Source organism: Astatotilapia calliptera, chromosome 16 (assembly GCF_900246225.1).
Source record: "Astatotilapia calliptera chromosome 16, fAstCal1.2, whole genome shotgun sequence".
Classification (NCBI taxonomy): domain Eukaryota; kingdom Metazoa; phylum Chordata; class Actinopteri; order Cichliformes; family Cichlidae; genus Astatotilapia; species Astatotilapia calliptera.
The window spans coordinates 15,773,088-16,061,445 of record NC_039317.1 but is presented as its reverse complement, the minus strand read 5'-3'; the positions used below and the strand labels follow the sequence as shown (position 1 = coordinate 16,061,445).

At 40.7% G+C, this 288,358-nt stretch overlaps 4 protein-coding genes across 10 annotated transcripts; 3 read left to right on the top strand and 1 right to left on the bottom strand.

Annotated features, from left to right (window-relative positions):
• Positions 1-23,270: 23,270 nt before the first annotated feature.
• nalf1b (NALCN channel auxiliary factor 1b) lies at positions 23,271-128,222 on the bottom strand. The gene is made up of 3 exons (XM_026143826.1): positions 126,814-128,222; positions 31,923-32,094; positions 23,271-28,728 (listed from the first exon to the last, which is right to left on the bottom strand). Exons 1-3 carry the CDS (start codon positions 127,519-127,521, stop codon positions 28,427-28,429), a joined length of 1,182 nt encoding a protein of 393 aa, XP_025999611.1. The 5' UTR covers positions 127,522-128,222; the 3' UTR covers positions 23,271-28,426.
• A 29,032-nt stretch (positions 128,223-157,254) lies between these two features.
• abhd13 (abhydrolase domain containing 13) lies at positions 157,255-162,885 on the top strand. The gene is made up of 2 exons (XM_026145225.1): positions 157,255-157,663; positions 159,018-162,885. The coding sequence occupies exon 2, from the start codon at positions 159,052-159,054 to the stop codon at positions 160,105-160,107; it is 1,056 nt and encodes a 351-aa protein (XP_026001010.1). The 5' UTR covers positions 157,255-157,663; positions 159,018-159,051; the 3' UTR covers positions 160,108-162,885.
• Positions 162,886-162,920: 35 nt separating this feature from the next.
• On the top strand, positions 162,921-166,307 carry tnfsf13b (TNF superfamily member 13b). Its single transcript, XM_026145227.1, has 6 exons — positions 162,921-163,814; positions 163,951-164,056; positions 164,599-164,655; positions 164,926-165,050; positions 165,328-165,478; positions 165,686-166,307. The coding sequence occupies exons 1-6, from the start codon at positions 163,581-163,583 to the stop codon at positions 165,796-165,798; spliced, it is 786 nt and encodes a 261-aa protein (XP_026001012.1). The 5' UTR covers positions 162,921-163,580; the 3' UTR covers positions 165,799-166,307.
• A 4,781-nt stretch (positions 166,308-171,088) lies between these two features.
• Positions 171,089-280,379, top strand: myo16 (myosin XVI). 7 transcript variants are annotated; one of them, XR_003269904.1, is made up of 36 exons: positions 189,883-190,433; positions 196,775-197,044; positions 205,748-205,818; positions 207,732-207,875; positions 213,780-213,888; positions 215,912-216,036; positions 216,128-216,253; positions 219,705-219,780; positions 222,055-222,205; positions 222,320-222,470; positions 222,954-223,064; positions 225,629-225,694; positions 226,735-226,862; positions 229,230-229,335; positions 230,444-230,561; positions 231,023-231,170; positions 231,418-231,535; positions 234,666-234,783; positions 235,472-235,543; positions 236,781-236,922; positions 237,521-237,593; positions 242,916-243,068; positions 243,489-243,689; positions 245,144-245,219; positions 247,656-247,852; positions 248,818-248,898; positions 249,848-250,053; positions 261,473-261,575; positions 262,289-262,385; positions 262,481-262,754; positions 264,269-264,651; positions 264,751-265,980; positions 268,025-268,177; positions 269,129-269,214; positions 273,985-274,094; positions 276,980-277,042. XR_003269904.1 is itself a non-coding variant. In XM_026143917.1 (35 exons), exons 2-35 carry the CDS (start codon positions 196,810-196,812, stop codon positions 277,124-277,126), a joined length of 5,775 nt encoding a protein of 1,924 aa, XP_025999702.1. In that variant the 5' UTR covers positions 171,089-171,210; positions 196,775-196,809; the 3' UTR covers positions 277,127-280,379. The 7 variants fall into 7 exon arrangements, 6 of the variants coding, with proteins under 6 accessions (XP_025999702.1, XP_025999704.1, XP_025999701.1 ...); XM_026143917.1 differs by lacking the exons at positions 189,883-190,433; positions 273,985-274,094 and adding an exon at positions 171,089-171,210 and having other exon boundaries at positions 276,980-280,379; XM_026143919.1 differs by lacking the exons at positions 189,883-190,433; positions 273,985-274,094 and adding an exon at positions 177,546-177,572 and having other exon boundaries at positions 276,980-280,379.
• The last annotated feature ends 7,979 nt before the right edge of the window (positions 280,380-288,358 follow it).

Here is a 288,358-nt window from a genome sequence, read left to right as displayed (position 1 = left end):
GTCTTGAGTACTTGGAGCCATGTGTTCGGGCACATTTGTACATTTGGGTGATGTTTTGTCTTTATTCACTTTTTTTCTTACTTTTTTATTCCTCTACAATATTAGATTATCTTGTTGTCCCTTGTGATATAATGTGCCTATGGTATACATATACAGTCAGGTGCTTTTAGATACAAACATATATGTGCACACATACACAACAACATATTGAAGAAAAACCTTTTTTCTACATCTGTATAACACTGGTTTAGCTCAGTTCTACCCATCAATATCTCACAATATTACCAAAAAATCATATCAAAAATATCACTCTAAGGTCATTGTGCCTGCAGACTGCTTGAGAATGAGGACATTTATCAGTATTGAATTGTTTCATCACAGCATCACATATTGTATAAATTATGTCTGACCTGTTGTAACACAACACAGTGCCAAAATAAGACGTCAAAACAAAGCGATAACACAGCTTTGTGTTTCATGCATAAATGATCTCCCAGTAGTGCCGTCTGTTACTACTGTAAGTAAAACACGGACAGATCCATAATGCGGACGCTGTGTTTAGCGGCTTTCTGTGTAGTTGAGAACTGAATTCAAAGACGTGCAGCCAAATAAGGTATGATCAAATGGATACGGTTTTTAATGCTTTGGACACAGAATAATCTAATCATGCAAACAACTGGACTGCCTGTTTGTTCTCTCCACACTGGTCCAAATGTCATAATGATACATTAGTGCTTATTTGCTCAAATCAAAAATTCTAATCAACTATATAGAAACTCCCTCCCTCTTCCCAGAGGACTCATAATGCTACAGGATGATGTTTAGAGTGTTTCGTAGTGCTACAGAACATTGCTTCGTTTGATTTAAGTCCAGATTACATGATATTTAAAAAAAGATTTTAAGAAGTGAGAGTGTAAAGACTCAAAATATGCATTAGGTACTACAAATGATATTTTCTTTTAATATTGGTGATTTCAGTGGATAAAACCTTGCAATGTTTCAACAAAAACACTTGCATGCACAGCTCCATGTGAAGAAAATCACCAAAATGTGGTTAAAGACCTCCACTGACCACCAATGACATCATTAGGTGACTTTATGCTTACATAATCATAGACAGACAGACGAGAAAATACAGTCCTCCCCATTCATTTAAATACCACTCATGTAGCACAGTAATGGTTCTGGCTAACAAGCTGGAAAGGCTTTTAATTTTATTTATTTATTTATTCATCCACACCAGAGTGGAGCTTCTGTCATTCCCACTTGTACCTTCAGGTCTATCACTTCTGAGTACGTATAAATATTAGTCTTGAGCAATTGGGGGGGGGGGGGGGGGGTGAAGAAAAAAAAGACAGAGGACTGATGAAGAGAACCAGGTATTTGATTCCTATTGGGGTTGTCCCTTTGAAGAGATCAAACTGAAGAAACCTCTTGGATGAAAGGTGGAATGTCTTCACGAACCAAAAAGAAGACTGACCGACTGCACCTACCCATCTGCTCAAATACTAGATGAATTTCAACTAAACTGTGTACAGATACTCGTGTTTTACAATTACAATGAATCCTAATGATTTGGGCATTTTTATTAGCAGTCATGTAAGTGCAGAACAAAACTGCCCGCTGAACCAATTCAGAAAGTTATAAAACATGATCTTTCAAAAAGGAAATACATTTATAAGCAGAGGATGAAAATGTGGCAGGTTTGCTTATCTTGCTGTGATGTGACATTTTAGCAGAAAAAATCAGTTGGGATCCTTTGAAAAGTGTTTTGACCACTTGTTGGGACTAACTGTTCTGGGCAGAGTATTTGCTTTGTTGGCTGACAGTACAAAAATCCATTTCGGGCCACTCATTAGTTATTAAGTCTACTACCAGACTTACTTTTCAAACAGTTAATCATCAAATTTATTTTGCAAATAATAAGAAGAAATAAAAATAATAATAAGACTTTATCTACAAATTTTGCATGTCTCAGTTTGTTAACCACTCAAAAACTAGATTTGTATCTATGAAAAAATACAACAAAAGCTTCTTATGAAGGAGCAGATGAAGTAATGTTTCTCACACACTGCTCATGCTGACCCCATTGAATGTGTTTTTGTCTATCCAAATTGAAAAGGTTAGTGTATACACTGCAGTTTATATGTTGTTACTGTTTGAGGTACAAACAGAAAAACTACCATGTGGTTTGACAAACTGACAGAAATCTAAAAATCATAGACTGATGGATACAGGCAGGCAATAAATATATAGAAATGTGACTTGCATCACTTGCAGTGCAGCCTGCAGTTTACAGATGTACAACCCCCCCACCAAAAAAAAACACAAAAACAAGACCCTGACACCTCACCCCAGAGAAAAACATAAAAGAAAGAGAAACACATAGCATTTGCGGGAGTCTTTCTTTCAGTAGACTTTCTTTCAATGTAACATTTCATTAGTTTATTTCAGTAACATAGCAACAAACTCTGTGATAAAAAGTGGAAATGACATCCTTTGTTTATGTCACTGTGGTGGGATGCAAGCATCCTGCCAGACATGGAAAATGATTTGGCAGCTTGGACAAATAATAGCGAATGTGTATTATGTCTGCCAGTCATATCAAAGGGATTGTACACTGCACAATATTACTTTTTAACCAACCAATAACCCTAACCAACAATTGCACACACACTATGCTTTAGACAGACAGACAGACAGACAGACAGACAGACAGATAGATAGATAGATAGATAGATAGATAGATAGATAGATAGATAGATAGATAGATAGATAGATAAAATAACAATAAAATAATCTATATTAATATAAAAAATTTTTGAAGTTCGTTTGTTTTGTTTATATCTATATTGTTTTGGCTATCCTCCACAGACATGCAATGACACCATGATTCTATCTGTTCTCGCACACTTGGATTCCACTTGATGATCAGCTGTAATAGATTGTGTCTAGAAAGAGAAGTTTTGCTTTGATCCTTATATTTATTGAAAGGCAAATGGTAGATGCAGGTAGAAAAGGACTCCTTCACACAGGATCTCTCTAAATGTTTTTCTGGATATTTTTTGGAGATGAGATGACTAGCATCATATGAAGCCAACAGAAACATGGACAACTGAACAGACCTCTACTTAGACCCTAGTGTGCTTATGGATGTGGAAATTACATCCATAATTTTAGGCAAAAAAAGTGTTTTTGAGACTTTTATCTGACCACTTTGAGTGCATTAAGATTAGATGACCCTACTGAACAGACAGTATAAACAGAAAGACTGTTGTGCAGTGTTTCTGTGGATGTTTTACTGAAAATTGTCTACAATCTTTGTTGCCTTAGTTCTAGCAGGTTTGTTTCTCCATATTATCTCCATCTGATTTACTTGATATGCTGCTGGTGAATTAAAGAAAACTCAGTTGTCCCTTAAAAAAAATAAGGAAAAAAAAATGTAATGGATATTACAATCTTAAAATTGCATGTAAATTACATCACTGTCTCTGGAATCTTCAGGATTTAAGAGAGAGGACCCCTGTTAGAAGGAAGAAAGATTCATGCTGTTGGCTAGGGACTCCCATCTCTGCAACATTAAAGGGAGGATGGAAAAATTGACAGAGCACTGAGAGCCACGGAGATAGAGACAAGAGTGAGGTTTAATGTAGAGTACAGCAATTCCATCGACATGATGGAACTCAGTGTAGATAGTATTACCACATAGCTAAAAGCGAGCCGCAGGAGAGAAGGGGCTTATTTTCCTAACCTCTACTTTAAAATCCATTAAGGAGCCTTTGCATGTTGCATCTAGACTATAGATGTGTTCCAGCTACTTTAATTTGTGAAATGAAAGAATTTGACAACTTCTTTTCCAAAATGAACAGTGCTGGGACAAATACAAAGTGACTCAACAGCATAGTACAAAACCAGTGACACAATGACTTTTTCACTTCCTTAAATTAAGCTTTTAGTTGTCAATCTCCTAAATCACTTTTTTGGAAACTCCCCAAAAAAGAAGAAGAAGAAGAAAAAAAGAAAAAAGCTTACCAAGATAAGATGATTACCAGAACTTATTGGATCTGAATGAAACGGAGACCCGGGAGATTAGATAATAGAACCAAATTCAACTGTATTTACTTCTCCATGTTAGCAAAAGAAAGTTGTTTAGTGGTGCTATAGTTAAACAATTCTCACACACCCACACACCAAAAAACAAACAAAAAACAATTAACTGGCTTAGAAAGTTTGGGCACATTCATTTGCTTGTACTCCCTTGTCATATTATAGAATTTGACACCTCAGCCACACTGGACTTGTAGGTTTTGAGTTTAATATTGTTATATATTTGCTGCAATGGCCTAGACGTGTTCCAAATTTCAGTAGCAAGCCTTCAGTCTGAATATAATGCCAGATACTCCAACAATTTGTCTCTCAATACACTCATTCTAGCAGAGCTATTAAGAAGGTAATAGCACCACACAGAAGTACTATTTTTTACTGATGCGGGAGAGAAATTGCCACTGCTGGGAACATATAGTACTGAACATACAAATCACTAGCAGAAGATTGGTTGCTTGCTGTGACTCGGGGCCACATTGTAGATCTTATTACAGTTGCTTACAACTAGACCAAAGCACATATTTATGGAATCATTTATATGCCATATTTTCTGGTCAAATGGAAAATGAAACAGTGTTAGTCTCACTGTGAAACATATTCCATGAGTCATTATTGCCTATTTTTAGCCTTTCAGTTGTCTAATTAAAGAAGGGGTTGGTTGGACGAAGGTTCAGGAATAGCAAGGCTTTAAGCAAATATGCCAATAAGACAGACATGTGACCTTTAGGTTGTTTCATCGTGTTAACAGGATATCTTCAGAGAATGAAGAGTAAAGTGCCTTAGAGTCACAGCTGCCACTATTTCAGACGTGATGTTGTGATAATTGGGACAATAATCTTAGGTCACTTCGATGTCAATAAGTCAATGGATGGGGATGCCGGATGTCACATCATCACAAGGTTACCAGGATATTCAGTGTTGCAAGTTCTTCTCAGAATTTACTTTGCTTGTTTTTATGCCTCAGCATGTAGGCTGAATGCATTTCTTAATGTCATTATCATTTATTTATAGTAGCATTATACACCGAGAAATATTTTTTGGCAACATTTCCACACGCTTTCTGTTTCTGACCTTTTTTAGTAAGAGTACATTTATGCTTGATATGCAAATACATGGCTTGTATGGTGGGCAATCTGCCACAGTTTTCCTCCTCCATGCTTCATAGCTGGGATAAGATTTTGGTGTGATACCTTGTCTTATCTCTCCAAAGAACGCTGTTCCATATAAGTATATATCCAGATGCAACAAAGCCTGTTGTAACCTGGTATTGCATGCCTTTATTTATAAGGAGGCTGCACAGTCTCATCTCCTTAATTGGAATAGCTGAGCCCATTCTCCATTAGAGGCCTCTTGGACACTCATGAAGTAAAACTCTAAAGTTTAATAATGAAAAATGACAAGTGAAAAATGGATTCTTCATCTAGATTATTAAATTATATGAAGGGAATACCAGACAGCTCAAGAGACATTTAATTAATTACTGTCCAGAAACACATGCACGCGTGCCAACATACACATATCAAAAATAATTACACAGTGAAATTATACATTTAAGGATGGAATTAAACTCATCAGAACATTTAAGGGTAATTACTGATATCAGTTTTGATTCATTCCCCAGTAATAATCACTAATGTGGTTTTAAAGGCAGGAAGAAAAGCAAAGAAAGGGTTAAGAATAGTCCAGTGCTGTGCCAGATATCTTCTCTGTCTGCCTGTGGAACATAGAATAAATTGCACTGACAGAGCTGAATTCCAAGACACCAATCAAAGAGTGATATTTTTCTTCTTTACAAAACGGAAATCATAGTTAACATTGGGATGGAGCAAAACATCCTCAGGTTTATTTTTCAAACTGGCACACTCAGAGAACATTTGATAAAACATTTAGACTTGCTTGTATCCGAACTCTGTCTCAACAGAAAATCTTTTGTAGTTTCAAGTCCAGTAGTGTATCTCAGTCCAAAACCACCTTTATTTCCCATGAACAGGCCATAGACTAATAAGTGAATTCAGTCACTAGTAAAGCAAATACGTGCCACTAAAGTTATAGGCTTAAAGACTCCTTTGGCAATTTTCTTATTTTATTAAACACTAATGCCCTTTCTGTATTAGGCATGAAAGAGCTCATGAACCTTCAATTAACTTCTTCATCTCTTCTGTTCCTATTTCTCTTGTGCTTAGAGGTATGGCTGACTGGAGGCTGTTTTCGCAGTTACACTACAGGTTTACAACCCAGGTAATCAAATATATCACTACTGATTCCTGGCTTCCTCTCAGTGTCTCTCATTAGGGGTAGAATCAATGCTGAGTAAAAGCAGCAAGGATGATGTCAGCATGAATCAAAGGAGGTTTGTCATCTTTGTGCTTTCCTTTGTACCATTCAGTTTTATCGTTTTCCATTTCTAACCTGTTTGACCACATTTCCGGCTTTTGTTTGATTTCCACTTGTTTTTCTTAACCTACTTCATGCTTTTTAAACAGTCCCTCGAATGAAAGGGTAAAAAAACAAAAAAAAACAACAACTCTAACTTATTGAACTATTTTAAATAAAACGGTTCAAAAGTCTGTAATATCTCACATTCAATCTTAAGCCTGATGTAGATAAATCTGGCTCTCTTCAAGAAATAATAAGTGGGAAGTAAAGCTTTTACTACTGATCAGAAGATTGCTTAAAAATGATTTTTTAAAGACTGAAATGGAAGAAGAATTTTGTCTGTCTGTGGAGGAAATAGTTGTTGGATGTAAAGATTAGATTACAATCCTTTCTATTGTCATTGCACAGAGTACAACACAATTTGTAGCAATCCCAGAGGTGCCTTCACATATAATAGACATAATTAATTTACAACAATACAATATAATACAATAAATACAATTCAATAGAGCAGCTTAGTTATTGCACTTGGGTATATTGGACATTAGAGCCTGTGCTTTGTAATGCAAGGCTGACTATTGTTGTGGTGCTTTCTCATTTGAGGTAAGTGTTTGGCAGAGTTCAGCTCTCGTGTGCTTCTGGGATAGAGGCTGTTAAATCTGGTTCTTTGTGATGGACTTGAATCATCTGCCAGATGGCAGTAAATTAAACAGGTAATGTCCAAGGTGGGAGGGGTCTTTCATGATGTCGGCTGCTCAGCAAGAGCTAGAAAGAGTGTGCAGCCGATGATTCTCTGTGTAGAGTTTATGATCCTCTGAGGGGCTTTCCTGTCTGCCAGCTAAGCTGCTGGCATACCACGTAGAGATGTAGTATGACAGCACTAGACACTAGAGCATGGGTAAAAACAAAAATAACACCAGCAGCTTCTTCTGCATGTTATATTTTTTCGGAGAACCCTCACGAAGAGAAGTCTCTGCTGTGGCACTGCAATTTTTGTAGACAGGGAGAGCTTTTCCGTAACATGTACACCCTGAAACGTGAAGTTTCCATTGGTGTGTATTGAGTTTCTTGTGTTTTTGGAACTCTATTATGCATTTGTTTTTGTTTGTTTGTTTTGGTGGAGTTCAGGGAAAAATGATTTCAAGTGTACCATGCTGTAAGTCATAGACTTAACTCCTATAGGCTGTCTCATCTTCTCCTGAAACAAGTCCAATCACAGTTCCATCGTACGCGTACTTAATGACTTAACGAGAGTCTTGGTAGTATGGAAGGGACAGAGTTGTGGGTGTAGAGAGCACATTAAAGAGGCCTTTGTGCACTGCTAGGGTGAAAGAAAGATTGGGGCCTAATCTAACAATCAACGTGCAGGTAGTCACAAAGTCCAGTAACAAACAGGTTGTGAAGTCCTAAGACGCTATATTTGGTGTCCAGTCTGTCTGGATGGTATTAAAAACAAAACTGAAATCTTCAAAGAGCATCCTTACATGCTGCTCAAGATTGAATAGTTTGGACTGCAAGGCAGTGGAGATCTTCCATAGACCTAAAGACACTGGTGTGGATTCTTGGTGTTGGAAACATTGCTCCCAGATTTTGGTCTATATTGACATCACGCTGTTGCTCCAGAAACATATCTCCTGTTCCAACATATCCCAAAGCTGTTAGATTGAAATTCGTTGACTGCTATTTGAGCGCACTGAACTTATTGTCTACAACAAAGCATTTTCACTGGGAGAACTTTCATTCACTGGATATTTTTTACATTTTTGTGCCATTCTCTGTAAACCCTAGAGATGGCTGTGAGGGAAATTCCCGGTAGAACAGCGGTTTCTGAAACATTCGGACCAGCCTGCCTGTCATCAACAACCATGCCCTTTCGTTCCCAGTCTGATGCTAGTTTGAAATTCAGCACATTATTTTGATAAATATGCGCAAGGTTTATTGTTTGTTTTGTTTTGTTTTTTGTAGGCACACCATTTATTGCTGTGATCGTTAGACAGATGCTTGCACTAGTTGGACAATGGTGCGGTAACGAAAATGTTTGCAAATGTAAAAGTTTGCAATACTGTCTAAACATTGCTAATGCACATAGCAGGTTATTCATCACCTGCTCTAGTGGGAGAAATAACACATATGGTGCCAGGAGATGACCTTGAAATATGGTACAAACAGGAGTGCTGGCATATATATACCTAGGGGTGAGATAGGCAACCGGAAAAGTCAGGAAATAAAAATGCTTCTAAGTTAATTTAGAAACTATTGATATTAAAACCAACGAGGCTTTAATAAATTGAAGCACTTGCAGAACTTTTGAATAATTTAAAATCTAAAATATCCACAAAATCTACTTCGTATGACTTTGAGAAGAATATAAATGTGCATAAATGTTGGTGCCACCCCAGGTAATCCAGACACCTGCCATGGAGATTTAGCACATTATGGTCTATGCCTTCTGTTTGCTTCCCAACACATAACAACAGCTTGGCCTTGGGGGCTCTCATCAGCCTTTTTGATGGAAAATACAGATTGTAATACTGCAGACTTTGATAAGGACGGGATAAGAGATTGAGTTTTCAATTCTGGATGGAAAGGTGCGTGTTACCAACAAAGCTCAGCCTAGGCAGGTAGGCATCCACCCACAGCAGCTTAACTGTCTGGAATCCCCTGTTGACACACTGGTCTGGCAAGGCTTAACTGGTGACTCAATATAGCAAGTAAAAAACAGGAACATGTCCAGCAGGCTTTACCCACCATGCCCTCCACATTACGCTCACACACATCATACAGTGCATATACAAGTGTGAGTGCTAACGCCCACATACACTGAAGTGGAAAGTCACCAAACTAAAAGAAAAATCAGTCTGAAACAGAAAAACAGGAAACAGGGGTTTTACAAAAAAAGGAATAATAGAGAAGGAGACAATGATAAAGAGAAGAGTAGGAGAGAGAGAGAGACAACATGTTATTAATATTGAAAAAGATTTGTATAGCATACCCTTTAAATTGATGGTTCACCAAAATGTAATATATATGGCAGTGTAGTTCTATAAACACGAACAATAAGCACATATCCCACTTTGGCTCTCGCTGATCCTTCCAGCAGTTAAGAAAACTGAGTCTGCCCGAGTCAATGCATAAATGGATCTTTCCTATGTTAAAACACTGAAGGGGATGTCGTGAGGCTTCAATTCGTAAGCAAGCTCTCACGGTACTTTACCATGAAATGCAGATACATACATACTGTATTCTGGGCATGATCATGGCTCTACTATCTTGGACTGCTTGAGCAAGACTAGACACGTGTCCATGGAGGTGATGCTGAAAATCATGTTTGCTACTGGATTGGAGCTAAAGATAGTTTAAGAAGGTTGCTGTGGAGACAGATACTGCTGGTTCCTCACATTGAGGTCAGCAGAATGCTTGTTACCCTCCTATATTACTTCTTGATTGTGGATCGATAATCTGACTTAAAAAACCTGTTATTGTTCTCTGCCTTTCATATTTGAAAGGACAGACAGACTTGAGATTTTGAATATGAAGTGAGCATAGTCTCGCTTTTACCCCTCTGAGGTCTAAGCTATAATCAGTTATGACCCTAACTATAACCCCAACTCTATGCTATCTTAATTTGTTATTTTAGTTCTTTAAAAAAGTTTTCTCAAATCTTGGCATTCATGGAAAAAAAATCTAACCGACAGGCATTAAAATCTATGTTGATTCTGTCCAATAAAGTACTTTTTCTCCAAAATCTAGGGTGGAGTGGATGACGATTTATGCTTCAAAAGATTAAGTAGCTCGCAAAGGTCTTGTTTCACTGCTACATTGACAAAATTCCGATCTGCACCTGCTATTTATTTTTTTTTACAATTCATTTTAATAATGTCCTATGTCACAACCTCACAGGAATTGATATGCAGTCCCCAGTTTGAACATAAGCATCAGTCATACTGTTCCTTTTTTTTTGTCATTCAATCTTAAGTATGTCTGAGAGTTACAAAAAATTGCTCTCAGAATTGTCTAACGTTAGCTGATTTGTGGGTTTATGTGCCAGGGTTTATAAATAAATCTCTTCTCCTATTTTGAGACTCCTCTGCCTGTAACAAAGATTCCTTGAGCAAGAAACCTGCATAGTTTCTCCTCTTTGATTGTCTGAAAGGCATGCTATTTCTGCTCTCAATCTTTACTGTATGGAGGTAAAATTTCAGATCCTTCTATTTGCGAGTGATTGTCACAACATTGGACCATCACATCAAATCCCCCCGCAGTTATCAACGACATCAATCAGGAGCCTGGTGAGACTGATGAGGGCAATCTCGTACTATAGCAATGGTAGACTCGTGATGGTCTCTTCACCTAATGGTTCCTATTTTAAGTGATGGTGTTGCTCCATAAGGATCCTAAACGCAGTGTAAGAGCTACAGAAAGACTCCAACACAAGATACTGCCATACTTTTTAGGATACATTATTAAAACAATATGCCTTTTCCCTTGCACAGACATTTAATACAAAATCAGATGAAATGCTGCCTTAGTTGCACAGTTTAAACACGTGTCATCCTGTATAAATGACTTTCTCACTCATTATTCCTCCCTTGAAGATCTGTTCCTGTTGCTGACCCTTAATTATCACCGAACACCTCTAGTGGGATCACTTTTATTTGGATCACATTGTTACTAAGGAAACACAGGCTTTTTGGGCTGTTCCTTAAATAAATACCATCATCACTTTAGCCAGAAAGCAAATTATACTCTTCTACTTTTGAATAATTTGGTAAATATAAATGTAGCGTTGTAGTAATGATCTGAACATTAAGCTATGTTCAAAGGAATGTTTGTCTGCGAACAGCAAAAAGAGAAGCAGCATGACTCAAAGGAAACATACTATAGTATGTTTCCTTTGAGTCGTGCTGCTTCTCTTTTGTGTTCTACACTGATAGAACACAAAAGTAGCAACTATAGTTGCTACTTTCATTTACTAAACATCCTATGAGTATTTCATAAAATCAGATTTCAGTTTTCCTATGAGAAGATCACAGAGATGTTTATCCAATCCCCACAGAACTGATAATTCATTCAGGGAAAACAGGATGCAACCTTCGGTGCTGTGCTTTGAACTGTATTTCAAGAATCTGTCTTCATACACATAGATTCTTGTCTTGCTGACTCCACTGGGACTTAACATTTACAATATTTTATACCACACCTGTGGACAGAGCTGCTTTCTTGTACAGAAAGTAAAATGAAAAAACAAGTCTTGCCTTGTTTGCCTGAGTTATACATGGACACACTGTGGGGAATATTTTAGAGCCATGGCTAATCATCCAAGACGGGACCAAACGCTGATACACTGATAGAACACAATTTGGAAATTAGAACAAATATGTTGGTAAACTAATCTCGATAAGACCATTTGTGGTCAAATCAAATAATATTACTGTGATTTTCAATGTGGTGGCACTTAGATGATTCCTATAACATGAAAACAGATCAGAAAAAATATCAGCCATCGCTGCCTGCCAAGGTGATGTACGGGCAACAAAAAACACAATCAAGCTGATTGAACCAAACTTTATTTGTGCTCTAGAATTCAAAGATCTTCTGCTTTCTCCATATTAGATTTTGTTTGCATTAAGAAAACACTAATGTTTCAAACCATTCCACTTGGCTTTCAGGACACAAGTCAAGCAATATAACTCAGTTTGCACACCCAGACTTTATAGCACTTAACCTACATTGTTAGATCCTGAACCTTTCAAATTTATGATAAGAAAAAAATGAGACAGCATATTTCATTTAGTCTCTAAATGTCACTTTTATTTGTTATACAAAAAAAATTCCTCTCGCATCCATTTGTTCCTAAACATTGTGCTTTGTTTATGTCATAGGAGGGATGAAAGATGGTTGGAAGCAGATTTCAGGATCATTCATTCAAGTCATTTGGTAACCTAACCTTGAGCAGACTTTTGTGAAGTCTAATATGAGTAATTGTTTTTGGATACCTTTATTATAATGTTTCAGATACAGGTCGTATTTAAAATTTGGATGCTGACATGAACGCTACTTTAAGATCATCAGCTGCTATTTATGGCAGCACAATTAAAAATATGTATCGCTATGATAGCGCTATAACAATGGACTGGCATCTTCAGCATCTTTCTTAATCCAGGACTAATATCTAAAAGCAGGTGGAACAGTGGGCTTAAATCAAGCCCAAACAGTAACACAGTAAGATGCATGACTTCAAACTTCACTTATACAACAGTTTCCAGGCAAAAACATCCGCCATTTTATTCAGGGCTTTCACTTTAGTGATGTATATGATATACTTCTTTTTTGGCATCTTATAACTTGGTGTCTAACATGATTTATATACCAAATTTATATCATCATCATCTAAAGAAAAACAAAGCAAACATGCATTTATTTTTTTCAGCACTGCAGAAATAATGTCACGAAGTCTGAATCTGAGCACGCTCGCTCTTTAAAATATATTGCTATGACAGCAACGGCTAGAGTTTAACTAGTACAATATTTAATGTGGCTGTAAATCCAGGTAGCCATCTCCAGTCAGCACACTAGGCTGTGGTTCCTTATGGGATCAAATCATTTTGGTCATTTAGCATCCATCATATTCCATGTAGTCTAACTCTTGTCCATATAGTTACAAGAATAATCAACATTTCTTTCATGTTCTTTTCAGGATTCTTCATGACGAATGTTTTGGTGGTTTATCTGTTTGTTTAAATTAATGGGTCGATTACATGCTCAACTGATGGTTTGCTTCTCCTCCCCCTCCTCATTATTGTTATTGATGATAATATTATTATTATTATTAAAATTGTATTAATTCAAATTCTTATTAACATTATAAACATTATAACCTTAGAACTAATAATAATTATTATTATTACTTTTTTTTAACCTGAAGCATATAGAAGTAATGCAGGCTGGAGACACATGGCAATATCGTGTTATAAACAGTGTTCAGGTCATTAGTCAAAAAAGTAATTACAGTACATTACTTAATTAATCACTGCAGAAAGTAATTTGTATAAAAGTTACAAACGTGCACATGAGGAAATGGAAGCTACAATGCCATACAATCCTGACTGCTCATCACTGCTTTTTGTTACCTGTGGAAGATCAGGCTCTGGCTGCTGTGTTGGGGGTTGGCATGCAATCATTCTGGGCTCTTGGCTGGGTTTATGTGAGCGTGCAGTCTGTGCAGATGTTTACAAAGAGACAGTGGTGGTATTTTTAATGCAGTTGTTCCTGCTCTTGGCATAATTGCACTTCACCATCATTTTCATAATTTTCTTATTCTAGAAAAATAGATATTTTAACAGTAAAAAATAACAAATAAGAATATAAATATAAAAATAAATGCAAAGTCCAGATGATTGTAGTGCAAGTGCAGAGAATGAAAAAGACACATTTGATTTTTTTTTTTTTGTCTGTCTGGCATGCAAATAACTGATGAACCTTTGTAACAATGTAACAACATAATTGCAGCTCTAATGTGATTACTGAGTTTAATACAGTAATGTGTTCCATTACTGAAAAACCTAACGTGATAACAGTAATGACTTATTTTGGAATGCATTACAGCCAACAATGGTAACAAACAATAAAAAAGACATCAGACTGTAGACCTGCCATATTGCTTAAACATGTAATATGTTATTGGATAACAGCTTTTCTAAGTGTTGTGCGGCTCTTTGGAAATATGTGGAGATTTAAGTGTGCATTTCGGGGAACATTTTGCCGTCCACATTGTGCTATGTTCTCCATCTTCCTGTCTATTTTCTGTACACTGTTCAAGATTAAGGTTAAGGGGAAGGTTCATACCCTACCAATGAGTCAATCAAGATCAGTCATGCCACCACTACAATTAGATCAACACCCTGTTTAGCAGCTGTGTAAAGTCTACAGGTCTGTAAAATACAAACGTGTCAGTGTTAGGGTTGTGATAGATGAAAGATAATCACAAACGTTCATGGATGAGGAAGCATAGGATCCATGACTGACTATTTCATTTCCTATTACGAAGGTCTTGGTCTGGTATTATTTAGAGTATGTGATTCCTTGTTAAAACCAGTCCCTCTGAGGGCACAGGTGCAGATTAATTTGGAGGTAGCCATATCTCCGGTGTGTTGCTGGGCAGACAGAGTGTAGTCTATGGTGTATGAAAGCTGTGGCTTGTATAATGAAAATCAGGCATGTGATTACGCCCTCCGCTGTTAGGAAATAACACACGTAACACATTTTACGAAATCATATTTTCATTCCTTTTTTTTCAGTCATTATCTGAGTTTGAGGCTCTAAAGGGAAAACATGTCACTATCTACGTTGCTTTACGCAAGAGATTTTGTCACAGAAGCTCTAAATAAGGTGTGAGTCACAATGTTGCTATTGTAGAAGGAAACTAGTTGAGAACAGCTGTTGTGTGTCTCAGAGCAGAGGCTTCTTTATTAGATGCAGTGCAAGATGTGTAGATCTTCAGCATTTTGACAATTTTTAATTTTTTAAAAGAAAGACAGAAAGAAACCAAAGAAAACTGTTAGCTTCTGCTCTTAAAGCTTTTCTCTGGATGTTTAATTAACAGTGAAAAAGGTGCTCTTTGTTATTAAATGAATCGAGCCCAAACAGTAACACAGTAAGATGCCTGACTTCAAACTTCACTCATACAACAGTTTCCAGGCACAAACATCCACCATCTTATTCAGGGCTCTCACTATAGTGATCTATATGATATACTTCTATTTTGACATCTTATATCTTGGTGTCTTACATGATTTATAAATCAAATTTATTCTTCATCTAAAGAAAAGCAAAGCAAACATGCATTTAATTTTTTCTGCACTGCAGAAATAATGAGACGGAAATCTGAATCTGAGCGCGCTCTCTTTTTAGTTTAGACACTATACGTCCATCATCACTCAGTGGCTGATGTCTGCACAGATGGCTTTAGAAGCAGATGCTATCAGTCAGGGTTCAGCTCCATTTGGGTCTAATCACTGATGCTCTATGTGGCCTGTGTACTTGTGTACATGTGTAATTGTATCCACACACACGTGCGTGAGTGAGACAGTGCATGATAGTTTTCTATTAAGACAACTAAGAACTACACTGGCAATGTGAGTCATGTGCATTGCATATACATATTTGTGTGTATATGTGTGTGTGTTGTTTTGAGGATTAGCTGGTTCTAAAAGTAGCCATCCCAAAGCCGATAGCTAAACAGATGAAAGTACTTTTTACCCCATTACCCATTAACTTGTAAATCTTCTGTCCATCCCATCTGTGTGGCCTGTGACCTTTTAAGTGAGTGGGATGTAGTGTGCCCAGTCACTCATCTTGCTGCTTAGCCGTGGCACTAATCACAAAATTAACTGCAGCTAGACTTCACTGTCAAAGTATCTCATTCACTAAAGCACCTTGGTGGCCAGATGGGTACAGCTTGTTCCACATAACCCCAGTGTCCACTCTTAGAGTCTGAATTGGGAAGTGTGTCTCATAGCGTGCGTCATCTTTGGCTAGAACTTTTGTATCCAGGCTTTGAAAACTTTTAGCTCTCAACAGAGGCACAGTCTTATTGGGGGAGAAGAATTTGAGGACTTTCAAACAAACTTTTGTAAGGACATCAACATCACTGAGTAAAGCAGAAAGGATTCACAGTGGTAATTGTGTGATGCACTGAAGTTCTCAACTTCCGGATGTATCTGTGTTTAGCTGAAATGCATACAGTATTACTAGTCCAGTGTTGCACTTTGTTTGTTGGCTCCTTTCTTTTGCATCTCCTTCATATCACAGTAGCTTTGACATATAAAGATATCCTTTCAGTATGACGTTGGTATGGTCCACAGTCTCTTATCTGATTTTGATGAACAAGAAGTGGCAAAAATGAGAAAGAATCATAAATGGAAAGGAAGTGTTTGTTTGACCCATCTTCAAGGTGCATCTCTAAGAACCTCTTATTGCACATTAGAGCTTTAGACAAGCTCTTTGAAGTGCTACCATGGTGACGATGATGGGGATGAGAAATGGTTTCCAGACTGTGCTGTGTGTGTGTGTGTGTGTGTGTGTGTGTGTGTGTGTGTGTGTGTGTGTGTGTGTGTGTGTGTGTGTGTGTGTGTGTGTGTGTGTGTGTGTGTGTGTGTGTGTGCAGGTGTGTATGACATGTTCAGATACCTTAAACCCACACTGTTATTAAACAGTCACCAGGGGACAACTACTGCTACAAAAAGACATTTAATTTTATCCAAGTCTGTACAATCTGACCCTTCTGCCCACTTGATCTTTGGCTTCACTAAAGACTTTTTGGGTGAGTTTATGGTCGTAATTGTTAGTTTCACACATCACTGAACACAAGTTGTCTTTATTTTGTAAATTATGATCCCATTACAGTAGCAGAGTTAACTTTTAGGTGGGGCTACCATATAAACATCCTCACAGTCTGTTTCAAACCTCTAAGAAGGTGGCATATGGACTATGTCTATATTTTTTATACAGTTTTACTTAATGCTAGTTTTAGCCTCTTCATTTGACTTCATACAGCTGTGTTACCTTCTTACCTGCTTTATTTTGTGTGACTTTGCCAAAAATATAAAACTATGTGATGACATAACTGTGTTTTATTCAATTTACATCTTATTTTGCCAGAAGCCAACAAGGCTGAAAAATGAACACAAACACGCCGTTCTTCAAATTTTAGACAGGCTGTGAAATAGGTTAATTCCCTTGAACTGCCTTACCCTTATATCAGAAATAAACATGTCCACAGTCCAGACAAGAAAAACTGAAAAGACTGAGTTTTAACATATGTCACTGCTCAGTTATATAAAAACTGGAAAATTTGTCTTTTTTTAAAAATAAAAAAAAAAACGTTTTAATGAAATCAAAGCAAAAAAAAAAAAAGCACAAGTCCACTGATTTTGAAAGCTCTGGACTGTGCATTTGACTTTAATTCCAATTGTATAAATATGTTTCCCCCCCCCCCTCTTCTTAGTTGTCCTGAGACTACACCAAATCGCTGCTTGTAATTTCTGCACAGCCGTTCCACTGGGGATTAAAGATGTTGGGTTAGGATTGCATAATACTGTGGGATGTTGCTGTGGCTTCACACAGACATGTCTATATCTTCTTCAGTATATTACCTCTTGAAAGTCAGGGGCCATAGAAAACTGTAAAACAGAGCCCATGATGGCTATGCTTCAAAATGTCCATACTGTAACTGTCCTTTCACATTATTGAGGAGCCTTGTGAGAATCAGCGGACTGGTTTCTCAAGATTGCAATAAGTCAGGGTGCCAGCAGCTCACTGGGTTGAATAGTTAACCTCTATACCATAAGGCTAATGCAGGGCTGGGTTCCACCCCAGGCTATTTGCTGAATGTCTTTCCCGTGCTCTCCTGTCTGTGCTCATGTGGCCTGTTTTAACAGCAGAAAAGATGCTGGCAATCCATTAGACTAACTCTATAATGCTAATACTCTTAGCTGTTAGTTTTGTGGTGAACAGAATAAACTTTTTGGGATTTCCTTACCTGGATGATTGAGCACACATCAAGACTTCCTGAGTAATGCCTCAGTCACACAGGCCAAGGGGAAAAAATATACACCCTGCATGCACAGTTAGCAAGCGGTTGCAGGCTAATTTTCTCAGTGTAACTACCACTGTGCTAGTTTTAGCAGATATTTGCAGACATGTCAGTGTATTCCATGCTAACTACTGGTGACTGTAGACCATAGCAATTGCAAGGAGGTGTTTCACTGCAACACGCAATAGGTTGTTGCAACCAATATCAAGCATGGAACTTGCAGGCATTCCCCAACTGGTCACAGAATACACATTTTCACTGGTGACCAGTTGTTGTCCAGGGGTCCCTGACCAGGGGAACTAAAAGCCAAACAGGCCTTGAGGTTGGAAGCACCTCAAGAGAAACAGAGGAGATTTTTTTGACTGACACTTAACAAAATGTTACTCACAGATAAGCAGTATTTATAACACAGGGCTGGTCTGCTTAAGTGACACTTAATAGTTAGTTTAACTATTTACTCAACCCTCAAAACAGTGAATTGTTGCAGATCAGTGGAGAAACATAAAGAGCTTCACTTTTCCATATGTCAGCACGGATATGAATGAGCTGCTACAATTTCCTCTCAGGCAGATCATCTCTCTTAAATCCTCGTATTCCTAATGTTGCTTCCCTTCCCATCCCCTCTTTTTTAATACCTGAATTCAGACAGTACACAAACTGTGTTCTAAAAATAAGTAAAAAAAAACAAAAAAAAACACAGCAGGATGTGCCAAGACTTGGCTTAAAACTGTTACGAGCGACGATTACATAAGCGCTTTATAAGCTTTAATATTGTGAAACACGCACACGCAAGGTCTGCATTTATCAGAGGGCTCTCACACCTACATAAAGGATACATACAGTGATGTTAAATCAAAACTAGAGCTGGTCGGCTCTGGTTAATTCTCATTTGTGCACAAAAGTGATTATGACCCATACTGTACGTAGTTATGTTTCGTGACAGTGCCCTCCTGTGGCTATGGTACCTTTGGCAGGAATAGAGGACGTGAAATCTTACTAATCACTAATTAGAGGTGAAAAATATTTGCTGCTACTTCTTTGGAGTGCTAATTCCTGAAACACGGCTACGTAGAGTTTTCAGAGGGTTGATAGACTGGATGAGCCATTCTGATTGGTTATACGTTTTTGGAGAACTTTACATTTCCTCTAACAGCAGCATTGTGCTGACCTCTGTTGGTGAATATATCACAACACACAGGTATCACAATTCTTTCAAGGTCTCACACACTAAAACTAGAAATGTTCTCTGAGGATTTAAAAATCAGATATCCATTAAACTTTACATTTATCACTAAATCCAGCAACCAACCTCTATTTTAAAACCACGTGGCCTCTTAATACCACACAGACACACAGAGGCTGTGGTTTGAATGACAGGTGGAATATTGGATGCAGACTATTGGCGGGTTAGTTGAGGATTAGTCCGCTGAGCACTTCATCCCCCCCCAACAAGCTGAAATAGAAATGAGGGCTTTAATCCAAAATGGAAGGGCCTGTGGCACAGAGCGGAAGGTAAACAAGAATATGCCCTTTGTTATTGTTCTTTAGCTTTATAATCCTCCATTACAATAGCACCGAGTTCTGAGACTGTCTGTAGGCAATATATCTCAATGGCTCTCAGTGACCCTCAATAATTCAGTTCACATAATGTGACATAGTTCATGGACCACAAGAAATATTAATCCAAACACCTTTGAGTTCCCTTACAGAGTATAGCACATTATCATTCAAATTCAGGGGAGCTGTAGTATCTGATGCTCAGTAAGCAGCTGAATAAATGCATGTGCTGCGACATTAATTATTAATGGTGAGTGTGTATGCAATTGATCTTACTGGCCTCACTGGTTCTTGGTCAGCAGTTTCATAATGTGTAATAGGAAAATGGATCCACTCCTCTGCCATAACTCTCACCTTCGATGCACAGAATTTAAATGATGTGCTGTATTTCTAATCAGATAAATACACAAACCCACCTCTCTGCTGAAGTGATAATATGTACAGTTCATCTCTGATGTGGCTAAATCTCCATAAAGCATTCATTCATGATCCCTGTGGTTATCCTTCTATTTTTTTCTATTTTTTTCTATTTTTTTAATATATGACAGCATAAGCTACATTTAATGTACTTTCACTGCCATCTCAAGGTTGTAAATGGAACTGCATGTTTAAGCAATACTGTGGCACAGGAATGTGTAGCTATTGATAAAAATAACCAAACTTTATGGTTGACTAATAAAACAAAATTGTGCAAAAAACTTAACTTATTTTCATTATTTTAGATTTTATATGAGTTTTACTTTGGCCTTATGTGCTAAACAATTATGGTAGAGAATCATAACATTTTCCTGGCATAATCAATTTTTTTTCTAATGATTTTTTTTTCTGTTTTTGTACAATACTGGATTTGATTTTATTTCATTTATGATATAATTGTGTTTTTTTTCTTTTATGAGACTCAAAAGAAAAAGCTTAATACATTTCTTAGACCACTTGTCATAAAATGAAAACAGAAATATTTTACAAATCTGTCAAAAGTTCTTTAAAACAAAACATTTGATTGTTGTTTATTAGTAAAATAGCACACTTTATGTCCCAGTATATGTTTTGCTATATTTTTGTAATTTTTATGCTTTTATGTGAAACTGTAAATGTGAAAATTCATGGGTAACAAAAATAGTTATATTTTAGCCTTTAAAATATAACTTTAATGAAAGATCTTATGCATTTTGGTGAATTAACCATTACAGAAACATAAAAGCAATTTTGAAAATTACTGATGCTATTCACTGAGGGCAGCTGTAGCATTAACTTACAATGGGTGATCTAATTAATCTGTTAAGCAGTGTACATATCCTTTGCTGCACACATCAGCAGAGTGCTGCCAAGGTAGCTGCTGTCAGCACTGTTACTTTCCTGCAAAGTTCTGTTATTGCAGCCTGTGTCGTCAGCTTAAAGGTTGTAGAAACTGCCTGTTCAGAAATAATTTTAGATGTTAACCAGGGGCGGAGCGTGGGGGTGGCTTACTGGGCTTAAGCCCCGGTTGTTTTGTCAGAAGCCCGGGGTCTTTTGGAGTGTAATTTTTTCATAGTTAGATGCCTGGCTGACAACTGTATAAAACAAAAAGTACACACAATATTCGAAGCACATAGTGCATACTATGGGAATTTACGACTGTGCGTGAATCCCCCCTGATATTGGTATGATCCGAGCTCAGGCACTAAGCAACTGAGCGAGGGGGCGGGGCAGCTGCTGCCTGTGAGTGCGCTGTTGGAGAAACGGAGCCAGCCGTACTAAGGAGAGCTAAAGTTTGACCAGGTACCAAAGCAAATCATTCGTAGCGTACAAATAATGTAAATATGACGGTGCATCACGAAAGATTGATATCAAACTGATCACTTGACCAATATTACGTTACTTGCTCTTCAAGTGAATCAACAAATGGCGAAATGAAAAGCCAAACAAATGCTATTTTTTTTAGAGAGTCTTAGCTTATGTGTGTTTATTTCATATTTTCAGTTCGTACCCTCCCCGACTAAATCGGTTTCAGTTATGTAGCCTACTGAAATATAAGAATGGACATTAGAGGCTTCTTTCAAAGAAAAAACTCAGGTAAATGTTATTTTATATATTATGCTTTGTATGTTGTTCAGTATATTTCTATGCAAAACAAGAGGAATTTCAGTACACAGCAGGATATTCACATTTGTAACCAGATATTTACATACACTTTAGGGAGAAAACATAAAACATTTTTACTGTACAACATCAATTTAGAGTAAACTTTTGTTTTAGATAAATATTGAAATATCTTTTGAATTAGTTAAATGTCAGAATAAAGAGAGAGGGATCTGTCTATTTTTATCACTTTCATCAAATTTAGGAGTACATGTACACTAAGTTTATTGTTAATTAATAAGAAAACTCCAGACGATTCCATTCTGAGCTGAAGAAGCTTCTGATAGGTTAGTAGAGTCCATGTGAGTAAATTGGTAGCACAGCTGTGGATGCATATAAGGCAAAACACAGAGCCTGTTTCTGTGACATGGGAACATCAAGAGATGTCAACCAAAAGACCAGGAAAAGAACTATGGAGCTCCATAAGTGTGGCTCAGTTTGAATACAATTTGGTGCCATTTGCAATTAAGAAATACAGATAGTTTCTCTCTTTACTCTTAAAGTTAACAAATATGTTTTTTATATTTATTAATCTAAAAAAAAAATTTAGTCTGATTTGATGTTACAATTAAAAAAGTGTTTGTGTTTTGATCTGAAGAGTATGTAAATATCTGGTTTCAACTGTATATTTGATGATTGTCAGCACAAAGAGGGAGAGAGAGGGAGAGAGAGGAGCAGAGAGGGAGATGGAGAATGAGGACAGAACAGAGGTGGAACAAGAGCAGGTGAGACACACATGTTAGTCAAATGGTTGTTTACCAAAAGTATCATGGTATCATAGGTACTTATGTATCTCGTACCTAGTGTTTCTTTTTAGGTTTGCTATTTTTCAAATACTACATTTATTAAGTTTTGCAGGCTTGTTTGCACAACAAGGCTAAATAATTATATAAACTTTTCTCAATCTAAATATTGTACTTTGGTAGAATTAAAAAAAACAAGTGTAGTGCAGGTCTATGATGATTTTTAGTGCTACTATCATCTAGTTCTGATTCTGTCTTGGTTAAATCCCAAGTAGTCCTGATATTGAACTGTTGTAGTCCTGTTTTAATTCAGGATCAGTTCTGGGTCTGGTTGAATTGGGGTTTAGTCCTCGTGTCTTGATACAGCCCCGACTTTGTTCTGCCTTGCTGCTTAATTAAAAAACTAGTTTAAGGTGTCCTGCACATGTGATATATATTTTTCCCTATATGAAGTCATTCTTTTTTGAACAAAACTCAAAACAGAGCCAATTAATCTTTCAGTCATTTCTACCCCCCCCCAAAGAAAAAATAAAAAAAATCCCACATTCATACTACCCTTTAGGGCTAAGCCCCGGGTGTTTCAAATGTCTGCCTCCGCCTCTGATGTTAACTCGTGTTTTTTGCTTCTCCTACTGTCCTTGCTTTTTCAAACATGTCTTTATGTCTTTATTAAAACCCTGAATATCATTTTTGTATGGTTAGTGCGTTGTGTTCACCACTACTTTTGTACGTTGATTGGAAGCAAGTCACATCATGCAAAAGCACCACAGAGGAACAGATTATATGTCTGTATTTATTTTCATCAGAACACAATTTTAATCATTGTAGCAGTAGTTTTCATACTTTTCGAAAAGATCATGACTTGTGAGACTGTTTTATAAATCATTTCATCAAAGTTGTTTGTAGAAAAATTAAAGAAGTTACTTGAACTAAAGCATCTATAATATTACAATATACTGGTAGTATAATAGTAATAATAATAATCATAATCGCAATGATATTTCTATATGCCTTTGAACCTTTTTCATCTCTATAATCATAAATCATTCACTTATGCACACACAAAGCCACAACCTTTCACAATAAGGTTGCAAAGCTGAGGACAAGTCTATTGGTTAAACCTCACCACACTCTCTTTTAACATCAATGATCTGAGACGCTTAAATAAAAAAAAGGATCAGAAGTAGAAGAAGGAGAAGAAGAAGAAGAAAGTAACAGCATGACATCAACTCAAAGTACACAAGGAGAGACATACATTGTTCAGCATACTAGGGAACATATTTACAACCAAAAAAAGGAATGGGCTTCTGCATAGATCCACAGGATAGAGAACAGAACTATTGTGAAAACAGAGAGAGGCTGAGAAAGAGTGAAAGAGGGCAATATTTGTGTACATATTATTTCGTGGTGGGTGCACAGGGTGGTAATGGCAAGAGGCATAAATACTCTATATGTGCAGGGGTAAAACACAAAATTCGATTTTGTACGTTAGTGTGTAATGGAACGTGACAGACCATAACCAATGATCGCTACAGACCATTGTCTGGGATCTAGTCTGAATCTATAAGACCCTACACAATTTCTTCTCATTATAATGCAGTAAAAAATTTGACGAACCAATACATACAAAAAAATTAAATTATCACAGAGTAACTGTTGCGTGCAAGCCTGCATTACCAACAAAAGTCAAATCAGAGATTTACATCAGTCAAATCTAATTCTTTTTTTGTTTGTTTTTGGAAGTAATCTTGCACACAGAAATGTCCATACCTGGTGCAAACATGTGTGAAGGCGTGTGATAGATGACACATATGCACAGCATTCGCACCCATGCAACCACAGTCAGGATGCTCTGCTGCGTGTAAAGCAACCATGTTCTCTGCGTGACTTCTGAAAGCAGGTTTATTGAATAGGCGTGTCCGCCGGTTGGCTTTTGGTGGCTGCTGGATCGCAGCATGACTGCTGGCCATTAACGGCAGGATGAAATCACAATCTGCTGAACATATTACACTTCAAGGTGGACTCATCTTTTACATGTGCTTGTGACAAGGCTTGCATGACACTTGCGGGGCAATCTATGTATTGCTAGCATTTCTTGCAGACCCTGTATTCCTTCTTATGTCCATTATGTGTCATTATGAAAAGCACTATGTCATGCTGTATTTTAAATTTTATTTATTTATGCTTGGGCACCATTAACCGCTGTCTGCACATCCTGTACTGCATTTCATGTTATGGAAATTTGGGGGAAATATTTCCTTAAGACGAGAACGGAAAAATGCAAATAATACAGAGTCTGTTTTGGGGCAATGACACAGTTATTACACAATCTAATGTGCAATCACTGTACTGATTTCACACTAAAATGCATGCTTCAGGACTGCAGCTAATATCATATAGGTAATGTTGCAAGACCCTGTGTGGTGAAAGACAGCTGTGGTTTGCCACACCTGTCCCACTGCCACGAGGTCATTTAAACACAAATGAGCTCTCCAAAGAGACTCAGAGACATTAACCTACATCTATGTATAAGAACAAAAGAAGAGCACACAGCAGCACACATGGAGCTCTGCCTTCCTGGTTTCCGTGTATCTGTCAGACCTTTTGTGGTAGGTCTTTAGCAGAAGTGTCAGTGGAAACGAATAAATCTATTGCCATCTAGTGGTGGCCAATGGTATAGCAGCATTGTTCTGAAACCGGAAGCAGTCATTTATGATGGGCATGGGTGTGCCGTGCCGCATGACCATGAAACAGTTATGTATGCATTTCAAGCAAGCAGCAATGGTAATGAGACTGAGGCAGGGTCTAAACAGTAAGTGCCAAAATAAGCCAATATACTTATTATATAGAAATTGTGTGAATAATGATGAATTTTAAATCCTCATATAAGGTTAATAATAAAAGTGTTGACATCAGATATCAGACTGGACATCTCATATAAGCAATAAACATATTCGAGAGTGGGGGGAAAAAATTCATTCAGCAAAAGCTGTTTATCTGCTCATCTTTACCATGTACCTGATCTCACAGCCTTGTTCATCAAAGAGACAAAAAATAAAACCAGAAACAAAAGAAGAAGTCAGCCCTTAAGGTCAAACCATTCCTCTCTTTTCACACACAGGTCAACATTTATAAATCAAAGTGTTAGCGGACCTAGATGATCACAGATAATGTGATTGGTGCAAACACAAACAATGGCATGCTCCTCTCTCTGTGTTTGTTTCTGTTTCTGCTTTCCAGTAGCAGCCGGCGGAATACCTTTGTACTGAAACCGCATGAGTTCAAAATAATAACAATAACAGTAATAATAAATGAGCCAGGTTTTTACCTTTTGTCTACTAACAATTTGGATGCAACCTTTTTGAATGTGCTTGATGTCTGTTTTGATGGCGTTTGATCTGTATATCTTAATAAGCCCTTTACTTAATGAGACAGGAGTTTGACATGTCAGGAGAAAAAGTACAAGACAGTGGGCATGCCACAGGAGCCGATTTGGGATAAGATGTGGTGCATTCAGGGAGTGGGGCTGAAGACAATCAACAAAAGAGGCTTTCATAACCTTGCAGCGCCTCCACATGCAGTTCATGTAATACACATTTGGATTCAACAGATATGTCAGAACTGCGCTGTGGTTATCAGATGGGGAATGTCAGTCTGTGTGTCGTATGGGACCAGCTCAGCACAAGGGGCCGGGGAGCAGGAATACAGTGTAAGAAACCGGAGTAGCTGCAGGTAGTGAGCTACCGTGCCTAATGAGATGTTGACATTTTATCCTTTTTATAATTGCATGGGAGTTATAGTTTACAAATTACGAAAGGTCATTAAAGGTAACATCCAGTCACTGTGTTTCCTTTGAATAAAAAGCCTGAGGTTAGGTTTTGGTTCAGGGGAAAACAGCAAATTGAGTTTTTGTTTTCAAGTAGTATTCATAGCTAGAGTGATTTATTAGTCATATTTCTGTTACATTTTTATTATGAACCCACGTCAAGGTGAAGAAGCCGATCCAAGGCTTAAGGGGAAAGGAGCGGCCTTCAGACTAAATGCTGTTTGTATGCTGCAGACACTATTTGACTGGATGGTACCTTAAAAAAGAGCAAGTCTTTTTATGTCTGGTTTAACAGTGCTAAATATACTGATCTAATGTTTTTTTTTATCCCAGCATCAGTCAGCTTTGCTCAGCCATGTTGCTGACAAGAGGAGTATGTTTAGAATAAGAAATAATATCCTTGATTAAGACAAGCATAGGCTTAATTTCATTTGGTGAGATAAAATTGCCCGATCTCTGAATCTTACACTTTTGTGTACACTAACAAAGGTGATCATTTTTCCAGGTATAATAATTCATCAGGTTTACATCCACTATAAAAAGCTGACAAAAATGAACTTTTCGCCACCCTGCTTTACTTGAATCACTGTTGTCATTTTCACACATTAACTCCAGACAGTGCAGGTTAAGAACTATTTAATGAGAACATCTGCATTCTGCATGCAGCCCCGTAACCGGATGTCCAGAGAAGTTCATTGCTGCAGTGGAAGTGTGAAAACAGCTCACGTTTACTTAATATTTTTCCTGCATTAAAAACATGATGATTTTAAATCCAGTGATCCAAAATCCTGGAAGTAACCCCTAAAAAACTTTTAACCTTTTAAAATTCTAATCATTTGTAAATTTTGTCATTGACATGGCTCAGCCCTGTCACAATAGGAACCTAAAGCTTTCATCTGGCTCACCACAAATTGGATTTCATTTTTGTAGTTTTGACAGTCGGTTCTATTCGTCAAGATGACACTTAGTAGTAATGATGCTACAACATTCGCTGAGGTAACAAAGACAATGGAGAGCAGATAAGCACATTTTCTAATCCATTTCTTTGGCACCTGAAGTCTTCATGACAGTTACCTAAATGCAAAGAACTGTGCATATGCATATGGCCTAAATTTTACATTTTATATTTGATCAAACCTATTAGACTGAATAGTCAAAAATAAGGAATTATGGTCAAAGCTAGTAAAAAGACCCATGTTGTATTAAAAAGAGCTCATCTGAGATTTAAAGCATTGGAAAAACAGAACGGGCTGTCCTGTCCTGGTTTCTAATGCCAGGTTTTGCTATTTTGGATTTAAAAGCAACATTAATGGGTCAATGTTATCTCACAAAACAAATTAAGGGGAAACTGTAAACCTGCGTTAAACACTGTATTTATTATGGACATCAGAACCACATTCAAAAAAGTCAGTGGTGTTTAATGAGATTGTGGCCATCAAAACACCATGGCAGAGCTAAGTGACATCTGAGGGGGCCTCCATAAAAATCATCTGCTGTACCAGCCTGTTAGGTAGACTTTTGTGTCCGCAACACACACTCCTTCTCTTACACACACATGCTCACACGCACACAAGTAAATCTAGAAAACGCACACACAGACAAACTTGCAAGATATTCCTCTTTTTCTTTACACGTTGTCTGTCTTATTTCAAGGCAGACACATTTCCTTCCTCTATGAGAGACTCAGAAACAAAGACAAAGGATGAACATTAAAAAGTGAATATGATTGTGTTATTCCATAGTTAGCCAGTGCAACACAAACCAATAATTGGAACACAGTGTAAAAAAGCGTAGTGAGAGAAACTCAGCCACGAGGAAGCTGACCTTCCCTCTCAACAAAGGCTGTGGCATTGTCCCCTTTCCCTACAGAAGGGACTGTTTGAACCCCGCGGTATGTCTGTTTGTTTAGTTATTCATTTGTCTTGATTGATTCCTGTGTCTTTTAATATCAAAGCGTCCCACATTTTCCATTTGCCAGAAAGCGTTGCAGGATGTCCACAGGCGTACAGCTCCAGCCGCTTGCACAGCTGTGACTGTATTTTTCCACATCGGTTGCCATGGTGAGGGAATCCCCCACCCCAACAACCTCACCTTCTCCTGGCAGCTCTATCACTCCTCGTTGGCAGGGCTCTCCTCCAGAGGCGTGATGGTGGGGAGGCCCAGTCCTGTTGCATTGTGGGATGCTGTGAGGCTGGCAACAGTGTGTAGGAGGACAAGGACCAGCAGGCAGAGTTTGAGCCGGCTGTTACACAGTCTGCAGGCTGCTGAGGAGCTGAGGGAGGTACGGTGCTGGCATGGTGGGTGAGTTCTTTTCAGGGTCCCCCGGGAACGGTTGTCTGCTTTCAAGTACCACCGTACGTCACAGCACTCTGCATCTGGGTCCACACCTGATGGATAGTCTTCCAGCAGCCCTGGAGGTTGTTTTTGGGGTTGGAGGGATGTAAAGAAAAAAAGAGTGAGAAATGCACTTTTCTGTGTAGCATTTTTAATAAATTCATACTTGTTTTTGCTTCTTTCTTTTTTTTAAAGCAAAAGAAAGAAAAAAATGTTTGCTGCTTCCTGTCTGCAACCTACCTGCAAGAAGAGGAACAATATAGTTACTGCCTGTCTCTGACAAAGCCCCCATTTTTGGATTACAGTTGACACACATATGCATATACAATGCAAAGACACAGCAGATAAAACTGAAAGAGCTCCAGAAGCTATAACCCTCTCCTATAATCAGTCATAATGTACAGAGCACATATTTAATTTGCTGCCTCTGGTAAGAAAAAAAGTCCATAAACTCTTCTGGATCCATAAATACTCATTAGTGCAAAAATGTAGTTATTAAACCAGCATCCAAAAATATTTACTGAATGTGTGTTAGTAACTTCTAATTTATTAAGCCACAGCAAAAATAAATAGATGAATAAATAAATAAATACAGTTACCAACTGTTTGAGGAGCATACTATTTAAAAAAATTTCTCCAAATAAATTGTTTTAGAAGGGGACGAGAAAAAATGGAGCGAGAGAAAACTTTACATGTTACTTTACTGTTTAATGTTACTGACAGTGTTGGGGAGTAACGGAATACATGTACCGCCGTTACGTATTTAAAATACAAAATATGAGTAACTGTATTCCGTTACAGTTACCGTTTAAAAAGGTGGTATTCAGAATACAGTTACTTTGTTGGATTACACTGCGGTACTTTCCTGTTTAATATTGTCGCGGGTCAGGACTGTTTGGGTTTTGTTTGACAGCTACGTGCTGTTGTTCCAGGCGGCAGCGTTACGGTTGCCATGGTTACAGGGCGACGCTCTCTCTCTTTTGACTGTGTGTTTCCTGAGAGCCTTTTCGTTGTTGTTGTTGTTGTTGTGCTAAGCTAACAGGCTGAATGCTACAAGCATAGCTCTAAAGAATGTAGCATCATGGGCAGTGTAGTCCGTGTTGCAGGGAGAATGGACTGCCATACACGTTATGGGTCTGTGAGCGCGAGGAGGGAGAAAAAGGGGAGTGGAAAGGTACGAGTTGTCATTGAGGAAAAACGGGAGCTGGAAGCATGTAAATATAATAATAACCACTGCAGCCAAGAAGAGTGCCTGACGAGCCCAGTTGTAAGTAAGCTATTAAGACTCGACTGTACACCGTGTTCGTGTTTTCCTCCGAAAACAATAAGTTCCGTTGGAGCAGTCTTTCAACGCCTCTCTCTGTCTCTCGCAAGAAAAGTTGACCCACACAACAAAGTAAAGCTATTTTTCGGCTACGAGCCGACAGGGACCCCGCCGTATTAGTCAGAGGTCCCTTTACTACAGTTCGGAGTCGCGGACCTTCAGTAATAGTAATAAATCACACAGCAATAGTACATTCACGTTGTTGTAAAAAGCATGATAATATATTAAGTAATCCAAAGTATTCAGAATACGTTACTGTCATTGAGTAACGTAACGGAATACGTTACAGAATACATTTTGGGGCATGTATTCTGTATTCTGTAATGGAATACATTTTAAAAGTAACCTTCCCAACACTGGTTACTGATGTTGGGCTTTTTATAAGACACATTGACATTGAAAAGAAAAGAATACTGGTTTGAATTTACTGTGGAAAAAACGGCCATATTGATTGTTCTTTATAATCATATATGTCTCAGTAAAAACTGCCACAAACTGGCAACTGATTCATCACATCTTATTTGTCTCTGTTGTAAAGTAACCTCATGCTCAACATGACCACCAGAGGGCAGCATCAACATATGATGCCAGTGGGGACTCAACCCACATAGAGTTGTTCAAAGAAAAGTGCATCATGCTTTAATCCTCTGAACTTTTGGCATCTTGGGGCATCTGTCGCTCGTCACAGAGAAGAATCAGAGACTACTGGTTGATTATCTTCAGTATTTGTTCCTGTCAATACCTCAACATTATGCTGCTGTCATGGGAACCAGAGGTGATTTGACTAAAAATTAGGTTCTGCTTGGTTAATTTTTGATTTGGTTTTCTAGTTAAACTGAAGCAACTCGAGGGCTTCTGGTTACGTTTCAGTCATCAAGGCTGCAAGATCCCTGTTAGCTCTTAGATAGCTTGACCTTAAATATATATGTAGATCTTCAGTTTGTATTTGCATTAGCATAATATACACAAGTTAGTGAAATAAAAGGTTCTGATTTAAAATTCTTACAAAATGCACTTTTGTTGAACAGCAGTATGTGGGGAAAAAGTGCTATTTTGACATGGTTAGCTATTATATTATGATTTAGAGCAGTGCATTAATAAAAAGTGCATTCGGTATTGACACACACCAGTGATAAACGTGTTCCCCCCACTAGAATCTTCTCAGGAACTCAGTCTTTCTAACAGAATAAACAGGCTCTCAGTTTCTGGTGAGACAGTTCCTGTGCCTACTCAGGAGGTAGCAGTTTCTGAAGGATAAGAGACTGTCGGTGATTGGTCAGCTAAGCACTCTCATTCATCTGCTGTTTTTTTTAAACCCTGCTGCTGCAAACACCGATCAGGACCATTAAACAGAATCTGGCATTTTTTCCAGTGGACGACATTTTGAAACATTGCTTTAAAATCCCAAAGACATGGAAATGCAAATCACTTTTATCCCTTCGGATGGCTCCGGTACATTCACGTCTCACAAATGAAAGCACCTTAAACTTTCACTGAGAAGCATTTAAAGCGCCTTGTATTGTGCAGGACAGACGGAGCACATGGACCTATTGTCTCAGTGCTGTAACGTGCAGCTGCCTCGTGGAGCTATGAGTAATTGGCAGCAATTTGTTGTTATGGTGTATCTCCCTGTCAGTCTGATGATTAGTCAGAACATCCTGTAAGTGTAAATTCATACGTGTTTTCTGCCTGTTCTTCTGCGGTTGTGTGCCTGAAGGATTACTGAGTGAAACGCTAAGCACATGTGCTTACTTATTGTAATCAAGCTGAGAGCGTGGCCTGCGGTAAATGAAGTAGGTGGGAGGTTAAAGGAAATTGATGTGTGGCTTTGAATCCCAGAATAGCAATATCTTAGCCCGAAATTTCACTGAGCACCTTAAAGCTTAAGCACACAGGATAAAATTACAAACACAACAATATATCAAATGCACAATGATTATTTTGTACCTGTGCATATAAAACTGGGGCTGCCTCCGTGAATGAGATCATCATTGTCGGGCAGGACAAAGGGGCACCGCTGTTGCACCTCCAGGCAGTACTGACCACAGGGGATTCGATTGCTGCAGTGCATCTGGGTGGTCTGGAAGTACTGAGAACACAGCCAAGGCTTATAAACCATCTAGGTGGAAGACAGAGAGGTGAGAGGATATTGATGAGTTAGTAAGGCTTTTGCTGGATGACACACACACACACACACACACATGCTCACACGCTTGCATTGATGTGAATCATCATGACCTCCACATCTACTGATCCACACAGGAATGAGCAGATATCCTGGCGATCCTGATATCCACTGTTTGTGCTGAATTTAGTTGTTGCTGGGCAGTCATCACTTTGTCAGTCAATACTGAGATTTGTCCAGTTATGTTGAAATTGAGTATTGCTCTGCACTGAAACTGCACCTTTAACTGCTCTTATGCGAGTGGTCTTTAAGTAGAGCAACACAGGACAGCAGACAAATGAATACCTTTTAAAATATTTGCGCTCCATTAAAAACAAAAAAGATAACATGCATGCTTAAATTCAAATATTGTGCCAACAAATTACTGTAGGACCATCACCAGCAAGCTTTAACACAAAATAGCATGGCTATTATCACTACTTGTACAATATTTGGGTTGGGAACACCATGTGTCTGTTTATAGCACTGACTATATAAAAGCCTTTTTTTACAGTTCTCAGAAATTCAAGTGTGCTAAATGTGAACCGCACTGAAAAAGAATGTAATAATATAACATTTTTTTAAAGATAAATTTGCTTTGTTACACCTAACGCTGGATGAAAATGGTGGGTCTGCTTTGCATTTACCTGTTGCTATGGCGAACTGTAATGATGGAGCTCCTTTGATAATAACGTTTTTCATTCGCCATGCACGCACTTAACCCAGAGAGAGTAGAATCAGGGTTGATTTAACTGACTCTGATCAGTCGTTCTGCAGCTAAAAACTGGTATTATTTGTAAGCACGGTCGATAGAAATCAGTTCGCAAACACTCCTGTTTTCGAGCCACAGTGTAAAGTAGTCATCTTCTCGGGTTAGCTCAAATACATGGAATCTGGTCAAAGCCTTATACTACATAATAGGGCTGGGCCATATTATACCGTTCACGGTAATACCGGTATAATGTTAGGCAACGATAGGAAAATGAAATATTGCGATAGAATATGAGTAAAACGCGCATGCGCAGTGCCTTTGTTTTCATACGCACATGGCCGATTGTTGAGTGAAACAGATGAACCAGAATTGGTTTGTAAAAATGGTGCAACTTCAGTGATGTGGAACTGGTTTGGTGTTTGTCCGTCAGATACACGACAAAACACATTTTTTTGCAGAACATGCAAGAGGCCGTCGTTATTGTCGTATTTGTCGGACTAAGATGCTCTTAAATCTGGGAGTAATCTGGGTCCTAAACCCCCCCTTCAGGTCAAACGAACACTGCAGCATCACTGAGAGTTAAAAACTGTCTAAATTCTTTCATCTTTAATAAAACGATCAGCTCGCTAGTTTTGCTAGTTACCTAAGCATGATATTGCATGTTCTGACTGAGAGATTTCTGAAAAAAATCAAACGTACAGCTCTGCTATCACTTACAGCATAAATGAAGACAGGAAACTAAACAGCAGTGACGTTTGTAGGGTTACTGAAGTTGGGCTAGCTGGTATATAATGATGTGCTACCTGATCGCTAGCGACACAGCTATGTTAGCATAACATAAACAGTGAAGCTGGTGGACGAACACTAACACTTTTCCACTTATAAAAGTTAACGTGAAGGTTCCTCATGGTTAGAGACAAATGCAATCGCATGGCAGGATGCTGTAAACAGACCAAACTTCAGTCAGGAGAACAACTGAGATAATCCATCCACAATACAAGGTTAGTCATTAATATACTGCAACAACATGGGAATAGAGCAGCTGCCAGAGAATTCAACATTAATGAATCAATGGTACAGAAGTGGAGGAAGCAAGAAGAATGAGTTTAATAAAGTTTGATTTATCTGACTGCTTTGTTTCGCTTAATGTGCCTTATAATCCCGTGCACCTTATGGTCCGAAAAATACGTACTGCACACTGCAGTTTAATGTTGCAAAGCACCTCTTTTTAACTTCAGTGGATATTATACATGGTTATGCTCAGGATATGTCAGCCCATTTCTACTGGAAATGCCTTTTGGTTAAACTTTCAGCAAGGAATTTGCATTTGCACTGTTACATTTTTATAAAGCTTTAATGTACATAAAAACCAGCTTCTTGTTTAAGTGAAAATAAATGGAAGGTTGTCTTTTTGCGCTAGTAATGTTGTGGAGTTGTATTTTGTCTTGCATCAATTATATCGTCAGTTATATCGTTATCGCAAATTTTCAAATATATATCGTGATAAATATTTTTGGCCATATCGCCCTGCTCTACTACATAATGCTTTTGCATTGGCATTGGTAAAAATGTTCTCGCCCATTTTCTCTGCTCAACAAGTGCACAAGTGGGGAAGAACGATTTACCTAGCACATTATTTTATCTTTTTTTCATTTTATAAGTCGGTCGCCTCATTGTGTGGTACTATCACCTGCAGCAATTAGATGGTATTTCCTCCAGCACCACTCCAGGGACTATGAGGCAAGCTAGCACCTGCTGTGCACTAATCATCACACCTAAAAGCAGTGCACCAAAGCACAGATCATATCACTTGTCCATGCAGACAGAATATTTGCATGTTGCTAGTATGTATGTGTGTGTGTGTGCCAGCATGTATAGGTGTAGGTATACATGTGTGTTTATGATATATCCAGATTAACAGTAAAGAGTGTGTTGTGAATAACAAGAAAATATACCTAATATGACTAATATCTGCTTTACAAAAGTGATATTAGCTAATATACTGTTAATTAGATATACAGATGAACATTAGTCAATTAAAATGTCCTTTTCAGTTCAATCAGGAACAATACTGCTGGCCGTTTTGTTCCACTACATTGTATTTTTTTTTTTACAGAAAGACCTGGTTTCCCAGCTGAATAACAGTATTGTAGATCAAGCATGCCCAGCCCCAGTGGGAATGGCACTCCCTGACAGCAGCATCCTCCCTCAGCAGGACAGTGCACCATGACACACTCAGAATGATTCGAAGAAAGATTCACAAAGAGCCAGAGCCTGATGTGCACAGGACCAAAAGGATCTGCTGCTAACATCCTGTGTCCAGACAGCAAAGGACATCCTCAGAGTGTCCAGTGTTTGTGCCCTGACAGGCCATGCTGTTGGCTTCAATAAAGGGGCTGCCTGAGGTAACTGCTAAACCTGAATAATATTTTACAAATTTGGTGTGAATATTAATATAAATTCAAGATAAATAAATAAAAAACAACAAAAGGCAAAACATGCGCCAACATTGCCCTTGTTTAAATAAAGCTAGCAAATATTTCATACTTGGGGTGGGGGGATTAGCGTCAGTCTGAATGTCGCATTTGTTGTGAGAAGAGATTATTTTGTTTGCTGCTCAAATATTCTTTTAAGTTAAAACATACAATCTGCAATATAATGATGTTGAATCAGAAATAACATGATTAAAAAAGCCCGGATGGTTCCACCATTTGCAATGCATATTTCAGACTGAGATGTAAGTATTGGTGAATATGTTCACATTCATAGACACTATGCAGTAAACTTCTCTCTGCACTAATACTTATATTTACAGCATGAGGCTTTTCATTGATACCACACACACACACACTCACTGTCCTTCTCTGTCACCTGGTAGAGCAACAAAAATATGGGCACGTGACCTTGAGTCCTATCTTGCACACATTAAGCTAATATTTCTAATATAATAACACATTTTATGCAAATGTATGTGCATTTAAATGAATGTGCATATTCTTTTGTACAGTTTAGATTTGCTTACACACTAAAGTCATGAAGGTCTATCTTCAGAGAAAAGAAGACCAAAGAGTCCAGTGACAGATGGTACAGCCCCCGGAGAGACCTGATGTCAACATCATCAAGCCAGTCGTGGATGGCATTAGAAGACACAAACAGTTGAGACAGCCTAAATTGAAAGAACAACCTTAGAAGAACCTTTAGTTCATCCTGTAGCTGCCAGTTTGGAGAAATAAAGATAAACTGGATGCCAGGTTGCCTCTCATTCAGCGATGTATCACATTACATTAACAATGTAAGAGGCAATGAATGATAAGCAGTGTCTCTTTTGGTATTCATGATACATTTTCCCTACTCAGTAGAATCTGAAAAAACAATGTTAAAGTCAAGGTCTGTCTGGTCATTTGCACTGCATCCCAAACATGAAGCGAAATCAAAAACTAAAGAATGTATAGCACCAGCGAAGGAGCGACACCATCTGAAGTGCCTTCAGAAGAAAAGTATAGTAAGTATAGTATAAAGTATAGTATAGCTTATTTGTAAGACAAAGGACAGCAGTATAGGTTAGATCTAGGTGATACCAACACATACATGGAGACCTCTAAACACATCAGTCAGCAGAACAGCTGCCAGAAACGCAGGAGATGTGACAAATGTGGTGTAAGGACTACAGCAGGCTTTGGCCCTTTGCCACACAGTTATGTCCGTTTGCACTTAGTCCCAGTTAGAGCAGCCTACTGCTGTTGCTGCATGTGAGAGCTCTACTCCCTCAACTATGAGTCTGCAGTGGAGCTGTGACTGGTAATTTATCATGTCAAATCGCAGAGTGGAAGGAAGACATAGCAAGTGAAAGCGATAAGGAGAGCAGTGTCTTAATACAGACGGTGGTAGGATGGACTCTTTCTGTCCTTTATATAACTTCTGTGTTCTCTCAGTCCCCTTGGGGAGCGAATAAAATACAGCCTTCTCTTCAATCACAGGCTGTTAGTTAGAGGTCAGCCAGCTGGCTCTCAAATTTTTTTTCCATCACTTTGCACATGCAAATCTCTTATTCAAGAAGTTTTAATGGTTTTCACTGCGTCATCTCCCTTTGAGCAAGTGCCACATACAGTCTCACAACACACACGTCATGGTATACATTTACAAAAAACATAGCTGGACTATTGCATTTCATTAATATCAGGTTGTTCTAAAGGTTCTCTGAAAAGCCTTCAGTTGATCCTCAATGCTGCAGAAAGAGGACTGACAGGGACTAAAATGAGAGGACATATTTCCCATATGAACTTCTCCTTATTGGTTTCCTGTTAAATCTAAAATCTAATTTAAAGTTCTTCTCCTCGCATACAAGGGCTCGAATAATCAAGATAATCTGATCTTAAAGACCTCATAGCATCGTATCACCCCAATACAGCACTTCGCTCTGAGACTGCAGGCTTACTTGTGGTTCCAAGGATATTTTAAACGAATAAAGTCAAAATCAAGTAGATGAAGAAATAGAAGAAGAAGCAAGGGAAAAGAAATACACTCAGTGTCCACAATTTTTAATAACAATGGTAAGTAATCAAGCTCTACTTTTTCAAAACAAACTAAATCCAGCTAGTTAATTATAATGCTGATGGCCTAATGGCAACAGCACTCCACCTCCTAGAGGCAGAAAGTATCATAGAATGAAACAAAATAAGACAAAATATGACTCTAAATATTTCTTTGTAATTAAAAAAAAAAAACATTAAACGGACTGGAGTTACAAACGATAGTATGAGAACTGAGGCGTCACAGCAAAAGTTAGCTGTGTTTCTTTCCTTACTATTGCAACAACACATCATCAGCAGGGTAAAACTAACCTGTCTCACTAAACCCAGCTCATGTTCCCTATTAGTGGGTGAACAATCCAGCGCTTGGTGAATTCTGCTTCTAGTCAAAGCAGGCTGAAGATTGGCTTCTAGAATTTGAAAAAGAAACTATAGTAGATTCAGTGATTTTGCCCTTCATCTCTGCAAATACGACTCAACTATTTTTAAAGAGAAAGATCCATGCCGATCCCTCCCCTCCACTGTTTTACTTGCCTGTTGGTGATCTGCAGAGTTGAGAGTCAGCTGTCTGCTGAATTGAATTATTTCATTACGATTAGTCTAATAAGGTTGTAATTGATGGAAGGCCTTATAGCCTGCCCCGTGGTATTAGTTTTAAGTGGCCCCGGATGGCCCTGCCTTGTCAGTGCCTTGTCTTTAATGTTTTATCTGGACTTGTGGTTGCAGCTGAACTGCTGACAGGGAGACTCAGGGAGTTTGTAGCAACAAACCAAATTGCTGCAACACATTCCTCTTTAAACAGCAGTGCAATGCAGCAGATACGCACACAAACATATTTGGGGTCTCATGAGCAGCTTTGTCACTCAACTACCAGCTTTTCACTGGTTCATTCCATTTAGGCTCTCTCATTTTATCCTCTCTTCTGCTTCATTTACTTTAAATGATCCTCATCTTCAATAATAGAACAGTTGGGGACAGTATAATAGCTTATAATTGGATTATTTTCATGTTCGATCAAACTGGGAGCACAGGAGTACAGTAAATAGCACAAAGCCATGATGAAGATCAAGTGAAGGCTCATTGTTATAGAAACAATCTTTTTCTCTTTCTTTTGCACTGGCTTTAATTGATTGTCATCCAGATTTTGTCTCCAGTTTTCGGTACAAAGAGTGCAGAAAGAAAACACAAATGCACCATATTCCCTTTGGATATGTTAGAAAAACTAGAGCTCAAGTTTAAATGGAATAAAACGATATACCGCATACAGACCACACAAAAAAATCCCATATCCTGTAAATTCAAGCACATTTTCTACTTTAGTATGCTTTCCACATTGTTGTATGAAATGAGCAGTCCATTCAAGAAGTGATACTGGGGCAGTCAGAGCCATAGAGGGTCAAATAGAGGATATTCTTTAGTAGGAGCTAGCGTGTAAGCTATTCCCTTAGTTCCTGCAGCAGCAGCAGAAGCAGCAGCAATGCCTCATGGGACTCCCATGATAACATGGAGCTGAAGGGTAAAACAGCAAAGGTTATGCCAAATATAATCTGTTAAACAACATGTAACACAGTGTAAAGCAAACCAATGGTCTCTGCAAAGAAAGAAAGCGCATCTATGATCAGTCTAATATGACTGCATTCCTATTATGCTACAGTATGTGCATTTCCTTGTATGTGCACTGATTTAATTCATGCATGCATACTGACTAGCCTGCGGCGTCTCTACCTGGCAAGCATAGAAACTATGTCAGTTGCAGCTATGTAGAGAAAATATAACGTAACTAATGATCTGAACGACAAGACATTAAATAAACAGACACGGTTAGCAAAGGCGTTAGAGGAGCCAACAAGAATGTGACACAAAAGCACAAACAAGGCAGGCAGCAGACTGAAGCCCCATCACAATCAGTTGATTAAAACCAAGTAGAAAGCACTCACACAACTCAAAGAGAGTAGCCTATTCAATTACATTCATGCTACATTTGAATAGCTGTGCGGACACTTAAGGGCTGGTTTCTTAACGACCTGCTTGTTGTTTTCGGCGGGCCCACTATGGTACAAGCACATTTTCACATCCACACACAAAATTCACCATCTCATATCTTTTAAATATGGGCTGCTCGTTTAGAAGACTGCAGTGCTAACGTAATTACCACACAGCAAGGGTGCACAGTATTACATTAAGGGAGGTTTGGTTTTTAAAAGGAAGAATAAAGACACTCAAACAAAGAGAAAGAGAGGGCAGCTGAGGTAAAAAAAAATAAATAAAAAAAAGGAAAAGGAAACTACAGACGGTACAAAGTTCACCAGGCTGTTATGCTAAGGAAATTTGATAAGCCATATTTCAATGCAAGCGTAATGCTCAGTGAAAAGGGAAAACTACAACACACATTATGAGCGCTGAATCATAAAACAGCAGCACTACAGGGTTGTATGAAAAATGAATGAATGAAAGGTACGGTCATGGCAGTGTCTGAATTAATAATGACAGAATTTATTCCATGCAGGAGGTGTCACTGACTTCAAGAGTGTGTCAGGTGCTGCTCTGCACCTTCCGAGCGTCCCAGTTGATCCCGTTCAGGTAGTTTATCGGGGTGTCGCCGCGTCTGGACAACTTGATAAATTTATCACCAAGCTTCCAGCACACAGATCGTAAATAAGAACAGTGCTAGAAATTGTGATAATTTTTTGAGCAAAGAGTCTTTCGTTGGAAGTGTGTTAAGGTGATAACTGCATTAGGTTTGCTAGTCTCCCTCTCTGTCTGCTGTAGCTGTGCTTGCTGTGACCCAATGGGAAGTGGAAAGAAAAGCAATCAGAGTAATTTATGTCTCAGCCTATTTAACTAGGTTCACTATCAAGCTATTTTTTCTTTCTTCTTTTAATCTGGAACCTTCCGCTCACAGGTTTGAGTTAACGTTTTAGGGTTTTTTTTGCATTGTTTGCACGTACACATTTCTGACTACTCTGCATCCAAACGTCATTAAGACTGAATTTATTGCTACTCTTTCTCTATTATTTTCTTTGTGTGCTACATTTTGTACTATTCCTTTGCTTTTATTTACCAAATGCTGATCTTGATCTCTGACCCACCTACAATCAACACAACAAACAAAACAGTTACATAGATTTAATTCATTACATACAGGTACCTAAAACAGAACCAGAATTGCCTCTTTCTCTGTTTATGCTGCCAACTCTATTGGGTTGCAAAGAAAGGACAGCAGTGAATGCAGTATAATGTAAGTAGTGAAGATTTTGAAGGAAGTTAATTGGGTGAGCAAAGTTGATGTAAAAAGATATAGAAGACATTAGTTGTGGCATGCAAGGACTACCAGGAAAATGCTTTCACAGAGTGTTATGATTGCAGACTGAGGTTGGGCTTTCCTTTTTAATATAAAATGTCACCAATTCATCTTTTTACCCTATTAAAGTTGAAAGTATGAAAATTGTCGATAGCAATTACATGAATTCTTGAGTTCTTGAGAGGCCTATTGAACCAAATCAGTTTGTCACTGAGTCCAAATGATCATTTGGACCAAATAAGTAGACATTTCTAGAGATTTTCTCATGACATGAGAAAGAAAATGACAATTTTGCTAATGTCTGCCTGAGCACAAAGTTGCTTTGACTTAGAAGTCAAGATTAGTAAGCTGAGAATAAGCAGCATGGTGCTGTAGTGGTTAGAGCTGGTGCCTCATAGCAAAAGGGTCCTGGATTTAAATCTGCCGGTTGGCTGGGGTCTTCCTGTGTGGAGTCTGAATGTTCTCCTTGTGCCTACATAGGTTATCTGCCAGTGCTTTGGCTTGATCCCATGCTCCAAACACATTAATGTACGTGTGAATATGAGTACATATTATATCAGCACCCTGCACTGGAAAAAGGTGAATAAATGGATGGATGGTGGTAGTGTGCTAGCAGGGTACTCATTCAACCCAGTCATCAATAGATGGAAGGCAGTTCACCCATCAGAAATCACCTGTCAGTCACAGAGCTAACACAAAGACTCAAGTTTACCTGTGCCATTTTAAAATCATCAGTTAACAAATTAATGTATCATGTATGTCTTTGGACTGTGAGAAGAAACCAGAGCACCCTTAGAGAATTGAATCAGGCACAGGGAAAACACCTATTGGACAAAAATAGGAATGTCAGTGGATCACCACTCGTGAGACATATATAGGCGGTGTTCCTGTGTACTGTACACAGTTTCACTGGAATTCATCCAGTAACTGCTCAGGTGTTTCAGACAGGACAAAAGCTTTCATAAATTGTACCTACTATGAGCAGACAGCAGCAGTCTTAGAAACAGATGGTAAGAGCAAAAATCTATGAAAATAAAATAAGTTGAGACAGTGGTGGAGGGGAGTAGGCTATGAGAAATTGTGGATGTGACGAGATAAAGATGGATGGAAATTTGAGAAGACATTTTCCACAGGGAGGACATCCATATGCAAAAAGCATTTGCCCAAAAACTCATTTTGTTGATTAATCAAGGTTATCTGGATGTAATTCATCGGCACTGTCATGCTGACACTTACACTGATAATTAACTTGACAAAGATAATTATCAGCAAGATGGGCCTACTGCGAGTGAAAGTGATGAATCAACACCCACTGCAGTTATGCAGCCTGCTGTTGGCTCTAGCAGACCATGCTTACATGCTTGTGTATGTACCTGTAACTCAGTTATGAAGTCTCTCTGTCCCTGTGGTGTCCCATTACTGTATCAGCACCCATGCAGAGTTCTTAAATAATCCCAGTAAACAATATCAGAACAGCAAGGTGTCACAGCAAAAACTTTTTTTTCTGTTGCAACACCGCAGTCTCTCCTGCTGATATCCATGCAACCTCTTACCATATCCTATTCAACTCTACCCCTCTTGCTTCCCTCTGCAGTGTGTACTGCAGCAGCCGGATGAAAAATGGCCTGGAAGGGGTGGCTGGTGCGAGGCTGCCAACAGAGACATAGCCGATATATGCACACTCACCTTCAGACAAACGCTGTATAACCAGCTTTGTCGTGCTATTTCTCTGCCTTGCTCTTATCAGACACACACAGTCAGGTAGAAGGGTTGAAAAAGTATGAATGAGAGAACAGTTTTAGAGAACGACATTGAGAAATGGCGGTGTCATATAATAAACTACAGTTGTCAGCAGCTTGCTATGAGAGCGCTGCCCACCTACAGGTGCTACTGACCCTACCAGACCATGTCAGGCTTTTGGAGAGGGTTGGCTAAAAATGAAGCCAAGGCTAAGCTTCTACTCTTACAGCTAAAGCTCTGTTAATTTAAATGAACAGAAATCAGACAGACACACACAGTGTATATGCAAGTATCCTACTTGACACATATAACAGCACACTTGTGTTTTCCGTGTTTTCCTGTGCATACCTGAACACAAAGCCACAGCTTTAGCAACTAAATGAGAGGTATTGCAAGTCGCATTTGCATAAAAATGAATCTATTTCATCCATGTTCATCTGTCACAGACTTAAGAGATAAAGTCATAAAGATAGGAGAGAGTAATCTTCAGAAGTGGTACTGAATCTTATCTGTGCATTTGGTTGGGGGAGGGGGAATCAAGGCTTTCTTCAAAGCAACCAAGGAGAAAAAAATACAGCTTTTAATTAAATGCAACTATAAAGGTAGGGGTTGACTGAAGAAGAATAAGGTAAAGGAAAATGTTGAGACATCCACACAAGTTATCAGAAGGCAAGGCAAGGCAAATTTATTTGTATAGCACAATTCAACAACAAGGTGATTCAAAGTGCTTTACAGAGACATTAGAAACAAAAACAAATAAAAAGCATGATTTAAAATTGATTAAAACAAGCAAACAAACTAACTAACTAAACACACACATTTCACACCTGTTCGCGCGATCTGAACCCTTATCGTAAGGGGAGCTACCAGTCCTTCTGTGGACGAGCTACTTTCTATTTTAAATTCCCTGAATTTAAAATACTCTCTAGACCCAGTCTAGACCCAGCTGGGGAGCTACCCAGAGCTCTAAACCCACTTAACAAACAAACAAACAAACAAACAAACAAACAAACAAACAAACAAACAAACAAACAAACAAACAAACAAACAAACAAACAAACAAAACAGTATATAAAATCAAAACAGATAAAATCAGAACAGTAGATAAAATCAGTAGTTAATGCAAGTTTTGAAATTTAAGCTTAACAAACAAACAAAACAGTATATAAAATCAAAACAGATAAAATCAGAAATAGATAAGATCAGTAGTTAGTGTAAGTTTTGAAATTTACGCTTAAAAGTGTGGATTTGGTGCTTTATTCAAATGCAGCTGAGAACAGGTGAGTCTTCAACCTGGATTTAAATAAACTGAGTGTTTCAGCTGATCTGAGGCTTTCTGGGAGTTTGTTCCAGATATAAGGAGCATAAAAGCTGAATGCAGCTTCTCCGTGTCTGGTTCTGACTCTGGGAACTGATAAAAGACCGGATCCAGATGACCTGAGGGATCTGGAAGGTTCATACTGGGTCAGGAGGTCACTGATGTATTTTGGTCCTAAACCATTCAGAGCTTTATAGGCCAGCATCAGAACTTTAAAGTCTATCCTCTGACGGACAGGCAGCCAGTGTAAAGACCTCAGAGCTGGACTGATGTGGTCCACTTTTTTGGTCTTAGTGAGGACTCGAGCAGCAGAGTTCTGAATGAGCTGTAGTTGTCTGACTGATTTTTTAGGTAGACCTGTAAAGATGCTGTTACAGTAATCAAGCCTACTAAAAATGAATGCATGGACTAGTTTTTCCAGGTCCTGTTGAGACATCAGATCTTTTATCCTTGAAATATTCTTGAGGTGATAGTAAGCTGATTTTGTTATTGTCTTAATGTGTTTTTCTAAGTTTAGGTCTGCATCCAACACTACACCCAAATTTCTCGCCTGGTTTGTGGTTTTTAGATGTATAGATTGAAGTTCTCTGGTGACCTGTAATCGTTTTTCTTTAGCTCCAAAGACTATTACCTCAGTTTTGTTTTTGTTTAGCTGGAGAAAATTGTGGCACAACCAGTCATTGATTTCCTCAATGCATTTACCAAGAGCCTGTACAGGGCCTCGGTCTCCTGGTGACATTGTGATATATATTTGTGTGTCATCTGCATAGCTGTGGTAGTTTATTTTGTTGTTCTTTATAATCTCTGCCAGTGGGAGCATGTAAATGTTAAACAGAGGGGGTCCCAAGATGGAACCTTGGGGAACTCCACATGTGATACTTGTCTGCTCAGATGTGAAGTTACCTATTGATACAAAGTATTTCCTGTTTTCTAAGTATATTTTGAACCAGTTTAGTACAGTTCCTGAAAGACCTGCCCAGTTCTCCAGTCGTTTGAGTAATATGTTGTGGTCAACTGTATCAAATGCTGCACTGAGATCCATCAAAACTAGGACTGACATTTTTCCACTGTCTGTGTTCAGACATATGTCATTGAACACTTTGGTCAGAGCGGTTTCAGTGCTGTGATTCTGTCTAAAACCTGACTGGAAGGCATCGTAGCAGTTATTCTGTTTTAAGAAGTAATTGAGCTGTTGAGAAACTGCTTTTTCAATGATCTTACTTAAAAATGGGAGATTTGAGATCGGCCTGTAGTTTTTCATTTGTGTCTTGTCAAGATTGTCCTTTTTCAGTATAGGTTTGATTACAGCAGTTTTTAGTGGTTCTGGAAACACACCTGACATTAAGGAAAAGTTGACGATCTGTAACAGGTCTGACTCCAAAGTCTTTGAGACCTTTTTGAAAAAACTTGTTGGCAGGACATCTAAACAGCAAGAGGAGGAGTTCAGTTGACCTAAGATGTCCTCCAGGTCTTTGCTGTTAATAGGGTCAAACTGTTTGATGGTGTTTAAACAGTTTTTCGGTGGACACAGTACATATCCTGGATCTGCTGTTGATGTACCAACTGCTTGTCTAATCTTTTTGATTTTGTCTGTGAAGAATTTGGCAAAGTCATTGCAGGCCATGGTTGAATGAAGTTCAGCTGCCACTGGCACAGGAGGGTTTGTTAGCCTGTCAACTGTAGAAAATAAGACCCGAGCATTATGGCTGTTTTTAGTGATGATGTCAGAGAAGTAGGACCTTCTTGCACTCCTCAGTTGTAAATTATAATTGTGAAGTTTCTCTTTATAGATGTCATAATGAACCTGGAGGTTTGTTTTTCTCCATCTGCGCTCAGCTTTCCTACACTCTCTTTTTTCATTTTTCACTAGTGTGGAGTTTCTCCATGGAGACTCTTTCCTTCCAGAGATAACCTTCACCTTAATGGGGGCAATAGTATCCATTACATTTAACATTTTGCATTAAAGCTATTGACGAGCTCATTGACTGAACCTTTGGACAGGTCAGGTGTTAATGGGAAGACCTGGTTAAAGATCTCACTACTGTCTTCAGTTATACACCGTTTTGTGATCACTGCTGTTGATATATTTGTGTGGGCTGAGATTTTACTTTCAAAGAAAACACAGTAATGATCAGATAAGCCCACATCAGACACAGTAATGTTTGAAATGCTCAGGCTCTTGGAGATCAGTAGGTCGAGAGTGTGTCCTCTATTATGTGTGGCCTCTGTTACATGCTGAGTCAGCCCAAAGTTGCCCAGAGTGTTACTCAGGTCTTTAGTCCCTTTGTCCTGAGGGTTGTCCACATGGATGTTAAAATCCCCAACAATAATTACACAGTCGAAATCAACACAGATCACAGACAGCAGTTCACTGAGGTCATTAAAAAAGTCTGTGCAGTATTTGGGAGGCCTGTAAACATTAAGAAACACAACTTTGGATGGGGCCTTCAGCTGTAAAGCCACATATTCAAAAGACTGAAAACTTCCAGGAGATAGCTGCTTACATTGAAATGATTCATTAAATAAGACAGCAACCCCTCCTCCTCTCCTGCTCACTCACCCTGGCCTCACTGATAAAACTGTAGTTAGGAGGGGTCGTCTCGATGAGAACAGCTCCACTGTTACTTTGGTCCAACCAAGTTTCAGTTAAAAACATAAAATCAAGGCTGTGCTCAGTGATTAAATCATTAATTAAAAATGTTTTCCCAGCTAAAGATCTAACGTTTAATAAAGCCAACTTAAGTGTTTTAGAGGCATTACTTGTCCCCTCGTGTTTGGGAGCAGTCTGTGGCACACAAGGTATGTTTACTATATTTAAAGATCTTTTAGAGTGCAGCTCTCTGTGTTTTGACCAGGCCACATGTCTCCTTCTGTCACCTAAAAGTACAGAGATTTTAAAACCTTCTAGTAAACAGGGTCCCAGCTTCTCCTGGGAAAAGTCACCACTGCCATAATCCTCGCAGCCCGGACCCTCCACACATCACACATCAGACTGCGGAGACAAAGCATGAAGGTAGTAAGGAGGAACTAAGGGGCGCGAGGCTTTGCTCTGTTGAGGGTGGGGCTTGGTGGCGAACCTTTGGCTGCTTTGGTGGGGGGTTTATGGGGGACAAAGAGGGAATCGGCCGGGGGGTAGATCTGAGCCCAGCATTGACCCGCTCCATCATCTCTTCAGTGAATTTCAGGTGTGGGGAGGAGGGAGAAAGGGAGGGGGAGGAGGGTGATGGGGGTGATGGCCTGTCAGGGGTTTGGGGGACTGGGGAAGATCCTGGTCCTGGTCGTTGGTGTTGTTGAGAGAGTTGGAGGCAAATAGGGACCCCTCTTCTTGCCTCTTCTTGCCTCAGATGTCTCTCCTTTCTGAGGCTCTTCCCGGGTGGGGGCAGATGGAGCTCCTCCTCAAGGTTTCTGCTGGGCTTTGTCTGTTCTTGGAGTACTGTTTGTTCCTCTTTATGAGATAACTCCTCGTTTATCTCAGCCTTGGCTCCAAGCACAGATGGATGACGTATGGAATAAAACAAGTTGGAGGTGAACAGTTTCACCCCTGACTTGTTAAAATTAAATCCATTTGCTTTGAACAGATGCCTGCGTTCCCAAAAAATATTAAAGTTGTTGATAAAATGCACTGAGTGGTCAGCACATGCTGATATAAGCCATTTATTCAGTGTAAACAGCCTGCTGAATCTCTCGTCTCCTCCTCTGACCGGCGGTACAGGCCCACTGATGAATACAGCTGCATTCAGAGAGTTTACAGTGTTTAATAATCCAATAAAGTCCCGTTTCAGAACCTCCGATTGTTGTTTGGACACATCGTTTGACCCTGTATGCAGGACAATGTTTGTCACAGTTGGATATTCATCTGCAATTTGAAGAATTCTCTCCTTCAGGATGTTGACCATATCGTTAGGAAAGCAGAGGACTTTAGTGTTCTTACCGCACATGCTTTGTACATCCTTTACAGCAGAGTCACCCACAATCAGCGTTTCAGGCCTAGCCTTTAGCTTTCCCCGTGGATTTTCAGGCCTTACTTCGCTACTTTTAGATGGATGGTTATCCGATATAGATCCAGGGTCCTTTGATAGTGGAGCAAATCTGTTCTTCAGTTTCACATTCAGTTGTTTTGAAGGTTTGTTGTTAACCTTCCTATTCACGGTTGTCCAGTCCTGTTTCCTCTCGTATACAGGGGTAGAAGAGCTTCTCTGTCTCGTAGGAAGTGAAGGCCAGTCGGTTTCAGAGATTTCAGCTCGCTGTGCCCTGCCTGTGGTACGTCCTCCCCCTTCCAGGAGACATGATTTATGTCTTGGTTTTGCACCAAGACAGTCCAAGGGGGGATTATCGCTTGAGGATTTGTAATAGTGCACAAAGTCTACTTTCTTGGTCATGTTATCTGTGCTCCTTAGCTGTGTGCTAGCTTGCTCATCGCCATTGTTTTGAGTCAAAGGCAAGGTTGTTTCATTTCCACACAGTCCATTTACCTCCACGTTTACTTCTAAGCGATGAATTTTTGTCTCCAGTGCTGCAATCTTCTGCAGGAGGCTGTGGTAGTCATCTGTGGAGAGGGAAGGCATCTTGTTGCTAGTTAGCCTAGCGGTTAGCACCTTTCTAGGCTATCGAGGCTGCTCGGTGCCCAGACGCTGTAATCAGGCTTCAGCTGTGTCTAGGCCACAGACACACGGAGCGCTGAGGATAAGGTAACTATAAAAATGTTGCTGTTTCTGTTAAGAACACTTTAGTCCTAATGATCTATAACTGTCCAGAAGCTATCGCAGGTAAGCTCATATGGAAAAAAGGGAAAAAATCAGCATAAAAATCGGTAAAAATCAATAAAAGAAGCAAAGCATTTAGAGAGCAAAGAGATGAAGCGTCCACACTCACAAAGGGGGAGGAGTAATGCAAGGATATCAGAAACGCTGGCTATTACTCTGCAGAAATGTAAATGAAGAGGCCACATGACACAACAACTCTAAGCAGAGAGTTGGAGGGGATAAAACCCCCACCATATCTAAAAATGAAGATATCCTGCTCCTTCTGTTAAATATGCCCTTTATAGCAGGCAGTTCCCATCAGACCTACAGAGCTTTAGAGAAAGAAAGATGCCGCCTGCTCAGCACATCTGTGAATGCAGAAAAAAAGCTCGTGCCCATTTCTAGTGCTACTGAGCCACTGAGAGCCAGTAAAAACAACTCTTAGTGGTTCAAACCCAATTTTGGAAATGACCAAATTATATGTTTTATCTCACTTTTTAAAATCACAAATTAGCCGCTCGCATTATGGTTGCAGGCTTTTTAGACCAAGGTGTAATAATGGTCCTGAAGCCTGAAGAGGAAAGATCCACCTGCGGCGCATCATTCACACTAGAGCAGGACGGTATGACCAAAAATGTGAAAATTTGTGATAACGATATAACTGACGATATAATTGACACTAGACAAAACACTTTACAACTCCACAACTTTATTAGTGCAAAAAAAAAAACCCAAACCATATCTTCACTTAAACAAGCAGCTGTTTTTTATGTGCATTAACGTTATAAAAATTTAACAGTGCAAATGTAAATTCCTTGCTGGCAGTTTAACCAAAAGGCATTTCCAGTGGAAATTGGCCGACATATCCTCAACATAACCATGTATAATATCCACAAAACTTAGAAAGAGGTTATACACACACAATACGGTGATATTACTGTATGTTGAAGCACAGTACGTATCACTCCGCGAGGCTCCTGCCTACGATAGCAGTAATGCTCCGACAATCCATCAAGCGGTGCAGCTTCATAGCTTAGCAAAGTTGTACTAAAACATTTGACAGATTTTCGAGGGCCATGTACATAAAATTGTTTCGAAGTCAGTAAACACAACCAGAATTCATACATAAGGCACACGGGATTATAAGGGACACTGTCGATTTTCAGAAAAATCAAAGGATTAATTTTAAGTGTGCCGTATTTTCCAAAGAAAACAGTAATAACGATGGTCTGCTAGCATGCTCTACCAAAAACAGTGTTTTGTTGTGTATCGGACAGACGAAAGCTAAACCAGTTCCACCACTGAAGTTGCAGCATTTTTACAAACCAATTCTGGTTCATCCGTTTCATTCAACGATCCGCTTTCGCCCTTCTCATTCTCCGTCGCCATCATGCGCATATGAAAACAAAGGCACTGCGCATGTGGGTTTTACCCATATTCTATTGCGATATTTCATTTTCTTATCGTTGCCCAACATTATACCAGTATTACCGTGAACGGTATGATATGGCCCAGCCCTAATTCACACAAGGACCAATCAAGTTCTTCCCTTGTCACCTTACTGCTTAATGACTGAAGTTAAAGGAACTGAATTTGTTTTAAATCTTTAGTGATGATGATTTCAGAGAGGACATTACGAAGAGCACAGCAGCAGTTAAGAGATGCTTTTCACCTCATTGCTAGATAACTTATAGCATAGACAATGGATACACAGTAAAAAATAACATTTTACAGTAATTACGTTGGAGTACTGCCTCACAGTGCGGCTGTTTTTCTTTTGGCTGCACAGGTAATGATGTGGTGATTAAGTATGCTGTAGTAGTAATAATATTTTACATCTGTCCATTAAGAGTCCATCACTATCCCGTGCACCTCTGGACCATTTTGGGTTGGACTGCATTTTTATTTAGATTTTCCAGTCGCAGTCCCATTATGCCCTCTTTCTCTGGCGCGTCCTTGATTGAATCAGCTCCTGTGTGTCAACATGACATTCCTTCCACTTGATTTTCATTTTCACTTTCAAATTAAAGGGAACCAAATCTGTTGAGTGGTCCACATGGGACGCGATTACATTTGTGTGACTAAAAAATAAAAAATACAAAAATCCTGCACTTGTAATGCATTCTGAGCCAGCATAAAAAGGCATAGTGGCACCCACCACAGTTCACATATTTTCCACAGAATTTTCTCCCTTACCTCAGGATGTTACTGTAGAGCAGTATTCATGGAAGTTAAGAATGCCGCCTTCAGGCATGGAAACTGTGGTGTCTTTAACTGAAAACAGCTGAGATCTGCTCAGTCATAGAGGCAGACCCAACTCTTATCACAGTCAGTTTGAAAAACAAGTTGACTTTTGGCCACTGCACAAGCTTGAGATGTGTAAAGCAACATAAAAAATGAAGTTATACAGATAAAGGCTTGACAGGTTTGCTTTTTACTTTGCAAACTCAATAATCAGCAATGACATTTTATAGTTATTTGCACAGCAAAGTACTTGTGTAATGTAGTTTGTTCACATTCTCATAGGGAGGTACTAAGTGAAAAGTGGCACAGATAGGGAGTAGTTAGCACTGGGACCTCAGCTTGGATCTCCAGGTCAGCTGCAACCTTTTTATATGGGGTTTGCAGGTTCTCCATGTTAGGAGTTGGATTCTGGTTATGTGGTGTTTTTGTCTGTATGTGTTTTTTGGTGCCTCCCCTTTTGTATAGGTAGGCAGGGCAGTGAGTCACTGAACCTGGCACACCTGTTACTCATCAGATGTTTTCCTCAGAAGTGTTCTTTAGGAGCTACCTGACAGAAGACTAGTGTCGGAGTATTGACGTTTTTTTGGAGCGTCTGAAATTCTGCCCCTGCCTGCTGGAGCCCTTGGATTATTTTGGTGACTGTAAGGAGTTTTGTTTCCTCCTTAGGAATTTGCCTCGACTGTTTTGTTTTCCGTCTGGAGGTTTTGGCATTCAACAGTACCAAATCGAGTGCACTACCTGTGTGTGTTTTCGTCACCTGCACGTCCTGGCTCCGCGTCCCCATTCATATACTGTATATATTTTGTCCTTATAAATACCTCCCCCTCACTGTAAATAAACTGTCTTCACCGCAACTCTGCCTCCGTGCGTTCTGCTTCCTGGGTCCATCTGCATTTGCCATAACACTCCATGTGCCACTGTGGGTTTTCTGTGGGTCGTCCGGGTTCTGTCCAGAGACATCCATGCTATGTTAACTGGTTTATCCTGAATTGGCAATAGTTCTGGAATTAAGGCAGATAAGGTGCTTAAGTATAAATATACATGAGTAGGTGAAAGCAGTTCATAGTGCAAACATCTTTAATTAGTCAGAATGATTAGATTGATGAAGACAATTTTGAAGTGAAGGGCTTATATGCATACACAAGCACACACATGTACAGCGTCTCTTGGTACACAGCAGATAATCAGAACCATTCACTGTTTAATTAGCAGCTGACCAGCTAACACAGTCGAGAAGCTGTTATTATTGGACGTCTTGTCTGGGCTGGTCCAGTCATAACCTGCTGTGAAACCAAGACTTGCTGTTAAAGTACATCACACAGACATAAACACACCATGTGCTGAGGCCAGCCACACTGACAGCAGGTTTGCCCCTTAAGTTTGCTAACCCTTGTGTTGTCCTCGGGATTCCCATACACTTGTTTGCCATACACCTAGGGGTCATTTTTGACCCGAGGACAACACAAATTCAAGGCTGCTGACACAAAACAAAGAGTTTAGGTAATTGTCCAGGATAAAATCCAACGCTTTTAGCATCTTTTCAGTTCTGTTAGTATAAAGCTTTGCTGCTTTGTATAGGACCTCAGTCTGCAAATGCCACTTTTGGCATTAGATATGATCAAGCTTTAATCAAGCAAAAATAAAAAAACAATCTTAAACCCCCACTATAAGATAAAAACGATATATATATGTTTCTTGTTGATTTGTTACATAATTTTAAGATGTACTTGAATATTTACATGCAAACACAGAGTAGAGGAAGTAAACATTTACAAATTCAGGTACATCTTTTTACACTCAGAGGTGAAAAGAATGATAGATTAAACAAGGTTTTTATTAAAAAAGCCAGCAAATTAAAGGGTGAATTAAATAAAATGCTATCATATTGAACGTTGAATGAAATTAAAATGCAATTAAACTAAATACTGATTTGATAGAACCACTTATCCAAATTATGTAATTTCACAGTGTTAAAATGAACTCATTAGCAAATCATTGCATGATTAGATTTGATAAGCCTGACATTTATTTATTTACAAAAAGTCTAAAAAGACAAAAAAAAAGTTGATTTAGTGAAATTTTACTGATTTTTAAAACTCACTGCTGCATTTCATTTTATACATCTTATTTAAATATCAGCTCAGTTCTGTGGGCATCTTACCGCTTTTCACTGTTCACATGCAGTGAGAAGAAAATCAGGCAATGGAAAATGTGATGTAAGTGTTATCATGCACACACAGGTTCACATCTAAAATATGGCAGTGATGGAAAGTCCAAGGAAAACTAGCATCTTTAGCAGCATGACAAACCGTATGGACAAACCAGTGAGGCGGACTAATTCTTTAAACGTTTGTGCTTTTGGCAGGGCTCAAAGCTAAAGTGAAATATGATGTAAGTGCTGGTGACTTTCACTAGCCTCGCAGGATTAATTTAATCATAACATCTGATACTAATCCAAATATCTGATTATATACTTGATAGTACAAACACATTCGGACCAAACCTTGGCTACGTTGACCTCTTATAGCTCAGATACATGTGGCCTGATTGTAACTATGCATCTGCATCTGCTTCATATAAAAAGGACACGTGGGTGGATGAGTTATGGCAAATGTAAATGTAGGAAAAACATTACAGGAGTTAGGCCCATAGGTTTAAAAATGGACCCATTTTTATTAAACACTCCAGATGTGGTTGGGGTGAAGACTTACTTCCATCTTTAATTCAAGGGATTTAACTAAAATTATTGCATCAACCTTTAAGAAGTTACAGCCATTTATACATAGCACCCCATTTTCAGTGGGACAAAAGTAATTGGACAATAGGCTGACAAGTAGTTCCTTGGTGAGATCGCAGGTGAAGTGAGACCTGTTGTCTCATTATTTCATGAAAATCAAACAGATATAAAATCTGGAGTTGATTCCATGAGTTTGCTTGTCATTTTGTTTTTTTCCCCACTATCAATATGAGTTGCAGAGATGTTATTGCAAATGAAAGATGCAGGAGGCAACTCAAACAAACCTACCAAAGAGATATCAAAAAGTTTAGGGTTGACCAAATCAACAGTCTGGAATGCCCTGGCCAACTCAGCAACACCAAAATGCCTTTCAGTGTCAATCGTCATTCAACTGGATATTTTATTCTCAGTGCAAAACAGCATGCTCTTGCAAACCACAATGAATTAGCAGTGACATATCAATACATGGATTTGTCACTCTCCAAATAGTTATGGATCTAACTGCATATGGTAATTAGCATATAAAGCCCATGTCATTGTAACAAGAGGCCTTTTTTTTTTTTTTTTATACTGCCATTTCAAAATCTAGGCAAAACCCTGATACTCAACCTCTGGACACTAACAAAGTTAATTACTTGTGTATCCACATTCATTGATAGTTACATGCATGAACACAGTATTGAAACAGCCAACTGTAATTTATAAAATGAAACCTAAACAAAGTGGAGGCAGGGAAATTGGGTCACTGTGTGTACTTGTGTTTTTAATTCAGTGCATACCCGACTCTGTTGGCTTGTAGTTTCAGAGTAACATACATGTGCACAACTAATCCCCTGTTAACAAACCCTACTGTATTTGTGCAGGTTTATGAATGAACACACAGTTACACAAGCATGCATGTGTGGAGCAGATTTTTGCACCTTTTTTTGCCGTCTTGGGATTTGCGTCTAGTGGTGGAGGGTCTTAACGGAGCAAAGGTTCAACAGTGGATGTTTGTACTTTAGTTATTCATGAACTTGATCTGCAACACCCTTGTTCCTTTTGCAAACCATTCTCATCTGTAGTGTGCCATCTGCTAAAACATCACTGACTTTTTTTTCTCTTTCACACATTATCCTCATCCGCAGCCTCCACACATGTATTGGCTCGCACATACAGTAGGCAGCTCTCTGTCTTTAACATTCGTACCCATCTTCCTCTCCATCACTGCTCTCCATCGTTTTATGTTCTTTCAGATGGCATTGTTTTATCACACATATGGACAGGAAATTGGGCCAGGATTTGGACAGCATTTGAAAAGCGGGCCAAAATTAGAAAAGGAAAGGCAGAATCCGATGGGGTCGCATCGTCTGGGCCAAGCCTTAGACGTAGCTGCTTTGCTTCTCCCAATTAGACTAAAAAGTACGGGGAGAAAGTCAGTCTGATATATTCAACCAGGCCACATTCCACCCCTGTGCTTCTATCTGTCAGCGAAAGAAAGGAAGTGGGAGAGCAAGAGAGAAATGGGGAGATGCAAACATTAGAAGAGGAGGAAGGAGAGAGTGAAGATAAATTGGTCAGCCCTCCCCCCACCTCCCTCCTTCTCTCTGACTCTCTCTCAGGACTACTGTGTGCGAGACTGCAGATAGATTCTGATGTTCTCATTTATGTCTTAATGATTGGGTTAGTATGCAGCTTGTGCTCTGCAATGCTGTGCTTAGACAGAAAGCAGGATCACAGAGGCACACAAGTATGCATGGGTACTCATGCACACATACACGCCAGATGATAGGATTAACACTGAAATTTAATGTATGCATTGGCAAATGTGCACATGTATGTTTCGGTGAAAGAGCGGCGATGACGGTGCATACCTAAGAACACCTCAGCATACATTATCATAATAAATTTTAAGCGATGCATCAGTTAAAATCTCCCAAGATGATTCTGAACTGTAGCATAACTGAGGGAATGTAGAGGGGTGTTACACCGTGTGTGTAGCAGGGATTCAGGGCATGAATTAAAAACAGACAGAGACTGTATTCTTGTAATGACATGTCATATCATCAAGGGTGGTTAATGCTTGAAATTCCAAAATGAGTATCCTTTTAGCAAACAGCCGTATCATTTGAATATTTCATTGAGGCCAATTACTAGCTTGTTTACTTATTAATCTGATTGCTGCTGCCAGAATGAGCTCCAGCCCTGTATCAAGGAGAGAATGAGAGTTTGTGCAAAGCAGAGGAGAGCAGAACAGAGCAGCCCCCACATTGCTTTTAGGTCTACTGCAGGGGAAAGCACTGAGTTTACACTGAATTCTAATGATAGCTTAGAGAATATCATCATGAAAGAGTTAAGCATTCAAGGTCCTGGAAGCGCCCAAATGCGTGTTTCTGTGAGCAGCTGAAATAAGACACAAATAATAACACACTTTATTTATTCCAGGTTTGCCACAAAATTACAAAAAAATTAAACAGATATTTTTGCTTAAACCCACGAATGTTGATTGTCCAGTTGTAGTTTAATCTTCATAAACTGTTTAGCAGCTTTTTTGAGCTCCAACTATGTCAGAGAGGTGAGTGTGGATTTTTTTTTCATCAGTCTAACTTTTCCTTTTTTTTAAAGATCAGTTTTATGCTGTTTTTATCCTGATTTGATACGGATGCTCACTACTGCATTAACCCTTTAAGACCTACCATAGAACCAAGTCTGCCAGAGCTTATATTATATTTTTACATGCTGTAGTGCCATTTTTGGGAGCATTTCAAGTTGCTATACATCAATACAACTGTTATAGCCCACATTTTAATAATATGTATGCATTAAGTCCATAGTAACTACATTAATTGCAAAAAAGTGCAATAAACTACAAAAAAATTGAAAATCGTTTTTGTTTTTTTACATATATTTCTACTTGGAGAAAGAGGCTTATCCCTCAAAACTTTAAATACAAAAAAGTTGCAAAAATAGTTTACAATAACAGGAAATTTATTTTGAGTGTCTTCATAGTTTTATTTTTGAGATACAGCAATTTTTATATAGTGCAGGAAAAACGAAAAACAATCCTGTGATGCAACTTTGCAAAGAAAACAGCATGTGCATCAAAATAAACTATTTCCAGCAGTGCAATTCGAGTTCTAAGCATCCCAGAAACTATTCAGAAAAGTATAGAGTCAAACATGACTTATAAAAACACCAGTATAGGCTTTTAAGGCCTACAAGTAAAAAACTACGTTTTCTGCGGAAATGACGTCACTTCCGGTTTCGGGCAGGAAATGGCAGACATGCGATCGTTGGCGCTGATGTCTTTTTCCATGTGGGAAGTGTTATGAACAGCTGATCGGATTGGCAAAGCGTGTTTCTGGAATATTATGTTTTTGTTCCTGCAAGCGCTTTTTATGCAGTTTTTGCAAAGCTATGTGTGGAAGGAAACCGTGACCGAGGACAAGCTGATGGCATAAGATGTAAGTACAACTCCTCCGGTTTCATATGCAAAACAAATTATTGCGCTAGCTTATGCGGTTCCGGTTCTACAGGGATCTAAAAATAGTTATGCAAAAGGGAGCGTGCCCGCTCTGACCGGCTTTAAATGGTTAAAAACACAAATGAGAGAACATCTTTCAAACAATGAAGTTTGAATCCTCCAGCAGAGCTACCAGATTTGTAGGATCACTGCCAAAGCACACTGAATATGTTCTGGTGGCTCAAGGCAGTTGTAAATGTGGAACATATGCTCAGTGACAGGTCCATTAATCTATACTATATATCCCATAACAACAGGCTGTCTGTGAACATAGTCGGGTCCCGTTCTCTTCTGGCTTATTACAACTCAAGGGCCCACTCAAATATCTTGCCAGTCATCTTATAGCGGCCTCTTCTTTGGTATTGCATCTACTAAACCAAACATGTATCTCACACTTACATTTGGTGCTTACGGGAGCAAAACAGAGACAATCGAGTGGCAGAAGAAGACATACTAAGCTGTTTTCTTTTCGAGCCATCCTTATTCACAACCAATATTTGTCTGAATTTGAATATGGCTCTAATTCCATTGGGCTGTGATGACAAAATGGACCATCTAATAGCTTCATTGGCTAGACGAGAGCTCGCCTCGGGGCCCAGTTCACCACTGCTTACGAAAGTTGATATATGAGAGGATGAGAGGAGAGCAGAAGGGAGGAGATCACCTCAGGGGCAGCAGCAGTTTCCTATTATGGCAACACTGCAGTACCTGCAATATCCACGAACACTATCAAGAGTGTGCAACGCAGGTGCATAAGAATAACAGATTGTCCATCAATAGGTTGGGTGGAGCATGTTTGTAGTGCTGTATGCTTATGTGCACCTGCACAGGCTCTTTGTAATCCAGAGATTTTCCTCTTGAGTCCATTGTGAGAAAGAGTGAACACAGGAACTTCTCGTGAACTTGGCTCCACTCCCAAACATATTATCCATCTAACAAATGCTAATACTACACTTCAGCCTCATCAAGTATATGTGTCCTCTCTTCAGTGCTAATCACTGTCACCCACTCATAGTGGTGTTGCTTAATGAAGAACATTTTCACCAACTGTCTGTTATGACGAAAGTACAACACAGCAATAATAGATAACCCATATCACACTTCAATAATTGATAGACTATATCTCATTGCAGTTCAGGGCCCGCTCAGCGCTCAGGGCCCTCTCACATAAATCTTCTACGAAAATGGGTTAGTGCCAGGCTGTAGTAGGATTATAGTTCCAGTCATTTGACCAAACTCAGTTCAGACTTCACTTTGCCTTGGAGGATGAGTCTTGTGATATTCTATTATTGTTCCTGAAATACGGTGAAAAGACCAAAATCTTTCCTTACTTTTCTGTGGCATTTATCTCTTCTGGAGATGACCACGGGTGTCCTCACTCCCAAGTTGTAAAACAGGAGGAACATGGTAATTAAAGGGATACTCCTTTTTTGTTTTATTTTTAAGTAGGGTAATCCAATAGAGTCATAGGAGTACCTCAAAAAAAGAAAATGTCAAAAAGTAAAGTAAAAGTGAATGTCTGCCATCCCACCTGTCTCCTAACACCATTTTTCTTCTCCTCCTCAGGCAAAATGATATCTGGGAGCAGTATGAAAGGACAATGTCACCAATTTTCATCACAGGGTGTCAAAAACTGTGTTTCTGACAAATACCACTGCTCAAAATTATGCACAAGGTGTCACATGGCATCTGCGACAGGAAGCGATGGCCACAGAAATATTGGCCACCCGGAATTAATGAGTCTCTTTTAGCGAGCTAAAAGTCCACATTGTTAGTTCGGGCTGAGTTTGTCACTATAGCGACTGTCTCAATGGGCAACTTTGTATTTAGCACTTTGTTTTCATTGACTGCGTTTTTACTTTTGGCTTGAACTCACTGGTTACATTTAGACACCAAAAAGTGGCAGGCAGAGTTTAGGTAAATACTGAGCTTTGGTTCACAACACTGACCCTGCACATGAAGAGGTGAAAAATAATGCATACCCATATTCGTGCAACACACTGCACAGAGAAGCGTTAAAAAACGGCTATATCTTGTGGTAATGACAAAAATCTAAAAAGTCATTCTGGAAGTGAGAATGTGTTAATAAATAGTAAATAGCTTATAGTTTGTCACAATTTTGAGTTGTGGGTTTGAGGCAAACAAGTTAACATCCTCTGCCACAGTTGCTGCCTTTAAGAATTACACGAAATCTGATCAGTTACTTAGACTGTAAGGGTTTGATTAGTTATTAAGACCTTTAATAATCCTTGTAGGAACTGTGGTAGGCACGATGCTATGCTACCTGTAAGGCTAATGTTCTGACTCCAGACAATGGATTAAAAATTAGCTGGGCCTGATACTGTCAAAGGTGCTGTGGCGGCAGACCTTATTTTTTAACAGACACAAATGCAGACATGCAAGTAAGGGACAGGGTTTAAACAAAAGGCTGGAGAAAATAACTAAGACAAGACAAGGAAAACGCCAAGGCAAAACATAACTAGAGATACAATGGGAAAAACTAAATGCTGAACTCAAGGAACATAGAACATCGAAAGATTTTCAGAACGTTGAGACCAGGAAACATGGAAGCTAGGGAACTTGACATGAATACAACAGACGACTCGACAACGAATGATAGAAAACTCACACACTAAATACACAGAGAGGAGACGAGGGGAGTGGCAACACCCGGGGAGGAAATGAACGCAACGGCACAGGGGAAGCAAAACTTAACGCACAGAACATGGTAGGGCTGCTCAATTAATCGAATTTTAATCACGATTACGATCTGGGCTTTCAACGATCATTAAAAATGACTGAGCCGATTATTAGCCCCTCCCTCGTGCTTTACTCTCGCGCTGCTCCGTGTGGCAAATCGAGCGCACCTCTCTGCATTTCGAACACCCGTCACAACAATTAAGAGAACCCAAGGGAAGCTCAGAAAGCTAAGCAGAAGTTATTTGGAGAGGAGAGTGACTGCCGTTGGTTGAAAAGAGAGGTAAAAAAAAACCTTCAGTGGTGTGGAAACATTATGGGTTCGCAGAGTCAGACATCAAGTAGACATAGTGTGTAAACGTTGCTACGGTGTAGTAGCTGCACCACAGAGCAACACTGCAAAGTTCACTAAACATAGATGTTTACATTTTTCATTTATTTTTTATATTGCAAACATTTGCACTGTTATCAGTATTTGCACACTATTTTATATTATTTTTTTAAAGTCATTATTCAATACATTGTTATTGTTAACCCTTTAAATCCCTGTAGAACCGGAACCGTGTAAGCTAGCGCAATAATTTGTTTTGCATAAGAAACCGGAGGAGTTGTACTTACATCTTATGTAAATGGCCTGTATTTATATAGCACTTTACTAGTCCCTAAGGACCCCAAAGCGCTTTACATATCCAGTCATCCACCCATTCACACACTGGTGATGGCAAGCCAGTGACAAGCTTATGTCATCAGCTTGTCCTCGGTCACTTAATGCATACATATTATTAAAATATGGGCTATAACAGTTGTATTGATGTATAGCAACTTGAAATGCTCCCAAAAATGGCACTACAGCATGTAAAAAAAATAATATAAGCTCTGGCGGACTTGGTTCTATGGTAGGTCTTAAAGGGTTAAATAAATATTGTCAAATAATCGAGATCTCAATTTCAGTGAAAATAATCGTGATTATCATTTTTGCCATAATCGAGCAGCCCTAGAACATGGACACGAGACTATCAAAATAAAACAGGAAACACTGTGAGACATGGACTGGTACATGAACTTGACACAGGAGGAAAGGCAGACATGAGAGAGCATGCATGAACACGGAAGACAGACTCAGAAAATGACACAGAGATAAGTAAACAAAGGCTAAGAGTAATATTAACTAAACATGAAAGCCAAGGACTAAACTAAATGACATTTTTCAAAGAAATCAGGAAAACCTCACATACTCACAATGCTGGGCCGAATGGCGCAGAAGCAAGCCAAATACGCTGTAATGTACATTCAGGAAATTGCAATTAGATGTCTGAGAGTGTGTGCACTGATGACTTTTCTGGGTTTGTTACTCTGACCGTGTGTCATCTCCTTCTTGTTTCCCTGTGTTTCCTTTTCTCGCTCACTCCCATAAGCTGCAACTTCATTCAGTTCTACAAACAAAAGTAGGCATAAGTATGACAAATTCTGTGGGGCTGAGGAGCATTTGAGTATAGAGATATGGCTTGCTTAGTCACGACGTGTTTTATGAAACTCAAAATATGGGGGAAGGTTCTTCATTGTCACAATCCCCAGTGCTATTTTATTTCATCATGTAAATGAGTCTGTGAGAGTTACCACTGGGAGTTTATGAAAGAGTGAGATATGTTTATAAATACCATACAGACACCTATTCTGTGCCCCACACTGGGTTTAGAAGTTGTACGCAATGATAGAGTTGCCATGACATTATGAATGAACAATAGCCAGCAGTGTTTAAAAATGCCGCACATATTGCTATTACCACTAAAACAATGCTGACCTTATTGAGGTCATTCTCTTGCAGATGTAATGATCCCACCACATCTTGCCCTTAAGATATTACTAGCGATAGCCAATAATAGGTAATACACTGGGGCTCTTAATGTTGCTATGCGCACAATCCACTTCCCTCTGTTCTTAGTATCTCTGCACATGTTTAGATGCTCGCGTTTCCAAAATTTGCATTTAAATTGAAAACAGACTAAGTAATTCCTTATTTCCCTGAGTAATCACAGTCCCAGTGACCCGCCCACTCCACAGTGTCCTCCCACACACACATCTACAAGAACAGAACAATCTTTTCCTGAATACCACTGTTCACTTGACACCTCCTCTTCCTCCCCCACATGCAATTCACAAAAGGGTGCACATACGTGTGCACATGCAAGAACACAAACAGACTGGACACACTGGTTCAAAAAAGCAAAAAAGCATTAAATATGGTGCACTTTAGATAGGAGGTCACCTGTCACCTGAGAACTTGTAACGATATATTTCACATGTAGTCACTTTAAGGAAAGGAGAAGGAGAAAATACAAATGAATGGACAAATAACTTAGTCATTAAAGAGAAGTAAAGCTATTATTTGTGGTGAAGTGTGAAGGATGAGTTCAGCAGTCTCACAGCCTGAGGAAATAAACTGCTCTGAAGTCTGGTGGTGCAGCAGCAGATACTTCTGTATCACATGCCAGATGGTAGCAGGGTGAACATGCTGTGGCTGTGGTGAAGTATTTTTCTTTAGTATCCTTTGGAAAGACCAATATCCCTGATGCTGGGTATAAATGGGTGGTGGTGATGTTGACGTCAATTTCAGTCACCAACTGCATAGCTTTTGAGTTTATATGAGGCACATACGATACCCAGGATGTTTTCTTTAGTCCTTTTTGTTCTTAGTGTCTTGGAGCAACTGTTACCACCATAATTTCCTCTGGTAATGATAAAGTATTCAGATTCTATAAAATTATCTTGAGTTTCCTTAAAAAGTACAATAATTTCTGAGTTGCCTTGAAGTTGAAATGTGTGCTTGCCACAAAGGTTTTCTGTGATATTTATTCCAGACACCCTAATCTTGTTTACCTTCTAAACTCTAAAATCAGCTCCTCATTTGTTTATGCTGGGCTGTTCCCTGAGCACCACACCGGTGATTTCCTCCTGACATTAACACTCACCATTATTTGTAATCCTGCAGATAATGGTGATGTAGTCACAAAGTTCACAACAGAGGTCTAACCATGTCTGGGAACAGAATCATGGGTGTACCACGTGTAACGGGGGGGATTAGCACACAGGAGCAGTGGAGAGGAGGAGGTGTGACTGCCAACCTGAACTGTCTGAGCTTTGCTTGGTTGATAGTCTAATATGAAGCTGCAGAGTGTTGTACTCCCATCCAAAGTTCACCATCAAGTTTCATGGATTTGTACTGAACGCTGAGCTCGAAGCTCTCACATGGATAAAACACACATTATTATATGGATCTGTGACTGAAGGGTCAGTTTTGAGTGGAGTGGGCTTGTGACATGATTCTTTTAATGCTCACTGGGACACCAAAAATTTGAAGAACATGTTTGAAAGCATGCATATTGGCTGCCTCAGGTGTCGCATGGCCTTAAATCTTCCACAGTTTACAGGGAGTTACATAACATATAAATAAACCATCTCCATGCCTGCTGGTCTTTACCAGTGCTAGCTTAGTGGTATGGCAGGTTGTGTCATCTGTATGTGATTCACTATCACTGTCCGACCTGCAGGCCTACTGATCAGCATACTGGAGAATAAACACCAACAGGCTGTGCTGCCCTATTGTTTAATGGCACAACCACGCTGCATCTTATCCTCTGACTTACCATCATATTATACAACATATGTGTGAGAGATGCCTGAGATATCTGAGATCCCTTCAGACTCAATGTATTTCCACCAGTCTGACAAAACACATACTGAACAGATGTATATGATTTAAGTAGGATGCGAAAGCCGACAGTAACTTAAAACAAAACAAAAAAACAACAATGAATTATTTTTCATCCATAATTGAGCTTCTTTTTTTACAGCACCCAGTGCTGACTGTATAATGATAGAGAAAACAAACATGTCTCTTGAGGATCCCCTCTACTTCACTACATTAGTCAGGTGGATATTATGACATTTTTTTTCTGCCAGCTTACAAACGTCTTAATGTCTCCATCATCTAAATAAGGTCCCCTGACTCCCTCCTCAGCTAAATGTCATCAGCATGCGATTGCAAGTAACCGCAAACCGCCCATAAGTGGCTTCTGCCTCTAAACTTTGAAGGAAAAGGTTTCCAGCCTTAATATTCTTAGTAAAGATGAGCGCCCCAGCCTGTATCACTTATTAATATAGCAGCTAAGAGGTCAAGTCTCTGAGGTATTGGTCAATGCTGAATCGCTTAATGTGCTTTAGTATGCCTGTGGTTGTTCATGCCCTTAGCCTGTAGATGTTCATGTCTGTATATGAATATCTGTGGGCTGTATGTTTATGCTTACTGGTTCAAATATAAATGTATATAAAATAGAAATATGTTACAGAAATAGAAAGATTTAAGTTGATGTCTGATACAAACAATGACCATTTTAATACAATGCTAAAGTGTAACTTCAAACAAACAAGTTTACCGTGCACTGAACTGTCTAGTACAGTATTTTCATGCCACATTTAAAAAGAACAAAATTATTATACCTGACTTTGTTTTGCAATATGGATTCAAAGGGGGGGAAATGCATCAAAGAAATGATGTACACTGAAGGTGTAAGCAAGGCCGTGGGATGTCATTTTCTCATTACGGACCAACTTTACCCATGCTGTCAAGCGTGCATATATGCTGGAAGTAATACCAGGCTGCCTACATGAAAAAATATTTCACTCAACACTCTTATCTCTCTGCCAGATTTAATTACTCATTTATTAAAGGTGCTGGAACTCTGTTCGTGATTGTTAGAGCCCACTTAAACCACTGTCTATATGTATGCGCACGCAGACACACACATACAGGGCCGCTACTGATTCATCAGTACCAGTGAACATTTAGAAAGTAAAGATGAGACAACCTTCAGCCCTGTTATGAGCATTGATTTTGTATTGATTTTGTAGAGTGTGTACACAAAAGGGCACTTTGCAAATTCCCTGTTGACAAAACTCATGTATGTACAACACCATAAATGTACATAAAGGGATATCTAATCTAAATCAGCAAATGTGGTTGAAGCTATTTTTGGCTGCTTCCTCACTGCCACAGCAGTCATTTGCCAAGTTAACTACTACACCTTTGGAGGCACAATTAAAATCACAGAATGTCGGTATCCTGTCAAGCTGCATTAATTTGCTACCAAAAACGTTATTTTGGGTTTAATCTCCACACTTAAATCTTGTTTAAAGCACTGCAATAATGAGGGTTGTTATAGGAAGTCTGTTACTTCCTTAACCCCATCACATCACTGATAGCATGTCCTAACTTTCTCTTTGGTGCTGTCAGTTATTATTAGGGATGGGTATTGATAAGATTTTCACGATTCCGATTCCATTTTCGATTCTGTTTAACGATTCGATTCTTTATCAATTCTCTTATCGATTCTTTTTAAAAAGGAGAACACAAAGGTCGATTAGCTTAGAACTTTGTTTAATATCTTCTCTTTGAACAAGATAGAAATTTAGGAGTAACATGGCCTTACAAACCCAGCAGTGAGATCTTAAGAGATCCACAGCCTACGGCTCTTCAATGGGGTGTCACAGGGTCCCCGGGGGAAAAAATTGTAAATGTAAAATAACAAAATAAAATAAATATTCTTCTGTAGCAATAACAAAGTATAACATAAATTATTCTGTAGCAATTACACAAGAATACCCAGTAATGTCCCTGCCCTGAAAATCGGGGACATCTGCTGTGGCAAATGGGTGCAAGCCTTTTACCATAAACTTAGTCACTGCTCGGTGACATTCTTCTATCCTGGCCTGAAAAGAGATGCTACCGGTAGACTGCAGTGACAACTGCCAGCATCTGAGCCAGCCAGACTCTGTCTCTCTCATCATGGTCACCTAAATAAAACGCACAGTAATGGCAGGTTTTGTAATAAGGCAGATCGCGCTAACATAATGTGCACTGTTAGTTGATTATTTACCTGCCGCATTAACGGGAGAGGACGTGCAAACGTTACCGCTGCTGCTGGGTTGAGATTCACGAGTCCGGAGCGGAATTAAAAACACGACATTCATTTATGGTCATCGTGTGTTTTGTGAGCAAATGTTTTTGCATATTCGTAGTGTTTCCTCTCTTAAATGAAATATCTACTTTTCAAGTATTGCAAGTTGCCCTGTTGTCATCCGTTCTCGTAAAGTATAACCAAACTTTTTAGCATTTGAACGGCCGTGTTTCCTGCCAGGTAAATGACGCTCCGCAACGCGGTGACGTCATTCGGGGCGACTGGAATCGATAAGGGAATCGTTTGCAAAAATGGCAGACAATTCCAAGGAATTGAAACAGTGGGAACCGGTTCTCAACAAGAACCGGTTTTCAATACCCATCCCTAGTTATTATGGCGCATAAATACTGGTTGTGCTTCCACAAATACACTGTAAACAATAAAGTTGTTTTTATTCTTTCTTCTCAGGAAAAATATGTGTATTGTGTGTTTTAGAATTTTTTTTATACATGGATCGGATTTTGTTAACCTCTTTGTAAAACAGATTATACAGTTTGCTTTGGAGCAGTCTACTCCTTTGTGTTTCTTAATAAAGTGCTTCAACCCAAGGTCCTGTTTTTTTAACTCATGGCTATTATTTTTGTCGTTTCGCTTCATTCACGCTGGGAAGGAAAATAGCGTGATCATAAACAACAAGGCAACAATGTTTTCATAAAGGATGCTAACTGAAGCTGATTTTTTATACTTCCAGATTTCTAATCTAGCAAAAAAAAAAAAAAAAAAAAAAGAATTTTTAAGGCGTGTTAAGTTACACCTATTCAAAAGAAAAGGCTATATGTCTCTTAACCACTACTACACTAAAGATAACAACTTTTGAGAAGTAGAGAGCAGTGTGATGTGGATGAGAAAAGACTAAAGAACCAGCACGGTGGAGGTAAATAAACCCACGGGTGTGTTTAGCTGACAAAGAGACCAGCTGCTGCGAAGACGTCTTTTCGCCAAAAAAACCCACCTCAGGTGAAATTTGACCAGTCATTTTCTCAGTGTAAGCTGCAGCTGGAGCTGTTTTAGAAATGTTGCCAGCAGGTTATCGCTCCCTTGGCACAAATAAACAAACCAACATCACAGGCCAGCATGATACGAGTAAGCTACATTGCTTCCAGCTCCTGGAGGTGTGCAAATGTGTGTTTGTGTATTAGCAAACTAGGTCTGTTTGGATGCTTTGAATCCCAGTTTCTTGATCCATCTTATAAAATTATTCGCCAATTTAGTGTGATATTTATTTTATATATTTACGAGTTTACTTCTAGGAAAAAAAATAGTTAAAAAACAGTTTGAAATTATCACTGTGTTATGAAAGAAAATTTATTTTTTATGTTTACTTGAATTTGAATTTTCAAACAGCACAGCAGTTGCTCATCTGCTGCCTGTTTGTCTCGGAGCTGAGATGAAAACAAGCAAACAAATACAGATCATGGTTCCTGGAACAATATTTGTACAAGTGTGTTTTTTCTGTTATTTTGTGACTTTCTGTGTCCCAGTTCTCTCGTGTCATTGTTGGTCAAAGCTACTATGACTGCACTACAGTCTCACTTTGGGTTTACCTTGGTTGGTAAAACATTTGCTTACCACAGCAGCTCCTCAGCTGATGTCCAGAATCCAAAATATCTCAAATAAAAGGTCAAATTTAGCTTGAACCTGGTAAAGTTTCTTCAAATACCTGCTTCTTCTTCGCAAAATAATACAAAAAGGTGTTTCTCTTCATTTGTGCTTAATGGAAGACCGCATTGCCACACTTTGTAGCACAGTAATCCTGCGTATGTTGGTCATGTAAAGCATCAGATTCCTCTAAATAAAAAGATTCTTCATGACTGTAAGATGTTTGTTGTTTTATGGCATTTTCACAAGGTGAATAAATAAAGAAACAAAATCCCGGGACAGATTGTCTTTGCAGACATGTATCTCAAGAGTAAGAGGTTTTTCCTTTTTTCCAGAACATTACTGACAACCGTGAAGACACAAAGAAGGTGTTTGTTTGTTTTTTACTGCTTAACAAAATTACTTACACAGAACAGCGTTTATGACAGCCACACTATGGCAGGTTTTGTCTAAGCCACATTTTGCTTAGCTATCCTAAAAATTGATATGTAAGCAAAAGAGAAACGTTTGGTATTTGGCAGGTTTACCCAAGCTAACAATGTGGCTCTAGGAATGGTGACTAAAATATCTAATTTGACACATTTCCATAAAAGTCACTTAAAACTTAAAAGTTGTCCTTGCAATAGCACAATCATCAGATCAAAGTTCTAATGCATATAATCATTTGAAAAAAGAAAGTTTTCACATGACTGTTTGGTCATGTGAAATACTAGATACAACCCATAATTGAATATCTGGTAGAACCAACTTTAGTGGCACTAACTTGAGTGATAATTTTCTATATAACATTGTTGGCCCACTTTTCTTTACAACTTTGAGTTTTGCAGGCATTCATTCATGCACAGCTCTGTTAAGCATGCCATTTTTGGTTGAGTGCTGGACTTTGACTGAATCTTTGCAACACCTTGATTATTTTCCTCTCCATTGTATATTTGCTGCTGTGCTTGGGATCATTAGCCTGTTACATGGCCCAATTTTGGCAAAACTTTAGCTGTCAGACAGATGGCCTCGCACTGACGCGAGAATACTTTGGTATACAAACGAGGTCCTGTGGCTATAAAACAAGCCCAAATCATCACCCTTCCACTACTGTGCCTGACAGCTGGTATGAGGTGTGTGTGCTGATATCCTGTGTTTAGTTTTCTTCACACATGGCACTGTGTATTATGGTCAAATATTTCCACTTTCGTCTCATCTGTCCTAAGGATGTCGTTCCAGACGTCTTGTGGTTTGCTCTGATGAAGCTTTCCAAACCTAATCCATCCTGCCATATTTTTTGGAGAATAAAAGGCTTTCTCTTTGCACCCCTAACAAACAAGCCATACTTTTTCAGTATTTGTCTAATTTTACTGTCATGAACTTTTAACATTTATCTTTCTAACATGCTAGGCCTTGAGGTTTTTTATTTTTTTGAGCATTGCACAGTTTGACCTTGGGGTGAATTGTTGCACCTGAATGCTTCTTGTCCTCTCAATTCCTATGGAAACAGTAAGGATGCACTCAGTTTTTCACACATATTTCTTGTCTTGTCAAACTTTCTTTTTTCACATGACTACACATGACATTTGCAACAGTGCCGGCAAATTTTGGGGTTAACGACTAGTTATTACCCTGCCACATGCTAAGACAGTGACACTTGTAAATTAAAAAAGTGATACCAAACATTGGCATTACTGTTGTCGAAAGAGAGATTGGCATCATGATCAGCTGACATACTGACAAATCAGTTATAATAATATTCACAAAAATAAGGGTATTGAAACAATGAATCTTTCAAATATTGTCTCTGCTCAGTAATCACTTTGTGTGCTTCCCTGTGTGCTTGGGCTTGTTTTATGCATTGCCTTGCTGTGTACCAAAGCGGAGTATGAGTGGGGATAATAAGTCTGATGCCCTGAAGAGTGAGAGAGAGACAGAGAGACATACAGAGGCTGAGAGAGACGAAGAGAGAGAGGGATTGAGGGTTAGCTCTCACAGAATGCACAATGGAGCAAGCAATAAGACAGGAATGTCAATATACCCTGTAAGCACTGCCTGGAATACCTAAACGTGCTGCCACTGTAGAGACACAGTAGGACAGTCTCTGCCTTGAGGTAGTGTGTTTGTGTTGGAGGGTGTGTTGCAGTAGTGTGTTTTCTCTCTGTATATGTCAAGAGCTACTAGAAGCAATTCCTGGACTCTCAGAAGTCACCTGTACGTGCACAAAGATGGAGGAACATCCAGGACTCTCAGAGAAGCTCGCAAGGTCAACTACCAATTTTGTCGTCATCAAGTTGTAACAGATTCAAACTGCAGGACAAACTGTATTAAAGAAGTGCTGAGCAAAAAGAGTTTATGCTGATAAACACACACACACACACACACACACACACACACACACACACACAAATCGAAACACGCATGTGCAGTGCTTGTGTAATAACTGAGTGAGGGAGACAGATGGTGACTCATACCCCACTTTAGATTGCCAGCACTACATTTCCCATGAGGCCACTCGTAACGCCTGCTGTCAGAGGCAATGTTCTTCCTGTTTTTCTGTGATTGGAGTGCAGCCTCATGGGGAAAGGTCAGATGTCAGAGCTAAAGAGGGTGACCAGAAGCAATACGTCACAGAAGAAGATTACAAATAGCATCAGCTTCCTGTGTTCTCTGGGGTCCAGATGATGTTTCAGACTTAATAATCTGCTGTATTTTTACTGTCGGCATTTCTAAGAATGATTTTCATTAACTTCTTAAGAAAAATTGCTGCACTTGATGTGTTTAACTGTGAATTTGATCTGCTTTAGATACACTATTTGTTAAGAAATCAGACATTTATAACTACTTATAGGATAAGGATAGGATAAGCCTTAGATCTTAATTAGAATATTTGTCCAGAAAAGCAAAGGTCATGGGTCATGGGTAAATCATTTTAAGATGCCCTTCAACAAAGCTGTCAAAGGATAGCTCAGGATCACGTCCTTATTCATGATGAATTTGTCCCTGTTGAGTTCTTGAAGTCTTAGTTATCTGTTTTGAGTTTGATCCTTTGCATTATTACCAAAGTCTTTGGTTCCTATGTTTTCTGTATTTTAGCAATGACCTTTTTGTTTGTTTTTTTCATCCATATTATTATTACTTTCCCCACTGTTCCTGTCTGTGTTCCCCTGTCCCTGACTTCTTGCTGGTTTTTCCCATTTTACTTTGAAGGTTAATTTTCTGCTGTCTCCTGTGTCAGTTTGGCTTCCTGTCTGTTCTCCCTTGATTCCCTGATTTTTTTTCACCTGTAAATTGCTTTCACCTGCATCTTGTTCCTCATCTGTTTATCTTCCCCAATAAGTTCTCAGTATATTTATAGTCCTGCCTCCCTTTGTGACTTTGTCAGACTGTCTGCTCTTCTGCCTCTGGTTTCCCTCGCAGCCCTGGTTTCCATCTTTTGTTAGTTTTGGCAGTTGTGGATTATTGTTATGTTGTTGCTTTTGTAATAAAGCTTGCCTTAATTTGGATCTACTTGTGAACTGAAATCGTAACAATATTTTAATGTTGGTCACCAGATAATGATGTTTACCACTGCAAAATGAACTGCTGGGTATATTTCATTCTGTACTTCCTGTCACATTGACAGTTAAAGACATGGAGCAAAGTCTGCAAGCTGGTTTCAGGCAGACGTGAGGTGGGCACATGCCTCTCTCTCCTTATGTCATATACCAAACACACCCTTCCAATTTGGCACTCTAATTATGCTGCAGAATCTCCCATCTTTCCTTGTCAGTGCTGCCTTTGCCCTGCATTTCTGCTTTATGTTTTAACTCCTACACCACCTCAGTGTCACGCACCAATTTTTATATGCAACATATTTGGGGAGCGATTAGACTGGAACTATTTTGCTGCTTTAAAAAAAACTCCAATTTGGATTTGGTGACTGAAATCAATCGTGCAAAACAAAGAAAAACAGCAACAGTGACAAACTTCTGACTTTTATTCTTAAACTGTTTCCAATTATTAAGCCTGGAAAAGAACATCTCAATACTCTGTTACCCAATTAAACCAGGAAAACAGATTGCAACAAACAGATTGTAACAAACAGATTGTAACATATTACCTAAAAACAAGTGGGTTATCATGCTGCCTAAAAACATTAAATAACGTCTAAATCAAAGACAGCGTATTAGCATTATTTCTCTGATGTCAGTCTTCTTTGGAAATGTAACATCTTTCAGCTGCTCTTATGATTAACTGCAGCATTTCTTTGAAAACAATAAAATCAGCTACAAATGTGAAGTTTCTGTCTTTTTTGTGCTGTAATGTTGTCTTCAAGTGTCTTTTCATATCATTTGCCTATTGTCTTTCATGCCACAGCACACTGTACTGTGCTGTAGAACAGTTTCCTCAAAGTGTTATGTTATTACTCTGCACTTCTGCCTGTTATGAAAGAGAATCCAGCAAACAACATCATCCAGTGGCTTTTTTGTTGTTGTTGTTGCCAGCGTTACAATCGTAAAAGTGAGGCATCCATTTCAAACCATTTATATTCTCATGTTTTAGCCAATGGAATCATACTGACATGTTGGCCATGGAGAGGCTGAAGGCAGCCTGAAAGGCCTTTCTAACCACTTTGTAAAGCTCAAAGCGAAAGCCTTGAGGGTATAGCTTAGAGCTTAGACAGACAGATCTTCACCTTCAGAACTAAGAGCTGACAGCTGCTGGTCAGATACTGTGAGCACTGAAGACAGACATCATGTCTACCTCTATTAAAGAAAGCGAGCCAGCTCGAGACAGGAGAAAAAGCGTCTACAATAACCAACAGAGCCAGAGCTGTGCAGCTAGAGCTCATCCAAATTCGTGTGTGTTTAAAATTCACTGTCGATTTAGTCTCAAATTTCATATTTGGCCCATTTCCAGTCGATTGAGCTGAAATGTCCGAGGGGAGAGCAAACAGGAAGCAGTCATACATCACCCGGCATGAATAGAGTGGTTCCTATGGCAACCGCAGACCCATTTCCACCAACAGTGCTTGTTAAGTCTGAGTGTAACCACATTCTCCATGGTTACGTGCTAAATTTCTAAATATAGATGTGGATATAGCTAAAGAGATATTTTTGGTTTCATTATGATGCTCTGTGAACTTTCATCCATTGAGCTCAAGACTTCCAGCTTTCACACGGTTGACACTTTTCACACGCTTTCACGCAGCACATCTATTTTCTCTTGCAGTGAGAAGCAAATTCAAAATTAACAATAACGAAAAGGCAGCACGTTGCTCAGCCCAGTGTGAGACGAAAGAAATCAAATATGTAGAATACGTTATATATCTTTTAAGACTTTTAAAAGTGTAGAGCTATAAAAACTCCCTCCCAGTTGTTTTCTTGCACTGCGCAAACTCAGCATTTGCTCTGTGTATGGCACACCGCTTTATTATTTTTTCTTTCATACTTGGGATACCGACTTATACCGACTTCCCACACATTGTGAGCACAGAATGCAGTGATTTCATCTGCCAAGAAAAATACAAACCATTTCAATCACCAAAAAGTGAATACGTGCGCAAATACTCTGTGGCAGTCATACAACCGGAGCTTCCTGCAATCTGAATAAAGTTTGGAAAAGATCACTGAAAGAGAGGTTTCGCTTGGCTCAGTTCTAAAAACAAACAACTATATAATGACAGATTTTCTAACAGATTCACAGAATGTATTCTTTCTTTGTGCAGTCAACCATGTGCCACAGTGAGACCACGGTCTGCAAGCTTTCTTTACTGAAACGGGGAGACGTTGTCAGGCGATTACTGGGTAAGCACTGCTCACTGCCATTGCAATATATATATATATATATATATATATATATATATATATGTACACGATAGATAGATAGATAGATAGATAGATAGATAGATAGATAGATAGATAGATAGATAGATAGATAGATAGATAGATAGATAGATAGATAGATGGATGCACTTACTACCAAACGCCTCCACTACATGCAGAATATGGGGAACATACATTATACTATATTGCTATGTTGCTATTGTATGACACATTATATTACAACGCACTACTTTCATATGACATCCCATTCAATACTTTGCGTTCAGCGCTCAACTGAACTCTGAAATGTAAACATATATATATATATGATTGTGTGATTTGTATGAACTATTTGTATATAACATATAGATTTTGGCAGTCACAGTGCTATAGGCAATGTTAATACAAGCTTTCATCAAGATTGCTTCTCTCGTTTTCTTTTGTTATTATAGTATGAGGAGCGTGCTATCTAATGTCCCTTTTTACACTATTCTACTGATCAAATGACTGTTAGACTTCAAGGAGGGTACAGAAACAGAATTAGAGAAGAAGACCACTTGCCTGGATAAACGTGAAATTTCTATTTTGTTCAGGCTACATCCTCTAAGAGCTGTAGCTGTTGGGTTTATCCCCTTGTGCATACGGCATGTTCTGTTATCAGAGGTCCCCCTTGGGAGAGCTACATCGCACATTTCACTGTGCGCATAGACACATCTCTCTCCAGCTGTGAAGGAATGTGCCAATCCAAAGTTGTTGGAGGGAGGTTAAAAAAAAAGAAATCTACACAAACTGTAGTCGTCCATGATTTTGAAAGTTTTTAAACACTTTGCTCTGGTTTTCACAGACATAGTAAAATCTGACTATATTAAACATTATGAAGGAGGTAGTACATTGTATGGTCAATACAATGGTAATAGGCAGGAGCCTCCTGCTGTGGTCTCACAAACACAGCCTCTCCATCAGAGCGGGGTACATCCCAGGAGCACAGAACCTTGCAGTGGAATTGATGTCTCACGGGGGTCCAACTCAGTGGAAGCTGAGTCCCATGCTCTTGCAGATGTTGACGGACAAATTTAAAAGGGCAGCGGCGGATCTGTTCACCTCACTAGAGATAAGGAATGTTTTCCATGAGCACATGACACAAATCTCCACAGGGATTGGAGCAGAGTGAAATCTAGGATGATGTGAGCAATCAGTTTATCAGACACTATTGTTATTTTGAAACACAAGAATACACAGAGAAGTAAACGCATACAAACACACAAGCACACCCTGCTGTACAACTGAACTTGTACAGCTCAAATAGTCTAAAGTGGGTTGGATGAAGGCTCAGTGTGTATTTCTGTTGTGAGTGAGTAAAATGCATTTTTGTCCTCATAGGTTAACTGAACTAAAACTAAAATGTTATTTTGATTAAAGAGCGTATACATTCTGGTAGAATAACCATTACAGAAACATAAAAATTTTTTTTTGGTAATTATCAATGCTGTTAATTTAGAGCAGCTTACATTGGGTGGAGGTCTGTGCATGATAAAACTTTATCTTTTAAGGCACCCAAAGCGCTTTACAATGCCACTATTCATTCACTCTCGCATTCACACACACTGGTGGAGGCAAGCTACGGTTGTAGCCACAGCTGCCCTGGGGCAGACGTGGCTGCCACACTAATGAAAAGTACCGTATTTTCACGACCATAAGGCGCACTTAAAAGTCTTAGATTTTCTTCAAAAAGTGCGGCGCGCCCTATAGCGCGGTGCGCCCTATGTGTTGTAAGGAGGACGTAGTAGAGAACACCATGAGAACGTTAAAGGGTGAAGTGTGGGCGTTGATCGTATATACCGGGACAATCGCACATACCTGTATAAAAGAACAGGTATGTGCATTATGCAGGACATCGTTGTTTTAACAACCCTGAAAATGGCAAAGAGACACGCTTACGAAGCACAGTTTAAACTGAAGGCCATCAGCTACGCGGAGGAACATGGAAATCGAGCAGCGGCGAGAGAATTTAAGATTAACGAATCGATGGTTCGCAAATGGAGGAAGCTGGAAAACAAGCTCCGGCAGGTCAAGAAAACGCAGCTGAGTTTCCGCGGACATAAGGCGAGGTGGCCCGAGTTGGAGGAAAGACTCGAGCGGTGGATCATCGAGCAAAGAGCGAGCGGGAGAAGCGTTTCGACGGTCACCATTCGGCTAAAAGCAGTTTCACTAGCTGAAGAGATGAACATTGAACATTTCCAAGGAGGTTCGTCTTGGTGCTTTCGTTTTATGAAACGGTGCCATTTTTCCATCCGGACCAGCACTACGGTAGCGCAGCAACTTCCAGCGGATTATAAGGAAAAGCTGGCCATCTTCCACTCCTACTGCAGCAAACACATCGGCAACAAAAACATCCAGCCCAGCCACATCACAAACATGGACGAGGTCCCGCTCACTTTTGACATCCCGGTGAGTCACACTGTGGAGAAGAAGGGGACCAGCACGGTAGCGATATGCACAACGGGGTATGAAAAGTCTTCTTTTACTGTTGTGCTTGGCTGCCATGCTAATGGACAGAAACTGCCGCCTATGGTGATTTTTAAGCGAAAGACTTTGCCTAAAGAGAAGTTTCCCGCAGAAATCATCATTAAGGCAAATGAAAAGGGCTGGATGGATGAGGAAATGATGAAAGACTGGCTGAGGGAGGTGTATGTAAGGAGACCAGGTGGTTTTTTCCACGCATCACCATCGCTGTTGATCTGTGACTCTATGCGTGCCCATCTCACAGCCGATGTGAAAAAACTTGTGAAGCAAATGAACTGTGAGCTTGCTGTCATTCCGGGAGGCCTGACAAAGGAACTCCAACCGCCTGTTCAAAGTAAGGCTGCGAGCGGCCTGGGAGCGATGGATGACCGGTGGAGACCACAGTTTCACTAAGAGTGGAAGGCAGCGCCGGGCGAGTTACGCCACAATTTGCCAATGGATTGTAGATGCTTGGGCTAACATGTCTGCTGGCACTGTTGTTCGAGCTTTCGCAAAAGCCGGCATCGTTTCCGAGGAGCCGCACGGCACGGAAAGTGACTCTGACGGTGAAGACAGTGAACCTGGCATGTTTGATGGAGATTTAGCGCAGCTGTTCAATTCAGACACAGAGGATGAGGACTTCGATGGGTTTGATTGATACAGTAAGGGCACACATAACTGAGACTGCGCCTTTTAGCACAGTGCGCCTTATGGTCGTGAAAATACGGTAATGGGGATTTGTTTGTTAGGGACAAGCTTACTTTTACATGTAGCATGACCGATGACTACCGTATTTTCACGACCATAAGGCGCACTTAAAAGTCTTAGATTTTCTTCAAAAAGTGCGGCGCGCCCTATAGCGCGGTGCGCCCTATGTGTTGTAAGGAGGACGTAGTAGAGAACACCATGAGAACGTTAAAGGGTGAAGTGTGGGCGTTGATCGTATATACCGGGACAATCGCACATACCTGTATAAAAGAACAGGTATGTGCATTATGCAGGACATCGTTGTTTTAACAACCCTGAAAATGGCAAAGAGACACGCTTACGAAGCACAGTTTAAACTGAAGGCCATCAGCTACGCGGAGGAACATGGAAATCGAGCAGCGGCGAGAGAATTTAAGATTAACGAATCGATGGTTCGCAAATGGAGGAAGCTGGAAAACAAGCTCCGGCAGGTCAAGAAAACGCAGCTGAGTTTCCGCGGACATAAGGCGAGGTGGCTCGAGTTGGAGGAAAGACTCGAGCGGTGGATCATCGAGCAAAGCGCGAGCGGGAGAAGCGTTTCGACGGTCACCATTCGGCTAAAAGCAGTTTCACTTTCACTTTTTAGTAAACGGTGCCATTTTTCCATCCGGACCAGGACTACGGTAGCGCAGCAACTTCCAGCGGATTATAAGGAAAAGCTGGCCATCTTCCGCTCCTACTGCAGCAAACACATCGGCGACAAAAACATCCAGCCCAGCCACATCACAAACATGGACGAGGTCCCGCTCACTTTTGACATCCCGGTGAGTCACACTGTGGAGAAGAAGGGGACCAGCACGGTAGCGATACGCACAACGGGGTATGAAAAGTCTTCTTTTACTGTTGTGCTTGGCTGCCATGCTAATGGACAGAAACTGCCGCCTATGGTGATTTTTTTAAGCGAAAGACTTTGCCTAAAGAGAAGTTTCCAGCAGTAATCATCATTAAGGCAAATGAAAAGGGCTGGATGGATGAGGAAATGATGAAAGACTGGCTGAGGGAGGTGTATGTAAGGAGACCAGGTGGTTTTTTCCACGCATCACCATCGCTGTTGATCTGTGACTATGCGTGCCCATCTCACAGCCGATGTGAAAAAACTTGTGAAGCAAATGAACTGTGAGCTTGCTGTCATTCCGGGAGGCCTGACAAAGGAACTCCAACCGCTGGACATCGGTGTGAACCGCCCGTTCAAAGTAAGGCTGCGAGCGGCCTGGGAGCGATGGATGACCGGTGGAGACCACAGTTTCACTAAGAGTGGAAGGCAGCGCCGGGCGAGTTACGCCACAATTTGCCAATGGATTGTAGATGCTTGGGCTAACATGTCTGCTGGCACTGTTGTTCGAGCTTTCGCAAAAGCCGGCATCATTTCCGAGGAGCCGCACGGCACGGAAAGTGACTCTGACGGTGAAGACAGTGAACCTGGCATGTTTGATGGAGATTTAGCGCAGCTGTTCAATTCGGACACAGAGGATGAGGACTTCGATGGGTTTGATTGATGATAAAAATGTGAGTACCAAACTTTGTTTTGCTCCTGCTTTATTTTTAAATAGGCACACTTGTATGCTTGTGTGTTGTTGATGATGACGATTACCGGCAATAGAAATGTGAGTAAGGTACCGAATTCAGGTTTGCTCCCGCTTTATTTTTAAATACGCATACGGTACTTGTATGCGCCCTATGGTCCAGTGCGCCTTATGTGTGTGTTAAATACAGTAAGGGCACACATAACTGAGACTGCGCCTTTTAGCACAGTGCGCCTTATGGTCGTGAAAATACGGTAATACTGAGAGAGGACACATGGTAGTGGAAAATAAGGAAAAACAAATAAAAGAAAAAAGTTACTGGAATCAAACTTAAACTGAGCACCTAGAAATTCAGCGATTTCACCACAGAAACATTTTTGCATGTTATGTGAAAAGCTTTTCTAAAACACTGACAAGCCTGTGGTTACAGTATTTAACGTTTCATCTTATACTTGAGGACACAACTCCTCAGAAGTACTCTGAAAATACTCATTAACACTGCAATTAGAAAAGGGATCATTTGTAGTGAATGAACCCCTCAGCTGGATCCTCGTGGCGTTTTGGTTTTACTCTCTCTGCTCTCTCCTCTCAGCTACAGTAACCAAACAGCAGAGTCAACGACTGCATGGCAAACATGAAGCAGTATGTTACTGTACCTAGTGTTAATTAAGAGTTAGCAAAAACCTGAAACAGCTATGTCATTGCTGTGCTCATTGCATATACGGTCAGGTACATAAGTGTTTGGTGATGCAGTTTCTGTTATTTCAACCAGAGTTGATTTTAAATATGCTAGATGGGATTCTAGAGCAGACTTATAGCTTTAATTTAGGAGATAAGAAAAATGATTGTGTTACTGTTTAAAGCCATTTTTGCACATAAAGATCCTGATTTCCAGAGGCTCAACACCAGATGAGTCTCTGAAAATAGCATCATGTCCAGGTGAGGCCTGTTCCCTTGTTATTCCATTAGAAAGTAAACAGATAAAAGATCTGTACTCAGGCAAAAGTTGTTTGATTATCTAAATACCTATGGACCTGACCGTACCTAAAGTCGTTAAGCCTTTATCACCATCCTCATCTCCTCGTCCTCGCTGACACACACACAGCTGCGGTGAGTTCTGCTGGGAAGTTTTCACCTGTTGCTGTTTCTGCGAGTCTTTTGCTCCCCAGGTTTTTGCCTGTTTTGTCAGTCATTTACTCCCTCCACTGCTAAAAGCCGCACACAGTTGCAGACCGAGGGAGGAAAAGGCTCGGCGAGAGTACGAGCAGGACTGTCAAATTAAGGCGAGCTATTTCCTGCAGTGTTTATGTAAAACAAGAGCTGAATCGAACTTTAAATTAAATCAAAAGAAAATGTAGCATTTCAATTAGAGGGATGGAATAATTCCGCGTGTCTGTTGGAAGTGAGCAATTAAAAACAAGAAAAGTCGCACTGACGCCCAATGAAAGCTCATCATCTCCAACCAAAAGCAGATTTTGTTTTCACCCTAACTGCCTCGTTCATTTGCTTTAGAAATTCAATTTGTTGAATAGAAAAAAGAGAAAAAAAAACCCACATGCGGATAAACTACACACGGACAAACACAAATTCACCCAAGTGCACACAGGTGCTCTAACCGGTAAATGATTGAATTTACAGCAGCCTAAGCCTGGTGAGCGGAGCTGAGAGAGCATCCATGGCGTGTGTTTAGCGGTCCCCCAGGACTATTAAATCAGCCTAGAGTGGATCAGGAAGTCATTGCCATAGAGACGGGGTCTGATTTATCGAGGTCCCGCTAAATGCTGTAAACAAATCATGATCAATCATGACACACAGATACACATCTGGGTCTTTTTGCTCTTTCTCCACTTGGCCATTTAAATCCGGGGGTTGACGGTGAAGCTGGGTTCTGTTCTGTTCAAAGCTCTTGAGCAGCAGTCAGTACCCTGTCACGCTTCAGCAGCTGAGGGGAGTGACGTCTACTTACTTCCAGAAGCAGGCCAAGACCTTCTCTTACAGAGCAGGCTGAACAACATTGTATATTTCATGGTATCACTGGTGCTAAGAGGGGCTAGGACATGTCAGTAATTTCAGCAGTTTAAAGAAGAAGGTCCACCAGTTTGATCTTTTGATCGTATTAATGATCCAGAAAACAGCTTATATTACTCAATGCATATTATAAAAAATCTATCATAATCTACTCGGGTTTCTTAAGATTGAATAAAAGAAGCCCAGCATGGAGGTCTGTGTCAATATACAGGTCATATTCCAATTTTAGATGTCTTGCTTCCATTAAGACTGTGTGCTTAGCATTGGGGTTGTTCTATAATTAAATTCTTAGTAGTGTTTTCTCTGAGGTTATGCAACATTTCTTTTTCCACTACTGTAAGCAGCATAACAGATTAATTTGCTGATGTTAAAAGCCATCTCAAAGTGACCAAAAACAGTACCACAAGTCATTTTACTGTTATTATCTCTTTGTTTTGTTTTAGTTACCAACAGCATGTTTTTTCTGGAATGGCCATCCCTTATACTTTATGCACTTGAACAACGAAGCATTATCTGCAGCTCTATCAAACTGATGCCAGCTTTAGTATATCACTGTAGCCAGTTCACATTAAGCTTGTAAAGCTGAAACCATGAAAGAATTGCTAGAAATGTCACATTTTTTAAACTACATTGCTACATTCAGCATTTTTGTGCAATTTATTACTCACAGTAGCGCTGCGTGTGTCTGACTGTACTGTACATCAGGTTTTCCAGGGAAAGACAATAACACTGATGATGTAGACGTCTCAAAAACGAATGTATCTAATATGATATGCTGTCAATAGAGATACATGGATCATAGAAAATGCAGTCTATTTCCATTTTTGCTTTGGACTATGTCAGAAGAATGTGGACAGTTGTGCTGTCTCAAAGGCAGCAAACAACATGAGATCTGTTTCAGATCACTCTAACTGCTTGAAATACAAGTGCTGCCTGGTTAGAGCATGCAGCAGTACAGAGGACATCCATTTGCTTGCTCTGAATTCACCAAATCTATTTACAACTGGGTTAAAAGGGGCATTACATGATCTGCCTAATATGGAACTGGGAAGGTTAAAGACTATTCAACGTGACAATTGTGTTCTTACATTGCTTACAACTATGCAGCGAATATTTGAAAATGGCTTATTTGTCACTGAGATTGGCGTTATCTGTGATCGTTCATTAAAATCTATTTACAAAGCAAAGCAGCTGTCAAGTACATGTATTTTAACAGCGCCTCACTTTTAAATATTGGAATAAGCAACAGGTCTCACTCCTCCATCTATACTTGACTACTTTTTTTAACAACATGAACTTGTTGAGCTGCCCTGTTTCAGACTGTCCTATTAAACCTCCCTTTCCCCTTTTCCAGTAGAGCAGTATGTTTTAGAATTGTTGCTAACGGGAGGACCATCATCCTTCATCTGTAAGCCCACACTTGAGCACACGTGAATCAACCCTGCAGTGTTTACAGAGAGGGAGAGAGATTGAGGGACAGAGGGAGGGAGGTGGGAGGACTCTGGAGTACTGAATCTATAGGGCAGGAGGAGATGTTAAGTTGGAGGTGAGAAATAACTGGTGCAATGCAGGTGAGTGTAGACGCGGTTTAACGGGAGGTAGTGTGGGGGGGGGGGGGGGAGGTGTGTGCGAGAGGAGCAAAAGTCGGGCCTCTGCAGTGGTTTGCTGTGGGAGAACATCAATCCAGAGCCCACTTAGCTGCCATCTCTGCCTTCGGACTCCAATGGGAGCTCATATCGAGAGAAGAGGAAGGACATGATCTGGCCCTGCAGCCCTGTATACCACAAACGGTACTATGCAGCGGCATAATTCATTCTCATTATTGACCCCATGTGTGCATTGCAGTAAATACAATTATCTTGTGTTCACTTGCTTAATCACCCTTCAGGTTTATGCAAGCACTATCAAATCTACTATGCTGTGACAAGGGTAAAAAAAATGACTATGCCCAGTATTTCTCTCAAAATGTTGGCACAGGATTTTTTTATCAACTTATCCTCCTGACAAATCACTTTCTTCTTTATTTTGTTTAATTGCGTTTAACCGTTTCTGCTGTAATGACACTCTGAGTCCTGCCCTCCCCCGGAGATCAAGCTTTAGCGTTCATAATCGCATTACAGCCGGCACAGCCTCTCTACACTAAAGCAACAATGCTGAAATGTGTCAAAAAGGAGAAGTCCATTCTAGCCGTCTAGCGCAGATCGTGTAAAACTGGATTTATTTGAGCGCAACTCACATTACCCCCGTACGCCCCAAAACGGCCCAATATGCATTTATCTCTTGCTTGTGTATATTCTCGTCCCATTCCCTCTGTGATGTTTAGTTTGCCGCCCATTAGTGTTGACAGACAGTGGATGCTCCATGCTGTGGAGATGCAGAGAGCGTAGGAGTTGATGGCCAGGATTATGCCAAACAGCGCAGTAGATGCCTGATTTCTCACATTTAACCATTATTGGGAATGAATCTCAAAGAATTCTGTGTGCAGCAAAATGTGTTTCCTTTACATATTATCGTTTTAATTTGTGATTTAAAACACTAACAGAGATAACAGTAACAAACAGATTTATCTATATTTATCTGCAAAATGAAATTATTGGAAAGCCACCGATATAAGACGTTTAATATGCATTTACTATTTTTGTCTGATAATATTGCTTTTTTTTGGATGCAACCTTGTTCAGTCTCGTTTAGCTTTTTGGTCTTTTTTTTAATTTTTTTACAGTTGGTAACTTTCAGAACGATACAAAGCAAAACATCTGTGCTTTCTTAGTTTCGCCTCATACACCTACAGTATAGAGCTTCTCTCTATTTCTCCTTAGCTCCCACACTGCAGATTAACTTAGCCACCCTCTCTGTTTTGCCTCCTTTGTGTTTTTGCCCTCTCCCCTTGCTTTTAATTTATTTTTGACCGTCTTAAACAACACTCAAATTTGATCATGTTGTTTTTCTGACCTAACAGATACATCTTTATTCTCACACACACATTATTTTGGGTGTTTTCTTATATGAGTTACCATTTTATTTTATTATCTTTAGAACTTTTGAATAATGTTGTGTCCTCCTCTTTTCTCATGTTTTTACAAGCCAGTTTGTCACACATTACTTAGCTTAGCTTTAAGATGTATAATGCTACTCTGCTTCCTGTATCAGCAGTACTGAAAGAAATCAGCTTGTCCAATTTGTTGCAAAAACAAGGTCAATTTTCCTTCTCCTAACTAAATTATCAGTAATCAATAGTGATTATGGGGTGGAGCTGCATCGGCCTATAGCTGCCTTGCGTCTGCCAGGAGTCAATAATCACTAGAGTGGAGAGTTTGAGAGGGCCACAGCCTTTTCTCAGCCAAATAATCCTACTGCCAGGTCATCACTGTGTAGTCCAACAGCAGAAATCATCCCATTTACACCAGTGCACACAAGTATGAACGCACACGCATACACGGTAAGATTGTGTTATGCAAATATCTTATGTTAGCCATATACTGGGGCACGTTTACATTTAAATGTATATATGTAAGTATCACATATTAATTATATTCTGTTGCAGCAGTGCAGGCCAAAGTTCTTTCAAGTCAGATGTGCGATGTCTTGTGACTTTAAGACCAAGAGGAAATAATGTCATTCTTCAGCGCATCACTCTATGCTTTCTAGAGAAATGTGTATTCACAGACTCCTAGATTTTAATCGCATACTGTGGATCACATGACACACCTGAGAGCAAAGGTATGATCTATAAATAAAGTATAAACGTGATCTTCCACTTAAGGTTATTTTCTGATACTCTTGAGGGTCCCTTTATGCCATAAAGACAATTAGAAGTCCTGAGTCATCGCTGGCTAGAACCAGGAGTGTAGGAGTGAAAGCTGCTAAAAACAGTAGCAACAACACCCTGATGTGAGAGTGAAAGCTACTGTAGAATGTTAATTTTTTTTTATGTGAAACACATTGTGCTCAGCGAAACACTGCAGGTAGAAAACGAGAACTTGCCTGCCTATATCTGGGTGGAAATGTATTTCAAGTGCAAACCGGGCTAAAGTTTATGCAGTTGCAGCCATTTAAAACGCTGAAAGTATGATGCATATGAAAGTGTTGCCTGGGATACTGTAACAGTATGGTGACTGGGTTGCATAATGCACTAAAACGTCTCACAGAAACCATGCAATGAATTTTCTTTGAGCGCAGCCACTGTATGCACTTGAGGCTCACATCAGAACAACACAGAAGCTTAGAGAATAACTCAGTCTACCACACAGCCACAGCAAATGTTTAAAGTCATCGCTGGATTTAGTTAAACAATGAAATATTAAAATCTGATTTCCTTTTTTTAACAGCGATGATTTAAAAATTGACTTGCACATTAGCTAAGTGGGGAAACACAGCTTTGTAATGACACTATTTCATGCAGATGAAAAACGGGAATGAAAAACTGGTAATAGTGTTCAATCACGAAAGAGAAGTTAAACATCACTATAAGAAAAACAGACACTTATTTCCTGAACAAAACAGAAGTCAGATAAGTATCAAACAAGCAGGGTCTATTCTTTAGTACTATAACTATATTTTAGCCCACCTAAGCCCATGTCTTGAAGTGCTGACAACCTTCAGCTTTTAACCTCAAGTTGGTTTATTCTACCTATATGCACACAAAGTGTGTTTAAGCAAAAGTGTGTCAGTGTTTGTGGTTCTCATTGTCTTTTTTTTCCTTTCTGTTTTCTTTAATGCCCGGATGTGTAGGAAGAAGCTGGAGTACCATAAACTCAGTCCAGGGTCCTTAGTCACCAGAAACATTAAAGCTATGCTGCTAATATGGATTTTATGGAAGAGGATTACGGCCACTGAAAAAAAAAGAAAAGTGGGCAGGTCTTTTTTTTTTCTTCTTTTCCAGAATTCTGAGAAAAATGACTTTTCTCAGAATTCTGACTTTTTCATCAGAAGTCTTCTGAGATTAACGTCAGAATTCTGACTGTTATGACATGCACAGGTTCTTTCTCTTCAGCACCGTCTGCTGGTCATAGTGAGAATACTCACAAGCTTATATTTTGGTGGGGGGGGTTGCGTTCCTGTGGGTAGAGGAAACAGGAAGCTGGTCACTTGTTAGCCTGCAGAATATGCTGTTTGTTGCCTTAGATGCTCTTTAAAACATTTCTGCCTTGGAGAGTTATTGCTTTTTACAGGAAGAAAAGGATGTCAATCATTGAACTATTGCCAAAGTAAAAAGACTTAAACTTACTTCCACCTCCAATGTTTATTGAAGCCGTTAGCTGTCTGTCAAGTTTAATCTCAGAATTCTGGAAAAGAAGGAAAAAAAAGACGTGCCCACTTTTTTCCCCCCAGTGGCCCTAATCCTCTTCTGCAGGATTTACATGTACATTTGGTAGTAATGTCTGTTTAAACGCTTTCCCGTGATTATGTTGGCTTGAAATGATATATCTCACTCTGCTGGTACTGCAGTTTGCTGCAACTTCTACATACGAGTCCATTTCAGGTTTTGCATGTTTTGCCTAAAACATGGGTTGCCCAGTCTAGACTTACATGGTGAAGAAGATAAAGACATCCACAAAAAGATTTAAAAAAAAAACTTTAAATGGAAGATGGCAACTGCTACAATAATTCGGCACTAAATTGACGATAACAGAGTCTTTAATTTTTTAAATGGTTATTTTTTATTGCATTTTAAAATCCATCCATCCATTCGCTTCCGCTTATCCTTTCCAGGGTTGCGGGGGGCGCTGGAGCCTATCCGAGCTGTCATAGGGCGAGAGGCGGGGTACACCCTGGACAGGTCGCCAGTCTGTCGCAGGGCGCTTTTTAAAATTTGTTTTCTAATGTGGTTTTGCATTGCCTCGTTTACCTCTTCTTTCTAATATATCTTTATATATTTATGATGATTAATCATGGTTTTTATCGTACCACGCTTTGTAACAATGTCTGTTAAAACCACTTTATAAATACACTTTACTTACTTTCTAACTACTTATTACACAGTTTGTAAAAGACAATGTACTATTGTGCTTTTCAGTCTTCAGACTTCATTAGGACATTTTAGCAAAATTAGCCAATTTTAGCAATTTAGCAAAGCACCTAAAAGATCAGCATACACGTCTATTAAAAAAATGCAAGTTAAATAAGTTTCAGTTTATATTACCAACATTCATCCTTCTGTAATTCCATAGACTGCAATGTTAGAACTTAGCTAATGTTAAATGCTTAAGCTATTGTAATGTAACTAACACTGTTACTCGCATAAACATTGGTAGACAACCAAACGTGGCCTATCAGTAAAAAGAGGTTAACAGTTTCTGTTTGCACTGTTGTTGCTTTTATTTACAGAAATTATGTTTTGAAACATTTTTTAAAAAATAACTTTATGTTTAAGTACATATACATGTTTTTATATAACAGTGTAATTCTATTAAATCTTTGTATTGTAAGATCCCTGATGCTGCCCTCTATTCTTGCACTGAGAAGAGAAGAGTATGAGATTCAGTTTCCCATCTAGGTTGACAGGCTCAATAAATTCTAAAAACTCATCAGTCTCTCTCACATCCGCTAACATGGAACATGGAAGACGTTCGTCAATAACTTTCAAGATGTTTTTACAGAGTGGACTTGCAAGTGAAGACAAAGTTTTGTGTGTACAGTGTCCACACAGCCAGGACTTCCTATTTAAAGCAAAGTATTTTGAAACTGCACATGTACCCTCTGTTGTGATATCTATGAGTCATTGAGAGATTGAGATCTCTGTATCTTTTTTTGGATGCAGAGTGACATTCTCACATCATAAAACACCTGTTAGAAAGACAAATTCTCACCTCTGTTTAAGATCTATTCCTGAAATAGCAATGAGACTTAATTAAGAACAAGTAAATGTTAAACATTTAAAAAAAGCTTTTTTTTTTATTGTCTTTTTTAGCATCTACGTCTCCTCCACATGTTTCTCTCTGCCTGTCTGTCTGTCTCAAACAATTTCACCGTCTTCTCTCTTTCAGTGCTCTTCCCCAGAGGCCTGAGGTAACTTGTGGCATTTCTATGGTTTCTCTCAGAGGAAGCCAACGCCTCCCACTGCTTTCCTCTGTGCTGCCCTTCTGTCCTTGATTACCCGTACCACATGTCCTCACTTTCTCCCTGCTTGGTTCTCTAGGCTGTGTGTTTGCTTTACCAGGCAATGTATTTCTTTTCTTTTTTTCTTCATTTCAGATGCTTTGTAGCAAGGAATGGATCACTTCCAGTGGCACACTGCACTTCTAGCATAATGTACAATTGTGCTTCAACCACATTCTCAAAACAGGTAATCATTCTCTCATGTGACTTGGAGTATCACCAGAGGTTTCAATAGGACCTTGTCTGTGACAAACTACACAATACTATAAAACAGTATCCTGAAGTTACTACAATTTGAAGGAAGTGCTTTTTTCTATAGTTATATCCTAAGTTAAAATTGAATTTTATGCAAATATATTCAGGTTTTAATGGGTAATGTATTGCTGTAAGCTACTGTCCAGTGTTCCTGAGTGACTCTTTCACTCAGGGTGCTCTGGCAAGGTCAAGAATTAAAAATAAATAAATAAATCATACATCCTCAACAAATCCATCCATTTCCTAAACTGCTTATTCAGAATTTGACAGGTAACCACTCTATGACAGGCCTAGTACAGAGGTCTAGATAACCATCAATTATTCTCAAACAGGGATGCCAGGTGGCAACTGTTGCCTTATCTTTTGCCCAGTGTCAACTGGGCTGCTGTCTAGCACTTACACAACCCTAAGATGGATAATCAGTTAAGAAGATGGATAGATGGATAGATAGATAGCATACCTCATTGTATGCATGCAAACTCTGCAAATTCTGGTATAATTCCAATAAATATTCTGATTCTACTAGTACAGGGCATTTGGCAGTAACACAGAAAGTAGCATAATTTTGGTGTTAAGCAGACAGCGGTAATGTGAGTCGCCAGTGTGAAATCAGTGCATCTCTAATTAAAAAGTGACATAATCTCCTCCTTAAGATGCAGTCAATATTGGTGCTGAGCATTTACTGTGGTTTTGAATCTCCTGCACAGCAAATTCCCAATTTTCTTAAATGGAAATTTGTGTTGATTAGGACTGGGACAACACTTTTTCTAAAAGACCTGAAATGATAGCATGGCTTTTTGCATGCTTTCTGACAGTCCATAAAAATACATGCACCACATTTCACACGCTTTCCAACTTAAGCCATTTGTAGAACAAAGATACTAATAGCGCACCATGAGTTACAAGCAATACTTTAGGCCTTTGTCCTCATTTTGTTTGTCTGACTGCAAAAGATTTGCTCTAGTCTCAGTACTGTATTTGTTGTGAAGCCGAGGCTATCGGAAATAGGCTGGTACAGTAAGTGATGACTATGCCAGCCACAATGACACCCAGGAGCCTAGAGCTACAGCACACGCTCAGAACATAGCACAGTCTCTAATTAACTAATGAAATATTAACCACCTCTTCATTTTCCTTCTATTCTGTCTGCCTCCTTCCACACATTTCTCTGTGTTTCTTATTACCCATCCTCTTTACCCCCATTTTTCATAACTGTCTCATGTCTGTTCATGCCGTATAGATGAAGTCATACCACTGCAAAACGAGGAAAAGATCAAAGATAACGGTGTATCCCTTGCTCTCATTTTCCATGATATTGACTTAACATCCCAATGTCATTATTTAGAAGGAACAAATCATGACATTTAAAAATGCGAGGCAGAAGCAAGAAGAAAACAGATGGAAAATGAAAAACGAATTGACATAGACTGTTGTTCATTGACAATACTATCTGACTATCCCATGTTAAGCTCATGGATGTGATCCAAACATGTATTCCTCACAGTTAAACCCCATGAGGCACTTTTTAACAAAGATGGAAAACAAATACACACCAAGAAAAACGTAAAGGCGCCACAATACAGAGACTTTTCCCAGTGCACTAAGAATCCCACACATACACAACACACACTACACGACAGCTTCTAGGTCTGTGTGCTGCTGTGATATTGGCAACTCGGCTCGGTGCCTATCAATAAAGCTCTGGAACAGGCCAGAGGGCCAAGATCCCATGCTGGTCTCCCAGGTGCCCGATCTATATTAAGGTGGGTTTCCAGACCAGCTAAGCCAGCAGGGGGTGCACAGCAAGTGGAGATAAGGCAGCCTGAACAGTAGTTGGCTACCTCCTGCCATGACTCTCTCAAAGGAAAGCACTTATTAACCACACAGACACAAAAGAGCAAGTGGGTTAACAGATACAGTCTAAAAATGTCACTTCTTGTGACAGTGGTTTGGCAAGCATGCAGATCCTTTGAGCTGTGTAAGTGGCAAGGTGGAGATCAAACTTGTTCAAGCACATCATAGCCTCCTAACACCCTGTCACCAGTTCTTTCATTGTCTATTTCAGTGTACTTGCCACTGTTCCATTTCAGAAAGATGCTCCGACCCATCTGGTCATAAAAATTTGGACCTCATCAGATTCACTTAGGTCTTTACACCTGCCCATTTCTCCCACGTCTAACATGCTTACAACAAGACTGTTTACCTGCCATCCAATATATCCTTGATGTTGCCATCCACCATTATTGAATTATTTGTTATTTTGAGTTCTTGCCCATGTACTCATGTTTTTTTTTCCTTGAGATGTGCTCATGCCTATATTTAAGTAATGCTATTTGAACCTTTATTATCCTGCATCACCTTGCATTTAAAGGTCAAGTTTTGTGTCTCCCTCTCTCTCCCCATTGCACCTTTTTCTGGAAAAATCACTATCAGCGGCAGAGTACTGTCCAGGGACTTTTCACTTTTATCAGGATCATCAGGATTTGATTAAATGCAGATTAATTCCTGCTGGTAAACAAGCAGCATCAGAGGAGCTCGAGGTCGTATGTATGTTATATATTCTATTTCCTAAAATTCTGCTTTCCTTCATCGTTTCTTTATATTTGTCCTTATCATGCATGCTCCTAATCACTTGACTGTATACTAGTGGCATTCCTTCAGGACAAGCAAGGCAAGAAGTGCTTGCCGCTGCAGCTGGCTCTGCCTTCAGAGTCTGATATCACACATCTGCACTTTGGGTGGAAACACAGCTAGCATTGGCAAGTACATTAGCTTCAGTGATTTATCATCATAACCACCATACTAACCACCGTGGCTAATGCGTGACATAGAGAAGATGGAGAGTGAAAAAGTTTTTAACTCATTTAATAAATTAGAAGGAAAGGTCTGATGATAAAGGATGACGATAGATGAGGGGGGACACAATTCTTACTGTGTCCGGTCTAATGAAACAGGCAAGTTGACCAGGTGCAGGCTCAGCCAGCACGTTCGTGACTGAAAACGCTGGCTGAGCCTCAATGTAATAAATTCAACCAGCCAATTTGATGTCACTGCAACTACATTTTTCAATAATATTTTTAATACCCCCTGTAGATACTGACAGTTAACCGTGACGCATACATTTCAAGCCTTTTAATTCAACTGATGTATTGGTTATTGTAATTTACTTTTAAAAAATCCAAATATAGACCTGTAATTCTGAAAACATTAACAGCATTAACAGTTATTTTATTCAGAGATATGTGGTCCTCAAAGGACACTCACTATAATTTACAGAATATGTTGCTAGACATGAAAAAGAATATCATATTAAAGTATTTAAATAGCTCATTTTAAATACTTTATTTTATAAATAAAGTATTTAAAATGAGCTCAATCTTAAACATATGCAGCACTAGTATTAATTTGTTCAACAGTGATGGGAGAGTAATTATTTTCACTTTTGATATTTTATTCCATTTTTTGGTAATACATGTACAGTAATGAGGTGTTTTCACAGCGAGGGTTTTTGTGCTTCCACGGGATACTGCTCTGTACTTCCAGAAAGGCCAAAGCAATGCAATTCCTGTTATATGTAGGACAACCACTTCATATCAGGTAGCAAAGCTTGTGCTTGCTTTTCATTAAATACTGAGAGCACTATATCTTAGTTGGATTTGGTTTATGAATGAGAAACAGTTTGATTAAATAAAAATACAAATATTGACATTACCATATTGTCAAACAACATGACATTTACTGATAGCTGTCTTTGTGGAACAAAAACTGGAAAGGCAATAACAATCCCAGATTTACCCGTTGTACTTGTGAACCATAAAGCAGACTCTAAATGTTCTCACTAATTTAGTATTAAGGAAAAACCAAAAAAATAAATAAATAAATAAAAATCCCTCATTTAATGTTTGCTTAAAAGCAGAATTTAACCATTATTGTGATTTGCCTAAAACACAAAATGTGTCCCGTGTCTATAATTCCTTTGGGAGATGCAGAATTGGTTTTGTTCAATTTTTAAGTGCTAATAAGTACATTAACTCACACAGTACATGCATGCAATTTACTATAATTCTATATAAAAGAAGTCTGTAAATACTCAGGAAAGCAGGCACTTAATTGCACACCCAAACATCTGGTGTCTTCAAGGTAAAATTAATTAGCAGTGGTCATGGTTCTTACTGAATCAATCACTTCAAACAGTGAAAGAGTGAAAGCACCAACATGTAGTGTTTCCTCTACTTATCCTCAAATGATTCATCCTCCTCATTATAATTTCGCTCTTTATCCTCAGAAAACCGTGCATGTTTTTTTTTTTTTACACACCCTCACTGTGTGAGTCTATAAACAACTGGGCAGGCCGGTGAGCAGCACAATACAAAGGCTCTCTGCCACCTCTCAGGACACTGGGTTTATATTAGGTGAAACCCCCCCTGCTGAATATTCAGTGATACTCCCATGCCACTGTGAGGGATTATACTTGAAATGAGAAAGCTGTAAGGAAGAAAAGGACCATATGCCACTGTAGTGCTGGAACATACTGTTTGTGAACAAACATAACCGGTAATTTTCATGTAGATATACTGGTTATAGCGCTGTTTACCCTTTTATTTCAATATTAACCAAGTCTTAAATAGAAAAAAAAAGTATACAGCTGTTTTCACTTTAACGGGAAATTTTCTACCGTTAGGGTGTCGCAGAGGGCATCTTATAACATCTAGCACTTAGTAATTAAAAATCAAAAGGAGGCAATTTTCCCATTTAAAAAAAAAACAACCAATAGTTTAAGCAATCCATATATGTACAAGTGTAATAAGTTGTGTTTTATTAAGTTCAGTAAATGTCCCAGAACAAATATGTTTACATTCACGTGTGAAAGCTCTCCAGTGGCCATGGCAATTATGACACAAGCAAAGAGGAAAGTAAGGTGATGACAAAGTGAATCATTGCACTTGGGATACGGGTGCTGCTTCCACTTTCAGACAATCAGCATACTCTCTTTGACCACGACTTCCATAACCCCTACCATGTTTTTATCATTGTAACCATAGCTACAAAGGTCCTCTGAAACAAGGTACTAATTTTATCCCAAACCCAGATCCTTCACAAAACCACATCAGGCTGTTTTGTACCTAAACCTCAACAACGAGCAGTATAATTATGTTTACATGCATATGTGTGTGTTTATATTCTCTCATATGAGCTATAATTAATCAGTAACCAAAAAATTAGGCTAATTAAGATTACATTAGTCAATCTTTAGCCACAAGGTGCCTTATTATCATGGTGGCCATTGAAGGCACTTAGTCCTGTGAGAGAAAAGCCTGGTAATAAATCCAGAGGGATTTCAAATTTGATTCAAATACATGCCTACACTTCAAGTCAAATTTGCATGAAATAGCTTTTTAACAGGCCAGTCACCAATGTTCAGCAAGGTCCGTGGAGAAATAGTCAAACCTTTTACTCTCTCACTCTCACCCTTTCTCTCTCTCTTTCTATCTAGCTCTACCATGCACACCTGGAAAGTACAATATCTACCTTTCATCACAAGAGGTTGATAACATCAGGCTTCACAGAGGCCACACTGACACAGGACAAAACATATACAGGTGCACAGCTGACACAGGTTCCCTCTCTGTCTGCCTTGGAAACTTGCAAAGCAACAAACACAAGAACACAATGCACAAAACCCACACACGGGCACCTACAGGGGCAAACCTCGGACAGGTAGCAGCAGGTGTGATATGTACAGCTGTTGTAATCCTGTGGAGCAGTAGTATGTGCACTCTAAGGTAAGTATGGGGTCATAATGTAAACTAAATTAAAGACACATTCAAAAACCTGACAATGTTTCACACTGAAAATTATTCATGCTATATGCAAAACTGAGTTGAGTTAAAGTCCTTTAGTTGACTTTAGAAATTCAACTTCACACTCATAGAAATCTCAACTATAACAGTGCTCTTAGATTTACACTTGAACTCGGCCTTAAGGCCTTAACTCGGATGATTTGGTGGACTCAGTGTTGTGTGGACACACAAAGCCAATGTAGTGAATAACGTATGGCAGCTGCAAAGTTCAACAAAACCTTGCACACATATCACAAACTGAAGTGTTCCTGCAAAACCTAGACAAAGCGCAGTTATGTCCTGTTAGAGTAAGATTTTATCAAAGGATTTACAAAGACAGGCGTTTAGGTCCCAAATAGAGCAACTGTTTCTGCAATTTCGTTTTCAGTAGCTGTTGGTTAGGTGCAAACTAACTGCTTGGCTGGGATTAACAAGCTCATCGTTTGGACTGAAGATCAGCAGAAGCTAAAATGCACCCATCTACACAAAGCTTCTTCCTCTTCATTACCACATCACTATCACAAAAGCAACCACAACAGCAGAAAACATATGGTTACCAACTCATGTGGCCTATTTTAAACATTCAGGAATTCTAATGGAATTACTTGCAAATTGAAAACTGACACTAAAGGGATACCCAGTGTGTTAAATTGTGATGCCATGGGATTCTGGCTATGTGCAGTATGTCACGTGCTGGGAACGAGACTGCCTGGTAGCAGCAGGTGGAAGCTACAGTTATTATTGTAGGATAGCTCAGTAGGTAGAGTGGTGGCCCCATGATCGGAAGGTCAGGGGTTCGATTCCCCTGAACAGCTACCCTGAGGTACCCCTGAGCAAGGTACCGTCCCTACACACTGCTCCCCGGGCGCCCAATGGCTGCCCACTGCTTCACTGAGTGAATGGGTTAAATGCAGAGAGGGATTTTCCCCACGGGGACCAATAAAGTACACTTTCTTCTTCTTCTTAACTTTTGAGTAAAATAGACCAAATATAATATTTCCAATTTAGAAAAAACAATAGAGGCGTTGAACCAAAGGCATACAAAAGGTTTTTAAACTGAGAGTTTTAGCTTGGATGGTTCCCTTTTGGACTTACTGTACAGACTTGCCAGGTGTGCTCACTGCTAAGGCTCCTCAGTATTCTTCATGTACCACAGTCAAACAGTTGTCCTCCAGCCTTTTAGCTCATCCATCCATGGAAATTATTCCAGATTCCTGCTGTCTGCAGACTTTAATGAGAATAGCTGCAGAGGTTTAGTTAAGTAACACATTTTTAGGGTCCTTTAAAGTTTAAATCCAAATACACTACACGGAACATTAAATATATAGAATTAGTCTGATATGTGATGTACTTAGTCTTTACAACATTCTACCTTCTATCCAGAAGGTAGAAGTGAGTTACGCAAACCTGTTAAAAGACTATTTATGCTATTTGCACACTCACAAAGGGCACATTATGTGTTAATGAAAGCTGTGCCTGTCTTATTTTTGGGTCACTGGTTCTTAAGGTTTTACTGGCTGAGTGTCAATTTAGAAAACCACAAGAAAATGCACTTTTGGTGTTCACAATGTTGTTTTATGATGGTAATCCTTTTACTAGTTGATACATTTTCTTTTCCAGCTAGTGGTGTTTTAGTTGCTTCGAGCTTCGGATGAATCCTTGGGAATCCTAGCTTTAGATTCATCCAGACGGACTGAGTTTTTAGTTATAGCAACGAAATTCAAAGCAACAGGTTCACCCACTTTGACTTCAACAACACATCACACACTGAATAATGCACAGTGTGCATTAGTCAAAGTCTGCTGATAGTGTCAAGCAGCAGATTACTTTGTGGATCATCATTGCAGCTCTGTCTCACAGAAATGATCTTTCCACAAATAACACATTTTGTCACAGGTAATACATTTTAAAGGTAACAATAGAGAACTGTTCAAACTGCAGACAAATTGTTGGAGGTTGACTCACTGTCAGCTCCTGTCTGCAATTTGTGCAACCCCAGAGGTTAATTTGTATCACAGATACATAACTAGGTTAGTTATACTCCCTGTAAACAGTGCACTATAATCAACCCTAAGTCGACACTATATAACATAATCAGGATAAAAGGCATACTGTATGTATTAAATTGTGTCCATGATGAAGTCATATAGCAATTTCTGAGTTTAAAAAAAGAGAACAAAAGTGTTGTCTTGTTGCCTTATGCAATTTGTAAAGGAAAAACATCTTTCAAGTTTATAAAAGGGAAGCAGCTAAACAATAACAACATTTGCAAGATCACAATAAGAAGAGTAGGGATGGGAATCAAGAACCAGTTCCCAGTTGTTCAGGTTCTGCCTAATGATATACATCATACATTTGTATATTTAATTCCCTAACTCAATGAGAATAGAGTAGAGAATCGATAAGGAACTGAATCAATACGTGATATTGATAATGGAATCGGTATCGCTAAAATCTTATTGATTCCCATCCCTAAACAAGAAGTTCCATCTTGTCAGGCTTCAAGGTATGTGACGGTAGCCCAACCCTTTCATTTTGGATCGATTAGCAGTTAGACTGGCCACTTAGACTGCAACTATTGGTGTATATTACAATAGATGGTTTATCTAATGGCCTGCGAAGTATTTTGTGAATGTACCTGCCCGCTTGCAAACCGTTTCCGAGAATGACTTAACAGATGGTACTGTTTAACAATCATCCGGGACATCTGGGATATAAAGTTTCCTTAAATTGATTTTGCTTGAAAAGCTCAGAAAGTTGTTGTTGAGTGTTTATCTAATTCCTGTATCTGCAGTAATAGATTCACACTCACGTCCCCTCTCTCTGTGGATATTACAGAAAACAATGTAGAACACAAATTGTTGTCGACCAACGTCGGATATTTCGCTGATGCTGTACAAGTGAACGGATCTAAACATTTATAGAAGTCCATCCATCCATCTTCATCCGCTTTATCCAAGGCCGGGTCGCGGGGGCAGCAGCCTAAGCAAAGAGGCCCAGACCTCCCTCTCCCCAGCCACCTCCTCCAGCTTATCCGGGGGAATACCAAGGCGTTCCCAGGCCGGCCGAGAGATATAATCTCTCCAGCGTGTCCTGGGTCTGCCCCGGGGCCTCCTCCCGGTGGGACATGCCTGGAACACCTCACCCAGGAGGCGCCCAGGGGGCATCCTTGTCAGATGCCCGAACCACCTCAGCTGGCTCCTTTCGATGTGGAGCAGCAGCTGCTCTACTCTGAGCCCCTCCCGGATGGCCGAACTTCTCACCCTATCTCTAAGGGAGAGGCCAGCCACCCTTCGGAGGAAGCTCATTTCTGCCGCTTGTATCCGCGATCTCGTTCTTTCGGTCACTACCCACAGCTCGTGGCCATAGGTGAGGGTAGGGACGTAGATCGACCGGTAAATTGAGAGCTTCGCTTTTACACTCAGCTCCCTCTTCATTTATAGAAGTCTTAAGGAAAATGCAGCACTGTGTTAGGTCTTATAAGCAATACATTTACTTATATCTAACCATTGTCTTTTTTTAATCTTAGTCAAATAGCTTTGATTGTTAACCTAAACCTAACCATAGTTGGGATCCCGTCTGCACACCCTGGTCTGAAACGTAAGAGTGCTTTGCAGACTCACAATCTAGCCTGAAAAATATTACACTGACTGCACAACATACTGTATATGGGATGATATTTTGTACAATTCTACACAAACACAAAGCATACGTTCATTCTAAATTTTCAGCAATGCTTGACTTTTATATATTTCAAATAAGATTCCACTTCGACTGGAAAATCATGGGGTGTCTTGTCGATGAAATCAATTTTACCACTCCTGACATGGCCCACAGCCTTTTCAGAAATCCACTGGGGGAGAATGGATGGAGTTTCGACACTGGAATCAGATGGTAAGGAAAGCCACATTCACTGCAGTTACAGCAAAAAGGCATTACCAGTCATGTAGTTTCAATACCCTTCAGCTAGGATGATCACTGGTTTATTCCAGGTGCCTCTGTTGGGCAGATAATGAAAAACTCAGACCTGGTGTAAGCTGGAAATTAGGATGGTTGTTTTCTTCCCGAACTTACACTGATCTTACTTGATCAAATATTTTCTTAGGATGTTAATCTGACACAACAGGAGAAATAATGCTTGTTACTAGTGACTTAGATCATGTCCATTTCCCACTTTACCCACTGGATTTATCCATCAACGACAGGAAATTTAGAAGCTAGTTCTCTCTCTGCGTGTCTGCTTGTAATAATAAAGTGGTGGGGGAATAAGAATAAAATGTTTTACTTCTTCAAAGATCAGATTTGCTAAAGCACAGAAAGACCATTTACAATTTTACTACATTTTCTGCATGAAATATTGATGAAGCTGATACCAGCCATAGTGAACGTTCAACCAAATGCTCTTGTATTGTGGGATTAAGTGTTCCCGTCTTGACTGCATTAACGTTTATTAATTAAGCAAACGTTTTTAGGGGGTCCATTTATAGACCCACTGTGACTGGATTCGCTTAAAAATTGCTGGTTAAAAATTCAAAAAGCCATAGAAAAAGCAGGGATTTAATGAACTCTATGTATTTTATCGAAAGCATTTTTCTTTGTATGGTAATATCATGACACGCTTCTTGTATAAAACATCATCTTTGAGGAACACATTAAGTACGCCTTCATTAAATATGTTATTGTAGAAATCCCAAAGATTCTGTTTTCATAAATAAGGTCATTTAAGCTCAGTTGTGCAGTAAATGTGCCGAGGCAAATTTACCAAGTTTCGTTAGATTTTATTGTAAGGTACAGGAAATGGCGTTGTCAGTAAATGTGAGTGTGTGCACGCTTAACTTAAATGGTAAAGCTTAAGTGTAACACGCTGCTGTGACAAGAGCACTGCTCAGCAAGTGGGAACAGTAATATAAACACTGCGGCTGCCGTCATATTAGCTCTGCATGACTGAGTAAACCTGTCAGCTCCCTCATTTACGACTACAACAGGAGAACATTATTTCATATCATTAAGCTTTTTATAACTACCTGCTACTCGACAAGATCTGTCTGTTTCACAGAATGGCCAACGTGTCTTTTATGTAGCCATAAAGTCTTCACTCCTTTTCCATAATTATTGACTGGTTTCAATATCATCCTTTGATCTCAGCTGAAACTCTTTAAAACTCTAAAACTTAAATCTAAAACTTATACCAAGTCAAGCTCTTGTTTTATAATGAAACAAATGTTAAGCTGCGAGTTTTTAACTTTGCACTTTGCAGCAGCAGTGCTACCACTGCAGCTAGCATGCTGCATAATATAAATGAGAGACCCCATTTCCTCCAGAAAAGAAAAACTACTTCAGCAGCTAAGTCCCACTGCAGGTGCCGAACGTTCGCTCCCTGAGCCACAGTGTTTGTCTCAGCCCCTGACCCTCGAAATGTATTCTCTCTATCTGTTTCTGTCGCTCACTCGCTGTTGTTCCTGCTGCAGAAAAACTGCAGACCTGCGTCACCAAGGACACGAGAGACAAGTCTGATGGATCTGTTATCACTCTCTCCACTCCTTTCCAAGCTTTCAGTTTTTCTGTCTTTTTTCACCAAATCTGCCCCTTTCAAGACAAAAAGCAGAGAAAACTGTCCTCAACCACAAGATGTGCTTTATGTTAGTTATTAATACAGTTGTTAATGGCAAAATGGCAATACCTGATTTGCGTGGTAATGTTGGTTACTAGTACAGTAGCATAAAGGGTGATTTGAAGAGCACAATATCCTCCATAGGATTTCATTTCTGCACACAGAAATTATTTCTATATTAAAAAAAACCCTTTTGCTTGCTTTAAATTAAAGTACTGAAACTGGCTATGATTCAGCCATTTTCGAAGCTTTTCTTTGAATTAATAGAAATCAATCAAGTTAAATGATTAAAACAATCAATGTTCCTCTAAAAAATTCAAATATTATTATGGTTATTATATTTCATTGTTTTTTGTCATTTTTACATGTTCAACTCTTTTTTTGGAAGAGAGCTGACTGATGTTGAGAAAGAATGAGTTTGATCAGCTGATAGTAGCTGGGTGTCAGCGACTGAATTTTTAAGAGCTTCACTATTAACTCAATGATAGATGCTGCTATAAAAAGAAATTAAAAAGCCCCCAAAAAGTTGCACAATATAAATTACCTGAGTGACACACACAAATTCAGTCTGTGTGTTAGTAACATTGCTGATGCTGTGTCCAACTACTTTGTAAGTCCGAGCTCTTAGCTGGATGCCACTCTGGAGCTGACAGTGTCCCAGTAGTAGAAGAAAAGCAAGAAAAACAGGATTTGTTTGGCTGCTATTGAAATAGAGCACACCTATTTTTTTTTTTGCACCTAAAAATATTTACTGCAGCACATTCATGGATAGATCCTGGTCAGTTATCTGTGTGCGGCCTATTTAGTGAGTCACAAATATACATTAGCCATTTGGATTAAAAGTTACATACTTTTACTGCGTTTTATGTGCGCTGCTGCCATATTGGACTGTTAATTCGGTATGCTGGAAGGCAGTGAAATTATTTACATCTGCTTATAAACAGAAAAGCTTAAATTTACATCACTGCATCTAATGTATGCATTACTTACAATAATAACGTTGCTCACAAAATGCTGCATACTGCTGATGCATGCTGACTGGCTGGCCGAAGATAACTTCGACAGATGTTAGGAGTGAAACAAAATGTAAACTTACATGTGAGTAAAATGAGCATCTGTGACTGTGGCTGCTATCAGGTGGATGCTGCTAGAAATTTCCTGCAGCTGCTCCTTTGCTCTTCTATCCGAAACAAATGGACGTTACATTTTTGGGTCACAGCTCTGTAGGGCCACATTCATTCTGGACTGTCTTGTGAGCACTCCATATGAAATCAGACATTCAGAGAGTGTGAGCACTCTTCTTTCTTCTCTGGCATTATCCTCTCCTACAGAACAACTTGTAGTGTAGCTCGTTTCTGTCAGTATGCTAGATGAAGTGAGGATGCTAAGTGTTAGGGGATGATTAGCTGGGATGTGTGAAATCAGACAGAACCGGCCTGAGTGCAGACACCCATATCCCCCCCTGACCCACTTCTTTCACTCTCTCTGGTTATGTGGCTTAATGTGCTTGCTGCGACAAATAACACAAACTTAGCGCAGAGTGCTTATTTAAACAGCATGCAGAGGAGGGTTAAGGGATGAGTATAGAAATAGCAACGCTAATATCCGGGTGATGAGAAGAAATTTACGCAGCACTTCAAACCATATGTGATTACAACAGCAGCCCCACAACTTGCTGTGTCCTCTGGCCACTTTAATGTGATGTCCACTCAGTAAAATTATCTAAACATCTCATAGTCTTTTCCAACCCATTTCCTGTTACCATAGCAACCTCTCTTCCTTCTCCCGTACTATTCCTTCTTTCCACCTCCTTGTTATCATCCATCCAGCCTTACTTCAGCATGAGCCACATTATATATGGCTATAAAGAGAACTTAGTTGATTTATTGAGAATTCGGTGCAGCAAGATGTGCTTCCTCTCACTTGGTGAAAGTTTTTAATAGTCCGTTCTGTTTAACAAAGTACTCGTGCTCTGTTTTATCTAATTTTGCCTCCGTGATGAGATCAACAGCACATTGACAATGACTAAGAAAAGAAAATGAGAGAATGGGTGCGAGAAATCATTCAAACTGTTAAGCTTTTACACTCTCTCTCCCTCTCTCTCACAAACACACACACACACACACACACACACACACACACACACACACACACACACACACACACACACACACACACACACACACCGTGGATGTGTCGTTGGTGTCTTCACAGTGACACTGGTGCTGAGTTACAGTGCTAATGAGAACTTTAATGTCACCCACACACAGAATCCTAGCAGACAGATTAGAGCCGTGATTTTTACCGAGCTCCCAGAACACACAGAAACACAACACACATAGAGACATGCACAGGGCACACAACGCACGTGCCCGAGTCACATGTCAACAAACAAACATAAATGGGGTTTAAGTTTCACGAGTACAAGCCTCATCTAGCCTCTCCACCTGCGATTTTCTTCTTTCTATTGATGCTTCTGTTGCGGGGTCAAGTGCAAAAGTAGCGTAGAAACAGAGGTTCAGATTTCAATGCATGATTGAAAACATGTGGCTCAAGCAGCTAGCGCTAGCATTCGCTGATAGCTTTCCAAATCCAAATATGGTCACGTCACCTTTTAAAAAAATCAAAACGGCGATGGCCAAAATGCTAATCCCAGTGCTTCAGAAAGATGGGGGAGTGGAAGTCACAGGGGCTACATCAATCTTAGATATGCAGTCAGTACATATTCAGATTCAGCAACTGTTGTTTAAAACATTACTTCGAAGCTTTGCTGCTTAACATGCTAGTTTTAATCCGGGGGAGGGGGGGGAAGAGCACTGCACAGGTGAAGAGGTTTCATAAAGAGATATAGAAGCGTGTAATTATGGCGGAGGGAATCCCCGCTGCTGAAAAACAGCAGCTCAGTGCTGTTTGTCAGGTCTGTCACAACAACAACTTCTATACAGCGCTATCTTTGTGTGTCGGAAAAGAAAATGATGTTTCTTTTGTCACGAGGTTGACACACTAAATAGCATTATTTTACAGCCTTTTTTTAAACAAAAGGAATATGAAGACTATTATTAATAGCGTTTGATCTATGTTTTTGGTTGGAAAGTATAGATTACTGGATTCCTAAAAGAAAAATACAGAAGTGGCTGAGTTGATACAGCATGCGGGGACAGAGAGATGATGGTATGGTGAGCTAGAAGAGGTGAAGATTGGCCTGATGAAGACAAAGAAAGAAAGATTATTCCATCAGAAATAGTTCTGCGTCAATCATTTGAAGCTCATCATCCCTTCCTAATCAGTCACCATCATTTAGAGTTGTGCTGCTAATATCTGCACGTTTGACTGAAAGCATCACACTTGTGATGAGGGGAGGGTGTAAAGTCAAGGCCATTACCCTTTTGTCTACCAACTCTCCACTAGTTTGACTGTCCGAGCCGGGGCTCGAACTGGCAACCTTCCGATTACAAGGCAAACTCCCAACTCTTGAGCCACGATCGCCCACATCTGTCAGATGAGAATTCCCAGACTGCTTTGAGCTGATAAAAAAGCAACTAACTTGTTACAGTGGCATACAAAAGAAGATCTCTGAATGCACAAGACATCAATCCTTGAAGCACATGGGATACATCAGCAGAGGAACTGAGGCTACAGCTCACCAAAATTGTACAAGATGGTTTGATGAGACTCATTCATTCATCTCTGCTGCGACATGCAGATGCAAGCTTTAGAATTTGGCGTAAACAAAATGAAAACATGGATCCATCCTGCCTGCTGGATGTGTAATGCAGTGGGGGATATTTACCTGGCACACTCTGGGTCTCTCAGTACCAACTGAGCGTCGTTTAAATACCACAGCCCACCTGAGTTTTGTTGCCAACCATGTCCATCCATTTATCAGATCAAGGTCACAAAAGCGCAAATGAGCGCAAACTGGTTTGTTTACATATGTCAAGAACATGTCAGTGAGTTCACTATTTGTTTATTGATTTACACAAAGTACAGCTATTTTATCTGTGGTCCATATTAGACTAACCTCTAAAAAACAGACGAGGATGACATAAATTTTACTGCCCAAAAGTCACTTGCCGAGTGATCGTGACTAAACCCAGAACTTACACGTTTATTACTAAAAGTCTGTGCCATAGACTTCACAAAAGCTCTGTGCACAAATAACAAAAGACATGCCTTTAATTTATGATCAACAGTAAGCCAAAATTCTTATTTATCCATCTCACACACCAGTGCAGCAGCTCTGCACGAGTTGCAGTTTTTTTTGTGTGTGTGTATGTTGTGTATGCAATTGGTTGCGGTAGTAGGGAACCACCGAACCACGATCATTCCAGTTCTTAGACACCTTCTACCTTCTAGGGCACAGCCACCCCAGAAAACTGCATTTTAATGAGATGATCAGTTTAACGTCATGGCTGGTCCTCGTATAGGGGAGGCTATTTTAGATGGTAAAGGCACATACACACATTTCTTTCAGCCAGAAGTCTCATCTGAGACTATTTTTAACTTTTGGTTCGATCGTTGTTTATTAGGTGCAAAAGCCACCTTGTGAGAGTTAATAAAAGATCATAGCTTGCATTAAAAAAGACAATAAATGGTTTGCAAAGTTCCGCTTTCTAGATCACCAGGGTGCCATCTTCTGCCCCATTTAAAGGTAAAAACAGCAACTTCCACTTTCACATATTCACATGGCTGCTAGAGATTGCTTGACTTTATATTGTAGCTTTAGGCTATAAAGCCTAACAGCTTTGCACTAATGACCCATGAGGTTGCTTTCTGTGGGAGAACAGTGTTGTCTCAAACATCATCTGTATTATTCTGTTGACAATCTGGTACCCACCTCTTATTTACTTTCCACCTCATCTCTTCTTCTTTTTTTTCCAACGACTCCACCTCCCAATCTATTCCACCCTGAACCATACCCCTACCTTAAAATTGAAAATCAATAAGACAGTTTATGAAAGTTGCCCTCATTCTCACTTTTTCGCTCACTCACAGTCACAGACACATACACATGTAGTCTCATAAAATTTGTCTTACAAACTGAACCCCAAAAAGCTCAAAAATAAACAAGTCATTAAAGCCTGAAATAAAGACATTCAGAAAATCTAAAAAAAAAAAAGCTTTATGTTTTTATATGTTTTTTTGTCCATATCCAAAAAAGAAAACTCTAAAGACGATGATGTGGTTGAGTCTGCTGTATTGTAGAGTATACTATATGTCTGGTCCAAGTCACGGAAACACCAGTGTGCCACAAATTCTTTCCATTCCCATCTTTCAAACACCCAACATTAATTTTGTTGTCTTTTTAACCAACTAGAATTATAATTAACCTTTTCATATAGTAGTTATATGAAATATAGTTTGTGGGGATAGGTTAATTGGAAAATCCAAATTGTCACTAGGTGTGAATGTGAGTATGAATGGTTGTCTGTCCTTGTGTGTTAGCCCTGTGACAGACTGGTGACCTGTCCAGGGTGTACCCCGCTTCTCGCCCTACGACAGCTGGGATTGGCTCCAGCGCCCCCCGCGACCCTGAAAAGGAAAAGCGGTAGCGAATGGATGGATGGAATAATGGATGAAATATAGCAGGATTTCTTTCTGCTATGCAACTGGATTTTATGCTCTCCGAAGAGCATGACCTGGCAACAGTGGAAGCTACCATAAGAGCGCTAAAAGGGGGGATGTGAAGGGGGTACTGCTGTAAATCCTGCCATAAAGAGAAAGGATGGAAGACAGCTTTATCCAACTAAGAGCCTGCATAGGAGGATTAGGGCTACATGGAGCAAGATACGGAGAGAAGAGGGGTGGGGGGTGAAAAATGTGAGCATTTGTGTGATGGTAACCACCTTGATAAAAATGGAAAGATGAATGGAATAAATGTATAAAGGAAATGTAGTGGGGGGAGGGGGGTTGACAGTGTGGAGAACAAAATGTCAGTGTAGAGGTTAGACTATATAAGATTACAGTGGAACTTCGATATCTTCACCAAAACACATGCATGCCCTCCAGGTTAGAATAAAGCTAACACACACAAAAAGTGCCAGTCTGGTCACTATAAATAGCTTAATTTTAAGGAAACCTCATCCCTACCAGCTAAATCCTCAACTGCAGTCTCAGCTGTGCTCTGTCAGATTCAGGACATGAGGCTATGTGCAAAAAAGACGAGACTTTGGTTTATGGAACATGAATTTCGACTCATCAAGCTCACCAAAAATGTGCATTTCTGATATGTCTTCATATGTATGCTTCAATTTCCTTAATAGCTTAAGACCAGACATGAATAGTCAAAGAAAAAAAAGCATCAACTATGTTCGATATGTAATGTTTAATTCTTTTATTGCATTGTCTGTGATATTTGTTGCTGAAAAGAAAACGCTCTGCGGTATAAAGGAAGATTAAAGATAATGATGCCTGTTTCCAAAGCAGAGATCTCCCCAGTGATTTTTTTTACTCTGCTTTAGCATCTAAGCACAGTGAAAGAGCTTAGGTTTCTCTAAATTTAGCCTTGTATTTCTGCACTTCTCTGAGCATCACAACTGTCATTTGAACATCGATAACGTTTAAATTCTAGTTCAAAGCTCATTATTGATATCACATAAACCAAGATTCTGCATAGCAGTCAGAGGAAAAAAATCAGTAGTGAGAATAAAGCTGACATTTTCTAGGAGTTACTGCTTTTGATGGACAGGAAAGAGAAAACAAAACCTCTTTTGTTTCTTATAATCAATGTTTGTCTTGAAAATCAAACTTCTTTTTTCCACTTCAGTAGTCCTGATTTGCAGTTGTGAATGGAGTTTAGAAGAAGAAGAAAGCTACATGCTGGACACATAATGAATGAATCAATGGCCGACCATTCACACCTACAGTCAATTTACCCTCTAACCACAACGGCATCCTTGTCTTCAAGTAATTTCTGAATTCCTAGAACGGTTTCAGCTACTTAAAGAGCCAAAGGAATACCTGAAAATATGCTTCTTCCTAACTTTGTGTGTTTTAGTTTGGATGCACTAGTATGCTCTTTACATGGGAAATGTTTAGCCAGTCAGCTGCCTGCATGTATAACCTTGGTCTGCAACACAAATACGAAAAGTGAGGTACAGAAGTGTTGAACTTCCTCCTACAATCCTTAGAAAAGTCAGTGATGAATAAATAATTTACAGAGTCACTGAAGAGCTGTCAGTGCCACTGTAAAAATACAATACAACAAAAAAGACATCATGGTCTAAAACATGCAGCCAAAGTAGGAAAAAAGAGAAGCTGAAGAAAAATAAAGCATAACAGCAACGGTAGAGTAAAAAGGTGAAGAGAGGGTGACACGGTTGCAGTCGAGAAATGGCGGGTGTGGGTTGGGCACAAATGCACAAACAGATGTTAGGTAAAGACGGGGAACTTCAGTCGGCGTTCACCCCCGACCCCCACCCCCATAACTGTTCCACCATCTGCTTCATCCACATACACATACAGCAGGTGAAAAAAGCTTTTCGAAGATGTGCTGATACGACCCCTCATCATCAGGTCAAGCTCCACTCCATCCCTCTTCTGTCTTGCTTTGTTCCTTTTCCATGTTCTGCCTGTAACCATCAATAACTCCTCTCTCCCTGCACTTCCATGCTCCATCCAAAACCACTCTGGCAAACCAGAGGAAGTGTGGGGAGGAGGAGATCAGTTTCAGCCCACTTACTGAATCCTCAATCGGACCACCAAACTTAGGTCTGACATACTTGCGTTCAAGCTTTTGTCACGCAACATAAAAGGCTCCTCGGTGGCGAGGTGGTTGCTAGGTGCCACTGGAGTAATGATGTGAATAATCAGCCTCTTAGGCTTCACAATGAGGGCTGTTCAGAGGGCAACACAAACTCATTTGCATCAGTTTTAATGGAGGCGTTTAGTGTAATATGGTCTAAATGCTGTTTTGGAGGCTTTTCAAACCCACCTGGAAAACATTTAGATCAAAGCATCCTTTTCTTTATTCCACAAGCAATAACAGCTGCATCAGTGACCCCCTACCTGCTGTTAATGTCTAGAAACGTTTTACTTTGACTACAAGTTATTTTATCATTGGCTACTCTTTAGATAATAGATTTTTTTTATTCAAGGGGAAAAAAATCCTATATTTAAGCTGTGACATTTTGGATATTTTTTGTTTGTTTTTTGGAATTTGAAGAATAAAACCAGCTGTGTAGATATTTCAAACAAGTAAAATGGCGAAACAATCAGCTGACAGGGTATGATATAGAATAGGAATAAGTTGCAAACTAGGAAAATTAAAGTGTTTCGCTTTTCAAGTTTTCCATCAATAGTAAATATGTTAAAGCAAAGTTGCAAAGTTAAAAACAACAAACATAATCTAGATTTGAGGAAATATGAATAATTAAGATGAGAAAACTCAAAACTTTAGCTAATTACAATATTTCTGTGAGTTTAACAATAAAATTCTAGCTGTAATGGCATGTATTACTAGCTTTAAAAAAATCCTACTGAGTAAAGTTGAACACTAACCTGCAAAACTGGCTTTGTGTTTCCTCCCAGTTGCAAATCAGGGATATTTCACTTCTTAGGCAAATGTGTTAACCACTGCGCTATAGAAATACATTTTGTTTCAGCTAACTTACAGCTGTGTTCTCTTCATTTTTTATTCAGCATTCCTTATATCTATATACAGCTACATAAACATCCTTGAAAGGTTAACATATTTCCACACTGTAGGCGTTAGCACGTTTCCCTAACACATGAAATAAAGATCCACAGTTAGTACCTATGAAGAAACACAACCACAACCTCATGGGTGTGGGTCACAAGCAGTGTTGGGTAAAATGTGCTCTAGAGTAATATAGAGCAATATAACATGTTACTCTATATTGTATGTATGTAAGTATGTTGTCATTTATGTTACAAAGGTTCTTCTGTTTGCACGACAGGCAGACACTTGTGCTACAATCAGTCCATTTTTCCGTGCAGGGAGGAGGACAGTGGTGAAGCAGTCTATAACTTTTGAGGCGTGGCGATATGGACATTAGGTTTCTTTTCATTGCACAAAAGGGCAATGACAAAGCGCAACTTGCATTCACAAAAGAAATAACTGCATTATACTGCCATCACAAAAAATTGGCTCTTTGCAAGCATTTAAACAGACAGAGTGCTAAGAGAAAGCTACCTGTACAAGTTTCTACAGCAGAAATAGTATGGCGATCACGTTGACATCATATCACGGTGTAGTGTGAAAGTAAGAATGTGTTTAATATATTACTTTATTATGCATTACTTTCTTCTGTAGTGCTGCATTACTTTTAAGAAATGTAATGACAAGTAACGTGTAATAGAGTGGTGCTTGGTAACTTGTATAAAAAGGCAGGTAGAGACAATTACACCCGACTCCCAATTTAAAACATCTCATTTGTGCTGCATGTCTGCACTCTACATAGACATCTTCACCTTTCTGCACTCTTTCCTGAAATGCCTACGACAATTTTACTTCCACATTTAAATAAACATGTAGCATTTTACTAAGAATTGCTCACTATTACTTGACAATGACAAGTGGTGGAGGAATTTTCAAACCTTGGGAAAAGAAGCAATAAAACACTATGAAAAACCTCATTACAAACAAAACTGTATTACTAGATCAAAAGTAAAAATATTTATTCTGCAGAAAAATGTTCTCCATCAACATTAAATTGATTAATATTACTGCTGTATATATTCAAATTTAAGCTCATTTTAAATACTTTATATTCTATTTAATGTCCGGTATCATATTCTATAAACCATATGTGCATAATGGCTGTCCTGTGAGGACCACATATCCAATAAAAATAATTCTTCATGGGTTCAGAAACACCTGTATCTCAATTTCTTTTAATTTATATTAAAATAATTCTTAATAATTAAAACTATTAATGAGAAATGAAGGTGGAGTGTTGGCAGAATAGCTGGTTAAACTTATTACATTCATTCAACCAAGTCATTTCTCATAGATGCTAATCTGAAAGTGCTGGCTGAGCTTGCACCTGGTCAACTTCAAGTTTTATTAGATCGCACACAGTAAGAGCTCCATCATCAGAGCTTTCCTCACTAATGTACTAAAGGAGTTATTAAAACAATTTTTTACATTCCATCGTCTCTACATCACACATATTGGCCAAGTTGGTTAGCAAGCAGAAACTCATCCGTTACATTGATGAATCACTGAAGCTGCTTTACTTGCTAGCTAGTTTCCATAGAGTCTGAAACAACCCGGTCTCCCATCAGCTTAACCTGAATGACCAGACGTTTATCCACAATAAAAACCACTCGGAAAACACTGCTGGACTCTCATCTTACCCAGCTTAAGTAATTGTTTGCAGGACACAAACAAGCCCATGAAATAGAAACAACTACAGTTTCCTATGACTACAAAAAGCAGAGCTTTTTAACAATGCTGTTTGATAGGAAAGGAGAGTGATTGCTTCACTTTGGCCCATTTTAATTTATGTCTATTTTTAGCTTTATTTGCTTTGCTTATTCTCACAAAAAGTGTTGGAGTAACGACCCCAACACTGGTCACAAGCTCGTGTACTCTCACTGCTGGTCCGAGATGAATGGGAGTGTTGCTTTAGGAATGTAGTCTAGTTTAAAACTCTGTGCCAAACCAAAAATGTTATTGTTACTGTCAAAACAATAATGTAAACAGATGGACAAGAAAATTCAAGTTAGTTGCCAGAATTCCTGTAAAGTCAACAATCAAGTCATAAATGATGAAATTTTCCTGCTGATTTGATAGTTTGAGTTTTCCCAACTTTTTATTTTCTAGTGTGGAGTAATCCCGTAACACAACACAGCTGGTTCCCACACGCTGCTTCCGCATGTGACTACTAAAATAAGCGAATGATCATCAAGCTGCAGCTTCCTACTCATCAGACAGTCCTGAGGTCAGTATCGATCTTCAACCGAACTCTTCAAAGTAAGGAAAGTTCATTTCAAATTTCACCTCTAAAGCTATTTTCATTCAGTGACTCTGAAAACAATTACTGCACAGCATCCCACTGTGCCACTACGCCCTAATGCAAACACACTCCACAATTGCAAACACACTCATTCAGTGAGAGAAATGCTGGTCTGATTAAAATGGAAAGGATTATGGGGGACTAGGTGCTCAAATCAATTGTTTGTACAAAAACCCAGGGAAAATACAGTATGTCAGGGGATGTCAGGGATGTCTGACACAATCCCATCAAGCTGCACACATCATTGGTGTTTCCTCTAATCTAACCGTTCATTTGTCATTCTGTCTCCATGTCCAACCCTCTTACATTTGCTTCTGTCACCTGCTGGCTGTGAGCCTCTCTCCCATGCATGTTTTGTCGGTTGTGCTACATTACATGCGTGCTCATACTGTGTGCGCATGTAGCTGAGATATAATGTACGAATTGTGAACATTCCGTGTCTGTTGTCACAACGCAGTCGACCATTTCACATCTGCTACACGCACACTACAGTGCAATTTTATACACATTAGACTGCATGTACATGTATCTATCCTCCTTCACTGTTTCTGCTATGCTGTCTCTGAATCAGGACATGCTGTGAGCTACTGATGATGGTGATGAGTCAGTAATGTGAGAATGTCACCAGAGTCTGGGAACGGTGACTGCTTTCTGTCTCTCTGCTCAGACTGTAGATTTCTCAGCTCACTTTACTATTGCTGCCATGAGTTTATTTTTTCTTCTTCTCCTCTCTTATCTTGGACCCCACTTGTCCAATACAGATGTAGTTTAATTGCACTTCAGGCAGTTCAGATAGGCAACAAATGAAGAAGTCCATAACACCCTTTTAATGTATCTCAATTCAAGTAATCTGAGTGGAAACTGGAATCTCTACCTGCTCTGGGTTCTGTTTTGAGGCTTTGGCCTATTGTCTCAGATCAGATCAGGTAAATAATATGAAGAGCCTCAACCGTTTGTTTAGCTAGGAGGAAGTATTTGCTCCTCCAATGAGAGCGGATAGGAACAGAGAGTAGAGTGCTTCGGAAGGAGAACTGTCTGTTTTCCACTTCTGGCGTCTGTAGCTGTAAACCCACCATTAACCATTAACCGCCAGGCTGGCTGTAGCATTCAGTCAAAATTCAGTCAGTTGACAATATAAGAACAGAACGATGTACAAATAGAACAAAAAATGTCAGTCCCATTTCTAACCTCCGATTAAATAGGCAGCTCTAACGTCTGCTTAAACTGACTACTTTTCATTTTCAAGAATCTCAATGATGCAATGAAGCAGACAGACCCCTTCGCTTGTGCACACACAGTCCCACTGCTTGTGGAAACGTTACACACACAAGCACATAACCTGCTCTAATTTGCATGTTGAACTCAACATTAGCAATTATGGACAAATTCTCAATTTCTTTGTATTGCATTTTTTGTGTCAGGCATTACGTGCTTAAAACATCAGGAGGACATAATCCTCAATCCTAACTCCTTGCTACAGCTACACCTTCCTATCACTTACCCACCTTTTATTTCTGCAGGCTTACTTCCAATATAGAGAGGTAACACCAGCTCCAAGTCTTTCCAAGCTACATGCAATTTAAAGTAAGTCCTGCTTACGTCTATAGGCTGATATAATGTAAAGGTGAACACCACAACAATACTAAGCTATGTACTTGAGAATGCTTAAAACTTTAGCAGTTTAGAAAGGTGAGAAAGGACTTTGCTTAAAGTAGTGCAAACACACTGATGACCCACATTCAAGAACTTGCAAGAAAAAAGTTTTGCTCCTCATTGCGGGTACCCTGTTGCATATAATACACTCCATGCTCTTATTTCATTACGCTCCTTTGGCTGCTGTATAGTAAGAAAATGTGTCAGTCAGTCACCATCAATAAGCTAAACTTGCACGAGTTCAGCAGGTTCAAACCCCAGCTATTCCAATCCACATGCTCAAAGATCCTTGAGCCTTACGTTGCCCCTAATGCATCTATGTGTATATAAATGTTAGACAAGGTGCTTAAGTATAGGAAAAAAGCCCTTTTAAGAATGTGTGTATGAATAAGTAGAAAAGCCTTATTTGAGTACCAGTCAGTTTACAGCAATACTACTTATCTGTCAATAATTAAAATAACATCGTAACAGTAATTTAGGTCCAATCCTTACATGTAAATGGTTGATAGTCTAAGGAGAATGTAAGCTATTTGAATGCAGGACTTTAAAAATATGGCTAAACGTATGCAGGCCAAATACAGATCGTTGAGTGGCTGCACTTATAAGGCATCCTTATAGGATTAGGGATTACGCTTCCTGTGTGACCTTATATGTGAAAATCACTATCCTGCTTTCTTTTTGTTGCTTTCACTGTGACAGTAACCATAACGGTCAATTTCAGTGTCATTTCAGCTGAGGGAATAGACCTTAGCTACTTCCATGTTCCGCTTACTGATGCACTTTGGGAGGACAAAAGCTTTCGAGTGTTTTGGAAGACAACCCCATTAACACTTTTTCTGGCATCTTGTTAGAATGATTTCGTGATCACCTCTTCCAGTTATATGTAGATAATCTGATACAAGTCAGTAGTTTGACAAAATGCCCATACATGTATATCTACCAACCTTCAAATTGTTATGTTTGGGTTTATCTTTTGGGTATAATCTAAAGGAAGCTAAAGATAGGATAAAGATAGGTGGTTAAGGTTGTTTTTTTTTCCTCATAGGTTATGTGCTACCTCAAAAAATAAGGGTAAACTACTATGCTATCCATGCATGGACAGAAAGTTGGATCATTAAAGATGAATTCTTGTCTGGAGAGAGAATGAGCCTGTGACTGCAGCCTGGGGGAGGTGACAAAAAGCTGCAGTCAGCTTGGATACTGTCCAGCTGTAGGGAATCACATACACATGTATCAGACTGAATAAAACAGTATTTATCTGTCTATTATATCCATATTCAGCTGACACCAAAAATGTGATTTTCCTCGATCCTAAATAAAGCAGCATTGTGATAATTATGTGTATATCATTTTTAGCCTTCCACGGTCCTTCACTAAATTATTTAGTCCACCTTTCTACCTTAATTCTATTCATAATTCATGTGTTTTTGTATGTACAGAATAATTTATGTCCTGTTCTATTATGTATTACACCACTGCAGCTTATTGATATAACTCTAAAATCATGTCAGAGTAGAACAGACTACCACTCCCTGCTTTACAATTAACTGCAACAGAGAAACATTAATACAGTTATTATTGAATATATTCTATTTTTTTCAGTTAGATAAGCCTGTTTCACTTTCTATCACACAAACAAATCTGGGTTTATAAACCATTGTCAAGCTTACGCACAGGGGCTGAGTTCACATGTACTGTACATCCCAGGACAAAGAAGAACGTCACTGACTGGTCACAGTAGCACTTGAGCATAGTGAGATCCCTTCCCTGTCTACAATGTTGTCCATGTGGTATGTTTTAAAAGACTATCTGATGGGACTGCAACATTTCAACCCAAAAACCAAGATCTCATCCTTTGGTGTGACAGAAACTTTGGTCTACGAGACCAGATTTTAGTCTTTTAAGTGAAAGTCCCGTGACTAACACAACTAACACCACTGCTGTTCATTGAATCTGGAAATACTACAAAAGCCATTTCACAAATTGCAATCAGACTGTGTTGCACACATTTTTAACAGAAATCAATAGAACGAATTCAGTGACAGTTTGGCAAACTGCCGAGTATGTTTCTGTCTCAGAGGGTTTGTGTTTTAAAATCAAGCTTGTAACATTGATTTTAGTTCATCCATTTGTCATCTTCCTTCGTAAAACGTACACAGACAAATCCTGGACACAAAGTCTTCCCATAAACATACAGATCTTTTCTGTTATACTGATGATTTGGATAGATATGGGACACCTCAAAAGCATTGTTATTATGAACAAATACGTTCTTGATGTTTGCAGACTTTATATCTCCAATGTTTAATGCATTTCATACAGTTATCAATTTATTTCCACTCTCTCTTGTCCTTTTTCTCTTTTCACTTTGTCACAGAAAATCAAACATAACACATCACCCACTCGCCAACTCATTCAACCAAGCATACCAGTGAAAGAGCGGAGAGGAGAGACAGATAGCCAAGTGTGCATTTGTAAAAGTCCTGATTAGTTTATGACATGCATATCACTGAATTGAGGACAGTAAAAGAATGAATTTGCAACTGTTATCTCATTATTTGTCAAGTTAGGCTATCGCCTAAAGCAGCTGGCTGAACACTTGTGGTTTGCGCACAACAGTTTGCACACAACAGGCACAAAAGACCATGAGACACATCTGCACGTGCATGCATACAGCCCTACACTTGACTTTTTGAAACAGGGGATGAATAATTAGAAAATCTCTGCCAGAGCAATGGTCCAGGGAAGGAAATAAAGAAAATATATGAAACAAAAAAAGTTGCGGATGTGTTGATTGGAGCTGAGGGTCCAGGCAGTGAAGGAGGGAACTGTATGGTCTCATTGTGCTGTGTAGACAGGGAATTGAGGATGATGAGGAGGCGTTTCCATGGGAGTGCTGCTGTGTTCTTCTTGAACAGACACATTCCCTTATCTCCTGCCTGGGGAGAAACAAACACTGGCAGCTCATATGAAGGGGAGTTTCCCTGCATCTGTTTGAGCTGTGCAGAAAAGCAACAGAGCCCTGATTAAATTTGAGAGACAAAAGTGGAGGACATCCACTAGGCCCATGCTGTCTGTGTTGATAGCAGAACCATCTGTACGTTATGTGCCTTGACAAAGCCTTCGTTCATTTAATTTATATAAAAAGCTGTTAATTTCATCAAACAACAGCTTATCTCATAGCATACATCTCTATTAAAATAAAAGGTGTTAACAGAAGCACATGCTGAATCGGTTTGCCTTTTTAAAGCTCCAGTACCAGTGACCGCCCAGAGATCCCAGGCTCAGTGTATGAATGGGTAAACGTTTGAAACCTATCACCCTAATGGCAGACTGCACTCATTTTGCTTTAAATCAGGGCTGTGGAACATAGATGAAATAATCAAATTAAGGACAACTTGCAGTTTTTAAATGAACAAACACTTGGGCATAAAATATGGTCGGAAATGATCACAGTACAAAACCTCTGATGTGTGATGGTGAGAGTAAAAGACTAGAAACATGCAGGTTAGCTTAGCATGTGCTCTGTGATACAGCACATGCTGGTGCTTTATTCAGTAGTCTTTGATGGGGATTTCTACTACTCTTTGTCTCTGGATCAACAGAGGAAAGAGAACTGAAAGGTGATTATTTACAGAGTTCCACTATGCATATTGCTAAAATCAAACAATATTCACCTTTAAAGTTTTTATATACAAATATATGTATCCGCTCTGTCACGCTGAGGAGAAATATCAGGACAAAAGGTATATTGCATGCACACAGAGATCTATTGTAATAGACTCCATATAGTTCAGCTGAAGCTTTCTTTGGCAGAGGTAGTGTTTTCTTTGCCATTTGTTGGTTTGTGTGTCTGTGTGAAAGCAGGATTAGGCAAACACTGCCCAGCTGCTTGACATGAAACTTGGCAGAGAGGTGGAGCACGTGAAAAGAAGGGACCTATTAAATTTTTGTGTGGCTCTTGATCACCTTCTTCTTTAAATTCCGTGTTTGTTTTGATTTTTTCAAAATAGTGGGGTGCATTTTGGTTGGGTATGACTATCATTACACAGACTACTGTAAAATGTTACAAAAATGTTATCTAATGACCCATGCTGATTACTTGGTTCTCAGTAGGATCAGTTCCAGTTCTTGGATATTAGAGATGGCACGATTCCACTTTTTTATGTCCGATACCGATATCATAAATTTGGATATCTACCGATACCGATATGAATCCAGTATAGTGTATTTTTTAATCAATAAAACTGTTTTTTTAATATCTTGCTGCATTTTGTATAAATTCATACTCAAGTTTAAAAAAAAAACACTAAAGCTATTCTGTTATACCTGTATGCAAAAAATACACTGTCCACAAAAATATTTCATAGTTCAGCAATACTGATCAATCTAATAAACTTAAACCTATTCAATCCTCCCCATTCTCATATTTTAAATAGTACATAGCAGAAATATTAAGCAACCTAACTAATAGGGTTGCCAACTCCCAGCAAAACAAAAATAGGGAACCACCCCCCACCCTCCGCCTCGTGATGCTTAATCGACGTAAACAACTTTAATTTAATGCACATGTTTTAAAAAAATGCACAGAAATCAATTATTTTTCCACAATAATTGAATAGATTCAACATCTTTCTTCAACAGAATTGCAGACTGCACAGATGGTATCTTCCCAAAGGAAAAAGTACTATAGCTTACTAGAGTATGTTCAACTTAATAGTTACTATATACAGTAATGGACTTCTATACATTTTACATCAGATTAAAACTTTGGGTGTAAGATTCAGATAATTATTTATTAAAAGCTCAACATTTTAAATGAGAATAAGAAAGAAAAGTATGTCTTTGTGCCCCCCCCCCCTTTTCCCTGTTAATGCCGTATCGGCCCCCCTGGCTAAACTTTGCTAGATCCGCCCCTGCACAGTTACCAGCCATCAGCTGCATAGAAAAAGATCCTGGTGTAAAAAGTAATATTAAATAATAATAATATTAAATAAATTCTAACAACAGCTTATCAAGCATAAACATGCTGCTGTTGTTCAGCTGCTGGTGCAAAGTGGGCCAAAAACAAACAAGAGAGACAGACTCGCAACAGAAAAGCCGATCAGCCAATCATTGATCAGTTTCATGACTGAAGTAGCGACAGGAGAAGGAGGGAGAGAGAAGAGGCAGTCGCAACATATATCGGCTGTTAAGCTTAACGTGGGAATGCTTTACAAACATTCAGAGATGAACTTACACACTTGCTTAAGTTCTCTCTGGGATAATTTTCTCGGAGATGAAATGCCGATTTGGCAGCACGTAGCGAGGCTCCAAATGTTCAACCAGACCGCCGACAGGTCTCGCATGCCACAGCCGCTCTATCACGTGACGCATACTGCTCCGACGTGCTAAGGTTATGAGCTGAGTTACGCCATGTCGCAAGTTTTGTGAGGCGCTTTCGTGATATTTAATGGATCGATTTCATTTTTTATTTCTCTCCGATATCCGATCCAGTAATTTAGGTTGATACCGATACGTAATATCGGATTGGTCCATCTCTATTGGATATACCAAATAAAATCTCAAACCATTATTAATACCTGTTATTGCAGCTTTTGTTTAGATGACACTACTAACCAAAATATGGGAAAGTCTGATGTTCTCTGAAAAATATCCCATATCCACAGTTCTATCACAAATGGGCAATTCCCACCCATAAGTAAGCTCAAACTATGCAGAAATTCCAGTTTTTAATGGAATTTGTTGTGTTATTGCCTCCCTAAGGAGAGAAATAAACTTTAAAACTCAAATATTGGATGTCTTAACAAGAAAACTGGTAAAAACATTAATGCTTCCTTCAGAAAAAAAACTGTATTCGTGCTGATGGTGATTCTCTGACTTCGCAGATACAGTTTTATTGTCTCATTACTTCAGTTTACCTAAGACATTATGACCACATGCTTGATAAACTAACAACACCGGTTTCCACAAGCCGTGGCTGTTTTGTGTGTTTAGTGCCTCTGTGGAAGCACATAAACCTAAACAACTAAATGAAATGAGGGCTCAGCTGAAGAGTCTTGTTGAAACAGAAAGCAATAGATTAGAAAAGGTGATTGAGTAAGCAAAGGACCAGACAGGCATGGAGGAGGAGCATACACAGTGATCTATGTGGACAGGCCTGTAATTGAAGGGAGGAAAGGACCTTAGCCTAGATGAGTATCTACCACTCGAGCAGCTCAACACCCACGTTTCCAGAAAGGCAGAGGGGAAGCGAGAACAAGGCCCCTAGATGGACGACAAAAGTCTACGAGGATGAGAGAGAGAGGGGTGGAGGTAACGTAGAGACAGATGCTGGACATATATGTGTGATGTTGGTTCCTCAGAGCTCTGACACAGGTGGGAGGAAGACAAAGAGAGAGAGGATGTGAAAGTAAGACAGAGACAGTGACAGATATAGGGAGAAAGGAGATCAACATGTTGAGACAGAGCCCTGGAGACACAGCCACCAGAGAAGCAGAGAATTATGGGAGTGCAAATTAAATTACACCGGAAGGGACAGTCAGGTCTGGACCTGCAGGAAACACTGCTCATGGGGCTCTTTCTGTGTGTGTGTGTGTGTGTGTGTGCGCGCGCGCACACGCACCGATGTTTATGTAAACAAATAGAGTTTGGCTGTTTATGAATGTTTCATGTTCTTTTGTCTCTCTAGAAAAACAAATCTTATTCTCAACATCTCAGTGACACAACCTGATTAAAGCTTATGTACGTGCGCATGTGCACATGTACGGTTGTTAAGTAACCAGATACATTCAACATTAAAAGGTTTGAAAAACATAAATGGGTTAAGGAATAAAAGCAACACAAGAATAGGCAGCGGGTGGGCAAAGGACACACACACAACACATACACAAATATACATTAAACATTTATGTACACAGTGAAATAGCTGTGCTGCCTCCTCAATTATGTTGTATGTCATACATGAAATCCCGATTCGTCACTTTAAATGCAGGTTATGCTCATTTTTGTCTGTGCAGACAGATACTGTAGCAAAAAAATAATAATAATTTCATGCTACATGCTCCGATGAAGATCATACATAGACAGCCCACACACAAGTATTGAATTTTTGAGTGAATTTATTCCAGTGCTTGATTTTTTTCCATTGTAAGTGCCTTAAACAGCTTTCTTGTGTTGTGGTGTCATTGGGGTTTTTTTTTCGTGCATATTTATAAGTAAGTTCAGCTTTCTGAAGAAGCAGAAAGAATATGGGCTCAAAATGTGGTCATAAATATTTTGTACTTGTAAATCAGGATTTGTATGTGTAAAAACAATTTGTGTGTGCGTAAAAAAGATTTGTATGTGTAAAAAAGATTTGTGCGTGAGTAAAAAAGATTTGTGTGTGGACTTAGCCAAAAAAAAAACCTGCAAGTTACAAGTACGAATTTTGACCCTATTTTTCTTCCTTTCATCTGATTGGTCAATGTCATGTCAATCACAAATGTAACAATCCAATCAGAGAACAGATGGGTTTGGCTGTCGGAGGTGCGTTTTTTTGAACTGCAGGTCCTTGAAGGGTAGCAGCTAGGTCCCCTAACTTTCAGTAGCTGTTGAAAGGGTAAAGTTGTGGTATATCAGTGGTTAGAAATACCATTATTACTTTAGGATTAGTTTAACACAAAGTCAGGGCTGACCCGGGACCATTGCTGTGAGTCACAGCAACTGCTAACTAAAAGCAAAGGATCCAGAATTTGTTGCGCTGGCTGCTGGGCTCTGTGGGTTTTTGCAGCAGCTCTACCTGTACTAGATGCACCTTCTCCTTGTCTTTTCTATCTCTGACTTTATGTCCTCTACAAGAGTTTCTGCTTTTTTTGCTAGTTCTTCAAATGTTCAATAAAAACATCTATGCTAATTCATAACGAAGAAAGCTTTGTAATGAAGACTGTCATTTCCAAAACTCTGCCCGCCCCCACACGCGGTCCACAGCACTGTTGAAAAGGCTGTGGAAGTCCCTGTATTAAACACGTAGAGCTGTGACACAAAAATCACCAAACTCGGACGACCACAGACTGTTTTCCTTCGTGGTGATGAAGGAAAACGCTGGGTTGGCATGTAAAAAGGCATTTATTCCCTTCAAAGACCTGCAGTTCAAAAAAACGCACCTCCGACAGCCAAACCCATCTGTTCTCTGATTGGATTGTTACATTTGTGATTGACATGACATTGACCAATCAGATGAAAGGAAGAAAAATAGGGTCAAAATTCGTACTTGTAACTTGCAGGGTTTTTTTTGGCTAAGTCCACACACAAATCTTTTTTACTCACGCACAAATCTTTTTTACACATACAAGTCCTGATTTACAAGTACAAAATATTTATGACCACATTTTGAGCCCATAAAAGAAGCTTTTTGCGGAACCTGAGCAGAGAGGATAGCCCTGTACACTTCATGAATTCATCCTGCTACTTCTCTCATCAATAAACTCTAGTGCCCTAGCCATACTGTAAATGTCCATGCCATAACATTGCCTCCACCATGTTTGACAGATGATGTGGAATGATTCGGCTCATTTCTCGCCTTCTCCATAATCTTATTTTCCCATCCTTCTGGTGCAAGTTCGCCTCGGTTTCATCTATCCAAAGAATTTTCTTCAGACCTTTGCAGCCACTTTTTTGTTTTCTGTGAAAATCTAATTTGCCACTCCTGCTCTCAAGTGTAACCAGTGGAGTGTGGGGCCTCCCTGCTGCTGCGGAGTCGGGGCGGTCTGCTTCTCTCCACCCCAGGGAAAAGGGTAACACAATCTGGGTCTGGGTGCAGTTTCTCCCTCCAGGAGCAAGGGTACCTAGACCCGGGGCTTAGAGTACGCTTGGGGAGTGTGATTGTGTGTACAGTGTCTAGTTATGTTTGTCTCCACGTTGGGTGAGTGCTGAGTAATTGCATATGAGAGCATGAGGGTGGGAATGGATGTTTGTATCTGTGTGTGCCTGTTTGTTTGTGTCCATATGTCAGGTTGGGTATCAGACGCCACCTCTCTGGGGACATCTCAGGCCCTCCATGGTATGGAGGCCTATCTCCCCCCACCACTCCCCCTGCCAGTGGCAGACGCCCTTAGACATCAGGGCGTTGGTGGTTCTTTGAGTCCGGGGATGGGCATCCAGGTACCTCCTGGTGGCTGCTTGTTGGGGCCTGGAGCCTGGGGCTCGCTCTGGCTCCTTCGGGGGTAGGGTGCCCCCGGCCTCTCGGCCTGGGGCTCGGTCACTCTGGCACAGCTGGCTGCCAGCAAAGCTCACGGGCACGTCACTGCAACCCCCCTGGCTTCTGCTCCGCGGCTGCTGACCGCCACCTCATCTGGGGCTATCCTCAGCTCTTTCCGGGATAGTGGCGCGGCTGCCCCTCTGTTGGTCTTCCTTGGTCTCCTTTGCTCTTGGGGCCTCTGGATGTCTGGAGTCTTGATCTCCTCCATACCTGCGTCATGCCCTGGAGGACGGGGCTGTAGCTCCCCACACCCTCTAGCAGATCATTACATGAAGGAACATTTTAAATACAACCGCGCTCACAGGTGTACACACGGGTGCTGACACACACAAACTACACCCTTTTTGGCTGCTACCTCAAAGCACACTGTGCGCTGTCGATCTTACGTGCTGCACAATAATGTTTAATATTTAGTATTTACTGTTATATTCACATAGATCATCGTGATGATGTTGTTTATTATATTGCTCTCTTTTTCTTTGCTTGTTTTCTCTTTTTTCTTTCTCAACAGATGATCCAGGTGATTGATATATGTACTTTTTGTCTGTTTGTTTTGTTGGATTTTGGTTTTTGCCCTTTATCACTGTTCCTCTTCCCCGCTCTTTTTCTTTCCCTCTTTCTTTCTCCCTTTTCTTTTCCCCAGTCAAGTCTGTCCCGTGTTCAGCAAATGAAAATAAAATAAACAATAAAAGGAAAGGTGAATCAAATAGACCAATACAGCAAGGCTGGGATGGTCCATTTGGTAAAGTAAATCCGTTGGGCATCTTTCTTCGCCTTTAGACAACAATTCTGATGGCAAAAGAACCAAACGAGACAAGCAAAAAAAAAAAAAGTGTAAAGTGTAACCAGTGGTTTGCATTTTGTTGTAGACTCTCCATCCATGAAGACATCCTTTGATTGATTGTCTCTTGATGATATGTCTTCCCCCTTGAGAATCTTCTTCACTTGAATAGATGTGAAGCTGTTTTTTTCTGTTTTTTTAACCATTAAAAAATTTCTGTCATCATGCACTTTAATCAATCTGGCCATTCCTAATGATGGCCCTCTTCAGTTCTACTGACACCTCTTTGGGTCTCATATTTAAAGTTATAGTGAAAAGATTTAAAATACAAAATCGACTTCAGTCATAAAATAGCAAGGGAAAAGGTTGCCTCAACTCACCGTGAAACTGCTTATCAGTTAATTATCCAATTACTTTTGAGCACACAAAATTGGGGAACTAGTTATACAAATGTCTGTAATTCTTAAACCATTTACAGCGAAAGCCCCTTGAATTAAAGCTGAAAGTCCGCATTCAATCACATATTGACTGTTTTATTTCAAATCAAATGTGGTGGTGTACAAAACTACAAGTAAACTACAAAAAAATGATGTCTTTGTCCAAACAATAATGGAGCTAACTATCATTTTTCTGCTTTGATACGTTTCATTTCATGTTGCCAGTCTTTCACTTCAGTTTGAGTATTTGAAAAGAAAAGAAAAGAAAAGAAAAGAAAAGAAAAGAAAAGTATAGCACTTTCTAAGACTGACATATAATCCTCAGAAATTACTTGTCAAAGTTGGAACATAATATATCCACCGTAGCTGCTGATGAGGATTCAGCCATCATCTATTTTATTGTTTATATCTGTGCTACAGTCACATGTCGTCAGATTTGGGAGAAAAAAGCAGCCTCAGACGTCGCTCAGGTTTAAATAACATTAAAGCAGGATAATGATGACTTTCACCTGGGGCTGCTAATTTAGCAAATTAGTTGGGTTTTATAGAGACGTTCACGACGCAGACTCTGAGTGTTACCTTAGTCAAAGACAACATCTCATACTGACATTGTAATGCCAATCTGCTATCTATTAATATCGCCAGGGCCATTTTTTCCTTTTAAAAAGGTCGTTTTTAAACAACATGTTACATAAAGAAGGTTTTAATTTTTAAAACAAATGTTAATAAATATTGGCTCTTTAATTGGCAAATACACAATTGTTGCACTAATGAGTATTTATAAGATTTACCAGACAAAGTATTACCAACCTTGTCTTTTTAATAGAAGATATTTATAACTTAGATCAATAAGAGGGGCATTTCTAAATGTCAGCACATGAAAAATACTTTTTGCCTCTGTATTCTTTTTTATTTTTAGCACTGACACTGGAGGACTGACCATGCACCAGTCTGTTCTGACTCACAGATACTAAACTAACACAAATACCTCTAAATTCTTTTGCAAATATCTCTCTTAGCTTCACCATGTAAAGTTGAGTTATACTCTAATGTTGACCTTGTGAAATATAATACATGTTTTTTTCTGTTGCTACACATGTACGTACTAGGGGTGCAACGATATTCGTATCGATATTGAACCGTTCGATACAGTGCTTTCGGTTCGGTACGCATATGTATCGAACAATACAACATTTGTAATTTATTTTATCAACTTTCCTTCTGACGATGCTGTCTGTGTTGAGCGCTCAGTGAATCTGCGTTCGACTACTCCGCCTAGGCTGCACTGTCGAGCGCAGATCCACTGAGCGCTCAACACAGACAGCATAGTCAGAAGGAAGAGCGCAGGGCAAGCTAGCAAGACAGAAGTTAAGCTCTCCTTGCAACATGGACCTCCCCCACCCTCATTCAGATCTGGCGTTTGGAATTATTTTGGTTTTCATGTGACGTATGACCCTGAAGGTAAGCGAGTCATGGACTAAAGTAAAACAGTATGTTGGATGTGCCATGCAATGCTCAATTACATGGGTGGGAACTAGTGTGTTAGCGCAGTTAGCTCGTTAACGTGTTGGCCGTCTAGCCCCATGCACGGGGCGATCGGCGGTAGCTCGTTAACGGAGATTTGCCGTGTTGTGGCGTTAAGGTCATTTCAATGAGATTAACCTGAAAGCACTAGTGGGAACACAACGAATATGACTGCACATTTACGCCGACATCATCCTAGTGCAAAGACAAAAACAACAAGCATGCTACTAACTTTAGCCGAGTCATTTAGACCGCTGTTAGCACATGATTCTCCTTATGCTGCTGAGAAAATAGCCCAGAAGAAGCGGATAGTATAGCTTTTATTTTGGAAAGAGACATTTCTCTGTAATAAACTCTCTTTTCCAAAGATGAGTGATTCCTCAATCAGATACAGGGATTGCAATATCGCTAGCCCGACTCCTGGGGCTAGCGATTTTTTCAGTCGGGCTATTGTAGGAAGGAAAAATATATGTCAATGCTTTTGCATTCTTTCAGAAATGTAGCTGGGTAATTATGTCATTGGCATCGGTGAGCCGCTGTCAATATGTGACATATTGAAATCGCGTTTGAATTTGCGCTTGTTTTTTTGCTTTCACTTTGCAATCGTGCGAACGGTGTATAGAGAGCGACAGCACTGATCTGTGAGTGATGATAATTTGTGCACCAATTCCTCTGACATCGTCTTATTAATCGTTAGCTTACTATGCAAACATGACAAGTGAAATCTCCCGCAGCAAGCTTAAACATGTGAGAGGCTGATCGCGCAGAGAATCGCTGAGCTTATGTGAGTGCGTGTGTAAAAGCAGCAGGATATATATTTTAGTTCTGCTGAGCCAAATAAGACAGGTCAGGGTGAAGAAGTGACAGCCAAAGAAAAGCTTACCACAAAACGGAGAAGTTATGACAAATCAGACTAAGGCAAAAAGAAAGTGCAGCTTTATGGTTTCATGGACAAAAGAATTTCTGTGGCTGCAATATGACGAGCTAAATAACCAGGGCTGCACATACTGTAAGTGGTCCACAGGTGCGCATTCGCTGTCAAAATAAAAAACACGCACAAGGGTTAGGGTTAAATTTAAAAACTGTACTTTTGAGTTAAAATATATATTTATAATTTTAATAAATGACAAACTAAAAAGGCATGAACATTTTTTTTGTATCGAAAAAATATCGAACCGTGACACCAAAGTATCGAACCAAACCGAACCGTGAATTTTGTGTATCGTTGCACCCCTAGTACGTACTGCAGCTAAATTGATGACAGGCCACTGTTAAGTTTGCTCATGATCAGCCGGCTAGTTATGAACGTATATGTATATTGATATTGTTCCAGTTATGATATTTCTCCATCTTCAAGCCAGTTATCTTTCTGTTACCTCCTGCAAATTTACCTTTCAACCTTACATCACTGATTCTATGATATCGCCATTCTTTCATCTACTTAACTTGCACAGCACTGACAACGCACACATCAAGCACTTACAAACACTTTGTGTTAAAATGTCAATTCACTAAGTGTTAAGTCTTTGCAGGATTGGGAGACCTGGGTAGACAGAAATAAGACAGATAAGTATGAATAGTAATAATTATTGTTTCAAGCTGCCTAAAGTCTTTTTATTGTCCAGCAGAGTGATTCTTCAAGGAACTGTAGCTTGTGATGCAGGCCCGGGGTACTGTGCTTTCACAAAGGTCACTGAAGCAGATTAGCAATTCAAATTGGGATAAAGGGGCTAAAAGGCTGCTGTAGCCCTGCCTGAGTCTTATTACATTAGCAAAGAGTAGGAGTGCAAAGGCACACTCCTGATTAGATGACATAATAAGGAAGAAGCTTGAAGATATCAGAGCAAGTACATAGTATCATGCACTTACTGTACATACTGTACCTATGCATCCACACACTCTTTGACAAACATTACTCACAATATGCTATTTACATACTACAGAGTACGATTTTATTGTGGTGGTTTATCACTGGTATAGTTCCACTAACTATTCCTGTTTACACGCATGGATTATAAGCACAGCCAGCATTCTGGCCATCTGCCCTCGTACAACATCCATCTTGCACAAATGAGCTTGGGTTGCAGAAGAATTGTGACAGCAGTTTGAATGCAAGATTTCCTGCTTTTCAAGGTTAATTTCCCCACCTTTGTTATAGTTCTGTTGTAGTGATTGTGCAGCCTGCCTGGCATTAGACACATTTGACGATGACTGCTGTTACAATTTTTCAAAACTTCAGTGTTCAGCATGAGAAAATTGCTCAGACTGTGCTTCATGAAACACACACAGAAATACACACAGAAACAAGCTACAAATACAGTGCCTGTAGGCTAATGGTGCATGCACTGTACCCTCTACCAGATACAGTACAAGCAAGGCTAACATCATAAATCCCTTCTGTCCTTGTCAAGCCTTCCTCTCACATCTTCAGTGTCATTTACCATATTCTATACTTTCAACACTGCTGGTTCTCAATCCAGCTCATGAAAGACCCAACAGTAAATAATTAATATTTCTCAGGGGTGTTAGCCGAACATGAAGGTGTTCAGTTTTGGATTGACTTGACAGAGACTGGATATATCCTATCCCAAGAGTCCAAGAAATTAGTTTGGCAATGGTCTATGTGACATTACAGCTAACTACATAGTCAAAATAAATACAATCGCTGAAGAAAATGGATACATCCTGTGAAAGGCCTTTGTTTTGTTTCAGCACCATGGACAGTGAACACAGCCTCATGCACAGCTGATGCAGAGACAATCCTCTGCAACAGTCCAGTGCACAACAAATGAAACAGGTTGAAGTGTAATTTAACCGATGTGTCCTCAGCTCGTTTTTCATTGTTCAACACGGCTGCCTTGGATACCAAAGCTAACACAAGGCAAAGTGTCTGTGTGTGCAGACGATTATACAGACCTCGATATACTCTGCTGTTTACTTGCACAACCCGGATGCAAGTCAAACGCCTGAGATACGTGCTCTGGGGCTGCACATATTGGGACAACAAGTAAACTGGGGACAATGCAAAGCCTGGATTAGGTACAGAAATCACTGGAGTGCTATTAACAATATTGAAACGAGCACCACTCAGAGGCCCTCCCTTCTATTCACAGAGCTGTGTTACAAGTGTGAACCTTTGTCCAAATGTCAAATCGTCACTGCCCCAGCCTTAGGAAGCCTTTAACAGGGCAGGAGTGGTAGAGAAGGAGAAACTAGGAGGATTGATGGAGAATGATTGACTGCAGCAGTGTCTGTGGAGCTGTGCTCTAGTCCCCCCCCCCAATGCTGTTTCATGATGAACAGCTGACAGGCCAAGAGATGCTGTGGAGACACGTAACCTAACGGTAATATGACCTCTGAAAAATAAATACCAATATACTGACAGATATGCTCAACGGTTGCCATGACTACTGTGAACCCACCCCCTTAAATTCACTGTGTGTGTGTGTGTGTGTGTGTGTGTGTGTGTGTGTGTGTGTGTGTGTGTGTGTGTGTGTGTGTGTGAGTGACATAGCCGGGCCTCGTCAGTCCTACCTTGCACTCCTCCATGCACGTCCTAACCGAGTATGCATCTGTCTCGTATTTCTGAACCAGCAGTTCAAACTCGTGGTATCTGTCCTCCGCCTCCTGGTCAAGACGCTGATAAGCCTGGACACACTCACGGCATCCCAGCACATCCACCCCAGTGGCCATATCCAGGGTGCAGTTCATATCGTACAGACTCGTAAACCCGTAAAACAAATCCAAAAGTGAGTAGGAATTACAAAAAGAAAGGTACAAATCGCTCAGATTCACGTACGCCAACTGTGTCCCGTTTTCCCCTCTACCAGAGAGGCCCCGGCACACGGTCTCCGCGTCCGTGAAAGTAAAGCAGTCTTTGGACAGGCTGTCGGGGTGACAGGTGTCCATTCGCCACAGAGGTTTGGTAGAATTCCCTAGAAAAATAACATCTTGCTCTCTGGCGAGACGCTGGGGGTCAGGTGATGTTTGGATGTGGTGTCGGTAGTTTGGGTACTCGCCCATGTCGCCCGACCGCTTGTCTCGGGTTCGCGTCAGTTTTGCCTCGGCACAGAACCACAAGTGATCAGAGAGGAGGACGGTGATGAAGAGCAGAGAGGCCAGCGACAGTCGCCATCTCTGGGCCCTCTCTGACTCGGTAAATGGCTTCTCGTTCTCTCGGGGTGCAAACCAGTATTTTAAGCCTTCGTCATGCTGCCGACGCATCCAAGCACCCCTGGTCATATTTTAGGAAAGTGCTGCCCTGGCCGACTCCACCGCGGGGGCTGCTCTGCCACAATACTCATTGACTTGTTGGGGGATGGACTCCGGTTGGTTCTCCTCTGTATATCGGTGGGGTGCCGTGCCTCCGCCGGTCCAGGGCGCTCCACTATCGCGCCCGCAGCACTCGGAGCTATTCCGATCCAATTAGCGAGCCCGCACAGATTAAGCCTCGCGCTGCCGCATCCCGGTTCTCCATGGCTCTCCGGGGGGAAACGGCGTCCTCTTTGACCGCATGCCCTCCTCTCCCTACCGTCTCTCCCCGGGGTTGTTCTTTCGGCGGGGGTGCAGGGAGACCAGCTGTTGCGAGCCTCTCGGTGCTGATGCTGCGCGTCTGCCGCCGTTCGCTTTGCAGATTCACTTAAAGGAGAGCAACGAGCCCGTTTGATGCAGGCAGGCTAGTTTCTCTGTCCCGTACCTGGGCGAAAAACCTAGAATCCTTTCTCCTGTTGGCCATTGTCATCTTGGACCGCGGTTAAGTTGCCGCCATGTTCGTCTTGAAACACTTTTTCGGAGAGCTGGGTCTGTTTGCGTCATCTCCATCGTTGCGATAGCTCCATCGTTGCGCAGTGGCGGAGCAGCTTATTACCTATATGCACACCACATACGCTCGCTCGCGCGCTCACACGCACACACCCAAGCGCGCGGAGGGTGAGGAAGAGACCACAGGCACAGAAGGGTAGTTGGTGTTGTTTTGGCTATCTGTTCAGGTCTTCGTGAGTAACAGTCGCCAAATATTGTCCCGGCGGGGAGCAAAAACAAAGAGTCGTGGCGACATCTTTCTTTTGGTGCAGGATAGACGCGTTTCTTTCACATTGAGAAGCATTCATTTAAGCGGTCGCGTTCACTGTTTGCATATAATCATTAAGATTCATTTATCCCGTCCGTTTCACAGGCCAGGTAAGTTGTGCTGTAAGCCGAACCACAAGCTGAAAATAAAAAGTGTCAAAGTAAAGAAAAGCTTTGAGCAGATTTCAGAAAATTAGTCATGCTTGACTCGCTGAGGTAGAAAGCAGCTGAACAAGCAGCAGGTCTGTGCTTGCAGGATTTACAATACTGTTTGTTCCCTTCTATCGGGTCCCGTCCTGCGTTGTGTTTGACCGGTGGGTTTCCAACAAGCACATGGCTTGCAGTGCAGCTTTATATGCAATGGCCCTGCGTGTGTGACAGACAAGAAAAGCGAGAGGGATGGAGAAATAGATGGTAGTTGCTCTTAAGGGCGCGGAAAGTAAATTACAGTATTTATCCTCATCCTTAAAGCTACTAATCATTGTCAGCGTGTATGGCTTGGAGTGCTACCAAAGAGAAAAGAGTGTTGCTAAATGTTAATGGGCTACATATAGTGAAGAAGACAAGATATGATTACCTGATTAATTTGTGCTCGGAGGCCAGGCGGGAGGCAGCTTATTGTACAATTTGTTGTTGAAGGGGAGAAAGTTCTTTCAGTCCAATTAGTTTTAGTGCAGCGAGCCTCCCTTTGCCAGAAAATATGAAAAGAAAATGTGAAATAATTCTGGGAATTAAATCACAATTTTCCTTATTGTTGGAAAACTTCCAGCAACCTTAATTCAGCCTCACAGACAGCTCTCCACTGTCCTCTCTGTACCATTAAATAGGCTCATTAAAACTGCTACCAACACAATGAAAAGATGTGATTATTCCTCTGTGTGTGTATGTGTGTGGTGGTTTAAGCTTCTAAAAGAATCACCTGAACTTATCACATAATAAAACTGTATCTGACAAGGTGCTTTTGTTCAACAACCCCACGAGGATCAAGGCAGTAGTAAAAGCTGCTTCTGTCATGTTGTCAGTAACACAGTTATTTGATTTATTACCAAAATGTCACACACTGAGTTTCAATTTGCTTTATGTTTCTGAACCCCTGTTTGTGTGAGTCACATTAAGATGTAATGCCAGCTAAAGTTCAATTTTCAGGGCCCTGAGTTGACTCATTAGCTAGAAATTTAAACCACACATAGTGATTTGCCAAACATCTGTTGTATCATAGTTAATTGAAAGCCCGTTCATCACTCACTGCACTCACGTATTACTGCATGGGCCTGTGATGTTCATTGTGGGGGATAGATGTCCTAATTTGGCTGGGATTGTCTCTACCCTTGCATAATTTTATGCTCTGTCTTTGACCCTAACTGTGTACTGTGTCTCTCTGTGTACAGTGTATAGTACCATAGTACTGTGCAAAAGTCTTGAGTGGCCCCTTGTTTCTTTCTATTTTGTAATGAACATGGGAAGCAAGAGTAGTGATTTACTGAAATGTGCAAACATACATGGAAATTCAGTATATAAGCCAAAAAGAAGAGTTTGCACAATTCCAATGAGCTTGACAGTCACCATTTTTGATGACCACCTTCATTCTTCAACACAGCCTGAGCACTGTTAGACAAGCTTTCTTGAAATCTCTTTAAGTAGTCATCAGGAATAGTTCTCCAGGCGTCTTGAAGGACATTCAAAGCTCTACTTTGGATGTTGGCTGCCTTTTGTTCAGTTCTCTGTCAAGATTATCCCACACTGCCTAAATAATGTTAATGTCCAGGCTCCGGGGGTGGGGGAGCTGTTGCCAATCAGATGCTTTCCAGATGGATCAAATTGTGATTGTACTTTTCTGCATTCATAACAACATAATTTATGACAAGATCTTCAACACCAGTGATTAAAATACAATGCCAAACATGGCAGAGCTATCACCATATTTTACTGTAGACACTCACTGTAACTTTCTTTTGACCACCTATGTATATCCTTGAAAGTTGTTTTTTGACTGCCACCCTTTCATTGCAACCATTTCTGATGAGGCTTCAGTGAACTGTAGATGGATCAACTGAAGGGTCAGATGCTTCTCTCAGGTCCTGTGTCGCATCTTTTTCCCTGTTTCATAAGGACATTTAAGGACTTTCTCACTGTCCTCCACTTGTTTAGTGTCCTCATATTCTTTAATAACACACTGCAGAGTGTGCTGAGATATGCCAAGTTTTTTCTAGTAGCTCTTTGGGAATCACCTTGTTGATGCAAAAATAGTATTTCATGCCTGTCACACCATGTTTTCTTTGCAGATTGTAGATTCAGTGAAGGAAATGGGAGCAACTGTTGTGTTTTTGCAATAGCCGACAGGCAAAAAAGTGGCTAAAGATAGCATTTAAATTTGTTTCTTTGCTAAGTTGCCTGTTATGTTTAGACACAACACTGGTTAGGTGCCTTTTTATGCTGGAGTGATTCATAGGTCAGTGTTAAGAGGCTTAACGAAAGAAAAAAAAATCATTTGAAAATAGGGTACAAGGAGTGAAAATGAGTGGGAAATGCCTGGAGAACTACTGCTTATGACACCTTTTGTTTTTAAATAACAACAAAGTCTGGCTCCTTGGAGGGAAAAATAAAGAGATGAGATTTGCACAGTACTAAGTATATAAACTGTATATAGCATTTCCATGAATATGTCAGGTCCTAAGACAAGACTGATCAACAACATATGGGGCGTGTGTGTTTGGCACAGCAGAGAGGTGACAGCTACTTCCCACTCCCAGTGTTTTTCTACCTGTGTGTTTATGTGTGTGTGTGAAGGAGACAGAAATAGTGCCAGGGCAAGAGTGAGACAGAGTATAGAAACAGAGACAGAGGGGAAAGAGAGAGAGAAAAGGAGAGAGTCTGTGAAATGAATGCAGATTGCTGGCCCTTAAATCTGGAGCCATCACAGTAACAGTAAGGGCTGGCAGACATGACTCATCCACTATTCAAGCTGGGGGATGTGTGTGTTAGTGTGTGTGTATGTTTTCTGAGAAACAACTGTAGCCTATATACATGTGTAAAATTGACTGCACTGTCACCTTATAATGATGCTGCTCTTGTTACATCAAAGGTAATTTGCACAGCTTAGGGCCTTACCCATTTTTACATTAAAGTTTCTAGGGCATCAAAAGTAGTCAATAAGCAATAAGTCATTCAATATCAAAAAGTCCTTTTATATCTATTCGTACTGCCTTGTCTGGTTTGTCAAAGGCATCATCGTGCAGACAAAGCTGAACAAAATCTATTTATAAATGTCTATTTAAAACCGTTTAATAAACAAATCGAAACCACCCAAGCGGAGCGTTCAGTGCTTTTCACTCGTGTCTTTGATTCTTTTTCAGCTATTTTGATTTCGACTACAAAAAAAGTAATCACATCCTATATTGTATTCATGAGTCATACAAGGAGATTAAACTGATGCTCTTTATAACTGATGCTGAGAGTGATGGTTCTTTAAAAACCTGCGTTTAACGAGAAGTCTGTGTAGTAATTGCCTTTTTTTGTGTGCGCCCTGAAGTTCACTGCTGCTTACATCAGATAACTGTACATGTGGCCGTTTGCCAAATGTTGTCAAATTAGGAGCATTCAGACATTCTGTGAACTATATCAGCACTGAAATGAACATCTTAACCTACACTCATTGTATCTCTTCGTATTCTTTGTCTGCTGTTTATTGTGGGCTTTTAGATGCATGTCCCTTTTCCTTTCTTTTTTCCCCCCTGATCTCAGCGATCTGTCAGCATTTCAATCCTCTTTTCTACTATCATCATCCGTCTTCTTCCTTCTCTCCCTTCTCTTACTTAGTAAACCCCGTAGGGTTATTCTCATGTGCACCCTTCTTTTTTTCTCAGTTACCACCAGCCTCTCTTCCTCTTTTCTTCTCTCTCCATCTTTCTTGCCTTTTATCTGCCTGACGTCAGACAGGAAAAAGAGACAGGCTCAGCATCTGTGATTGGCCAGAGAAGACAACGCCCTCAGCCCAGGCTCACATCCTGAGTGGATGTTACAAATATGATATAATGTTAATGCTTAAACTGTATTTTTTATTTCATGGAAGAACTATCATTTGAATAGAAAAAATATATAGTTAGTCATAAATACCTTTAAATCTTTATTAGAGACAGTGCTGTAGGAGGAAGAGAGATCCTCTCTGACCCCTGCCATCCTAGACGCAGACTCTTCCCACTCCTGCTGTTAGACACGTGGTACTGGATGGATGCAGACCTGCAACAGCAGCTTAAGAGACAGATTCTACCTTCAAACCATGAGGCTACTGAAATGCTGAAAACTTAAATACATTCCACAATCACCAGAATTACATCCCTGCCCCCTTAAACTCTACAATAGAATGTACATATTCATGTGTTTTTATATAAGCACATATATGTGTGCTCAACCCCAATTCCAAAGGAAAAAAAAACTTGCAACGGTGAAAAATTTAAATAATTGGAGAATGCAATGATTTGCAACTCTAAAGCTGTATTTTTGTCACAATAGATCACAGAAAAAAATATCAAATGTTTAAACCGGGGAAGTTATAGACCACGATATGTATAGCAAAAGAGTGCCTCCAGTATCGTACAAATCCAGTGTTTTTGCACATTTACGTTATAGCTACACTTACATGCACTGATACATGCAGTGGCTATTTTATTACTTAGACACATAAAGCTGAAATCATCCCAATGATTTAGTCAGTGATGGTGTTTTACTTGACTGTATTATACTGAGTGCTTCAAGTATTCTATGCCCTCATGAATGCAAACAAGAGTGACAAAATGTAGCCATACTGACAGTTTTCTAGAATTTTATTTATTATTATTATTTTCCTGATAGCCAGTAGGCTCCATATATTTAGAAAGAGTGAAAATCAATTAAGGTATTCTCAAGATTTGATTAAGCCACTATACCTTTGAATTACAACACTGAAAACTTAAAGTATTATATTTTCTTTAGTATTTTCCATCACTGCTTCTGATGCTTTTCAAGTAATCTGCAGTTCTTCAGTACTATGACTTTAAGGGAAAAATGCATACGTGGTATACAGTACACTGTGATGGATTGTACAACTAAAGAAATTCTCAAGAGTCAACCGATTGATTTTCAACCATACAGAGGTGGATGGAAACCAATATCTGCCTAGAAGGTGAGAAAAAATCAATTTAAAACACTGAAATAGTACATCAGTATTTACATAATAGCCCACAAAGACGCAAAGTGTTTGTGTCGTTAAGACTATAAAATGGCTTAATGGTATAATCCTTGTGGTTTGGGGATGATGGGTCTGTTTTACTACATTTTGACTTATCCTATTATGAAAAGCATAGCTGTAATAATTATGGCCCCATTCCACTCCAGAAAGGTCCTAATTCTGTGTATGCTGGTTCACCATAAGGGCTTTTGGGGATGCTTAGTTTAACTTGCATCTATTTTGTGGGGGAAAAAAGGTCTTTTGGTAAAACAAATGTACATTCTCTACAGTGGTCAAGTCCTCATTGGACTTGAGGGAGATTAGAGCATTGATGGAGATGCAATCATGCCGTACAAGCTCCCACCCCACCCGCCACCACCTCTCCTCAGCCTCAGGGTTTTACTCCTGTGATCGATTGGTTCACCACATTTCCATTCCAAGAATCCCTAAGCGGCTTATCAACACAGCTCACTTTCCCAAGGACACTGCCCATTCCCATATTCATGTTCCTGGATTCCTGGCCTATATTCCCAGTATGCAATCGGGATCTGGAAGCCTCTAGCTTCAAAGGAAATGTTTCTGTCAAGGAAGATAGCTTTTACCCTGACAAAGAAACATACAGAATACTAATATGTAGTACAAAAGGATTGTTTTTATTGGATCTTGCATTTTTATGTGCATTATCAATATTCTGTGACAAAGAATACACAGAGATTATTTACACCCCATTAATACCTTTTATGCTTCACATCTTATTTTAAGCATTGTGCAGTGTACAGTAGTGATATGCATACAGTCAATGTTTGGTGCATTCACTGTGTGTTATAAGATTAAACGCCTTTCTGTATGTATGACAGTGTGTTTGTCTTCATCCTGTCTTACACAGATGTTGCATCATTGATGGCCTGAAACTGTATCCTGGGGCTTGACAGAAACCTTCGTAGGGGGAATGATTTCACTTGCTGGGAAAAGACAAGAAGGTAGCAGGGATGATCACAGTACGGTACCACAGCACTTCTTTAGTTCTAAGACTATCATGAGAAAGAGCAAGTAAGATGTGTACATATTATAATGTGAAATAACCTTTTAATTGCATAAAATTACACAGAGAATTCCTTTAAGTTGATGATGGTTAGAACTCATTGGGGAATAATATAATTTTATTATCATTCAGGTTTGATAGATGCTTTAATTCGGGTCATTCTAGCCTCTTTTCTGCAAGAAAAGCATGAAGTCAGTCTGCCAGAGTAACTTTGCCATCAAGACAAATACTGCAGTAAGTCAATAAAAACTGGATGGATTATGATTCCCCGATAATTAAGTCTAACTATGGTTATCATCAGACTACTCTTTTTATAGTAATCTAATCTATTAATCTAATCATAAGCTCAAATTTGCCCATTACTTTGGTTTTATTAGGCAATTCTAGTAAAAGTAGTAACATTTACATCAGCCTCAGATTTACTTTGCTGATATTTCTTTTTGCCAAATGTTTCTATGCTAACATTGCCACAATCTACTGGACTGAAAAATGAAGGCCCTCCAGAAGTGCAGTGCTGTTTCTTGAATAGCCACTTACAGCTTAATCCAAAAGTGAGTCAGCAACCATATGCTCCAATTTTGAAATGCCCAACTTCAGAGCAGAAGAGAAACGTGTTTATAGCCTGCCCCCAAAGAAAAAGAAAAATCCTTATATTTTATTGCATTGTTATTAACACTAATTAGCAGCTGTCTGTGTGATCTACGCTTAAAGTCTATGAATATCTTTCCAAACAGGATTGAATACTTTGCGCAATAACTTAGCAGTCTTCCTTTTGTACAAACATAGGCTCTTAGGTGATGTCAACAGTTATAATAGTTGAAGGCTTGAAATGCTTCAAGAAGTCAGTGTACAAACTATAAACCATGGGCATGCAGTGAAGAGAAGCGGGGCAAGCAATGCATCAGTTTATTATTTACAAAAGTCAATGTGAGCTCTCTCTGTATGTGCTCTGTTTTGTAAAAGATCTCTTACTGTCTGTTTACATCCATCCTGGAAATAGTGAATCTTGTACCCACAGTTGCCTGTGGAAGGTAGCATGCTGGTCTGCTGCTAAATCTCATACAGGGAGTGCAGAATTATTAGGCAAGTTGTATTTTTGAGGAATAATTTTATTATTGAACAACAACCATGTTCTCAATGAACCCAAAAAACTCATTAATATCAAAGCTGAATGTTTTTGGAAGTAGTTTTTAGTTTGTTTTTAGTTTTAGCTATTTTAGGGGGATATCTGTGTGTGCAGGTGACTATTACTGTGCATAATTATTAGGCAACTTAACAAAAAACAAATATATACCCATTTCAATTATTGATTTTTACCAGTGAAACCAATATAACATCTCCACATTCACAAATATACATTTCTGACATTCAAAAACAAAACAAAAACAAATCAGCGACCAATATAGCCACCTTTCTTTGCAAGGACACTCAAAAGCCTGCCATCCATGGATTCTGTCAGTGTTTTGATCTGTTCACCATCAACATTGCGTGCAGCAGCAACCACAGCCTCCCAGACACTGTTCAGAGAGGTGTACTGTTTTCCCTCCTTGTAAATCTCACATTTGATGATGGACCACAGGTTCTCAATGGGGTTCAGATCAGGTGAACAAGGTGGCCATGTCATTAGTTTTTCTTCTTTTATACCCTTTCTTGCCAGCCACGCTGTGGAGTACTTGGACGCGTGTGATGGAGCATTGTCCTGCATGAAAATCATGTTTTTCTTGAAGGATGCAGACTTCTTCCTGTACCACTGCTTGAAGAAGGTGTCTTCCAGAAACTGGCAGTAGGACTGGGAGTTGAGCTTGACTCCATCCTCAACCCGAAAAGGCCCCACAAGCTCATCTTTGATGATACCAGCCCAAACCAGTACTCCACCTCCACCTTGCTGGCGTCTGAGTCGGACTGGAGCTCTCTACCCTTTACCAATCCAGCCACGGGCCCATCCATCTGGCCCATCAAGACTCCCTCTCATTTCATCAGTCCATAAAACCTTAGAAAAATCAGTCTTGAGATATTTCTTGGCCCAGTCTTGACATTTCAGCTTGTGTGTCTTGTTCAGTGGTGGTCGTCTTTCAGCCTTTCTTACCTTGGCCATGTCTCTGAGTATTGCACACCTTGTGCTTTTGGGCACTCCAGTGATGTTGCAGCTCTGAAATATGGCCAAACTGGTGGCAAGTGGCATCTTGGCAGCTGCACGCTTGACTTTTCTCAGTTCATGGGCAGTTATTTTGCGCCTTGGTTTTTCCACACACTTCTTGCGACCCTGTTGACTATTTTGAATGAAACGCTTGATTGTTCGATGATCACGCTGCAGAAGCTTTGCAATTTTGAGACTGCTGCATCCCTCTGCAAGATATCTCACTGTTTTTGACTTTTCTGAGCCTGTCAAGTCCTTCTTTTGACCCATTTTGCCAAAGGAAAGGACGTTGCCTAATAATTATGCACACCTGATATAGGGTGTTGATGTCATTAGACCACACCCCTTCTCATTACAGAGATGCACATCACCTAATATGCTTAATTGGTAGTAGGCTTTCGAGCCTATACAGCTTGGAGTAAGACAACATGCATGAAGAGGATGATGTGGACAAAATACTCATTTGCCTAATAATTCTGCACTCCCTGTAGGTGTGGCAGTGTCACATCAGTGAAGGCTCAGAGGTCCTCATCAGCTTGATGTTTTGAATCTGAGTGTGGTGACGAATCACTTGCTAATAATTTATCAGTAAGAAATTGTTAGCCAGTGATCATGTCCTGGATAGTCCTGTTTAGTGGCACTTAGAATGACTAAAATTAGCAATGTTGACTTTACATGTTATTTAGTTTGACCTGAAATGAGTGACTAACCCTATTAACTCAGTGTTTATCTTGCGTGACGTGAGCTTACGGAGGTCCCATTTTCCCATAGACATCCATAGGACTGGAAGGCTTTCCATAATCATACCTATTATCTCCTGGTGGCCTCTGTGTTGGCTTTGCTATATGTAAAATTGTACATCTTTTATATAGTGTCTGTGCTTACCATGCTTAAATAAGAGCATGGATATGTCATAAATATACTGTATTTTCTTAATGTCATGTATTGTTGTTGTGAGCAGGTCAGCCTACTGATATGAGTTCAAAGAAGAGCATTACAGTGTTCCTACTGTGGATATAGATATGGTGACTATTTGACAGGGGCTCACCATTGTCACATTTTAAAATTTGTTTGAAATTTGACTTAAAGAAAATAATGATTAAGCAAAACAAGTATGTTTGCTGTGTTTCAATAATGCACAGATACACAGCCTACAGATTGCTGAGGAGATCTCCAGGTTGGGAGAATGGCTCCCTGAAACATCAGCTTTAGCCTAAGTGTAAACAACAGAAGGCAGGGTTTACAGGAACTCCAAATCCCACGGTGAGGCTCCACACTCCAGCTGAGAAAGTTGAGGCCAAGCCCAGAGTGTTTATGTCACCAAGTACCCCTAATGTCATAAGCAACCTGAGCATGAAGTAAAGTAACTAATTTCATCTCAATGCCTCCCATCAGTCCTTGCTTGCTAGTCTTCTCCCTTCACTTTAATTTAAACTTTCTTAATAGAGATGAAACAAATGTGAAGTGGCTGTCTTTCTGCACCTGCACAGTGCTGCTGGCATCATTTGAATTCAGTATACCTTGTGTGACGTGAGCTTACATACATTTTTTATATGCTGAATTTAATAGGACAACAGCTAGAAGACCTTGGATGAACCATTTATTAATGCAAAGCATTATAAAGACTCAGTGTGTGAGCAATGAAATGAGCCTTACATTTTAAAATGCTTTTGCCTCTCACTAATCTGTGCTGTCAGAGAAAAGCACCTTCTGATGAAAGGAATATGTCTGCCCCTAGATCCAACAGGAGAGTAGGGGGTAAATGCATATTTCAGCCTTTGAAGAACTGGGAGTGAAGTCAAATCCTGGCTAACATGGATGATGAGTAGCATCCAGTGGCAAGACCCAGTCACCTCTCATCCTGTAGGAGTTGTATGTTCACAGAATAAGCATACAGCTACCCAGATTGCGCTTTGGATGGATCTGGGGGAAGGCCAGTTTTCGCTCTACTGCAATCCCCCAGCTTCATCTCTCTTTCCCTTTCTTCCACTCTCTTCTGTTTTGGAGTATTTACTGTGCTGAGCCTCAGAACATCACCAAGCAGCCACTGCCACTGTGGTCTCACTGGTCCCACTAAAGCCACCACTGTAATTTCCAAGATGATCTCCAGTGAAAAATGCCGAAATGAGCATATATATAGCATATATATATATATATATATATACACTTACTACATTTATTCACACTGCAATAAGAGCTTTGAAATGGTACATGCATATGGACTGCAGCACAATGAAGGCTCTTGTAAAATGTGTTCACACTATAATTTACTAAAGTACCGCATTGCCTTCAAAGTAACGTTTTATTTGATGCAAGGGGAGTGGGAAGGTACTTATTCATCAGTGTGTGGTAGAGCAGGTCATGCTCTAAATGAATCCTGCTGCACTGTGTTGCAAATAAAGACTAATAGCCCAGGTGGGGGCAAATAAGTCTACTAACACCAAACATTCCTTTTTAGTCACTACAGGCTTAACAATAAGGCATCCACTTAAAACCTTGCAGCCAATTCACTGGACAGTCTGACTGAAAAGTAAATGATCTGGGAGTAACTTAAGTAGACAATGTGATTTTCAGAAGGTGAAATACTTAATTATACACAGTCAATCTTTGATGTTGAAAAGGTTGCAAGAAGGTTGAGTGAGGAAGGGCAAAAGTAAGCAAGGATGACTGAAAGTGGGAAGCCACAATCATGCCCTTGTAAAGATAGTACCATATGAGCCAAGCATCCTATATCTCTCCTTTTTTCAGTTATATGAAGATCTATATAGTAAGCATATCCAATATCTTTAGTTTGGGCAACCTTGTGATACAATGATAAGAGTTTAAAGCTGTGAATCTAAATAATATCACATTGCCTTCCCTTCTCACCTTGCCCTTTTATTTTCACAACTGTCTGTCTTAAAACTATCTTCCACCCACCCACCCACCCACCCACACGTACATAAACATAGACCCATGTACACACTCCCAGGCACTTCCCCTCCTCACCCCTGGGGCCAAAACAATAAGAGCTTAATGAAAAGGTACTTTACACTGGCATCTGTGCACTGGGGATATAGCTTTGAATGTCACTGTTAATGGGAGGAATTAATAGAGAGCAGACTGTTCTGTATCTGTATGTGAAGATGTGCATCACGATGGCAGCATGTAATGCTTGGTCAAATGAGTCACTGCTCTTTTTTATAGATATATACACTGTGCTAGTTCACCAACAAGCAGTGTATAGCTGCAGTTCATCCAGCTGATTTATGGTCCCCAGCTCTCAGCTCAGTGGACCCTGGCTTGATTACAGTGTATGACTGCAGCTCCAGCCATGACCCCCCTGTGACCCAATAAATTAGCCCCACTGTATGAAGGAAACTCAGATGATACCGATCTACTTGAGCTGATTGATTTGACTACAGATAAAATTTCAGTATATCAGGTATGCTACCCTGCTCTTTTCCTTCAAATCGAACATCTCAGTGGGGCAATCCATCACCGTTCCAGTGAGCCTAGATGACCAGATGAAGATGATTGATGGTCTTTCATACATCACCACTGAGAGACTCTGTTTAATGGTTACTGTAATGGTTCAAATGCTTGACAGAAAGGTGTAGAAAAATGTAGGCAGATCATGTTGCCGCTCTCTTATAACCTTAGCAGTAGTGCTAGAAAAGTAGCCACATTCTTAACTCTGGTTTTATATTGAAACAGGGTGGACCAAACCAGTGCAGAATTTATCATTTTTGACCTTTTCTTGATCTTTACTCTGTCTGTGGCAGATATTTACAGAGTGTCACGGAGAGAAGCATGACTGATGGAGGGAGAGGAATAAGTGTTGTAGAGAGAAAAGAATTTTTTTGTACGAAACTTTGCTCTTGTTGAGATGGCTAGCTTCTTCCACAACAAATGCGCTTTTAAGGAGCAGTTTGCAGAGCTGCAAATGGGCCACTAACATAATTTACAGTGACATAATCATTGTGTTTACCGTCACCCCGGGCTAAATGAGTTTACAGTGATGCATGTTAAAAAAAAAGACATGTGAACTGCCACTAATGGTGGTATTCTTTCCTGATTGTCTCACTTAGGCTTAGATTTTAGATTGCCAGGAGAAGCACAGATGTGTGCAGTGATCAGAAGTAGAGCAAGCCACCACAGGGGGAGAGGGAGGGAATCGCACGTGACTGGTAGACTGCAGAGTATGTCTGCAAAGTCATCTGAGGTCGGTCAGTCTGTGTGATGAGATAAATGACGCAGAGTTAGGGCCCAGGCTGAGTACAACACAGTGATGCATAGGCCAAGGATTTGCGCTTTGCATAGCAGAACAGATAACAATTGAACCTTGGCTCTGTTTACAGACAAGAAAGCCACACAGAGAGTTTAAAGTGAGAAAGAAAAACTGGATTTATATCACTGCATTAAGCTACACAATTAGGCTACAGTACTGGCGGAGCTTCCACCTGGAGTCTGTAAGTGATAGAAATGACTTCTTGTGTTTCCCATACACATTTCTCGAGTCAGTGGAATCTATTCAGATAAAAAAATTGGGGTAAAAGTTGTGCCTCTGGCAAAGCCATTACTCCAACTTTCTTCTCCCCACCATCACCATGTAAGAATATATATATATATATATATATATATATATATATATATATATATATAGCTCAGGTAAGTAGTGGCACGACAGAAACTCGGAAAAAGGCTCAGATAGGTGATGACACTGACGAGTGTTACACAATAATCCAGCGAGGAAGCACTCTCAGCAGCCGCCTTAAGAAGTGAGTGAGGTGATTGTTTGCAGGTGTCCGAGCCAGGGGCTGGAGCCGTCATGACTCCGCCCCGGTAGAGCGCAGTGCGCGGAAGGGGAGAGAAGGAGATGCAGCACAACAAAAACACTTGTAGCCATACAGAGTCAGCCGAGAAGGCACAGGGTCATGACAGGGTACCATGCTTTTCCTGTCAGGGTCCTGGGACTAGGCGACCCAGGACCCCTGGGCAGTCATGGACCTGTGTTATTATTATGTATTGTTGGTGTTGCTTCCCCTTCTCTGTGCTTGTACATATGTGTGTGTGTGGGTGGCTGTGTGTCTGAGTACTTGTTTATAGGCGCCGTCAGGCCTGGGGGGTGTGGCCCTGCTAGGGGACTGGCCACACCCGAAGCCACACACCTGCTGCTGATCAGGCCTCGTCGGGGGAGCTACTTAAGAGTCTTGGAGCTCCCACCGACGCGGGATCATTGCTTGGGACTCCACGTTAGTTACCCAGTTTAGGTTTTGGGCGTGTCGTGTATGCCTGCCATTGTTCAGTGTCCTGACTGCTGCCGCTATTGTTTCCCGCAGGAGGAGCGTGGAAGGCTTAAGGAGCAGCGAGCACCGGGAGTGCAGACACGGGAGCAGAGAACACTTGGAGGACACGACACGGGAGTCTGGGGAAAAACACGGGGATTTATTGTTGTTTGATATCACCCTCTGTAAATAAACGCACTGCTTGAACTTTGAGCTCCGCGCCTGGGTCCTCCTTCCCCACACCCCCACGGTTTGCCATGCCATACCGTGACAGAATGATCCCGCCAACCACCATGGACCCAGCAAACTCAGGAGTTGCCACGGAGGAGAGATCGCTCGCGCAGCTATGGGATTACTGCCGGAGCGTAGTCCAGGCCGTAAATCCACACAGGAGACACATACAGGTAGTGTTCCTTGACAATCACCTCACATCCACTACCTTCACCACGAACATTCTGGACATTAACAAACTTAGGCACCTGGTCACTAGTTTAAGGGAGAGCTCGAGTTTTGAACTATTTGGCTTGGGTGGTCCGAGAATGGACAGTTCGGCTGCTCTCCTAGAGACTCTAGCCGCTTGGTTTTTCACGCGTCGGCGGAGGGCTTTCCCGTCGCGGCACAATCGTTTGATCCGCCATTACAGAAGGCATGCCGCACTCTCCACCACCATTCCATTACGCCTCAACCCACTCCTGCGGTTTCAGCCCGGTCAGCTGGCAACGGACCGACAGCGCTCATTACCGCAGTGAGTAAACCCGACTCATTTTTGTCTATTAATCATGTCATCAAAAATCAAAACCCAGATGAACAGCAGAAGATGGTTTCTTTACACCCGGCCCCGCTTTCACGGAGGAGAAGGCGTCCTCGCAAGCAGCGTTCAACCACATCCACACTCACTCCTGTGCTGGTCGAAGACTGAGGACCAGCGGCTCTGGACGCCACAGTGAGTAAAATGGACTCTGCCGGTGTTATAAATTCCCTTCCTGTAAACATGAAAATAGAAACTGTTTGCTGTACCTCCAAAGACTCAGAAAATATTCCCTCTGGGACTGTAAGCTGGGAGCTAGGGAGTTCCGAGCATACAGACCCAAATGACTTTTTGGCTCAGTCTGGCCGCATGGAGACTGAGGTTCTCCCCAGGGCTTCCCCAGAGACCGAACTGGAGGTCTCAGTTGCCTCTGGACCCCTGGAATTTGTTGAGCCAGCTGTAACATTTTCATCCTCTCCACCCTTCATCGTAGCCATCTCACCCTCACCTCAGCCTGCTGCCCAGCTGGTAGCTCAGTCTTCAGTCCAGTCAGCCTCTCACCTTCATCCTCAGTTGGAGGTCGATATGCCGGCCGGACCACCTCTGCCATCATTTCACCCATCTGTCCCTGCATCGCTGTCCAGTCTACCGGGAGTAGCTGCCACACCATCGTCGCCTCCGGATCATCCATCTGTGGCTGAAGCGCAGCCGTCAACTCATCCGCCTGCAGTCGCCCCTCAGCCGTCTTCTTCACCGGCCGCTACGTCGCCACCCGCACCTGCCCTGCCCGTGCGGGAGCTCGCGCTGCCGGAGCAGGAGCCCGGCGAGCCGGAGGAGCTCGCGCTGCCGGAGCAGGAGCCCGGCGAGCCGGAGGAGCTCGCGCTGCCGGAGCAGGAGCCCGGCGAGCCGGAGGAGCTCGCGCTGCCGGAGCAGGAGCCCGGCGAGCCGGAGGAGCTCGCGCTGCCGGAGCAGGAGCCCGGCGAGCCGGAGGAGCTCGCGCTGCCGGAGCAGGAGCCCGGCGAGCCGGAGGAGCTCGCGCTGCCGGAGCAGGAGCCCGGCGAGCCGGAGGAGCTCGCGCTGCCGGAGCTCAGCGAGCCGCCAGCCGAGGAGGAGCTCAGCGAGCGGGAGCCGGAGCTCAGCGAGCCGCCAGCCGAGGAGGAGCTCAGCGAGCGGGAGCCGGAGCTCAGCGAGCCGCCAGCCGAGGAGGAGCTCAGCGAGCGGGAGCCGGAGCTCAGCGAGCCGCCAGCCGAGGAGGAGCTCAGCGAGCGGGAGCCGGAGCTCAGCGAGCCGCCAGCCGAGGAGGAGCTCAGCGAGCGGGAGCCGGTGCTCAGCGGACCTCCACGTCTAGCGCGGCCTCCACGCCATCTACGTCCAGTGCGTCCACGTCAGCGACCGGCGCGTCATAGACCATGTGCCACGCCTCGCTGTTGCTCACCGGAGCAGCGACGTTGCCATCGGACCCGGGGCAGGCCGCCGGAGCCGTTCCGCCGCCGCCACCGACCCGTGGCAGGCCGCCGGAGGAGCAGCGCCGCCGCCGCCACCGGACCCGTGGCAGGCCACCGGAACCGTTCCGCCGCCGCCACTGGACCCGTGGCAGGCTGCCGGAGCAGCAGTGCCGCCCCAACTGGAGCAGTGGCAGGCCCCCAGAACTGTTTTGCTGCTGCTGCCGGACCCGTGGCCGTCCGCCGGAGCTGCGACGTCGGTGGTTTTTGCTTGTTTTGGTTCCACTCTCCTGGAGGACTATGATGTTGAGAGCTCTGCCTGCCGCCTACACTGCTGCTCTAGTGAGGTGGGGACACTGGTTCATAACAAAACCCAACTCTTTCCACAGCTCACTAGCATCGGAGTTCTCACCTGCCTGGTCCTGGAGCTGTGCTGAAACAAAGGAGAAAGGTATGTTTGAACAGAAAATGTCCTCATCCTCGTCCAAAGCGAGATGTTCCAACCTCCCTCAGAGGATTTGCTGAGTAACTCCTTATTAGCCTTGAGTGAATCAGATATCACAGCTTTGCAGTTGATAGCTATGGTGAGCTAGGATGACTTGGCTAGTATGGTGGCTAGCGCTTGTGCTACTTGGCTTGGTGACTGTGTGTAACTAAGACAGTTAGCTTGGTCTGCTAGCTGTTATGCTAGGTGAGTGGTGGAAGCTCACAGTCTCCAACCTGCTTAAGCTAGCACTCACATTAGCAGTCAGAAGTAGCAGTCACTTGGTGTTCGCGCGCTCGCTCTACGGTAGAGTATCACTTCCTGTTCCTGCTCAAACACAGTGGTGTTTCTGAGTAGCTTATTTGCTTAGCAATTTAATTAACAACTTTTAAATACATTCTTCTTTCATAGTATAATCTTCACGTCCTTCACCCGAAGCACACTTTCTGTGTACACACTACCTAATTTATAGCCAAAGTATTCACTCACTGTCTCTGTACTGTTTCGCTAGCTTAGCTTAGCTCATAGCCGACTCGTTAGCACCATGGCTACTTCACCTGTCCCTCCTGCACTTTCTTGCTCATTGTGTCAGATGTTTAGTTACTCCTCGGCCTCCTTTAGCAGTAATGATATCTGTAACAAATGTAGCATATTTGCAGCTCTGGAGGCCAGGATTACTGAATTGGAGACTCGGCTTCGCACCCTTCATTCACCCGTAGCTAGCCGAGCCCCTGTAGCTGGTGCAGCTGAAGATAGCGTAGGTCCCCGGCAGACCCCAAGCAGCTGGGGAAAGAGGGCGGCTGGGTCACGGTGAGGAGGAAGCATAGTCCTAAACAGAAGCCCCAGGTACACCACCAACCCGTTCATGTGTCTAACCGTTTTTCCCCACTCGGCGACACACCCGCCGGGGGTCAAACTCTGGTAATTGGCGATTCTGTTCTCAGACATGTGAAGCTAGAGACACCGGCAACCATAGTCAATTGTCTTCCAGGGGCCAGAGCAGGCGACATTGAAGGAAATTTAAAACTGCTGGCTAAGGGTAAACGTAAATTCAGTAAAATCATAATTCACGTCGGCAGTAATGACACCCGGTTACGCCAATCGGAGGTCACTAAAATCAATATTGAATCGGTGTGCAACTTTGCCAAAACAATGTCGGACTCTGTAGTTTTCTCTGGTCCCCTCCCCAATCAGACCAGGAGTGACATGTTTAGCCGCATGTTCTCCTTAAATTGCTGGCTGTCTGAGTGGTGTCCCAGAAACAATGTGGGCTTCATAGATAATTGGCAAACCTTCTGGAGGAAACCTGGTCTTGTTAGGAGAGACGGCATCCATCCCACTTTGGATGGAGCAGCTCTCATTTCTAGAAATATGGACAAATTTATTAAACCCCCCAAAATATGACTATCCAGAGTTGGGACCAGGAAGCAGAGTTGCAGTCTTACATGCCTCTCTGCAGCTTCTCTCCTCCTGCTACCCCCCCCAAAAACCCATCTCCATAGAGACTGTGTCAGCTTCCAAAAAGACAAAAAACAAACTAAAAACCAGCAACAAACACCTTAAACATAAACAATTACAAAGAAAGAACAATACAGTATCCACATCTGAACCAAAGAGTAGAACAGTGAAATGTGGATTATTGAATATTAGGTCTCTCTCCTCCAAGTCTCTGTTAGTACATGACTTAATAATTGATCAACAAATTGATTTACTCTGCCTTACAGAAACCTGGTTGCAGCAGGATTATTATGTTAGTTTAAATGAATCAACACCCCCGAGTCATTCTAACTACCAGAAATCTCGAAGCACAGGCCGAGGGGGCGGTGTGGCAGCAATTTTTCACACCAGCCTATTAATTAATGAAAGACCAAGACAGACTTTTAATTCATTTGAAAGCCTGATGCTTAGCCTTGTCCACCCCAGCTGTGAAACTCAGAAACCAGTCTTACTTGTTATCATCTATCGTCCACCTGGGCCTTACACAGAGTTTCTGTCTGATTTCTCAGAGTTTTTATCTAATTTAGTTCTGAGCTCAGATAAAATAATTATTGTAGGTGATTTTAACATCCATGTAGATGCTAAAAATAACAGCCTCAACATGGCATTTAGTCTGTTATTAGACTCAATTGGTTTCTCTCAAAATGTAAAAGAACCCACCCACCACTTTAATCACACTCTAGACCTTGTTTTAACATATGGCATAGAAACTGAACATTTAACAGTGTTTCCTGAAAACCCTCTCCTGTCTGATCATTTCCTGATAACATTTACATTTACAATAATTGATTACACAGCGGTGGAGAGTAGACTTTATCAAAGTAGATGTCTTTCTGAAAGCGCTGTAACTAAGTTTAAGAATATAATCCACCCACTGTTATCATCTTCAATGCCCTGTACCAACACAGAGCAGAGCAGCTATCTGAACGCTACCCCAACAGAGGTCGATTATCTTGTTAATAATTTCACCTCCTCACTACGTACGACTCTGGATACTGTAGCTCCAGTGAAAACTAAGGTCTCTAATCAGAAGTACCTGACTCTGTGGTATAATTCTCAAACACGTACCCTAAAGCAGATGACTCGTAATCTGGAGAGGAAATGGCGTGTTACAAATTTAGAGGATCATCATTTAGCCTGGAGAAATAGTTTGCTGCTTTATAAGAAAGCCCTCCGCAAAGCCAGAACATCTTACTATTCATCACTGATTGAAGAAAATAAGAACAACCCCAGGTTTCTCTTCAGCACTGTAGCCAGGCTGACAAAAAGTCAGAGCTCTTTTGAGCCAACCATCCCCTTAACATTAACTAGTAATGACTTCATGAACTTCTTCACAAATAAAATGTTTATCATTAGAGAAAAAATTACCAGTAATCATCCCACAGATGTAATATTATCTACAGCTACTCTTAGTACCATTGATGTTAAGTTAGACTCTTTGTCTCTAATTGATCTTTCTGAGTTAACTTCAATAATTACTTCCTCCAAGCCATCAACGTGTCTTTTAGACTCCATTCCTACAAAACTGCTCAAGGAAGTCCTACCATTAATTAATTCTTCGATCTTAAATATGATCAACCTATCTCTAATAATCGGCTATGTACCACAGGCCTTCAAGCTGGCTGTACTCAAAAAGCCATCTCTAGACCCAGCAGTCTTAGCTAATTATAGGCCAATCTCCAACCTTCCTTTCATATCAAAAATCCTTGAAAGAGTAGTTGTCAAACAGTTAACAGATCATCTGCAGAGGAATGATTTATTTGAAGAGTTTCAGTCAGGTTTCAGAGCTCATCACAGCACAGAAACAGCTTTAGTGAAGGTTACAAATGATCTTCTTATGGCCTCTCACAGTGGACTCATCTCTGTGCTTGTCCTGCTAGACCTTAGTGCAGCATTCGATACTGTCGACCATAATATCCTATTAGAGCGATTAGAACATGCTGTAGGTATTACAGGTACTGCACTGCAGTGGTTTGTATCATATCTATCTAATAGACTCCAATTTGTGCATGTAAATGGGGAGTCCTCTTCACACACTGAGGTTAATTATGGAGTTCCACAGGGTTCAGTGCTAGGACCAATTCTGTTTACATGCTTCCCTTAGGCAGCATCATTAGAAGACATAGCATACATTTTCACTGCTATGCTGATGACACCCAGCTCTATCTGTCCATGAAGCCAGATAACACACACCAATTAGTTAAACTGCAGGAATGTCTTAAAGACATAAAGACCTGGATGGCCGCTAACTTTCTGCTTCTTAATTCAGATAAAACTGAGGTTATTGTACTCGGCCCTGAAAATCTTAGAAATATGGTATCTAACCAGATTCTCACTCTGGATGGCATTACCTTGGCCTCCAGTAACGCTGTGAGGAACCTTGGAGTCATTTTTGAGCAGGACATGTCCTTCAACGCACATATTAAACAAATATGTAAGACTGCTTTCTTCCATTTGCGCAACATCTCTAAAATTAGAAATATCCTGTCTCAGAGTGACGCTGAAAAACTAGTTCATGCATTTATTACTTCCAGGCTGGACTACTGTAATTCATTATTATCAGGATGTCCAAAAAACTCACTGAAAAGCCTTCAGCTAATCCAAAATGCTGCAGCAAGAGTACTGACAGGGACTAGAAAGAGAGAGCATATTTCTCCTGTTTTGGCTTCCCTTCATTGGCTTCCTGTTAAATCCAGATTTGAATTCAAAATCCTGCTCCTCACATACAAGGTCTTAAATAATCAGGCCCCATCTTATCTTAATGACCTTGTAGTACCATATCACCCTATTAGAGCACTTCGCTCTCGCTCTGCAGGCCTACTTGTTGTTCCTAGAGTATTTAAAAGTAGAATGCGAGGGAGAGGCCCCTCTTCTGTGGAACCAGCTTCCAGTTTGGATTCGGGAGACAGACACTATCTCTACTTTTAAGATTAGGCTTAAAACGTTCCTTTTTGCTAAAGCATATAGTTAGGGCTGGACCAGGTGACCCTGAATCCTCCCTTAGTTTTTCCTTTCCAGTCACCTTTCTCACTCACTATGTATTAACAGACCTCTCTGCATTGAATCATATCTGTTATTAACCTCTGTCTCTCTTCCACAGCATGTCTTTTATCCCGTCTTCCTTCTCTCACCCCAACCGGTCGCAGCAGATGGCTGCCCCTCCCTGAGCCTGGTTCTGCCGGAGGTTTCTTCCTGTTAAAAGGGAGTTTTTCCTTGCCACTGTCGCCAAAGTGCTTGCTCATAGGGGGGTCATATGATTGTTGGGTTTTTCTCTGTATCTATGAAGCGCCTTGAGGTGACTTATGTTGTGATTTGGCGCTATATAAATTGAATTGAATTGAATGGAAGACTCAAGGTTTCTAAGAAGCAAGAAGAGGAATGTGAATGATGGGTGATGCTGCGTCACACCCTTTTATAGGGAGGAAGGTGGCCCCTCCTTGAAGCAGGCATCATGCTGGCAGCCAGTAATGGCTGGAGTAATAATATAGAGGCTTCTGTGGACAAAGAGAGTGTGAGAGAGTGTTCCCCAAACCAACACACCGAAGGGAATGTTTAAAAGAAAGCATCATTATCTGCTTTGTTTTATTTTGCACAAACATACACACAAACACACTCTCAGTGGCGGTCCTAGCCTGTTTGGCGCCCCCGGGCGCACAGAAGCACGTTCAGTGAGAGACTGAGATTACCCATGATGCACCACTGACCTATCTTCCATTGGTTTTAATTTTGCACTCCAGTATGAACACCCATCCCTTTCGACAGGTTGTGTGAGACTTTAAATTATCAAACTGTAAATTATAAATTTTAAATTGTTATTGATCCCTTTACCCCTAGTCCTAAAATGTATATTTATTTTCTTACTCTTCTTATATTTATTGTTTGTTTACTTGCACTGCTGTAACTGGAGCCTCGTCGTCTTGTCTCTCTATATACTGGACTGTATGTAGCGGAGATGACAATAAAGTTTACAGCAGCAAGCAGGCGCACCGAGGGCTCTCGCACTCACTTTTCGCATACAGAATTTCGAAAAAACATTGGTGCAAATTATAACTCTGTATCATAATGTCTGGTGTTTTCGTGTTTGTTGGTTTTTTATTTTGTTTTATTTTGCAAGTTGGTTATTAGATGCTGCTCCAGCCAGTCAGTAACTCCCCCGCCGCCCCGCCCTCTCCTCCCTGTGCTGCAAGCAGCAGGCGCACTTCACAAACGGAGGGCGCCCTTACTCCCGGCAAATGTGTGATAGAAAGCCGATCGGTGCCTATGCCATTCACAAAATGCGCTGGCTGACGTCGGGGCAGCATGAGTACGAGCAAAAAAATTTTTTTTGCCGATGCCCGTGATGCCGCCTCCCACCACAATGCCGCCCGGGGCAACAGCCCGTGTCACCTGTATCAAAAACCGCTACTGAACACACTTATTAAATGAGAAATGAGAAATGAAAGATGGCCTTTCCATCCCCACAGGATAAAACAGTAACCTTTAATCTGGACCACAACCCTGTCTGTTTCTACTGGCGACCAGACATGTCCTCTGGTATCAGCTTAGTCGGGAATGTTCTCCCAAAACAACTCAACCAATCACTTATTACTGGTCTGACTGCTCTTCCTGAAGTTACTGAGCTTTCTCTAAATCAAGTGAATTTAGTCTTTAAGTAGATAGTGGTTACCAACAAGGCCCCATGCACACTAATATTTTTAGTTTACCTCACCTTTAAAAACCTCTTGACTTCACTGAGACAATGTAGCTGCATTTTCAAGGACAGTGGGTTCTCAGCAGAGGCTGAAGCCTCCACAGGCTAAATCGAACACATTGTAATTACAGCATGCCCTTCATATTGCACTTTTTTTTTTAAAAATGGCCTTGCTGCTGACATTATTTCATGGTTGCACTTCCTTCACAGAGAGAATGCCCTTCACAGAGAAACATGCTTTGGTTTTTCCCAGTGTAATGATTTCTATGCTCAAGATATCTCTTAAGTAACTGTAATTAGGATTAATATTAACGGTAATGACTACAAGCATTACTGCTGTAAGGTAAATTGCAATGTTTTTCATATAAGAATATAATTCTTTTTTAAATGTCTGTTGCAGATCTGAAAATTAGGTAAAAACTCCAAATGAACAACACATAGCACATTAGACTGTGGCATTATTTTATCAAAATTGAGCTAGAATGCAAAAACAGTGCATGAAAAATAAATTACACCCTCACTGATCCCAAAAGAAATAAATTTTCTTGATGAATTGATTCTCAGCAAGTGTAAGTACCTTTGTGAAAGTAGAAGTTTTGCAGTTTGCTCATTTGGAGCAACTAGGTGTGTGTTAAGACAATGCCAAGGTGGTAAGTCATTTGCAATGATCTTAAAGCAATTGCTGCTGCCCATCAAGCTGCCCATCAAGGGTTATAATTGCATTTCCAAACAATATGAAGTCTAATCTATGAGAGTTTATTCACAAGTAGAAAACATTTAGAGAGTTGCCAATTTTCCCAGGACTGTCATTTTCGGTTAAGTCATCCTAAGGCCAGAATCTGCAATGCTCAGAAAAAAATTATATGTCTCAGACACTACAGGCCTCAGCTAGTACTTTAACGCGTTAAATGTTAAAGTTCAAGACTGAACAAATACAGCTTGTCTCGAAGGGTTGCCAGTATAAATAAAATTTAAAAAAACCTCTTCTCTTTAAATTAAAAAAAACATGAAAGCATGATTTATGTTTGCAAGGCTGCATCTAAACAAATGAAAACAATGTGCTTAGACGAGACCAAAGTGGAGCTACATGGCATGTTTGCCAAAAAGCAAACACAGCTCACCCGAAACCCTGGCTGATTGTGACCCACACCCGTTTTCACACCTTGGTTCATGTGATTAGGTAGAGGATCATCATGGGGTCCTTTTGTCCATCTTTGGGGGGATACTCCCACGCCAACTCTCCACCATTTGACCCTAGAACTGAAGAAGCTTCTCAGATGAGAGGTGAAATGTCTTCAAGCAACCTAAAGAAGTCCAGACCCTTTTCTTTCCAAGTTCCTTAGACAGCATATCAGGACAAACACCCCATGCCAACTCTCAGCATGGTGGTGGAGGAGTGATGATTTGTGCTTGTTTTACACGGGACATTGGCACTTTGCAGTCAATGAATCAAACTCGCCTGTATACCAAAGTATTCTTGAGTCAAACGTGAAGCCATCTGATCAAATCTGGGTCATCCAACAAGACAATGATCCCAAGCACAGCAGCGATTCAACAACAGAATGGCTGAAAAAGAAAAGAATCAAGTTTGTGCCCGAGTCCAAGTGCAGACCTCCCCCTGATTGAAATGCTCTCTTTTTAATGACTGTAGTTATTACCTTAAAGGAATTGTTTATTTATTTATTTTTAGTTTAATGAACTAAGATTGCTTTCTTACTAAGACTTAACCAAGAAGGTCAAGAGCATTCTCACAACTTTTGACTTGAAGCAAGGGGCAACTTCAACCCTATAATTTTTCTCAGGGACTAGTACTTTAGAGCTCACTAAGCCACAAAGATCTTAGTTATAGTGCTTGTAGACATATTTTTGAACTTGGATACAGCCAAGCCAGCTTTTGCCCCTTCCTGCTTTTGCTAAATTAGTTAAATTGCATCCAGGCCTCCTGACTTCAGTTTCCTGCTAAATAAACAGCCATTAAAGTGGGATCAATCTTCTTATTTGGTCTCATCAAGACAGCAGATCAAAAAAATTTAAAGTATTATTTAATGCTGCAATAACTTTAAGTTCAATTTTTTTTTAAAAACACAGTAAATTACAAAAGGTGCGGTTTTCATTTCGCTCTAATAAATGTGAAAAAACATACTTGTATGCGTTGAATTACTTTTAAGGCAGCTTGATTTAGAAACTGTGGCAAGTAATGTTACAGCTGAAGAGGATTTTCAAGTGTCTTGAGAGCTGAAGAACGTGTTCTCTCAACGTCATTTTTTCATTTTTATTTTTGGCACAATGGCCAAATGTGCTAATTATCTTTTTCTACCATCAGAGGAGGTTAGGCAAAGACCAGAAGAGGGATGATGGCTTAGATAACATCATTCTCACTCTAAAGATCTTGATAGGGGGCTTTTTTAGGGGAAATTGTGGCTACTTTCCCTTTTTTTGTAAAAATGGTGACCACTTCATGCCTCACTTGTCATAGTCAGAGAGTGAGGAATAAAAAGTGTGAAATTCATTGCACAAAACCCCACCGATCACACTTAAAGCCACACTAATTAGTAAATCATGCCCCATTACCATGTAATTACCCACAATATTGTGGTTACTCCTTTATTACTTCACTACATGCTGCTGTTTTAAACTCAGCTCATCACCACTGCCTGTACTTAAGCACACACACACACACACACACACACACACACAAACACAAACTTATATCAGCAGGTTAATTAGAATGATTGATATCATCATAGGTATGACAGAAGGTTTATTTGCATGGGAAATGAGGGAAATGTAGCCTTTATTAAAAGTCTACATCTTTGCCACAGGAGGCCTCCTAATTGCTGTCTGAGACATACTGCAATTTCCACCCAATTTACTTCTGGCAGGCATAGTGTATAGGGCACTCTTTGCTGCATGCCCACAATGCCAAGCAGCCTGCTCTATTTCATGTCACTGTAGCATAAAACTGTATAATGTACAGTGTCATTGAATCTTGTTTAGTGCCTGACAGTAAAACAATAAGCACTACAGTACCTCGTGTGTTCTTAATTATATACAGATGTGAACAGAAGTTTGCATACACTCATGTGTCACAGTAATTTGGGGCTTTTAATGATTTCTTTGAACTGTTGTTTTTCCAGGGAGGAATGACTTAATGACTTCAAAAGAAAACAAGAATTGGGCGCACGAGTGTGTGTGTGTGTGTGTGTGTGTGTGTGTGTGTGTGTGTGTGTGTGTGTGTGTGTGTGTGTGCATGTGTGTGTGCATGTTTTGTGTGTAAAATAAAGACTTGGTATTATGTAGCTGTCCTCTCTGACTCAAAGGAATACTCTGTCTCCAAGGTGACACTTTTACATTGTAGTCATGGACACAACCATCTGTCATTCTATGCATGACATGCTGAGAAATCAACAAACCAAAGAGGTGTTGCATGTTAGTATGGAACAAGCCAAACTATGTCCAAACGCAGCATGGCACAAAGACAATGATGGCAACTCTTATATGAAAAAAGTTAAAAACCTAGTGTCCGGTGGAAAAAAAAGTTGCTGACTGACTAAATATCCCTGCGCTTAAATGGCTTGACATCTGCTGTGGAAGTTGTGTTATTGTTTTTTATTTTATCAATGGGAACCACGGGCCCCTTGTAGAAATTTATTCTATGGTTCTGGCTCTAGAAGGCCACATGGTGCATGGTGTGAGGTGAATGATAAGCATGTCCCCTTGGCTTGATGATATGATATTCCCAGCTGGGTCGCCACAGTTTTGCTTCGTCCTTCTTACAGCTCTGACTGCGAGTTATTGAGCTTGGGCCCTCCAGCTGTTTAGAGTGCTATATTTCAAGTAATTGAGTCATGGGATACGAGAGCTGCAAAGTAAGAGAGAGTGAGCGAGTGTTTGTGTAGTAGATGTTTTGACTGACATGTCAAAGGTAATTGAGTCATAGGTAAGAGGGAGTGAAGCTGCCAGCTGTCAGTCTCTTACAGGCTGAAAGCAGCACTCACCATCACCTAAAGAGACAAGGTGTAGGTGTGTACGTGCGTGTGTGCGTGCATTTGTGTATGTGTGTGCACTCATCCACTATGCATTCTGCTGCATAGATACAATAAGCACCTCTAGCAGGTAGGGTCAATGCCAATGACATGGCTACTACACTAGTTAGATTCTGGTGTAGTAGATTTCCCTTTTTATTATTCAGTCTGAATAATGAATGGAGTTTGAACATGGTCATAATCTTAAAGTCAATCTGTTCAAGCTGGGGAAAAAAACAGTTTCTCATTTGTAAGTCTGGACGATTCAGTTCAAAGAGCACTTTCCTTTGTAAATCCTTATTTAAAAATGAGCACAGCATTTTACTAAGGAAAAAATGAAATAAAAAAATACTAAACACAAATGTTTTTAATTTTTATATGTTGCTCATTGTTATGACATAAATAACACTACAGCAACAAACCAACTAATCCATCCATAAATTCAAAGAAACTGCTGACTTGCAGAACAGGTCATGGGCAGTTACACAGCATGTGGACACTACTTCACAACCATTTTCTCCTCAACAGCCTCCACAGTGCGACTTTAAAGTTTCAGCAAATACTTGTGTCAGCACCTCTTACTCCAGCAATAATTAATACACTGTAATCGACAATGAGCTTTCATGTGCTGGCTGTATTTTTGGTGTATTCTTTTATGAGAAGATTTGCATAGCTTATGAAGCCGCTGCTGACTCGAACAACACGGAATCAAATCAGCAAACCCCAAGGAGAGAGGTGAACAGCCTACAGCTGTGCTGGTCTGCACATAATCTGTCTCCTCCAAGGTCACACTGAGTATCACCAACGAATCAATACCAATGGGCAACTCAGAATGGAAATATTAACATATACTATTAAAATTAGAAACCCCTTTGCAGCACAACTTCCACTGTGTTTGTATTTTCTAATTAGTTTTATAGATCACCATGAAATTTGAAAGTCACAAGCACGTACGACATGCAACATCACCAAGGTCCAAGTCAAATTCTCAGTTATTTTAACTTTTGTTGTTTTGTTGGCTTTAACTAAAAAAGCAGCTTAAGGCAGCAAGGTTGAGCTGTTCTTTCTTTGAGGGATTTTTTTTCAAGGACAGTCCCTTCAGCAGCCACAGCAGTGTTATGTTTCTCACACCTACAAGTGACCCATTTTTCGAAGCTTTGAGATGTGTCAGTTTTGACTCCACCAACACATAAAAACTGTTCTTTATAGTCTGCTGTTGAGATCACAGCAGTAGGCTCTCATACATTTTCAAGTTATAAGAGACTCATTCTTGGGAACTGAATAGATTAAAACAATCTGTAACTTTGAGATCATGTTTTAAAAGAATGTAACTTGTTAGTGGATAGCCTATATCACGGTCTAAAATATGCATAGAAATTATAATTTCCTGCAATAGTTTTGTGTCATTAATGAAAAGCAAGTCACAATACTCTGCCATTTTGTGAATATGAGGTTATTTTATTTCAATCTAACGAGTCAGTCAATAGTAATCGTTTTTCTTTCTTCTTCTTTTCTTTCTGTCTGCTCCCTTTAGTGGTCATCACAGTGGATCATCTGCCTCCATCTCATCTATCCCTAACTGCTAACAAGGAAAACCTTAGCATCTCCGTCTCCTTTCTTCAAATTATATATCATAGCAGGCCTCACTACCATCTTGTAAACCTTCCCTCTGACTCTTGCTGTTATTCTTCTGACACAAATCACCCCAAGCAATGGTCTCGGTCAGCTCTACCCTGCCTAGATTCTCTTCTTCACTGCTCTTGTGCACTGTATGTTGCTTTGGATGGTTGAACCCAGGCATCTGAAATTGTTCACCCTCACTAGTCCCTGCAACATCACTATTACGCGATCTCCTCTTATTCACACACAAGTATTCTGACTTGATTCTACTGACTTTCATTAATCTTCTCTTCAAAGGATACCTCCACTTCTCCAAGTAATCTTCCAGACGTTTCCTACTCTCATTACTGATCACAGTGTCATCAGCAAACATCATAGTCCACAGAGACTCCTGCCTGTCCTCATCTGTCGACCTGTAAATACCATGGCAAACAAGAACAGGCTCTGTTGTCCCACCCCTCACCCTGAACTCAACTCTAACTCCTACCACATACCTTACAACTATTTCACTATTCTCATACATGACTTTATTCTCTGTCACTTCTGACTTCGTTTTTATTACTATTAGTAGTAGTAGTAGTAATAATAATAATAATAATAATAAAAACTAAAATTAAAAATGTAAATAAAGTAAACAAGTAACAACGCTGCATCGGTCATTGAAGTTTGCTTTTAGGCCCTGGGATGCTGTATATTCTATCTAATAGCAACACCTGGTGGGTGAAAATTAAATAGCACACGCAGAGGCGTGAGCTCGGCCAATACATCGTATTTAATATTCTGCACGTCCTTACTACGGCGGCGTGCCATACATTACACGCTTTAAGTATCACCTGATCGATGCTTAAATTAGCACTTGAAATACTTTAGTGCTTTGTCACGCTGAAACGCAGTTTATTTTGATGTGTGAGGACTGCAGCTTTACAGGAACCCATTTTCTTATTCTAAGCTCTACACGGAACTGAAAAAGGTTACACCAGTAATGCTAACCAGCTGTGCAGCTAGTGTCACCGGTGTTGTCGCTGACAGCCTGTCACTCACCTTGCTGCTGTAACTATAATCTTGTTAGTAGATACAGAGTTGAATGACAGTGGCTGTGTTGCCTGTGCGTTAGTGTTTTACTAAAATTTCGTGGAGCTGAGACGCTGAAAATGAGAGAAGGGTAAGTAGATGGCTCCGTAGCTAACATTGACGAGTTAGCTAGGTGGCTAACTTAAAAAGCTACATATAAGACTGCTAACAGCACTAGCAAGGTAAGGACAGCTTAGTAGTTAGCATTTCAGTTACTCATCTAACTCGGCTGCAGTGAGTGGTCATTTAATGGGGTTAAACTCGTTTGTATAGCCAGCAAATTCAAAGCATGGTGTGTCAGTCGTGACTGATTTGACAGCTTCTTTTGACAGGCCAAAAAAATACTGAGTGATGACTGGCTGCTCTTAACGATCGACGATCAGTTAAATTAGATACCAACTGCCAAAGCCCTGCTAACACCAGTCGTATGAGCTTTTCACCAGGCTGACAGCAGCTGTCAACGCTTTTCCTTGTGGGTGGGGTCGAGATATTTTTTTCCCTTCGTAAGATTTCCATCTTCATCTTTTCAGCATACATTACCTTAATTTCCCGTACTAACCTCAGCAGTGCACACATCTTACCGCCACCTGATAAGCCAGTATATTCACCAGGGTTTGGTTCCCATCACCTTTCGGTTGGCTGAGCACACCCGATTCCTCCTATAGGTTGCTGATATAGCAGGAGGCGGAAAACAGACCCACTGCAGTCAAACACATTATCCAGTGATGTTTTACTATTACTGTTATTATAAAAACGATACAGTCCTGGTTTAAGTATATGAATGTTTTTAGACAGAATACATAGGGGTCCTTCCATGTCAACTAACCAAATGGCACGAGCTTTGACTTATGATAGTGAAATAAAATTGTGATAAAATGTATTTTCATCATGTTTTGTGCTTCATTATTTCTAAAGCTCAAGACTGTAGTTCATACATATTTTAGCCTTGTGCATGAGACACACAATGTTGATTAAAATATCGGAATATATGGTTGCTGTTGTAGGGACACGTGTCCTTTTTTATTTGTAACCCTTCTTTTAATGCTTAATTTAATTGATTGTCTGATTTCAAAATTTTTTTTGTACAGAATAGGTTTTTGAACAAAGCTTCATGAATGCCTGCAATAATTTAATGAACACTAACTGGTGTTTAATTCTTTTATTAGGTGGGATAACATAGTCTTCATTACTTCCCAGTATTGGTACATGAGCAGTCTGTTCAGTTTTGCATCAGTATTTTTTTATGAAGTAGGCTGATAACTGTTATGGATATTGTGCATGATTATATACTGATGCAAGAACTTCTGTATTTGATGCAAGAACTTCTGTATTTGATGCAAGAACTTCTGTATTTGATGCAATTACCTGCCAAATCATCTTTGGTTCCCTGTGTTTTTTGGTTGTTTCATTAATGTTTTTGTTTGGTTTTTATTGGTTTGTTGCAGAGTGTGTGGCCTGTGATTCAGCTCTTGTGTAGCCATGGAGAAGCCGTGGAGGTTGTGGGGGGCAATGGAGCGTTGCACCCTCACTCTGGTGTCCTGGTCCTGGGGTGCCTGTCGTGTCTCCCTTTTGGCCCTTATCCTCACCTTCCATCTATATGGAGGATTTTTTCTCCTCGCTCTCATCTTAGCATCTGTGGCAGGCATCCTCTACAAATTTCAGGATGTTCTCCTCTATTTTCCTGACCAGCCTTCCTCCTCTCGCCTTTATGTTCCCATGCCAACAGGAATCCCACATGAGAATGTGTATATTCGTACTAAGGACGGTGTCAAGCTCAACCTCATCCTGCTTCGTTACACAGGAGGGGACACATCTCCTGGAGTCACTGCTGGAAATCAAAGCTGCCCCACTTCTTCTGCTCCCCCTACGATCCTTTATTTCCATGGTAATGCAGGTAATATTGGTCACAGGGTGCCAAACGCCCTGTTAATGTTGGTCAATCTGAAAGCTAACGTGGTGCTGGTGGACTACCGTGGTTATGGAAAAAGTGAGGGTGAGCCCAGCGAGGATGGGCTCTACCTTGATGCCGAGGCCACGTTGGACTATGTCATGACCCGCCCTGATCTAGACAAAACAAAGGTGGTACTCTTTGGTCGCTCACTAGGAGGTGCCGTGGCTGTTCGATTGGCATCAGTCAACCCTCATAGAGTAGCAGCCATTATTGTTGAAAACACCTTCCTCAGCATCCCCCATATGGCAGCAACGCTCTTCTCCTTCTTGCCCATGCGCCTGCTCCCCTTGTGGTGCTATAGGAATAAGTTCCTGTCCTATAGACAGGTGGCGCTGTGCCGCATGCCTTCGCTGTTTGTGTCTGGTCTGTCTGATCAGCTCATCCCACCAGTTATGATGAAACAACTGTACGAGCTGTCTCCTGCACGGACTAAGCGCCTGGCTATCTTTCCAGAGGGCACGCACAACGACACGTGGCAGTGTCAGGGCTATTTTGCTGCTTTGGAGCAGTTCATTAAAGACCTGCTGAAGAGCCATGCCCACGAGGAGAGCGCTCAGCCTTCAGCTAGCGTCACCATTATCTAAAAAAGAAAAAAAAAAAGTCAGGGACTGACTGTTCATGGGCTTGAGTGGACTGATTGGGAAAGCTTCACTGATTATTTGGAAGAATGTACATTTTTTTAATCCTTTTGTGTGGGGTTTTATTTTATTTCACTCTTTTTACCTTTCTGTAAATTTAACATGTCAAAATATTTTCACTGTTTCAAGGTTCTAAGAGAGGGTAAGAATGTCCTCCTGAGTTTGTTTGCAGATATGTATGCATGTATTTTTGACATTTTTTAACGAATGAAGCCAGATCATACATGTCACAACACAGAAGACTTTGCTCTAGTAAGTCTGCTCGAATGAATTAAAGTCAGTGAAACAGCTTCTCTTGTTACTGCGTCCATATAGGGGCCTATGGTGTTTCAGTGAAAACTGATTGTTACTGCAGTTAAAATTTCAGTTCATCTGATAAACTGAGCTAGGCCTGATAATGCAGTCTAGGCCTTCAGTGTAAATATATTTAATTTTCTAAATTGCACTTTTCTTTTTAAACTTACCCAAGTGTTTAATTATATGAGCTAACATCTTCTGAGCAATACTTTGAGCAGTGTACTTTTTTCCTCTCCCTCTTTAAGCGTTAATCTGATGTATGTGCAACAGATTGGCATAGAAGGATATTGTTGTGATTACTGTCTATACACATACACCCTTTGAACTTTACTTTTAAAAGTAGCAGAAAGCTTCCTGTTGAATAATTATATTCAGCCACAAGTGTTTGCTGAGATGAAGTGGTCAGGAAGATGAAATGACATGTTTGATACTTCTGCCTGTCAAAAATAACTTATGGACCTCTTATTTCCTGTCTAGCTGCTTCTGTTTCATTGTGATTAAGATAATCTACACGCTGTTCTCCCTGGTTAAAATGCAATGCGCACACAAGAAAAGGTCTTTGTTTTTTAATTGGACTTTAGGGGTTATTATGCAACATTGGCTTCTATAGTTTATGGTAAGAACCTTTTACAGCAAGTTACATTAGTGTGTTATATATCTGTGCACCGAAGGAGTCATCGGTTGGTGTAATGGTCTTGCCCCTGCTGACCGCTGGAACACAATAGGGAAAAATTACATAGTTCTCATTTTGTGCAAAAAAGTATTCAGAAGATTTGCAGATATTATGAGTCCTCAGTAGTCTAAGCAAGAGAAATTTAGTGTGTAATTTCCCAAAGTTAATACTGCAAATCAACAAGAAACTGCAGTCCAGCAAATTCTAATAGGGGGATTTTGAGGGCAGAAATTAACTTTTGAAGATTAATGAAATTCTAAGAATTATTTTTTAACAAAGACTGAGGAATGTGAACTTGCCCTATACCTCTCACCCTTTAGTCACACCATGTGAGATTTCTGGGAGGCATTACAGACATGACGAATGATTACCAAGAAAGATAGTTCCTAAAAATTTACTGTACAGCATTTGGCCATTTGAATACTGAATTGAAATCATTTTAGGGAGCAAAAAACAAACCAAAACACAGAAACTGTTTTTTAAAGAAGAGGTGTATTTAGGAATGAGGTGTAAGCTTTTTTCTTAGCTTTTATCATCAGCATTGTAATTGTTAATTGGAAGATTCTGTCACCCCATGCTTATTTGCAAAACGGCTTTACTCACTTGGAGGGCTTTTAATGAGCTAATTAACCTTTCCTGCATGTCTTCCATGGGATGGAGCGGAGCTCGACAATTAAAACGCTATTATCAGCTCTTGCTTTCTAAATGCAGCACGCGGCAGTGCAGTGGTATCAAAGCCATTTGAACAAGCTCAACAGATCTCCTTAGCCATATTTAATACTGTTTGAGACGTATGCTAAACAAAATCTGACAATGCCAGAAGACCAAATTTGTGCATCACTGTAACTTGACAAATGATCGAAATCCTACTATGAATGTAAATGGTGGTCTTAAGTGAACATGCTTTATAGAAATCGTATATTGCTGGTCTGTTCTTCCTTTTTCTTTGACTTATTTTACTGGCGGCACTGAACATTTTGGGACATTTTTGTATTATATCAAATCCATATGCTGAGTTAATGCACATTGTGCATACAACCATGTGAGTATACACTCTTTTGGCTCCACTAGCTTTGTTTTACACTTCTGCTGTGACTTAGAATTGCACCATCCCATCATTCGAGAGAAGATTGCGGAACTTGTTGTCATTCACTTGATTTACCATTTTGTAGCCTGGTAGGAAGCAAATTTAATAATAAATGGGATATTGAGTCTTCATCCTAGCCAAATGTGCTTTTACAGTCTAACACCCTGTGGATGAAAACAAATAAAATTGAATGTCTTTTAAGTTTTTATAGAAAATCATTGGCCGATCGGATGCGACAGTGCACTGTGGGACTTTTTTTTTTTTTTCTTTATGTGAATCTATTCGGAAGAAATGCTGGCGAAAATGTTGCCATAACTCAGAATTGGTACGTTGCATTTTAAAGCTGGCATGTAATAACATCGAGTCTTGGCAAATTTGTGTGGAAATGAACATGCACAGTCTCGACATACTTTGTGTATATCTGCCACAACCGCTCCGCTTCTGTATGCTCTGAAGAAAAACTGATGATTTATTACTACAGACAAACATCTGAATGAGTCATCTTTTGACTTCTGAGTACAGGGCGGTCAGTTTGAGCAATTTTTTCCATTTTCCAGTTGTTTCTTTACGATTTTTAAACAATGTCGACAACTTCTTTTGTAAGCACACATTTTCACTTTCTATTTTCTGTACTGTAACATGCAATAAATTGATACATTAAAATCTTTTTTGTGGTTTGAGTTGGAGTTTGTGTGTGTCTGCGTGTGTGTGTGCTTTGTTATTCAGGGTGCTAAAACAAGTAACTTCACACTTCTGAGAATAACAGTTTTGTATGTTTTGCCATCTTGTGTTGCTGTTCACAGATGAATTTATTCACTTCCTTATTTTAGTGTGCATCTAATTCTGAAATAACGGTGGCATTATACGGTATTATTTTCACTTCTCAGTCTTAAATCACTTTACCTGTTTCGCACCTTGGCTGTTTTCCATTTTGCTGCCAGGTTCCACTCTTGTGCCCACTCGCGTGTCAATTTTTATTGTGTGGAAGAAGACGTGTGTTTTGTGATGTGAAAACCGAGGAGTGAGAGAGAGATTTGTCAAGGCTTCTGGTCAGGCAGGAAGCTGAGTGTGGTTAGCTTAGCGGAACAATAGAGGGGAAGCTCTTTACCATTTTTTTTGTAAAGTATTTATCCTGCGTAGTCCCTCAGACTGCACTGGATCTGGCTTCTTAAGGACAAAAGTGAGAGTTAAGGAAATCAATCTTGCTTGCAGACGGGAGTTACGGTACTACTGGAGATACTAGAGAACATTTGATAACAAAAGCAAACATCCGCCATTCCAAATACAGTAAGAAGAGAGGGAGAGGATAGTTCAGGCGTGAAACTGGTCATGTGGCAAGTGTGAGCTCGCTCTGGAGATTGTATGGGTCCTGCAATGGCAGTTTTGGCAGGTCTTAAGCCTGGCTCTGGACAAGGGGATAGTGAAAGAATGCTGTCCTGGCCAGTTTTCCTGTTGATGCTGGCCGCTCTCAGCTCATCTTTTCTTTCAGCTTTGTCTCTGTACCAGCTGGTAGCCCTCAGAGCTGAAATAGAGCAACTTCAATCAGATGTCTCTTGTGGGAGAGAAGAGGGACAACCCAGCGCAGACAGATTGCAGGTGAGAGAACACTAGTCCACCCCCCACATGGGAACGACAGCAAGCACCCCACCTGCACAAGGTTACGAAGATGTGCAAAATATTGTATTTTAATTGCAGTTACTGTTTTTCTAAGAGCTATATCATGTCTGTGCAGGTGGAGATTCCAAACAACATCAAAGATGTTGCTCGTCAGCCCGAGTGTCCACCTGCCTTCATCCAAAGACGACGAAGGAGAACGGTGTCTGGAGCAGAAGTGTTAAGTAAGACATAGAGGGTGCACTTGAGACTTACAGTTATTGTTCACGCATGAGATATTTGCAAAAATGTACGTTTTGTTTTTTCAACTCTGTTGCCTGATTAGAAAAAAGAAAAATAACACACACTTTTATTACTGGTACTATGCGTAGTGTATAATTTTCTGTACCATTGTTAACCCGTGTTTAATTGTGCATAGAGGTTTCTTTCTTTCTTTTTTTTTGGTGGGCAGGGGGGTGGAGGGTGTTAAATCCCGCCACACTAAGTTCCCCAGACACACTGTTTACTTTAACATACCAATGACCACGTTTTCTTAACAATCCCAAAAAATCTCATGTGGTCAGATATTGCTGTTAGTTGATTAATGTGCATAGTATAAGGCCAAATTTATTGAGCTGTTGGGCACCGATGATGCACTTTTGCCCAAAAATGGGAGAGAAAAAAATGATGGATAAGAACGAACAAGAGTAACGGTTAAGGAACAAGCTTTGTTGAGACAGAAAAGAAACAACTTTTAAAAATAGTTTCCTCTTGTGTTTGCTCGCAGTTTCTCAGTCTTTCCTGCAGATGCTGGCAAACGACAGCAGAAAAAACTACGTGAAAGGTACAAGATGTTAGACCATAACTGTGACATTTTGTTTTGATTTGTCTGTTTATTTAACTTACCTCTGGTTTGTATTTACCTCTTGTTTCATATTGAGATCTTTTGGTCTTTGCAAACTAATCAGAGCCATTGTTACAAAGTCAGAATTTAGACTTAAGCTGTATGAGGTCTACAGTAACTAAGTGACTCACAAATATGGTGACTGTTACAAAAGATGTATCTTTATGTGCTGTGGGGCATTTTCCATAATGATGTTATGTTTTGGTTTAGAAATTTTAAGAGATACGTACACAGGCATCCCTTGGCAGCCTGGGTTAAAGAGAGGCACTGCCCTGGAGGCCGAAGGTGACCGCATTTTAGTCCGAGAGGAGGGCTTCTATTATGTGTACAGTCAGGTATGTCCTTTTTTGAAATTGTCATTCCATGATTTTGCCACAGGGGGGTGCTGCCAGTCCGTTTCCAAATCATCAGATATTATTTTCCCCCTTACAAACGGTGCAGAAAAAAGGGTGTGCTCAATCTAAACATGCAGCTGGTTGAGAGACCTTGAACAAAGGTCAGATAAAGAAGAGAATATATAAATTATGCGTGCATAATAAATTAGGCGGTGCTGTAGCACCAATGCCCCCACCACACCCCGTGGTTTTAACCTGGTGGTTCTGATGTGCACAGGTCTTCTACAGGGACAACACCTTTGCAATGGGTCACGTGGTGTTCCGGTGGAAGGCAAATGTTGTTGGAAACGAGCCTCAGTATGTGTCCCTGTTCCGCTGCATCCAAAACATGAACCCTGTCCAATCGTTCAACACCTGCTACACAGGAGGTGAATCTGTGTTATTGTATTTGCCCAGATATGTTCTTCCTTTAAACAACAGTTCTTGTGGAGGTTAATCAACCCACTTCCTCTTTTGTCAAGCTGTCAAGCATTTGTTTGTGTGTTTGTGTATGCATGTTGGTGCTTCAGTTTAAGGAGTGCGTAATAATGGAAAATACCAATTCAAGGTCTGATGCAGACATTTACATCCCTCAGGTATTGTGAAACTGGAGGCTGGGGACTACTTGGAGCTTCTGATCCCCCGGGCCACAGCAGACGTGTCCCTGAGTGGAGATTCCACCTTTCTGGGTGCTCTCAAACTGGCTTAAACTGTGCCACCTCACATCGGACCCAAGGGGAGACGTTAAAGCCATGAAGTGCCAGAGATGGGGGAATGGCAGCAACATGCTACATTTCTTGGTGACCTTGACTGACTTGGTGTTGTGACAAAAACACAGGAAGCAGCCATTTCACCACTGGCTGAATGATGTACTGTGCAACTTCTAGCTTGTTAAGCCTGAGCAGACACAAGAGAGACAGAGGGTTAAGGGTTAAGGTCTGTCCTTTTTATTATGTTCATGCATTATATTCATTTGTGCCATACATATATACATTGTAAGAAACTGTTAGAATCAAGTAAGCTTTCTTCAGATAGTCGCACACGTGGCAAGGACCAAATATTAATCACATAATCTTTCATTTAGCAGCAGCCACATTACTGCATAACTCAGATGGTTCTTCTTATATGCTTTATTAGTCCAGATATAAAGACATAAGCCAGCATGACTCACTTGATATGAATATTCAGATGCAATAAAGTGACAATTCTTTCACAAGACATTCTGAGTGGAGGCTGATGTTCCATCAATAACCACAAGAAGGAAAGAGTTGTGTATGTGTGTGTGTGTGTGTGTGTGTGTGTGTGTGTGTGTGTGTGTGTGTGTGTGTGTGTGTGTGTGTGTGTGTGTGTGTGTGTGTGTCAGAACAAAAGCAAAGAGAGAAATAAGGTTGATCAGGAGCAGCAATACCCTATTTTTAGCCTGAGGCAAAACTCTAGGCAGATGATGTCTTCATTTTCAAAGGAAGTGATCAATGAATTTGCCATGCACGAATGCATGAAAGCCCAGGAGAAAATAGTGACACTTTTTCAGTGTATTCTTCAGTCTAGATTTTGTATAAGCTAGAGATGGAGTGAACGTTATACCCGAGAGTGTGTTCTTATATATTCTGGACAATATTAATACATTCGCAGTTTTAATTACAGTACATTATGTGAATTTTTTATGCCATAAATCATGCAGTATTATCAGTACTTTACACACTGTATAGGATCAGAGGGATTGTTTAGTTTTAATCTTTACTGACTGTCAGTGGTTTTGTATTATAATTGTCATATCAAAGGTAAAAAATAAACAATTAGTCACAAAAAAGGTTTTCTCTTACATGAGTTTTTCATGCAATATAACATATCAGGAAAACACAGATTTGTACACGGGAAAGGAAAATGTTAAGCAAAACGCCACACAACTTAACATGATTTTGCCACGACATGATATGATATAAAATTATAACATATAGCTCAAGTATTTCCCACAATTTCCTTGTATTCAAAACACAATTCATTAACAGGAAAATCTGGCTTCTATCTGGCTGCCAGGAAACCCATATGAAAAGAGTGACAGTCAAAAAAATGTTTTTGTTCCACAACTATTTAATGGTAAGCCCAGTTTAAGTAAACTATTTAAACTGTTGATTTTAGACAAGACACACACCACTGTTTACATTGGTTGCTGAGCGGAGCAGGCAAACAGTTCAGCTTCCTGGGTTTCAGGATGTATGGTTACCAGGGAACCCTGGTAACCATACACCTCTCCCTGCGGTGAATAAATCTGAGAAATGACTCAGATTAATGTAACCAGCTAACTTGGAACGTTATAATTCTGGTGATAATAAATTTACTAAGGGAGGTGAAAGGCCTGAGTCTGGAAGTGTGGTCAGAGGGTGATTAAAACCACCAAGGACATCATTTGCACCGGTCTGCAGAGCATCAGCAATACTGAACCCAACCACAGCTTTTTCACCTGCTGCCACCTGGGAAGCACCGTAGATGTAGCCACTGCAGGACATTTTATTTTCTCATCTTCATACTTCTCTTTAATACTTTGCTATTTATTAAATACAGTTAATATTTTTAATGACTAAATTATTATTCATGTTTATTTTATGTGTTTTGCCAATACCATAAATGGTAAATGGACAGGTATTCATATAGTGCTTTTTACGACAAGCCTCATTCAGTCATACATACGTAAGCACCTTGTCCAGCATTACACAAATACTCACACAGATGCATTTGAATGTGAATGTGTGAATGCTAATGTGTTGACATGCAGACTAGAGTAGCCAGGGACTGAACAATCGACCCGACCCGCTCTACCTCCTCAGCCAGAGCTGCCTCAAATAAAGGGCCTGCATCTTCTACCTTGTTTTAAAACCTCCTGACATAATGGCAGTTACAATGAAATATGAATCTTCAAACTGTAGAGGTTGATTTTTTTTAGTATTTTGGATTTCTCTTTATCTGCGATATTCTTTCTATGTAAACTGGCCATCTGTCAGTCGTGGCAAAGAGTAAGACAAAGCCCAGTGGGTGGTCACTTCTTCAACAGGCATTCTGCCCTTGGAGCCCGTTTGACAAGCACTGAAATCAAAAGTGGGGGAGGGAAGAAGTCTAAAATAGAAGTCTTGAGAAGCTGGATGTTAAATTCACTCAAAGATCCCAAATATGTATCACTGCAAGAGTACATGGAAGAGAGACCTTGAAGTTGAAATGCACAAGGAGAGTGGGTCAGGTCAGAGAACCAGAGCCATTGAAGTCAGAGAAGCTCTTTGATGATGCGGTAAACAGAGCGGGCGGCTGGGCAAACATCAATTGAGAAAAAGAGGGGGGGGGGGGTTAGAGAAGAGGGAAGAGTGGAGCAAAGACCTCTGCTATAAATGTGTCAAGCATGATGCTCCTCCCTCTGGGTCAAAAATGTCTTCGTGCGGTGCCATGGTGACGAATTGTGTCTTGGCGGAAACTGATGTCATTTTGGGCTCCGCTTTCAAAAGAGAAACCAGTGTCTGACCGGAGAATGAGGAAATGAGACCTGCTGTGCGCTCATGCTGGCACTGTGTGTAGTTCACACACCCGTGCACTCACGGTGCGTGTATACAGTGTTTAAAATATCAAAGATGCACAAAGCAGATATTCCGAAACGTCTGTAAAATCATATTTTAAAGAGCGTCTTAAAGAAATAAAGATGAAAAACAGCTCTACAAATGACCTTTTTACCTGTTCTGCTTTATTCAACAGCTACACAAGGCACATTATCTACTCTGACAGAGAAGTAAGATTACTTAAAGGAGCGCTGTTATACTAACAGTGGGTAAATTCCAAGAAGTCTTCAGTTTCAATTCATTTATTTTCTCATTTCTCCAATTCTATCCCTTGTGGGTTTCACTATCTCTTTGTTCCCATCTGTACTTCCCTTGCTTTCCTTCTCTCTCTCTCCCTGTTTGGTACCTTTGGGACAGGTGAGACAGATGACAGGGAGTAAAGGTGATCCCTGAATCCTGATTATAAAACCGAGCATGCCTCGTTTCACTAACATGCTTGCACAGGCATCAGAGTTTGCAGACAGACATTCACTTTTGCAGAGCATTGACTCTCACTGTGTACATATGTAGATCTGTTGCCCTCCCACAAATACTAATGAAATGTGCACTGCTCATATTAGCTCACAGCAGCTAAATGTGCTATATGTTTGTTTCGTGTACATACTTATGTAGAATTTGGAGATTACTTCGATCTGCTGCTGTCAGCCCAGAGTAATCAGGCTGATCCAGAGCCCTCCAGCTGAACTGGCAGAGGCAGTGCATGGATTTCTCTTCTAAGTGAGGATTTGGTTTATCAACAAACAGGATTGCACCATCCGTTACTCTACATCCTAAACACCGTGCTCTGTGCTCGCCATTCAATATAGTTTGGGGGGTTTTTTGGATTCAGTTAGATGTCAATTGTTTCTGATTTGAAAAACGTGACTGACCAAGCCGAATAAGAGGTTTATCTGTTTTTAACATTGCAAACATGTGATTGGGTTTAAAAATGCTCTCCCTCTCTCCCCTGTCCACATGAGATCTGCAAATATAAGCTGATCTATAATTCATATATTCCTGCCGAAAAATCAAACCATCACAAAACAGCAATCTGCATGGGTACAAGGCAAGTTTGAGCAGATTTGAAAGTTGTCTCCGTTCAAGCTCTTCCTATTGAATCTTTTATTTTTCCAGGCATTTTTCTCAGGGACATGAGCTTATTGCAGAAGAGAGCAAAGCACATCAGATGGATGATGAGAAAGGGGGAGAAAGATTATGGCTTGCCACAACTCTGCTGCTTCCCCCTCTCTCTTTCCTTCTTTCTCCATCTTCTTCACCGCTCCAAGCCCGGGCTTTGGATGACACACAGCCCGCAACATTTGTTTAAACACACACACACACACACACACACACACACACACACACACACACACACACACACACACACACACACACACACACTTAGAAGCTATTGGACAAAAAGGAATAATTTGTATATACTGTAAATAAAAAATATTTGGTAATTTTACCTGAATACACCATCAGTTCAACAGTTGATATAAGAGAATAACTGACTTTACAATTAGTCATTTATTTATTTATTTTTACACTTTTTTTGTTCCCTCACTTTCTCGTGGCTTCTGGGGGCTTGGCTTTATTTCACCAATTCTTGGTATTATACTGTTTACATGTTTTTGAGTCTGCCAGTAGTTGCAAGTACTTTTATTTTGTTGTGATTGATTTTCAGTAGCAGGCACAATGTTAAATATTTTCACCATCTTGGTTAGTGATTCAGCGTGAGATCATTTTCTAATTTGCACCGCAGACCGCTCAGCATTGTTTGTTCTTGTTTATTAACCAAAGTCCTGGAGAAATACTGAAATTTTGACCTGATGATAGAAAAATAGAACACAAGTATGTATTTCATGAAATCCATCCGATGCGTGTGGAGATTCATTCTAGTACTCATTCTGGTGCTGATGAGGAAGAGCAACAGGCACTGATACCCTGTGAGAAAAAGGCGACGTTAGGTGAGAAGGCACATACTATTTACGAGCTGTCCTCATTGTTAGGCATATGTGCTTACGTTCCTTTTTGGCATGCAAACACACACACATACATACACATGCACAAGCAAAAGACGGGCGTAACGGAGTGGTGTGTACAAAGTCCACTGTCACCCATTCCTACCATCTGCTCATGGGCTTGTGATAAGCAGTTGTAATTAGAGATTTAAACTCCTGTCTTCCTCTCTTTCTGTTTTCCCTCTCTTACACAAAACCAAACTCATAAATCTCTCCCTTTCACTCTCTCTCCCTGACTTATGCTCACTCTCCCTTTCAGTTTTTCCCCTATATTCACCCAAGCAAGCACTCCCCCCCCCCATCCACCCGCTCTCCTTTTAACTCTCTCTCCCCCTCTCTCACTCAGATGGGATGTGAGTGGAGGATTTTAGCCTATTGGTGTAGATGTAGAGAGAGATGGGAGTTGAGTTCTCTCTGGCTTTCTCTCGCTGAGTGTTTCAGATCTCTGCAGCTGAGACCAAATTGTCTCTGGATTTTATTTGCTATCTGCACAGAACCACAGGGAGAAGCTACACTGAGGTACAGCGCTAAATGTCTATTGCTTTTCGTGTGTTGTGTTGTTTAGTGACTTCAGAGCTCCTCTGTCCCGGTCGGTCACATAAGGCCCGATGGCATACTGTTGGGTCACCGGCAAATATTTGGATGAATCAAAACTATGATTGTGAATAATTTGCCCTTTGCATGAATGGAATTTCCTAAGCGTACAAGTAATCTACAAAGGGTAAAATGCCTGCTATAGTTTGATTTGACTTAGATGTTTATACATATTTTGAGTTTCTTTTTGCTTGTAGGTATTGCCTTTGTTTGCTGTCTGTAGATCGGCCTTTGTTTCTATTCATTTTTTTTTGTCCCTCTTGTATGCTGTTGTTTGCCTGGAGATGTTCCATGTGTGCTAACTGGCAGAGCAGAAAAAGGGAAACAGGTTTGTTGGCTTGTCAGCTGCAAACACAAACACGCAGCCCTCCAAAAAACCTTTAGGGTACTGAATGTCAACTGGGGATTGCCCCAGTTTCAGATGACCTTGGGCGACTTTCACCTAAGCTCTATGTGGTTGTGTGATGTGTACAATCAGAGCCTCTGTGTAAATATTTACAGAAAGTGAGGAAAAAAATCAGGAAAGAAAAGAGGACTATAGAGGACTGGACAGCCAGGAAAAATAGGGGTGACAATGGGTGGTGAATAGATTTTATGGAGTGTAAAGCCTTTTCTTGGTGTGACATAAGATAGCTCAGTATCCGACAAGATGATGACTCTGGCTGTGTAGAATAAAAAAACTGCTTTTGTTTCTCTGGAGCTCACAGATGGTCTTATTCAGACTGAGAGTCTACACACCCCAGTGTGTGTGTGTGTGTGTGTGTGTGTGTGTGTGTGTGTGTGTGTGTGTGTGTGTGTGTGTGTGTGTGTGTGTGTGTGTGTTTGTGAGAGAGAGAGAGAGAGAGAGAGAGAGAGAGAAAGAGAAAAGACTGAGTGCATGCGGGTTAAACTTGTTGGTGTTAAACCCTTGGGATGATATGATTCAGAGCTGTTACTAATAAACACAGTGTAAGAAAATCACTCGTGATGTACAAGGAGGTCCACTTGTTTTAGTCACAGCGTCCCTTTCAACAAGCTGTATCTGTGTCTGTGTGCTATTCCCATCTGTCCTGTTGCTCAGCCAGACTGTGGGCCTCTCTGTCTGGCAGTATCAGAGGTATCATTCTCTTTAAACTCAAAAGACTGTCTCCACCACGTTACTTTAACAGTACCATTTTTCCAGCAGTTATATTCCAGACTCTCTTTTTTTGCTGCTTCTTTTCTTTTCTCTGTGGAGCATTACTAAATGCTGTGTAATCCGCACAAGGGCGCCCAGTTGCCTGTCCTGTGGTCAGCTGTTGAGCCACATGGTCTCAAGACTTAGTCACCACCCTCCCTGATAATTATAGGTTGATTTATGAGCTCGAGGAGGATGATGATGAAGAGCAGGAGAGGGTGGTGGCTGAGCAAAGACCTTTTGCTGCAAGCGAGGTTTTTGATGGATTTGCTGCTATCAGAACTCCAGTGGTGCTCAAAGAATATACAAACCACCAACTGTTTCACTCATGTAAAGTAGCCCACCAGCTGTGTTGCAATGCTGAAGCCCCATGGCTTTGACAAGATTTAAATGACACCTTTTTTGTATGATTAAGGGGCGAACCACCTTTCAAGAGAGCTCTAGGAGAGAGTGTCTGGTTCTGAAAGTCAACGTTATATAAAATGGAGAAAGGTAAAGGTAAAAGATGATGCCACCACTTAGATATCTTTTTCCTCCATCTAATAAATGAATTCAGAACTAGAGAGTCTCACTATTTCCTCACAGCACGAAGGCCCTGAGTTTGACTCCACCAAGGAGGTGGGGCCTTTTTGTGTGGAACTGACAACAACTGTTCCCTCTGAGTCTGCACGGATTCTCTCCATGTCCCAACTTCCTCCCACAGTCCAAAGACATGCATGGGGTTAGGTTGACCAAAGCCTGAATGGGAGCTTGAATGGTTGTTTGTCTTTCCATGTTAGCCCTGCAACAGACTGGTTATCTGTTTAGGGTCTGCTTGGCCTCTTGTCCTGTAACAGCTGGCGTAGGCTCCGGCACAAATTTGACCCTTGAACTGGATAAGTGAGAAGGGATGGATGGATAGATGGATGGAAGGATGGATGAGTGAAACTCTGTCTTTCAACACCTCCAACTGTGAGATGGGATGATTAAACATCTTTGTCTATATTTTTTGTGCCTGTCCACCAGCTGATATCTTCATAGTTTGGAACTGCACGGTTATCACGCTCACTGAAATTCCTTGGCGTTACTCTGACAGAAAGCCTCCAAGCCTCCTTTTGAAAAACAAACAAACAAAAAAAAAAATCTTCACAGACATTGAATAGATAGATGAATTTCATGCGCCTGAGGTCAGAGGAAAGAAGGCTGACTGGGCAGGCAAAAGAGGGGGTAGAGGGGGTTCATCTGGGAATGCCATGGATTAAATTGGACTGCTGCCAGCTGTAATCCAGAGCAACTGCGCTATTTATTTGAATTATGAGTTGAGATGGAAATGTGCAATATTAGGAGTGTGCTGTAAAGAAAAGGACTGTTGACTAACATTATCAGGATTGAAAAGATTCCTGATCTATGATAATTATTTCATTATTTGTTTGTTTCTTTTGTTTGAACAACAGTAAATTCACCAAATTCCTGTATTTTCAGATTAATGACAGTTAAAAAAAAGAAATAGAGTTATTGCCCTCTCCCTTGCCAAAGCTTTACTCCAGCTATGAAACCTTGGTTGTATTCGGGTGTGCTATAATAATAGCAGCTAATAAATCCAATCAGAAATCACATTTTTCATGTTTTTGGTACTCGGCACAAATTTCCTAAAGAATTGGAAGCAAAATTTTTGGGGAAAAGTGCTTTATTCTTCATCTTATAGATCATGAGCCTGAATTGGAAAATAAGCTTGAGAATGGGATGAAACCGTCTGAAAACTGCTATTCTTATGAGTAAAACCCATAGGATTGGACAGCTGCTTCAAACAGCAGCTAAAGTTAATGACAGGTGGTGAAAAGCACTCGTGGCATCAGCAGCAGCAAAAGCGTGTTTTTAGGAGAGGAATTCCTGCAGCAAGCTTTGGATTGGATCCAAACCTTTTGTCTGAGATTTTCCCCCATCTGATGAAACAATATCATCAAAGCAGTCTGCATGGGTTCAATGCTAAACAGGTGCAGCAGCTGACACAAAGGTTGACTAAGCCCTAAGGAGATGGAGGCTGTCCTCTATGTGATCTCACTTTATATAGAAGACTTCTTCACAGTAACACATGCTGCTGGTATGTGACTGGTGGCCTTGCAGACTTTGTTTCACTTCCTATAATTGGACACTGTGTCATAAAGGGACATCAGTGTCAGGGTCGATGTCTGGGCTTGCCAGGACTTGCTTTTGCTACATGTATTTATGAATTGCCTTTCATCAGCTGATCGAGTGATGAGGGTAGGATAGCTTTATCTTATGTGAAAACCACAGTTAACACTGCTGGATTCCCCCCCCCCCCCCCCCACAGAGAGAAAAGAACAACACATAAGTAGCCTGCAGATACTTTAATGTTATGAAGGTAATTTAGGAATGGGAGCTGAGATCGCGCGATTGTGTAACATGGCTTGGATGGTGCAGAGGGAGGATGATGAATGCATTTCTCAGCAGGAAGAAACAAGTAGGATGGAAAGAGAGGCTGCGAGAACAGCTCATGAAGTAGCTGTTTCGCTCGCCTGTCTGAAAATTGTTTGAAGGCAGGTGCGTAAAATGTGGCTACTCCATTTCTGCCATCATATGGACAAGTGGACCCTCTGCCGTTGCACATAAATAATTGTCCACCTACCAGGTTCTTTTGCCTGTAGCTACAGTGGCTGATATTAGAGCGCTGAGTGTGAGTGCATCAGCAGAGCCATGCTAATGATTTGAACAGGATTGGTTAAGTATTCCCTTTAAAAACGCCGCTTTGATCTATTCAAGGAGCCATGGGGGGAGTTTTTGCTGAGATGAAAGATAATGTCTAGCTGTGATGTTTGTGTGTCTGATTTCAAACATGTCATCACTCACATTTAACCTTAATCAAATTAAGGCATTAGCTAATGAGGCATGATGCCCCATTTGACAATGCTACAATACACTCCTACTTCCATCACGCTGATCTCCTGAAGATCCTCGTTAGACTGTTGTCCACAGAATGAAAGATCGAGGATTATCGACAGAAGTGAGGCAAAAGAAGTGAGGCAAAAAGCAGAGTGTGTGACCTAAATTCTTGAGAAAAAGGATCACTTACAGCAAAGCTGGAGTGAAATGAAGGAGAGAGGATTTGAGGTGAAGGATAATGTGTTTGGTAAAAAGAAAGTGTGGAGGAAAGGGTGATAAAAGATCCCAGTTAGTGTTATCATAATATCTGTTCATTTCTGCAGGTACAGATAAGAGGTCTGAAATGAAGGAAAACGTCTCTGTAAAGCAATGTCTCATACCATAATGTGGAAGAAATTGCTTCGGGATCATGCACATACTCCCAGAGTGTTTGTGTTAGTGCGTGTGTGTTTTAAAAGTGTGTTTTTTTATTTTTTATTTTATTGATCTTGTAATTGCATCCCTTTGTATAACTACCAATCCAAAATGTAACAACCTCTAAATCGTTCCCACCTGCCTTCTTTGTTTTTACTTTGTCTCCATGTTATAACTCCCTTACTCTCTCTTACATTTTCCAGTTGACCTTACACCAGACTACAGAGTGTGTAATTTAATTAAAGCCATAGTCGCACACGATCTGTGGCAGGAGGTGATAATAGGTAGTGCAATAAAGGATTTTAAGTACAAGCTAAGTGTTAGAAGTTCATATCATTGCCTATGTAGCCTTAGACTGAACAGCACAGGCTGGTATAGGGAAGTGATAACATTTTGTGATCACTGAGACAGTGGAATATTAAAAAGAAAACATTTCAGAGAGACTGATTAGAGGAACATTTTGCGACTTTGTGAGGGTGTCTAATCTTGTCACATGAAACACATGATAACTATTAATTAAGTAAATTAATTAAATCAGCTCATTTTTCTTGTCCCTGTTTAAGCAGTTCATTATGAAAAAAGAAATGGATTCAAATCCCTGCAAGAAAAGTCTATCTGTCACACAGCACTTGCATTCAAAGGTGTTGACCTTTATAGTAATTGGAAAACAAACTAAAATCATGTAGTCACGCTTTATGTATTACTAAAATTAGGGATAATTAAAAATAGGATTTGTTTAAATCTTTCTTCAGATAAGTCATATGGTCTAATTTCAAATCAGCATTTAAGACTTTCAAGCTACATTACATTACAGACATATGTAGCATAAGCTAATAATAACACCATTGTTAAAACTACTACGATGGAGAAAAATTGCTATGCCTTTTTATGCCATTAGCATAAAAAAATCTTTATATTGCTTTAGTCATTGGTTGCTTACTTTAGACTTTAGATTCAAGATTTTTCAAATGTTCATTGGAAATAGTGCTAACTAGCTAATTGCATGAACAACCACAATATTGGAGGTTTGCTATTTTTCTAAAACTTCCTGAGATGTTGTTTACCCAAAATACTTAATTTGCAGCTTCTTGGGCTTTCAGCATCACAACCTCAGAACAATTACATTTATAAGTGAAAACAAGTGTGGTCATGACTACAATTTTTTAATTTTTGTTAAGGTAAGGCAACTGGAACATTTATAATACCATGGCATCACTTGTAGCTAGGTGCTAACTTTGTCAACATAGCTAAATTCATTCTTTACCATTAAATTAGGAGTGATGGGATGTAACTGGGTGATAATGAAGTTAAACAGCAGTTTTTTTGTCTTTGTGCTAAAACTTCTGTACTGTTATTAACAAAGTCTTGGGATGATCGACAATATTGCTCTAAAAAGACAGCTAGCTTTCTAGCCTTACTTAGCCAGTTTGAGGAAATATTAAATTGGATCAACAGCAATGAGTTGTTGTGCAATATGTAAACCTTCATTTTAATGTCTTGCCCTCACTTAATGTAGGCTTATAGTATGCTTTCTGCATATGTATGTGTAAAATACAAATTCTTATTGTGCCACCTCTCAGGGTAATGGATCAGTCAATTTGTAATTTAGGTTAATTATGACAATAATTACTTTAATAAGCTCAAACAGTAGGTACTGTATTGGTGTTTGGGTAAGACCCCCATTAATTATATGAGCAGCGACTCAGAGATTAAGAGTGACAGACTAGGACTGATGCTGACAGATGGAGAGATTATCCAGGAGGAAAGCACAGGAAGCTAATTAAAAACAGCTGATGTGTGAAGATATGCAACAAAGTGGAGATCTCCCCTTTCAGAGGTACCCTCCTCTCTCTGTATCTACTTTAAGCTTTTCTATTTTTCTTGGTATTATAATTACTTTCCCCCATGTTGCTGTCTGCTTTGTCTTTCTCATGATTACAGCCTTTCCAGTGACTGTAGATGTATGATTTTTTTTAACCATTACTGTCTCTGACTTTTAACTCCTTCCTTCTTATATGTGTTGTTGTTACATACCTTTCAGTGGCTCTCCCAGTTCTGCAGGTGAGAATTAAAGCATGTGTGCTTGGAGATGAAGGAAGATAGATTTAGAATATTAAATCAGCAGCATGGTGGGTAGGTGAGTAGAACCTAACAGTGAAATGGCTAAAATAAGGCTGTAATGGACATGTGGAAATTGTGAAAAGATGCTTTGAGAAAAAAAACAAATGTTAACAAGGGGAAAATCCAAGGTCACTGTGGGGATTATTGCCAGTGCAGCTCTGTAGTAATGATGGTGATAGCCCTTAACTATTCATCACCACCACATTACAGGACTAAGTGTTTGGGTTTATGTGTGTGAGCACATTAAGGGGTTTCAGACACACCTGTGTGTGAGCATTTAACCTCCATTATATTTTTTCGGTGTGTCTGGCTCCAAAAACACAGCTCATGTCGTTCTGTTTTGTCTCCTTTGTCTGGCAGTTGGCTTTGTAGCCGGTTTCTGTCTTTATGGGTCTCCTTGGCAAACTATCCCTGTTTGGCCACAAACTCATCAGGGCACACTACATGAAGCAAATCCAGGCGCCTCCCCTCTCCTTGTCCCTCCTCCTCATTTGTCAGAGCAGCATAGTGGGGAATAGAAAGAAGGGGTGGATGATTGTGAGGCTAGGGGTGTAACTGCACCCCTCAGATGGAGTGAGTGGGCTGGGCTCAGCAAGGTCTGGAGAGGGGGAGGGACACAGAGGGAGATAGAAAGACAGATGTAAAAGAATGATCAGCTCCAAGCGGCATAGTTACCATGGCTACGGGGAAGGGGAAGAGGATGAATGAATGACATCACAGTGGCGGGGAGGTGAGAGAGTGTGAAATTGATTTGGAGCACGGGCAGGCTGCTCTCGTAGGGTTTTCGTCAGGCGGACACATTTCTCTCGCCTGCGTGCCGTGGTGTCTCCTGTGGACGAGCTCTCACTGGTGAGACTCTGCTTTTTCTCTCCTTCTAACACTTCTTGTTCATGAGCCTGATGGTGAGTGTGATTTTTGTTTTGATAACAGTATTCAGGTACTACAGCACAGAATGAGAACACGCATGCATGCGTTAAGGAGCATGGGTGTCATGTGTGTCTTTGGGAATGAAAGGAAATGCATATGGTGTGCCATGCAGTTGTCGTGGGTCTAAATATACCACGAGACACTTAGTTTAGTGTGTTATTATGGCTGGGAATGAACAGCTGATTGTGCAAGAAAGATTTCAGTGTAGCGTAAGATTTCCGTGCTGTCATGAGATCTATTTGATTACAGATTTTCACACTTTAAAGCTGTTGAGACTGCATCTGTTGTCATCTTGTTGCTGATGCTTTCAGCTGTTATGTCATTTTCATTTAGTTCCTTAAGGTCACTTCTTTGTTGCCTCTGTTTTTAGCAGCGTGAACGAGATGTTCAGAAGCCAAACCTGGTTTCTGTTCAGAAAGCACCTCAGCGACGGAGCTGTGGAGCTTTTCCACCAATGGAGAGTGAACTTGACTCTTAATTTATGGGTGGTCTTTCTTAGCAGTGCACCAATGTGCTGCGAGTCCGTTGGCAAAGCTGGCTTTGTGATTAATGAGGAAGTTGACCTGTATTGACCCCTGAGAGACAAACAGACAGAGTTGAAGGGCAGGGGCTGGAGGTCACAGTAAAGTCAATCAAAGTCCTTGCTCAGTTTCTCTTCCTGTTGGTCAGCATCCAGAATGGTGACATATAACAGATTACATTAGTGATCAAAGGATCAACATTAAGTGATTTTGAAAGCATAATCCATTATCCACGCACACTGGTCCACAATTTTGTTGTAATATGCGTAGTCCAGATGGTTTGTTTCACATCTTTTCAGCTGTTACGTGTGTGCTGTCTATTCTTGTCTGGAGAGAATATGCAAAGAGGTACAGTGCATTAGCAATGATCCTTAACAGATAGTATTGTATAATTCAGCCACTGAATGTAATAGTTTAGAAGCAAAAGGAAGAATACTGTACTTAGTTATAAAAACAGCAGGAAAGGCTGAATTCCCCAGACAATATGCCTGTCCGGCATCAGCACTGTTGTTAGGCTCAGGGCATCAATTATGAATAAAGAGAGGATGAATATACATGAGGCTCTTTCAGACAGTTTAATGTGAAACTGATAAAACTGTCACTGGGATATGCAGACAACTATACCGTAGATGTGGGTCACACTGTGTTTCTATGTGTTAAAGATGAAATGATATAAACATTTCAAATCACAGTTATAGTGACCAAAAGGATCGTGGTTATTAACGCAGTCACGGTGTGGTTTGAATGTGTCGGATAAGTTTAATGTTTTTTACGAAACCAAAAAGTTTCCTCGGTTCAGGTCTGTGCAGTTTATTTTGTGTATTTTGTGTCATTCTGTAGGACATCTGAAAGTGCGAGATGGACCCTTCAGCCCATTTATTCAAAATCTATTTTTAACAAAAGAAACAACTGAGCAACCACAGAACAAAAGAGCAAAGCAAACAAAACAAACACTTCTCTAAATCAAAACATGGAAATCCATACGCTTCAAAAACATGTTTTCATAAAGAGAAAAAAGAGAATCGCATGTGTGAAAGCCACATCGTCTTTTACAGTGTTGCAGTCTGCCTTTGCCTTCATGCCAAATTCCTTTGATGTTTTTACAAACACAGCGAGACAGTGTTTTTTAGCCTCTTATAGAATATGAACCTTTATTGTTTTCCATTTATTTTTTATTTTCTTTAGCATGTGCATTAACACCATCTACGCTTTTACATAAAGAGTTGTTAAGACACACACTGTAGGTAAATGATGGATGTAGCTTGTGCATCTAAAAAGTCAAGGTACTGAGGATACAGCTTAAACCTTCATACTTTCTAAAGGCCAGCAGGTGGCATCTCTGCTAACTGGAAAAAGAAGGCAGAATCAATCAAGATTGTGAGGATCTAAAATGTTGGGCTCAAATGAATGGGTGACATCATGGTGACTAGATGGACCTCATTTATATACAGTCTATAGGCTCACCGGATGGGAGTAGCTAGTATGGATGTTAAGGTGCTCCACTGCAGACAGTATACAGTTGTGCTGTCAGTCTCTTTTAGGTCATTTTAAAAGTTCACCTGAGTGAGTGTGAGGCTGCCGGCATTCTGGAAAGCATCACCTGAGACAGAATGCTTGCCCATGAAGGATGTCCAATCACTCGCTCTGAACACAAAACTGCCCGGTAGCAAAACAGTACCTAAGATAGTGCTTTTGTTTCAGTGTTGTGAGCAGATAATCTGAAGTCAGATCTAGGCCATCCCACTCTGTTACTGCATGTTTTCTTGTGTCACTTACACAGTGTCTTTAGGTTTTTTTCAATACCTTGCTCCTAACTTTGGGTCTTCTCTGTTTATGACTACTACAAAGAAGTAAGAGTATGGTGGTTGCTTAGCAACATGAAGAGTTGTGCCTATACTGTACCTGGGTGATATAAGCATATTTATTGTGTAGCCTGCAGTCTACAGTTCCTCGTTGGGTTTAGCTTTGGAGAGAAATCAGATTACTGGATAACTCTGACATATTGTTAGTTTATGTTGTGGGAAGCTGCAGATGACTGACTGCTGACAGTAATCCTGAAACCTACACAGTGAGCTTAAAATAAAATTACACCTACAAACTTGGTAATGCAGTATTAGCTTATCAGCATGGTGGTGGCATGTCTCCATAATAATATTAGAAATAATAATAAGTTATCATGTCATCATTTAAAATATGATTGATTTATTAGATATATGATGCTTCTTCTTGCATTCATTTTACTTGGATAGCGGCAAAAGCAGCAAAGTTGGTGGGATTTGGTTCTTTCACAGGATTCTGTGTAGTGCAGCGGAGCTGTTTGTGCAATGAAAACAGACAATTTCTTGATCAAAATGTAATTTTTTGTGTGTGTGTCTTTTTTGTTTATCCTTAATGACAAAAAGTGAATCAACCAGTACTTTTTCTTTATCGTCTTTACTGACAGAATTACAGTATGTAACGCTATTGTGTTGTGTCGGCTGATCGGTTAACAGAGACAAATAACGAGTTTTTGTGGAGCATCATGATTGCTGCAGCATATTTATGTGATCATACTGACATATTTACATAGTGACTTGGACAGTTCTCTTATAAACTGACTCACTCTGTCTCTCTCTTTGTCATATAATCTCTGTTCCACACATTTGTATGTTCCACACAAAAGGCCTGTTCACTGCAGGAGCTTCTGTAAAAGCTCCTGCAGTGAACAGGCCTTTTGTGTTCTTCTCAAGATTTACAAAGATTTGAATACTACTGTATTTAATCCATCTCAGTTGGCTACTCTAACTTGTGTGTGAATGGGTGTGTTTGTCATGGTCCTGGGCCATGTTGGCACAGTGTTCTTAGTTTCCTTGTATGTTTGTATTTTGTTCCTTGCTTAGGCCATGTTTTCTGAGTTGCCCTGTTGTGTTGTTCCCTAAGTGTTTTCCCTTCATGGCTTTTACCCCCTGTGTGCCCCTCTGTGTATCTGTGAGCCCTCGTCTCTCCTTATGTTTTATCCCATGCTTCCCCTGCCCATTATGTCTAAGTTCTCCCCGTGCTCTCTCTTCCCCCTGTGTGCCCTCTATGTATTTATGAGCCCTCGTCTCCCTTTGTGGTTGTTTCATGTTTCCCCAGCCCGTTATGTCTGTGTTTTCCCCGCGCTCTCTCTCCTCCTGTCTGAACCTCTGTGCACTTCCTGTTTACCTTGTGACTCTCACGCCCGTACATGTCATGTTCAGTTCACCCCGCCCTGTCTCGTTATGATTATCAGTGTCACCTGTGTTCCCACTTCCCTCGTTAACCCTCTGTGTATTTCTGTCTGCGTCTCCCTCTGTTCAGTGTGACGTCGTCCCTCATGTTGTGTGGATCTCCCTGTGTCTCTCTACGTATGTTAGTTTACTTTTCCCAGTTTAGTTTTGTATTTCCCATGTTCTGCCTTTCCAGCATTAAAGCTGTGATTTTGAGTTCATCCCCGTGTCTGCGAGTTTTGCGTTTGGGTCCTCCTCCTGCCTGCCACACAGCCGAGCCTTGACAGTGTTAGAAGCACAACACACAAATATAGCTGCACAGATTTCTTCTCATTACTTTTATGGTAGACTTACAGCTTCCATTTAAGCTGTTTTGCAAGAGTAGAGTGAAATGCAAAATTTGTTAACAAACATGGAAATGGTTCAAGAAGCAACTTGATTAGATTTGCATTAAACTGGTGAAGCTTCCGGACTATAATTATGCTGTGGTTGTTAATAGTGCAATCACACTAGGGGAAACAGTGGTTGGAGAATGCAGTAAGACCCAACTTTTTGAAGCTGTGAGCCATGAACTTGCTGCCTCTGAAATGGTTGCTTCAAAGATCTGTGGACGCTCACAGTCAGCTGCAATAAAACGACAACAAGCTATGGTATCATTGTGCTATCAGTTAGAGATGAGTTACATGCAATCTGTATGCAATACAGGCAAAACAGGTCGCCTTCCACCAGCTGACCTGTGTGATCGCTCAGAGTTTGTGTATGTCACATGTTCAGCCTCTGGGTGACCAGCTGGTCAACGCAACTACCTGTAATCGGTCACCAATACCAAAAACGTTTGATGCAATCAGGCAACCATTGATTTTCCTTATATACAAGAAGGTTGCTGTCCTATTTACAATCTATTTTCCTATTGTGCCTGCAACACAATAGTATCCATGTTATTATTCCCTGTATTTCATTGGAATCACAGCTGTCTTTTTCCATCTCCTTTTTTTACTTCTACACTCCTGCTGTCAGTTTAAAGTCAGTTACGTAACATGAAATTATGATATAATTATAAAAGACTTCAACTGGAGTGAACAAAAGGTGCGGTCTTTTTAGAAATGGACTCCTTTCCTTCAATCTGATCGCATCTCAAAGTGACAGCCTGTCACTTTTTCAGTAAAAGTCTGTTTTGTAAAATGTGTTTGTTTACTTAAAGTAGTCGCATGATGCATGTGATGTAGCGTCGGCCAGTGCGTTAATATATATCCTGGAGGTTTGTGTGTGTAGCCCTACCCGCTCTGTATCATTGCCAAAAAACAGCTGGTCAAGCGTTGTTGTGCATGCGCAGTAGAGTGTGCACAGTGTGTGTGTTTGTGCACATTCGCTCAGATACACAGCAGGCATCTTATGGAACATTAGTACTTCAATTTAAACAGCTGTGTGTAGCATGATAACATAAAGCTGAATGGTGATGTAGATTAGTAGATGAAGCCAACTGCGCGTGAGTCACTGTGAGTCACTCACACAGTGTTGTGTGTAAGACGCCAGTCACTCATTCAGCTGGGAAAGATTGAGAGCAGGTGAGAGTAGGATGCTGTTTCTTCACTAAGTGCTGCTTGACTTGGAGCTGTTCACATGTTTGCTTGTACTTTTCTTTTATTTGTCTGGTTATTGATTGTCTCTTGCCGAAGCTTTGTGTTCCCGCGTTTGTTTGTTGTGCCAGCTGCTTGGCGCTGGGAGGATAAACAAAGTCAGAGCGAGAACTGGACTCTCTTCCAGTTTTAGGGATTGCGTAGTGGGGGAGAGGAGGGAAAGGGAGGGATTTAGAGAGAGACTCATAATTACAGGCAGAAAGCGAAGCCTGCACGAGAGGAGAGAATCTAGCTCATAAGTTATTAATTGTTATAGCTCTCATCTGTCTCTGCCTTTGTCATGTACTAATTTATGTAATTTGTCTTTCAAGTCCTCCTCACTCTGACAGTTTTTTTCCTTGCCTTTCTCATGTTTCTCTCTCGTTCTTTCTTTCTTCTTCTGGCCAGCAGTGATAATGAACTGTATCAGTCTTTCAGCAATCAACGGACTAGATGATGCTGAAGTGATTACTGCAGTCTTTTGTCATTTGTTGACTCTTAAACTGTGAAATTACAAACAATCCTGTTTACATGGCTGCCACTTTAGTCCAGCCAACCTATGCCTCAACGTCAAAATGAAAAATAGCTGCATGAATCTTCATCAACCACTTAATCAGAATTTTCTTTTGTCTTGATTGTCAGTTTCTTTGGCGAGAGAATTACACTTTCAGAGTGGGGAGCTTTTTACCATATTTGAGGGCGTATCGAGCTGACTGATCTCCCAAACAGATCGTGTTTGTCTTTATAACTGCCTACAGTCACGATACAACTGTAGCTGAATAATAAATTAATGGGGATGACACACGTGATTGGCAGGGAGCTCCAAAGCAGATTGCAGGTCTTGTCACACTGGTGGGTGACCGTTTCAGATCTTTGAAACAAACAAGTCGTCATACGGGTTTGAACATTACTATAAACATTTTATTTAATGGCTGATTCATGTAATCACTCAGAAAATGCCTGAATTTTGGTGTTGACAGCAAAGCAAAGCATTTTTATGTGCCTTCCTTTGAAGAAAAAAATTGCTTTTTGCTTTTTATTTTTATTTTTTTACAAAAAATGTTTCCATTTTCAAAACTGTTTCATCTATGATTTCTTTTCTTTCTGGCAAAAAATAAGTTGCTCTTCTATACAAAACCAGCTGATTAGTCACTAGCAGGTGAAAATCAAAAGGTTTGTTATTTTGCATCGTATACCTGTGTGTTCATAAAATACTCCAGCAAAACAATTCAGAAAACAAGATTCAGCATAGTGTGATCCAGCAACTGAACACAACAGGCATTATTTTGTTTGTGCTTGTTAGTTTAAAAATGAATGGGTCAAAGATGAAATTGCCTGCCATGTCTGAAGCCCATAAATCTGATTTATAAGAACATGCAATTCTGCAGTTGTGACTGTTAGGTCAGTGCCTGGGAGCTGCTGAAGCTCACAGGCTCAGCATAGCTTGTTAACACCTGTCTGTTATTGAGTCACCCTGGCATAGCTGACTGGTACTGGGACTGATACCATTTTACCTTCATCTGTTCGACCTCTGTTCATCATTGTATATTCAATTTGTTTTCCACTAATGCACTGTGACAGGCCGCAATGTCCTTGAAATAATTGATGCAACCTTTTATGTCACTGATGCATAGTAACAAACTATCCAATGAAACAAAGTGGTGCTTTAGTAAGACTAGTAACAGGACAAATGAGAGAGGATAATGCTGTTTGACCTCTTTTCTGCATTTATAGGTAGTTTCTCTGTGATCTGCAGCATTGTGCAGAGAAATGCTTAAATCTTCCCCCTGCAGGCAGCAATCCACCTTAGAATTAACTAACATTGATGCTATGTTATTAACTGGTATTAAGAATATTAGATAGTCTGCCATTTAATTTAAACCTGGCTTGAGCTGCTACTGTGTAATGATCAGATTGCACAATTATTCAGTTTAGAAGGTGATTCAAAAAGATTTAACACATAATGTGTGTGGCTTAGGAAATATTAGTGTAGTTATTAGTTCAGTAATTTGTCAGTTGTATTAGTGTAGCTGTTTGCATTGCCAATGAATATACGTTGACCTTTTTGATTACATTTGAGTGTAAATTGGCATGTACTCTGTCAACACCAATATTGATACTAATACTAATCTTACCATAAAACCTGCATAAAAAATATAATTCTGACAGCAGATTGTAAGAGTACACACAGAATACAGAGAGAAAAATATAGAAAGCTTGGGCAGTATGTTAAAAATTGTCTACTGGCCACCATCAACAACAGACAGTTGCAGTTTTTTGATACATGTGCAGTGCCACCCACTCCCGCATGCATGCACATGCATGAATGAGCTTGCCGCAAAAAAATAAATAAAAATAAACTCACATACTTGGGATTATTTTTGTATTAGACCACACAAACGTGATAGACTGAGGCACCAGATGGTAAACCCTGACAACATTTGGTCGCTGAAGAGAAAAGTGTGAAAAATGTGTACTCCCAGATTGGCTGGCCAGAAGTTACTGGAAGTTGCTGGTTGATGCTGAGTAAAATCAGTCACAGAGAGGGTCCTGCACCAAAAACTTCTTTGTGATTGCTTTGGCCACTAGCAGAATGCTCGAGTCACCTGTAATTTGCTGGGAAGAGGCCAACTTGTCCACAAACACTTTCTAACTGAGTAGAAGTGAAACTTGAAAAAAACGGTTACCGGAAAAAGAGCCTTTTCACTTTCAAAGGAAAGGTTGCACCTATTGAAACATGCTGGCTTTAGCAGTAAGCAGCTCTAAATTTGAAGGTAGAAATTCTCAGATTCCAGTTTGTGACACACTTTCTCAGGTTTCGCTACCTCTCTGTGGTGGTTGTAGACAGATCTTCCGTTAAAACTATGGGTGACTACAGCAGTCTGTTAGCAAGCAAAGCAGTGGGGAGTATAGCAACCACTCACAACTAGTGGGGAATAATTGTTTTTCCCTAGGGACCAGTGGTTGCCAGGAGGTCACCAACCAGTCTCTAGGAACTAGATGAAGAACACCTTGAAGCTTCTGAATGAACAAACAGATGGGGTTAACAAATATCATTAAGCTAATGGTGATGCGCACCAAGTTAGCAGCTAGCTTGTCTATTATGGATTGAGCTAGCTTCTTAGCTCAATCCATAATAGTCTCAATCAGTGTCTCCACTGTCGTTCTCCACAACCTAAAGGAAGAATCTTGCTCCAGTATTCATCAATTGTGCTCTACAAGTTAATTATTTTTCATGCCCTCACAGCACAAGTCGGCAATGGGCTCGACCAATTGTCATGAACAATTATGACCAAACCTAATATAGAGGATTTTAAATTGAATCCTGAATGAAGAAAGTACTGTCAGTAGCACAATTACCATAAATTAAAAATGATACCAATGTAAGAAAAACAGGACAGATTAGCAAAATGATAATAACACTTTGTGCAGTGAAAAAAATCAACAAAACAGAACAAAAAAATATGATTGCAAGGTGTTAAACAGATCATTTAAAAAAATACACGAAATAGCAAATTATGTTTGGTGTATGTTTACTTGAGCACCTTGTGTCAATAGCATGATACAATATATGGGATTGTAAGTAGCTGGAACGGATTTACACAAATAAATCTATCAAATGGAAATGAGAAATACTGAATTCAAAGTCTCCTTTAATATATAATACCTCAAGTGCTAAGTGCCTTTGGCTTTGCCTTTATTAGGAACCTTTCCTGCACCTTGGATCCGTCACCACTGAACTCAGTTGAAGAGATCACACTTAAGAACAAATGTACTCACTCTCTAGGATGTCAAGCACAAAATTCATGGTGGTAACACAGTTGCAGCATTGATTGACAGCTGAGGGTGATGATGGCAGAGTGACCGCTGTGTCAAAGTGAATGAAATTTATGATCTGTGCATCAAACGCTGCCTTAGTGAAAACCTGTCAGTGCTGCACAGAAGAAGAAGAGAGCCTCAGTCTCTACCAGAAACAGCATGTGCTACACTGTGAGTGACTTTGAAACAATAAAGACATAGATAGTGCCAAGAAAACAGATTGTGGATAGTTACACAAGTGACTGCAGCCGTGCTTTCCTTTGACAGAGATTTAGATGGCTGTTATATACAATGGAGTCCTTACATCTGTTGTTTTTATCTCTTTTCTTCACTCTATCTCGCTGCTTACTTGTGGCTGCAGAGAGATAGAAATTATCATTACGTGTCAACAATTTATTGTCCTGTCTCTGTTGCCACAGACTTCCCTTCTAGGGTGATGTCTCACTTTGAAACTCTGTTTTACAGTACCTCATGTTCCAGTTTTCCAGCAAGCCACCGCTTTCTGATATGGCATCTTAAGTCTCTATTACTGCAGGCGCAGATAACATGCGCCATTAATGCTTAAAGACATTTAGATGGGAACGCATGACATTCCCCTGTCAGAATGTACTGTTGTGCGATCTCCATTTCAAAAGTGATAATGGGATAGTCATTGTGTTATCCCAAAAACACTTTACTACTTGGCTTGCAAGTGCAGTAAAGATGTGAATTTGTCTGTTGTCTCTGTGTTTGTGTGCAAACACATGTAGCAGTACGATTGAATTACTCTGCATAGTGCAGTCTTTGCACACACTTGAACACAGGCACCTGATTTTACTCCGGTAGTTGTTGTAGTAGTTGCTCAAGCTGTACTTTGCATACGATGCAGCGAGCAGTTGCTTTGACCTGATTTCCTATGACAGGAATTACTCGAGTATCCAGTCTGACACACATACACACAAATCTAACTCCCAGTGTGTCTTTTCTTTTCCCCCAGTCTCTTTCAAGTTTGCTCTGTTACTCCTCACTGTTCGCCACCAACGCGGAGTGAACCTCACCTGCTTCTCACGTGCTTTAATCCCATCTCTGCTCGCTCATATTTGACAGCGATTGTGCCTCAAAATCTCACACGGGAAAATCAGCATGCTATTCAGGCTGTAGATGTGTAAGCGCCACGCCACAGATTTCTAAAACGTGCGTCGCAATCCAGATTGATTCACACACTGCACACCCTGTTAACCTCTACTACTATCATCCATTTTTTAAAGTGTGTTTCAGCTTCTCTCTGTTCTTGTTCTCGCTGTGTCTCTTCTTCCTCCTTCTTTCTCACATTCCCATCCTGCACAAATCCCTTTTTAACACAAAGCTTAGTAAATGCAAATCAGCCTTAAAGGACAAAATCATAGAGATCGCCCTACAGACACACATAGTTCATATTGCACCATGCCCTGTGGTTTGTTGCTGCATGATAAGTGCATTATAGTGGCGTCTAAACGTACTGCGCTCAAGCTCCAACGTTCTATAAACTATCTTTATCGGTAGTAAATTTGAGGCTAGTTTAAGACCGCTGATGAACACTTAACCTGTCACCACACCAAAAGCCGCACTGCAGCAGCTTCGCCTCTCTTTCTCTCTATGTCTTTAGCTGTCCTATCAAATTTAACACTCCCCTCTCTTTTTGCCTCTTGCTTATTTTTCTTTCTCTTGCTCCCCCTGCTGTGTCTGCAATTCTTCAGTTTAATCAAACAGCCCTCCTCACAATCTGTCTGTCTCGCTCTCTCTGCGTTATATCTATAATATAGCTCAATGGATCCTTTCTTGCCGCCTTTTTTTTTTTTTTGGGCTGAGAAGGTAGAGGATAGTCCAAAGAAGCGTGCATCTGTATGAGTCACTGCATATGTGTGTGTGTGAAGAAAACCAGGAGGGGGGTGTGTAAGGAGGCGAAGAGCATTGCGTCATTGGGGGTGTGTTGAACAGGAGGTGGGCTGAGCCGGCTGCCAGTCAGTGACGCCAGTGGAGCACGTGTGTTGGCTATGGCTGGGAAGACGTTGTGCAGTGGTTATCCGGCTGTAGGCGAGAAGAGCTAGAACCAGCCGCAGCTCCGTGTTGCCGAAGGGGTGACCGAGAGAGTGCATGTCTGTGTGTGTGTGTGTGTGTGTGTGAGAGTGTGTGTGAGAAAGCGAGAGATGAACTGTATGCATGTAGATGCTGCATGAGCTGCAACCGGAGCTGCTACTGGTGGTGGTGAATAATGCAGACAGGGGAACAGAGTTTGGATAGCATGCAGTGAGCCAGATTAATAATGTATCGTGCCGGTTATGAGCTCTGCTTTAGTTAGTTTTTCTGGAACCTGTAGCTGCCTACTATCTGCCTGCTTTCCTCACTCACTGACTCCCCCGCATACCTTTCTGCCTGCCTGCCTTCCTACCTGACTGTTGGACTGTCTGACTTGCTCAGAAAATGTCTCACTACCATTTCATCAAATGTTGTAAGTAGCCATTCAGCAGTTCTATATTTATGCATGCAAGTAGACTTGTCAGCCATGGGTGTGTGTCTGTTGCATTAGCACTTACTGTATGTTCAAGCTGCCATACTGTATGAGTTCACATGCTTAAGAATTCTGGTCATTTGCTGCAGACGCAGCAGCGGTGTGGTCTAAACTTCAAATGGGTATTTGTGCCCCCCCCCCCCCCATGTGTGTGTGTGTGTGTGTGTGTGTGTGTGTGTGTTCGTGCAGTAAGTGGGTGTGTGAGCTTGCTGCAGAGAGCTGCTGCAGATGAGTGAAGTTGACCAGTGAATGCGGCAGGTAGCAGCAAAACGAAGGAAAGGAAGATGAAGTAAAGCCACAAAGATGCAGCTCCCACGAGTGTCTGGCATATTCACATCACACTAACAGACTCACAGAGAGAAAGTGGTTTCAAGGAGAGAAAGACAGATGGAGAGAAAACTGATGGTGGTTTAGAGGAGCACGGGAGAGAGGGAGGGGATGGCATTATTGGGAAATGGATGGAAGGAGTGACATAAGGAATGTGGCCAAATTTTGAGTGATAGATGCAAATATTTGAGAGGCAACAGCAATGAAGACCGGAAAAAGGGAGAATATAGGAGGAAAGATAATTGAGTGCTATGATAGAGGTGATGCAGGCTGTCAAAGTCTCTCCTTCACTCTAAGAACCCACCTCACCTCTTAATCATCCACATCCCCTCTCCTACATATCCTGCATATTTATGGTGTCTGCAGCTTATAGACACCATAAATGTGAGTTTGTGTGCATTTAACTGTATATGTGTATGTGTGGTATTTTGCAATTTACAACCTCCTGCAATGGTGTTTGTGTTATTAGCCAAAGCCTGCTGGAGCCTGCATGGGATGCTCTACATTTAATCAATAACTGATAGCTTGAAGATGGGATGGCAGAAGAAGAAAGCTCGCGCTTTCTTTCCCTGTCTCTCTCTCTCTCTCTCTCTGCATATCCACTTAATCCATATCCCAGATTCATTCAGACCCATTTCCGATTAGTCCTTTCCTGGTCTGATGTATTTGTCCACAACCATTCATCACATAGTAGCAAGAGTCAGTGTATCTTGTTATTTTGACCACTTAGTGCAGACGTTATGTCCTAATATTTGAAAATAAATTGCAGGTTATTAAAAGGTGATGTGATGTGCACGAAATTTTATGTGGAAAGTGAAGTGCACCTTACTAGAAGCTGAACAAAAATGTTCAGTTTCTAGTGATATACTCTCCTCGTATTTAGCCTATTTTTATACCCATCTATCTTACATGCTTTGTACACCTACAGTTCATGTGTGGGCTGTCTGCCCTAATATGTCATCTTATTTGTTGTCTGTCATGGACTGGGAGTTTATGGATTTGTGTGACTGTAACCTTGAATGTATGCTTAATAGATGATGTATTGGGGTGACAAAGAGTGTGGACAAAGAGGATACAACCAAGGAACAAGCAGTAGGAACAGTGAGGACAGAGACTGAGGCAAGAAACAGTCAGCTGATCAGAAAACGATAATCTATATTATTGGGGGGGGGTATTAAAAAGTTCAAGTTATTGAACAAAATATCAGTATGATCTAGATGTGACTGTTGCTGCATTTGTTTTTATTTTACGTAAAAATGATTAATTGTTGTAATCAAGGAAATAACATGCCACTTCTTCTCCTGGGTTTGGACTGAAAAGTATTCTGAGGTGTGCGCATGTGTATGTGCAGGTGTGATGCACTACACGTGTCTGGTCTTGATGGTCTGTTTCATCTTTTTCTTCTTCTTTTTGATCTTCAACTCTGCAGTGAATGAAATAGATACGATGACACAATACACACCAGTCAAATTAAAGGAAAAAATCCTTAATCCTTGAACGCCTACAGCAAGGTCATCCTCTGATATGTCGTAGGAGGTATTTTGATGACACTGTTAAGATTCACGTGTATCTTTCCTGGGTAGAGTCACTATAAATTAATGCAAGATTGCTCAAATTGATCCCTTTTAACCTATCATGAAGCATTCCTTTCCTGATGGTAGTGGTCTCTCTCAAAATTATAATGCCCCCCCTTCCGTAGATCATGAAGGATCACTGATTGGAGAAATAAGTATAAAGTTAATATGAATCACATACTGTCTTCACAGCCAATACCTCTCAGCCAAATTGAAGATCTATGTGAGACTTTAGATGAACGACCATCATGTGAGGGGATATCCTTTGGCAGAGTGATGTTTAATTCCCCACGGAAGAGATATAGAGACTCACTGAATTAATGTCATGTTGCAATTAAGCTCCTCTGTAGGCATGTGGTAACCCAACACCTTATTAAAACAATTTATGATGGTTTTTCCTTTAATTTGTCACGTGTGCATATAAGAACAGGAGAAAAATAAGGCAACAACTGTGGGACTGAGAATGCAAGACTGTGGAGACACATTGTCGTATATTATTAGAAAAAGCAGTAGGTTGAGTGTGTTTCTGTGTTTCAACCGTTAGCCAAGTTCCCAAAATAAAATACAGTTGAAGCACCTGGCATGAGCAGTATAATAATGACCCCCACCCACCACTCCCGTCTGGAACTTGAATACAAAAGAACGCTTTTTTTACATGTCTGTCCAGAGCAGATGGCACTGATGTATTGTGAAGGAAGTGTGTGTGTGTGTGTGTGTGTGTGTGTGTGTGTGTGGGGGGGGGGGGGTGGGGGGGGGGGGCAGGTGTTCAAATGAATGTGTAGATGTATATCAAACAAAAACAAACAAAAAAAGCACACAGAAGCATCTTTTTGTCTGCTAGGACGTCTTTGTTTCTGCCTGATAAAAATCCGAACACACCCCAGCCCCTTCAAATGACAGCTTCTGGTATACTCTAAAAAGTAACAGCAATGTACATACGCCTCGACAGTTAAGGACTTCTTTTATTGTTAGGTTGCTTTTCACTGTTGAAAGAAAAGCCCCAGTTTACAGTCTCAGAAAGTTGGCTCTAGTGCCAAGATTCTCAGGTGGTAGTGCAAGTGCTGGACTGGGGAACAAATGTGCATAGCTCTTATGCATATTACACTTATATGAGATAACTTGCAACACTCTCTAATGTGTAAAAACAATGGAAAACTAACATCACAGATACAAAGTAAGAAACAGACAGAAAACACCCTGGGACAGAAATAAAACAATAATGTGTGTCTGATACTGTTATTTCCTCTGACGGTAAAGTGTGACCAGTCACAGTCTGGAGCTCTGGAAAAATAAGATATTTAAGACCTGATAAAGTTGTGACAAAGAAACAGAAGGTGTTGGAAAGCATGCAGTGCTTTAAAAGTGCCCTGCTAACAGTATTTTTCACCTGCTGAAAACACTGATGTGTGCTCAGTCACCCTAAAAGAGAAGCAGACAGATGACGGAGAAAAAGAGTGCTACATCAGTGAACAGACAAAAATACTCAAAGTAAGAGAGAACTAAATCAAAAGTGGGCAAAGAAGAAAAAAAAACAAGCACAATAAAAGAAGAGCAGTTTGAGAAATGTAAGGAGTGGGATATAACATGCCCAAAGAGACATAAGTTAGTGAGTCATTGTCTGTGCAAAGACTATCTTGTCTTCATGTTTTGCTTGTCCTCTGGGCTGACTATGACCTGAATTTGTCATATTATCAGTGCTGTCATGACAGTTCGTCTTCTGTTTGCACTTTAACTTACTTTGTAACAAATTATTATTCCTAAAAGTGTTAGCATCTTTTGATTTTTTATATTTCTACATGAGCTCTTTTGGTCTTCCGAGGCTTGGCCCTCCTGCTGTAGAGTCCCACTACTTTACATCACCCAAGCAGACCAGAATAAGTTTCGCAGCTGCCTTGTGATGAGATCTGTTTGGCTACGTTCCACTGAGAGGCAGATAGATTATGCACAGTCAGAAGAATTGATACACTCTGTTAGGACAGAAAAAAAACAACACATAAAATATTGTGGTGTCTCACACAACCCACCCCAGGGCTAAACAATGAGCAAATATCCTTCACAGCTGGGATGCTAAACGACTGCCTGCACACAACTGGGCAAAATGCTGACACAAACAAAAAAGGATGCAGCTTGGTTTAAAAAAATGTTTTTAACAGCGTAAATCAAGATGCCATCATTCCCAAATTATTAAAACTGTTAACTAACTGAAAATTACCTGAGAAAATCATGTAGTCATTAAATGCCCGCAAAGGTCAGGGCAGGAAGATTGGAAAGGTCGTGTAATGAAAACAAATAAAAGAAATTAGACTAATTAGTAAAATGATTGGCTATAAAAAGAAAGCGCATCCCAGAGAGGCTGATAGTTTCAGAAGTAACGACTGGGAGGCTTTTACCACTTTGTGAAAGAGTGAGTGGGAAAATTGTTCAGCAATTTCAGAATACTTTTTAAAATTTAAAATCAGCAAAGAATTTATTCTTTTATGTGCAAAGTTTAGAGCTGTACTAAACAAAATAATCACACTTGCTCTGCACTAATTGTTTGGTGTATGGAGTGCAGCATATTTTCTAGAATTATTGTCCTCAGTGAATTATAAATAAGCATAAAAAGCAGCTCTTGATTTGTTTCTTACATTTTATTTTTGCTTTTGTGCCTTAAGGCAAAGCTTCACAGATCTTTTTTATGTTTTTCTCTTCTTTGTTAAGCACATTAAGTTTACATAATAAAATGTGCTTTATAAATAAAATTGCTATAAAAAGCTGATATTTAGAGAACACATTACCGCTTCAACACACCTGAGGACATGGATGCTTCTTATCTGAGACATGTTTAATAAATGAATAAATAAGATCTCAGTGTGCTAACTACTTTTTTTTTTTTTTTTTTTTTTTAAATGTAAGGCATTCTGGATAATAACTTTCTTCAAATTTATTCTGAACAAGTAAAATTCATAAGAGAACATCTGTGATGTTTGGAAGTGAAATGTTTTGAATCTCCATTCACCCTCATTACTTTTTAAAGGGTGTGTTTGTGGTTTAACTTTCCTCTCGCTGGGGTGTTGATGATTTCTCCAAAATGATTGAGTAGCAAAGTAAGCTAAGACCAAAATACACATATTTAATGTAGGGCACAATTTTCTTTGGTTCACTATCTTGGTGAACAAAGCTGAAGAACTCAGCTGACACTGTTTTGTTGCTGTGAGTATTTACAGTTATTACATGAAGATATCCTCCACTATGACCCAATGCTATCGCGTTACATCTCTTTAAGCTCATTATGTTAGACTGAAAACAAGATCACAGGCCAGATCCGATCACTGAGCACCTGCCCATATTCATGTGTTATCCAAAAATAGAACTACATCAGCTGGTGATTCAGCATAAGAGCTGCTGAGGAAACAAGCAATAAAGCAATAACAAATTCTGCTATTCCCCCTGTGATATCACTTTCCCTTCCAATGAGGGAGACAGCTTGGTCTGTGTAGCAGCTGCTACTGATAGACACTGGAGTTTGTACAGCTGTGGCCGGATGAACGTGTCAAAAAAAGGAAAAAAAAAAAGATTACTAGAACAAATCAAGGTGAAAATATGACAGTTGAAAAATGACAGTTCTGCTGCACACTGATGATATGTTCATACTTTTCAGCGATGAACTGTGAAAAGGTTTATACTTGACATTTTGGCCGAAAACGCACCCACACAGAGTGCTTCTTTGACATGATATGATTGAGTCAGCGTACACTCTTTGCTAAAGCTGAACAAATGTAAACATTGCATACGTTTGACCTAGCAGTCTATATCGAGCTGGCCAAGTACAAAGCTGTGAAGCCGTGTGGGTGATAAATCCTCGACTGCTTTTGATAAAGTGTTGTCTCCTTATCTGAGTAACACCGGCTATTTTCTGACCAAGGCTCGTTTGCATATCATCCAAAAAAATCAACAAGTCGAGCCTGAGACCACAGACCTAATAATAAATCTGGGTATCCACGCAAATCTCTGCTTGTCAGGAACAAGACTTAAAGTAAATGACATGTACGGCTGCATCTTTAGGTAAATTTGTTTCTGTTTTTAATCAGAGAGCATTTTCTTATTTACTGTGTAAACTATCATGGCAGACTTACCCATGTGGGCACTTTTGTGTGGGGTGTCTGGGGCCCTCCACAGTGGGCCCACACCAGCACCAATAGGACATGTTTAGCGGGATAGTGTTTTCACTCATTCACCAGGTTGTCCTCCTCACTGAAGCATGGACAGCTTGCATTCAAAACTTGAATAAAAACAAATCTTATGTAAAAAAAAAAGACAAATGACGCAACATAATTTTTTTGAGATAAAACATTACTAATGTTATTTTGCCTCTTTCTGGCTTTCTCTCTTTGTCTCTAGGTTGCTTCCAGCTATGTAACGTCTTTCGCCAGAACATGGAGATAGACCAGTGTCTGCTGGAGTCTCTTCCCATTGGCCAGCGCCAAAGGCTGGTCAGGAGGATGCGCTGTGAACAAATAAGGGCGTACTATGAGAGAGAAAAGAGCCTTCAGCGCCAGCAAGGTGGAGTCAAGGTTCGAGCCCTGCCCACGCACCGCAAGAAGCACCACGTTCGCTTCAGGCCTGCCGATATTATACAGGATGCCATCATTCATCATAACGACAAAGAAGGTGTGTGTTCGGATTTTTCTGCGAGTGGGCGTGTCTGCTTCTGGTTAACACGAGGGTGACAAGAGGGTAGCAGAGATGGCAATACCTGATTTTGAGAGCAAAGTGTTGAAAACAATCCCACCTACATATGCTGTTCAGTGACACTGACAGAGAGCTAGATGACATAAGAATGTTCTTCAACAGATAAAGAAAGAACATGTGATACGGCTGTTTGATTGGCTGATAGTTAATAGTCCATTAAAGCATTTAAAAATGGTTAAAAACACTTTCTTGTGTTCTTCACAATGAACACACCCGAAACTCTGGCTGATTGGGACCCACGCCCAGTTTCCCACCTTGGCTCAGGCGATTAGAGGATCATCAGGGGGTCCTTTTGTCCCTCTGTGGGGGGTCACTCCCACTAGGTTTATATCTGGGACTCTCCACCATTTGACCTTAGAACTGAAGAAGCTTCTCGGATGAGAGGTGAAACGTCTTCAAGCAACTTAAAGAAGTCCAGACGCTTTTCTTTGCAAGCTCCTTTGACTACGATGACCTGGATGACTGAGAACCTTCACAGACTTTCTTGTGGCTTCAGAATGACTGTGATTTTACTGATGTCGGCGAAAAGCGCCGTTGTCTGCCCTCCTGTGTCGGTTTCTATGTCTGAGAATGTTTCTTTGTTCCTGTCTGTGTGTGTGTTTATTTATCTGTTACCAGCCAGAGAAAAAGGAGTCTGCAAGCTTTCCTCAGACAATAAAAACACACTAACTTCTGATGCTGACATCATTCTGTCACAAAACAAGCCTCTTGAAATTTAAAGGGTATTCACATTTTACTCCAAAAGGCACATCTTTTTGTCCAACCTTACCATTTTTCTTTTTGTCTATGACAGTCACTTGCCAGTCACCGACACATCTGTCTGAGCATATCTCCGTCAGTCCTTCCGGCAGACTTTGCAGGTCACTGTGTTAATCTCTGCTCCCTGGCTGCCAGTAAGATTCAGCTGGGGTATGTGGGAGCAGCTGGTGTGCCACTGCTAAAGCCAACCTGAAAACAGGGTTCACTGGCTTGGCATGGATCGCATACTCCTCTGCCTAATCACCTAAGCCCCACCATGATGCTCAAGCGGTACCAGGCCGCCGTTTGTCTTGCTATGTGAGGGCTTTGTGACCATTTGGTGCTCAAAACAAGAACTGGCTCCAAATGAAACAAAATAGTAGATTCATGCAGAGGCGTCTGTAGATAAGGGAACACTTCATATCTTTATCTTTGAAGAAAAATACTGCCTTAAAGATTCATCAGCTGTTCTTTTTATGCTAGCTTGTCTGGTTCTTTTGGGTCAGTGCCTCTGCGTAAGGATCTGTCCAAACCACTTAGAGTTTACACTTGGAAGTTGGATCCATCAGCACTCAGTACTGTATATCCTGACAATGCCTCTTCTTTAGTATTCTTCAGTGGTGCTGGTGCTCGAAGTGATACGTTTTTCTCACTATCTCTGCTCGTGTTAGCCTTTTTTGTAAAGAGAGATAGGATTTGCTTCTGGCCAGGACTGTCCCAGAGTAATGTGGGAACATATTTGGCACTGGCAAACTTAAACTTAGGGTTAGAAATTAGCAATAGCTATGAACTCTGTGTGCCGCACATCAGTTTCATGCTCTATACTGGAACTATGGCTATGTGTATCATGCCTGGCTGATTTCCAAAAAGCTGTTGTTGGGGTTTAAACACAGTCACTATTTAAGCAGTAGATCATATACTGTATGACTTCCAAAAAGAGCCAATATTTTAATTATGTTATGCTTTCAGCATTACGATTAAGCTATCATTTCATGGATCCCTTCTAGAGTAAGCTCAAGTGATATACTTGTTAAAGATACACTTGTATCTTTAAAATGTCTGTTATCTTGAATACATTTAAATATCTCAACTTAATTTGTCAGCGCCGTCTGCTTCAGACGGTGATGATTATTGAAAAATAATTAAAGATGTTTAGGTGGCTCTTTAAGAAGCTGTGACTGAAAAAGACACAAAAAGAGAGATTAACAAATAAGACTCAGCCTTAACTAAAAAATAAAATTAAAAAAAATCGAGGCACGAGGTGCTGAAACTTTGTCTGCTGACACGACAGCCAGATAATAAGAGATGCACACACAGTCTACACACACGCAGTCACAAAAGGATTTTGTTTTTCTTATCATTCGTCTTGTACAGGAAGTAAGATGAGGGAGAGAGAAGAGGGAAGGGCAAACACACTGAGAAAAGGGAACATTGGAAAATGGATGAAGCTAAATAACAGCAGCAAAGATGCTTTTGGATTACGAAGGATATCGCAGGGTTAAGGTTAGATATAGCACGGACACACAGCTCTAGCTGTAGATCTGAGAATACTGCACGTCATCTTCGTTCACGGGTTTATCTGTCATATGCAAACATCTGGCTCGCTTGTGTTTTGACATTTGGTGAAACTGCTTCTTTTTTTTTTAAACCAATCATCAGAATGTGAAGCTGTTGCTCTCGTAACCATGGAACCTACTATTAATATTTACCATGTCTTAACTCTCCAAAAATGCTATTTAATGACATTTTGTGCTGGTTTCTCCAACTTTGGTTATCAAATCTTGAGAGGTTTTTGGTACCTCTTTTTGATTGGTACAATTCCAAAACTCATCTTAAGACACCTGTGGACCGTATCCGCATCTTTCTTTGAAGCACTTTCTTTAAAAACCGAAATCTCATGAGCTCCAGTTTTGCACTGTGCACCCCATTCATATATCAGATCTTACACAGAAAATCACCAGTACTTTGTTGTGTTAGAACAATTTGCTGTTTTCTAATGATTATTGTTGTTTTGCATGCATGTGTATGTGTGAAGCCTGCAGCTCTGCTTTAGAACATCCATTCTTTAGACCAGTACTGTTTAATGGCTTGTCATTTAAGACATTCATAGCCTCATGATCCTTTAGTGTCTCTTGTATCCTGGCCTTTTTAGCTGCCGCAGACCTCGGGTCAAACCTACTTTTCTCCTGCTGGCAGTAAAGATTACCTGTATTATGCAACCGTATGCATTCACAGTCCCCTCAGTGGGGACTCCAACTCAAGTCAGAAATATTGTTATTTGGATCGGTCTCTGCACCAGTGGGCGAGCGTGTTTCCCCTGTGCCTGTGCTGCGTGTCTGTTCAGTGTGCACTATATGGAAGTGTAATTACTGTGTGAAGTGTGTCTGAATGGCCATCTTTCATTACTGATCAATGTGTATAGATCCATCCTGCAGGCACAGCACAGGGACTCATAGTGCAATCACTTCTCCACAGTGAGGAAGTCGGGAAAGTGGAGGTAATAAAAGCTTCCAGTCATGTGGAGTGTTTTGGAGCACTCCTTAGAAACATATCACACCTAAAGTACTAAACACCATGCGTTTATATCAGTGAAGCAAAAGCTTCAATACAAAGTTTAAGGAATCCACTTGACACTGCCCACGAAATACATTTTAACTCAAAGGAATTCTCTGTTATATCCATAATCATAACTATATCCATCTGTTATCATTAGATACTGTGTGGCGGATGTGCTGGACCACAGTTGAAGTCACTGTGATGTGTAGTGTAGTCTTATGGGAAGTTTCAGACACTTAGCTCTGTTCTGTTAGCCTTCCATCTATATATACTCTCCCCTAGGTGGTGAAACTTAACCAAAGGGGAAGAAAAATAAGTAAATATGTTAGGGATGGTAGGGAACATCACTTGATATCTCCCTCAGTGCACCACACTGGGATTAAAAGGGTGTCAGACATCTGTCATGTTTTTGACAGAACAAGGCCTAGGCCCACAGAGCTGATAGAAAAAGAAGCCCTTTTTTTGCCATCCTTCATAAATGTGCTTTAATGACAACTTTTGTCATATTGCAATGAAACTTTACACTGGAATTCATACTTCTCCGACCTTCTAATATTAAATGTATACTTCATTTGATGAGTCATGAGTGTCCAGACAGGTAAAATGAGCAAAGGATGTGAATGTTATGAAGTCATTTCTTACAGTTGTGCTCGGTTTGAAGATGGAATTTAATTTAGATGTTTTTTTTCTACGTTTGAGTATTTTAATTAAAATTACACAAAGGAAGAGAAGTACACATAATGACAGTTTCCCCTAAAATGGCCGGCTGTAAAACCGGATTAAAATGCATTCACATTCAATTTGCGGTCCCACTTTCCCTTTCCTGTCACAAATAAGCAATTTCAGTTTTTCTTTTTTTTTCTTTTTGCAGGCATGATTTTACGAGGAGAATTCCAGTGCTTCATTGTAGAAAAAAGAAAGCGAGATAAAATATGCACCAGCACCATTTGTCTGAGAGTTGTCTTTTAGAGTAATGTGTTTCTTTCACTGGAGGACGCAACTTAAACAAAGTTGCAAGTCAACATTTATGGAGGGGTTTTGTCTATTAAATACTTCAAATACTGTGAGCGTGCATTGCCCCCCTTTGGTGGCATTTATTACATGGTTACAGAAGCTGAATTCCATTACATGGCCTTTTCTGGGGATAAGTAGGCAGTGGTTCCCTGTTCCCTCTTACAAGACTCATTATCTATTTGAAAACTCTACACTTGTGTTTTTCCATCATGAATGAAACAAAGGAGGAATGAAAAACTCATTTCAAAAACATGGGGCAGTGAGGTGAGACGGCCCCCCGTTTGTGATCATGACTCTGTGATAAGGACCCAAGAGACAGACGCATTTATAAGAGTAAGGGATTTGAACGTAATCTCATATAGGGCTGCCAAGGAATGATAGTTTACATGAGAAGAATGTGTCTGGTTGCCATACGAAGAAAATTGGCAATGCTGATGTAAGTGGCACATTATGGAGCGCACATTACAGAGATTTGATCAGATTCATAGAATGTCAGGGTACAGCAAGAGAAAGAAGAGCCACAGAATTGAAAAGAGAGCCATGAGAAAAGTACATCCAACCTTGCACTGTATCTGCACAACAGTCAGCGTGAGGCATTGTATCTATTTCAAGCAGTTCCAGTTCAACAATATGTAAATCTAATTTTCCTGAGTGGAGAACTGCTTTTTTAACAGTGAACTGCACATACTTTGCAATATACTGTGTAGGCAAAAGGTCCTGAAGGTGCTGAACACAAGCATGAGTTAATATCTAAATGAAAGCATGGATTTTCAGGAGAGTTACTGATTAACTTCATGTACAGTTTTATGTATTGGATGTAGCTGTATTTATAATATCTTACTGTAGGGATGTAACTGTGAAGTATTTTTTCCATGGAAGAAGAAGAAGGCCAATAAGATGTCACAGGTTTGGCTTTTAAGAATCTGAGTAGTTATCAAGGTCATAATGCTCTATTCATGTCCACCTGTCAATCTGTAGCTAATTTAGATTTCTCTCTCATCTTTCTCTTCTCTCTCCGTCGTGCTTACTCTTTTTCTATCAGGTCCTATGTGGTTGCCATGGAAACTGCACATACGTCTTGAACAGCTGTTTTGTGGTTGTCCAGAAAAGATAGTTGACTTTAGTTTTTGTGCACTCTTCATTTCACTGCCTGATTGAAGGGTGGCACACTTACATACACCGACTCACATATAAAAATTAATAAATATATAAAGACAGTTAATGTTGTGGCTGTGCTGTGAGATAAATATATAGCTGCCACAACTCCAGGGTTCCTTTTGCATTTTAGTTACGTGATAATGTGGCATCACCTCATAATGTAAAACAGCTCGTCGTTAGTAGCTTTAAGACAAACAGTGTAATGCATCCCTTTTGCTATTGACTTGACAAATGGCTTTCTCCTTTTGTAGTTGAAATCCCATTACCTTATTGGGATTATAGAGTTATCAAGAACTAATTTAGTCTGTCAAGCCATGATTTAAACTATGGATTCACACTGTTTCATCTTTCTTCAATAAACTTTGCTTGTGTTAATCGTTACTTCTGTGTATGCAGGACTTTGACAGATCCTTTGTAAAGATGATTCCATAGGAACAAACAGGGGATAAAATTCAATACATTCAGGTTTTTTTGGAAGCTCATGGTATTAAATTTGACTTTCCCCTGCCTACTGTTTCTGCACTTAGTTATTGTAAAGACTTAGTGACACAAAGAGGGAATGTTGCACTAAAAAGACTCAAACTTTGGGTGACACCTACCTGAGCTGTCTAAATCAGGCTTCTGAAGTTCTGTATAAACTTTATCTGAACTTTGGATTATACCATGTTTATGCTGAGAACAAAGTCTTGGGATTTTGTTTGCTATTGTCTTCCATTATTTGACGTACGTTAGACAGGGATAATTGGATGCCCCTAGTTTGACTTGACAGGAATATTGCCTACAGGAAGCAAAACTTGTTTCAGTGTTCATAGATAGATAGATAGATACTTTATTGATCCTACAAGGGAAATTGTTGTGTTACAGCAGCATTATAAAGTATAAAGTATAAAAATAGTACAGTCTGCAATAAACATCAGTTAAGTTAAAGTGCCAAAGGCACCTGGTAAGAGCCTTATGCTATGGAGATAAATACAGCAATGATCAAAAGCAAAAAAAATGTACAAATGAAGTTAGTTAAAAAAAAACAGCGAAAGTAAGACTGACATTGTAAGAAAGCAGTGCAAATTACAATAATAAATAATAACTGTTATCTTAATCTAAGCTACATAAAGGTATAATACAAAATATGTTTGGGATCATAAGACACACAAAGCATTTTTAAATGAAAGCCTTCAATATTAGTGATATTTAGCATAGCTGGCAGCTTTACTACTAATGCACACAACAGATGGACACGCGTGCAACAGTACTATTGATTCCCGATGGCCATATTGTCAGACAAACATTTTTTCCCCATTTGCTACTTGATGACATTATGAACCACTTGACCCTTGACCTGTCTGCAGCTGTGGGCCATAAAATCCAGGCAGGTTGAATGAAAGCTCCTTACTAACTAACTCCATCAGTTGGGTCATTTTAAAACCCGAGTTTATCCTAACCAGGAAAATATACCAACCTTCAATATACCAACTTTTACCATTTGTGAATCACAAGATGCTTTACATTCTTAAAAACTGCCCTTCTGAGTTCACTGATGAGTTGTGATATATTGTTTAATAGACAAGAAAGCAGGAACATTATCAATTCCCCCGTAACTAATTCAGCTTTAGATGTACTTTAATTGATGTTTTACAGTCTTGTGTCTCCACAGCATATGGAGACTTGAGGAGATAATTATGCTGATTGGATCCAGCACTGGTCTGTTTATTACTCATCCACCACTTAAATGCTATTAAGCACTGCAGCCATGAGAAGAATGGAAAAACATTCTTTGTATAATGTCTGGCTTGCTTGATATGTGTGCATGTGCCTCTACAATGATAGGCCAACCAAGTGATTAGTGAATATCCTCTTCTTCCATCTCACCCTTTCCCCTTTCTTATACCAACACATGAACCCTCTGCACACCAACCCCCTGCATGTCCTCCTGCGTTACATCCATCAACCTTTCCTGCAGTCGTCTTTTCCTCCTTTCTGACGACTCCATGGGCAAAATGCTTTTCTCAATATATCCACTATCCCTGCTCTGTATGTGTCCCAAATGATCTCAGCCTTTAACTTTGTCTTCAAACTGCTCAGCCTAAGTTGTCACTCTCATATACTCATTTCTAATCTTGTTTTCAGGTCTGCCATGTCCAAACCATACATCATATTACGTTAGATTGATAAATGTTTAAATTATTGAGATTTTTTTTTACTTTGCTTAATATCTGAAGATAATTCTGAATTTTTATTGCCAACCAGCTCATTGTTAATTGTTCCCTGATTTCTGATGTGGTGTTTTAGTTCGTTAACATATACTGTAGTTGTGGATGGTGTGTAAATGCACGATGCACACTTCAAACAGTTATCTGTGTTTATAAAATACACATATTTATCGCAGGTGAATCCATTTGCAATGCTAGTAAATTTTAAGACAGTAATGTTTAACAGATCCTTTCCTTTAGATTTTAGCAAAAACTTTAAAGTGTAATATTTTGCCATGGCTCTGTGTGGATGTTCATGTATGTGCTAATGCAACAGACTGTATGCGTTTGTGTATGTGGCATATGTGGTGGGATTGTGTGACAGTGTTGGTATAAGGTCTTCCTCGGTTCAGTCAGCAGCCGTCTAGTGCTGTCAGTGTCACTGAATTCACATGTGTCCAAACTACAGCGCTCCACCTGCCTTTCTTTTTGACTATCAGTCTCTATTCATCTGTCGCACACCCCAGTGTCCTGTCGCTCTCGCTCTGTCACTGTGTGCTGCTACGTTCACATTTATTTCTTTAAAAACACATCAAATTTATAGCAAAATCTTAGGACCCTGCTTATCTGTGTTAACCATGTCTGCTTATCTGTTTATGTCTGACTGTGTCAGCTTGTTTGTAATGGTTTATGTTTCCTTTAGTCGATCTGTGTCAGTGTGTTATTGGGTTGCGTGGCTCGCTGTTGCCCCAGCAGCAGGTCAGAAAACAGGGGTTACCAAACATGCACGCACAACTTAACACTGATCCGCACTGACGTAACAAGGACAGTCAGAGGACACTCACTCGACACACATCGGTTTTGATAGTGATGCCTGTGTTTGCGTATGTGTCTACTGTGCTTGCCTTAAGCACGCTGCCTGTCCTCGCAAACAGCAGGTGCTAACATATGGATGTTTGGTGTGTTGCAGTGTTGCGCCTCCTGAAAGAAGGTGTTGACCCCAACACTCCCATTTCCTCTGGGGGATCCTTGCTACACTTGGTAAGATATGTCCCTAACAGGAAGTGGCATTTTTTACACTCACATTCATCTTCCCTGGAATTCCTGCATTTCTAATGCACAGATTTAAAAAAGCAGGACATTGTTATGTGTCCTCACAGAATGATATTGTCACTCATATAAATGTAACATGTTTATACTTATAACCGTTGTCCATGCCTTTATTTTTGCAAAAATGTATTACATTCCTCCGTGACAGTGGCAAAATTTTATTTACTACTGCTGGACATTTTTCCATATTTACAACTTATTAGTGTATGTGCACTGAACCACTCCTGTGGTTCCAATAAATCTAACAATACAGGGAGTGCAGAATTATTAGGCAAGTTGTATTTTTGAGGAATAATGTTATTATTGAACAACAACCATGTTCTCAATGAACCCAAAAACTCATTAATATCAAAGCTGAATGTTTTTGGAAGTAGTTTTTAGTTTGTTTTTAGTTTTAGCTATTTTAGGGGTATATCATTGTGTGCAGGTGACTATTACTGTGCATAATTATTAGGCAACTTAACAAAAAACAAATATATACCCATTTCAATTATTGATTTTTACCAGTGAAACCAATATAACATCTCCACATTCACAAATATACATTTCTGACATTCAAAAACAAAACAAAAACCAATCAGCGACCAATATAGCCACCTTTCTTTGCAAGGACACTCAAAAGCCTGCCATCCATGGATTCTGTCGGTGTTTTGATCTGTTCACCATCAACATTGCGTGCAGCAGCAACCACAGCCTCCCAGACACTGTTCAGAGAGGTGTACTGTTTTCCCTCCTTGTAAATCTCACATTTGATGATGGACCACAGGTTCTCAATGGGGTTCAGATCAGGTGAACAAGGAGGCCATGTCATTAGTTTTTCTTCTTTTATACCCTTTCTTGCCAGCCACGCTGTGGAGTACTTGGACGCGTGTGATGGAGCATTGTCCTGCATGAAAATCATGTTTTTCTTGAAGGATGCAGACTTCTTCCTGTACCACTGCTTGAAGAAGGTGTCTTCCAGAAACTGGCAGTAGGACTGGGAGTTGAGCTTGACTCCATCCTCAACCCGAAAAGGCCCCACAAGCTCATCTTTGATGATACCAGCCCAAACCAGTACTCCACCTCCACCTTGCTGGCGTCTGAGTCGGACTGGAGCTCTCTACCCTTTACCAATCCAGCCACGGGCCCATCCATCTGGCCCATCAAGACTCACTCTCATTTCATCAGTCCATAAAACCTTAGAAAAACCAGTCTTGAGATATTTCTTGGCCCAGTCTTGACGTTTCAGCTTGTGTGTCTTGTTCAGTGGTGGTCGTCTTTCAGCCTTTCTTACCTTGGCCATGTCTCTGAGTATTGCACACCTTGTGCTTTTGGGCACTCCAGTGATGTTGCAGCTCTGAAATATGGCCAAACTGGTGGCAAGTGGCATCTTGGCAGCTGCACGCTTGACTTTTCTCAGTTCATGGGCAGTTATTTTGCGCCTTGGTTTTTCCACACGCTTCTTGCGACCCTGTTGACTATTTTGAATGAAACGCTTGATTGTTCGATGATCACGCTTCAGAAGCTTTGTAATTTTGAGACTGCTGCATCCCTCTGCAAGATATCTCACTATTTTTGACTTTTCTGAGCCTGTCAAGTCCTTCTTTTGACCCATTTTGCCAAAGGAAAGGACGTTGCCTAATAATTATGCACACCTGATATAGGGTGTTGATGTCATTAGACCACACCCCTTCTCATTACAGAGATGCACATCACCTAATATGCTTAATTGGTAGTAGGCTTTCGAGCCTATACAGCTTGGAGTAAGACAACATGCATGAAGAGGATGATGTGGACAAAATACTCATTTGCCTAATAATTCTGCACTCCCTGTACTGTAATTTCCTTCTTTTTGCATTCTGCAGTGTGCCCGCCATGACAATGTCTTTGCAGCAGAACTTCTGATTGAACGAGGCTTGAGCGTCAACCTGCAGGACGAAGACCTGTGGACAGCCCTACATGTAGCCTGTGTGTGTGACCATGCTGATATGGTGCTGCTGCTGCTGGTGGTGAGAAACACACATTAAAACATGACCATGCAGTATATTGGAAGGAAAAAAGAAAACATACAGAGACATTCAAGGACACACGTTTTGGCTGTAGTTGTAATTTTCTGGTTGATCTTTGCAATTCCAAGTGTGTCAGCTACAAATTAGATTAGTGTGTTGGACCTGGTTGGTACTCACGCTTCATTTAGAAGTAGCTTTGAACTACTGGCTCACATTAGTCATCAAGAATTTTCTGTCCAAGTGGAGCATCTTCCATTGATGAGGGGTTTTGTGTGGCTGAGGATCTGAAACAGAGCTTTTTATTCTTTCACAAATCCAGTTGAATCTCCGAAAATTAGGATATTTGGAATTCGGCATTTGCATCATATCAAAGAGAGACTATTCTGTGGAGAATGTCTTGACAAGAGCCCTGGTTGTACTGATTAGGTCCATAATGAGAGCAGTGCCAGCTGTAAGGGAGGGCATGCACATGAAGCCCAGTCACTGAGTGGGCTGAGTTTGCTGCGCTGGTGTTGATTAGACGCAGAGAGGGTTGCATGTGGTGTAGAACTGTGTAGAATCCAGTGGATTCTGGTTCTGCTGATTGGGTCCTGAGTGATTGGTGTTTCCTGTCTGTGGGAAAGGGAAGAGATTTTCCTGGGAGGAATGTATACGTTTGAAGTATTTCCCAGGAAAAAAGAATACAGATAATTAATAGTGTTTGTGTATTTGCGTGCATTTAATATCCCTACAAGCATGTGGGGTGCCTAGTTTGCTTAGGGAGGGTGTCCTGTATGTATCTCAAATGCACTTTAATGCAGTGACTTGTGTTTTCGGGGGCTTTCATGATGGGCAATGCCATGGGAGAGAAAAGAGAGAGAGACAGAGATTGATTCTGTACTTTTCCCGTTCGCTATCAGGAAAGAACTAGTTCCTCATAAATTGGGCCATATTGACGCATAACTCTGCTCTGTTGGAAGAGAACAGGGGAAGAGGGAAGAAAAAGGAAGAACATTTGTTAGAAATTAAAAACTATGAGAAGTTCAGACATTTTTACAGCTTACCAACACAAAGTACAGTAAAGACTTGAGCCGTCCCTCATTTCTTTATATTTTGCTCGGAAAATGGGTGCAGAAATTTATTGAAATATTAAGACACAAGGGATCACAGTAAATTAAACAAACATTGACTTTATGTGATTTTAGCTTGAGCATTATTATTTGGTGTTATGTGTATTTTGTTCTTGTAAATTTCTTTGTCAGGTCTTTTCTGGAATTCTTAAGTGCATTCAGACACTGTTCATCTGCTGCAGACTGGTTTTTAGACCTGCAACCTATTTTGTCCTCAACTTGTCCTCTGATTTTTTTAATTTATCACTGGTTAAAAAATACTATTTTATCCTCTTCAAATTTTGTTATATTTGAAATTTTTTGTAGATTCAGTTAAAGAAACAGGAATAAACGATGTTGTTTTTGCAACAGGTTTCTAGTAATAAAGTATATAATAATAATAATATTTAAAATGAGTTCTTTGGTAAGCTGTCTGTTATGTGTAGACACATGAGTTAGGTTGCTTTTTATGCTTAGTAGTGTTAAGTGGTGTAATAAGCCAGAAAAAAAACATTCCTCTGAAAATGGTACAAGGATTGGGCTGAAATTGAGTGAAAAAGCAGCCAATGTCCAAAGAAAAACCTTGAAAGACCTTCAGAAAACCTGGAGAAATGCTCAGGACCACTGGAACCCAAAGAAGAAATGAGGGCTAGCTCAAGACTTTTGCACAGTACTGTATTTGGCTTTGCTTGTGCTTTCTGTGAGTGTGTCCCTGCGCATGCTCGTGACAACATTTGGGTGAAAGGAAGAAAACACTTTCCAACATTTGAGTTTTCAAAATGGTGCAAATTTCCTTGGGGTGAATTTTTCACTTCATAGTAAGACAAACGCTCGAGTTTCTTTTTTCTGCTATGAACAGCAAGGGAGTATAATTTCTGAAAGGAGAACCCAAGCTCTTTCAGTCTACCATGGCAAAAATAGCTTTAGTCCAACAGTATTTCCGATAGAGATCCAATATCCCTTTTCTTCTGTTTATTCATTTTGACACCCAACTCCTTCACCGCAGACTCTTGCCAATTTCCAGTCTTTCTGCTCTGTTGTCAGGCTGTTCCCTCGTCAGAGCTCTAATTGCAAGCTCTTCCCTGTGAATGTAATGGCTTTATTTAACAATGGCCTTACTCGAGGAGCTCGACTGGCACCCTTATCTTTGATTGGCACAAGAAGGAATAATGTTGCTAGTATATACTAATCTATTGTCTCCACTCCATCATCTCTTTTGCTATTTCCCTCCTTTTGTCCTCTGTTTCCCTGTCCTTGATTTCCAGTTCCTTCTCAGAGCAACAGAGTGCTTTTTTTGCTGACAGAGATGTTACCAAGCTTGTCATGTGGAAAAGTAGAGGGATGGGGGGAATGATTAGAAATATGAGTGAATTCCTTTTCTGCATCCGGATTGGCAGTAATGTTAATTCTCTTATCTCCTCCCTCCAAACAGCAGGAGAGCGAGCCATTTCTAAGCTCTGTCATTCCCAGCCCATTTCCAAACCCCTTCCAGAAACCATTGACACTCCAGTTCTGGTAAATGTTTGTTATTGACACCCTAGTAGGATTAACTCGCAGTTCAGAGTGGAAAATGCTACAGCTATATTTCCCAAAATGTATAAAATGGGAATAAAGATTCAAATATTTGCAGATCTTTAAAACCCTTTGTTTAATTGTAAATAGGACAGAGGCTAAAATTCATATTTCAGTTGCTCAGCAGTTTAGAGGCTTCTTTTTTTCACTTTTTGTTCCATCCCAACCAAATGTTTTCAGCAAGTAACAGGAGTTGACTGCAGGCAGGTCCTTTTAGAACCCAAGCTCTTTAACTATGAAGCCATGTGACTGGTATACATTTAGACAGGCCTGTCCTGACACAGGTGTCGTCGAGATGGCAGCATCTGTGAAAGCACGATTGGTGCCTTCACAGACATGCAACATACACTAACACACCCCCAGTGTCACTGGAAATGTTGGAATTTCTGTGAAAGTCAGATTGTTCCTCTTGTCTTTAGTCTGGAGGCTCTGTTTTGGTTCCTGTCAAAGTTTCTACCTTTTGAAACAAAACCACTTCTGTTTTTTTTTCCTTTTATTTTCTCATTTTCTGTGAAATGCTACACAGCAAAATCTCCAGTGTTAAATTAACACTGGAGATTTTGCTGTGTAGCTTTCAGTCTTGTGCTAGGAGAGGAATGGAATCACGTGATCGACTGGAAGCAGTTTCTCTTGCAAAATGTAATTTCCTGTCTTACTGCTCAAAATCCAGCACGGGTACAGTCGTTGAATTAACCCACTTTCCATGCTTGTAAATAATGAATTTAGAACTTGTGAACTCCGAGTCCTTTGAAGTCAGACGTTTAACAGCAAGCCTCTGGCTGCACTGAACTTCACTTGACATCAGTTGAAATCACTCTCTCTGCCTCTCTACTAATAATGCAGTGTCTAGGCTACATAAATTGTCAGAAGAACAGCTGTAGACAGCTGTATTGATTAAGACAGAAGCTTACTGGTCTGTCAGACATACGTTGGACTGATGCCTCATCGTATGCAAGCTGTCAGTGCTGGTTAGCTTTTCACACCGAAGGTGTCCAGCTCAGCAGTAACTACCCCAGGGACAGCTTTCAACACACATTTACTAGTTGTTATTGATTTTTAGCAGTCACTGTGTTTAACAACTGCCATTATGAACCACAGGGAGTTTGGCATTAACAGATTTCCATCTCTGGGATGTCTTTGGTGGATCCATCATAATGGTGCTGGCTTGTGTGGGGCTCACAACTCAACTTTATAACTCCTTTGCACTACGCTTGACTGCCAGACAACACAAACCCATTTATATCTGTCAGCAATTATCATGTGTGATTTATGTCACTGGATTGGTGGTGCCTAGTGCTCCTGCTTCATAATCTGTGTCTGTTGGCTGAGGTCTGTGTGCCATAATACCTTTTTTTGTTCCTAAATGACAGTTGGTTGTTATTGTTAGAACTTGTACAGCTAAACCAGCATTTTTACATTCATACAATGAGTTTCTCTGCTGATTTCCTTCTTGTGATTGTTTCACTCTCGAATGAAAAGCCCTGTCTTATAACAGTATCAGGTGCAGGATTATGTCCTGCTTGTGCAGTTTTAACCTTCTCAGAATGGGCAGCAACATATTTCCACAATTTTGTTGTACATGTACAGTGACAGTAAAGGGCTGTTCTATTCTCTTATTCTATATGTTTAAATGTTTTTTCTGGATGCTTTTTGTAGAGGTGTATAGGTGTGGATGTTTAGAGAGGACATAATGTATCTGTCTGTCAGGTAATAACTTCATTCTGCTGCACATCTATTTACCGCTACTGAATCTTGATGGTAAACGTGTGGATTAGCACACTTCTCCTCCCACTGTGTAATACTCACATGCATGCTAAGAGAGGCACCATGAGAACTCCTTTCAGGTTTATTAGGACGTTTTGCAGATTACCACTGGGTGCAAAGCACCATAAGTGTTTGAGGGAGTGAGGGTGGAGTGTGTGTTTGTGTAGTTGCTGTGTGGGTTTGGCAGAGGGGGGATAATTGTGCCCCCTTAATGCGCACTCCCACTCTGACTTACTCGTCATCATCTCATATCTTGCTCTTCTCAAGCTGTGTTTCACATTGTGATAAGGCTTTTTTTTTTTCATGAATAGTCATGAAGCACCAGCTGATAGTTAATGTTAATTAATTCTCTTTGTTAACCCCCAGCTCACCCTCATAAGTGAGCAAAAAGAGCTCCCACTGGACAGCACAGATGGATGCACAATGAAGCTGTGGATCTCACTGGAACACATTTCAGATCAGTCAAAACTGAATTCAGTGTCCCTGAATCAGAAATGTTCCCTTTTCATTTTATTTATTTCTTTTAATAAAATACGTCTGTTATTTGTAAGACAACTGGACAGATAAAGTTTATTTCGAAGTTTGTTTTTTCTCATGATTTTGCTGATTGGTTTTCAGAGCACTAAGGTTAACAGCTTTCGTGCAGTTCAGTAAGCTTGCTCCCTCTTTGCATTTTCAGTTTTCTTTTCTTTCCCCAGCCCCTCCATCGCTGCCTGCCTGAGGACTAGACCATAAATCTCTTTGCCACACTCCAAACAGGTCGTTAGAAATCTATTAACTATAAATATTAAACAAGGACCGTCAGTTAGTCTCTCATCCCTATTGTCAGATCTCGTCCTTCTCTGAGAGCTACATTGACTTGCTTTTTTATGTTTTAGTCAAACAGCAGGAAGCATTTTATGGTTGGATGCTGACAACTGGCAATTACTAAAAAAAAAAAAGAAAAGAAGACAGCGGGAAGGCCCTGTCAGCGTCACTGTAACTAGAGTACATATTGCTCAGCTTGCACACCTTTGTGGTTTACAGGTTAAGAGGTGCATTTTTGGTGGGGAATTTCCTTTCAAGAGAAACAATAAACCATAGAGTGAACACTGATTGTTGACGACTGTCATCAGGCAATCATTAAAGGTTCCAGAGGGAGGCCTCTTGTGTTATCTTATGCTCTGACAGCATCCCTGTTGAATGAACACATATTAATCTTGTCACACACACACACTGACCTGTGTGATCCCAGGCAGTGTTAACCAATGCACCCACTTTTTACTGCCCCCCCAGGCAGTGATTTAATAATGGCTTTAATTCAGTGTATTGTCTGTTAGCATCTCCATGGCGCTGCTCAGGTATATCCCTCTGGGAAGCCAAGATAATTACTCCCAATTTATCATCTCTTCAAGTCTGATGAATGGCTCAGGGTACATGCTTAAACAGAGTTTGCTCGTAAATTATTTTTCTTGTCTTTTTTCTGTCCTGCGTTTGGAAGGCTGGAGTGAACGTTTTGCTTCAGGACATCAATGGAAGCATTCCTCTGGACTACGCCATTGAGGGGACGGAGACCAGCTACATCCTCCGAAAACACTTGGAGGAAAACGGTAAAGTTGGTATTTAATGTGTGTTAACTCTTCCCAAACAAATCCAAAGGCTCACTTCTGTTATGTCACACCCTTTTTTCAAAGAGAAAAAAAAATCCTAATCACTACATTTGTCTTGCTTGGGACGTATTTGGATGTTATGTTATACCTGCAGCTAAACATGAGTTGCTCTGTGTGTGTACTTGTGCATGAAGGTGAGGCACACCCACAGGCATAATTGTGGTATATCGTGAATGGGGCACTAGTCTCTTAAAAAAGGTGAAGGTTAACAGCAAAGTAGGAAATTAAAGAGACAGAGGCGCAGGGAGAGGAAAGCGGTATAGGCAGAGACGCATGAGGGCAGAAGGAGAAGAAAATATATAGAAAAAAATATCGAGAGACATGCAGAGAATGAAGAACGGGAATCATGCTGACAAAGCTGGATAGAAACAGATGATGACAATGATTGAGGGTTTTCCCTCACCCATCTGCCACACATGAGGCTGCGCTGAATAACATGACAAATGCAAGCTTGTGAGTGGAGACGGCGAACTCATCGAGCTCAGACCACCCTGCACATGGGCGCACATCCAGCCTCTGAGTCTTTTGAGTCTGCTTCTGTCTGTCAGCCCCTGTGGTGATCCCCCCCCCCCCCCCCCACCGCGCCAACCTGCAGCACCTCTGACCCTCCCCCATCAACCCAACCCGCCACCACCCATCCACCACACCACACCGCCCAATCGCATTTGGTTTTGCCACCATAAAACATACTTTTTCTCACACAGCCTCGCTCAGCCTCTGTTGCTATAGCAACCTGGCTGCATGCGCTCTCACCCCATCAAGTTTGCGTGGTTATAGGAGAACGACAGACTTTCCGTGTGTGTCTGCATCAGGATATTTTTTGTACTCCGCCATGCCATCGGTTTCTTTAAAAATCGTCTAGCTCATTCTCACTGTTCTCGTTAAGTCACTGACGGTTTAATCCACCACTGGATTCCCACAGTTTCTGGCAAGCTGTGGATTTTTTTTACTATCAGTATGTCTTAAAGGCCTCCACACCCAGAGGCTCTAATTTGTTTGGAAACACAGTACTATTGATTACCTGATTTAATCACGGCTGTTTGGAAAAGTCCTATTAGTTAGTGCCCTCAAGCTTATCGCACTGAAATATAGATTGACTGACAATCAATCTACATTATTACAGCAACCAAAGTAAGGTGTGCAGTGTGTATTTAATTATGAAAAGATACATAGATCTTCATTGTTTGGGATAGATGCGCTTGTAAACCTCTGTTTGTCTTTGATGGCCCTGTTACAGAGGTCACAGGGTGGAGCAAGTGTCGGTATTTTAATTTTCATTGTTGAGCGCAGGGCCAGCTCTCTCCTTATATGATGTCGTTCACAACTGCTAATATAAAACAACGCGTGAATCTCAGATTTAGTCCCGTAAACAGTTTAGCTCTGCAGGAGTGTAGGAATGAGCTACAACCAAGTAGCTCATTCCTTTAGACTGCAAAAGTCAGTAAACCACTTTGTTTTAAGCAGTTTAGTCTAGTAAGTTTAAAAGAATATGTATCTGGCTTTGATTTATTGCTGCAGTTAAAAGGTCAAAAATTGTCTGGGATCAAATTACATCAAAACTGTTTCTTTTATGTTAACATTTTTGCATAGAATAAGTAAAACAAGTAATGGCTCTTTCCAGACAAGCTTAGCTGTAGACTCAAACCCTTTGTCAGCCAAGAGCTTTATTGAATATTTTTCTTAGTCTAGGGCAAGGCATGTCTGGGAAACTAGCTTACAGTGCATTTGTCAGTGAGATGTAGGCTTTTCCCCTTTGTTGCGTTAGCTGCTTCAACCTTCATGCAATGCTGAGTTAACCATTTCCTGGTTCCAGCGTTATCCACTGAAATATGAGTTTTATCAACATTCCCGTTCAATTCTTTGCAAGATAATGAGTCAGATTATTTGGAACTATTCCTTTAAGCATGCCAACTAAAGACTTACTGTAACACAAGTTTCTCAGTTATGGTGGTGTTTTTTTTAGGTGTGGATGTGTCATCCATGCATGCCATGAAGATTCAGCGACCCAGCACCATGCTCTCTGATGTTAGACAGCTTGTAGCCTCAGGGGGAAGCCTCAATCAGCCCAATGAAGAAGGAATTACTCTGGTATGTAAAAGCACACATGTGTTAGGATGTAAAAGCTTTCTGTTGCACTTAAACTTACAATTTCTCTTTGCTGCTCTCTCTCTCTCTGAAGCTCCACATTGCATGTGCGAGTGGTTACAGAGAAGTGGTGTCTGTGCTACTGCAGAGCGGTGCAGATCCTCATCCTGCTGACAACAACTTTTGGACCCCTCTCCACCTGGCTGCTAAATATGGACAGGTAACCCACAGCTGCACAGAAAGCCAGCATGTTATGGACGTTGATTAAATAGTCCCCTAAGTTAAACTCAGTAATGAAAAGATGAGAAAAATTTGTGATAGATTATCCCAGAGAGAAGCGCGCCTCCCGTTACCTTATACACACTCTGATAAGCTGTTCTTCTTCGTTCAGTCGATCAGAAACAGGCACACAGGAGGACTCTGTGTATGAATTTGTTACAACAAATGCATACAGCACTCTAGATTAGCAGTTTAATGGCTTCTCTCAGAAGAGAGGAGATTGATTTCCAGATGAGATGGTGGAACAGGAAGGGAATAGGATCTGCTGGTTTGGGAGGGTTCCAGCTTTGAAGAGAGGAGACTGATCACATTCAGATCTTGCTGACCCAACTAGTTATTTAATTACATTCTGGGCTGTGTGCTTGGCTGCTGACAAAGAGATTTTATTCATTTGGTGTGTTGAGTCGTTCTGTCTTTGGTTTATCTGTTCTCACGCTATGTTTTTTTCCTGTGTGTTTTAAAAATATTTTTCTTTATCTCTGTGCCTTTTAGCCTTTCCCAGTTTCATTCACAGGGATCTTCTGATTTAGTTTTCTCTCTCCCCTCTTACTGAATTCCTCTCTGTAGTTGCTTCATGATCAGATTATAGCTATTCAGTAAGCTTAAATGTATAACTCCACATAATTCTCTTTTTAAATTGAATTTTAACCTTCTTCCATGTCTTTGTTTTTACAAAAGCCATGCTGTGTGTGTTTGTAAGTGTTCTATGTAATATGTAAGTATATTTGACTTAAGAGTGTCAGTGTGGAGGATTGGAAAATCGATTAGGTTTCCCTCGCAGTGCGTAATATCCTTAGCCATCAGCTCTTTACTGGTGCCAGTGCTTTCTTTCCTGCATACAAACTACTCCCAGAGCCTGCTTAACATTTACCTTCTGGTGTCTTCTTCTTATACTGGTTAGTGTGGCTGGGACGAGACTTTATGGCTGCAAATGTGTGCAAGTATCCAGCTAAGTAAATCGTTAGTTCTGCTAGTAAGAAGTTCTTCTGACACGAGTCCCAAGCAGACGATTTCTTTGTAAAGACTCGCTGGAAACTGTAACACCGACCGGTGCATTAGACCTAAAAACCCCATGTGGAGTGTGGTATTCACACTAGACTGACCCTTTAAGAAGATGTATGACCTTATTACTGTAGCTAATTAAGCTTACCTCTCTCGGTCTTGTGATAAGTTAGACCCTGGCTCTTGGCTTCCCTGATTTGACTCAGGGCTTTTCAACTTGTGTTCTCTCGAGGGAGACATTTTTAAATACTTTTGTGTTGGATTTTGCAACTAAGTGACAGGGTATTAAAATGCGGCGCTGCAGGGATTTGGATTAATTTATTCAGTTTTATAATGAAGTTACACGTGAAGGCTGTGGAAATATAGCAGCATCATGATTTTATATAACAGGTTCATTTTTCTGAAGGACTTTAATGTTAATGTCAGGTTTTGCATTGTGTGACAAATATTAAAGGGACATGTGGGCTTTTCCCCAAAACTACTCTGTCTGTGGGAATCTACATCACCACTGAGTTTGCCTTGTCCCTGCTGAACCGCCGTGTACTGATAGCCATTTCGTAGTGCTCCTTTAATCTTTGACCCACTCAGGAGTTCAGATCTCGTGGTGCTGCTGACGAGCTGTCAGTATTTATAGAGCGCGAGTGTCGCTGACGGCATTTGTGTACAGTAGAGACGCTGTAAACTGATTGCTGAACAGCTGTTGACATGGGTCAGAGCAAGTCTACAGAATGTGCTGAGTCACTCCCCCATGTACTTTGATGATGCCTTGTTGCTATGCAGTACTTCAAAGAATCTGAAATGTGAACTGTGACTTACAGAAAAGTATGTTGGTACATTTGGTATTGGAGATGCATGAAGTTGGGCAGTAGTATTGAATAAAATGATAAACATCAGCACTCCAGAGACCAAGATATCCTGACCTTTGGTAAATCGCAATTTGATTGTGTCATTTGTCAGACTCTTTTCACATTGTTGTTCCCAGGACAATCCCCAGACTTGGAAACCTCCTCTGGCCCTGCAGGAAACAAAACACAACTGCATTTATAAGCTCACAAAACTAACCTTGATGTGTAAAATCTATGGAGGGCCTTGTTATTGATTTCTTTTCTTTTCTTTACAAAGTAGAGGTCTAAAAGTTTCAACACTGTGCAAAATGTACAGAAGAGCAAAATGGGAAGACATTCACAGATCAATAAAAAATGTGTCTTCAAATTGTGGAACAATTTCAGAGTAATGTTCCTCAATGTAAAATTGTAGAGACTCATAATTGTCTCATGAATATCTCATAATCTACAGTACATAATATCATCAGAGGATTTAGAGGATTTGGAGAAAGCTCTGGGTGCAAGGAACAAGGCTGTAAATCAGTATTGGATGCCCGTGATCTTCAGCCCCTCAGACTGCACCGCATTAAAAACAGGCATGATTCTGTAATGGTAATCTCAGGGCTTCAGGAACAGTCTGTGAACACTGTTCAAAGTACTATCCACAAATGCAGGTTAAAGCCCTATCATTGCGAAGAAGAAACCAAATGTGAGCGTGATTCAGAAACACTGATGTCTTCTCTGGGCCAAAGCTCATTTAAAGGCTTTACATTTTCTCACTTTAAACATTTGATATTATTCTAAGCCTCTATTATCTATCTGTGGGTTTATGAGTCTTATAAATCATTCAGTTTTTATTTGTATTTTACACAGCATCCCAAGATTTTTTGGAATTGGAACATTTAAATATTTTGTTCTCACTGAAGGACACTTTCTGTTTATTGGTAGTTTTGCTGGATGGTAACCTTTAGTTAGAACATTATTACAGTTATTGCTGCATAAAAATGTAAAGTGCTCTCTTTTAACAGCGCTTGTTATGTTAGAGTTAAATGGAGCTGTCCTTAAACTCATTGCATCTCTCCCACGTTGTAGTGAAAATCCTTCTTTCCAGTAATTTGAGTCCCACTAAAAATACCTGCTGTATACTAATCCAAAATACTTTATCCATATCAAGCTGTGCATCACACTTTGTGAGCAAAGACGGGTGGTGAAAGAGACAGTCGCTCTGTGCAGAAATGATAGTAGACAGCTATGGGGTTCTTTCACTGTGACATGTAATGGGAGATGGGCTCATTATTAAAGGAGCTCTTCGGTCAGAGGCAACACTTGTGTAGACTTGTGATGTGTGACATATGCCGTGTGTAACATCTGCGAGTTGCTAGTACGGTTTGTCTCGGTAAACCGCACTACATTTTTGCATACCCACTCTTCTCTTCACGGTAACTATAAATGTAGGTATAACCGCCTCATCTCCCGTGACCTTGTACAGGAGGATGTACAGACCTGCAATGACATGTTTTTGTAGGTTTTAATGGAAAATGGTTGTGTTTGTCCCATCTCTTACAGACAAGCATTGTTAGCCAGCTCCTAAGGCATGGCGCGAACCCGACTCTGCTGAACTGCAACCAAGACAAGCCCTACGGTAACGTATTTCACACAAATATACACGTGTGCCTAGAAACACACACAGACGTGGCAGCGGGAATGGGCAAACACATTTGAGAGAGTGGGAGGTAATGATGCGAAAAGAAGTAGGGGCATAAATTTTGTCTTATTCAACTCAGCCCATTCAAAAGCATTAACAGTCACTGTGATGATATAAAACAAAGAGGCATGCACAAAAAGAAAACAATAACACCCTGTGCTAAACACAAACACATTTTTGTCCTGATTAAATTTGGTTGGTAGCAGTAATTATATACCACCGGTGGAAATCATTTGCTAATGGGCATAGAGGTAGCATATTATTACCAAAAGCATGTTTTGTTTGTTTGTTTTTTGTCTTTTTAGCACTAAAAGAATAATTGGGTGTTAGCATGCTGCAGTAATAATAGAATCAACAGAGACAATTAACCGTTGAGCACATTTGGTTCACTACTATAGAAGTGAACATTTCCTGGGTGACAATTCTCCATCCACAGGGGAAGAGGCGTCACGCAGTGGTTTAATGATGAGCTTGAAAACAATGCGACTCATTTGCTATGGTCGTCTAGCTCACCAAAATCTGATGAATTTTGTTGTCATGTTACATCTGATCTTTCCTACGAAGGAATGGTAAATGGTAAATGGCCTGCATTTGTATAGCGCTTTTCTAGTCCATAGGACCCCAAAGCGCTTTACACTACATTCAGTCATTCACCCATTCACACACACATTCACACACTGGCGATGGCAAGCTACATTGTAGCCACAGCTGCCCTGGTGAGGTGAGGTGAGGCTGCCGGACACTGGCGCCACCGGGCCTTCTGACCACCACCAGTAGGCAAACATGGGGTTAGTATCTTGCCCAAGGATATTTGGCATGCAGCCAGGATGCAGCCTGGGATCGAACCACCAACCTTCTGATTAGTGGCTGACCTGCTCTGCCACCTGAGCTACAGCCACCCAGTTTTGACGTTTGCTCTTGAAGTTGTGTCCTGGAATCCAAATCTAACCGTGCTGAATAAACAGCTCGCTGTCAGTGCGTAGGCCTCAGTCAAACAGGCCTGTTGGCAACCATCGAACAGTGGTTTGACTCAGTCGCCAGTAGTGCGCATGGAAGATGTTGGCTTTCCGTGTGAAAAGTGGGGTGCAAACTGGAAACGGACAACATTCACCTTCAAAGTAAAAGTTGTACTTTTATAAATGTGTTGGTTATAGCTGTGAGGTTCAACTTTTATTTTGAAGATGGATTTTCTCCATTTCTGGTTTCCCTCCCACTATTTCGAAGAGTAAATAGTGAATGTTTCCATGCAAGCATGTTACCAAGCAATCACAATGAGGTGTTGGATGCAGGACCCATATTTCCGATTTCACCCAGTGAGAGTCAGCCACTACTAGCAACCACTTGCCAACTGGTTGGGGAATAATAATTTTTGTCAGGAGATGACTAACCGGCCTTTGGGCCTGTGAGATTGAGGCCTTACATTAAAAAACCTGTCATTTTAGAGTTGAAGCCATTACTAGCTAATGATCCAGATCAATGTTCCTAATGCTGTTGAAGAGCAAAGAACCACTGGGATACTATCCTGTGAGAGTGTTTAGAAATCTTAATAGTTCGTTGTGTCGTAGTGATGATATGTTTTTTGTATGTGGACTTTGGATTTACCTCCTAACCGCTAAATTGTGGGATAAAATGTCATTTCTGCCTCTTACCACTTACTCCCATCGTGTAATCACTACTCTGACTGCCTCACTTGGGTCTTAGTCGATACCCCTTCTAGCATGCAGTCTTAGAAAAGAAGTGAGACAAGCCCTTAGAGACTGAGACTCAGAGTCCAGAGCCCCACACCCCTCCAAATGACGAAAGAAAGTCAGAACAAGAGATGAGTGCCTACACAGAAATAAAAAGACAGCTTCAAGCCATTCCAATCCCTCGTGCCCTCTTAGACCTCATTACAAAAAAACGATCTTAACTCCTTCATCTGAAGCACGGTTGCATTGATCCACAGAGTGTATTCTCCACCAGTGACCACTCATTCGCACAAATTTTAAAGGAGGTTTAAGCTTGGGAAGAGAACAAAAAGGTGTACCTGTGGAGTGGTGTGACCCTTACAGTCTTTTGAACAACATCATTACACTCTCAGTATCTTTAGATGATAGAACTAGATCGTACAAATCTGACATTTTAAAATTTGTATCTCTATCGAATTAAACATGCCTCTGTGAATTTCAGATTCCCAAATAATTTATCTCATATTTTATATCATGTCATTAGATATTGCAGTGTCAGAGCCCATAGCAGATATGCTGCTGAATGCAGAAGAGAGCTGGCAACAGAGGCTGAAGGACCCCTCTGCTCCTCTGCCCTCCACTGACCAGCGCTATGATAGTGGTTCACATGACCTCAACACCCCTGTCAAGAACTTGTGGGTTCACATTTTTCAAAATCACAAAAATTGTCACATATTATAAACCTTTTTTTTTCTCTTTTGCTCTAGTTCACCTTATTGCCTAACCATCTTCTATGCCACCCTATACAGGAACCCCCTGGGTATCCCAATCGCTAAGCGGGACAGTCTGCTGGAGAAATGTGCCATGTTCAGAGAGGCAGCTGGAGCACTGAGGCGACAACCCTCTCAGGATAATGGCCTAGATAGCCCCTTTGGCTCTGGAGCCAGCAAACTGGAGCAGGTACCTTGTCATGTTACATGCTGCAAAAATCTGAGTAAGACAGTAAGTACACAGAAAATCCCAAAAAGTCCAGAGGGGTTTACGCAAGACAGAAGAAAGAAAGTTCCATAAAGACAGTTTATTTGTCCTCAAGGAGAAGAAAAATATAAACAAATAAAGCATACAGACTTGTACATAGTTATATGAAACACAGGGTTTACTTGCATGTTGTTTACAAAACTCTGAAATTTGACATCATGACGTTGCATGTGTCACATTATGTTTTTCTTTTCAAATTTCAAATAAAACAGTCACAAATAAATACATTTCAAACATTATCCATCCTCTCTGTTGTCTATTCACACCATTTTAAGAATAGATAGCTCCAAAATTAAGCATTTGAGACCCATGGCCATTGTAAATCCTCAAGTTATCTTTTCAGCCCTTTCATCCTTTCTGAGAACACTGTGAGAGTTTGCATTAAACTAAGTGTATTTTCTTCAGGTGAAACTGATGCCTCCGGCACCCAATGACGATCTGGCGTCCCTCAGTGAGCTGACTGACAGCAGCCTTCTCTACGAGATGCAGAAACGTTTTGGCAACGACCAAATCTACGTAAGACTCGTCTGTCCTTGTGCTACTTAAGAATGAATTCCACTCAACATTAAACATTCATTAGAGCCCAGAGCACACAGAGAGCACTGACAAACACATGTTCTCATGGGCTTAACAATGACATCTAGTTGTTTATTTGTTGAGTGTGTTTTATACCCTGGTAATTTTCTAGGTGTTTGGATCACATCACTCATTTTTTATACCCGTGGGCTCTACAGTCACCTTCCCTTAAGCATATATGCATGTACAGTAAACACATATAAACACCATGCACAGTGCATCACAGATTCTGAGCACTATAATGTAGATTATATTATGTTTTTTATATTCTGTATTCATTTTTACAAATTCAGAGAAGAACAAAACCAACAAATATTGCTGTATAGTCAAAGCATAACGATATTTTCTGTAATTTTCTACAGTCAATGTCTAACAGTCAAAAACTGCTAAAACTTGAAGTGAACGGTTTTGATTCACTGTGCTCACTGCATAAAACAAAGGAAAACCAACTATACCATCTTAATGCTGTGACACCAGTATACAGGACTGGTAAATTTATTTGAATTCACAGTTTGTAAACTCGGACCTACAAATGCACTTAAACTTCTGTTTTAAATGCTTAAAAGTGGGGAATGATCAGTAGAGTTTAAATGATCTAAAACATTGCTGGATTTTATCTTTAAATAATAAACACGGTTCTTGAGCCACCTCTCATTTCTTTATATTTTGCATTGAAAATGGGAAATAGGTTCAGACTTTCAGACACTTTGCATCGGTTGTAGATTGTTTTTTAGGACTGACACTTCGTAATATAGATATTAATCTGAAAATGGAATGAAAACAAGTGGAAAAAGCTGGCTAATGTCAAAAGAAAAACTCTGAAAAACCTTCAGAGAACTATTGTTCAAGATCACTTGAAGACATTACAAGAATATCTGGCTCCTTCGAAGCAAAATATAAAGAAATGAGGAGTTGTTCAAGACTTTTGCACAGTAAGTGTCGTATCCCGTTCCAACACAAATACTGAGACACATGACAACTGCGAAATCGATACCATTTAGATCGATTGGGAGAAAAAAATTAGAAGTAAAATGCCTTCATCTCCAACAATTGGTCCATTTTGTATCTCTGTTTTATAGCCCTTTCCTTTAAAACTCCACTCCAGCTCCACAGGGATGGAGCTCTATAAAGACTGGAATCAGATCAATGTGGAGCTATCAGTGCGCTCTCTTCTCTGTGAAGAGGCAGTGATAGTCTGTTATTATCGAAACCCAGATGGGCCACAGACATTAGGGTTAGTCACAGCGGGAGACGAGGATGAGGAGATGACAGTGAAAGGGAGTGCAAGCGGTGGATGAAGAAAAGAGAAACGATTGGAATTCAGAATATTGAAAGCTGGGTACAGGAGGTGCCCTAGATTTAAATGAAGACACTGAAATGTGCAACTATCACAATAATATGGGAGCATACCTATGTTAATATTGTAGAGTTGCACAAGAAACAGTCATTCATTGTGTTTCTTTTTATATGCAGCTAAGATATTCTTAAACCCCTCAAGGAAGCAAACGCTAGCTTGACTGGCTTTAAACATAAAGTTTGCAACAAGACGTTGATGAGAAAAATAAGAGACGTTTTATTCCCGTTCATTATATTTCGTCCGTATGCACTTGATATTATGTGCGAAGTAGTTTGAGTTTTTAGAAAGAAGGTGAAACCAGCCGAGATATGATGAAGGCAAGAACAAAGGCACCGAGGGCTCCATATGTGCCTAGCAGGGTGGTCAGAGATGGGGCTTTGATGAGCTGTCACTGCCTTCTGCCATTCCACCGCTAAACCCCCGATGAGAGTGGCAAGGAACTGAAGAAATACAGAACAGAAGACTCTGATTATTGACAAGCATGTCATGAGATTAAACAACAGAGTTAGATGGTAAAAAAAAACTATGGAAAGTTTTAAACACTTAATGAAAAAACACATGAAGAACATATTGTAAATTTTGCTCTGTGTCTTCAAGAATTGGGAATGTGTTCAAGTCATTAAACTGAAGCCATGTTCTTAGGTCAGAGCAGCATGTTACACAATGTTAGCCCGTACTCTATTAGGGAACAACAGAGTCTTAGCTTTCAAACAGCCTCCAGGACTCTTTGTCTGGAACAGAGGGTTAGCAGTTTAGTGGAAGGGGTCAGAAATTTGGAGCTGGTGTTTTTTTTTTATCTAGATAGCTTCAGGGTTTGCCTGTGAGAGAACAGATTTGTTGTCTTTATTAGAGAAAGGTCATTACGGGGGTTATTGCTGGAGGTCCCTGCTTGACCTTTCTCTTCCACGACATTAACATTACCTTATAGCAATGGAAAATGCCCACACAGTTAATGTAGCTGGTAAGGACAGAGTGGGACAGCACTTTTATTTCTAGGTCAGTGTTGGCTTTAGGCAGGTTGAGAGTAATTTTAAGCGGTGTCAGCCTATTTGTGTCAAAATGGTCCATCAGAGATATATTTTATAACACTGAATGAACTTGTTGCTTTAGTGAAGATGACTTAGGTGTATTTTCTGCTCTTTTCTAGACTTACATTGGCCACATCCTTCTGCTGGTCAATCCAAACAAGGAGCTGCCCATCTATTCCACTTTGGTAAGAATGCATTTGAGTGAACTTACAGGTATGTGCACATATTTGGCCTCACGCTTGAAATTCATGACTTTATATTTGACAAACTACATACTATGCTTATGGAAGTTTATGATAAATGGGGCATGTATGCGGTACAATAAGCAGGGAATAAGCAGATGAAATGGACCTTGTAGTTGATAAATAATGCAGTCTTCCTGTCAGTTACCCTGCGTAAGGCTGACTCTGCATCAGCCACGGAAGACAGAAGCACTCAGGCACATACATACACGCTACCTCTCACCTTAAAAAAATAGCATATTTACGATAAACCAGTAGAGAAGCCTGTCAGTAACGGGTCTTTAGTTCTTTATTAACATGTGAGCCCAATCATAATAAAGAGGGTTTTGGTTTATTTTAAATAGGACTTAGCTCATTTTGAAATAGCTGACTTTTTGGCAGGTAGAGGCTTGCCCATGTGGATCCCAGGAGGGGTTTCATGGATCTTCTGCTACCCTGACAGAATGAAGCCAAGCCCCTCTCTGGCTGTCCCATTCCTGCCTCTGTCTGGATTCACTCCAGGCATCTATACCCAGCTGAGAGGATGTGAGGGGGCAGGGAGGAGCTAGTGTAAGAAGGACATATGTCACAACATGTGTGATCTGCTGGCCGTCTGTCACCTCCTCTGGTCTGGTGGTCCAAAAACCATCCCCCTTTGCCACAGCCACTAACACTGGCACAGGGCACACATTGTGACATTACAGTCGACTCACAGTTTAATAGGACAGATACTCTCAGAGACAAGTTTTCTTATTTATCCCTCTTGGATTTTTTTTCAATTTTTCATTTTGGTTTTGATAAATATTATTGTAGTGTAAAACTACAGATTCTAATGACTTAAACAGGATGGTAAAAGACCGCTTCTTTGTGAAGTTGATACACAATTACAGTGACACACAGAAGGTGATACCCAGTATGGTTTCTCTGTTTTGGTGAAACTGAATCCTTATCTCTTAGCTAGGCCATGTTTGTGTCCGTTTTATGTAACATCTTCTCTTCCTCAGGTCAGTCAGTTGTACCTGAGCTCCACGGGTCGCCTTTGCTCTTCTCTGCCGCCTCACATCTTCTCCTCAGCAGAGAGAGCTTATCACATGATGCAGCAGGAGAAACGCCCGCAGTGTTTCATCTTGAGGTACACCTGCTGCTCATTCATTTGTACAGTCACTGAATGGTCTGCTTCAGGATAATGTAACATAAAAAGTCCCTAAAGTTGAATGACTGCGGGAATAATAGTGAGTGAAAGTTAAGGCGGCCACCTGGTTGTATGCACCCCTCTGCCACGCACCTGTTTAGCACTCCCTGAGAGGTTAATAGCTCTCAGCCTGAGCTGAGCTGTAGGCTTGTTCAGTGTTCACACTACGATGTATGTTTACTGGGAGCAATGCGGCGTCTTGTTCTTTGTCCTCGACTGGACTCAGGCAGCTCCCTGATTGCAATTAAATCCTGTTCCGACTCTCCAGTGACATTCCCGCTGAGTTGTAACCAATCTGGCAGAGACTTAATGCACCCTCGCCATAGGCTATCCATCTCACTAACATGCACACCCCCACACACACACGGAGCCGTGGAAACTTTGCACTGTTCACATGTACACGCATCCTTTGTCCCCTCAGTCCTTTCCTTTATCATTTCTCCTCTTGTTTTGCTTTTGTTCAAGCTTTCTGTTTCACTGTGGTTCTTCTCGTTTCTTGAAGTACACACATGCACGCACACGCTCCGAAGCACAGACACACTTATACACATTTATTGGCAATCAGTCTCCAAGATCCCCCGAGGCAAGTGTTCTAACAAAATGCCCTTGAAATCTAATAAAAACTGGTAAATGAAAAGACAAGCGAAAAGACCGTTGGACTTAACACTCAGCAGGGTTGTTAGTAGGAAATAAAGCGACGCACGTACACACAGACAAACTGTAATACAGCACACTGCGGTCATTAGTACAAGCTTCTGACCTTCTCGAGCCATCTGCTTGGTGTTACTATGTGGGTCGCAACTCTCTGCATGTCGGAGAGTGTCAGTGCATGTACTGTAGAGGTACCTTATGCCAGACTTAATATCCACTCAACAGAAAATTAAAAACAGGACCTCACTGCCAGATAAGTTGTGGCCTTAGTGGTGCGAAAAGGGGCACTCAGTGGAGCAACGTTATTGAAAGAACAGATTATGAATTTAATGGGAGGGAATCCCTAAAGGGATGACGTCAATAGGTAGAAATTTGATGACTAATAAGTCACACTTAGTCTTCCAAGGCACATATACAGCAGTGTATCACAAAGTTTAAGTTGCTCCCATTACTCTTTCTGTTTTCATTTGTTGTAAAAAAAGAAAAGAAAGAAAATCCCATTTAAATACACCCGTGTCACTCGACCAGAATTACTGCCAGACTTTTTGAATCAAGAAATCACTTAAATAAATGCTAAAGTGAAGAAGGCTAAAAGACGTCAAAAAATAACACATAATGACACAATCTAAAGAAACTCAAGGACAGATGAGAAGCAGTCATTGACATCTATCAGTCTGGAAAGAGTTGCAAAGCTATTTCTAAGGCTTTGGGACTCCAGTGAAACACGGTGAGAGCCATTATTTACAAATGGAGAGAAGCTCAAACAGCAGCGAACCTTCCCAGGAGTAGACAGCCTAACAAAATTATTCTAAGAGTGCATCAACGACTCATCCAGGAGGTCACAAAAGAACAAGAACAATATCTAAAGAACTGCAGGCCTCACTTGTCTCAGTCAAGAGTTCATGAATGAACAATAAGAAAGAGACTGGGCAAAAATGGCATCCATGGGAGAGTTCATGGGAGGCTCGTCTCACATATTTTCACATTTTTGGAAAATATTCTGTGGACGGAAGACATGAAAGTAAGAAAGTAGCAGCATTTAATAAAAAGAACATCATCCAAACATGGTGGTAGTAGTGTGATGATCTGGGGATGCTTTGCTGCTTCATGAACTGGATGACCTGCTGTAAATGATGGAACCACAAAGTCTGCACTCTGCTAGAAAGCCCTGAAGGAGTATGTCCAGCCATCAGCTTGTGCCCTGAAAAACAGTAATAATATTAATCCACAAGGATGTCAAAGACTCACTCATAGTTATTACAGATGCTTGATTGCAGTTTTTTCTGCCAAGGGTGGTAAAACCAGTAACTATGTGTAGGGGATAATTGGATAACTTGTTTTCCCCTTAATAAATGAAATCAAAATTTAAAACCTGCATTCACTCAGATTATTATTTAAGTGCAACAAATGTGCAAAGAAATCAGGAAGGGGGGAAATTCTTTTTCACGGCTCTGTAGACTGATGGATAGATTTGTAAGCACAGCAATGCATGTTCATTGTACTGAAGATTGAAGAGTTGAGGCTGAAGCAGTATAAAATGCTGCAGCATTAGAACTTGAAACAGTAAGGGCAAAGGCATGTGAAACAATTTATGTACCACCAGAGATATAAATTACTTTAAATCTGCATCTTTTGTCTCTCCCTTTGTTTCCATAGTGGCGAGAGTGGCTCTGGAAAAACAGAGGCGTGCAAGCACATAGTGAGACACCTGACAGCCCGCTCCAGCACCAAAGGCTTTATGCTGGAGCCCAGAATGAAACATGTAAGTTAGGACTTATCTGTCTACAAGCTGTTCTTTTATTTTACACTTCAGTCAGTCAGTGGGTTGGGTGTCCTGCAGCCTGTCATAACTAAGGACCATGTGCTGCATGTGTGACTAAGCACTCATGTATCATTTGTTATTCACAACGGCAAAATGCTGCAATACTAATCCACTGACAGACTTAATGTTTGTGCGTTTTCCTGATGCTTATGTCTCACTGTGCTTATTACTTCTTTGTCCTGCAGTCCCTGTGATTAAAAAAACTCCTCCAAAATAACATAGCACACAGCGAAGCAGTGCTCATAACTGTGTGAATATATCCTACTGTTCCTCTGTCGCTGTGGCAGGGGAAATAATAAATGTATGGATTAGCATACCACAGTACTGTAGTCTTTTCTTCTCTGCTTGTTAGCTCTTCATTTGTCAGATAAACCATTTGCGCATTAATAAACTGTTTGATGGCATCATAAACACTTACAGCCTGAAGAGGGATTGTTAAAAAAAAAGACTGTAGAGCACTAATGATCACATGCCCTTAATAGGATATGTTCTTGTGAATCTGGAGAGGCTACAGCTAAGAACGCCAAAGAAGAGATAAGACAGATAGACATAAAACATATATGGACTGAAGTTTTTTTTTTTTTTTTACTGAAACATAAAAGCTTCTTAGCAAGTTCAGGAATTAAGTGTCCTGAAAGGCGAAAGCCTTCACCTCGTGAAGGATTCAGATTCTTGTTGTGTTTCCAGTTGCTGTGGTTCAGATTTGTTGAAAGCGTTTAAAACGTGAGGCACCTGCGCTGCACTCACTCCGTCTTCCAGTTAGTTTGTCAGTCATGTAACTATGTGTAACAAAACAACATGTAGCCTGGGTTTGGATGAAGTCATCGTTATGCAGTTAATATCTGGGTCAGCTTGCTCTTATAATTCTGGTAGCATGCTGTTTTGAGTGCTCAAATAATGGATGTACACTGACATCTAGTGGTAGAAAGTGGAAGCAGGGCTCCATTTTTGCAAGGCATGTATGAGAGATGCTTTAAGTAATAGAAATATATAGATAATAAAGGAATTCTGAGAGACCATAATGTCATATGATTGATGGGAAATGCAGGTCAACTGTGTACTGGAAGCCTTTGGCCACGCTAAGACCCAGAGGAACAGCAACTCAAGCCGCTTTATCAAGCTGCTGACGATCCAATACTGTGATAAGAGGAGGACACCACTCAGAGGTAACCTGCATTTCACGCAACCATAGCGCTGGATGTGACTCTGTTGCACGGATCAAAACAAAAAACTTCAATCAGAATGTCTCTGTTCTGATTCGATTCACACAAAATAAAATATTTACCATTTTTGTTCCACACATTTTATTCTTGAATATTAAAATCATTGTCAGAATAACAGAGTAAATTTCACATTCTCAGCCACTGTATTTGTGATTAAGATACTCTACTATTAAATCCACTTTCTTCAAGATCAGTTGCACACCAGCAGAGGGCAGCAAAATCCTATATGTCTGTTTCTTTTTATGTGAATCACCTTTTTTTTTTTCTTTTACTCCAGTTTATTTGATACCTGTCGACTGGTCTTTCAGTAGTGGCCACAGATTTACATTTTTCACAACTGCCATTGTTAAAACGTGATTTGGACTCCCCTGTTACTGAATTATGATCACATTTTAATGTTTAAGCCCATGTATACACCTATATGCTGGAGAAGTCCCGTCTAGTCCACCTGCCTGCTCAACAACACAGCTTCAAAATCTTCTATTTGATGGCTGAGGGCCTTTCAGCTGAGGAGAAGAGTGCACTTTACCTCAACAACGTCTTGGCTCATAGGTATGCGGCTGTCATGGGCTTTATATGTTCTATATTACTAAATGATTTAATACGTTTTAAAAATGACTGTCGGTTATGTTGCTGCTGAAAATTTAGATCTCACAAGCTACAGTTCACACAAGCCTTGATATAATACACGCATATATGGTGTCCTGTCCATAAAGATAATATGTGTCACTTATTAAAAAATAGCTTTATTTTATGAGTATCCTTCACTATAGGTTGTGTTTTTCCATCCGTACTGCAGGTATATTAGCGGAAGACTTCCAGGGGAGAACCCTCCAGTAGCTACAGCCTCTACCCAGAGTAGAGAACATCTTGCGGCAGTCAAACAAGCCCTGCGAGCCCTCAGCTTCAACAAGCAGGTATTGATTTGCACAGCTGCACAGCACGGTGTTGAGCCAAAGGTTACTGACAGCAGGGAGAAATAAACGTTGTCGTGTCACAGGCCTTGAAGTCACAAGTCACACAGGTCACTGATGAGATATTACATCAGATTTTCTTTTCTGAGATTGCAGCTGCCTGAAACCAGGCGATGGAACTCCAAGGGCTTTAGGCGGACCTAAAACTGTAGGCTGAACCTTCCGGTTTATCATACTTTGCGAGTAGAATTAACCGTCTGGCTTTGGTTCATCTGTAAGGTGAAATATTTCAAACAGATATCCTGTTATTCCTGTTAAATAATGACAAAGATACAGGTAGCTTCTCTTGATTGCATGAAATAATGAATTGAGGGATAAAGAGGGCACCAAGAATTTGTGTATTCACAGTTAAATTTCTTGAAAATTTTCATGAAGCATCTGTCTACAGAAAGCATACCCCATTCTGTCATAGCAGATGGCTGCCCCTCCCTGAGCCTGTATCTGACAGAGGTTTCTTCTTATAAAAATCAAGTTTTTCCTTTCCACCTTTGCAAACTGCCTGTTAATAGAGGGTCATTGGGGTTTTCTATTGTGGGGTCTCTGCCTCTCAGTATCAAGCACCTTGAGATGACTGTTGTTGTGTTTTGGCGCTATATAAATAAAGCTGGATTGAATAGAATTGAATAGTCGAGGAGACATTGATTTATGCTTACAGTGTGCGTGCAGTGATCACTGGTACAGTCCGTCCTGTCCACCACCAGCTGTGCTCCCACTCCATTATCAGGTTCTATACTTAGATTCCAGTCAGCATCTATCAGCACTGAGTGACCATCATCTCACCTTTTAATCCAGTAGCAGTCACAGACAAGGCATAAGGGACAGAGGGATAGAGCAATAGATAGTGGTATTATCAGAGGGCATTACTGTCCTCTGGATAAGCGAAGGACCAAGGGACAGAAGAAGGGGTGGGGTAGTAGGGGGGAAGTGATAGACCCCCCATTGGTCTCTGTCTAAGCTCTCATCAGGGGATGGCTCCTAGTCCAGAACCAAAGGTCAACTGTCATTAACGCTCCCCGCAGCGCCTTTTCTCTCCCCTGCTCTTTCTTCTGCTCCCTAAGCGGAAGGGTCTCTCCATGTATAGAGTGTCAGACAGAGACTAATGCTTGTTTATCTCAGAGATATCAGCTCCAATATCCTGCCTGGAAAGAGTACACTCGCAGACATATTCGCATGTACACAAGCACACATCCTCAAACTCAGACATCCCCCTCTCAGAGATTCAGTGCATGGTTTAATGGGGTATTCCATTAAGCGTCCTCTACTCAAGGGCACAGAGGAAGAGAGGGTGAGAAGAGAAGCGGGTGAATCGAGTTAGGAGGACCTGTGAATCATAACTGTTGAATTTCCTGATATTTGTGCTGTTTATTTGCATTTTGCGTGTTAGCAAAAAAGAGACAACGATAATGAAAACAGCGTATAGGCCAGTCTTTTTATATCTCCCAAATATTACCCATACTCTCAGCTCTATCATTGCTGCTAAAAGAAAATAAACATTAAAAAAAGCAAAATTATTTCAAAACTCCAGGATTCCATTTCAAACCACAACCACACATGTTCTAATATGTTTAAATTAAATTAAAATAAAAACATTTTAAAATGAAAGTGGTTTCCATTAAGGCAAGTGCTTCAGGAACAACCTCTCTGTGTACTAACATGCCTGTAAACACATATCTATACATGACTATACATGCACACTCAGTATCTGTTGGCATAAACAGGAGTCACACGTTGCTTGCTTATATAAGACTCTAATGAAGAAGAAGAGAAAGTAAAACCAGATATTTCTTTGGAGGACGATCGTGTGAACACATGAGTAGCAGCTGAGCAGTTTTAAAGGAGCGCTCACGTGAGACAGACAGAATTAAAGTGCTTCTTGGCTTACGTTTTGTGACGTGATTCAATACGGTGTTCTGTCACATCAACATACATTGTCATATCGGCATACGTGTAGCACAAAGTGAGCGATATTTGTTAGACAACCATATGCTGTGAGACCAGCAGTAACCCTAACCATAACCATAATCATACATCAGTAAAATAACCATCTTTTACTTGCCGTTTATCATCATGTGCATGTGAATTAACGCAATGTATTCTACTTTGATTTGCATGCTGAAATGACTGAACACTGGAAGTGAATGTAGGTGTCTGCATCATTTCCAAAATCTCCATGCTGCTCCAGTCAGTCCAGACAATCAGCAGCATTTTTCAAAGTCAGAGAGTGATTCAGAGAGTGACTCATAACTGTAGCAAGAGGTGGATGCTTTAAATCTAAAATACGTTGGTATTGCCCTCAGGCTGGACAGGTAGACGTTGAAACTTTTGGAAACAATCGTGCATTGACAGTTTGTGTTGTTCGCTCATTTGTCACACAGCCGTCAACCTTGATTATAAACGCTTACTTCAGGGAAAATGACAGACATTGCTACCCTTCTTTTCTATGCTGCCAGATCGCTATCCAGTCAAATTCTATATTTGATCATACGCCAACTGCCTACATGTATAAATGGTCATGTGATACACATTTTCAGGCGCTTCGTTAAGGATAGAGATTACTTTTTAACTGGTGATGATATGCTGATCTGAAAAGAGATTGTTTGTGTTTTAAAATGAGTGTGGTGTGCTGCATGAAACTGTTTGAAGTGGGGCTGAAGCTAGAGGACACACAGCACAGATATAACAGGATGTGCGCTTAATTTAAGGGCAGCGTTTTTAAGCTGTTGATTTATGCATACATTAAAATAAAATAAAAAACTAGCATGTTTATTCCACACTATCTTCACCGCCAGGGATCAAGATAATGAGCGAACCTGGCCACTGAATTATAGAAGTGAGATTAATTGGAGGTCTGGGGCAAAGAGGACTGAACTTAATAAGGCTTTGGCTCCATGGGCTTGTTAGAAGGATCACTAGGATCATGAAGTTGACATCGAATAAAGACTCATGTCCCTATGAAAAAGGTTGGATTTGATAACCGTTTCATATAGTTCCATTTTTCATTAGTAGTTAAAGATTATAGTTAATATCATATTCTCTCAACTTTCTCCTGTCTCTCTCTCTCTTTCGCTGCTAGGAGGTTGACTCAGTATTTACGCTGCTCTCTGCTGTGCTCCATATCGGGGACCTGCGTTTCACAGCACTGACAGATGCTGACACAGCCTTCCCTTCCGACCTGCAGCTGCTGGAGAGAGGTCAGTGCTTATGCCACCACCAGGGCCACATTTCCACCCTTAGAGGAAGTGGAACTAGGCAATAGAGGAGGGGTGGATCTCACTAACTCATTCTATTTACCTTGCTGTCAGAGCGCCTCCCTCATCCTCCCTTAGAGTAGTCTTCTTGGCAGCTTGCCAGCAATAGCTGAAGGCCAGGCAGTTACCTGTTTGGTATCCACACTGAAAACAACATGTACATGTACAGACTTTTCCGTCATCAGGGACAGCCTTATTTTCCTGTCTCTCAGTCTAATTCGCTCATTATGCAGCTAGCACATGTTTGATGTAAACAAATCACATCAGCACCTGATCGGGAAGGAGACATTGTTACCTTGGAGATGTATTGTTACGACTAGTGATGTCAGCGAAGGGTTGCTGTCACCTGTTTTTGCTGCTTGTTGATGGGTTCTGCTCAGAAATCCAATGATGACTAATTGCTGCCAGCTTCATCGATCAGTTAAACGGGAATGAGCTTTAGCAGAGTTCAGGCTGTTATGCTGTCAGTGTGATATCATCATCAGAGCAGTGGGCTCTGGGATGTTATCGTCCCTATCTTTCTGATGCTCGGTTAACATTTAATGGCGTTATTTTGATGCTTTTTTAACCTGTCACTGTCATTTACTCTGCCTCTTCCTTGCTCCCTCTCTCTTTTTCTTCCTTGCAACAGTTGCTGGATTATTGCAGGTATCCTCCAGTGACTTAAGCACCGCCCTCACCTCTGATGTTCAGTATTTCAAAGGTATTGCTTTATCAGCCTTTTCGTGTTCACCATTTGCATTATTTTCATCCAACCTTTCAGTGAGCCGTGGTACCATATGGATAAGGGGCATTGTCATCCTTGAAGAGACCATATTCATCATGATGCTTCAGCGCACAATCAAATAATCACCCAGAATAATTTTACTATGGCTTTACAATGGTCCTTCCCCCAAAGGGATAAATGGACCCAGACCATGCTTGGGAAATACCCCTTACAGAATATCCCTTATGTAGGCGTCAAATTTGAAGGGTTTTCTGTTAATATGTCAAAAATCTGTATATCTCTTCTATCCTGGGACTGTCTTTGGAGCCCTCAAGAGAGAGAGCATAGAGAGATAAGTAGTATTTAGTGGTGATCAAAAATCTCACGGTTCGGATCGGATCATGGTTTTAAGTCAGGGATTGGATCAATTTTCGGATCAGTAAAAAAAGAAAAAAGATTTTAAAAAAAATTATGGTACAATATAGGGCAGTAAAGGGCTTTGTATCTACCACTCAATTCAATTCAATTTTATTTGTAAAGCGCCAAATCACAACAACAGTCGCCTCAAGGCGCTTTATATTGTAAGGTAGACCCTACAATAATACACCGCTCATTATATCGCACTCTGCTGCGATATAATGAGCGGTCACGGTCACATAGCTTTCCGTTGCCCTGGAGCTCCACCCATTTGTAGTAGTTAGGGCAACAGAAGATGCCTGGGACAGTTCAGCCATAACTTAAATCTTTTCCTGCTCATACGTGCTTGGAACGATCTTGCCACTAAACTGGACGCGCAACAAGATATCATAGCGTGGCTCAAGCATCATAGTTTAAACCCCTTGTTTTGCACAGCGGGATACGGCCTCCCGTCTGCAGCTAAACACCCCAACAGCTTTTGTAATAGTTTTAGCCTGGTCGGATTGGGCAGCAAAGGGCTGCTTAAATACCGCAAGCTCCTCTGCTCCTCCACTTGGATCGCTAGCACTGGCCATAACTATCTCTTGACAGACCCACCACGCCACCATACGCATACTTTTTTTCCTTTTTTTTCGAATCTTCGGATCACGTGCGTGCCGAACCGTGAGTGGGATCGGTTTGGATTACGAATCAACCGTGATCCGTTGCACCACTAGTAGTATTCATAGCCCTAAGGAGATTTAACCTTTTAAAGAAAGAAAAGTGTAAAAACCCCATCTGTCGAATACCGGAAACTGTATTTTGTGCCTTTGTGCAGGTGATGTGATCACTCGGCGCCACACAGTAGAGATGTCAGAGCAGTACAGGGACCAGCTTGTCAAAGCCATCTACGGGCGCCTCTTCAGTTATCTGGTCAACAATATCAACGACTACCTTCAGGGACAAGATGACACCATCAGGTATAGTGGTGTGTGGTGTCTGTGTCTAGATGTGTTTCCGCGACACACCACAATAAAAACCTTTGAAATGACAGATTTCCAAAAGCAATCACTCATTTGTGTAAACTGGAGTGACTAACACTAATACTGTAAAGTAATCCTTTAGTTTAGAGCAGAGATAAACATTTAAATAAACTTGTGGACTAAAATCTGTGTATTGAACAACAGGTTAGAGATGGAGGACACATCCAAGGCTTTTTTTTTTTAATGGAGGCCTCAGATACACACAAAAAACAACTTATGTTCACACACACCCAGGTGAAGGACATAGGATCCTTGGTGTTGTTGATGTTGTGAAGCCTTATCACACTCTGATAACCTGCGCTAGATCTTCTGGAATGTGTTTGTGAGCTGCCTTGTTTACACACCAGCCACAGAATGTAATAAATTTGTCAACCACACATTCGTGGCACACCCCTTTCAGATTTTATTGCACACACACGCGCACACACAATAGAATCAAATGTCTCATTAGTGACACAAGCAACACTTTTCTCATGTTGACTCAGGAAAAATAAAAGTGGCTATTTAATAAGTAACATTCATTTCTTTGTTCCAGTGATCCTGCTTGGGAGATTGGGATCTTGGACATATTTGGGTTTGAAGAATTTCAGAAGAATGGATTTGAGCAGGTGGGACAGTGCTTTCTGTTTTAAAATTCAGCCAAAAAACCAAAACATTGCTATTATGTTCCTCGTCCCTTTACGCTGTGTGATTATTCCGCCTAATTGAGCCAAATGCCTCCCCTGTGGCCGTTCTCTGCTATTGAAATATCTCTGAATGGTACTGTATGTGATCCTAATCAAATTTTTTAAATATTTGGAGTTCTTATCTGTTTTAGCCCAGACATTTTTGTCTGTAATTGTAATGAATGTGGTGAGGTCTGTGGCTGACTGTGGCGTGATTTTCATCTGTCCTCCAATGAACCAACGGCTGACACAGTGTCTGTCTCTGTGCAACATGTTAGTGTAATAGCCAGCCTCAAACCACCATGTGGGTGTGTGTGTGTGTATGAGGAATACAAAACCTGTTTTTAATAAAATACAACTTTATATATTTGGCATTACATTACTTGCCAGTACAGGCTATTGAATCAAGTTGATCTTAGTCCAGAATAGTTGATCCCATTTATTTTTCATTTTTGCACCCAGATATGGCTACATTAGTAACAGGCAGTGTAATTATTGCTCACTACCAGAAACATTAGTAAATAATAAGTGCATGACTTTTAGTTTTGGTTCATGAGTAAAGTTTATATTTAATATTAAGAAGTCTATCTATGAAGACAAGCAGATTTGCTTAGTGTGTAACAGTGGTGTACCTGAAACTGGCACATAAACTACTCCTTTTTTAAAAACCGGGTTTTTAAAGTCCTGCATCTCATGTTTGAGACATCACTATATTATTTATTTTTAATGTTTCTATGTATCTGATGTATTGTGGTTCCTATAGTATAGTAGTTAACATAAGGTTGCTTCAGAAATGCCCTTTGAGACTGTGTCAGGAAACATATCTGGTTTAAAATTCATCCATCCATCCATCCATCCATCCATCCATCCATCCATTTTCATCCGCTTTGTCCGGGGCCGGGTCGCGGGGGCAGCAGCCTAAGCAAAGAGGCCCAGACCTCCCTCTCCCCAGCCACCTCCTCCAGCTTATCCGGGGGAATACCAAGGCGTTCCCAGGCCAGCCGAGAGATATAATCTCTCCAGCGTGTCCTGGGTCTGCCCCGGGGCCTCCTCCCGGTGGGACATGCCTGGAACACCTCACCCAGGAGGCGCCCAGGGGGCATCCTTGTCAGATGCCCGAACCACCTCAGCTGGCTCCTTTCGATGTGGAGCAGCAGCTGCTCTACTCTGAGCCCCTCCCGGATGGCCGAACTTCTCACCCTATCTCTAAGGGAGAGGCCAGCCACCCTTCGGAGGTGTCAATGGAAAATTGTATTTAGTAGTCAGTATAATCTTTTAGTGATATAAGTTTGCATATGGTAGAATACTGCATGTAGTTATTTGTATTAGAAAATATTCAACCATGTATACTTAGAGGCATATAATTAATTGTGTGTGATCTCTAACAGGCTGCAGGCTTGGGGTGCATCCCAGGAATGCACCCCCACGTCTGGGAGCATGAGAGCTCATACCTTGTTTTATTGTTTTATGGCAGGATTAACGTAGTTACATTTGTTTTAGTTTAAGTGCTTCTTTACATATAGATGAACTGCTGGACTTCCTCACCATGTTATCTAGGGTGGGGGAGACTACCCCCTTTCCTGACCAAGGATGTACCTTTTGTGCTCTCATGACCCTTTGATCAGCAGTAACACACACACACACACACACACACACACACACACACACACTGAAGTATAAATAAAGACCGGGGCAGTTTCTTAGTGCGAGTCTCTCAGTAGGGAGCTGCCCTTGCTAGCAAGAACTCTGTGTGTTTCTCTTCTCTGAGTCTTTACTGAAGAAGTGTTTTAGAATATTTTCCCTAACAGGAGGAAGCTCATTTCTGCCGCTTGTATCCGCGATCTCGTTCTTTCGGTCACTACCCACAGCTCGTGGCCATAGGTGAGGGTAGGGACGTAGATCGACCGGTAAATTGAGAGCTTCGCTTTTACACTCAGCTCCCTCTTCACCACGACGGACCGGTGCGGCGTCCGCATTACTGCAGCTGCAGCCCCAATCCGTCTGTCGATCTCCGGCTCCCTTCTCCCATCACTCGCGAACAAGACCCCGAGATACTTGAACTCCTCCACTTGGGGCAGGAACTCATCCCCGACCCGGAGTGGGCACTCCACCCTTTTCCGGCTGAGAACCATGGCCTCAGATTTGGAGGTGCTGATCCTCATTCCCGCTGCTTCACACTCGGCTGCGAACCGCTCCAGTGCGAGCTGGAGGCCCTCACCCGATGAAGCCAACAGAACCACATCATCTGCAAAAATCAGAGATGAGATTCTGAGGCCACCAAAGCGAAAGCCCTCCGCCACTTGGCTGCGCCTAGAAATCCTGTCCATAAAAATTATGAACAGAACCGGAGACAAAGGGCAGCCCTGGCGGAGCCCATCACCCACCGGGAACGAGTCCGACTTATTGCTGGCAATGCGAACCAAGCTCTTGCAACGGTTGTATAGGGATCGAATGGCCCGTAGCAATGGGCCAGACACCCCATATTCCCGCAACACCTCCCACAGGACACCCCGAGGGACACGGTCGAATGCCTTCTCCAAGTCCACAAAACACATGTAGACTGGTTGGGAGAGGATAAAGAGCTGGTCCAGTGTTCTGCGACCAGGACGAAAACCGCATTGTTCCTCCTGTATCCGAGGTTCGACTAACGGACGAACTCTCCGGTTTAAAATTCAGCCAAATGAAACACATGGAGCTACCTGCTGTGGCAAGGAAGTTTTGGAATACATGTTTGTATATATACATACATTTGCATCCACAGGTTGCTCAGCATGTCTGCCATCTTTGGTTCTATAGATTGTGAAGTGCAACATGTGCCGCTGTATACAGCTCACCTGCTATAGGCTGTAAATCTGCCATGTTCTCATCAGGCATGCACTGTTAATAGACTACTCAGTTGTAAGATCAGCAGGGATCAGACAGACAAGACAAGTTTCTGTGTGTGTGTGTGTGTGTGTGTGTGTGTGTGTGTGTGTGTGTGTGTGTGTGTGTGTGTGTGTGTGTGTGTGTGTGTGTGTGTGTGTGTGTGTGTGTATCCGGAGCCTCAGAGTGTAATTCATAGTGCTCAAGAGGCTAAGTGCTTATTCCTGCTACTGAAAGCTCACACTTCCTCCCTGTGGAGCTACTAGTTTTTCACAGCTTTCATTAAGAGAGTGTCTGTTTGTATTTGCTTTGTATGAGTGTGTGTGTCTGTCACTAAGATAACAGTGGCCTAGCCCATCTGGATTTTTTTCCAGTCCAAATGGAGGTGAGAGATTATTTCACCTTTTCTATTTAAGTCATAGAAAGTGCCAGAAGAGAAAAGAAAGTAACAGGATAAGAAAATCTAAAAAAAAAAAAAAAAAGCGAGAGGAAAAACTACTGTGTCTGGCACTGCATGCTTTCTTTCATCAGACACTAAACCCACAGAAGAGGGAAGAGGAGGGGCAACTTCCGGATAAACACAATGACCTCGTACAGTAGACGTGGCACTTCAGTGACAAACAAGCTCTGACATGTTTGTACACACATGTGCACGCATATGCAGCAGCGTACCCGAGCACGCTCCACATGCGCACAAGGATCGGGGTCATTAGAACTTGTTAATTAGAACTGTGTTTGCAGGGATGTGTTGTACCTGCTCAACACTTTGCTAATGAGCTAACTCAATCAACCACCTGCTGGGGCTAAGCTGTTAATGGACTAAACTAGCTTGGAGTAAAAGAATAGACTGAAGATGGGACCGCCTGCACTATGAAAAATATATTACGCCTGTTAGTTAATGATTACCATGCATTCAGCAAATCAGATTTTATCCTAATATCCTATAATTATTGTGATATTTTACTTCTGCTGTATTGGAGCAGTTTCTGCCTTGGACTAGTCCAGTTATAGTACACTGCCAACCCAGAGAAACTATAGAAAGGAGAGTTGATGTGACACTTTGCACTGCAGGTTGACCACTCTATCCTGCTTCTCATTACTCCTATTAAAAGGGCAAGCTATGACAGTATGTAGCTGGCCCTGAGTGCCTTTGAGTGGTCTGTACTTATTGAAATTGCGGCTGTGGCAGTGAGTGCTGCTCGGACTTTAACTGCATTTGTTATTGAATTTACGATGCTATGGATATGTCTCTGGTTACTCTAGTGCTCCTATTAACAGTAGCCATCAATAGGGCACAGATGATTTGCATCTGCAGTGCTTCTGTTCGATATGACAGTTGCATTGTTCAGGAATACAGTAGCATCATAATCGTGCTCAGTAAGGTCAACCAAGACCTGCATATAATTAGTGTTACACATGCGCCTTGAGGCGACTTTTGTTGTGATTTGGCGCTATATAAATAAAATTGAATTGAATTGAATTGAATGTTTTATAGATGTTTATAGATGTTTCACAATCTCTTTCAATCTTTTTTGTCATGTGTTTACAATAAACTGCAAAGTGTTTTTATTTTCTGGGATTCCTGGGAAAATTCATCTTCAGTTTTCCCAGGAATCCTGGGAATTAAACATGTTTCTTTTTAATAACTTCAGCTAAACTCTGATCATTTAAAGCAGCTCTAATACACCACGGAGAATCGGGCATGCATGTGTTCACAATGACATTTTCTACGTGTTTTTCTGCTTATTATTAAGGCAAAATAGACAATTAATGTATAGTGGTGTTACCAAAATATAACTATAATATATAAATCAGATGGACCAATCATAATTAAAATAGATTCTGAGTTTCCCCGATTAAAGCAAAAATGAACTTGCAACAACAGGCATCATTTATTTTAGTCACATTTGTTCATTTTGCACTCACTTTTTTCCTTCTTCTGGATGTGTGCATAAACAAGGCCACACCATACAAAATGTGTTACCGTGGAAATGCAATCCCACAGTGTCAACTCAGAAGTTGGAACATGTGCTATTGACCCCAAATGCTTTGTATTCATTAACAGGCTACATTTTTTAATAAACAGCACTCAAGTTAATTTTTTCTCTGTCTTTACATTTCCCAGGAACTGGGGAAATAATCTTGCTAGGATTTCCCAGGAATCCCATTTCCTGGCATTAAACCCTAGTCTACACCAAGGTGTCAGACATTTGTAATAGTTTACTGGTCCACTGTTACAAGAGAAGCCAGCTCATTTATGCCCCCGACAGCCGATTGTGTCCAGCATTGTGAACATTTTTGTTCTTTAAACATAAGCATTCAGCAGCATCTCTCTGATGAACGTCAGCCATGCGTGCTGAAGAGTGTTTACATGCTGGTGTGTGTGCGCTCTGTGCATTCCAGCTGTGTGTGAACATGACCAATGAGCGGCTGAGGCAGTACGTCTCTGAGGTGCTATTCCAGCAGGAGCAGGCTGAGTGTCTGCAGGAGGGCATCGCCATGGAGAACGCACGCTCTCCCAGAAACCACCCAGCCATTCTGGACTTCTTTTTTCAGGTACTGTATGCTTCTAGTTTGGACCAGTCCAGTCCAGTTTGATCTGACATTATGTAATGCAACAATCCCAACCACACTTTCCCAACCTAACTTTTGGAATCACAATTATTCAGTTTTCTAATGTACACAGTTAAAGTCTTGACGTTTTAATTGAGACAAAAGGCAAAAACATAACATGTTCAAAAAGTCTATATAAACATAACTGCTAATGCCCCTCTAAGCCAACTGTCTGCCTCTGTTGTAATTGGTGCGAGAAATCTCTAAATCAAATAATATCACTGAATCTCCTTCATGTCACACGAAAAAAAAAAATGTGGCTCTCTGGAAGTGTCACAAAATATGGATTACTGTTATTGCTTAGTGCTTGTAAATATCTCCTAAATAAATGATAATGTGAACATCTGTTTGTTCCTCCTCTAGAAGCCCCAGGGGCTGTTGTGCGTGTTAGATGAGGAGAGCCAGAGCCTGCGGCCATTAGAGCAGACCTTGTACAAGAGGCTCTCTGCCCAGTTGGACTCCAACCAAATTCATGGGCTGTCTCTCACTACCAAGGATGGCAATGGGAACCCCCCACCGAAAGACCAAGGCCCAGCCTTTATTGTCAGCCACTATGCAGGACAGGTCTGTGTGTGTATGGCAATTTTATTTCAGTAGATTTTGCAAAGGATTAATGAGGATGAAGTGAGGCCAGCTATAAAGAGCATGAATGTTAGAAACGCAGTTAGTCCAGATGACATACTTGTGGAGGTGTGGCGATGTCTAGGATGTCTTTTTGAGCACATTGTTTTATACAGTGTGAGGAGATTGAGAGTGAGAGGATGCCTGAGGAAGATGTGTGTGAGAAGAGAAATGTACTGGTGTCAGTTTTCAAGCATAAGGGTGATGTGCAGAATTTACAGAGGGAAAGAGGTGATGACTCATACCAAGACATAGGAAAGAGTTGCTGAAGCTAGGTGAAGACGAGAGATGATGATCAGTGAGCAGCAGTATGGCTTCATGCCAAGAAAGAAAACTATAAATGTGATGTTTGCTTTGAGAGTGTTGATGGAGACGTATGCAGAATGAATTTGTGAATCTAGTGAAAGCATGTGAAAGAGTGCCAAGTGAGAAACTATAGTACTGCATGAGAAAGTCTGGAGTGGCACAAGAAGTATGTGAGGGAGGTGCAGGACATGTATGAGGACAGCGGTAAAGTGGTATGGTGTGCAGTAGTAGTGACAGATGGGTTTAAGATGGGGGTGGGATTACACCAGGGGTCGGCACTGAGCCCCGTGTTGTTTGTGATGGTGATGGACAGGCTGACAGATGAGGTCACGCGGGAGTGTGGACTGCGATGTTTGCAGACAACATTGTGATCTGTGATGAGAGTTGGGAGCAGATGGAAGAGAGACTAAAGGTGAAAGTATGCTCTGGAGAGAAGAGGAATGGAAGTCAATAGAAGCAAAGCAGAACACATGTGTTAATGAAGCAGGTGTGACAGTGAGCAAGCAAGGAGAGAGGTAGTGAGGAGTTTAAATACCTGGGGTCAACCATCCAAAGCAACAGCCAGTGCACAAGAGAGCTAATGAAGATAGCGCAGGTAGGATGGAGTTGATTGAGATGAGTGTCAGATTTGTGACATAAAGATGGCAACAAGAGTAAAAGGTTAGGTTGGTAGCAAGACCAGCTCAGTTCTCATCATGGAGATGGTGGCACTGAAAAAAAGACAGGAGGCCAAGCTGGAAACGGTGAATCTTAGAAATGAGTACATCGATAGAACTTATTGAGGCAAGGCTGAGATGGTTTGGACATTTGCAGGTGGTTATATTGGACCACACAGAAGGTTCATGGATGCAATAAAGGAGGATTGGCCTGACAGAAGGAGAATGCTAGAGAAAGGGCGATATTGAGGCAGATGATCCACTATGGCGACCACTAAAGGACCAGCCAGTTACTGGGCCTGTTTGTATTGCATCTGTATCTGTGGTTCATAGCACATTTGCGAGATATGAACTGATAGAATAAATATAATGGAATATTTTTTTTATACTAGTATATATTTCTTGATTTGTATTTATTTGTTTTTTTTCTGCCAGATTTCATACAACCTCACGGGATCGCTCACAAAAAACAAGGACTCTCTTCCTCAGAATCTCCTGTTTACGATTAAGTGTAAGTACCCAATGAATAACAGACATGCGTGCACATTGTGGTGTCAGCACGCGCTTCATTACAAAGACGCACTCTTGTGTAAACAAACAGCACACAAAACCACTCGTTGTCCAAATGTGGTTGTGTTTTTATATGTGCGTTTCATCCCCTGTGCAGCAGACAGCACCGTCTGTGTGTATATTGTCTATAGAAAGTGCCAGATGTGAGGTGTTGTGGTTAGCAGGACACAGGGACTCGCTGTGTGACTGCCAGGCTAGCCTCGTGTCCAGAAGCCTAATTGCTATAATTTCCATGATGAGGCTAATCTTCTAAAGGCTAGCTCGTCTCTCAGACTTGGCTGTTATCCCTCCATCTGACAGGTCGATGCATCGCTGCCTTTCATCCACACCGAGACATAAACAATGTGGTTTTTTTCTTTTAGGTGGCATCCCCTCGTCACTTCTTGTTTAGGGCTTGAAGTTAAAAGGACCAAAGTGTCTGCTATGTGCATTATTACATGAAATTGTAGGCTGTGGATATAGGGTGAAGATGATCTAAAAATAATGCCCTGAATGTTTTTATAATCAGTTTACCTGAAAAAAATGCAAGATTTATTCCTTGTTTTTCTCACTGTTGCTGTAGAGAGCTCTTTATGTTTGTTGTTCTTATTGCTCTTTGACTCAAAACCAAAACAGTGTGCCCAAAATGTTCGTAGTGTAGTTCAGTATTCTGAATCCATGTAGCTTATCTCCATTTTTCAAACAAAACACCAACTGAAAGAATAAGATAATGTTTGTAACAGCATTTTAAAGGTGGAAATTATGACTTTTTACATATAATTTTGTTCTTAAAATTGAATTGGGTATTTAAAAAAAAGTTACATAATTTGGATACATGTTTAATGTTCGAACCGTTCCATTTCGCAGATATGTCTTATGAGATTTCATTACAAAGATGGTAGGTTGATTAAGCTAATTTAGGGTCTGTGTCCATGCGAGTGTTTGCACACAAAGACTCTTTATTATTATCTTCCCTTGTTTATAATTCTGCAGGATGCTCAGACATTTTGCAGTATACTGTTTCATGTTTCTGGCTAGCTATTCACTTAACCTTTGTTTGCTCTTCACAGAAGCACTCACTTAAGGGTTTAGCCCCTCTTAGTGGGGGCAACAGCTCTTGTTCTTGTAATTTTACATGCACTATACCACGGTTTGGAAAACAGGAGCACAGCAGTGTTGAAAAAGGTTACTCATGAAATGTAATAGGCTATAAATTGCTAGTTACGCTGTTAACATTTTAAAAAGTTATTTTAATTAGTTTTTCAAAGTATAAAAGTCAAAGTGGTTAACAATCTTTATACTTTACAGCAGCACTAGAGTTATGGTTTACTTTCAGAAAGAAAAGAATGAATTTTATGCACTGCCGGTGTTCTTGTGCTACAACATGATCATCTGCTCCTGCGGCAGTCATGGCAGACTCAGGTCACTTCGAGCAAAGTGCACTGATTTCTTTGGCAGACAAGAGGCAGTTTAAATTCAAACAAGAGAGCCAATAAAAAACAAGAGTAGAGATTTAAGTGCAAACTGCCAAGTGAATGAAGTCTATCTAGACAGCTCCTGTTAATCTACCCAACCCTTGATGATGTGTCCATAAATGTGATAAAACTAAACACCCCTGCATATTTTTTTTAATATAGCGTTTGAGCTGTTTATAAAAAATGATACATTTGAATATAACCATCGTCATTGGTTATTAATTGTGTCATTGTCTTTCATTTTATACCAAAAATGAAACAAAAAAAAAAGCAATCCTGGTGTCTGTTTTGTGTCACCAACTGCTCTGATTTATATTTTTCTTTAAAATGAGTGAAAAAAACCTTTAGTTAAGAACAAAAAACTGTTTCCAGATTTTTCTTTCAAAATAGATTATTGATCGAGACAAAGCTACATGGATTATTCAGATGATCGAAGTGATTGCCATGAATAAAAAGGCAATTAGCTCGGAGCTTTTAGTATTTAAGTCCTGAAAGAAGTCTTGTTTTTTATTTGCTTAACTGCCACCATCCTTTACCACCTCTCCTTCGCTCTCTCTTTCCTTTTTTTCTGTGTCTTTCTCAGCCTTTCAGATTAGAGCCACACACCCACGTTCACACACATGTTGTTTGGCTTTCTGAATGAGCTCATTGTTGTTGCGAACCGCTCCACGTGTTATAGAGTGACATGGTCCACCCCCTCTTGTTGCCTAACTGATTGTTGTTTACATGCAGATTGATTTTATGCGTCCTCCCTGCTTACACTCCTCCACTGATATTTCTCTCTGTCCTTGTTCATTTTTCTATCTTTCTTTCTTTCTCACCTCTCCATATTCGCTTCCACCCACTTTTTCAACCAATGCTATTGCTTCTCTTACCCTTATGTTTTCCTCCCTCTCTGCATGTATGTGCTTTGTGCCCGGCAGCCAGTGAGAGTGTGTTGCTGCAGCAGCTCTTCCAGTCCAAGCTGACTCAGACTGGTTCCTTGGTGCCAGCAGCCCGGAGCTGCATAGGGCTGAGGGGGCCTAAAGCTGCCTTGTTGCTCCACAGGATACCATCAGTCTCCCTTGTCAGTGCCAGCTCAATCCCCCAACAGCCCCGGAGGTACCATGATCTTACTAAGGTACGGTACCTTGCACACAGTAGGATGAGTCCACTACTGTGGCTACACCCTACACTTGAGCCAATACACTGACATCAATTCACCTTTATAGTATTTTTAGTGCGTGACCACTAGATTTAAGTAAACTAAAATATTACATGGCCACTCCCATTTCAACTGCATATTAGAAAATAGGAATTGGTGACATGTTTACCCAGAAAGCTCTGCTGTAAAGTGACCACTAAAATCAATCGATGGAAAAACTGGGGTGGTATTTTTCAGGAACAAAAAAAGAAAAGGCTAATCTAGGCTTCTTCCCACCACACTGCTATATATAAACATCTGGGAATTAGATTTGTTTGTGCAGCCCTGCAAGAGATAAAAGCTCCGCAAGAATGTATGCACGTGCACATGAACTGGGGGCATTAGTGTGCTTATACATTTTTCTCAAAACACGAAAAAGCACACCTGAAAACGATAGTGTCCCAAGTCTCTTCGTTCAGCTGTTTTTCCCTCTTTATTTTATTTGTTTCAATGTTTTGAAAGTACAGTGTAGTGGTGCACATATGTGATTGCTGGTTGTATAACCTTCAGGAGGCCCTGTCTGCTGTTTCTGTGGCTCATTAGCCATCTAGAGCAAAGGCTTATACAAGGCCCCTTTAACCTCACTGATCTGTCCCAGCAGCCTTATACGGTAACACTAGGCAATATTGTTTTGCTGCTCGGTGTATAAGCCTGTAAATATAACAGTGAAGCACTGAACCTCTTCTTACATATGACAAATCATAACTGTGTCTGAATTCTAAATATGCTACATATTTAATCTGATTGCAAGAACCACACCAATTATCAAAGATATCAACATGGTTTTATTAAGGCTGCACAAATTTGATGATATGTGATGATAATGTTCCGTATTCATCAATGGCCCCTTCAAGAGGTTCATCTGTCTAATAAGTTCCTGTATTATCGCTTCCTGCTTCCAGATCTTGAAGAAAAAGGGCTCCAGCTCCTTCCTCCAGCGACTAGAGCGTTGTGGACCCACCACAGTGGCAGTCCAGCTAAGGGTATGATCTCGTCCCGTTACATAATTCTTCCAGTTGCAAGCGAATGAAATTTTACAGGAATAAGCAAAGGAATTTATGTCAATCTTGTGAATTACTGTGCATTTGCAACAATGCAAAACTAAGTTTAGAATTGGGTGCTGTGATTTCACAACTATATAAAGAAGCACAAATTTTCAGTTAGAGGAGAGCAGGGGAGAGCGGCTTCTTGGTGGTGACGCAAGAAGCCTAAAATGTGGTTGAGAGAAGCAGTACCTTTGGTTTGAATGAAACCAGTGTATTGCACAATCGGACTTGTGGACTTGTGGTCAACGAGTCCCTCTGGGAATGGCAGGGAAGGAGAGAGTGGGCTGAAGAATGATGCTGTACCAAGCCAAACATGAAGCCCTCCACATGAATGAATGAACAATGAACAAAAACCACTGTGTTCTGTGGGCACGTATTTGAGTGTGTGCATACGCATGTTTGGAGGGAAGACAGTTATGTGAATGCTGCTAGTGGCATCCAAAGATGAGGGGTGAGGTATTGAGCACTGAAACCTAAGGGTATGCAGTGCATAGACTGACGTTAGTTTGACGAATGGCAAAAACACAGATGTAAGTGTTTATGGGTCTATGTGACCTTGAATGGAGCATCTTTGAATTCAGGGATTGAAGAAAAGCTCTTTCTCGCGTTCTCCCTCACACACCCGTAGACAGAGCAAAGAGCTCTTTGTGCTTTTGTTTTCTCCAGAGGCAAAAACACACCCCAAAATCACACCACTTTGTCACAAACACATTGTAATTTTGCTCCAGTTTGTACAGCACACACGTCAAACATCAAATGAAGTCAGACAATCCTTCCTTCCTCTCTAAATTACTTTACATGTAAAAACAGCCACGAGGCTATTGTGATCGACTCGCTAAAAATGTGCAATTGAATGCATCTCCTCTGTGTTTTCTTTCTCTTCCAGAACACACTGTCAGAGTTGGTTAGCAAACTGCAGGCCTGCACTCCCCACTTCGTGGAGTGTGTGCGACCCAACTCTAGTTGTCAGCCAGACAATTTTGACAGCTTCCATGTGTCTACCCAGCTGCAGTACATCGGGGTGCTTGAGATGGTGCGCATGATCCGTTATGGTTACCCCGTGCGCCTGTCCTTTCCAGGCTTCCTCAGCAGGTCAGTGTTATAGCAGCGGATAAGAGTGCTGTAACTATCGAAACTTCTCCTCTTAATTTACTGTTTTGTCTCCGTATGCTGATCCACTTTATGACCACATCTTTCTTAGCTCTCAGATGCTACTTTTAGGGAAAGGTCTTAAATTTGACATATTGCACTGCTTCTTTGTCTCTCTGACTCATCTCAGTTATACCGAACCATTCCCAGCAGGTCACTGCGAAACTTCCCTTTATCTGTTACACATCCAGCAGGTGAAAGTAGACTTAAAGATTCAGAGCAAATGACTGCTAATGAATGCATGGGCATATACCCTACAGTACTGCGAGTTCACAGGCAGACCGACATATTTGAATTGAAAAGTCACTGCGACTCTTATTGTTACGAGTGCAGCGTGACCCAGAATGTCTTTTTTTAGGTATAATGGGAGACCATTGCTGCTAATGAGTACCACAGACATTTCCCATGTCAGCGTGACACACAGGCATTAACCAATTGTACGTAAGGTCATTTTGTCCTGCACTTGACGGTTATTTTTGACAGTTACTCCACATCACCTGACTTCCCTTACTATCTGCTACTACCCCTTTTTTAAAAAAACGCTTTGCCTTCATGTGTTACTCATTGTTCTTTTTTTGAGAAACAGAGAAAACAATGTGATTTTGACATTCCGTTTCTCCTCCATTTCTATGTCTCACTTCCTCAGCTTCAGTTAATTGTCTCAGTTTTTCCTGTCTTCTGATTCTGAGAACCAGTAAAATACTGAGAGGATTTACCTCTAAGTCCAACCACCTCCCCACCCCCTTTCCCTCTCTCTCTCTCATCCTCTGTTCTCTTAGCTTCTCTCTCTCTCTTTTTGAGGATAAAGGGATTAACATGAACATTCTTGGCAGATAATGAGAGACGACAAAGCTGGTCACATGACCCCCCTCAAAAGTTTCCACTACTTTGCTGTAAACATCACCCCCCCTGGACACACACACAATCCTCCTACCCACCACCTACACACACACATCTACACATATTCATACATACAAACTTGTGCAAACCAGCTCCTCACTTCCTTAACCTCAATTGAAAGAGTGGATGAATCAAAAACCTGTTCAGTATTTTCACTGCTAATGAGTTTGAAGCAACATTCTTGAAGTTGTCAAAACATAATTATGAGAAGTTAAAGAAAAGGAATGGCTGTGCCTCTTAATGTTTGGTTTTCTATTCAAAGTAACTCACTACTGTAATCACATTCAATTTCTCTGTAATGCTGTAATCTTAACACATTACTTAACAAATTCAGCTATGCCAGTTTTTTGTTACACATGTTGCAAGTTCTTCAATTATCTGCACACCGCACACTGAGCAGTTAGAAAGAAAAAACAAACATGCACTTTTGCACTTTCACTACATTCAGCTCAGTTTGGTTGGTGGGTTTAGTGGTTTTCTAGTGGACTAGAAAAAACACTTAACCGCTAAATGGATTTTGAAACAAGAAAAATGAAAGCAGTGAGTCAGACATCACATATTGTCCACATGATTGACGTTTGTAGATTTTACTGTACACATGAATCCATCACAGTTTTCAAATAGTGATAGGAACACTTAGATAAATATATTCCCTCAAAGTGTTTTAATGAAATCAGGAAATAGGTTTGTTGGTTTTGTGTGATACACAGAAACATGAGGCTTCAGAATTTTACAATGATCTTGTATTTTGACCTTGGGAATTTCAAACAACATTGGTTTTATTGTTTCCTGTTGCGCTATCTCTCTCTGGATTGTCTCAGGCACAGCCCAGCATATAACAGCCTGTACCTGCATAACAGCCTGCACCCCGGGTGGGGTCTTGCCTGGTATGGTAGACCCCAGCCTCCATGGATCTTGGGCTTGGAGCTTGCTCCTCTGCTGCCATGATTAGTGCCTTTCTGCTATCTTTCAGTCCAGTTTTGTCCAGCCATTGGCGAGATTTCTTGATATCAGCCATTTCTATCAGCAAGTGGTTCATGCTGTGCAGGGCCCTGTCCTTCCATTATGGTAACTCTTCTTGCTCCTCTTCTTTATCGGGTTTCTGCTACCTGAGGTATTCACTAAGCACACTATCTTTTGTGGCCATCTTCCTGATGTACTCATGGATCTTTGCTGTTTTTTTCTGGATAGTGGATTTGACACTCACTAGTCCTCTACCACGCTTAGTGGACAGTCTCAGGGTGCTGGCCTTGGAATGAAACCCTCCACGCATGGTAAGGCTTCCTTGTCTTGATGTTAGTGGCTTCTATCTTCTCCCTTGGCCACCTGATCTCAACAGGGTATCTGACAACTGGCAGTACATAGGTGTTGATTCTCCAGATCTTGTTCTTCCCATTCAGCTTAATTTCTGCAGTTATTTGGTATTTGCAGCTTTCCTAACAACATCTTCATGATTCCCATTTGCCTGTGGGATTCCCAGATACTTGTAACTTTCCTCACTGTCTGCAATGTTGCCTTCTGGTATTGCAGTTCCCTCCGTTCTGACTACCTTCCCTTTTTATTCACCATCTGACTACACTTCTCCAGTTCAAATGACATTGCAACGTCATTACTGTAGATTCTAGTGGTTTGGATCAGTGAATCAATGTTTCGTTTACTCTACTCCATGTAGAGGAGGCGCCAAATGATTCCTCAATTCTGTAGTCAGTATCCATAGCCAGTCTTGTAGCAGAACAGCAGTGGGGACAGAGCATCTCCTTGGTAAATCCTGCACTTGATGGTTGTTCATTTGGCTTAAAGTTGGCCTCTAGTGTTGTTCGCCACATCCCCATTAACTTTCAGATGAAGGCTCTTAGGGTTCTGTCGATCTTGTTGTGTGTAAATAAAATATTTATCCTTAATTTTTTGATAGGTGTTCCACAGAGTTCCTAGTTTTATCAGAATTTAAATCAAGTTCATGTATGATAGTGTGGTGGACCACTAGAGGGCTCCACTCACACCCAGTGTATAGGAAGTGTGTTCCTGTGTTTTGTGGCGCGATATGAGCAGTTGATGTTGGAGACGAATAAAGAAGGAGTGAGAACTGAGAGCTGTGTCGTTGATGCTTACCTCCACATTGGTGACCCCTGACTCGAGCATGCAACGGGCCGTAGATAACGCACACTCCGCTATGGATGCATCAGCGGCCGCCGGACCTCCGCCTCTTGTTGCAGCTACGTTCGCTGTGGCGCTGAAACTGCCGGACTTTTGGCTCCATGACCCCCCGTCATGGTTCGTACACGTGGAGGCTCAGTTCGCCCTTCGCGGCATCTCGGCTGACGACACGAAGTATCACCATGTGGTGGCCTCGCTCGACCCGCTGGCAACCCGTCGCGCGATGGCGCTCCTCCGGGACCCACCCGCCCAAGGGAAATACGCCGCCCTCAAAGAGCTGCTTCTTCGGCGCTATGCCCTCTCCGACGCCGAACGAGCCGAAGCGCTCGAGCTCATGGAGAACATGCTATCGTTGCTCGGGCCGGATGACAGTGGTTTCCTCTTCGTGCACCTCTTCCTCCGCCAACTACCGGCCGCCGTGAGAGCTGTCCTCGCGAACTCTCCGCTTCTGCCTGCGAAGGATTATCGCTCCCTGGCTGAAGAAGCGGATCGCATTCTCCTGGCTAGCCGCACTTTCGACGTTCACGCCCTGGCTACGGACACGCCGGCGGCACCTTCCACGCCTCCACCTGCCTCCCCCGGAGCATCCGCCCCCTTGCTGACGGCAGGGATTGCTACACGCCGGCACCGCGGAAAGAGCATCTGTTTCTACCATCAGCGTTTTGGCGACAGAGCGCGTCGCTGCCTGCCGCCTTGCGCTTTCACGGCCCAGGGAAACGGACCTGCCAGCGCGCCGTAGCAGCCGCGACCGCTGGCAATACAGAAAGGCTGCTCTTCATAGAGGACTCGCGCTCCGGGAGACGTTTTCTCGTGGACTCCGGCTCCCAGAAGAGCCTCCTTCCCCCTACCACTGCCGACGGACTAGCAGCGAACTGTGGGCCGCAGCTCATTGCAGCTAATGGCTCTCCCATCAAAACGTTTGGGGAAAGGTTGGTGACTGTTTGTTTTCATGGCCGGGATTTCCAGTGGAACTTTGTTGTTGCTGCTAGCTCTGTACCTATTTTGGGTGCTGATTTCCTGTGTGCTCATGGACTACTTGTCGATGTCGCTAACAGACGTTTAATCGATGCTCTCTCGTTTTCTTCGCTACCCTGTTTTACTCGGGCCGCCGAACCCCTGATTCGGGCTAATGTAGTGACCTCCGGGGATGCTTTTCAGCGTTTGCTTTTAGAGTTTCCATCGCTGTCTGTCCCTAATTTCTCTAGCACGGTAACGAAGCATGGGGTGGCGCGCCGCCTCGAAACTGTCCGTCGCTCGGGAAGAGTTTGCAGCCATGGAGCGCCTTGGCATTGTACAGCGTTCGAACAGTGCATGGGCCTCTCCGCTTCACATGGTGCCCAAATCGGACGGTCGGTGGCGGCCATGCGGAGATTTCCGCCGTTTAAATAATGCCACGGAGAATGACCGTTACCCCATCCCCCACATTCAGGATTTTTCTGCCAATCTCGCCGGAACGTCGATTTTTTTCTAAAATTGACTTGGTGCGGGGGTATCATCAGGTTCCCGTGCGCCCCGAAGACGTTCCTAAAACCGCTGTCATTACCCCCTTCGGCTTGTTCGAGTTTTTGCGCATGCTGTTTGGCCTGAAAGGTGCCGCCCAGACCTTTCAGCGGCTGATGGACTCCGTTTTGCGTGGGCTGCCGTTCGTTTTTGTTTATCTGGACGATATATTGGTGGCCAGCTGCTCAGCGAGCCAGCACGAGTCCCATCTGCGCCAGGTTTTCCAGCGTTTGGAAGCGCACGGCCTGATCATCAACCCTTCCAAGTGCCAGTTTGGGTTGCCTGTTCTGGATTTCCTCGGGCACCGCATTTCCGCTGAAGGTGTGATTCCGTTGCCCGACAGAGTCCAGGCCGTTTCGGCTTTCCCGCGTCCCACGTCGGTTAAAGCGTTGCAGGAGTTCTTGGGGATGATAAATTTTTACAACCGCTTTCTCCCCAGAGCTGCCCACCTGCTACAGCTGCTCTATGCTGCCTTAAAAGGTAAAACAGCCAAAGATCCGGTTGACTGGCTGCCTGAACGCGTCCGTGCGTTTTCCGCAGCCAAGTCTGCGCTGGCTGACGCCGCCCTGCTGGCCCACCCACTTCCGTCGGCGGAGATCGCGTTGACCTCCACAATAGGACATTTCTGAAATTATTAAAAAAAAAGCAAAATGTAGATTTGTAATGGCAATGAATGGAATGCCAAGCAGCATATAAAATAGTATCATCTGCATAAAAATGTACATTACAGTTTTGGGTGGCGGAGGGTAAATTAAAGGGGTTTAAGAATAGATCTTTGTGGGACACCTGTCCAGATGGCAAGTGGACTTGAACTGAAAACCACTGGAGTCTCCTGAGATCTGTCAGAAAGACAACAATGAAAGCATTTAAGGGACTGTTCATCTAAACTGACTGAGAATTGTTTTTCTAATAAAATGATGTGATCTACTGAATTAAATGCTTTTGGTAGATATGAAAAATGCATTACTAATGATTATCAAGGGCTTCAATAGCATTACTACATGCTACAATAACATTGTAGTACACATACTGCAGCTGTTGTTGTGCTTTGTATTTAACACATGACTTTTCTGACTATAAAATGTTTTGTTTTTTCCAGATACACTTTCCATTAGGAACTCAGAATTAGACCATTTTAAGACAGGGCGTCACTTACTTGAGTCACTTGGGTCACCACCTCTATGCAGTGGGCGCACCAGTGCACCCTTCCAGATTTTGGGAACTTTGCCAAAGAATATTAAGAATATAAGTTGCAGTTGGCTTAGCACTGATGTGAAGGAGGGATGGATTTAAATTGTCCTTCGATTTGTTTAAGCTTTAAGATAGTTTACTGTAGATCTCTTTGTGTTTTCAGAGTTACGATTCCAGCTTTTGTGAGTCGTCTCTGGCATTAAAAGCAAAAGACAAAAACTGTTGAATGCCTGTGTGGCAGTTTTTTTTGTTGTTGTTGTTCATACAGTAAATGGTGTGTGTTCTGATGTGTGTGTGTTTTTGTAAATCAAAGCAATACCTGATTTAAGTGGTTGCCACTCACAAAACACCAGTCAATCCAGGCCATTTGCCATTCATCTCTCTCAGCTCCACTGGGTCCAGCGCACACAGTGCCAACCTATGATCACTGCTTGGACTGCTGATTTGGGGGTGGATTGCACTGCTGTTTTCCAGAGCTCTTTCTCACTTGATGTCTCATTCTTTCCTCACTTACTCTCTCTTCTAAACCACTGTTTGTATTTTTCCCTCATCATCACTACCTACTTTTGTCATGTCCACACAGTCATTCCAGTTTCGTACCATTTCTTTTTTTTTATTCCATCTTTTCCCTGCAATGTGTCTCTCCTTCAGAAATAATCCCAGGCTCTAGACTAATCAGAATGGCAGCCCATTAAATTACTCATTATCCTTGACTTTGCTGTAGTCTCATGAATACAAACAGAGCCATGCCTACACAGAAATACACACTGAAGCCTCGCAGGCCACTCGACTAAGTCAAAGTGGCAGCCTGAAGCAAATTACATTAGTGTCCTGGTAACCAGGGTGATTTACGATGAAATCTGTTTTACTGTTGCTTTTATTTGTCTTTTATGATACCATATGTGTTTTGTGGCCAGGTTTATTTTCTGCAAATGTGTGAGGTCAAATAGGACCATTTGAACCTTGTTTCTTCCAACCCCAGCCCTCGATGTGTGTTGTTCTTATCATTTATCCAAAATTGGATGTGAAAGATTTATAAGTATTTACAGAGCGAGGTACAAATGCAGTCCACAAGAATAAAAGTCATTTTTAAATATGATTTTTTTCCAAGTACATCTTCATTACCTTCCACTGATAGATAAAAATACAAATTTCTTGGTAGTACATAGAAAGTAATGTCGGCAGATATTATTGACTAAATGTTGCCACCATGAAATATGTCTAAGGAGCAGCTTCAGAAAGGAAGTAAGAGTTTAAATTACAAATGCACTGTCATTACCACCTTTGTGATGCTCAGTCAACGAGGTCAGTGACAGCCCTCTGGTCACAGTGAACCACGTTAGCGCAGTGTAACCCTCCATTTAAGCTTTTTTAAAAGGGTTATTTCACTTCTTTGACTCCACATGAAGCCCCCTTAGGTCTTGTTAAAGCAGGGACCATCGACGGTTTTCATATCCTCGTTGGAGAGGTCATGGATTTACAGAGTTCCTTTGTATTTTATGGGCCCACAGGGACAGTGTGTGCTGTCTGCAGAACTGGTATTACCATACAGAGAGAGGGTTAGGGAGAGTTCAGACATAGCCCTCTTCTGTAAATCAAACACATCCCATATCCATATACACTCGCATACTCGCTATTGACAGCGCAAGTGGTTTATGTTTCCAGCCATCTGCTTGTTATATATGTCTCGTCAGCAGAGTGGCATCATCAGCTAGTAATGTTTCCCATTGAGAACAGAAAAGACAGACTAGTGTACTGATAACAGATTTTTAATAAAAACAAATGTTCAAAAACCAGTGTCTGAAATAGTGTGTAAAGGAAGCTTTACTTACAGCATTTATGGAAAAAATAAAGATAGAAACCAGTGACAAATTCAGCATATTAATCTTTAGCTCTTTGGCCCCTAAAAATTTAAAGTATTTTGCATAAAACATGATTCCAAAATGTACATTGGAATATTTATTAGACGTATTATGTAAAATATAAAGTTTAATTATAAGATGTAATGATAATTGTAGTGTACATGGACACTTTTTTCCTGCCAAATATTGATTTTTTTTAGCATTCTTATACTGTGTTTCTGTGACTGTCATGCCTTACTTCATACACTATTAGATTACTGACTCACTGTTATATATTATTATATTAATATAATATATTAAAATATATATTATAAGGTATATTACAATATATACTTTATATTGTATAAGTGACTGTGTTATTGCTGCTTGGGTGCTGTGCAAAAGCCTATAGCCATATCTTTAAGCAGTGTTGATACAGTCACTATTGTACCTCTGTCCTGACCTCCTCCATACATATTGATAATGACTAGAGATGGCACGATACCACTTTATTATGTCCGATACCGATATCATAAATTTGGATATCTGCCGATACCGATATGAATCCGATATAGTGTTTTTTAATCAATAAAACTGTTTTTTTTATATATTGCAAGTTCATACTCAAGTTTAAATAAACAACAACACTAAAGCTATTCTGTTATACCTGTATGTTAAAAAAAAAAAAAATACACTGCACCCAAAATATTTCATAGTTCAGCAATACTGATCAATCTAATAAACTTAAACCTACTCAATTCTTCCTATTCTGGTATTTTAAAGAGCACTTAGCAGAAATATTAAGCAATCTAACTAATAGGGTTGCAAACTCCCAGCAAAAAAAATAGGGAACCACCCCCCACCCTCCACCTCATGATGCTTAATCGACGTAATCAACTTTAATTTGATGCAGTGTGGGGGGAAAAATGCACAGAAAGCCATTATTTTTCAAGAATAATTAAATAGATTCAACATCTTTCTTCAACAGAACTGCAGACTGCACAGATGGTACCTTCCCAAAGGAAAAAGTACTATAGCTTACTAGGGTATATTAGACTTAATAGTTACTATATACAGTAATTGACTTCTATATATTTTACATAAGATTAAAACTTTGGGTGTAAGATTCAGATAATTATTTATTAAAAGCTCAACATTTTAAATGAGAATAAGAAAGAAAAGTATGTCTTTGTGCCCCCCCCCCCCTTTTCCCTGTTCATGCCCTATCGGCCCCCCTGCATAACTTTGCTAGCTCTGCCCCTGCACAGTTACCAGCTGTCAGCTACGTAGAAAAATCTCCTGGTGTAGAAAGTAATATTAAATAAATTCTAACAACAGCTTATCAAGCTTAAACGTGCTGCTGTTATTCAGCCACTGGTTTCCTCTTTCTGGCGCGAAGTGGGCCAAAAACAAACAAGGGAGACAGACTAGCGACAGAAAAGCCGATCAGCTGATCATTAATCAGTTTCATGATTGAAGTAGCAGCAAAAAGAGGCAGTCGCTCCATATATCGGTTGTTAAGCTTAACGTGGGAATGCTTTACAAACATTCAGAGATGAACTTACACACTTGCTTTACTTCTCTCTGGGATCACTTCCTCGGAGATGAAATGCCGGTTTGGTAGCGAGGCTCCAAATACACACAGTTACGCCATGTCGCAAGTTTTGTGAGGTGCTTTTTTGATATTTAACGGATCGGATTACATTTTTTATTTCTCTCCGATATCCGATCCAGTAATTTACGTCAGTATCGGACCGATACCGATACTAAATATCGGATCGGTCCATCTCTAATAATGACTTGAACCCATAACTCCATAGGATCTGTTTTACACTGATTTCGAGTCCAGTTCTTGTGTAATTTGGCAAACCTTAGCCTTTTCTCCCTGCTTTCCTTCCTTAGAACTGGCTTTTTAACAGCGACCCTTCAGCTGAGACTATTTCTGATGAGGCTTCAGTGAACAGTAGATGGATAAACTGAAGGCTCACGTACAGCTGTCTGGTCCTGTATCGGGCCTTTGCTGGATTTATTTTATCCTATTTCTTCATGATTTTACGATACTGTTCATCTGCTGCAGATAGTTTTTTTTTTTTAGGATTTTTTTCCTCCACTTGTTCAATTTCCTCAATACGGGCTAATAGCTTTTCTGGAATCACCTTGTTTGTGCCAAAATACTATTTCATGTTTGTCAAAGTATGTTTTTTGGGGGCATTTTTCACAGATTGAACTAAAGAAAAGGGAACAAATATGTGCTTTTACAACAGGTTGTAGTAACAAAGTGCCTGAAGATAGCTGTCTTTTATATGTTGACACAAAATTAGTTAACCCCTCGAGTTAGATTCCTTTTTATGTTTGGATGATTCATAGGCCAGTGTTAATGGGCTTAAAAAACAAACAAACAAAATATTCCTTTGAAAATGGTCAACTGCTAGACTAAAAATCTGGTAAAAATGAGTCAATGTCAAAGGAAAACTTTGAAAGACCCCTAAAAAGCCTGGAGATCTAAAGAACTTTAAAACATAGGAAGTATTTTATAGTGTATTTTATACTCGTGAAAAAACTGTGTTTTTGTTGAACAATACAACAATGAAAAATCACATAATGGTGTTAATTTGTAAGAAAGTTTAAAAAACACCTGAATTAAATATACTGTATTTGAGCAAAATCTGTTACATAGATAACAACCGTGAGTACTTGCTCGAGAACAGTTAAAAAATTTGAGGAAAGTCTGACTCCTTGGAAAGAAATGACTCAAGACTTTTGCACAGTAATGTTAGTCAAGTCAGAATTTCTGCACAGAATAAGCCTATTGTATTTACTGTATGCACCTCATGACATGACATACTTTCAGTTATATATTCTGTTAATGACACGTGCACCTTGTCCCGTAGTTTTATAAATATTGGGATGAGCTTTGTGAACCAGTTGTCCGTCACAGATGGTAATGCTGTAAGCTGTCGAAGATAAACAGCGCAGTTAGAATATTTACAGCTCATTCACATTGGTATGGCATCGGGGTGCGGTCCCCCAGTGTATAACAATCAGCTGTGTATATATAGATAAATACTTAATTCACAGGAAAAATTGCTTCTTTAATTTTTAATTCTGTATTTTTTTTTTTTCAGTTAAAGAGCTGGAAGCACTTCCTATTGTACAAAACAGTCTTTCCTCAATGAGAGTGCAGACTGCAAGCCTAAGTTTCTCTGCAGGGAATAAGGAAAAGTCAAACTGAATTCCCATTAAGCTGAAGGCTTTACTATAGGTTTAAGCTGAACCAATCACAGCAAGAAAAATCTTCATACCTTATTGAGTACATTTGTTGTACACTTATATTCACACCAACAAAGCATACGGTTGTCTTTAGGGATGTTGTGTTTTCAGTTCAGTCACATTTTTCTATGTGGTCAGTTTATTTCCTCCATAATTCATAATCATTCTTTCTTCTGTGTGTATTCAGAATTCAGAATATATAAAAACGTCTACTCTTATTACACATTAACAGTTATATTCACTTTTCTTACTTTCTGCTTCTCTCCACACCACCCAGTGCATAAACAAACCACTGACTCCATCCAGCTGACCATTCATAACAACGGTTGCCATGGACACTGCCAATAGGAACAGATGCTGTTTGGCTTGTCTTCTGAATGACCCTAATGACCCTTGAACCCATTGTTTCCAAAATAGGCTGCCTCCATGTCTTGTCTGGGTTTTTAGGTTCAGCGTGTTTATCCCTGGAGCTCTGATGTTTTGTGTTTTTCTTTGTCGTGTTACAGATATAAAGACCTTGTTGTCCCAACACTGGGAGACAAGAAGAAACTGTCTCCGGAGGAAAAATGTCGCTCAGTTCTGCAACAATCAAAACTCCAGGGATGGCAGGTGTGTTTGTGTCCAGTGTCCTTTTCTGTCTCCATCAATAATGAAAAATTTGCCAAATGACTTAATCCCTGACCCTCTGTTTCAAAGATCCCATGGAATCCTGACAACTTGTTCCAGCTGTCCCACCTCATCAGAATTCGACACACACACACACACGCACGCACACAGCAGCACGGACCCCTCCAACCCCCCTCTCTCCTGTCTGCTAGACTGCTGTTGTGTCTGAGCGTGTGACCCCACAGGTCACACATGCATACACACTCCTCCACAATAGCCCGCAGATACTTTTGATAAAACCCTGCCTTACTCACTCACTCAGTCACTCACACACAAACACACGCACATTACTCCTACAAGTAGCTTGTGCTGGAATGAATAGGGGCTATCTGTGCAAGTATGTCACCCTCACAATTCCTTGCACCTGGTATAGCGTGACCTCTGTCACCTCTCAAAAGCTCTCTATGTCCAGGAAGTGAATGCATTATCAGCATGCAAACCCACACCCTATCCACACTCCACACCCACTGATTATCATAAATTACTGCTACATCACCGGTCTCCCATCGCTCAACTAGCAGGTCACACTCTTCTGAGATTTCCAAAAGAAAACAGCTTCACAGGGTCCTCTAAGTGCTCCTTTTAGCTGATGAAAAAAAAAAAATAGATATATATGTGTATGTTTTATTAGATTTCTTGTTTCGTTGTCTGTGTAGATGGGCAGCAGTAAAGTGTTTCTGAGATACTGGCAGGCAGACCAGCTCAACGACCGCTGCCACCAGCTACATAAAAAGATCATCACCTGTCAGAAAGGTAATACTCAATACAACAATATCGTCTACCACCATCTTCTTTTCGAGCCATGACACCTGTGATGACTGTGTCTTCATCTCCACCCAATGTCTCAGTTGTTCGCGGCTGGCTAGCCAGGCAGCGGGTCAATCGCAGGTTATCGTTACAACACAAAGAGGAGTGCGGTGTGCAGCACTTCCTGCAGGGGGCAGAAGACATGGGACTGCGAACCTACGACCAGCTGGTTATCCAAAATGCCTCCGACATTGCAAGAGAAAACGACCGCCTGCGCTGCCATGGCAATAGCCTGCTCAACACCCTTGGCAGTAGTCCACCCCTTGGCGAAAGACCAGAGCCGGTGGGGAAGGAGGAAGATCAGCCAATCAGGAGGTAAATGAGCAGACACTAATACAGCGTACGCCCTTTTATTTAGATCAGAAAGCAAATATTTTGCTTGATCAAGGATAGAGTTCCGCTATTCTCCTGGTTAGAACTAATTTAAAATATGGATATTTCTTTTTTCATTTTCTCAGTGCACATCTTCGTAACCTTTAGCCATTTTCTGACATTTTATAGTCACTGCGATCAATCAAGACCATATTCTCACTAAGACAGAGCTTTCATTACTCACTATAATGTGATTCATATTATGAGGCACTGACCTCGTAGTAACTGTAGCGTCATTTAGCCCAGAGAAAAACAAACGTAGTCATTTACAGGATTTATGACTGTGTGAAGGAATCATTTGCCTTCATAATTGTGTGTGTTTATTCATCTGCGTGCTTGTGTGTGGCCATGCCAGCACAGCATGTGCTTTCTGATTAATGATGTCACTGTATACCTGTGTGCTGCAGACTTTTAATTGTGAGGTTCATGATGGATAGTCAGATAATGACTCGCGCTATCAGATTGTTTTCGTATTGTGTTGCTCCTATGGAATACAATCCTTATCTCCACCTCACCTCATTCTAATATACCAGTATATTACACTTGGAGGAAATTAAATAACTCTCTTGGAAAAAGTGTAAAAAAGCAATAAAAAGCTTTTTAGAGGTGGCGCTAAATGAAGGGCCTTCATAATAACTCAAGTGTGATTGGTATTTCAGCACTATTAAAGTCGTAAGTACGTACAGGTACTATATTCTTATGCTTTCTGCAGTATGCTTCATAAATATGTGCATTATTTCTATAAGTTCTTTTTTGCCTGCAGAGAAAGCAGTGCTATATCATTTCTATTGATTACTGCTGTTGTTGGAGGAAAAATACTTTTATTTCATTTTGATAAATACTGGTGGCTAAAATCCTGACAGGACAAAACATTTTGACAAAATAGCAAATTGTTCTACATTTATTTAGGTTTGAGTTGTTGTCACACATGCCTAAAAAAAGCACATTTCAATGTGCTTTTTAAACGTGAAAGGAGACCAGAGATCACAAATAATATAAGACACATGTTTTCTATAAACTCTGTGTCCTTGAGCATGTAACAGCTGATAACAGGTTTCACCTTTGTCCTGTAGAGGAGATAAAAATGTACTTACATCTACACATTCTCCCAGATTCCCCTACTGTAATCTCACTGCAGATTTTCAAAATGCCTCTCCTGAGTACCTCCACAAATGCTCACCCCCCACCTCTCACCCCCGACCGCATGCCTGCCTGCAATCAGGAAACTAACAGATGGCTCACCCAGATTAGCCAAGGAAATATCAAACTGGATGATATCAAATTACAGCAAGGACATTAGGTTTAATCTCTTTGGTTGTTTCCTCCTTTTGCCCAATTTATCTTAAACCTCTGAAGTGACATTTGAGGCAAGCGTATATTGAGTTTGATTAATTATAAAGTAAACTCACTCGTCGCCTTTTAAACATAAATTCATTGTTCCTTATTTCCATTTGTAGAGTGGCAGAGAAAAGCACGAAAGTGCATGAAGGCCCTGCCAACGGCGGAAGTCGAGTCATTCGCCACTTTCGCTCCAGCTCGGTACCCACCCCGCTCGCCATTGAGAACATGGTCCATTCGTCTGCCAATCCACCCATCAAACCAGCCTTGCAGCAAGTTGTCCATATCAATGAGGACGGAGCAGGCGGGGGAGGTCTTTCCTCTCCTCGTAAGCAACCTCCTCCTAAACCAAAGAGGGACCCCAATACTCGTCTGAGTGCATCTTATGAAGCAGTTAGTGCAGGCCTGACGATGGCCGCCAAAGAGTGCTCCACTCCAGAGGGCTACGCTTCACCAGCTGGAAGCCCTCCTAAATCCCAGCTATCCCCCACAGACCCAGCAGGTAAATAATTTCTACTGGACTGTCAAAGATATAACAGATGGCGGTGCCTCATTGCTGTTACATATTGATTTAGCTTTCTTTGTTTTGTTTCTTCCTTAGCCTTGTCCAAACCCCGTCCCCATAGTGATGACTACACAACTATGAGAAAGGTACCACCCCCGAAACCCAAGCGCAGCCCCAACACTAAGCTGACTGGCTCATATGAGGAGATTAATGCTGTAGCACCCCAGCTCCATCAGCTACGCCCAGCTGATGTAAAGTTGGCCCTGCTTTCACGTGGCGGGGGATTTGGAGGCTTGATGCAGAGAGCAGCCTCCATAGATGCTCCACAAGGGGTTGCACTAAGTCTGTTCAAGGGCCAAGATGAAGAAGACATTTACATAGAGATGTTGGGATCCCAGCAGCGGGCACGAAGCCTCCAGGAGCCGCCTGATAGCCCAGAGCAAGCCGACTCGGAAGCTGTCTACGAGGAGATGAAGTATTACCCTTCTGAAGATGGTGGAGCTGCTGCCTCTGTCACCAAACCAGCCAAATTGGAGGCTCTAGGACTCAACTTATTAGGATTGGGGACATCCCCTCCTCAGAGTGCAGAGACTAAACGACTGGCATTGGGGGTGACTGCTGCTTTGGACATTGCTCACTCACATAGCACATCAAACAGTGGAGCTCCCAAAAGCCAGCATGGAAAAGATGGCAGCTGTGACATTCCTGCACCTTTTCCCAACTTGCTTCCCCACCGCCCTCCACTCCTTGTATTTCCGCCCTCCCCTGTCACCTGTTCTCCTGCTTCTGATGAGTCACCCCTAACCCCCCTAGAAGTAAAAAAGCTGCCGGTGTTTGAGACAAACCTCAATTATGCCACTGGGCCAGACAGCCCCCTGTCCCCACAGTACGCCCGCCAGAGGGCTGATTCCTCCCCAAGCCTCACTGTTCTAATGCCAGAGAAGAAGTCCACACCTCCACTCACTCCTCCACCTCCTCCTCCTAGTGCCCCACCTCCACCCTATAGACCTCCTTCACACTTCCCCTTCCCACCTGAGGCCAACTTCCTGGCTCTGACACGAGCAGCATCTGTCACCGGGAGCTCAGATTCCTCCAAAACGTCCTCACAAAGAACAGGCGGGGAGCCGCTGGGGAAGCCTCCTCCCTATTCCCCTGTGAAGGTGTCTCGTCCTGAGCCTCGAAGAGCTCACTCGTGCTCCTCGTCTCCACTGCTATTCAACCCAGCCAACGGCAGGCCCCTGACCAGCCCCCTGGATGAACTCAGCACCCTGTTCAGCTCTGGACGTAGCCTACTGAGGAAGTCTGGCCGCAAGATGAGAGATGGAGGTCTGTCAGTAGACACACACTCCTCGTGTACATACACATTATGAAGTACATGCACTTCCCCCTTTTTCCTTTAATTATTGCATATGTATTAATTTGCTTCCCAAACCACCAATATACGAACCTTTTTGCATTTTGTAAAGAGTTTCCCATTCATTCATTGAATGCACGTGTGTTTCTTGCTGTTGTCTGCCCACAGTTGTGAGGTTATGATCAAAATCCCATCCTGACCTAGGTCAGATGATTTATTGCATGCCATCTGATTACCTTCTGTACAGCAGGAGTAGTTTTACGTGCTTAAATAGGTAATAACAATATCTTTTGTCAATAAATCTGTCACAGATTTTGTTTTGTTTTCGAGTAGTAGAGAGGTAAGATGCGCTGTTATCCAGACCTACATTTGGAAACCCCTTACATTAGATCAGATGTTGTAACCAGCAACCCCCTTTGGCCTACTTGAGGCAACCCATTTGTTACAGCCTCCTGTGTAGTGCCCTTTGGCTGCTGCAGCTGCCTTCTAATATGTTAGGTAATGAGCCAGCTTGTGTAAATCACTTAGCATCACACTGCACTGTAATTATGTTTTAGCTTTGTTATTGTGTGCTATAGCTCTGCACGTATGTAAAGTACATAGAAACTGTGTGTAGTGATGAAAAAGCTGACCTTTACAAAAGAAGAACAAACAGTATTTGTCACACATAGTGAATGAAATGAACTCCGGTCCCTTAGGTCAAAGGTTTCAAACCCAGACAGAGAGAGCGTGAAAAGTAAACTTATCACTGATATTCCACCTTGAGAAACTGTCGCACCCTACTGTCTGAGGCTCTGTTTCCTCAAAGTGTATTAGTTGTGGCTGGGTTAATAATACATGAGCAGGAGAACCAAGAGGATAGCTATGAAATATTTAACAGCTCGCTCAGGTTCTACTGAAGGGAGCGAGACTGCCTCGCAGCATTGAACAGCACGTCCTGGACTATTATTTGCATATTCGAGAATTCAGGTGAAAGCATCAGCTAGACACCATGCTAGAGGCTGATTGTGAAGCTAGCTGAGCTGTGATCAAAGCTGTTGTCTCATAGTTCTATAAATACAATAAGTTCAGTGGTCAAAAAGTTGAACTCCTTATAAGAGACGGTATGAGGGCAAGTGAACATGCTTACGCATTTGAATCACATGACATCTTGCGTCTGACCCCTCGTCAGCACCTGCAACTGTACGGGAAAAGTGCTGGCGTCATGGAAACGGTGTGTGTGACAGGGAACCAAGCACTGGTGTATTTTGAGTGGGCAAAGCAAGGCGGCCCTCTTAGATCCATGCGTAGAGAGATGCCAGTGGGCTTAACAGAACGCTCTACTTCCGTTCCCTATCGGCTGTTAAATAACTGAATGTGATACCTGACGCTGTGGGACTGCCCAGGGGTTGCAGTTGCTATCCCGGACATGAAGTGCAGAGCAGCTGACGCTCTTTTCTCCACCCGCCTTTCCTCATCTTCAGGGAATGAGAAAACCACAGGAATGCAAGGGAAAGAGGGCAGGGGGTCTTGGCAGGCTTTAGGAAATCAGAGTCATGAGACACATCATACCTCAGCAGCACCATCCAAAATTTCCAATTTCATTTAGCTTTTATTATGGTCTTTGTGCCTGAATGACTCATCTTTCATAAGCATGAACACGCGCATGGGCTCTGTCTCACTGCATGGCCTTGTGTCCCTTGTAAAAACTCACCTATCCCATGGGATAGTACAGTTTGGTAACTTTATATTTAGGCATCTTGTGACCATGGATGGACCGGGAGGCAAACATTCTCTGTGTGGGACAGCAGCTGATGAATTCTCATTCACACTGCCACACACATATGCACCCACAGTTACTTACTCATGCAGTGTGTAGCATTTGAGCCCCAAGGAGCAGCAGAAGGGAGAAAGGCAGACAGATATTATGAAATATATAAAGAGAGGGTATTCTGATGATATTATGCATGATGGATATTACCGTTTGTAACATGCACCGATATGCAGTTGCATTTCCTCTTGTTATATTCCCACCAGGATTCAATTCTAATATCAATCTGCCAGGGAGGGAAGACTGTGGCTCTGCCCCCACCTCACCATCTCTCCAGCTACAAGACAAGAACGCCAACAACCACTCTCCCCACTCACAAAGCTCTGCCCCTGTAGAGAACGGGAACCAGATCTCAAACGGTAACAGCCCAATGTTGCACATTCACACTCACAATCTTAGGAAGATATTTTTAAATAGCAATGACCCGCTATATTCTTCAAGGTTACTTTGGTAAAGCTTGGCGCGGACTTGCTAGTGGTTTTTAAGCATGGCAAAAATTGAAATCCAAAGCTGTGCACATACAGTGCCTGGATTGAATCAAATAAGTTCTCCATATTTTATGAATGTCAAGGTTACAATGTGTTTTTGACAAATTTCAAGTGTGACATTAAGGAAAACTGACATGGCACCTTCATGACATTTCAGGTGATAAGCAAAGACACACTGAGTTTTTTTGTTTTGTTTTTACAACCTCTGTTATCATATATTAAGACCCTGCCAGCTTCACCACTGTCATGTTGGTACGTAACTATGCATCTAGAGATTAATGGGTGTCAGTCTACTTATAGTTTACAGTTAGTAAAAAGTAGTTAAAATGCCATGTGGTTGTAAATAAGAAATACAGTTCCACCGGCTCTACCTGTGGAGTGACAAAGTCATACACCAGGCCAGTCTTAGCTGCAAACTCTCCTTTTAGCCATTGTAATGCCAGATCCGCACAATCACTTCAATTCATTGTGGAGTGGACTGAAATAAAAGTAGTTGCAGGCTGGGAAGATTGGTAAGTGGAGTTAGAGTTACAAATAACGAGAGGGAAATTAAATGGTATAATCAGGTGACCTGAGAAACTGAGAAGGATTTACTGGAACCAGAGAGTGGTTACTTTATTCTTAAATACCCAGAGAGTTTTGCAACCAAACCATACTCTTGCCTTAACATTTTTCTTTGCATGAAAACAGTTTCTTAGCCCTCTCTAAGATTGCTTGTGTTTGAAAAACGGTGTGTCCTTCAGACTCTACCTGCCTGTGTGTGGAAAGACTTGAGAAGACAGATATCCGTGGTTTGTGAAACGCTTCTTTTTTTGTGTTCAGGGTCGCTGGAGGATGAGAGTCACAGCAAGTCAAACTCCTCCAGCACCCCCTCTTTGCACAGACACATGGATAGTCATCATACTCAGGTAACCACAAAGACAGGCACTTAAACACACAGACACACTTTTGGTGCCTTCATCAGAAGCTATGTACAGATGGCAACAGGTGCAGTTTTTTCTTTGCAACCTTACTCCCCAACACTTTACGTAACACACGGAAGTGCATCTGACCTTGGTGTGTTTAAAACTTGTCATGGGATGCATATATGTATACAGTTAAACACACACACACAGTTAGAGCACGACTATACAGGGAGTGCAGAATTATTAGGCAAATGAGTATTTTGTCCACATCATCCTCTTCATGCATGTTGTCTTACTCCAAGCTGTATAGGCTCGAAAGCCTACTACCAATTAAGCATATTAGGTGATGTGCATCTCTGTAATGAGAAGGGGTGTGGTCTAATGACATCAACACCCTATATCAGGTGTGCATAATTATTAGGCAACGTCCTTTCCTTTGGCAAAATGGGTCAAAAGAAGGACTTGACAGGCTCAGAAAAGTCACAAATAGTGAGATATCTTGCAGAGGGATGCAGCAGTCTCAAAATTGCAAAGCTTCTGAAGCGTGATCATCGAACAATCAAGCGTTTCATTCAAGATAGTCAACAGGGTCGCAAGAAGCGTGTGGAAAAATCAAGGCGCAAAATAACTGCCCATGAACTGAGAAAAGTCAAGCGTGCAGCTGCCAAGATGCCACTTGCCACCAGTTTGGCCATATTTCAGAGCTGCAACATCACTGGAGTGCCCAAAAGCACAAGGTGTGCAATACTCAGAGACATGGCCAAGGTAAGAAAGGCTGAAAGACGACCACCACTGAACAAGACACACAAGCTGAAACGTCAAGACTGGGCCAAGAAATATCTCAAGACTGGTTTTTCTAAGGTTTTATGGACTGATGAAATGAGAGTGAGTCTTGATGGACCAGATGGATGGGCCCGTGGCTGGATTGGTAAAGGGCAGAGAGCTCCAGTCCGACTCAGACGCCAGCAAGGTGGAGGTGGAGTACTGGTTTGGGCTGGTATCATCAAAGATGAGCTTGTGGGGCCTTTTCGGGTTGAGGATGGAGTCAAGCTCAACTCCCAGTCCTACTGCCAGTTTCTGGAAGACACCTTCTTCAAGCAGTGGTACAGGAAGAAGTCTGCATCCTTCAAGAAAAACATGATTTTCATGCAGGACAATGCTCCATCACACGCGTCCAAGTACTCCACAGCGTGGCTGGCAAGAAAGGGTATAAAAGAAGAAAAACTAATGACATGGCCACCTTGTTCACCTGATCTGAACCCCATTGAGAACCTGTGGTCCATCATCAAATGTGAGATTTACAAGGAGGGAAAACAGTACAACTCTCTGAACAGTGTCTGGGAGGCTGTGGTTGCTGCTGCACGCAATGTTGATGGTGAACGGATCAAAACACCGACAGAATCCATGGATGGCAGGCTTTTGAGTGTCCTTGCAAAGAAAGGTGGCTATATTGGTCGCTGATTTGTTTTTGTTTTGTTTTTGAATGTCAGAAATGTATATTTGTGAATGTGGAGATGTTATATTGGTTTCACTGGTAAAAAATCAATAATTGAAATGGGTATATATTTGTTTTTTGTTAAGTTGCCTAATAATTATGCACAGTAATAGTCACCTGCACACAATGATATACCCCTAAAATAGCTAAAACTAAAAACAAACTAAAAACTACTTCCAAAAACATTCAGCTTTGATATTAATGAGTTTTTTGGGTTCATTGAGAACATGGTTGTTGTTCAATAATAAAATTATTCCTCAAAAATACAACTTGCCTAATAATTCTGCACTCCCTGTATAAGGTTTCTGTTTGGGTTTGTTGACATTTTAAGTGGACAGGGAAGTGGCCTCTTTCAGTGGCATGCATCACTTGTGATGTGAGCTTTTTGTGCTTCCAAGGACAGGTGTATAATTACAGGATAAAATATTTTTGGTTTATATTTGTTTAGTTTTTTGCACTCATATGCTTACATGAATGCACATACTCTGAATCTCATTATGTTGAGCTCATTAACTACCGTATGGTTGTAGACGAACCTTTTGAAAACTGAGCCTTACCACTGACTGATGAATGTGTGTCATAGAAAGTCTAATTTTAACTTTTAAGATGATGCACACAGGTGGAGCACAGATGAAAAATTGGTTTTATTTTACATGTTTAAAAAAAAACCCCACATCATAGTTTGGGGCCTGTACCAAAGTTAGCAGGAAAGAACTCAACTGAATAAATAAAGCAACTTATCAAAATAACAAATAAAACCAATTTAAACTTCCAGAAAAAAAGTGACATAGCAGATGAGAGAAAAAAAGGGCAACAAATCAAATCAGTCCAAAACAAGCAACACCTATACCTATAGTTTTCGTTATGTCTGTGAAGGTTCTCAGTCATCCAGGTCATCGTAGTCTAAAGCTACATTCACACTGCAGGCGAAAGCGCATCAAATCCGACTTTTTTGACCCTATGCGACCCATATCCGATCATGGTGTGACAGTGTGAACGGCACAAATCCGATATTTTCAAATCCGATCTGGGTCACTTTCGTATGTGGTACTGAATCCGATGCATATCTGATGTTTCAGAAAGCGACAGTTGTTTGAACGGTCAGGTCGCATTAAATCCGTCTTTTACGTCACTGACACAAGACAGACGCCAATTATCAGCACCCGAGAAGACATCGTGAACGATTCCTGGCCATCCAGTGAAACTGTTGGGAAGACAGCGTTGGAGAAACGTGACTATTTTATTTGTACTGTATAATCTGCAGATTCTGACAGAAATCTGCAACTATCCTTTGAAGCACCGCTCCTCTCTGAAACAGCAATAAGGATCATTATTAGGCCATATGTAAATAACAAAATAACTTAAAGCAAAATTGGGAAACGTAAAATCCGAAACAAGTCTTTATATTAACGGCCATCAGTCAAACAAGACTGTTTGGTCTGGGTCTAAACAGAGCGCGTTGTGTGTGACGTCTTCTTTTTGCGCATGTTGGCCGCCTTGAGGGTTCACACTAGAGCACGTTTGCTGTCACATTTTATTTGTAGTGTGAAGAAGCAGACAAAAAATCTGATTTGATCAAAAAATTGGAATTGAGCATTAAGACCTGCAGTGTGAACGTAGCCTAAGAAGCTTGGAAAGAAAAGTGACATCTGAGAAGCTTCTTCAGTTCTAAGAGCAATTGGTGGGACCCAGATTTAAGCCCTATAGGGAGTGTCCCTACGAGGGTCACTAATCACACGAGCCAAGATGTGAAAACGAGTGTGCGTCACAATCAGCCAAGGTTTTGGATGAACCCATTATGATGCTAAGTCGACTAATTCTTCTAAATTTGAAAATCCACACTGGAATGACTGAAAATGCTTACATTCCTGTATTGCGCATGCATGAAATGTAAGACGATTCGACCTGCTCATTTCCGGCTCTTTGAAATTTTGCAGCAAAATGTTGAGGAAAAGCACCGAGTTTTTTTAATGGACTAACAATGAGGTGGAGTTGTTGCTGCGAGTAACACAAAAGTACAAAGTTGCAAAAGCGAGTGAGAATTAAAGAATTTGAAGAAAAGCTATCTGGACCATGTACAGACTGATATTGATCTTTAAAAGGGCTGTCAAAATTGAGAGCAAACAAAACAATTGCTGCATAATGCGCTCCGCCATCTCAGTTTAACTGGTCACATGACTGCATCATATGACTAAAATGCGTCATCGTTTTAAAAAGTCTCAGTTTATGCAGTCTCCACTGCGCCGCAAAAACGCCGTTTTCAAATGTATCCGCTTTGGAGAGCATTTTCAAAAAGCTCCAATTTTCCTTGACCAAAAACGCCGTTTCAGTGTGAGCGGAAAGCCAAAGCGGAGAGAAAAAGATGCTTTTTCAAATAAAAACGTATTAGTGTGGACATGGCCTCAGAACATTATGTGACTTATTGTGATCAACTGACCCAAGGTGTGAGTGGGCGTTAATGCTCCTGGGTTGGGATCTCAAAACTGGATTGTAGATGGCAGACAGTTGGTGTCGTAAGCCACCGCCTCTGTTCAAATATGATCATTCACAGTGGACATAGATGGCTTTCATTCCTCTTTCAAACCATCTGTCTTTGTCCAAAATGTGAACACTAGCATCCTTGAAAGAGTGACCTTTGTCCTTTAGATGCAGGTGTACATCTGAGTCTTGTGCTGTCAAGGTGGCTCTTCTATGTTGCGTTTATCTCTCTTAGAACTGAAGAAGCTTCTTGGATGAGAGATGAAATGTCTTCAAGAACTTAAAGAATTCCAGATGCTTTTCTTTTGCTTTTTGCAGGAAGAGCCGCACAGGAAGAAAGAAACTTTGCACTTGAGAGAGTAGGGTTTAAATCCAATATCACACAAAAACTTAACACTGGCTTCTTTTTGGCTTCTTTCTTTTGAGTTGTTCTGTGTTTAATGCACAAAGAAGCAAAGGACGTTCTGTTCCACTCTCAGAAGAGTTCAGCGCACGCTATTCGTAGGTAAACTTCACTAGAGATGTAAAGGCACGCTGTGTACCCACTTGACAATCCTCAGGTTGATGAAATATTTTATCGCTCCATTCAGAATTGGATGAGTTCACCTTGTGCATTGAGTATCTGAAGCCTGTTTGTGATTGCTTAGTGCTCCTTTCTTACAGCATTTTAAAGTGTGAAGCACATGTAACCATCTACTTTGGACTAGGCTGTTGTCTTGTACATAAATGCCTGTTTTCTTTCTCTTTCTATGAATCTAATGAGCTTGGCTGTTATTCTCACTGCCTCCTATATTTTCCAGAGGGGTCATCTCAACTTTTCTCCATTCGGTGCGGGGGCTGCCCTCTAAAACAGCGAGGGGGGCACAGGGGGTGGGCTCGCTGTGAGCCCTCGTGCACATGTAGGGATGTGGTGAGTGTACGTCATGCCGTGCCCCTCTCTGCCCTTAATCGCAGTGTTTTTCATCAATCCAGTGTGCAGTCAAATCAGTAATGATTCATAAAACTTCCAGAAGGTTTGTCTGAGTCAAAATTAAAATGGCAAAAATGTGTTTATGGAGTAAGAAGGGAATTTATTGTTTTAGCTTTTATGGAAATCGGTGGCTGCGGTTACCTGAAATTAATTCTAGTTTAATATTACACAGGATGTGAAGTCTGAACTCATGGCTGAAAATAAGATGTAAAAATTCTAATCAGAATTTCTGGCAGTTGTCATAAAAAATCAAATCTTCTGAAAATATGGGTCACTGGAGAAGCATTTTTGAAAACCACTGCTGTTGCAGGACATCATCTCGGCTCTCAGGAGTCAGAGGAATCCTGAGTCGATGACATTTACGCTCTTCTTTTTTTATCCCTCATTTCTGGAAGGAAACTGCAGCTCACAGGTTAAATAGATCTGAATACCCACACATGTGGAGAAATCCTTAGGCAATTGCACTTGTTCCTTTTTGTTGCTGTCCTCCTCAGCACAAAAAGTCACTATACAGTGTTTTTCCTGAGAGTCTCAAGCTCGAGCTGCAGTTTTTATTGCTCTTCATCTGCTGGGATTTTTACGTTGTTGAATCCATCACTCGATTCCCTTTTAACCCTTCCTCAGACTCTCTCTGGCATCACTGCATCATCGCTGTTCACCGGTGTTTCGCTTTCTTGATCACCTTCATCACTGTGAGTTTATACACGATCGTGAGGTGGGAATAACTCTGTGCTAGACCGTTTTTATGTAGGTTTCTCAGAACTACTGGGATAAATAAAAAGGAAAGGATGAAGGAAGATGAATGGGCAGCTCATTTAAGAATGAATGGACTGGTTTGTTTGGGTCTTCGCCGTGAATAGCGAGCAGCAGTCTAGACTAATTATATAAAGACTTGACAGACTGCTAAATGATTGAATGGTACAAAGATTGATATTTTTGTTTATCCCTTCAGACAATGACTTGGCAGGGCATTTGAAATAGGAGTGGTCACATGTGCTACTCGGGAACATGTGACATGTGACACCTATTCTTAAAATGTATCGGACTAGACAGAGATCCTTACATGACTCCACAGGAACTATTCAGGGGAATATCAAAGGAAAACATCACACATAAGTCATCCCGAGATAGCAACATATCATCCTGTCTGCAGTTTCTTTTATTCTACTTGTTTTATTCTCTTTGATCGACCTGTCCTTGGCCACCCAGTTATAGAAATATTAGCTGTTTATTGACCTTTCTCTTTTTTTCTATCTGCTTTGACTAACACATAAAAGAAACTCTTTTGGAATTTCATGTGTTATTGTTTGTCAGATAATAAAAAATGCAATTTATATTCTGTGAAATCCTTTCTAAGTCATATCTAGTGCTGTGGGTACAAACAATCAGAGAACGCGGTGTTTTAGTTTTCTGTATCTGAGGGTGTATACACAGTAGCGTGCATGCAGTAGCTGTTTACACCTGGGAATGTGTGCGTTTTATGTGGAAAAGCTCTGAGCTTATTGGAATATTTTGTGGCCTCGGGATATCCTTCCTGTGAGTGACAGTTTGGAATGACTACTATCCCACATTACCATGCTATTACCATAACAATCCATTCACATGTTGGTATGGATCTAAACCCATCCCCCCACCACTTCCCCCAACACAGAAGGGTGTGGTTTAGATTTCAGAGTGCTGTTATCTGGAGTAAAGTCGCCATCAGACAGCTTTGAAATGTCAAAAAGCGATTTTATTTTCTAAACTTAACTTTGTCATCTCGCCTCGATGTCATGATGACATTTTGAAGACAAGCATTAAACTGTTTTACATTTCAGACATCAAGGCCAGAAACCGTAAATGTTTCACAGTTATTAATTTGAAAAAAACTGTATCTGATGTTTACTGTGTGTGTGTGTCCATGAACAGTACAGTCATGCATTGCAGAGGGACACAGTGTTCCTACTTATTTTCTGTTCCAGTAGCCGGTGTTCCTCGCTGGCGCCAGTGCAAAGAATAGCCTGGCAGGGAGGTGTAAATTATGGATTAGCTTGTTGAGTATTGTGCTAGTGCAGGCAATCTATCTCAATGTATGTTTGAGCGTTTGGGTGTGCATGTATAGTAGGTATGTGCAGGTATGTTTGTCAGAGTATCCAATCGGTGCAATGTTTTTTCCCCGGTCTGTGTGTGTGTGTGGCATAGCCTATGACTCCCTCACTAAACACATGACATGTTTGGCAGTTGACTTGGAAAATGTTACATTATAGGTACTACTGAGCTGATTTAGCTCACTGCTCGTACTTCAGCAGAGTGGAAAAACTGATAGGTGTGAAGAGAAACAACTTTGTTAATAGTTGTTTCATAGGGCCCGTGGGAGCACTTAAAGGTGTTTTTGAAGCTTTACATCGTCAGTAGCAAGCAGTAGGTTTAGGGTGCAGCAGTGGGGGTAAGGAAAGTTGAAATCACAGAGAGAGAGAGAGAGTGTTTTCATAGTATTTATTAAAATGAACAAAACAACAGTGGGATATTTGGATCTTTGTCTTAAAAGCGTTCACCTTTGAGCTCTTTTTTCTTAGGCCACCAGCTGCCAGCATAACACCCCTACCTCCCAGTTTCTAATCAGGTTTGGATGACCAGGCTGTTGTTGTTGTTTTTTTTGCCCTGTTAATGTTATTATTTTTATGATGCTTGTGCAGTCACTGTTTATCATCCCACCCCTCCGCTCCGATCATGGCTTGTCAATTGGACTTCCTGTCGTTAATCTTTTGGATTTTTCAGTGTGCTGCATCTCCTCAGCAAACCCTAGCCTCCTTTCCTAACCTTGTATTCTTCCTTCTGTGCCCCAGGTGTTCCAGCGGCTACGTCTGTCCAACGGGGATGAGAGCGCCGCCCTTGGAGAGCTTCTGCGATGGCGGCGATTGCAGTGTGAGGGGCGGAGTGACTGGAAGCGCCGCCCACCTAAGTCCCCACCCCTGCCCCCCACGCCCACCTAAGTCCCCACCCCTGCCCCCCACACTGCTCTGGACCAACAGGAAGGCCCCTCCATGATGGAGGTTTTCTGATAAAGTCACATACGTTGGCTATGAAGTTCCTCCCTCTTTCTTCAGCCACACTTCCACGAGCTTTTCAATTTTATTCGTTTCCCTTTTTTTTGTTTGTTTTTGATCTGTTAACCTCTGTCCCCATTGACTAAGCTGAAGCTCCAAGAATGAGCCTAGTCCGTGGGGTGAAGGTCCTGCTTTTTCCCTTTGCACTCAACTGTGGGGGATTCCCTTACTTATGTGATAGAAACTCAGCACCATGTGACAGCTAACTGATACTAACTGATATCCATGAAAAATGACTGCAAAGCAGAAAAAGAATAGATGCGGGATAGTCTGTGATGACATATATGATCAAAAAGAGAAAAACACTGACTTGTCTATTTATTTTCAGCTCTTCTAAGATGAAATGACTGACGCTGATCAATAGGAGGCTTACAAGCAAAGTAGTTGACCTGGGGTTTAGATGCCGAATGGCCATCTGATTTGGATCGTATGGCCTCATAAGATGAGCTGCTGTATTAAAATGAGCTCCACTCTAAAACCCGGTGCTGATTATACTTGACGTGCTGTGATGTTCCCGTGTGATGCTTTCTCATATGTGCACACCTCAGAAAGTCTCAGAAAGTTTACAAGTCAACCAACGCCTCTGGAGACCTTCAGTTTTGAACAACACTTTACTGGCTTAGACATGGGACCTTTTTCAGGTACACAGCTCTCATTTAGCGTCTCATGTGTGGGCTCTAAGTGCTACTGCAGCCCTGGCAGCAAGGGGCCCGGGGTCAGGGTAACCTCAGTATTATCCCAAGGTGCACTTCTCTTCCCCCTTGTTACCACCAGCCTGTGAGAAAGCCCTCTGGCCAATCCTAAACTACTGCACTTACCTTTACTAGGAGACGGGGATCCAACTAATGAGCATACTTTGGCTTTATGTATAAAGGTAAAGCTGAGATTTTAAAAAAAGAAAAGAAAAAAAAAGCTTTAGCCGATAGGTATTTAGTTCATGTTCTGAACATGAAACTCTGTGCCAAAGTGATACAATGTGTGAAAGCTATATCTAAACTAACAAGTATAGTTATTAAAACTGATGCGTACGGTAGTCTCCTTATGCTTGTATACTGTATGTACAGACTGACAAATGACCAAATCATAGCTGTTGTTGCAGTTCACTGGTGATCCTGTGTGGACTAAAAACATTAAAAAGTGTTTAAAATGGGTATAAAACTGTTCACACTCTTAACGTGTCTCATCAGCATCTGAACAGGTTAATGCGTTTTTCAGGAGACCTCACGCACAGATGAACCTGATTATTGTACAGATCCCTACTTCGTTGTTGTGTCCTCGCAGGCGCCTATTTTTTACCTTCTCTGTCCTGTCCTCATCTTCTTTTCCTTTCCCGTACTTGACCCAAAACAAACAGACCCCCTTGCCCTTTCCCCTACTTGACCCACCCCACCTCCTCCAGTGGATCAAACCGGCTTTACGGGTGTTTCCATGGTAGCCACAGTGTAAATAGTGAATGGTGTCATATGTTTTAGCTTTTACTATAGAAGAAAAGCACGGCGGTTGACCTTGAAGATGAAAGACAAGGATGAGTATATAATACTGTGTATGGTGAAACTGAGATTGAAGAATGTCTCGGGTTAGATGCAATGCTGAGAGAAAGAGGTCTATTTTAAGATGTGAATATCTTTTCTTTTTTTTCTTTTTTTTAGAACGACTGTCTACGGTTATGAAAATTCGTTTATACTCTATTTAATGATTTGTTTATTCCCCTTCGACCCCATTGTTCTGCTCCCTGATGCAATGCAGATGTTCTAAATGTATATGGATGTTTTATTGCACAATGTTTATGTGGTGTTGTGTTGACCTCTGTAATGGGCTGGGTGTGTCTAGACAAGGTGTTCGATCTTTAAAGATCCAGTCTGAATTGTTAGAGCCTCCAAGTATCAATAGCTCTAATAGATTTCTCATTCCCACTGATCACCCACAAGGCATTTAAATTGGTTCAGAATTGCAAATTAGCAGCGCCATCGCAGGATCGATTTCGGTTGTTGTCGGCGTGCGAAGGTGCACAAATATTCAAGAGCCCGTTGAAGGCGAACTTGCCCAGTTGTGTTTTGGTCTGACTGGCTGAATGTACAAATGCAAAATTTTTATTCCACCATCCTGTGCACATCTTTGAATCTCTTTGTATCTTATTACCGGAACATGCGCCTGAATCAAAACAGTGTACCTAACTGCTTAATGTGATTATTGTCTTCAGAAGTTGTGTATGCAGTTCATTTTTTTTCAAGCAAGTATAAGGTATTGATTTGCCCCATATATCACACCTTGTGCACTGTGATTTGGGGCTGCATGAGCACTGCAATGGAGAAATATATCAAACATTTTCACACAAGTAGTTGTGTGTTTCATCTGCGATCAAACAAAAGACAGGAACCAAGACTAAGCTCGTCAACCTTGCTAATGCCATTGAAAGAATTTCTAGCTTTGGTATTTATCCTTCAGTATAATCAGAGTTATGGTTGGTCGTGTGCAGTTTTGTGTATACTTATGTTTATGGAAGTCATGAAATGAGGACATTTTTAAATTGTATTTTAAAGCATATCAGTGGTTTTTACCTTGCATGACCACATGTTGGGTGTCCTCCCCGTATAACATGCTCGTGCAGAAAAGATAAAGGCTGTCTAATGTGAAGAACTGCTTCCCTCTGCACTGTGAATCACTCCACTGTCCCCCACTGTCTCGGCTAAACACATCATCCATCCATATCCACATAAACCCATCTGCTAATATGTCCACTTCATCACATACAAATCTTGATGAATTCGCTCACTCTGAAGTAAGCTCCGGCAGCCAAAATACTGCCAGTCATATTCGTTAGCCAGGAATCTATAAATCCTCTGCTCTGAGATCACCTCTCTGGTGCTACTGCCAGTGTACAATGGCCATCTATTGTCTCCAGTCCACTTATAGTTGTCCAGAGAGACATGATATTTCAGCACTGCCTTTCATATTGTTGTTGTTGTTGTTGTTTTTTTTTTTATTGTAATCTTTCTTTTGTACATGACATACAGTATATTTTAATCTGCATACATATGTGTTTGTGGAAAGAAAAAAATTATTGTGATATTTCAGAATTATTATGTTCCCAATTTTTTAAGTACTGTACTTGTACAGCAATAAAGCACAATTGTGTCAATGCGAGTCTGTGTGTGTGTGTGTGTGTGTGTGTGTGTGTGTGTGTGTGTGTGTGTGTGTGTGTCTATATTTAAGTAGCCACTGTGACATTACCCATTGTTTGTAAAACCTAATTGTGAACCCTCAGTTTTAGCATTGACCTTTTTTCAAACACTCACAATCAAATGCAGCAATACAACTGTTTTAAGATGCCAGATTTAAATCCCCCTTCTACTTGCATTATTTGGCCGGCCGTGTCACTTGAGCATCGGCACAAAATCAGTTTCAGGAAAGAATAAATAAAAGTTCAGATAAAGCATATTTCTAAAAATAAAAAGTCTGTTTTGACAAAAGATTTTTCCGCTTGCTACAAAGTGTAACCTGTTTTTTTTTTTTAACCCACATCTGCAAGCCTCCAGACAGTTCCTCTCTTGTCAGCCCATTACTCCATCACTTGCAAAATCAACAAACTGTGCAAGATGCTCTGCATAACTGCAATTTCAAATAAAAAGCTACAGCATTCAACTTTCTATGGAATTTAGTCACGTTTGACTATGATTCCTGTTGATTTCTCTTTTATTTAAATAGGGGTAGTTTTCAAGTTCAAAAAGTAGTAGTGGTGGGGTGACATAATGAAAAATGTGAACAGAATGGGATACAGATCATCCCAGACCCCTGACATGTCCTCTCTGCTCTCAAGGGATCACCAGATATTAAAAGTGATAGTCATTTCTCATTTTATTGTTTTTTTGTGCTGGAAACCTCCCATCCCCTCGCACTCCCCTGCCAATTCCTGTCCTGGGTGTCACAGACACTAGCTGGTGACAAGTACCACACCAATAAAATTACTTTGACTTTTTGGATTCCATAGCAAGCCATATTATTTGTCAAATGATGACAGTAAAAATGCTCCAAAAGGCACCAGAAACATAGTTGAGATGGTTCTGATACTTTATAAACTTTCTAGTGAGTTAAACATTTTTATGTATGACCACAATGCTGCAATGTAGCTGCTTAAGTAAGCAAATAAAAGCAATGAATCCGTAAAGAAGTATAAGTACAACGTAATACAGTGATTAGTAATTAAAGTCCAATATTTGTCCAGTGTTTCCAGTGATGTACTTTGGTGGGGCTTTTTTTATGTGTGCGCATGTGTGTATGTGTCTTAATATTTCCATGAAGCACACATTATGACAAGAGGAGCGCAATACATGCAGTGTTGAGCATAATGCTTGGTTGAAGTGACATTTCCCATGATGAGAGGGTGTGCTTCTAGCTATTTACTAACCTGTGGTTTTTCAGTTAGTAATCAGGTCAAGACAAGCAGGATTCAGTTGTCTGTTTGTTTTCCAATCTACCAAAAAAAGTGTTTGCCTCAAGCGTCACTGGAAAGCTTCACCTCAGAGGGGGGGAGCCAGCGTTTGAAGTTGATGCCTTAGTGTGTATCACTGTAGACGGCTTCTATCAAAGGGCACTAACACACGCACTGCCAGGTGTGTCAACTGTGTACTCTGGAGTTAGAAACGTCATCATCAAGTCACATTAAATTTATATTGCCCAGTTAAACAAACTGGCATAACTTTGGATTATTATAGTTGGATTATTGGTTGTTAATAGAACTGCATTGGGGTTTTCGTTCATTCTGTAGCAATCGTATAAACATACAAACGCAAATACAAACAATTTTAGATATTGGTTTGAGGTTTTATATTTAACATATATTTTAACATATATTTACATGGTAGCCCTACAAATCTCACAAAGCTCTTTAGTCATGCAGAAGATCTTATCAAGTGTTTCTTTATCAGAATAGCAGAATACTGAACAGTCTTAACCTCTTAGAAAAACACACATTCATTTGTATTTGCTCATTTAGTTGCTTCTAATGCACGCAAGGATAATGGTAACTGTAAATATTTATCCTAATAAAACTTGCATAATGTATGCGTGCTAGAATATTCCTCCAAAAATATTAGCAGTTCAACAAACTTTTGCTTGCACACTGCAGGATCCTGTAGAAAAACCGGAAAATGTTTCTAGATGCCACTTTGTGGGGGATAAAATATCAACTTTGAATTACAATCAGATTTGGAAGGTTTGGGAAACAGTTTGTGTTTGGATGATTCAGGCTGAACCATTTTAACTGATTATATGGGTGCAAAACATGCTGAAGAGTGAAAAGGCATTTCTAATAACAAGTGAATCACAAATAAGTCACTTAGAAGTGACTCGTTGTACATGTGAGGTCAAGTAGCATTTGATGACAAGTTCCAGTGAGTCTGTTTCTGCCTAAGGCATTTGTTTTTCTTCCTTGAGTACCTTCCAAGGAAAAACCTCAGAAGTTAAAAAAACACAGCCAATGCAAAAATGCCTGAAACTCAAGTTCTGAACTGTATATGTGCTGTTGGTGTCTTTTGGAACATTTTAATAGATTATCTGACTGATTTTTTTTGTATCTTGCTGTGTTGTAAAGCCATCCAAGAAGTTTGTGCCTCACTTTGGATAAGTTGTGTTCCAGTTTTTTATTAGTCTGTTACTTAGTAATAATTAGAAAGTATGTATTATCCCCATACAGTATTTTAGTGCAGCTTGCTTTAACCAAGCTAGGTACCCTTAGCTGATAATTTAGTAACATAGTAATTACCACTCCAACTTCTGCTTTTGAAAGAAAACACAAGACAGTTCTATGATGCTAATATTGCTAAAGAAGCTTTAAAATGATGAGTAAAAGAGGTACGCTATAAGCACACTCACTATAGAACATTTGCTGTAATTATCCTTTAATAAATAAAATCATTATTATTCATTTCACACGCTCTGTAATATAACAAAATAAGAATGCATGAAACCTCAGCTTTTAATGTTCTGTGACTATTTCAGCAATAATGTGCAAAACAACTTTTTTTGTCTTCCTTTCTTTTCATAAAAAAATCCACTTTAAGAGTTAACACAGGGGCAATGGAGGTATTCTCATCCACTGTTTGACCATCAATCTAAATCTTACTCCCCAGCATCTGAGGTCTCTTCTCTAATTTATCTCTTCCACCATAAGTGGCACGAGGGCCATTCCGTCATTTTTTCAGGGTTGAAAAGATCCACCATCACATGGGAGGAGGGGATAAATGACCCAGAGGCAATTTAGACTGAACAGCCCTTCGACAGTACACCAGCTAGCACTGAATCAAAGAAGCCTCCTTTTCTTTGTTTCCCATTTAGGTCCCTATGTGGTCAAGTTTGCCTTTATTTATCCTTTGTTTTGTCTTATTCACTTTGCTCTTCATTATTCCCCAAAGGATACCCTGAAGATCAATTTGTATCCATCTATGCCCAATAGTAGTATTTGTCTGAGTTCTGTGGCTTGTTAAAAACAACAGCAAGCGAAGAACCTGACTGAGGTGAGGCCAGGGTAACCATCTGACACTTTCAAGTATAGTAGCGACAGAAAATACATTTAATTTTGACAACTGACCCTCTACTAAATCCCACTGCTCAACAGGAATCAAAGAACAAGCTTTGGATCTAGGAAAATTTGGTAAAAGTACAATATCCAAACTGGCTAGTTTGTATGCAAGCTGTATGTGAGAGAAATACAGTTAAATGCGGACAAAAGTGGAAAATGTCTGCCTGACGAAATACCGAAGTTCAGCAAAGCAAGTGAAAATCTTATGAGGCAAATGCTGTATTAGATTTTGCACCGAGTTACTTGAGCTTGTGAAACGGCTGCTCATACAAAAGAGTGTCCTCTATAAATAGATAATAATGGATAAAATCAACTTTAGTTACAGGTTCCTGGTCCTAATACATCCTGGTTCACTGTCACACTGCCAGGATGTACTGGATCGTACCACTTTTTCATATGTTCATATGCAAAAAATGTGTTAAAGGCCAATACAAGTCATCTGATGTGGTTCCATGTCTCGTCCATGTTACATATCAATCATGCGATGAGGATGCTGACTGCCTCTCCGTCAGAGACACAAGTTTAACAACTAAACACCAGAAACAGCGTTTACATCCTAACACGTGACAGAATGTAAAGCAAAACGCAACGAACGGATAACTTTTTGGAACTTATCTGTGACTCCATCTTGTTGTTCACTTGCAGGTCCTGGAAATGTCCACAAAAAAGTACAAGCCAAGCAACGCTAAGACTGAATAAATAAACTTTAGATCTTTGCTGTGTTTGTTTTTGAGCATATCAAGAGTTGTGTTTTGTATGTGCTTGGCTGAACTCAAAAACAAAGTTCCCATTCGCAGTATTCTGGACCCTGTCCATTAGTCAACACAAATAAATGATGCTTGCAATCAGTATTTGCATAAAATGTTTGCATCATCTCATGCCAGATTGTTATTGTTCCCAGGAAGCACTGAGTGGTTGCTCAACAGAGTGTGTGGGAGTGGTGGGAAATAGGGGACTACCGTATGTAGCATGCACAATGGGAAGGAGAGATTGATTATCCATGCTTGTTTCAGTCTAGAAACCACAACCATGGACACATAGACTATTTGTCTGTGGGTTTATTTGGTTCCAGTTGGTGCCCTGTACTGCTGTAAGGAACCCTGCAGTCATTTTTTAACAAGGTTATGCCTTTTAACTCACAAATCTTAAACCAGTGCCGCCTTTGTTTGTCTGCAGTATCGTTAAAATTGGGAAAATCCCCTCATTTTTTACTCTAGGCATTTATATTTTACTGTCGGACGTCATTAATAAAGTGATAGTATCAGTTAGTATTTTGTCATATTTCTTGTCCACGGTCTGTTTGTGCTTGTGTTTTCTCTTGAGGCAAAAAACCCCAAAAAAACAGGAGGGTGGATCTTCATGAGATGACTGTTATTGTAAATTGGTGCTCTGTAAATATAATTTAATTTAAAAAAAAAGGGGGGGGGGGGGGGATCTGTGGAGAGGAAGCAGGTGAAGGCATTTCTTCCATCTGCAACATTTCAAAGGCCATGAAACACAGAAGTAAACACAATTCCCACCTCTATTGATTATTTGAGCACTGGTGGGGGGGCTTTTAGGTTTATGTTGACTCATAAACAACCTGGGGACTGGTTTGCTCCAGTCTGATCGATGCCACAAAGAAAAGGCACCGGTGTGAGTTTTTCACTCAGAATGGACTCTTTGCCTGGTTTAGTTATAGGGTTATAATAAAAAAGGACGGACAAGCACTTCAGTGTTCATTTACAACTTCACTTTGCTGCCAGCCCCATTTTTCACCTCCTCTTCTTCCCATCATCCCATTTTGACCATCCTGCTTTGACCCAACTCTTGTTGCCTCTTCACCTCTTCACCCAACGCACGCATTGGCATAGCCTTAAATGCACTGCTGGCTGAGAGCGTGAAAATCAATACCATCATCTCAACACTGCCTCAATTTTCAATTAACGACTCAGAGGTCTGTCTCTCCAGACACATCCATCACATCAACCTTTGAAACATGAGATTAGACACAAACACACATGAAGTGGCTCCCAATTTGCAAGATGCAACCTGCAGAAAAAAATATTTAAGACAAGTTTCTTAAAGGTAAACTTATGAATACTTTATGCATGCAGTAGAGCAACAGTCCATGTAATGTTAAAAGGGTTCCCTGTAGTGAACAACCTGACAATAATACAGTGTTTTAGTGGCATACATTCATTTTGTTGCTTTAGTTTGATGAACCACAACTCTGCTCTTATAACACTGTATTTTCTAACAAGAACAGAAAGAGAAAAGGGAACCCAGTGGACAACTGGGAGAGGCACATCAAAGTATCAAGACTGAGAAACATCCATCGCATGTTCTCAAATGAGAACAGGCAGATCCAGGATGCTGGTCAGAAAAAGGTGCATGTGACACCGCCCACTAAAAAGAAAAAATTAGTTTGAGGTGTGTGGGGGGCATTTTAAAAAGAATGAGAAAAGCAGTGGTTTTGAGGTGGTGGTAAAGTAGGCGATTTCACAAGGATGAAGGGGATTTTCGACAAGAGTCATCACTAGGGGTTTTTTTTCCATTTGTTTCCTTGTTTGCTTTTTTCATTGCTAAATCAGAGCTCCAGACTGTTAGCAGTATTTAGATGGAAGATTGTCTTAGATTGTCCCCCTACAGTGGGGAGCCCAGGGAAGTCCAAATCCTGTTTGGGTGTTGTGGGAACACACTGACCAAATGAAACACTGAAGCACCCACACAGCTAGTGTGAAATGTCACCATTGCACAAGCACGGTTTCCATCAGCCCATGTGATGAGATATGCATTGTGCCAACAGCTCCATCAAACATATCCAGCACAGAAAATCTTTCCCCCATCTGAACTTGATCAACATACACTTAACTCTCTAATGTAAAAACACAATGGTCTCACGCGCTCAAGCTTCAGAAAAGCAAAACAAAGAGATAAATCACTGACATTAAATCAGTAATACTTGATGAATACTATCTGCCCCGCCCTCCCAGAATCCAGATGGCAGTAAGTGAATCATCTTCCTTTTATGTTCTTTTTAGTCAGCAGAGATTAAGACTGTCTTTGTTTAACAAAGCAGTTAACAGAGTTCCATACTCCTGACAATGTCAGACACACATATTCGCTTATATAAACAAGGTAAAGACCCTAAATTAAATCAGAGAAAACTTCAACAATCGTATGACCTGCTCTGACCAAGCCCTTGGCAACAGTGGGAAGAGAAAACTCCTTTTTAACAGGATAAAACATCTGTCAGAACCATCTGCTGTGACCAGTTGGGGTTGTTGTAAAGTCTATATAATGTGGCTGCAAACATTCTGACTGTAGTGTGAATTAAATAAGGACAAACTTAAACGCAGTTAACTTAAAAACTGATTTCTGCTCCCAGTCTGATACTTCACAGTTGCTCAAATGTTTTATATATGTTAAAACTGTGTAAAGGTAGTAGCAGGCGCTTCTAGAGCACCTCCCCTATATTAGTATCAAGGCAGCTTGCAAAATAATTTGAAGATAGCATTCCTGGAAACTCTCTGAATTTAAGTCAATAACCTTTGTATTGTTTCCATAGCAACTGAAGGCCCTGTCAGTGCAGTGTAACCACAGTGCTGCAATGGTGCTTTTCTCCCTCAGGTCACTTTTCTAAGGACCTTTCTTTGCCTCTGTTTGTTATATGTTAAATTTACATTAAAAACCCACTTCCACAAGTAAACTCATACCACTTGATGAGATAGTCTATATGACTATGTGGAGTGGAAACAAAGGAAATGCACTTGTAACTCCAGCTCACATGTGTACCCAAAAGGGGTTTTGTGAGACTGCCTATTTAATCAGTGGATACATACACATAGAGGTAAGACTAAACATGCATTGTTGAATTCAGAAGAGATATTTATGCATGAAAATCTTAGGTACATGTAATAGGCTAAGCCAACGAGAGAGAAACCATCTTCTCCGATTTGTTCCGTGGACCTCGCCTTTGTGTGGTGGCCAAGCTTTCATCCTTCATTTGTCTCTGCTGTCACCAGCAAAATGACAGATAAGAGAAAAACCCACATCATTTATATTTAACATCTGAGGGAGACACAATGACAAATGTGGGCAGGAAATACCCTGAAATTTTCTTTTTGATCATATTTACCTAAAAAGATCTTGAGTTACAGCCTCCCTTGACTAACCACCCCCGAAATGCAAATGACAATCAGAACCACACAGTGCTGTAGCGCTTTTTAATCAACTATTAGTTAACTATCTAATCAACCATTTGCCAACTAATTAAATCTCGTAATTGCCCTACTTAATAGGTAAAAGTGATTTAATTAGCATGGCTGGCTTGTCTTTAAGGGTGAAAGGAGAAATGCAGAGTGGTGCAATGACGGGCAGCTCGGTCCATCCTAATTTGCTTTTGAGTCACCTGTAGGTCATCTGCATTTATTATCTGTCAAGAAAACTGAAGACAAGGAGATGGCAAGCACAGAAGCAAACATTACAAGAATGTGTGCACATCAGTACATGGAGGTATTGCATGTGTGCAATACCTCCAATATGTGTGTTTATATGTT

Coding starts and splice junctions, on each gene's coding strand:
- abhd13 (XM_026145225.1), top strand. CDS start 159,052: ATGGAGAAGCCGTGGAGGTTGTGGGGGGCAATGGAGCGTTGCACCCTC.
- nalf1b (XM_026143826.1), bottom strand. CDS start 127,521: ATGACCAGGGGTGCTTGGATGCGTCGGCAGCATGACGAAGGCTTAAAA. Junction 32,095..126,813: donor CGTGCATGGAGGAGTGCAAG/GTAGGACTGACG, acceptor TCTTCCACCTAG/ATGGTTTATAAGCCTTGGCT. Junction 28,729..31,922: donor CCCCAGTTTTATATGCACAG/GTACAAAATAAT, acceptor AACAACCTCCAG/GGCTGCTGGAAGACTATCCA.
- myo16 (XM_026143914.1), top strand. CDS start 190,406: ATGTCTCACTACCATTTCATCAAATGTT. Junction 248,899..249,847: donor CAGTGGCAGTCCAGCTAAGG/GTATGATCTCGT, acceptor TTTCTCTTCCAG/AACACACTGTCAGAGTTGGT. Junction 265,981..268,024: donor CCGCAAGATGAGAGATGGAG/GTCTGTCAGTAG, acceptor TATTCCCACCAG/GATTCAATTCTAATATCAAT.
- tnfsf13b (XM_026145227.1), top strand. CDS start 163,581: ATGGGTCCTGCAATGGCAGTTTTGGCAGGTCTTAAGCCTGGCTCTGGA. Junction 164,057..164,598: donor GTCTGGAGCAGAAGTGTTAA/GTAAGACATAGA, acceptor GTTTGCTCGCAG/TTTCTCAGTCTTTCCTGCAG. Junction 165,051..165,327: donor TCTATTATGTGTACAGTCAG/GTATGTCCTTTT, acceptor TGATGTGCACAG/GTCTTCTACAGGGACAACAC.